Source organism: Ailuropoda melanoleuca, chromosome 1 (assembly GCF_002007445.2).
Source record: "Ailuropoda melanoleuca isolate Jingjing chromosome 1, ASM200744v2, whole genome shotgun sequence".
Taxonomy (NCBI): domain Eukaryota; kingdom Metazoa; phylum Chordata; class Mammalia; order Carnivora; family Ursidae; genus Ailuropoda; species Ailuropoda melanoleuca.
Window position 1 is genome coordinate 170645579 of NC_048218.1, and position 267806 is coordinate 170913384.

The 267806-nt window shown below is 41.5% G+C and overlaps 1 protein-coding gene and 1 pseudogene across 2 annotated transcripts; both read left to right on the forward strand.

Moving 5' to 3' along the window:
* Positions 1 to 83555: 83555 nt before the first annotated feature.
* NPSR1 (neuropeptide S receptor 1) lies at positions 83556 to 224470 on the forward strand. Of its 2 annotated transcripts, XM_002918657.2 has the most exons (9): positions 83556 to 84084; positions 114036 to 114168; positions 179929 to 180032; positions 190000 to 190093; positions 195952 to 196153; positions 207307 to 207383; positions 218647 to 218733; positions 223338 to 223518; positions 224380 to 224470. In XM_002918657.2, the coding sequence occupies exons 1-9, from the start codon at positions 83929 to 83931 to the stop codon at positions 224468 to 224470; spliced, it is 1125 nt and encodes a 374-aa protein (XP_002918703.1). In that variant the 5' UTR covers positions 83556 to 83928. The 2 variants fall into 2 exon arrangements, with proteins under 2 accessions (XP_002918703.1, XP_011222506.1); XM_011224204.2 differs by lacking the exons at positions 179929 to 180032; positions 190000 to 190093.
* LOC117795502 lies at positions 204684 to 204784 on the forward strand (annotated as a pseudogene).
* Positions 224471 to 267806: the final 43336 nt, after the last annotated feature.

A 267806-nucleotide genomic window follows, 5' to 3' on the forward strand; every position in this document is an offset into this window, starting at 1 on the left:
AGGATAAAGATAAGAATACAATGATGAACAGAATGACAAGAGACTACAAAAAGTGATCCAGGAGATCCAACACACACAATAGATGTAACACAAGAGGGTGAAATGGAGCACAAAGAAAAGCAAAATCAAAGAAATAACTGAATAAAAGTTGCCCAAGTTGATGAAAAATTTGAATCTTTACCAAGAAATGGATCATCGACTATCTGATGCTATTAATAATAAAAAGAACAAAAGTCTTGCCTTTCAACAGGAAAAAAAATCTAGAGAGGGGAAAAAAATCTCAGGATAAAGCCAAATTTCTCTTTACTGCCCTGAACACTAAGTGAAAATGAAACTTTTCTATGAGATTGTGAGGGAAATATTTGCATATTTTTTGAGAGGTAAGAATTCCATACCAGCCAAGCTATAATTTACAAATAAGAACCGTGATTTAATTTATTTCCTTTCTTAAAAAATAATTTTTTTTTAATTAAAGAATAACATGTTGCTTTAAAACAATCAAACAAAACAAACAAATGAAAAAGAAACCAAAGTTAACAAGCATTTCCTGTTTCTACCATCACAGTCTGGACGAAGATCCAAGGGTAAGCTTGTTCTTTTTCTAACAGCTTTAATATGTTTTTGCAGTTTGGTAAGAGAGAAAAAACAAATTTTTTGAAAAATAATAGATATAACTAACGTGATTATTAATGATGGTAATCTGGATGTAAAATCCCAGATTATCCTAATTAAAATCACTAGGAGGGCAAGGGAACAAATAAACTGTAGACATAGCCTACCTTTGCAGCTTATGTGGTGCACAGCCGTGGATACTGTTCCCAATCACAATATGGAAAATGGGCTGTTTTAAATTTATTTCCTTTCTTTAAAAATTAACATTTTTTAATTAAAAAATTGATTGCCTATTGAAAGAAAAATGTCAAAATGCTAATTACAGGTTAGCTAATATATACATAGAAAAAAGATGCTAGAACGCAACACCTGTGGGATATGACAAAAGAGGTGAAAAAGAAAATGTCAAGCCTAAAATCCTGTCATCGTGGTGAATCATATCTTCAGTGGCCAAAACCGAATGATTAAAAGCAACATCGTGACTGAACTAGTGAGTGGGCTGAGCTTCAAGGAGGTACAAGGTCATTCCTGGTGTTGGTATCAGAAGGGAGTCCTGGAAGGTGTTGGTCTTTTCCAGACCTGCTCCCTTACGCCCCCTGTGGTCCAGTGACTGGGGCCCTACTCTAGAACTGTGTATTATCAAATTCAGCACTATAGAAATTTTCCCAGGGTCCCTGGGTGGCTTAGTCAGTTAAGCAGCCGACTCTTGTTTTCATCTCAGGTCATGATCTCAGGGTCCTGGGATCAAGCCCCCTGCCCCCACTCCTACCCCGTGGGACTTTGCACTCAGCGGGGACTCTGCTTCAGGATTCTCTCTCCCTCTGCCCCTATCTCCCCCCACCCGCGCGTGTGCTTTCTCTCTCTCTAAAATATAGACATCTTTAAAAAAATACTTAAACAAAAGAAATTTCCCTGCTAAAAAAACCCCAAAACAAAAAACTGGATGCCCAACTGGGAAATAGCAGTGTGCAAGTAATGCTGGGTGAGCACAACAGAGCTGCAGCAATGGTATTGTACTGTCTTTCCAAATACACAAATCACACTAACCTTTTTAAAGGAAAAGGGTTTCAAGTCACCTTGACATGTCCTCTTCTAAATATAAAGACGGGCTCGTGTTTCCTGAGATGCGGGAACGTGGATGTGAGCATTCTCTGTCCTTGCATCAACACAAGCCAGAACGCCAAAGCATCATTTTGCAGGGAAAGTGTGGAAGCCAAAAGTGAAGTTTAAAAATCACGGAGTTTGAAAAAAAGAAAGAAAGAAAGAATCGCCGAGTTTGCTAAGGGAGGTATCTGGATAGAGACAGAGTCCCAAGGTTTGGCCAAGAGAGGGATAAAAACTCCCGGGCCACAGCAACAAATCAAATAACATAATAGGAGTAAGTGTGTAATTCAAGATGATGCACATTCTTCATATTTTTTACATTTTTGCAATTTCTGAAAACTTCTCTTAAAATCTTATTTTAGATACACAGCTGCCCCCAACGCCTACTGTCAGAAAAGTTTCGGACATAGTCATGTCTACATTAGTATGAATCCAGAGCATCACCTCCGCCAGAAGCCTTTTCACTGTAAGTCTCATTAATTGTTACAAAATCGAAACTCCTACAACTCCTTAGAAAAATTCTGGCCATCAGCAAAATGAGTAGGAAAAGTATTTTGAAGAGCAGGAGATAGTTCCTAATTTGAAAACTCATGTCTGCACAAAATCCTGCACACGGATGCTCATAGCAGCTTTATTCATAGTTGCCAAAAACTTAGAAGCAACCAGGATGTCCTTTAGGACAATGGAATATTATTCAACACTAAAAAGAAATGAGCTATCAAGCCATGAAAAGACATGGTGGAACTTTAAATGCATATTATTATGTGAAAGAAGACTGTTTGAAAAGGCTACGTACAGTGTGCTTCCAACAATACAACATTCTGAAAAAGGCAAAACTATGGAGACAGTAAAAAGATCAGTAGTTGCCAGAAGTTAAAGGGAAGAGAGGGATGAATAAGGCAGAGTACGGAGGATTCTTAGAGCAGTGAAACTACTCATTATGACATTATAATGGTGGATACTTGTGCCCAAACCCACAGAATGTACAACTCAAATGTAAACAGTGGACTTTGGATGTTTTATCAATGGGGGTTCATCAGTTGCAACAAATGTACCTCTCTGAAGGGTATGTTGATGGTGGAAGAAGCTGAGCATTGGAAATAGGAGATATATGGGCACTCTGCATTTTCCACTCAATTTTGCTATGACCCTAAAACTGCTCTAAAAAAAAAAGTCAATTAAAAAAAAATTTCAAGTACCAGCAAATGAGCAAGAAAAGCGTTCTGAAGAGCAGAAGATATTTCCAAGAGCCTCTGCGTTTACAACACGGGCGGCTGCTTTGCTAAGGCCTCTCAACTCAGAGCAATCACTTGGCCACAGGGTCAAAATGGGTTCTTTTCCTTTAACAGTTCAGTGATGTCAGCTATGTAACCTTGAGTGCATCATTTAACTTCCTTCCTCCCTCCTTCGTGTAATTGTTGCAGTGATATAAGAGTGCATATCCTGATAGAATAGTTTAAGAAAGAGTAGTTATTGTGATTTTTGTCATTATGTAATACATCCCAGGGGAGTTTCATGGGTTGTAATAGGGAAATTTTAAAAAGAAAGAAAAAGCCAATTTGTTTTATGCCCACCACACACATCTGCATCCATATATACACACACATATGTACATCAAATACGTGTAGGTTTTTCATCCACCTGCCCTGTAGCTGGCTCATTAAAAATCCACTGCATTTATGGAAATGTTTTCCTATGGAAAATCATCATCATTTATCAGATCTGATACTGATGGTTCAGATTGAGACCCATAACATTTTAAGTCCTGTTCTCCTGACATGTTAATTTGTTCATCAACTGTGTGAAGAAGAAAAGAAATAAACAAGAAAAAATTTAAAAAGTGTAAGTGGGGAAAGAAAACATGGTGTAAATTTTTGTGCACAAATAATAAAAGGATGGTCTGATGAACAGGAAAAAATTATATGCAAGCACAAAACACCTGTTACCTACAAAAAGGGGCTTTGTTTTTCTTTTTCCTTCATTAAACCTTTTGTTGCTATGGAAATGTCTTTGTGTTGAGGTTTTTGATACTTGTTCAAAAACTTTAAAAATATTTACTAATTATCATGCTCCAGAATTTGCTTTTATTTTTAATACTTTTTAGGAGACTGGGTTTTAAATACTGTGTTTTTTGAAATCAGGATCATTGTTTGACAATTTTGTTACTCACATTTCTCCATTACTTACTCTAGCAAGCTTCATCTCCCGCCTAGATTGCCACTTTCTGAAGGGGTCCTAAGCAAGACTCAAGAAAAAGCAGCCCAAATAACTTTATAATCCCATGCTCCAGCCCTGACAGTTATAAAATGCCATTGTTCTGACCTCAGTGCAGCAAAACAATGACACTATTTCAATTGAGCTTTCCTTCTACTTGGAAGAGAAAGACACCTAATAAACACTTTGGACAATTTCAGATAGATTGAAGTTTTATGAATACAAGGAAACAATGCAATCGTGTAAAGGGGGTCTCTGGGCCAGAGAAGAAAGCTTTTTAAGGGGGTAGGCAGGGAAATTTTGTGAGAGAGCAACACCTAAATAGAACTCGACTGATAAAAAATATTTCAGGAAGAATAACTCCCTATGAAAATAAAAGCCCTAGAGCTGAAATGAGCCAGAAGATCAGGGCAGCCATGATGGCCTGGAGCATAGGGGAGCTACGGGGAAGTAGTTCAAGATAACGTCTGGCAGGAGCAAGATCACACTGGGCTTATAGGCCACACTCAGGGGCATGAATTTTATGCTGATCTTAAAGGAAAACCGTCAAAGAATTTTTAAATTGGGGAGCAAAACTTTCTTATTTATATTTCACAAAATATACTCTGGTACATAACAATGGATTCCAGAGGCAAAAGATAGGCAGAAACCAGGAAGGAGGTTATAGCAGTGGACCAAGTAACGATGGATAGAGAGGTAGAGTGTTAGCGTCGGATACGGTGAAAAGTGGTTAGCTAAGGGATACATTTCACAATGTTACAGCATAGATTGTGCTGAGGAACCAATGGATAATTTAGATTATTGTTATTGTTAATTATTGTTATTATTATTCAAGAAATGATGATTTATGTGAACTACATTTCAAAATTAGTAGGGATAATATTGTGATTTTTTCCCTTTTGTTTTTAAATTCCAGTATAGTTAACATACAGTGTTATATTAGTTAGATGAGTGGGTAAAGAAGATGTCTCACACACACACAAAACACACACCACACACCACGCTGGAATATTATTCAACCACAAAAAAGGTATTTTTTTCCCTTTTGATTATTAACAGATATTTAATAGTAATTAATTCCTGTATTTCTGAAACTGTATCTCCTTGGTCTTGCTTTATTAATTCCTTTGAAGTACTACACATTTCCTTAGCTAATAGTTTACTTATAGATTTTTAAATTGATGTCTAATTGTGACTGACTTGTAATTTTTATCTTTATAGGATTTTTTAAAACCATATTTATTCATGCTTTAGAATTTAGAAACTTTCTTAGAATATTTTATATGACTTTAAATGATAAGTTCCTTTTTTTTAAAGATTTTAATTATTTATTTGACAGAGAGAGTGTGAGAGAGCACAAGCAGGGGGAGCAGCAGAGGCAGAGGTACAAGCAGGCTCTCCTCCGAGAAGGGAGACCAATGTGGGGCTCGAACCCAGGTACCTGGGATCATGATCTGAGCCAAAGGCAGATGCTTAACCCCACTGAGCCACCCAGGCACCCCCTAAATGATAAGTTCTTTAATGGTTTGGTAGAATTCCCTTGTGAAGCTATTTGAACCTGTTGTTTTTTGTTTAGAGGTAGCTCAATAACAATGTTTGAAATTTCTTTTGTGACAATTAGTCTGTTTCAAATTATTTCTATATCTTATAGAGTCAATTTACTAATTTATATTTTCTTAGAAATATAACCACAGCAAAGGAAACTATCAATAAAAGTATTTCTATTTCTATTTTCTATTTTGATTTCTAAGTGTTACCTTAATTTTCCAGGAATACTTGTTTTGTTAGTTTTTTTCTATTTCAATATTTATGAAATATTTAATATTTGCCACGACTTTTTTCTATTTCAATATTTAATTTCTAGTTTTGTTGAATTGTGACCAGAAAATATTGTCTGTAACTTTCTTCTTTAGGGACTTAATTGATGTTTCATCTGTGGTCTCATACATAGTCAGTTTTTATGAACTCTGTCTTTTGGTTCAGATTTCAACATGGGGTTAAAAACCAGTATTTCTTTCTTGTATATGAATCTGCCATGATCTTTACTTTCTTTATGGAAAATTCTTAAATCTACCAGTTCTCTTAGCCACAGGTGTGGGTATATTCCCATTCTCTCAAGAAGAGAGTCTGAGGTAAGGATAGAGTTGTCAGGTTCCTAAGGATACCAATTTAACTGTTCCATGGAAAAAAAAGAAAAAGTGGAGGGCACATAGTGGATACGTTTACCTACATCTAAAAGTATGTATGCCAAGTCCAGACTTAACATGATCAGATGTGTTCCTACATTGGATACTACTCTTAAAATTACTGTATCTTCATACCTTAGCATACTATTCAGTTTTATTTAAAAAAAATATAAGGACTCTTCTATGCACTATATAGAAATATCTCCATGAGAAACGTGTTGAAGAAAGCCAGGTGAAATACAATGTATATAATACGTGTAAAAAAAAGAAGGGAAGACAAAGAATTCCTGTTTGTAATAACTTGTATAAGCATAATGAAATTCTGAAATGACCATCTGAACCTTTGGGAATTTATGTGAAAATGGGGATAAATGTGTAAAGGAAATACTTTTTCATTATTTACATTTAAATACATTTAAAATTTTTAAACTATGTGAAAGTTGCACCTAATAAAAAATTTAAGAAGTGCATTAAAATCGATATCATGAAGAACTAATGAGTTCACAAAAAATGCATTTAAGTATTTCCTGGGATCCAAAGAACCCCAATTTGAGATATTCCTATTTTGCAAATTTGTTTTTTATACTAATACACGAACATGAAAAATATTCACATAGTACAAAACTGAAAGCTAACTTTCCATCATGTCAGAAATATCTCTGTGCGTAACTACCAGCTTTCTGGGTGTGTGTTTGTGTACGTGCTTGTGCATACATTGTGTATGGGTACCTGAAACTTTTATGGGTTGGAATCGACAACACTTGCAATTCCTTTCATAATTTTCAGTCCCTACTGGTTTTCCACTTCTAAATAAACTTTAGAAATTTGTGTTTTCAAAATATATTATCACTTTGATCTAAATTTTCAAATTTCCTTTAAGATTTCTTTGTAATAGGAATCTATTACAAAACTTTTTAAAGCCCCATGCATGACACTATATTGATCTCTTTTTTTAATCTCCATCATGGTATATTACTGCTTTATCTTCTTTTGCTTAATAATCAACAAGCTTCCTTAAAGTGCATTTTCACAGCATTATTTTCAGTAATACAGTTGCTATATATATTTACCGATTCTACTATTTTTTTCTATTTTCTAATTTATTAATATCTGCCATACCATGTATTATTTATTTTTCCTTTCCTTAAATTTAATTGGTTGTTAATTTCTTGAGTTAAGACAATTTGTTTTTATTCTTTCCAGTTATAATTTTATCATTATTAAAACATATGAATTATTTTTGATACATTTTGTTATATTGTATCATCACTTGCTTAAGAGAACAACTTTAAATTTTCTGTATGGTTAAACTATTGGTTTAATTATATTGTCGTCAAATGATAACTTTATGCTTTTGACTTTGAAGAAGCTACCAAGGTTTTCTTTGTGGCCTACAACATGATTAATAGGATTCACTCTCTGCTTATAGTATAAGATCCTTGATGTGAGTATATACTAAATGAAGCCTTACAATTAGAAGTTTTTAATAATCTTGCTTAATATTTCCTATTTGATTTTTCACAGCCTGGAAAATGTCTTTAAGAATTTGAATTCTAATTATTTTTTTAAGATTTTATTTATTTATTTGAGGAAAAGTGACAGAGAGAGAGAGAGCAAGCATGAGCGGGGGGGGAGGATCAGAACGAGAGGGAGGAGCCGACTCCCCACTGTCCAGGGAGCCCGGCAAGGGACTCAAGCCCAGGACTCCAGGATCATGATGCAAGCGGAAGGCAGACACTTAACCGACTGAGCCACCCAGGCACCCTGANCGACAGAGAGAGAGAGCAAGCATGAGCGGGGGGGGAGGATCAGAACGAGAGGGAGGAGCCGACTCCCCACTGTCCAGGGAGCCCGGCAAGGGACTCAAGCCCAGGACTCCAGGATCATGACGCAAGCGGAAGGCAGACACTTAACCGACTGAGCCACCCAGGCACCCTGAATTCTAATTACTATCTTATTAATTTATATTTTGAGACAAAGAGTGATTTCCATGTGATATAAACCATTAGATGGAAGCATCTGCTCTCTCTTAAGAATTTGATCTCAGTGAGAACAAGCAGGACCTTAACATGGGGACAGATTATCAGATGCCTCAAGGATAGAGAACACTACTTTGATATCAACTATATTCTCTTATGTATTCCTTATTTTTGTTCAAATTTTACTATTCAACTATATACCTACCAAAAAAAAAAAAGATTTCTGTGCTTTCACATGTGATTAACTTATTTCAAATAATTATCAATACAATATAATCCTAACACAAGGAGAACCCTAAAATTAAAGGTTCTGGGAATTTACACTTGATTTTAACGTGTTTGTATAAATGACCACTCTTTCTTTCTTTTTTTTTTTTATGACCACTCTTTCTTAACAAAGATTTTAAGAGGAATGCACGTTTAGAATCACGAACTAAAATACACGTCAAATAGCACTTGCAGTTTCAAAGCAACCAAAGCTTCATTTTGTGTATGGATATCAGTGGAAGGACAGACGGTTAACACACTCTTTCAACCACACTACCACTTACAGGGCATTATCTTCGACAATGACAGGCACTAATGCAATCAATTTTACCTTTGCCTATTACGTGAATGTTCTCTTTGTCAAAAAGCCAAACTTCAGTTGGAGCAACACAGAAAAAGTCAATTCTAGGTCCTTTTTTAAAAATCAAGTAAATGAAGAAAATGAATGGCTATTGTATTTTCAGGCCATGTAGGCATTAGTTTGTAGAAAAGGTATTCTCTATATCTGTTCAGGAGTATTACAGATCTTGTTAAAATGGTTCTGCAATGATAAAGAACCAAGCCTGTTAAAAGACTCTTCATAAATTATAAAATGTTATATATAGTAGGAATACCAAAGATCATTTGAAATGTATCAGTTAAGTTCATTGCAAGAAACAGATGGCATGTCTAAAATAGGATAATTCCAGCAGAGTTTTTAAAAGGCACTAATTGCAAAAGCATGGGAAATATGTAGGGAAATGATGAAGGATGATGAAGTACCTAGGAGTTGGTAATAGTGAGATGCATTCACCACCCCCTAAGCCTGAAGAAATAAGAGGACTTGCATGTTAAAGAAGACTTATATGGAGACTATCAACTTGGGAAAGAGTTCAGCTACCCATTTAAACTCAACTGATGGACATGGCCAGCTTAATAGTAGTACAGAGAGGGAGCTAAGGAAATAAACACCTAACTTCACTCTCTTTACCTTCTTCAATCTCCTGCCAGGGCTCCCCATAGGCCAAGCCCAACTGGGAGTCAGAAAGCCTAGGGACCTATACATGTTACTTATCCAAGTTAACCTTCTAGGAAAAAGAGCAAGAGTACAGAGGCTGAAGGCATACTTAGCAAGGTCAACAAAAGATGAACAACACATGACCCAGTGATCTAAACTTTTAGATGAAGATTTGAGCCAAGTTGAGGAATTGACTTGCTCAGGTTCGACAAGCAAATTAGAATCAGACCTAAAACCAGAGACTCCCAACCTAGTTTCCATTTCATAGAAGTTGGCTGTGGCCCACTTCCAAAATATCTTGCTTTGGGGCAACTGTCATGATTGGAAAGGCTCTGCTGAAGCTCCTGTATCAAGAGGATAAAGTAAGTATATGCAGCCTTTTCTCCCTTCATTCTGGTGTTCAATCACTGGGTTACAAACCACCCCAAAAATTACAGCACTGAATGGCAACAATTTTATTATGCTCATGGATTCTGTGAGTCAGAAATTCAGACATGAAGCAACAGAAGTGACTTTTTTCTGATGTCCAATATTCGGGGGCTATCCAAGAAGTCTTGAATGGCTGCTTAATAATGAAATGGCTGAATTGCTGATATCATCTGAAGGCTTCCTCATTAATGTGTCTGCTGTTGAGGCTGGGGTGACGAGGAGGCTGGGCGAGCTGGGACTAATGAGCAGAGCATCTATACATGACCTCTCCCTTGAGGCTTGGGTTTCTCAGTGCAGGTGGACAGATTCCAAGGGGCAGAGTCCTGAGAGAGAGCATCTAGAGAGTGAGCTCTCCAAGAAACCACAGCAAAGGCAGCCTTGCTGCTTAGGAACTAGCCTTGTAACTTACACCCTATCTTTTATGCTAAATTCTTTGGGTTACAGACAAGTGACTAAAGCCGGGTCATATTCAAAGGAAAGGGAATTACATACCAACTCTTGATGGGGGGATGGCAAAATCACCATGCAGAAGAGCATGTGGGCTAGGAGATACTGTTGTGGCCACCATAGGAAAATATAATTTTCCTCATCCTTCAAAGACAATATACTTTTTAAAGATTTTATTTATTTATTCGACAGAGATAGAGACAGCCAGCGAGAGAGGGAACACAAGCAGGGGAGTGGGAGAGGAAGAAGCAGGCTTATAGCAGAGGAGCCTGATGTGGGGCTCGATCCCATAACGCCAGGATCACGCCCTGAGTCGAAGGCAGACCCTTAACCGCTGTGCCACCCAGGCGCCCCTCAAAGACAATGTTTAAAAAAAAAAAGCAAATAAATTTGAAGGTATGAGTTGATTTTGAATAAAAGACTAGAGTTAGGAGTCATCTGAGGAAAGAAACACCAACAAATTATTGCTAGAAAGAAACTGAAAAGCAGAAACTGATGGAGTGGATACATAAACCCACATCTAGTAGATGCAGAGAAGATAAGCCCACAAAGATGCTATTCTAGACTGCAGAGAAGCACAGGACTCAGAAATGCCAGGTAAAAACAGGAGTGTGGGATGTGCAAATGGGGATATTAACTTTCTGAGTATGTAATTGTCAATACTCCTGTCATGTTGTATAGAAAAAATTCATGTAAACTAGTCATTTATGTGTCTGATCTTAAAAAAAAAAAATCATGTTTTTGCCTCAGGAAATTGAGCAGCTACAGAACAAAGACACTAAAATTCTGGCAGCTCCCCACCCAATTACCTAAAACAAACTCTTTCAGAAACTATTGGAGTAAGGAACATTTCTCAATTTACTTGAAGGGACTAACATGAATCTGACACTAAAACAAAGCAATAATATTACAACAACAACAACAAAGATCGAAGATCAATATCCTCAAGGAACATGGATACGGAAGTTCTAAACCTAACTAGGAAATCTAACTTAGAAATATATAAAGAATACAAGACACTATGAAAAATTGGGGTCTATTTCAAGAAAGCTAAATTAGTTCAATATTTTAAAAATCAATTAGTACAATTCCTATAATGAACAGAATAAAGGAAAAAATCATGATATCTCAATACCTATAGAAAAAGCACTTGAGAAAACCTGACATCCTTCATGATAAAGACTTCAGCCAACTACTCATAGAATAACACTTTCTCGGGGCACCAGTGTGGCTCAGTCAGTTAAGTGTCTGACTCTTGATTTCGGCTCAGGTCATGATCTCTGGGTTGTGAGATCAAGCCCTGCATTGGGCTTCATACTGGGCATGAAATCTGCTTAAGATTCTCTCCCACTGCCCCTCTCAGCCTCCCCTCTAAAAAAATAAAGAAAATAAATAAATCTTTTTCAATTATAATAAAAATAATCTATGAAAAAAAAAAACTCCAGCAAATACCATGCTTTATGTTGAAAGACTGAATACTTTACCCATAAAATTGGAAAGAAGGGAAGTCTATTTTCAGCAGTCATATACAAGATTGTACTGAAACTTTCCCACAAAATCTCTAGGAGCCAGAGTCTTCCCTGATGAATTCCTACAAACATTTAACAAAGAGATAGCACAAACTCTTCAAAAAATTGAAGATGTCTCATTCTGTAAGTCCAGCCTTACTCTAATACCAAAACCAAACACATAAAAAGAAAATTACAGGCTAACATCAATCAAAAGCATAGATGCAAGAAAGTCATTTAAAAATTAACAAATTGAATCCAAGAATATATAAATATGATAATACATCATAATCTAGTCAGTTTTGTTCCAGGAATATAAGATTGGTTTAACATTTGAAAATCCATTAATGTAATGCACTGCGTTAAAGGAATAAAAAAAGAAAAAATATTATCATCTTGATAGATACAGAAAAAGCATTACACAAAAGTCAACATCCATTGCTGATTAAAACTCTCAGCAAAGTGGAAATGGAAGGGAATTTCTTCAACCTTATTATGAACATCTACGAAAAACCTCAACTAATATCACATTTTATGGTGAAAAACTGAGCATTTTCCCCCAAAGATTATTAACAAAAAAAGATTCCATTGTCAGCACTTCTATTTAATATTGCATTGAAGGTTTTAGCAGTTCAAAAGTGCAGGAAAATGATGTAAAAGTCATCCAGATTGGAAAGAAAGAAGTAAAACTGTCTTATTTGTAGAAGACATTGGTCTACAAAGAAAATCCTATGGAACTATAATAAAATCTACTAGAATCAATAAGAAATTTCAGCAAGGTTGCAGAATATAAGAACTATATCAGAAATTGATTGCATTTCTAAATCTTACCAGTGGATTATCAGAAAGTTGAATTAAAAAGAAATACCATTTAATAACAGCATCAACACAGAAAGTTCTTAGGGACATACATGACAAAAATTGTGAAAGACAGGTTTGCAGAAAAACCACAAAATATTGCTTAGAGAAATTAAAGAAGATCTTAACACACGGAGAGAGAGGCCATGTTCACAGATCAGAATGCCCAATATTTTTAAGATGTCATTTCTCCAAATTGATCTATATATTTACTACAATCCCACTCAAAATCCTAATAGGGGGGCGCCTGGGTGGCACAGCGGTTAAGCGTCTGCCTTCGGCTCAGGGCGTGATCCCGGCGTTGTGGGATCGAGCCCCACATCAGGCTCCTCTGCTATGAGCCTGCTTCTTCCTCTCCCACTCCCCCTGCTTGTGTTCCCTCTCTCGCTGACTGTCTCTATCTCTGTTGAATAAATAAATAACAAAATCTTAAAAAAAAAAAAATCCTAATAGGAATTTTGTAGAGATTCACAAGCTGAACATGAAATTCACTTGGAAGTGCAAAGGAAGGACATAGAACATCTCTACAACTTTTAAAAGAACAAAGTTGGAAAACATACATTATCTGACATCAAGACTTTATAATGCTAGAGCAATTGAGATAGTTTGGTACAGAGTCACAATAGACAAATCAAGCAAGAGAGAAGAAGAGTGTCCAAAAAAGTTCTGACAAAGGTACCAAAGCAATTTGCTTCTTCAACAAATGGTACTGGGACAATTGAAGAACCATATGAAAAAAAGAAAAGAAAAGAAAAAAGAAAAGAAAAGAAAAGAAAAGAAAAGAAAAGAAAAGAAAAGAAAAGAAAGAAGGAAGGAAGGAAGGAAGGAAGGAAGGAAGGAAGGAAGGAAGGAAGGAAGGAAGGAAAGGAAAGAGAAAGAAAGAAAGAAAGAAAGAAAGAAAGAAAGAAAGAAAGAACAAAAAAGAGAAAGAAGGAGGGAGGAAAGAAGTCAAGAAGGAAAGAAAAGATGCTCAATGTCATTAGTCATTAGGGAAATGCAAATTAAAATCATAATTACATATCACTGCATATTTACTAGATTGACTGAAATTAAAAAGACTCACTATATCAAGCCTTGGCAAGAATGTGAAGGAGCTGGAACTCTCATTCCATTCCTAGGTGTTTTCCTAAAAGAAAAGGAAGTATATACTCATGCAATGACTTTGATGAGTGCACACAATAGCTCTATTTGTAATAGCCCAAACTGTAAACAACCCAAATGTCCATGCAAAGTGAACAGTAAACAAAATGTAGGATATCCATAGAATAGAATACAACTTAACAGCAAAGCAGAATGAATTATTGATACGTACAATACCACAAATGAATCTTAAAATAATTAACTTGAATGAAATAAGCAGATAAAAATTTTTCATGCCTCAGGATTCTATTTATATAAGGTTGTAGGAAATGAAAACTAATCTATAGTAACAGAAATAGATCAATGGTTTCCTGAGGAATGCGGTTGCATGGAGGGATGTATTCCAAGAGGGCACAAAGAAACTTTTGGGGTAACAGGTGTATTATCTACATTGTAGTGACGATTTTGGGGGTTTATGAATTGTCAAAACTTATCAATATGCACACTTTGAATATATACAGTTTATTGTATGACAATTATACCTCAATAAATTTACTTTTAAAAAAAGCATTAGTAACCGAATAGGCAATGAAACCCAGGGGAAAATATTCCAAATACATGTATCTGGGAAAAGATTTGTAACCAGAATATATTCAACTTAAAAATCTCATACCTTCCAAAAGGAAAAAAAAGTTAAAAAATATTTTTAAGTAGGCAAAAATTAAACAGATGTCACAAATATGATATCTAAATGGCCAATGCTAAGCACATAAAAAGGAGGCTCAATTTCAGCACCACAGAAACGCAAATTAAAACCACAGCAGATCTGACTGTATACCCACTACAATAACTACACTAAAAACACTGACAATCCAAGGTTAGCAAAGACATGCAGATAGTGGAGAGCTCCCACATTGCTGCTGGGAGTGTAAAATGATCATAATACTACAACAGTGTTTGGGAGTTTCTAATCAAGTTATCTTTACATCCGCTTTATGACTGGGCAATTCACTCCTAGGAATTTGCTTAACAGAGATAAATACATCTGCGCACAAAATGTCTTTTTATAAGAATGTTCCTAGCAGGGTTTTTGTTGTTGCTGTTTTTTTATGAATTTTGAAGTTTATTTTCTAAATGTGGACATAGGCATAGTTGGTACATTTGAGAAAATCTGAAAACTTTCCTTGTTCACTTTTCTTTGTTCAAATGGAAATATATTTACGCACTCCCTTACATTCATTTCAGGCATACAACATAATGATTTGATATTTGTCTATATTGTGAAATGATCACTACAATAAGTCGAGTTAACATCCATCGGCACACGTAACTTTTTTTTTCTTGTGATGAGAACTTTTAAGATCTATTCTTTTAGATGAGAGAAATCTCTCATCTATGGAACATAAGAACTAGGATGATCGGTAGGGGAAGAAAGGGATAAAGAAAGGGGGGGTAATCAGAAGGGGGAATGAAACATGAGAGACTATGGACTCTGAGAAACAAACTGAGGGCCTCAGAGGGGAGGGGGGTGGGGGAATGGGATAGACTGGTGATGGGTAGTAAGGAGGGCACGTATTGCATGGTGCACTGGGTGTTATAACGCAACTAATGAATCATCGAACTTTACATCGGAAACCGGGGATGTACTGTATGGTGACTAACATAATATAATAAAAAGTCATTAAAAAAAAGATCTATTCTTTTAGGAACTTTCAAATAAGCACTATTATCAACCATGGGCACCATGTTTCACATTAGAGCTTCATGACTTGTTTTATATCTGGTAGTTTGTGCCTTTTGACCACCTTCGCCCGTTTTACCCAACCCGCTCCCACTCTCCTCTTACAACCACCAATCTGCTCTATGTATGAGGTCAGGTTTTTCTTTTTCTCTTTTTCTTTCTTTCTTTCTTTCTTTCTTTCTTTCTTTCTTTCTTTCTTTCTTTCTTCTTTCTTTCTTTTTGTTAGATTCTTCATATAAAGGAGATCACATAGTAATTGTCTTTGTCTGTCTGACTTCTTTCACCCACCATAATGCCCTCGAGGCCAATCTATACTGTTGTAAATGGCAAGAGTTTCTGCCTCTTATGGCTGAATAATAAAATAATGGAATATTATTTTAATTCACAATATTCAAGAATTGGAAACAACCCAAATGCCTCTCTGTAGGAAACTGAATAAACAAATTGAGATACATTCATACGATGACATGTTACTCATCAGGGGTTCCTGGGTGGCTTAGTTGGTTAAGACTCAGACTTGACTTTGGCTCAGGTCATGATCTCAGGATCAAGAGATTGAGACCTTCTTTGGGCTTCATGCTGTGTGCAAAGCCTGCTTAGAACTCTCTCTCTCCCTTTCCCTCTGCCCCTCCCCTCACTCACACACTCTCTAAATAAATAAATAAATAAATAAATAAAATCTTTTAAAAAATCACTCTACAATAAACAGAAATATACTACTGAAATATACAATAATCATGAATGAATCTTGAAAACATGCTTTGCAAAAAGAGCTAGGTATAGGAGCACATCCTGTGTGATTTCATTCAAATAAGGTGCTATAATAAGCAGAACTCTTCTATGGTGTTAGGAATCAAAAAGTGGCTGCTCCTAGTGAGTGTGGGCAGGGGTTGACCCCGGAACTTTGGGGGTAACGGACATACATATTCTATATCTTGTTTTCGGTAGTGTTGTGTGAGTGTATATAATAGTTAAAGTTCATCAAACTGTATGTAAATAGACCTTAGTTGAAATAAAGAAGAATAACCAGTGAGTTAATTTCCAAATAATAAAGCAGAAGAATATCCCGAGAGGAAATGTGTCTCTAGGTAGTGTCTTTAGATAAAACAGCCCACTGAGAACCCAGAACAATGATTCCAACCCCAGCCAAACTATCATTCAAACAAACAAACAAACAAACAAAAGCTCCTTTAGTTATGAAGTGACTCAAAAATGCTTTTCTTCCCCCATTCCTTACTGGGGATTTGGTTGAAAATATGTTCTACCAAAATAAGAAAATAATTTAGAAAGAGGAAGACATGGTATCTTTAGAAACAGTGAATCCCCAATTGGAAAGTAATGAAAGCTTTCAAAGTAACAGTTTTATGGATGTATAGAGAGCAATGTATATAGATTGGGGGATGAGGAGGAAGAATTTCAAGAGGGAGTTGTCTGGGAAAGAGGTGGCTTCTTGATATGTGTAATTTAGAACAATTTAAGGGGTGATAAATGTTAATTGTGTATGAAAAAAATTAAAGCAATCATAAGTTTTAAGGAACATAGACCCTTATGTGCCCAAATAAAGAAATACAGAATGGAAACATTCTGGTAGAAAGCATGGATTCATTTAAATATATATTGAACAGTAAATAACTGTAATAGTTCTGAATGTCACTTTATTATTTATTTTTTTAAAGAGCAAGAGAGCACAAGGGGGAGAGAGAGAGAGACAGAGAGAGAATCTCAAGCAGGCTCCACACTCAGCACAGAGCCAGATGTGGGGCTTGATCTTACAACCCTGAGATGATGACCTGAGCCAAAATCAAGAGTCCAAGGCTTAACCTACTGAGCCACCCAGGCACCCCTAATGTCACTTTAAATAATTTTCCCTTGCTTTTAAAAGAATCTTCTAGAATCTGCTCTTTCTTTTGTTAAAAAAGAATAACTGAAATTTGGCAAATGTTTCAGCTTCAAATTAGCTTCTTTTCCTTCTGTTTAGTTCATGTAAAAATTAAATTTAATACCTTCTTATCAAAAATATTATATTATTAAAGTATTATCCCATTGTTATGAAACTATTTCTCAGAGTTTTTACCTAACCATAGATCCTTCCTCATGTATATATGCACAGAGAGCTGCCTAGAATTATGCCTATCTGATGTTCATTATATGAACTCAGTAGTAGAATTTGGGTGACTTATTTTTTTAATTCTCATCCTTATACATTTTTATAATGATCAAAATTTCATAGTGAGAATTTATCATTTCTATATCAACAATGAAGAAGAAAGTTTTGATAAAGGAATCTTCACAAAAGTGTGGAAACGTATTATAGCCTAAGACTACATGGGGTGCTGTCATTTTAGCAGGAAAAATTCAGAAGCCAACGTGCACATGGGAGCTGGCTGGCTGCTCCCCTCTCTTTACCTCTGTATCTCAAAGACTTGGCAGTTGCCTTTGCAACGATAGCCTCTTCTCCGCCTTATTCCTCATGCCCTTCCTTGGAGCAAATTGTCACCACCACAAACCTCTACAGCCAATGTGCCTGGTGTGATCAAACAACAGCTTAGTTGTCCCCAATTCCAACAGAATTAGAGAGATGCGGGTGTAAGCCAGAAGAGCAGAAGCGCAAGGACCTCCATCAGTTATCATCCTAACAGGGGTTAGGTAAGAACAAGAATCAAGTTTTGGATAATCACTTGTGAAAGTCAAGTCCAAGAAAAATGGAAGAAGTGCAGACAAGGAGGGGAATGATGTCACCTGCTCATTCATTCAATGCATTCCACCCTTATCTATCAACCATTGGTTTTTGAACACCTAACACTGTTTCTGGTGTTGGGTATGTTGGGTAAACAGAGTAGACCTGTTTCTTGCCCTCTTGTCACTTCAGTTTAGTGGGAAAGAGAGAAAATAATCAAGTAAATAATTGAAAATTGTGGTCGGTGCTCTAAAGGAAACAAGCAGCACTTGCAATTAAAAGTAACAGGGTGGAGGCGCCCAGGTGGCTCAGTTGGTTAAGCGTCTGCCTTCAGCTCGGTCCTCATCCTAGGGTCCTGGGATCAGGCCCTACGTCTAGCTCTCTGCTCTGCGGGGAGCCTGCTTGTGCCTCTCTTTCTGCCTGTCACTCAGCCTGCTTGTGCTCTCTCTTTGTCAAATAAATAAATAAAATCTTTAAAAAAAAATCACAGGTGAACAGGGAAGGTCTGTCTGGGAAGAGGTAATCCTTAGATGTGATGTAGTTGGGCACTTTCCTTGCAAAATGTGCAAAGACTCAAAGGTAGGAAAGGGTCTGGTGAATTTGAGGACAAGACTCAGGGCCACGTGGCTGGACAGTTGTGAAAAAGGGGGCCAGTGACCACCTATACCAGCGGTAGCACCCAGAGTCAATTTGCGAGCTGCACCGTCTTACAAAGCAGGCCTCAGGTTCTAACTTCAGTGCTATCTTAGGGGACATTTCCTCAAAGGTTGCTGTTGTGGGTTCAATAATGATCCTCCAAAAGATATGTCCACCATATCCTGTGAATGTGACCTTATTTGGGATAAAAGGGTCTTTGCAGATATAATCAAGTTGAGGGTCTCCCGATAAAATCACCCTGGATTAGGATGGGCCCAAAACCCCATGACCAGCATCCTCATTCTGACAATAGGAAAGACAAGAGGAAAATGCACAGAGAAGACCATGAGGTTGGAAGCAAATATTCACGTGCTGCTCTAAGCCAAAGAAGGCCTGGAACCACCAGAAGCTAGAAGAAGAAAGGATGATTCTCCTCTATGGCTTTCAGTGGGAGCATGACCCTGCCGACACCTTGATTTTGGACTCTCTATGAGAAGATAAGTTTCTGTTGTTTTAACCCACCCAGTTTGTGGTCATTTGTCACAGTTTCCCTAAGAAACTAATATGGTTGCCAATGTTTTCACCCGTTTTCCCTTCTTTCTCAGAATGATAAGAGGGAAATGGAGGGACAACAAGGTTTCCTAGAGTAAGATGCTTGGCTTGACCCACCCACCCATCACAGGGGCACTGGCATTGTCCCAAGGGCACAGCCCACTGCTGCCTAGCCTGGTTTATCAAACCCACTTGCCCAGCACATTTCAAAGAAATACAGTGGTCTCTGCTCCTGTAGATGTTTGGCTCTTGAGACTCAAATGTTCTGGGATCCTGGTATTCTCTTTTGACCATTGTTTAAACAATCTATATTCAGTCTCTCAGGAAAATGGGTTTTCCTTTTGCATTAATGTATTTTGTTTTATACATCTTCCCCTCTCCTGTGGGGGATGTCCATCTTTGGCTTTAGACATGTCCAGGTCAGACTGACCTCAGGAAGAAGCATTTCAACTTCAGGATCTTAAAGCAGAGTTTTCAACTCCGATTCTCTGAGGTGACTTATACCTCCCCAAAGGAACAGAAATCACTTTTAGTGCTTCCATGCCCCATTCCACTTAAAATCTTCTTATTCCAGCTGGCTGGCTGTCGAGAGCTCTGTGCTCCTCTGGGAGCCCTCCAAAGAGAGCTTCCCATTGCACAGACATGAAAGGGGCCTCAGGCACAGTTTCTCAGCCCCTCAAGGTGGTCAGGAGTCACTTGGAGGCAGAACAGTCTTCTGTGGAACACAGTGAAAGACAGGGGGGTAGAAAGTCCTCTCTTCTAGTAGTGGTGGGAAGAAGTTAGTCTGTCCAGTAGGACTCTGTCTGCCTGGCTGGAAGGAGGAATCTCTCCCCAAGAATGGGGCTGCACAGAGAGCCAAGAGTGGCTCTATCCTAGGTAAAGAAGGGGTGGGGGCAGAACATCAGAGGATGTAGGCAGGGCTCTAAACCTCGACTCCGAGGTTGGGGGAGGGAGTGAGAGCAAGAGACGTAAGGTGGGTGTAGGCAGAGAAGATGCCACAGGCAGAAGGCAAAGGAAGGCTGTGTCCACAGCCCAGTCCTCAGTGCCAGCCTCTGCGTCATGGTGGTAGGCCAGCTAGATCCCAGGCACCAGAACCAAAACCAAGAGAAGCCTCACATCTTTGTGCCCTTTTCACCCGGACTATTGGTATATGTGTCAGTGACAGGGTCTTACTCACCTACCTTCTCTGCATGTTGAACCTTAACCAGACCAAATGTTAGAACCTTAAACAGAAAGTCACCTTTAAGAATACAGTAAGATGTAAGCTCACCTAACTGTCCTCTGAAGTTTTTGGATCCAACTGTAGTTGGCAACATAGAAAACCATCAATCCAAACCCCATCAGAGACAGTATTCTAAATTTCTTACCTTCCTATCACCTTTTAAGAAGTTCCCAAACCTGGCTGCTCATCAGAATTACCTGGGAGAGCTTTCAAATTATAGATGACCAAGCCTTACCTCTACTTTAATACCTGTGAGTAGGGCCTAGAAATACACATTTTGAACACACAGTCCCCACATGTCCTGATATGAATTGTCCAAGGGGAACTGGGTTTTGGGAACACCTGGTATGTTCATTACTCCAATGGCCTTGGGAGTGAGACCTTGTATCAGTCACATTTCCACACCCATCCTCGGCCCAGTGTGCAGAACACGGGAGACCCCATAAGGGCTTTTTGGCCTGAACTGAACTCATAAATACATATCCAAAGGACAGACAGGATGCTGTGGGGAGTACTGCAAGGATCAGTCACACCAACCATAGGACATTTAAGTGGAATAGCAAAAGATAAATAGAAGAATGGCAGGCAAACTGGTTGCGGAGCGGGGGGGATGATAAAGAACTTCCTCAACAAGTGTTTTTTAAAAAGAGATGTGGGAGAAGGTGGAGCTGGGCGTGAGCTCTGGGGGAGACCCTGCCTGGCTCTTCCTCATTAGGCACTAAAATATGTGAGGCTGACTCCTCCGCCAGGNATGATAAAGAACTTCCTCAACGAGTGTTTTTTAAAAAGAGATGTGGGAGAAGGTGGAGCTGGGCATGGGCTCTGGGGGAGACCCTGCCTGGCTCTTCCTCATTAGGCACTAAAATATGTGAGGCTGACTCCTCCGCCAGGGGGACCCCCTAGGTTCAGCTGCAGCGCTGACTGTGGGAGGCCTGTTGTCCCTGTCTTTCCTTGACCTCTTCAACCCTCAGACTTCTCCAGTGCCATGTGGCCATGTGACACCTCCTAAGTGAAAAACATATCCTGTTCATTCGCTCATTCTTTCATTCCTTCCTTCCTCCTTCCCTCCCTTCCTTCCTCCCTCCTTCCCTTCCTTCTTCCTTCCGTCCTTCCTCCTTCTCCTTCCTTCCTTCCTTCCTTCCTTCCTTCCTTCCTTCCTTCCTCTCTCTCTCTCTCTGGCTTTCTCTCTCCTTCCTTCACAGTCCCCAGGGTTAGTCCCCACTCTCTCTGGACTTCCATAGTCCTCTTCTGTAAACCTCAGTTCTCCACAGAAGGGAAGGGAGGAAAGAGCAGAGGAAAGAGAAGAAGGAAAGGAAGGAGGGAGGGAAAGAGAGAGGACAGGAGGGCGGAGTTAACCTTTATCAGACATCTATTCTGCGCAAAGTGCTTTCCTATAGGGTATCCTGTTTAATCCCCATGACAAGCTGGTGAGATCGGTATTACTAGCTCTACTTTATACTTGTGCAAACAGGTTAGTAAGTAACTCGTGTCGTATCACGATTTGCTTCTGCTGTAGATGCCTGCTAAAATGGTTTGCTTCAGGTAGACGATTTCAGTGATCAGACCCAATTTTGTGGTAAGAGGCAGGTTTGTACTTTCTTGTTACCAGCAGTCGTTACTAAAGGCTAATATTTCATTGCCTTAGAATGCAAGATCACAAGAGCCACACTTCCAGGACTAGTTCCTTGTTGATAAATATACCCAAAGAAAATTTTGAAGGTGTTGCTCTATTCAGAAGCAAGTACTGCGAAGAAGAGAAAATCCCCAGTAGAGTTTTGATTCATTTCCTGGTTTGAGAGTTTCACTCTGGACTTCCAGTTAAATTCTTCAGAGAGCAGAGCATACAGGTTCCTACCATCTCTCAGCTATACTTAACGGAATCTTTCAGAGACAGGTTTCTCTTAATAAAAAGTCTCATTCTTCCAATTGCCAAGTATAAAATGGGGGCAGCAGGACGAGCCCAACCATATGTGATGCTGACTACAGTATGACAAGCTAGGCCATACAGCCTCTCTCCTGAGAGAACGAAGATGATAAAGAATAAGCTCACACATCAGCCCCTCACAATCTCCACCCCCACCCCACCCCCAGATCTCCACTGCGTCCTGCCCGTACTTCCAAAGAGCGAGCCTCACATCCAACCACAACCACTGACTTACCTGCCTGTCTGACGCATATCAAGCTCTCAGTAATTCTTTTTTTTTTCTTTTGTATCAACCATAGAACTCTATTTCTAACCGCTTCATCTAGGTATGACGGCGTGGATAGTGACGAGAGCGAAAGTGGAAATTTCGCACGTTAGTTTCTGGTGGCTTCCCCATACTCTATACCATTCTGTCAGCTGGATATATATCATGATGAAGCCTTGCAGGGGGTCCCCAAATCCCATATAGGGAAGTGCAGCCTGTCATACGGGAAGCCTCAACTCAACCATAATGTAAAGAAGAAATACACTTGTTTAATTGTATGTGGTGCCTACCCGTTGAGGTAGCCCAGCCTTCTCAAACTCATAACAATAGGAAATTGGATTACAGGTTAAATAGGTAACAAATCGTATTCTTTCATAAACCAACAAGCGGTCAGCTCCAAGGGACCCTGCCATGTTGTTGGAATTCTAACCCATAACTCTGTCAATCAACGTTAGTTTGGCCCAGCTCAAATATCTAAACCATGGGAATAGTTTGCATCTCACCTAAGTTCACAAAGAAAACATTAAAGAATTTAAGTAGGAAAGTGACATGATTAGATTCACATTTTATTTTATTATTTTTAAAGATTTTATTTATTTGAGAGAGAGAGAGAGAGAGAGTGAAAGAGAGAATGAGCAGGGAGAGCGGCAGAGGGAGAGAGAGAACCAGACTCCCCACTGAGCAGGGAGACCAATGCAGGGCTCCATCAGGACTCCAGGATCATGACCTGAGCTGAAGGCTGACACTTAATGACTGAGCCACCCCGGCACCCCTAGATTCACATTTTAGAATGACCAACAGTGCAAGACCAAAAGCAGGGAGACTGGGTTGAGTGTCATTGTTGGAATCTAGGTACCTGGCAGTGTAGACAGAAAGTGGCAGATGTATTCAAAACACACCCAAAAAGAGAAGGAGAAAAGGCAGTAAAGAATGAATAGCGTGAACATTTAAGAGATGGACAGAGACAAAAGAGCCTACTGAGGAGAAAGAAAACATTTAGGGAATGGGAAACACACACACACAAATATTTTGCACAATGGAGGGAGCCATGGAGAGAGAATTTTCAGGAGTGGGTTATACACAGAGCCAGATAATGCTGAAGGGCAAATGAGCTAAGTTCAAAAAGGTGCCCATCTGCTTTAGTAAATGAGAACCCTGCCATGGGGCAGCGAGGGCACAGTGGGGCAGCTAACCCTCATTACCATAGCTTGAGGAATGCATAGAGCAGGAGGATATGGAGACAAAAAATTTAGAAAACTCTTTGCTTGTGACGGGAGACATAGGGAAGTAGTTAGATACAAACATGGGTTGAAGGAGGTTTTTGTTTGGGGTTGTTTTATTTTAAATGTGAGAGGATCATTCAAATGCCCTTGGGAAGGAACACGCAGAGAGGACAGAGACTAACCAATGGAGCAAGTCCCTGATGTGAGAGCTAGAGGGGGCATGGGATGCAGGGTAGGTAGAGAAATTAACTGTTGGCAGGATGAGGAAGTGAAAAGGAAGAAGTACAATGGAAGTAATTTATATCTGGCAGATTATGTGTAAACGGAAGCAAGGAAATGTACATTGCAGAAAAGAAAACAGAAAACATCGATTGAGCCTATTACAGCTTCTGTTAGTTAAAGGGAAAGCAAAATGTCCCCACACAGGGATGATTCAGAGGAGACGTACACATGAAAATGATCCATGCAGGACCCAGAGTAAAATTTCAAGAAACTGTGGTGATCATATTATCCAGTGGTTAAAAACATGGGCTTTGAAATCAGAGAAACAAGGTTTGCACTCCAGTTTCATTATTTAATAACTGTATGATCTTGTACAGTTTGCATGACCTTACTAAGACTCCAATCCTAATACTTAATACCAATTCGATTATATGCATAAAACGATGACTGTTTAGGGTAGCACGTTATCGCTCATCAAAATACTTTTGGCATCATCCTTATGATCTGTCAAAAGTGTTCAAGAAACTTACCTCCATGAAACAAGCACAGAAATGCAGGGATTATAAGTAACGAGGGAGAGACAAGTGGGCTAGCTTCCCAGAATATTTAGAAAATGAGCAGAGACTGAAACAATTAGAAAGCTAATGAATATGGAGGACTAATATGAGTAACTCATGGACCAGAAGGAAAGAAGATAAAGAGTAACAGAAACTATAATCAAAGATATGCATCCATTCTTTCCTGTCTAAGTTTTCACACAGAAGTCTCACGTATTTATAAACCACCCACTTTGTTCTACACAGCAGGACTTTTTCCCTTCTACAACGTTGAAGCTGGTTGTAGTCAGCTCAGGGGCATGTGACATAAAATTTTGCTTCTCTGTTTTTCAATTGTTAAGGTTAAAATGAGTTCTATCTTTAATACTATTTTAATTTATAATTTATTAATTATCTAAGTCATTATATTTGCTATTATTAATTAACTAAATATATTAATAATGTTTGTTACAAAATTCCATCCCAGATACATTTTAACCATCACTTATGATTTGCACAAACAAAACAAAATAAACAAAACACTGGCAGAATGGCTGGCACTGACGTTACCACTTTACTAAAATCCCTATCACTTCGAAAGTTTTTTTAAATTTAATTGCATAATGATAGAGATTATAATTATCTAGAGTATGTAATTACCAACACTCATTATTGATATTAACAGCTTAAAGCCTGAACTTTGTTCTCCATTAATAGAAGCAGAGCAGTTTTCCCATGAATGGTAAGGATAAAATGCACGTGTTGTTTTGCACCCGAGCTAAAACTGGGGAACCCACCACACTTCTGCAGTGGGGCTAATTGTATCAGAATACTCCGATGACCTGGAGACATCTGCACACAATGTAAATGACTCCCTGCAATGCAGACAAAATCCATGACAAGGCATCCATGCTAGATTCCATCCCGGCCGTTTTTCCAATTACATAGACATAAGAAAATCCTCTAGTGTTGAGGCTGGGGAGGATGACAATACATCAAACCTCTTCTCGGATCTCCACCTCAAGGTTGAGAAATCAGACGAAATAGTCAGACAGATGGAGAATGCAAGAGCCCGATCATGGTTAAGGCTGGTTGGGGAATGCAGCTGAGAGCTGGTGCCCAAGGGGCCTCCCGAACCATGTGGTCCTCTCAAAGCCACTCTCAAAACAGAAGGGAAACTTGCCAACGTCATCACTAACAGAGCTGGATGACTTCACTGTTCCTATCCATAGCAGAGGAAGGAAGACAGAAGGTTCTAGTAGAGAAAGTCATACGGTGGGCAGCTCAGGGCTCCTACCATGACCTTGTTTTCCAGACGACTAGCCTGGACTTCTTACATGCAACTCAGGACATCGACAGGGAAGTCGCAGAAGCTGCCGATACTCCTAAAGGCTAGCCCCAGAGCTGCCGCGACAGTCTCGTACCGTAGTTGATTGGTCAAAGCATTCAGGCCAGCCCAGAATCAAGTAAGCAGGCAAACCGACACCGCTCGATGAAGCACGGGCGTGAGGCTAGAGAGAGGGAAAACACTGCCGTCAGGCAGTCAAGCCATACACACTCAGGGATTGGAGCCTGACTCACAGTTGCGTCTCCGTAGCAACTTCGAAGCCCATCTACATGATCTCCATGTTTCCAGCAAGCGCTGTCGCTCCGCTGAGTGTGGAATAAAGAGCGCCCCGGCGCACAGGATTAATAACATTCTCCCCTGCTCTGGAGTTTTACCGCTCTTCAACGCCGGGAGTGACATCTGAAGCTTGTTATGCTCTGCCTGGTCCGTGAAAAATGAGTCTCATGAAAGGTGGATCGGTAGAGCCTGAAGATTTTATGGGTAATAAGAGTCCCACATTCTTAATGCTTAAAATAATCTCTTGAGTTTGAAAAGCTGGAGGAAACCTTCCTTAATATATGTTATAATTCCTTTATTTCGACATTTATAAAGAGTGTTTTCTGATACATTTGAAACTGATGACAGCCCTCTGAGATAAGCAGAGACGCAAAAAGCGCTGGGCCTGGAATAGGAATGGAGACCTTCTCCCTTTAAAAGAGAATGTTTTGTTTGTTTATAAAAATAATCAATGTACTTGTAGAAAATCTGGACATACAAAAGCTTTAAGAATTTTTTTAAAAATACAAACTCCTCATAAAAGCATATCTCAAAGATCAGCACTTAAGCATTATCGCTCTTATGATTTAACCTCCAATAGACCCTTCCCTGTTAGTTACCAGCAATAGAAACGTCCTTAAGACCCTCTAAATCACATAGGTTGTTTTTCAGTTGTAATCATATCATAAAACAACTAGGTATAGCTTTATTTCTCCACCATTAAATGCCCTTCAAAACACAATTCATAAATGATACATTTTTAAATTTGACTATATAAAATAAAACATTGTAGAATATCTGGAAGTTACAGAGAAAAAACAAAAAAATTTTGTTTTTAATTCTCTGAATACCCACTACCAACGGCTAACAATTGCAATCTTTTTGCTGTTTATCCTTCCAGGAATATTTTAATACAGGTAAAGGTAGTATTGAAAGTGGCATATAAATCTCTCTCTATGTCCCTCTCTCTACGTGTATGTGTGTGCACTTACGCAGCGTGTATATCTACATGGATATGTACAAAATTATGATCACAGTCTACACCGTTTTACAACCTTCACTTCACTTTTCTGAACAACATACGCTGACTATTCTCCCATGTTTGTCTTCTGTAACACCATCCCACTCAACATGTTATTACGAACATTTTCAAACATTCCGAGAAGTACAGATTGTGCCTTGCATGCCCATATACTCTTGACCTAGATTCTACAACTGGGGACACCTGTTCTCATTACTCTTCGGTTCAGGGTCATTCCTGGGACTCCGTCTGGTGCTCCCAACCTGCCATGCAGTGGGGATGGCCGGGAGCAGGGCACACTCTTGCAGAGAGCAAATACCCTCGGGCAGCGCAGAACCTCTCTTCAGGTAACACTGGGACAGGCCAGGGTCTATGGGCGGGGTACTGACAGGATCATCTGCCGAAAGAAACGATCAATGGTTCCATGGCCCATGGTCAATGTTCTACTCATCACAGTTCTTTGAAACCTTTTTCTGAAATGAATGCAGCTCTGACTTTCTTAGGCAGTTGCAAGGGAAAGGGTTTTCTGGTTCCAGTACCAGTCACAGTGAGGAGTCATTCCCTGATCTGCCAATATTCATTGCACTGAAAAGAAACTTTATTTTTGTTTTTGCAAATGTTTAGGATTGGTCTTTTTACTTTTATACACGTGATCTAGAACTCCCAAATATCCTTGCTATTTGAGAATGTAATGATTCACTAAGAAAATACAAGCATCTGTACCAAAAAAACACATCCATTAAAAAATCAGCAGTTTGGGGAAAAACACTACACTGGAATTCTATATGAAAATGTCTCAGTGCCTGTGGTCTAAGTGGAACCCAAGCATCTGCAAAGAGAGAAAAACAGAGCTGAGCTGGCTCCCCTGGAATTCACCTCCCACCCAGTGGAACTAAGGGACTCCAGAGAAAGCTCCACTGTCCATCAGGCAGTGAGATTCCACACCCATCTCACTGAGGAATAAAACGACCTTAACCTTGAACTTTGACCTCTTTATCTCAACACCTCCTTCTCAAGGGCAGGGTGAAGCAGAGAAGAGAGAAGCAAATAATAACCACTAACGTTGAAAATTCACTTTCAACAGCACTGTTCCCAACATTCTTCCATTTCTGTCTCATCACCGCTTTGCGAGGTGGCGAAGACTCCGTGCACGCCCTGCCCATGTTGCAGAGCAGTTCTGAGGCTCGGACAGGTATTCCAAACCAGGTCTCCCGACACCTAGCTTGTTGCTCCTTCCACTCCGCCGTCCTTTACCTCTCCTCACAAGCAGAGAAAAGTGGTCAAGACAAAGAGCTGAACAAAATAGCAGGCACAGTGGTTTTATTAAGAACCCACTTGCTTGACAGCTCTCCTCATTCCACAGTTTAGTGTCTATAAAATGTGTATTGCCTTCAAGGAATTGAAGTTCACTCTTCCTCCTTTTCCTCACGCAGCTCCCTGCAAATTGAAAGCCATTCTGATGAAATGATGGGAGGGAGCAGCTGCTCACATCAAGGTCCCTTAACTCTCATTCTGCTCAAATGAAATGATAAGGTAACTCCCACCTGAGCGGCTTTAGACAAAGTAATGGGGCAGCGCCCGCTCACCAGCAGGGCATTTGTTTACCTGGCTCTCCGAGGACCACCCCTTCTTACCTTCGGGCCACAGAAGAACCTCAATAATTTACGATCATAAAAATGAAAAATCACTGCATGGAAGTGAAGTAAACGAGTTCTGTGCAACCCAATATGAAGTGATATTGTTTTCCTCCCACAAAGCGTTCCTATCAAAGGAAAGGTCTGAATCACAGAATTTCCAAAGAGCTGTCTCTTCTCTTACACAAATCAGTTAGCCTGAGTTCTTGATTTGAACTCAGAGGAACCTGTCGCTTGGCCAGTATCTACATTGTGTAAGTCCCATGGAGTTCTGTGGAAGTGATTTTCTGGAAGAACCAGGGAAGTTGCCATAATTTGCCAGATACATTTTGAATCATTTTCCTTTATCTATTAGCATAGGTATTATCTCCATAGTGGTGTGCCATCTTGTTTTGGATATTAATTGCCTTTTGAAAGATTAAAACTCACACTTGAATCTCTGGCACTCAGCATTATTCCTCCCAATGAGTGAAAAAGTATACGGGTGAACATAAAGGTAGAAATTCTGAAATTCACCCCCTGAATGAAGCAAATATTGAAAACTCAGATCTCAGCAGATTTCTAAAATCCTACCCTAACATAGTAAGGTTCCACTCTTTATTTCCCCTGCTCTTCATTAAGCAAGGCTTTGAGAGTCTCAGGTCTGCCTAATCACCCAAGGACAAAATTTTGGGAATTCAGCACTCTCACCCATGGGAAAGTCTACAGCAAGTCAGGGTAAACAATTGTCCTGATTTCTCCCAGAGACCAAACTTAAGCACTTCATCAAACTTCATGCATTGAGTTCTAGAATTCTATTCTAATATGTAGCATCAATCCCTTTATCTGCTTGAATTCCTAGTCAATAAGGAAAACTGAGACAAAATTTGGCTAATATTTCATGGGGTGATTTGGCTTCTCTGGCCACATGTGGTCATGTGGCCTTGTTTCCTCGCCTATAAAATGGGCCCATTGTGTTAATGAGTTCTTTATATATATATGTCAGTGATTCATACATCGTGCTTCCCTTCCCATTTCTCCCCCCACCTGGACTTCTGTGACCACCAGCCTTCCCTTCTCATGTTCCTGTCTACATCATTAATAACAGTGTGTACTGCTGATACGAAGTGCTTTTCAGTTAGTCCCAGTGAATCACACAAAGTTAGAGTGGGAGAAAGAATTTGGAGATCACCTAGTCAAGCCTCTTTCTTTTCTTAAAATCAAGAAACCAAGTCTCAGGAGGTACACAGTTTCCCTATTTCTACCTGCATCATCAGATGCTCTATTCCGATCTTCTGAATCAACACTGCGCTCTTTACTCACATACTACTGGTTCAAAACATTTTTCACCACTGGGCTGCAGATGAAATATGATGAGGAACGCAATATAAAAAGAGGATAAATTCAGAGCACAGGTGGGACCTGGAGACCCACCTGCTGGATCCTTCTTATTCTCTACCTCGAGGATTGGCCATAATATGTCCAGGGAAGATGATAATAAAAATACTTAGCCACTGGTAAGGACAAGGCACAGAACGATCGAAAGAGATGTGCCAGTCCCCACTGTCAGGCCACGCAAATGCATCCTGACTGACGCCACTGCTGCTTCCGGGGGGTCCACCGATGCAGCCTGTAAACCACCACGCTTTACCATGGTAGCAGGGCTGCAGGTGGAAAACAGCTGTCCAGCCTTTCATTGCCCATAAAGTTCCAGAAATTGGAATTTACAACATCACTTGATAGAGCAGTCATGTCTAGTCACCGATCAATCACAGCGTCAACTTTCTTTGAAAGACACAACATAAAAATACAGAGTTATAGTGAGTGCTGATGACGTCAGCTAAGCAGAGTAAATTCAATGTTCAGAATAATGACGTTGCCAAAATTCCAACCAGTGGGAAAGCAGGGAGTTCCAATTATCCATGGGGAATGGCAGGCCTTTGAAAAGAATTAAAGTTTCAAGTGTGCATACATGTGTATGTGTGCATACGTGCATGTGTAGCTGTTTCTGAAGAGTAATGTGGCAACTGAAAAATACTTTTTACAAGAATCATGCTTTAAAAAGCAGTTACGCACGCAGGCAAAATCCAAAGACACCTCACCGTCACGTGGCAGATGGAAATAACTAAGAAGCTGAATCGATGTTATTTTCACTGACATCAAAACTGTACTCTCTTTCCCTTGGAAGGGTAAATATAGGAAAGAAGCAGTTGAGAACATCTGGAAAATGACAAGTAAACAGGTTTGAGAGTCTAAAGTTTTCCACTCACGCCTTTCCTGGGTCCTGTCCTGGGTGCCCATCCCATCGCCTCTGTACCCCAAGGACAATGTCGTCAGGCAAGTCCAATGTTTCTTTTCCACCTCAGTTTATGGCACAGAGGGAGATCACGAGACCACAAGTGGAAAGGTCAGAGACGCAGATACGATTGGAGCACATTACTCTCCTGGCAGCAGGAAATCATTAACAGGTAGGAGCCTCGGTTCCTCATCTGTTGAATGTCATAAAGGATGTTGTTTATTGGCTCTGCTGCTAAATGTAATAGCTGGGAATTTTAAGTTTACTGTTACTGTTAATATTTCTGAGAGTTACAAGATGACTATAGGTTGTGTATAGGCCTAAAGGCTACCTTACTTTTCTAGAACCCACAATGAATAGAGAGAAAGCTTTAGACTGAGACTCCAGAAGCAGTTTTCCAATCCTCTTCAGGACGGGGTGGGCTCCTTTGGAGCTAGCAAATCATGTGGAGTGAGGTCATGTGTTCATGCCTCTATGTACAAAACCACACAGTCAAGAGAGGGTCAAATAATAGTCTTTAAGTCCAAATCTTATGTTTATTTCCTCTCAATGTTTCTTGTGAGCATAAAAAAAAATCCTCAGGGACATAAAATAATTTCCAAATTTCACCCATGTCATTTTTAAAATGTATTTTAATTAACAAACATTTGCATAGCCCTTACTATATGGAGCAACCATTTTAAAGGCCCTGTAAATATTAACTTATTTAACATTCAACCCTACGAGGCAAAGTATCCCCTTTTACAGATGAGAAAATAAAGACACATAGAGGTTAAGTAATTTTCTCAAGATCACACAGCTGGAAGGAATAGAGGTGAAATTCACACAGAGGTAACTGACACCAAAGTCCCTGTTCTTACCTAAGACACTATGCTGCCTCATGGAAAGGTAAATACTATTTTTATAAAGTTTCTTTACATTGTATAAATCAAAACTAAATGATCAGCCTCAAACAATGTACTAGGGATAGTTGGGAGCCAACAATCAAAATGTAGAATGATTTTCCTAATCTCTTGACTGCTGGAATTGTGTAAGTATTTAATCCCCTTCGTGTTGAGTATTAATCTTTAGCAAGTGTCTGCCTCCTAAAAATTCTTAGGGATAAACTAAAGTGGGCTTTACAGGCAAAGCTGTATTTTAATTGCACTCTCTGCATTAGCAGAACGGTGAATGAGTAAGCTCAGGGCTATGGTAGAGTTCTCTTCCAAAAGGTTCCTCCAGCTTCCCAGAGGCTGTTTGAGCAGAAGCTAAATTAACACTATAAACATAAGGTGGCAAAGACTATTATTTAGGGTTGATTCCTTTCATGGGGCTGAGTAACCCAGTCAGAGCTCTAAAGCCTACAATATCTGTTTGTTTTCTCCACTAATACAAAAGAGAACTGCCCCCTCCCTATCATGTTTGTCTGTGAGCCCCAAATCATGAGAGTAAAACACAAGTCATCAAGACACAAATACCTAAACTGAAGCATATAAAGGGCATCTTGATGAGGGAGCCTCTACTTTGATGATTCGGCCAGCGTGGCCTTTGCAACAAGGATGGTCCCAGAAGGCTGCTATTGCATTTTCAGCAGAAGGCCAAGCTCTATACCCAATGTCATTGCCGATATGTGAATTTGAGTACGGCCAAATGAGCCAACTCTGGTTTCTCTTTGGAAAAAGATATATAGTCATAGTAGCTGAGGGTGTTTTCCTGTAGGTGATCCAGGAGAAAATCAGCTATGGCCCTGCTAGTGAAGAAAACAATTCAGGCCAGTTACCTTCTCTCCCTCCAACAAACAAGTCATCCCACCCTCTTCGGAACAAAAGCAAACTAAGACAGAGAGAGAATTCATTAACATACAGCTGTAGCCTGGGCCTGGAGTTGGTTAGACACAAGGAGGGAGGGTTAGTGGGCAACTGTTGTCATGTAAGAAGAGGACTGTCCAGAGAAAGGTGGTGAGTATGGAGAGGTGAAGTACAGAGGACCGAGAGGATGGAGAGAGCTGCTTGAAAAAGGGGACGCTCGCCAAAGGCCTGAGGAGCAGGGCCTGTCTCCAACTCCCCCCACAGCCCCCCATTCTCCTTCTGCGTTCAAGGGTGTGGATTAACTAGATAAAATCTGTCCTCAATTCCACACTGGTTTGGGATAACTTATTTCCACACTTTAATAAGAAAAATGGTGTGGAGATATTTGAGATGGAGAAAGTGAGTTGCTGGTAAGACAGATCTCAAAATAATATTTTTTAAAAGAAGTCCTGATTTGTAGCATTTGTCATTTTCTTAGGTGTAAATCATTGCTGATTTCAAGCGACCAAGGTGATGTCACTGAGTGCAGAGTTTGCAAGCAGTGCCCACAGTCCCTCCCTCCTGAGCTAGGACAGTCTGGCTGCAGCTGACCCCTCCCCTGGATGGGGGCCACATCCCCTTCACGTCATCAGCTTATGCCTTGTGGTTACCTTGCTTAAAAGCTTGTAAACCAATAGATGATGATAGACACTTGAGAGACTATTAGACGTCTTTCCTTGACCTGTCCCTTTCCCCCAAGAGTATGAAAAAGGTGCATATAATTCAGATAATGGCCATGAAAATATATGGTGATTGTAAGACTGAGGTCAGGGCAACAGCACCAGGACCCTTGTGTTCACAGGCCAAGTAGTCTTCAATGACACCCAAGTGCTGAGATCCACTCAACCTGAAAATAAGTCAAAGAGGAAGCAAAATGCCTTATTACTGGAACGGCTACTAGATACAAGGCTAGAGAACTGAGCTTGTGTCTGTGGTCAGGTGGGCTTCCAAATAGGCAATTCCCTGAAAGGACTCTGATGGAGTAGACACCTTTACAATGGGAAGCATGGAGAGTAACAGAATCCACACTCTCTGCAGGAACAAGGTCTCCCAAGACAGTCGAAAGGGAGGATGTGATGGGAGCTGTGACTCAAACCAAACAAGTACCCATTCCGACACAAGCAATACTGGACCAGAGCAGGGCCCCCGGGACTTCCTATGGATTCTTGGTGCTGCTGAGGGGTGAGGATTATAATGTGAAAGAGCAAAGAGAAGGGTTGCTTTTAAGAGAAGCTTCTCCCAAGGGGGAAGGGAGAGGGAGAGGCTGGGCATGTTTCCCCTATGTAACTTGCCGATCAGAGTAGTTAGTTCAGAGGCCAGAAGTAACACATGAATGGATGTCACCCTGAATGAAGGGGGAGACCCCCTCACATTGCCTAGTTTATTTTTAATGGGCCAAGGTCCATTGAACTTAAGCTTTTGGCCAACTAGGGGTGTGGCTGCTTCCTATGGGGAGAAGATCATCACAGGGTTATAAGGAAGACCTACTCCCACTTATCAGGCTCCTCCCCAAGCATTAACATCTACATCTTTCCGTATTCATGAGGCTTTTGATGAGCGATATGTAATCTGCCTCCACAAAGCTCAGAAATTGGTCAGAACAGTTAATTAATTAATACAACCCCAAGGCCATGCAATTCCCAAGCCTGAAAATTTGCTCTTTATTTTATTTCCCATGCCAAATTCTGTCCACCCAGCATATCAAAGGTTCTGCAATAAAAACAAATGAATAAAATGCCAACCAGATAGATACACCCTGAATCTGATTATTAAAACTTCTCCCTTAATCAAATTCCAGAAAGAAATGAAAGTTCAAAGATTAACACCACCTTCGGTTGTTAAAGTCCAAAATTTATTCTCTTTAATTTCACATTCTGTTCATCTCAGCTAAAAGATTTGTCTGAGAGCCTTTAACTTCCCTTGTAATGGTTTCCTACAGAACCCTCCAAAACAATGTAATGGGAGAAGGCAATCACACAGCTGGCTCACCACCCTCTATTCTTCCAGACCCCACAGAGCAGCACGAAAGCCTGGGATTCCTTGGTTCAGCTTCCCACCACATGTCCACATGCTTTCTCCTTTTCTGTGTGTCCTTCCAGCTCCCTCCTTCCTTATTATTCCAGACAGTAGAGTTAGGATGACATTGACATGCACAGAAGTGAAGATGTCTCACCTCCTGCTTCCACGTAGTCACAAACGTCAATAGTTATTCCAACTTGCTCAGAAAGAGCTAGAAAACTGGATGTTTGATACACTCCTTTTTCTTTTAATAAGTAAAGGTTAACCCCAAAGGGCTTTCCTTCTTTACGTATGGAAAAGCACAGATCTCTGTGGTCCATTCCTCTGCCAAGATGTGCTGATGTCTTCTAGCAAGAATAGATTGCTCCTGCCTCCAGGGAATTTCTGAGCATTAAATATGTAAGGACCAAAAAACACCCATGTGGCGCCATGCTTCATTAAGAACTTTGGGAACACTGTCCTCGGGGACCATGCCACATAATGAGACCCATTTGGTTTTGGAACATGACGTCATAAATAAGGAAAGTAGTTTTTCTTACCTAAAACTATAATATCAATTTTTCTATGACTCTAATCATGGCAACAGACTTTGATAAATAATTTCTGACATTTAAAATGCAGCTCTTGAATCTCTCCTCTTATTAAATGGGGAAAAAAAATGTTTTGGAAACAGCCATTCCTCCTGGCCCTATTACTGGATAGTTCCCTTTTTAAATAAATGCTTTCCCTATAAAAGTAAAACATGCATATTAAAGAACATTTGGAAAACCCAGAAAAGCAGAAAGAGGAAAAAAAAATCACACTTAGCCACATTAACCAAGAAAAATCACTGTTGGCGTTTCAATGTTTTCCTTTATGATTTCTTCTTAGTTTTACGCTTTTAAAGTTTTTTTCTCAGATTGAAAATAGATCAATCACCCATAAAATAAGCTATTCATTTAATGTAATTCTAAGTTGCGATTCCTTATTGGTATTCCATTCTAATAAGCATCCCCATAGGTTTCTTCTAAAAGTTGATTAATTCACTCTAAATTCAACCTACAGTATAAATAAATGAGACTTACGTAAGGAAAGCTTTTGAAACAGCAAAGACAGAAGAAACCTAGTAATATAACGAAAATGTAAAATGCATATTCTCTTTGACCTAACAGTCCAACTCAAGGAATCTCTTTCACAAATTTGACTCTAGTAGCAAAGACACAAGTCAAAGGGTATTTGGAGTGGTGGTTTTGTTTTGGAACTATAGGTACAAAGCTCACTTCTCTCAATTCATGGAACATTAATTGACATCATACACACTTGGAAAAACTGTCTTGTTTTGATTTGTTTCTTATTAATTTCTTCCCTTTAGATCTCTAGTCTCATTTGCCCAGCTTCTCCTTCTCCAGTAATCACCCATCACATTATGGTAATCCATTCATCTAGAAATGGCACCTGAATTGTCTCAGGACCTTTTTATCACAACCAGGGGCACAATGAACATTGCCGTGCACTTTCTCGATGGATCTATGTGTGTGTGTATATGTATGTATAAATATGTATAAATATATAGATACCTTTTTTTTCAAGTACTTTTGAATTCATTTTCCTATTGCTCACATTTTTTTTTTCTTTCAACAGCACTCCCTGAGGGTCATTCCCTCTCACTCTTACCAATACTTGTTACTTAGTTCTGTTGGTGTAACAGGGATATAACACAGAAGCTCACAACTGTTGTATTTCACATGGACCTGTTTAACTAGTGAGTTTGACCATCATGTCACATACTTAATAGCCATTTGATTTTTCGCTTCTGAGATTTGAATATACATGTTATTTGTCCATTTTTTTCTTTTTTGTGCTCTTTTTCTTAATGATTTAAAAGAATCCCTTCAAGGGTCTAGGTTTTTTTTTTTTTTAAAGATTTTATTTATTTATTTGACAGAGATAGAGACAGCCAGCGAGAGAGGGAACACAAGCAGGGGGAGTGGGAGAGGAAGAAGCAGGCTCATAGCAGAGGAGCCTGATGTGGGGCCCGATCCCTTAACGCCGGGATCACGCCCTGAGCCGAAGGCAGATGCTTAACCGCTGTGCCACCCAGGCGCCCCATCAAGGGTCTAGGTTTTAATCCTTTGTTATTCTTAGATTTGGCAAATATCTTCCTCCAGGCCACTGCCTGTCTAATAATTTTGTCAATGGTTTCATTTAACAGAAACTCCAGCTTTGATATCATCCACTCCTAATATTTTATGCTGGGGTTTTATTTTTTAAGATCTTCTCTAGGAATATCCATCTGAGCTGAAGTCAGAAAGATAACCTACATTTTTTTCCTATTATCTTATATTTGACCCTTAATACTTATATTCCACTGGTATCCATCCTTGTATTTTGCTTGATGCATAGTTCCTTACCCTATGATCTGGTTTTCCCAGCACCTTCTATTAATAATCTAATTCTCCCACTTGGACGTGGTACTCTCTTACATTAAATTCCCCCAAATACCTGGCTCTGTTTCTGACTTTCCACTTGAACTGGTAAACCACCTTTTTGTTATGACAATGTCTTTGTCATAAAGATTTATTATCTGGTACATTTGGTCCTCTCTGTTTGCTTTACTTTTAAAAAAGAATGTGGAGAATTTCAAAGTGTGTAATGCAAAAATCGAAAAAAAGAAAATAAAAAAACTTAAATCTATATCTTACCAGGAGACCCTAACATACCTCTGTAAGAAGACAATAGCATAAGAAAATTAAAAATTAGTAAGGATATGCAAGATCTGAGAGACAAAATTTTTTTAAATTGACCTAAGTGGCATATATAGAAAAATGCACCCAACAATGACAGACTCCTCATTCTTTTCAAGTTCACATAGTACCTTAAACAAAAATAATCATATGCTGGGCATAAAGCAAACATCAACAAACTTTAAAAAAGTTATATCATTCATCCTATGTTCTCTGATCATAATGACATCAAGCTAAAAAGTATAAGTACAAGCATGTAAGTAAAAATGAACTAATATATTTCTGAGAAGTACCTAGGTCAAAGAAGACATCACAATGGAAATTATAAAATATAAAACAGAATTCCAATAAAGAAATGACCTAGCAAATGTGGAGGATGCAGAAAAAAGTAATGCTTAAAGGGAAATTCATAGTGATACAGATTTATATTTATACCCAGTGATATATATTGATACATATAAATCCCTTCAGCTTTAGAAGTCTAGAGCAGATCACATTGTTTCCTTTCCTTTGGGGTACTTATACAGCCAAGGAAATTAGCTCTTCATCCACAATGGAAAAATAAATAGTACAGTTCCTAAGTTTAAAATTTAAGTCTGGTAAAACAATTCTATTCGTATACCTCCTTATGTGAAGAAAGAAACACATTTTTAACGAAACTTCTAAAAATCATTCTCTAGTCTCAGTAAGAAACAAAATGCAAAAATCCATTAAGAACTTGTGTTCCCTCTCGATACAAAAGGTTACTATAGAGAATACTACAAGAAAACCCCAATGACAGAGAGCTGGAGACTGTCCCAATCAACATTCAGTTAGCAAAATACCCCAATTACCCAATCCCTATCTCCTTTATTTTCTTGCAATAAAAACTGAAACAGTAACTGAAAGAAAGTGTTGATCAAAATAAATTGTTCTGAAGTTTACACGGACACTATCTATCATAGAGGTCACAATTCATGAGAAAGACATGTTCAAAGTAAGTTGTCTGTATTTGGCCTGACAATCTGTCTATGTCCTTATCTTGGACAACAGAGTTTTAGAGAAAACAAGGTCTTTAATGGTTTGCCATGTCTTCATTTTTGTTCTGGTCAATATTGTTATTCATGACTGGGTCATGGACAGCAGTGGTATGCTGAGCTAATAACCCTGACCAGAGACTATGAGGCCGGGGTGGGGGGAGTCAGCCTGGCTGCCCAGCAAGAGAAGCAGAGATCATTAACATATCACAGGGTAGATCGGATCACCATATCAGCTGGGAGCCATTCCCTATCAGGGAACTATGTGCTTATTTGCCTGCACTTTCTATGAAAATCAACAATTCTGTGTGGTTTCCCACACAGTTGATGTGAGTCTTGGGCTCACACGATATCTGGAAAAATGGAAGGTCATAGTCCCAGTGTGTGTTTAGCTATGTGATAGGGTTCAGTTCTGGCCTACTCATGAACAGGTTACTCAGATGAACTGAAGGCAGTTTGTAGGAGGACAATCGACATGGGGAAGGCATTAAAGTATGGTCACATGGGAAGCTGCAGAAGAGACAAAGAGAAGAGATTTATGGAAGACCTGCTATGTGCCCTCAAATACTTGAAGGGCCATCATGCAGTGAAAGGACAGACAGACCACTAAAGCAGAGTGGGGCAGGCTGCACAACTGTGTAAGACAGAGCCATCAAAGAAAAAATGGCTGCCGAAGTCAGACTACCAATGAGGGGCTCAAACAGACAAGCAGCTGTTGGGGACATCTGGGGTGGGGGGACTTGCATGTTAGAAATAGTGGTGGCTGGGGGTGGCTGAGGATTGGAAGACTGACCCTACATGGCCTAAGACTGACCCTATGTGGCCTCTGAGTTGCCCTCCACACCAAAATCCTATGGGGCTGTGTGTGCAAATCAGGTTTCCCTGATCCTTCTTCCCTCCTCTCATTGTTGCACAAAAGTGCCTCTTTCTGTGTGCTGCCTTCTCCGTGACCCCAGCAAAGAGCTCTTTGCCTCCAGTTCTCAAGGCCACTGAGAGGACTCCCCCAACTGCCCTGCACGGCGCTGCTTTGTTCGTGTGTCTTTCTTCCTCATCTGACTGGGAGCTCTGATGAGTCAGGAGCAGGCTTTTACTCCTTGTCAAGTGCGTATCTTCCTTCACCTGAACGTTTCTTGTCGGGGGGTGAGTATGTGCATCTTTGTAAATGCCATATTAAGCAAGTCTGAGAAACTGGAAGAATCTGTCTTAAGGAAAGGGGAAGGGGTTGATGAGAGACCTCTAATACTTGTTACACAGGATACAAAAATTAAAAGAACAAGCCAGAGCTTAAATGCTCCATTATATAACCAAATTACATTGTACTTATGTAAAAAATAATTTCTTGCGAACTGGAAAATATTCTTTACATGTTGAGGAAACTAGTGTTTTTCTGAGGTCAAACATACCACCACTCAGGGATGAAAAGAATGAAAATCAAGAATTCAGAAACACAGAAGAGGGGCTCATTAGAGCATTGTTTGAGCCCCACTGCTCTGATTACACTGAGTCTGACGTGCTGGACAGCCAAGCCCTAAGCCAACAATTGTCAGTTTCCAGAATCATTAAACGGAAAACCCTATCGAGTCATTTCCTGGATGTGCGACCTCTTCATGGGGTCCTGTTTGGGTGTACCTGAGGCCCAGAGTTAACTTGCAAATGTGGTAGAGAAGTATGGACTGATTCTTTAAGCCTCTTCAAGCCATGGGTGAGCTGCAACTGTGGATGCAACGAGGGGGTGGGGGTGCTGTCAAGCTTGCCCTGCATGATCACATCGGCTGGGAAGAAAGCGAAAATACACCTGTTAGGTAAGAATAGATATATTTGAGACTGTCAGAAGCAAAGCTACTGCAAAAGTTTCTTATAATGGCAGGATTGGAATTGCTTTGATGTCAATTTTTTAGAGCTACCTTTAATTTTTTAGATAATTTGTGGCATCTGTCCATATATTTACTACTCATCAACATTGCACTACACAGAGGAAGTGTTCGAAACAGGCAGAAGAAGGAGTCTCTGGCCTCAGGGAGATGATAGCCTCTTTGGGATGCAGGTCTGGAGTTTAACACAGGTTGTTGTCAGGAAAGACTGAAGAGCCAAGGGCATTGGATCAATGAGCTCTCCGGTGCGGAGAGGACCCGGCTGCAAAGACAGGCTTCTGCAAGGGTGCCTGGCTATTCTGGGCCATGAGGTCCAGCAAGCATGAGAGCATAGGTGCCAAACCACAAACCAGGGTGTCACAGCCAAAGGCATCCAGGTTCCGCAATCCAGCACAATCCAGCACTGCTAAGCTGTGCCATGCTTCTGGTTGATCTATTTATGGCAGGAGCCCAGCCAGGAGGTGGGAATGCCTGATCAGAAACTCTTCCTTGGAAGGAGGGTGCCAGAGCTGGCTACCATCATAGCAGGTCCAAAGGGGGCCAACAGAGAACACCAAAGGCATCACTATATAAGTCTTTCTAAGGCAACAGTTAAAATATTGTTCTCCTGGGCCATACGTGATGGAAGATTCTCACTTGCACTACACAAGCCCAGGAGTGTAACTTGACTTTGACAAACATCATCCTCTGCCCCCCCTCAAATTATTTGGCCTGGCATTTTTTAAGCATTTCAAATTCATTAAAACCGGTGACAGGCATTTATATCAAAAGTGTTGTTTAAAAAAAAAACAAAACTAAAAAGAAATGTAACTAACCTAAGTTTTTTTGACTTTGAATTAGAATAGCGAGTGGAGTTCACTGCCCGTGGAGCTTGGCTGGGCTAGGATACATGGAGGATTATTGCCATTCCAATTGAGTTAGCTGTCAGACCCTGTCTCTCTCTCTCTCACTCAGAGTTCACATCCTAACAACGGACCCATCTTTCATCTACATTATAATCTCTAATTCCTGACGAAATTGAAGTATTTGCACGCTGTTGTACTGGAGTGCCAGCAACCCCCCTCACAATGCACCACAGCACACCACCGCGTCCACACCAAGTGCAGGAGAAAGGGGGTTCTGGGACCTCATGCAGTCTTCTGGAAACTTCCAAAAGTCAACTTTTCTCTAGTGGTGGAAACATTCTCACATCCAGGACTCTTTCTCTTCTCCTCACTGATGTCTCACTGGCCCTGAACTTCCAAGGAAAGGACAAAAACCCTACTCCAGGAATAAGTGGAGTAGCAGGGTTGGGGGGTGTGGACAGGGACCCAGTGGGAGAGATCCATGCTCAGACAAGGAAAGCTGGGCAGTTTCTTGCTTTCTTCCTCTCTCTCCCTCTCTTCCTTATCATGGAGGGGAAGGAGGGTCTTCATAATGACATGAGATCATTACAGATAAATGCAGTTAATATGTGATAAAAGCAGAGTCTTCTTTTCTTCCTCACAAGCTGTGCTAGAAACTGGACAGGTTACTCTTTACACGCAGTGTCTAGCCTGAGATATAACCCAGAAAATTAGGTAATCACACCTCCCTAGGTCCCTTGGTCATTTTTCAAGTAGAGGCAGAATCGTGCAGTGGTTCAATGCGAAGTCTTTGCCATAGGACCCACATGGTTCACATCGTGTGTACACACCAGCTGTGTGATCTTGGGCCTCAGTTTTCTCCTCTGTTAAATAGGGGTAATAATAATACTCCACTGGATCTTTAAAGAGATTCTGTATATAGAGTGATTAGCACGGCTCAGGACACACCAGAAGCGCTCACCTGAGGCCAGGTGACACACAACTATTAACAAAAGTAATAATAACGGTGGCAAAGCACATGGACCCTGAAGTGAAACTCTCCAGGTTCAAATCTCAGCTTCCTTTCTTTATGTGACGTTGAGAAAGTTACTTGATTTTCTACACCTCAATTGCCATATCTGTATGATGGAGATGAAAGAAGTGACTGCTTTATAGGGTTACTATGCATAGTAAATGCTATCATCACAAAATGTTTGTGACCCAGACCTTGTAAATATTAGCCGTTAGCTATTACTATCCAGTCGAAGAGAGAACCATGCCTCCCCTCCCTCCCCCGGGTGTACAAGGGATCAGCGCTGGTACTTCCTGTTCGGACTGACTTGTGGTTGGATTAGAAATCACTGCAGCAGCTTGCTTGAGCTGATTCTGGGTGACTGTGGGGTTCTTCCTGACAATGGGTTTCTCACTGGGCTCTCCCACTGGCAATGGCAACCCACCCTATACCCAGGTAACTGTGAATTCCTCACCACTTCTTTAAGAACTCTGGACTACTGTGAACAATTCATGCACTGTGACATGGCGCTTAAAGCTCCTGTGAGGCACTCCTTCCTCTTCTCTTCTCATTCAGTGGCAAATGCTTACTCAAGACCCAGCTTTGAAAGTTCCCTTCAATGACTCCCTCGGTTACAGGCAGATAGTCCCTTCTCTGGGCTGCACTGTTCTGCTTCATAACTATTATTGGATGTGTCATGGGGTGCTTTGACTCTGGGTCTATCATATATCATCTTTCCAGCTAGAATGTGATCTCCAAGGCAGCGATTGTTCCATTCATCCCTATTTTGCTGAAGATCTCCTGCGCCTGGCACAAAGTAGGTGTGCAATACATCTCTTAACCTAAAGAAAGTCAGTCCATTCAACGTTTCAGTATATCATAGTCTCAGATTCTTTCAAGCTCTCCCACTAGCCTGAGAGGCCCTTCTGGGAAGGGTAGTGTTTTTTAAAATCTTTGTAGCCCCAGAATAGCCAAGTATATTGTAGGTGCTTAACAATCATTTATGGAATAAATAAAAGGATGAGTTTTCGAGCTGACTGCTTTTGAACATAAGACTTTTATTAGCATATAGAGTAAATAAAAAATCCTTGGATCAGATAAAGAGCATGATTTAATCAAAAGTAAAGGTAAATTAAAGATACATAGTACAATTTGATCAAAATAAAGGTAGCATCTTGTAAGTAGAATGTTTACTTGATATAATAAATCAGCAGTTGTGTCTAGAGACCCTAATCGTTGACTCTCAGGCAAATTGTAGCAGTGAGTCACTCACTGAGCTTTTAAAATTCCCACACTTAGGTTCTACCCCAATTTATTGAATCAAAGTCTCCAAAACTGAGCTTAGGCAGAGGTTTTGTTTCGTTTTTCCAGATTTTCCCAAGATGCATGTGAAAGTTGAGAACCATTCTGGCCCTCTAACTTGCTAGCCCTGTGATCTTGGGAAAATTTTTAATTTCTCTGAGCCCCAATATCCTCATCTTCATTAATCCCAATGAAAGATTAATATTCTTCATTAAATGAAGATAATTATCATACCTCCTTTCTCAGGTTGAGAACATTTAAATGAAATAATCCCACAAGAAGTGTTGAACGCAATACCTAAAATGTTAAAAGCATAGAGTAAACATTACTGTTATATTAGCAGTATTGTTATTACTGGAGTATATGCCACGCCACCACGAGCCACTATTGCCACACCTTGGCCAAATATCCTAACTGCAGGTCCCTGTTCTTATATTTAAATAATTGGAACTGGACCAACCTACTGGCTTTAACTCAACTTGTATCATAAAAGAGAGGCGAGCTTCCAACCATCCTCCCTTCCATCAATCGGTGCTATCAAGGCCCACAATGTCCCCCAGTTATTGCTAAGAATTAAATTATGCAAGTCTCATTCAGGCTTGAGATTGCTTCTTCTTGGGAGAAGAAGGACAGGCAACAGGAAAATGCTCTAGGACAAAACTGTCTAAGTATTATCCATCACAAAAGGACAAAAAGATGGCATGAGAAAACCTGCTGTGTGGGGAAATTGTTTCAAAAGATAATTTCGACTTATTCATTAATTTCCTTTCTCTTATCTCTTTTATGTCCTTATAATTCTAGCAAGTCCCTGATGTCTGTTTCCATCGCATTAAAAAGGAGCAAAATGAGTACATTCCATGCAAATTGCAGCACAAGCGAACTCTTTAAGAGAAGTTCAGAAACCAATTTATATATTAGTATTAGGGAAAACAAGGTAAATATTTTAAAGAAAATACATGCTTAAGTAGGAAAAAAGCATCCATGAAGAAAACAGCCTAGGAATTCTTATATTCTACCAAGGGGGTAGAGGTGATAGGAAAACAGAAACAAGGTTCTAGAGCTGAGAAAACATGGACAGAAGTCTACAGTTAGAGATGATATCAATACGATGTCTGCTACATATCTCCAAATCTATTATCAAAGGTAATCTTCCCAAGGACAATGAAGAGGAAATACCATCATCCCGGGATTAGAGATGAGGAGATGGAAATGTGTAAAGGTGAGATTTCACAAGTCTGCATGCCTGTTTAATGGCAGAATTCACAGGAGACTCAACGTGTGACTGGCTTCACTTCACAATTAACCTCTTTCCATCAAACCATTCTGTGTAGTACAGAGAAGAAGCCCACGAGTATCCAAACCATTGCTCATCTAACTAAAACAGAATATTGGAATTCATGGGTAAGAAAGGCTCCAGAAAGAAGCATGGGCTCTGAGGGAAGCATCCGCTGTTGTAGGAGGCTGGCCTGGGCTGCGCGAGCTGAGCGCTGTGTCAGAATGGTCTGAAGAAAACAGTTGTAGACTGGAACAGAAAGAAATTGGCCAGGGATGGGGGACAAATTTTTCTCCCTCAGGTCTTCCTGTTTGAATTAGCAGAAGTTTGTTGATTTGTTGGTTTTTGTTGTTCTTTTTTTACTTATTGTGAAAGGAGAGGTGGAACACCCCATGACCTGGTGACTTTTTGTTCTACTTTGTCAGATAAGGAGGACTCTACAATTTTTTCACTTTCTCTTTCACAACAGAAAAATAAAGCTTTTTAATCAAAGTATTTGATCTTTTCCTGTCAATTCCCCCACAGTCTTGCCATGTGTTGATAGCGAACAGCTCCCCCTAAAGTTCAGTGCTGTCTGTCACAGAGGCCCGAGTGAGTGGAGGGGATAGGGGACACTCAGGGAGACCCGTACCCATAGGGCTAGGTTTGGAGCAACTAACCACAGGCTCACTGCAATGTCCTCTGAATTATCTCTGGACTTTCGATCCTTCAAACTGACCTCTATCTTACAAAGTTCTTATGGGAAACAGAAAAAAAAAAAAAAAAACCACAATGAATAAATGAACCCTTCTGCAAGATTTTACTAGCTTTAGGTGATGATACTAAGCTCAGATATTCACATCTATCAATCTCATTTCATCCTTTTTTTATAATAATATTTTTTTATTATATTATGTTAGTCACCATACAGTACATCCCTGGTTTCTGATGTAAAGCTCGATGATTCATTACTCGCGTTTAACACCCAGTGCACCATGCAATACGGCCCTCCTTACTACCCATCACCGGTCTATCCCATTCCCCCACCCCCCTCCCCTCTGAGGCCCTCAGTTTGTTTCTCAGAGTCCATAGTCTCTCATGCTTCATTCCCCCTTCTGATTACCCCCCCCCTTTCTTTATCCCTTTCTTCCTTAAGACGACGGTTATTACCCTCTTTCGTCAGAAAATGACACTGAGTTGGCTATCCCAAGCCCACCCAGATCCTGAGGTGGAGACAACTTTTTCCTTAAGACGACGGTTATTACCCTCTTTCGTCAGAAAATGACACTGAGTTGGCTATCCCAAGCCCACCCAGATCCTGAGGTGGAGACAACTTTTCCTGATCCCTAACCTGTGAGCTTGTGCAATGTGTGGACTTTAGAACAAAAATACACAGGCTCAAATTCTGACTTACGAGTTGTGTGACCTTAGGCATGTTTCATAACCTCTCTGTGCCTCAATGTCTTCATCCCCAAAATGGGGAATAGTAATAGAGACAGTAAATCACAGGGCTGTCATCATGATTAAATGAGTGAATACATTTAAAGTTCTTAAATCTGCAATTCCTGTCCCGTGTGCCAAGGGGCCCCAGGGCACAAGGGGAAACTCATGGTTCCTGGGACATTTAAAATTTTCAAGGGAAATATGGTGATACCAGACATCTATCTGACATTGACTGAACTATCTCCAAGTCACTCACAGTTTCAACATTAGATCTCACTACATTGGTTTTGGTAATGGTATATCATCACAAAACTGGGTTTTCAGTTAATGCTGTGCATAAAGGCAAGTCCCACAGAAAAATCACCGTGGAGCAGGGGAGAAGCATGGCAGTGTCCGATCTAATTCCTACGTTCAAACAGTTGTGCAGCACCCAACAGGTGCACACGTCCTGTTATAAGTAATTGTGTTACTTAAGAAAAAAATAAAAGTATTCTCTTGTAATTTATGTACATCATTTTTTTTCCAAATGGCTACTTAAGTTGTCAGGACATAAATATGTATTAAGTTGTTGAGACCTAACTACTTAGTAAATGGATATAATGGGTATCTCTTTTGGCCCAGATGTGCCATAAAAAAATTAGTGTTGCTGTGAAAGCCACGAAATGAGGACATTTGGAACTTCTGGGTTGGAACAATTCCTGGTGAATAGTCACGCTGTAGAAGTCAGCTGTTATTATCAACCCCCACGCTGTACTGAGTCTTATATTAAGTTCTGCCAGTTCCATATGAGTAATATAGCTGATGTTTGTGTCTAAACAGGTTGGAAGAAAGAGAAGGACCGATTTTTACAGATAAAGATGTAAGGCTAAGGCGGGCATGTGACTTGTCCTAGATCACCCAGCTCAGCCTCATGGTGCTGAGACTTCCCCAGAGAGCACTTGTTGCCCTGAACCAGGCTGGCTTGTCAGGGAAAAAAAAAAAAAGACACAAAACAAGACAAATGTGTTACAACCATCAAGATTCTTTTTGCTCTTTTTGCGTCTGTGGGGGTGAGGTGGGAGGGGGGAGTTGCATCTCATCCTTCCTTTAATTATCAATTCATTTGAAAATATGTTATTGAACCATTTCAATGACAGAGTCACTCTGCTGATTAAGAAGATACATCACCAGAATTAATTTGCCTCTCTTACTAATTGGGAAGGCTCAAAGTCTGATCCTGACATGGCATTCTAGAATTCAAATTCCCATCTGCTACTTTTACCTCTGGGAGAGTCGTGCCCTGTGGAGACAGGAGCCTCCTGCTGTCTTTTAGCAACATGGCTGCCTTCCTCCAAGACCCACCCTGGGTGCCAGCAAAGAGGCAGTGGTTCAGATGTTTTATGCTTTAGTCCAAGGACCCAGCGCTGCTATTCCTAAGAATTAAGGGGGGAAATATCATGGCGAAAAGATTCCACTTTATGCAGATAACTGCTACTGGAGACAGAGCCTTTTCACAGAGTATTTCAAGAAGCTGCCCTGAGGGGCTGTGCTTTCTTGTTTGTTTTGCATATTATTTTTTATGTTTCCTCATAAGTGCTTAGGAAATTGGTTTACCTTCACTAGTTTCATAGCATCCCTGGGGTCACCCCAAGGCAACGCTTCATATCAGCCACAAGCTGCATATCAGCTACTGGTTTCAATGGGTAAGGGATTCCACAAAAGGTGCTCTGAGAAGGAAAGGTTCTGGCAAGTTCCAAAGGTCCAGCTTTAAGCCTTGAAGCCTCTTCACATATTCACCCCTCCCCTTACAAGGCACCTACAAGGGGCACACTCACAGTTACTGTTCACTGACTCAGTGCTGAAGTGCCTTCATTGAGTACGACCCCTTCTTTCCTGCCCTCATCTTGCATCCTGGTGACCTCATTGCTCAGTCCCCTAATTCTGTCTTTGTTTCACTGGTGGAGCTGTTTCCTTCCTAGCTATGACTGGGTTTCCTCTCATTTTTCAAAGGTAGTGCTAGACTTTTCCTCACAGGGACATTCTTACAAACTACTTTATACCAAGCCATTTGTTCTTACAGTTTGAGCCAACCTCAAGGACTTATCTTCCATGGCACCCACAGCATTATCTATTTTCATTACTATCATTATTAACATAAACTATTTGTTTCTTTTTTCCATCATTGGAGCCTTATTTTCTGGTTGGTAATAGGAGACAGTATACCTAACTTCCAGGATTGTTTCAAGGATTAAATGACATGCTGACTATAAGGCACTTGGCCCAACCTGGCAGGCTTACAACAAATACAGTCTTCACTATTATGAGAAGTGGCACCACCCCTTCACCCAGTGAGGATAGGAGGAAACTGGGAGCGGGTGGTAATCAGAAAGGTCCCCCACAAATGTATGCACTCTCAGCCCTGGACCTGTGCATATGATTTGTTAATGGCAAAAGGGATTTTGCAAGTGTAGTTAAGGTAGCAGACCTTAAAATAGGGAGATGACCCTGATTTATCCAAGTGGGCATATCCAATCACGTGAGAGCTTGAAAAAAGAGAGAATACACCAGCTGGGGTCCGGAAGCTGTGACAGAAGGGGAAGTGGGAGAGATCTGAAGCATGAAAGGGATTTAACATGACATTACTGGAGGAGGGGCCCCATGGCAGATAAGAGAAGGAACTCAGGTAGCTTCCAGAAGCAAAGACCTGCCCCCAGCTGACAACCAAGGAGAGATGTGCTCCACAGCCTGCCAACACGTCCACTGAAACACCTTCCTGCACCTCACAGGCAACTGGTCTCCTTCATCACAGAATAAAACAGACACCTCATGAATACAGCCTTTTCCCTTTGTCTGCACAACACAACTGAACGGGTATCTAACAACCTCTGACTGAATTCTTCTCAACCCCTAATGTAGAAACAAAATAGGTATGGTATCTCCCCGTAAGAGCGAGTGAATAGAGGGAGAAGTTGCAAATGTATGAACACATTCAATAGTTTCAAACAAAGAGATCATTCTGAGAAATCCAAATAAAAATCCATTAAAGAGAAAGCCTAAGAAAAATCGACGTTAATGAATTTGGTTTATATTTTCAAAGAGATTCAAGAGAAACTTGTATCTATGAGAAGCTACAAATCAGAGATATCAATGGAGGCTAGGACTGATAAAATATATTTTTTAAAAACTGAAATTGGTTTAATGAATCATGGAACTTTATGTCAAAAACCAGGGATGTACTGTATGGTGACTAACATAATATAATAAAAAAATATTATTGTAAAAAAAGACAAGAAAAAAAAGAAATTTTCTCAGAATCTAGGAAAAAAGAAACATGATGAATGTGGTAAATACACTCAAACACAGATGATAAGACCAGATTTCATTCACCTATAACAGGAGTTGGAGAAGGAGCATTCAAAGGAAGCAGAAATAAGGAAGTAAAACCAAAAAAATAATAGAAGAAAATTCCCTAGATGTAGAGAAGCTTCCAGCTTCAGATGAAAGGCTTACTGAGTACTTGGCAAAATGCAGAGAACCTAGGAGCCAAACTTAATTGAGATGTTTGCAAGGGAGCCTGGGAAACGTGGTTTGCAAGGTCACCTCCAAAGGCAACAAGTAGAGCAGGGTGAGGGCAGGGAATAGATTTTAGAACAAACGGGCAAATTGGCACAATGACCAGGGAAGATTTATTCGATAAATAAAAGTATAATTTAATGTCGGGCAGTTCATTAGGCAATTCGCTTAGGGCAATTCATCATCTAAATGGATCAAAGAATGAAAACTGTAAAAAAAATACCAAAGTAGTACTTTAAAAATAACAGTAAAAGGATAAAAACAACTATACTAGAGTTAAATACTAAGGACAGTGTCACTAAAGTCAAAAAGAATAAAAGATTATCTGCTGTAAGTGAATTATTCAATATTGTTTTGGATATATTGGCCAATAAAACATCTTCATCCTTACAAAAAGCGAAGGAAGAAAGGAGAAGAAAATACTGAGAGCTATAAATATTAGAATAGAGGAGACAAAATTACCATGATTTTCATATGCTGTCATTTTATACCTGTGAAACTCACAAAAGCACAACTAAATAACTATTCCAACTGATAAATGAATTCAGTAAGTTAGTAATTTAAAAAGCAGTGTACATGGGGCGCCTGGGTGGCTCAGTCATTAAGCGTCTGCCTTCAGTTCAGGTCATGATCCCGAGGTGCTGGGATCGAGCCCTGCATCGGGCTTCCCGCTCAGCGGGGAGTCTGCTTCTCCTTCTCCCAATCCCCCTGCTTGTGTTCCTTCTCTTGCTGTGTCTCTTCTGTCAAATAAATAAAATCTTTAAAAATAAATAAATAAAATAAAATAAAATAAAAAGCAGTGGGGGCACCTGGGTAGTGCAGTCGTTAAGCGTCTGCCTTCGGCTCAGGGCATGATCCCGGTGTTCCAGGATCGAGTCCCACATCGGGCTCCACGGCTGGGAGCCTGCTTCTTCCTCTCCCACTCCCCTGCTGTGTTCCCTCTCTCGCTGGCTGTCTCTATGTCACATAAATAAATAAAATCTTTAAAAAATAAAAATAAAAAAATAAAAAGCAGTGTACAAAATTAATATACATAGTAATAGCTAAACAAAATCCAATTTATGATAGTACTAAAATATATTAAATACCAGTGAATGAATAACAAAACATAATGCCAAAAATACTAGAAGACCTTCCTGAAATAACTAAGAAGAAAACATGTATATTTGGTTGAAAAAGAAAAGTATGTGCACTGTGGCAGGCAATTTTGTCTCTAGGAAACTGCCATAAAGATGTGGTTAGACTAATGGGCAAAAGATGTTCACTGTTGTCTTGTCTATAATGGCATATAATTGAAACATCCTATGGTGAATAATGAAACAATATCAAATTTAAGAAACCAAACAAATGGGCAAAGGAAAAAGAGAGGGAGAGAGACAAACCCAGAAACAGATTCTTAATTCTAGAGAACAAACTGATGGTCACCAGAGGAGAGGTGGGTGGGGGGATGGCTGAAATCGGTGAAGGGGATTAAGGTGTGCACTTGCCGGGATAAGCACCCGGTGTCGTAGGGAACGTTGAATCTCTATAGCCTACACCTAAAACCAATACTACACTGTATGTCAACTATACCCTAATTAAAACAAAATCTAAAAAAATAAATATATTAGGGCACATCCATTCAAGGAGAAAGGTCTCAGCGGCAGAGTCATTGTCAGTCACAGTCCATCAGGGAATTAGCTCTCTAGAAGTGACAGAAGAACTGAGAAGGCAAACGGGATGATGAGGCAACACAGAGTTTAGCAACAGCAGACAGCTCCTCACACCCGATGCCTGGACTGATGATGGGGAGCAAGTGGTGTCACTAGAACCGGAAGTTGAAACCTTTTTGGGGAAACTAGGGCTCCAGTGGGAACCGGAGCAAGGTACCATAGAGGAGAGGGCTGTCCTTTTACTGCTGGAGCCATGGAAGAGCCGAGTTGCTGTCAGAAGTAACACTCAGCCCACAAGAAGGGCAGAGAAGTACCCCAGCTTATCCTTCCCAGTCTTCCCCCAGTTGCTCCTTCTGGTGGTGAATCTACTTGGAAATTAGAGAGGCACTGGAGCCTGGGCTGTGTAATCGCAGTTCAGAACTGAGTAGGAAAAGATGGGGAATGAATCTGAGAGCAAACAGGCAATAAGCCAATGTAACTACTATGTGATATTTATTGATGAGGAAAACATATTTATGATATATTTTAGGAAAAGAAACAGGTTATAAACATTTATATTGTTTAAATAGGTATACAAATACATACCTAAATAGATAAGCACATAGAAAAATGACTAGAGAACATAGTAATGTTAGCACTGTCTGGATGGTGCTATTTTCAGTTTATCTGTATCTTCTAGTTATTTCAAAATGAATATATAACACCAGTGACTTAGAACAATAAAAGGATAATTGTGTTTCTGTGTTAAGAAAAGAACAATTAGATTGCTGGCTCCTTGAATACTGGATATAAAGATGAAATATCTTTATCATGTGTAGAGCCTTTCGTTTAGAGAAAAAAGAAGCTGAGATTTTTCTACCAACATGAAATATACAACTGCAGCTATTGATGTTGACCATCAAACAAAATGTTCAATATATTTTTACTTCTGCTTGCCCTTTTCTACTCCCACATACAATTGAAATAATAAGGTATATTACATCTGATTCCTTTTTATCTCTTTCAATAATACCTAATGAATCATCTCCTTTAGGATTCCCTTGCACATCTATTTCTTTTATTATCATGTTAACCTCTATAATTCAGAATGTTTTATTTTATGGTTCTCATAGTTTAACATCATCTATTTTATTCTCTATCTGCTAGATTTTAATTCTACCCCCTCCCCTCAAAAAACTGTTTGGGTTATCTGAATAGCATTAGAATACAGATCTCCTTTAGGAGGATAATTCTAATGCCAACCTGAAATGGCAAAATGAGAACCCCTTCCTTCTCCATCGGAAACCAGTTATCCCTCCTCCAGGTGTGTCTCAGCCAGTACCCAGTCAGGAGGGAGTGCTCACATCAGCTATTTTTATAAAAAGAATTTAAAGCAAAGTATAGTTCATTAGGGTTTGGAGAACTGAAAATGCAAACCGGGACACTGAGGTTTTATAGAGGTTGTGATTACAAGAACTAGCAACTATCTCTAGGGTTAGGAGGACAGGGGAAGGGACTGGGATTGCCAAAACTTAGTTGCTGGGAGGAGGGGGGTGGCTCAAGGAACGGGAATGGAAGGCTCTGGTGAGAGGGCACTGCTTGGTTGGTGTGGGGTGACACCTCAGGGACCTGTAGGAGACACCCTGTGGAGCTGGGATTCAAATCCTGAGTGGGGCCCAGGCTGGCCAACGCTATGACCCCTGAGGGAGTACCATGAGGCTACCTCTGACAACAGTGTGGGTAACTACTGAGGCCAGAACTTGCTGCCGCTTCCAGAACAATGGACCATTGCTGTGGTGTGGCTGGAATGAACAGCGAACAGAGGTGAAAGAGCATGTCCCTCCCTCTAGCTCCCCCTGGTGGCAGAGGCAACAAGGAGCCAGCTGAGAAAACAAAACTGGAGTTTGCAGTCCTGGTTAAAAGTTGGGCACAGAAGGATGGTTTGAAGCTAAAAAATATTAGCAAAAGTCCCCTGCACACAGCTCTTGTCAAGAGTGTCTGCAAGGGGCGCCTGGGTGGCTCAGTTGGTTAAGCACCTGCCTTGGGCTCAGTCATGATCCCAGGGTCCTGAGTTTGAGCCCCACATCGGGTTCCCGGCTCAGTGGGAAGTCTGCTTCTCCCTCTCTGTCTCCCACTGCCCCTCTCCCCGCTTGTGCTCTTTCTCTCTCTCACTTTCTCTAATAAATAAATAAAATATTTAAAAAGAAAAAAAGAGTGTCTGCAAATAATAGGGCTCTGTGCCTATTTCTGAGAGTAAAAAGGAAGGTAAGCGAACAAAGAGGAGTAGAATAGGCTTGGGAAAAAAATTACAGGAGTAAAATAGCAAGACAGAATGATCTTCCCCAACTCGGCAGCGCTCACGAGAAACAAGCTTTGGGCTTCCTGGTGCTAAGAAGCCCCTGTATCTCATTACCATCCTCATTTGGCAATCCGTGCAGCTCCTGGGATTTTTTTAAATCTCATCTCCTATTATTAGCGCCCATTGAACCAGATAATGAGTTTGGATTTCTGAATGTTGACTGTGAGAAACTGCCCTCAGGTACAAAGTATATCCACCCTCTGGCCTCTTAAATGATATCCCCTTCCAACAATACAGTGGCCCAGAGTACCCCACCTTTGTGTCATGTATTCCCAGGGCCTGAGTTGGCCTTAGAGAAGGCCTATCCGTCCATCTACTCATCCATTCACTAACTAGTTCAATGAGGGTTTATTCAAAACTTCCTGCATTGGACATTGTTCTAGACACTGGAGATCCAGCTAGGAACCAAGCACACCAAGTCTCGTTTACATTTCAGTGGATGTGAGAGGGAAAGGCAGGAGGGAGACAGATAAAGATAACGCACACTTGGAAGTTAGGGATTAACAAGTTCTACAGAGAGAAATACAGTCATGTGAGAAGACAGGGTGAGGCAGGGATGTCGAGAATGATCAAAAGGGACTCTGAGAAAGGAGCAGTTTGACAGAGATCAGAATGATGGGAGTCTGAGGAACATCTAGGAAAGAAGCAGCTGCAGGTGGAGAGAAGAGAGCGCAGAGGTGCTGAAGGGAAAGCCTACCTGGCGGGTTGGCAGAGACAAGCAAAAGGGCCAGTAGTCCCGGAAGGAAGGTGACTCCGGGTCAGGTGGGGAAGGAGATCCGAGCAGGAGCAGAGCCCCTGGGGCGGCATGAGTCATGGAAAGGCTTTCAGTACACCTAAGTGAAAGGAGAAGCCCCTTAGGAAGGATGAACTGGAGAGTTGATTTAAGAGTTTTTAAAAAATCAATCTGCTTACCATGTGGATAATAAGTCAAAGACTCTAGGAACCAGTCATTTGGAAGAAATACTGTTGTATGTACGAGGAAGGAGAAAAAAACTGCTAATGAAACCACACAGGAAACTTTCTTATAACTTGGACAATGTTTACAGTTGTTTAAAAAAAAAGCTGTTTTGAGGGGCGCCTGGGTGGCACAGCGGTTAAGCGTCTGCCTTCGGCTCAGGGGCGTGATCCCGGCGTTATGGGATCGAGGCCCACATCAGGCTCCTCTGCTATGAGCCTGCTTCTTCCTCTCCCTCCCCCTGCTTGTGTTCCCTCTCTTGCTGGCTGTCTCTATCTCTGTCGAATAAATAAATAAAATCTTTTAAAAAAAAAAGCTGTTTTGAGTTTATCTAGACGTAGACTTTTATTATCACTCTAGAACATATAGAAAAGGAAAATATACATGAAATTATTTGGTTGAAAAATTCCTAAGTCTTCTTTGCATTCAGAGTTCACTGCTTCTTTTTTTTTTTTTTTTAAAGATTTTATTGATTTATTTGACAGAGATAGAGACAGTCAGCGAGAGAGGGAACACAAGCAGGGGGAGTGGGAGAGGAAGAAGCAGGCTCTCAGCAGAGGAGCCTGACGTGGGGCTCGATCCCGGAACGCCGGGATCACGCCCTGAGCCGCAGGCAGACGCTTAACCGCTGTGCCACCCAGGCGCCCCTCAGAGTTCACCGCTTCTGAAATGCTTTTCTATTCAAAGGCCTCAAGGAAACTCAGATATTCATTCATTCATTCATTCATTCATTCATTCATTCAACCGATGCAAGCAGGTTCCTGCTCTAGGGTAAACACTGTTCCTAATGCTGGGATATACTTGAAAGAAGACAGATGCAGTCCCTGGCCTCACCAAGCATACCGTCCAGGAGACCACAAGAAGCAAAGAAAGGGAAGGGATAGGAGAGGACAACATCTGTGCAGAGCGTGTTCAACACACCACGTCGTTCACAATAGGAACTCTCCTGTCTGACCAAGGTGGGTGTGAATCCTGCCTCTCCATTACTATTCATGCATCCCTGGACTGGACAAATTTTTTAATCTCTCTGGTCATCAGTTCCCTCCTAATATCTACCGCATAGACTTGTCATTAAGATCAAATAAAATGGTGCACGTAAAGCCCTTAGCGGAGTATTGGCTCTAATTATGGAATTCATGGTTACTACATGAGCCTGTTGTCATGTTTAGATATGTCTTGTGTGGTTCTCAAATTCACACGCCCATGACATCCCTGATTCTTCTTGAGTGCAACCGCACTGCCTGATTCCCTCTTTCTGGAACCTTTTAGGGATCTTCTAAATATGCTACACGTGCAAAATTGCAAAAATATGACGATTTTGTCTTTTCATAATTGTATTGGCATTTTGTTTTTCCCCCACCCCTCAGATCTCAGGGAAAACACATCTTGCTTCCAGTTGTATAAAGGAGATTATTATTTGCCATTCCTTCTGTTTGGTGGGGGTAAGAAAAAGGGGGGGGGGATTGAAAGGAAAGCAATGGGAACACAGCCTCAAAGACACTGGAGGATGGTGCCAGATTTACAGCAACAACCTAAGCAGGTAGAAGGAAGTTAAAGAAGTAACACACTAGCTCCCGTGCGGAGCCTCCATTGTTTACTTGGCTCTCCTGGGAGTCACCGTAACAAACAGTTCTCCATCAGTCCATGAAGTTCCATGTGAAAGACCCCTTAGCCCTGAAGCCCGGAGGCTGATGATACTCATCAGAACACACTCATGATGCTGTTACTGCAATCATCCTTCTGACGGGACTGAAAGTATCTGACCTGGTCATCAGCCTGGCCCTGTCTTTAACGCTTTGAGGAGGCAGTGGCCATTTCAAGAAGCCTTAAGTAGACAAAGAAAACATAACTACAACTGTTCTTCTCTTTTAAGTCTTAAATTATGTAAATTGCTTCTTTGTTGAGGAGTTTTTGACTTGAGCTTCTTAGAGGCAAAAAGGGTAATCTATCTCCAAAATGGGGTTACGTTCTCTTCCTCTTTTAAATTCTAGACCTGAGTAGAGACCTCATTCCCCAACTGGCTCAGCTGTGGGAATCCCCCAAAACTGAAGTTGTGAATTAAATATAGCTCTTTCTACAAATATGCTTTATTAATATGTTAGCGTAGTGAATGTATGATCAACAATATTTCCACGTGTGAAAGATCCTCTCTGCTCCCCTGCCAATCCTTCCTTTTCCACGGTGGAAAGGGTCCTGGGCATCAGACAGTACAACTTCAAAATAAAGAAGACTCCATGCTTCCAATACGATTGTGAAAACATAAGGTACCTTTTCAATTCCTTAATGTTTTAAATTAGATATAATTAGATATGATAAATAAATAGATGATATATATTTGACTTATTCTCTCTCAAAAGATATTTTCATTGTAATGAGGAACTTGAGTCAATATGGATCTAGAGAATGGTCACAAGTGGTTAATGATGAAAGTCCCATTACAAGAAAATAACTGAAAAACAATGAGGAGATTAATGAATTCTTATCCAGGCAACATATGGTCTTTAACTACAACAGATACGTGAGTATGTTCTATGTTTATAAATCTCTAATTTTTCAAAATGTTCTAAGCAGCCCAAATTAATTATTGGCATGTGTTACTTCTTAAAACACATTCCATATTTTGATTCACAAAATAAAATTAATTTTTTTCACTTGAAGTTTTAACTGATGTGGATAATCAGATGTCAGCTGTGCAGAGAAACTAATTTCATCCAAATTATGGGTAAATGACATTCTAAGTCAGTGACGTTTTTTTCTTTCAGAAGTCTCGCCTATCTTACTTTCCACACCATTCCATTATGTCCTGATCTAATGTATAACAATACATTAATTCCTCCATCTCTTAACTTCCCAAAGAATAGTGTGCAGCTGAGATAGGAAATGCCTGGTATGAGACTCACACTTGGTTCATACTTTCTCTTAAAATCTTCCCACTTACTCTCTATATTTATCAATGATGATGAAGAAGATGAGATCATTCACTCAAATGCCATTTAACTGTCTTGTAGCAAAATGCTTTTACAGCACTTTCACATTTATTACCTCATTTGATTTTTACATCAACTCTAGAACAAGGAGGGCGATAATATTATATCCATTTTTATAAACAGTGTAAGAAAAAGTAAATATTTTCACAAAATTACAGAGTTCTTAAGGATTAATGCTCACAGTGGTACCCAGACCTCCTAACACCCAGCACACAATGTTTTCCATACTATCTAATATTTCCTTGGTAGAAATAATTTGAGCTTTGATATTGCCTACACTTCAGATGGAATTCTCTCTCTTAACTAGCTACTAGGTGAATGGGACTGGGGGTGAACTCCTTAAAACTCCCCTTGACCTTTCTTATCAGCAAAATGGAAATAATAAATGACATGTATAACTACCGGACACACTTCCCAGCACATCAATTTTTAATTAATAATTGTAGCAAGGAGGCTATTTTGTGCATAACAGGTGCTCCATAAATGCACATTTCTTCCTCTCCAGCCAGATCACATCAAGGTTTGTTGCAACTGAGACTGTCGCTAAATGAGGATTGATGGAGCAAAAGATATTTACAAATTAAGTTAAACAATCACTACTAATAGTATGTATTGAGCACCCACTATGCCACACACCATCTATTCTAGAGCACTTTATGTATGTAAAAGCTTGTACTATTATTGCCTCTGCTTTACATATTAAGAAACTGAGTCACAGATCATTGAAGTAACTTCTCAAGATCACACAGCAAAGAGTGACAGAGCTGGGATTTGCATCAGTTAATCTGGTTCCAGAGTCCTCCAAATATAGGTCAATTCTAGTATCAATATTAGATCCAAATTATATACAAAAAATATACAAAAAAAATACAGCCAGGCATACGTAGGAGGATGCCCTGTTTTTATACTTTTGTAATAATCAGTTTCTTTGTATCATCCAAATATCTAAACTTAAAAAACCAACATTAATAATATCTTGACATAGAGCAAAGGGTGCTCCGGAGAACAAGGCCAATCAACATCTATTTTTTAACAAACTATCAATTAAAATCCTATCTTTAAATACTAGGACAAAGGAAAGAAAAGTTTCTATCAAGTAAATCAGGGTGATACCATACCACTTCCTTGCTCAAAAATCTTGACTTCCCCTCTTTTTCCTAGAGTCAAGCTTAGATTCCTTACCCTGTCACTCAGGACCGTACAAAATCCTCCAGCATTTACTTTTTAAGTCATCCCCCCCCCTCCACTCACAGCCTGACATCTCCACTCTTGTCTTAATCTTATTTTCAAATTCTTATCTCCACAATTTTTCTCTAGTTGTCCCTGTGTCCAGAATGCCATCTTGCCTCTCGATTATTCCTACCTGTTCCCCAAGGGGCATACACAATCAGCAGCATTTCTGTCAGTTACCCCTCACTTCTAGTATCTTCTAGGGGTCCTTTTCTCTTGACCCTGGGAGCACACCAACTACTCCAATCATTTGATGTTAATGCTCACGTTGACTGAGCACCCATGACGTTCCAGGTGCTCTAAATGCACATTTGTATTTAATCCTCACAAAGCCTGGCATATGCCTCACTGTCTTCATTTTACTTAGGAAGAAATCAAAGCTGAGACTTCTGACTTGCCAAAGGTAGACAGCTGTTAAGAAATGAATTGGAGATTCAAATTCAAGTGGTCTAAAGCCAGAGTTAACTTTTTCTCAAAATTTTCCAAAATGAAATCTAGATTTTACCCCTTAAGCCAAGTGGTCAATTTCTCATTTTACTACAGTTTTAGGAAAAAACTAAGGATATACTAGGTCACACCAGGCCTAAATGCCATGATCCATTGGTGGTACCCTCAGTGGGTGGAGGAAAGGTAGCAGGCATAAAGAGTGGAGAATGTGCCCAGTTGGACATAAGGAAGGAGAATGTGTTGACACCATGTAAAGAGGTTGCTTCTTCCCTGGGCTTTCTTGTTGCCGTTACACAACTCAGCTACTCTGCAGTCATTTCCAGCACTTTGCTTCCCTGTTGCCTCCCACTATCAAGTCCTTAAAACCCAGGCTCATTTTAGAGCCATGCGTTGCCCATGACCTTGTTCTGGCCAACAATATGTAAAGAGATACCTGTCAGTACTTTCACGGTATCATGCTAATATTTCCTTCTCAGAAAAGAGGCAGATAAGAACACCCTCCTCCACCCTCCTTTCCTCCTGCTTTGGACCCTGACATATGAAGATAGGATGATTAAGGATCTGGGTGCCGTCTCATCACCAGGAAGGGAGACATTAGCAACATGATAGAATAGGAGAGAGGATCAAGAGAGCCTGAGTCCCCTGAGGCCTTGTTGAGCTACCAGACCCAGTCTGATACTGCCCAGATCCAGCCTTCTGTGGTATAAACATTCCATCTTCCATGAGTTGAGTCTTCTCCTTGCAGTCCATGGCATCCTAAAACCAGCACACCACCAAATGGGCAACAGCAATCACTTTCCACATGTTCCGCCCTCTTTGACATCACAGATACAGCCGAGAACAAACAAGTCTCTGAATCTCTGAGAGAGATTTTTGTGAAGCTATAGAAGCAAAAAACCCATGAATCTTGGGAGCCTTACCTTTTCATTGTTAGATCCAGATTCTTGAGAAAATTTCTGATGGACTCAGAGCCTGTAATTTATATAGTAAGGCAGGAGGAGAATTCTTCATAATGATTGTTTCCTCACTGCACACAGCGAAGATAAGATTTTCTACAGAGGATTGGAAATAGCAACACAATAGATGCTAACGTTGAGGTCTGAATCCCGACTACCCTTTCCTGCAGATTTGACCCATTACTGGGGGGTTTGATAGAATAGGCTTGGACATCTAAATGCAGAAAGGTCTGTACCACACTCCCTGTCTGGAACTCATTCGAGAGATAGTCATGCCAAGTGCCTCGTACCAACAAATGTAGACTGCTACAGATTAGTAAGGGGGCATGGCACAGTGAGATCACCCATCTCAGGCCTTGGAAGAGACTCAGAAAGTTTGCAAGGGGCCCAGAAGACAGCTGAGAATTCAGAGTGGGAATGCAGTCAGGGTTTCACAACCTCTCAACAGACCGAGAAAGTGATGGCATGAGAGAAATGGGGGGGAAAAGACGTGGAAAGAGAACAACTCAGAAACACTGAGTTTAAAATGAATTACCCTGAAGTGGAAAGACTGGGTTGTTATTTTTTAATGAAAAGACAAAAGTGTTTTTCTCCCTACTATAGATATGCAGAAATAGTATTTCATGAACTAAGTTGATTTGTATAATAAAGAAAGTTTCCTTTTTCCCATCTGAGTTGGTATTACAGATTTCAAGTTGTAGCAGACAATTTGACAGTGCTGGAATACCATGTTAGAACTCATCTACCTGCTAACAGCAATTTCCCCCCAAAGAGCCACCAGCAGCAGGCTGCCCGGTCACCATCGCATTTGACTAACCCAAAAGAAAAGACCTAATTTGACAATCTCCAGTGGAGAAATCCCACAGGCTAAGAAGTTTCAAGCGTGGATTATATTTCACAACCACAAAGAGCAGGCACAAGCCCGCCAGAAAAAGATGGTTTCCTCAGCACGGCCATGCTCAAGAATTGACCTCGTTCACAGAAGCCACATCACTCAACTGGGTTTGCCTCTGACACCAGGTTCCTGGGGAGTACCTACCTGTCGTGAGTAATGTTTCGTTATTGGCAGACAGGCTTCTTGGCTCCCTGGGAATAGCTCTTCCTGCCATTGGAAGTTCTGAAGCAGCCTCAAAGAGAATATTCAAATTATGAGCCGAGTGAGATCTAACAAGGAGAGTGGAGATCAGCCACGTAGGCCACTGAGCAGAACATCAGTGTAATTGTGGGCGCGCAATCAGACTACCCGGCTCAGATCCCAATTCCACACCCTTCTGGGTATATTACTCTTTCCTCATTTTCCTCATTTGTCAAATGGGAAAGCTAATGTCTACCTCAACACACTTTTCTGAAGATAAAAGAGATAACACATATAAAGCACTCAACTTGCCTGGCCTATGCAAGAAATATAACAAATACCCATTTTCTCCCTTCGTCTGTTCTTTCATGCTATGAATTTTACCGTATTCTGAGTTGAAGCACAATGTGTGTATGCTAAGTTTTAACAACCATGGTGACGTCATCTTTAAGTCAGTCTAATTAATTTCAGCTTTGGCTGTATCTACTGTCCTCTGTAAATAATAGCAGGACCACTAAGCACGTACTCTCAGGTAACCACCTGTAATCCACTTGAACAGCGAGAGGTGGCTTCATCAGTACTCATGCCACTGATGTTCACTCTGTATTGAAAGTGGGGGCCAATCTTGTCCTCAAGCCCAGGGAATAGAAAAGGGGATAATATAGTCTCTGTAATACAATGGCAGAGATAAGACAGATACTCTGGGGCTAAGATGAAGGATATTAAACTCAAAACCAAGACTGAGAAGCAAGGAGACTGTATCAGACTGTTTCACAAGATGATGGTGGCTTGAACAAGAATTGTGATGGTGGAAATTAAAAGAAATAGTTTCAGAAAGCATTGAAGAGGGGCACGGGTGGATCTTGCTCACTGAACAGACGTAAATAGCAGGTGTGCCGAGGAGGAAAAGAGGACCACATGACACAGTCTATGAATACTAATTGAGGCCCCGAGTTGGGGAGACACTGATACAGGTGATGTGGAAGCAACGAAGAGCTAAAGCCACGTTCCTGACTTCCAGAAAATGTAAAATACATTTAAGGAAATAAGACAAACCAACTTTTTTCCCCCCATTTCCCTTAGGCTATTATCTTATTTTTTATGGGGCCCTATTCAGTTCTCAATAAAGAAAAAAAAGTAGTAAAAATAAAAGGTAGTGGGCATCTGGGAAGAAGTTTTTGGAAACTTCAGAAAAATTCCCTTGAAATCCCCACATATTTTTTTTTTTTGGTCTTATAGGAAAGAATGGGTTGTGTCATTTCCCTTTGAGCCAGATACCACAAAGCCTGGGTGCCCCTTCTAAGAGCTGGTTTCATTTCTATAAAGAGGAAGGAAAATCATAGTATCTAAGTTAATCTTTAGTATTATGCCAAGTTAAACATTGTCATTTAAAGCCCATATCGCTTAAAACTATATATCTCCTTTTGACATTTAGGTGCATGTGTGTATATGTTTGAGAAGCTATCGTATCAGTGTCCCAAAAAAGTAAAAGAAATGTGTTATTAGGTTTCAGTGTGGACCCTCCATTTCTGCCCTAGGTGAGATACAAAGTGTAAAGATTACTCCCTGCACCCCTATCGTATCCCGCATTCTCCTTGTCATATTTATATGGGCCCGCCTCAAGTTGTGGACAACCTCTTCCTTGACTCTTCCTCTTCATTAAGTGCTTTTTCCATACCATCTCTGGGGCCCTGAGTCTGTCCCAGTGGCTGAAAGCTGCTGCTTTCAGAGAGAGGCCAGATCCACAGTAGCACATATTTGGGGTTCTAGTTTATAGGGAGTAAAGGAAAAGGACAGCTTGAATCCCCCATGCTGTTGCCCCAGCTTCGACTCCACTGTGAATTCATCATCCCTCGTGGCCCAGAGAGCATCCCAAGAAAGAGGATGTGTAGGCAGATTCCCAAAACCTAATTCATAATCCGAAGTCAAGATGGAGAGAGGGCAAGGTCAGGAAATGAATGGGAGCTGGAGCTAAACCAAGCAGGAGTAGCCATGAGAATATAGGGTATGGGTCCAAGTTCTGGGGATGTAGTTTGAAACCAAGGTAGAAAAGACTACTGAAGAAGTACAGCAGGAGAGCTAGGAGGCAGTAAGGAATCCTTAAGGACTATTTCAAATGCTTTTGCACCACTCCTACCCCAATCAAACACACATGGGCATTGATATCTTGCCCTCTGGATCACTGAGATGGTGCACTGGCATTTTCATTTGCCTTGGGGAGGGAGTGTTTGAAAATAGGACAATAGCTTTGATTTTCAGCCAAAGATAACCAGAAGTGTCCTAGCACATAAAGAACAGGAATCCATTGTTATCCTAGACTTCTGATCTCTTGGGTGAGATATAATTCTCACTCACTATTACCTCCCCTCTCTGATTTTATACTAACTAGGGTCATCATAGCCATCCAAGACTTCCCCAGACACCCCACATCCAGTCAAAAGCTGACTTTACTACCTTGATTACTAGGAATTGGGGCAATAGTTTGATCTCCTCATATGATCCCGTGAATATGTTGCCAAGGGACATTCTGAGTGCTGGTTCACTAGTAGTATAGAAACTTTGTAGCTCATTGGAGTTGCTGAGATCAAGGACTGTACGTCTCCTTGTCACTCTACCCTTCAGAGTGTTAATCTCTTTTTTCTCTCTTGGATGCATTCTACAGATCAAACGGCAGGGGGAAAAGAATGGTCTTGAGGAAATCTAGGTATCAGACAGAACCTCCTTTTCTGCTGACATATACAAGATACCTGATAGCACAGCATGTATGAAGCCTAAAGCAATGAATCTTCTCTTATTTAGGTGACAAGAGATTGGGTTTATTAATTTTGTTTTCAGCAAATGCACCTTAACATCAGTATTTCTAGGATTCTCACAGCATTATAATTTAAAAAGAGGTTAGTGTGATAATATAGAGTATAAAGTTTTGATTCTGGTATAAATTTACCATATGTGAGAAAAGGGAGAGGAAGAAAAGCTGGCAGTTCAGATAAGAGAAAATAATGAACTAAGAAGCTCTTGTATTTGATAAAGATATAAAAGTAAAAATTGAAATCATTGACATGAACTGAAGACTTTGAAAAACGTTTATTCTGAAACTGAAATTACCCAGATATGCCTGGCATCATTCCATCCGGAATCAGACCCTACATTCAATCTTTATATTTTCTCCCTAAAGGGAATACAGTTTCTTATAGGGCAGGGTGCTAGATCTGGGGATGGGAAAATAAGATGGGCCTGGGACAATTTGTGGCTGGAGATGGTAATCTATTCAGACATTCTGGAGATAGTACAGTGGCAAAGAAGTAATAGACGAGAGATGTTTACACAACAGAGGGTTCAAACAGCAGAAAGGTAACCAGAAAAATAATAATTATGGCCCACTAGAATAAGATTAATCTATAAGTAAGCCTTGAGTCCATGATACCATTTAAAAATAAAAACTAACCAAAGAATGCTAATAAGACTACAGAAGTTGGAATCAAGTCACGCACATGAGATTTTAGTGTTATTCACAGCAAGATGGGCTATTTGTCAAACAATTAAGAGAATTCTACACTGAAGTTTAGCCAATCCAGGTTACCCATAACGAACTGCTTTCCCTCTTGTGGAGGTTTTAAAGCACAAAGCATTTTGTAAAGAGATAGGGTCTATGTTCATCTCTGAATCTAATGGGGTTTGTGATTGTTTTAACTGGTACAAGATGGTATAGTAGAGATGATGCTATGTGATTTTGAAGTTTAGGTTATAGGAGGCCACTAGTTGTACCTTACCTATTGGAATACAAGCACTTACACTTTTGGATCCCTGAGCCATGTAAGATGTTCAATTATCCTGGGCTTGCCATGCTTCGAGGAAGCCCAAGCCCCATGGACAGACTATGTGTAGGCAGGCTGGTCAACATTCCCAACTGAGCTCAGCATTAAAGTCATCCCAGCTCAATTACCAAATACGTGAGAGTAAAGCTCTCTAAAATATTACAACCTGATACCATTTAAGTTACCCAAAGTTGTCAAGTCTTCCTATGGAGACCTCAGATATCACCAAGTAGTGACAAACCATCCGTGCTACATCCTGTCCAAATTCCTCATTCGCAGCATAGGCACTGAATCTGGAGGCAGTGGTTTGTTACACAACAATATGTAATCATAGCACCCCCAGACTTTTCGGCAAGAACAAATTCTGTGAGTAAAGTCTCAGGTATTCAGGAAGTGTTGTCCCATATTATTATGCTTTTGATTGTGCTTAGTGTTACCTGTATAATGCGTTCCAAACAAAAATCAAGTAAAGTAGAAAGATAACAACTCAAGAAATTTCTACTAAATATAATCACAGCAGAATGTGCATCAAAAAAAACAGCACACAAATCTCTTTCCTGAGACTGTTACTAATTAAAGTTCCCAGGAAAATGCCTCAGGGCAGTGACTCCTGAACTTTGATATGCATCAGCATCACCTGAGAAACTTGGTAAAAGAGAGAGGCCCAGGGCTTTACCTACTTAATGTACCTGAGCCTCTCTATTATTTTTAAAGATTTATTTATTTATCTTAGAGAGAGGGCACACGAAGGGAAGGGCAGCGGGAGAGGGAGAAGGAGAGAAGCAGACTCCCCACTGAGCCTAGAACCTGCAGCAACAGAGCCCAAGATCATGACCTGAGCCTAAATCAAGAACCCAAATCAAGAGTCAGATGTTCAACCAAATGAGCCACCCAGACGCCCCCTCTCTCTTCTCTGTTAACTCTCCCGGTGACTCTGAAACACATAAATGTTTGAGAACCGCCAATAGACTGCTATGGAAAGTGCGTAGAGAAAAGGGGGCAAGGTAGATAAAATGGCATTATTTCCTGTCTGTAGGAATATTTTGAGGAGAGGTTTAGCTGAAGGAAAAGTAAGTACCCTTTTTCAGCATGTCTCAAACCGTTTCTGAGAAGACAGTTGCTTAATTGCAGTGCCGGCTCCCGCTGACTTGAGTGAACAGCCCATGCCCACACAGACTTAGCAATCTGAGGTTATATGGCCATGCATTCATACCACAGGAGAGACAGGCACCAATTTATTTGCCAACTAACTGTGTAGGAGTGGGGTTATCTATCCTCAATATACAGAAGACCCACAGGAACAATTGCTTTTTTTTTTTTTTTAACTCAGTGTGTCTCAACTTTGACTATACATTAGAATCACTAGGAGAACTTGTAAAAGTCCCCATTGCTGTACCCCAGACTATTACAGCAAAGTCGGAGGGGGGGGGCGGATCACGGGCACAGGTTATGCATAAGTCTAGCCAAATTTGAAAACCACTGTCTCTAACTCAAATTCTCACAAATGAGGCTGATTCATCCTGAATTAAAAGAGAAGTCTGTACCTTTAAGGGTCATCTTTTTATTAGGATACTCTCATAACTTGGCATCAGATAAAATAGCTAAAAATATGAGACCATGTGCAGAAAGACAAGCCCCAGAGATGACTGTCCATGTTTCTTCCCCCTCTCTACCATATTGGCAAAAGAATAGACAATTCCTTTCCTATATGCCAGCAATGTCAAGTGAAATTTGAAATGAAAACATACCATTTATACTAGTTTCCCCATTAATTCATAGACATAAATCTAATAAAATCTGTAAAAGGTATATATGAAGAAAACTACAAAACTCTGATGAATTAAATCAAAGAACCACTAAATAAATGAAGACATATTCCATATTCATGGATAGGAACTCAATATTGTCAAGATATCCATTCTTCCCATCTTGATCTATAGATTCAATACAATCCCAGGCCAAATCCAGGAAGTCATTTTGTGGATATTGACAAACCAACTCTAAAGTTTATATGGAAAGGTAAATGATCCAGATTAGCCAATACAGTATTGAAGGAAAACAAGATGGAGGACTAACATCACCTAATTTCAACGCTTACTATAAAGCTACAATAATCAAGATTGTGGTGATGTTTCCAAAACCCCATAAATTACTAGGATTCAATTAGTTATAACTTCAAATAGGTGAATTTTATGTAAATAATATAACCTTTTAGAAAGACATAATGTGGATTTAGCTTTAAAGTTCTGGAAAAAAAAAAAAAAGGATGCCTTAGTTAATTAAGGTTGGACTCTTGATATTGGCTCAGGTCATGATCTAAGGGTCTTGAGATTGAGCCCGGCATCAGGCTCCACACTAGGCCTGGGTCTCTCTCCCCCTCCCCCTCTGCCCTTCTTCACCCCCATTCTCTCCCTCTCTCTCAAAATAAATAAATAAAAATAAAGTTCTGAAAAAAATAAATGGGCAAAAATAAAGATTATTACTTTGAAAAAATTAAGGAATAGGAGGGAAAAGCTGCAAGAATTTTTTTCAAAAATACATGAGCTCTATAAAAATAATATTAATTAAATATATTGTCTACTACTAAATGCCAAATACTGTTCTAAGTGTTTTATACCATTTTATCTTTAAATAATCCTATAAAGTTGATATTATACCCCCTTTTACAGATAGAGAAACTGAGTCTAACTGGATATAAAAAAATGAAATGATAGTATAAAAAGAGAGACTTAAATTACAAGGAAGATTGTAGTGCTAAAGAAATAATTCAAGGAATTAACAATGCCATTACATAATTGTAAATGCTATTAGAAAAACTAAAAAATAATAAAGACTCAAAAGTAGTTTAGTGATGATCAGCATGGGATTGAAGACATTACAGTCAATGCAGAAGAAAAGGAGAAAGAGATTAATGTGATCAGAAAACAGATGATAGATAGATATGGATGACATAAGAGGACCAAAGAAAAGATAGTAGTGTTCTAAGAGGTGCAGGAGAGAACAGTATAAAACAAAGTTAAAGGGTATTATTTACATTTCCTCTTAGCTGAGGAGAATTTTAAATATAAATGGCACATTCATTAACAAGATACCAGATAACAATGTCCCTGCAGCTGCACTGAGGACTTCACACTCAGCAATTTGTTTGATCATCACAAACCTAGGATGCACGCATTATAATTAAGCCCATTTTACAGATGATCCTTAGAAGAAGATGACTGCATATTTGCCCAGGACAATGCTGACTCACTCCTGTGGTACATCCATAAACAAATATAAATTACTTAGTCACCATTTCATCCTTAAAAGTGTCAGAATATGCACAGCAAATTACACAGTGACCTTATTTTTTTTTAATGTTTTTTTATTATATTATGTTAGTCACCATACAGTATCCCCGGTCACGATGACCTTATTTGAACCTAAGACCACAGCTGGTAAGTCGCAGAACCGAAACTTACAGTCATACAAGTCTCCAAAATCTTTCTTCTTAACAATTTTATTACACCAACTATGTAGAGCTAAAGTGTTTATCACATCAGTTCAAAATTAGTGAAAAGTGGTCATTCCAAGAAATCTTGCATTTCAAAGATAAATGAACAAGTCTACATGTCGCATTCCGTAGAAGCAATCACTTAGAAAGCAATAATTAATTACTTAATTTAGTAAGTAAATAATGTCCTAGACTTATTCTCCACAACATTTCATGACAAAAACAATTTATATACAGTCAAGTTATAATTAAGGTAGGAAAACAGTGAAAAGCTGCTCTTAAATATATACCAAGAATTGGATAGCAAATAGTCAAGCAACTGCTTAAAGACATTCTTCAGCTAATTGCAGGATAAATCAAAATATAGACTTCACAGATACAAAAGTAAGATACAGAGGGACAGGCAGTGGGCAACAAATCCATTTAAAAAATCAAATTATGTATAAATTGATCCAGAAAATATTGTGTCTAGACAAAAAGCAAGTGTTCTATTTCTTGAAAAACTATCACCATATTTAACTTCCCTACTGCATCAAAAATTCCAGTGCATATCAGTTAAAAATTTTATGAAGGAGTAGGTAGAAGAGAGTGAAATGGAATGTATGTAAGTCCTTTTCCTATTTTTCACAGAAGGAACTCAATAAATGATGTCTCATTTCCAGTGTTGATTAATTAACAGAGCTTTAATTAAATTATTCAAAGATACAAAAAGTATGCATTAGCAGGAGAAAAAACTTGCATGTCTTTCACATTATAGAAGAAAAACAACTAAAGAAAACTTTAAAAAGATGATAAAAAAAGAAAAGATGACATAAAAACTAAAGAAAATACTGAAAATAATGGAAAAGGACAGAAAACAGAGGTAAGAGTCAGAAAGTATATTAAGAGACCAAACACAAAATGTTTAACAACAAATACAAACAGTTAAACCACTGTCTCATTAAAGAAAAGACATTCTAATGTTGCACAAAAAATAAAAAAAACAAATAAAACCTATAAATAAATAAACCTATATACAGATAGAACTAAACCCAAAGACTAAGAAACGCAAGGAAAAAAGGATGAGAGAAGATATGCAAAGGATATTAATGGAAAAGAAAAAAGGCAGACATGTCAGGGACTGCTATCTGACAACTCAATCCCCATGCTGAACTGACTGACTTAAAGAACCCTCATTTTAGGGAGCATGACAATATTCCCAGTTTCCCTTGCAAACAGGAGAGGACAGAGAATCAAAGAAATAGAAGTGGAAGTTACTGAGAGAGGTTTCTAGGGAAGCTCCTTTTTAAAAACAGCTGAGAACGCTTTCACTTTCCCCACTTCTTTCCACTGGCTGGGATGCCAACATGATAAAACTGCAGTGTTCTTCTTACAACCAGATGCTGACCTTAAGGATAGAAGCAATTCACCAAGGATTCTAACGCAGGAATGTAGAAGGGCCTGGGTCACTGAAGACATCATGGAACCACTTCACCAGCCCTGGCATGCCACTACCTCTTCACTCTGTTACTTGAGAGGGAAAACAAACAAACAAAAGACCATCCTGCTTTAACTACTCTTCAGATCTCTGTTTCCTGCACCCAAAAGCAATTCTTAACTGATACAAGATCATAAAATCAGAACAAAACCAAAATCCAATGTGAAAAAAAAATATCAAATGTGACAGAGAATCCTTTTGCTGATTGATATAATCCAACATGAGGAACACTGAGGAAAGACATTGAAGAAGACACAAAAGATGGAAAAACATTCCATGCTCATGGATTGGAAGAATAAACAAAGTTAAAATGTCTATGCTGCCCAGAGCAATTTACACTTTCAACACCATTCCAATCAAAATACTAATGACATTTTTCAAAGTGCTGGAACAAACAATCCTAAAATTTGCATGGAACCAGAAAAGACCCCAAATCGCCAAGGAAATGTTGAAAAAGAAAAACAAACCTGGGGGCATCACGTTGCCTGATTTCAAGCTATACCACAAAGCTGTGATCATCAAGACAGCATGGTACTGGCATAAAAACAGACACATAGAACAATGGAACAGAATAGAGAACCCAGAAATGGACCCTCGACTCTATGGTCAACCAATCTTTGACGAAGCAGGTAAAAACATCAGGTGGAAAGAAAGAAAGTCTCTTCAATAAATGGTTCTGGGAAAATTGGACAGATATATGCAGAAGAATGAAACTTGACCACTCTCTCACACCATACACAAAGATAAACTCCAAATGGATGAAAGACCTCAATGTGAGACAGGAATCCATCAAAATCATAGAGGAGAACATAGGCTGTAACCTTTTCAACATCAGGCACAGCAACTTCTTTCATGACACGTCTCCAAAAGCAAGGGAAACAAAAGCAAAAATGAACTTTTAGGACTTCATCAAGATAAAAAGCTTCTGCACAGCAAAGGAAACAGTCAACGAAACAAAGAGGCAACCCACAGAATGGGAGAATATATTTGCAAATGACACTACAGATAAAAGGCTGGTAGCCAAGATCTATAAAGAACTTCTCAAACTCAATACCCAAGAAACAAATAATCAAATCAAAAAATGGGCAGAAACCCCAATGTTCATAGCTGCATTGTCCACAATAGCTAAATCGTGGAAGGAGCCGAGATGCCCTTCAACAGATGACTGGATTAAGAAGCTGTGGTCCATATATACCATGGAATATTACTCAGCTATCAGAAAGAACGAATTCTCAACATTTGCTGCAACATGGACGGCACTGGAGGAGATAATGCTAAGTGAAATAAGTCAAGCAGAGAAAGACAATTATCATATGATTTCTCTCATCTATGGAACATAAGAACTAGGAGGATCGGTAGGGGAAGAAAGGGATAAAGAAAAGGGGGGTAATCAGAAGGGGGAATGAAACATGAGAGACTATGGACTATGAGAAACAAACTGAAGACTTCAGAGGGGAGGGTTGTGGGGGAATGGGATAGACTGGTGATGGGTAGTAAGGAGGGCATGTATTGCATGGTGCACTGGGTGTTATACGCAACTAATGAAGCATCGAACATTACATCGGAATCCAGGGATGCACTGTATGGTGATTAACATAATATAATAAAAAAATCATTAATAAAAAAATAAATGGGCAGAAGATATGAACAGTTTTCCAATAAAGACATACAAATGGCTAACAGACACATGAAAAAATGTCCAAAATCATTAGCCATCAGGGAAATTCAAATCAAAACCACATTGAGATACCACCTTAGGCCAGTTAGAATGGCAAAAATTGACAAGGCAAGAAACAACAAATGTTGGAAAGGATGTGGAGAAAGGGGAACCCTCTTACACTGTTGGTAGGAATGCAAGTTGTTACAGCCACTTTGGAAAACAATGTGGAGGTTCCTCAAAAAGTTAAAAATAGATCTACCCTTTGACCCAGCAATTGCACTACTGGGTATTTAAACCAAAGATACAGACATAGTGAAGAGAAGGACCATATGCACCCCAATGTTCATAGCAGCATTGTCCACAATAGCCAAACTGTGGAAGGAGTCGAGATGCCCTTCAACAGACGAACGGATAAAGAAGATGTGGTCCATATATACAATGGAATATTACTAGCCATCAGAAAGAATGATTACCCAACATTTGCAGCAACATGGATGGGACTGGAGGAGGTTATGCTAAGTGAAATAAGTCAAGCAGAGTTAGACAATTATCACATGGTTTCACTCATTTGTGGAACATAAGAAATAGCAGGGAGATCAGTAGGAGAAGGAAGGGAAAAATGAAGTAGGGGTGAATAGAGGGGGAAATGAACCACGAAAGACTATGGACTCCGGGAAAGAAACTGAGGGTTTTAGTAGGGAGGGGGGTGGGGGGATGGGCTAGCCCGGTGATGAGTATTAAGGAGGGTACGTATTTCATGGAGCACTGGGTGTTATATGCAAACACTGAATCATGGAACACTACATCAAAAACTAACGGTGTACTGTATGGTGACTAACACATCATAATAAAAAAAAATCCAACATGAGTATGTGTCATAAGTTTTTCTATGACAATAATACATCAAAATGTATCAAGGAAGAGCTGTAGGAAATTCAAAGAGAAACTTACAGAATTTCAATTAGAATGAGAAATATAAGCAAGCTTCTCTGACTCTTTGAAAATCAAGTAGACAGAACTATTCAGTAAGAAAATGAAGGTTTTAAAGAATAAAGTTGAATTAAAGAGGGTGTCCTGATACATATGCATAAGAATATGTTAGTGTAGGGGCGCCTGGGTGGCACAGCGGTTAAGCGTCTGCCTTCGGCTCAGGGCGTGATCCCGGCATTGTGGGATCGAGCCCCACATCAGGGTCCTCCACTGGGAGCCTGCTTCTTCCTCTCCCACTCCCCCTGCTTGTGTCCCCTCTCTCGCTGGCTGTCTCTATCTCTGTCAAATAAATAAAATCTTTGAAAAAAAAAAAAGAATATGTTAGTGTGTATGTATATTTAAGTGCCTTATAAATAGAATTTCATGGACTTTTTTTTCAAAAATTGATTATATGAAAAATTTTAAATATTTCAAAACATAGATTTTATTTTCAAAACATAATTCAGCAAATAAATAAAAATATGAAAGCCCATTAGATTGAACAAAAATACCAATATTTGAAAGTCACTAACAGTAATTCTTTGGTCCAAACAGAAATCAAAATGCATGTTACATGTATTATAAGAAATAATGAAAATAAGAATAACATGCATCAGAATCCACATGACATAGCTAAAAGCATATTCAGAGGAAAAGTCATTGCCTTATCATGAAAGAGTGAAAATAAATGTAAAGCATTTAATCCAAAGGTTCAGATAAAGAACAGCAAAATTAAGACAGAAGAAATAGATCAAAGAAGCAGTAGCAAAATATCACATGAAAATCTTTTGGGGAAATCAGGAGAAAACTACTCAAAGATGATTGTTCAGTTTACAGTTTCTGAAAAATCAGAAGCAACTTAAATCTCAGTAAATATGAAAGGGAATGAATAAAATCAAGGGAACATCACATATCAGCATTACAGAGAAACAGCCATCATATTTACTGATATAAAAGCCTACAATATGTGAAATTAAAAAGCAGAATGAAAAGCAGTGTATAGTGTGATCTCACTGGGGAACTGAGGAATACACTAGCAGGTCGTATAATTTGTATCTTTGCATTTCATGTTAGTATTTAGAGTAGGCAAGTTTTGTTATAATTAGAAAAATACAACCCTAAAAACATGTACTGCGAAATCCAGTTTCCTCTGGTGTCCTCTTTAAAGTAGAACACTGCATTCCATTTCTTTAGGGATAATATCTCTTAGTCATTATAACATGTGTAACCCCTTGCACCTATTAGAGCAAGCAATTACCAGAGGTAATACTGCATTTATCTTTTCTCAAGGATCCAAGGATTTCTCTCTGCTTTCAAGGCAATTTCCCCTCAGAGGATACTATTATTTCATACTAATGATTCAGAACCCTCACTACCCCCTCAGAATGCAAGGCAAAAATAAAGGGACTACAGAAAATTAACCAATGTAGAGTCAATGATTGTTTTCCAATTCCATGTCTCTGCTTGAAAAGTTCTCCTCTACCAGGAGCTCTCTGCACCTTTAAAATCGGGAAACTTGCACCCACTTGAAAGTAATCTTCTGGGAATTCAATGTTGTGACATATGTCAAGCTCCCAGCACAGCGATTAGGTGGAATTCCCCCTTTTCCCTCCCCCGTATCCTTTCCTACCTCCTACCTCTATGATTAAAACTCATCTAACCATCCACGTTCACACAGATTCTAAAAGAGGCACTTAGAGAATAAACTTTCAAGAGTGACAGCGATGTGTCCTACGTAGATACCATGTGCAACATTGTATCAACAGCAAGCTTTAACTGTCAGCTCATTCCTTTGAGAGAGAAGTCATGGGGCATGGGAGGTGGCCTATCTATTATCACCTCAACCCTGAGAAATTTCATCCCCGCAGGCAGTGGCACCTTCTGGTATCCGAGGATCCAAATCCTGCTGAAGTAAGTTAATTTCCTTTGTCCTAAACCCACACTTAGTCACCATTTTCCACACTGGCGGTAAAAGAAACGTTGCGTACTTCATCCAAAGGAATAAAAACACCAAAACCCAAATTGAAACCTCAGAACTAGGATCTTCCTCTGAACTTGGAATTTAATTCTCCTTACTACTCACTTGGAAATTAACTGCACTCTGCCTGTGTCACCTACAGCTTTTATATTATTTTACTCCTCCTGTGATTCAACCTGGAGAGTTCTATTGTCTGTTCTCGCCAACCAAACCATGAACATCCCCAGAGCACCTGACATAATGTATTCTTCATTTAGCAATTGCTCAAGAGATTGTTTTTTCTGACCAATAACATTTTCAGTTCAAATCAGCATGAGGTTTTGAACAGTAAGAAGAGACTTAATTTGAAAGAATTGTTCCAGAGGGAAAGAACACCACTGCAACAGAGGAAAGAGGACCATTATCATAGGGAGAATGTTCCCATCAGGAGATGTGTAAGCACCTACAGGGTTAGGACACTAAGAGGTATATGAGGCTGGAAAGAAGGTGTGGAGAAGAGAGGTGAATGGAATGGTATGGTCTGACAGCAAAGGCGAGAATGTTTTCTTGAGGGGCTGGCCCATTCTAGAGAAAGGCTGTTAAGGAGGGGTTGTAAACCGGCTCAAGCTGAGGGGGACTGAAGTTCAGCCTGGGGAAAGGACAGAATCTTGACTAAAATTTGTTTAACTAGCATTTTATTCCCAATTGATCAGTGGGGACACACTAGTTTAGCTCACAATTTATGAGGCAAAGAAAGGGGATCGGAGGGTCTCTGTCTGGCCTTGTTATAATTGGCCATGACCCACAAGGGGTATCCATGAGTCTGATCTGAGCCATATTTGAAACAATGGTTACTTGCAGTAATTTGCTTCTGGAACACAAAGAAATGGTTAATTTCTCTGTTTTCCCCACAGGGTCAGGTAAGGTTCAGTGTGGTCATAGGATACAAAAAGGAAAGGGTCAGCTTCTGCTCCTTAGGAATTTGGAGACTAAACAAAGAGCCCAGGAAAATGTACACACATAGAAGAGTCATAATGAAGAAGGAAAGAAGGAAGACAATTAGCATTAATGGGATCAGCATTATCTCATTTAATTCTCCAGTGATGCAGGCACGGCTGTCATCCCTGTTAACAGATGACCCAAGAGAAGTTTCGGGGTGTCCGTGTACTCACAGAAAGGAAGTAGCAGAGCCAACTTTGGATCCAGATTCTCTCTGACTGCCATGGTTATAGTCAATACGTGAAAATGCCAAACGATGAGTTCTGGGAAGGTCAGGAAATACCTGGGAGCTCTGAACTCTCTGTCTCATTTACATGGGACTAAAGAGAAACCTTCAGACTTTCAAACTCCAATGAGGCAGAATGGCATCCCCATTGAGATGGACCCCCTTGACCATGAAAAGTACATATAAAAAAACCAACTTTAAATATTTTGCCTATAGTTTTTATTCCAAAGCTTAGGAACTCTTTAAGCATTATAGGAAAACAATATATTTGTTCAAGGACAGAACTATCGTAGCCAGGGTTCCCATGATAAATGTATGAAGCAGGAAGCTGGCGGGAATTCATGGAACCTTGAGCATCTCCCTTCCAAGCCTCTCCATCATTCTGTTCACTGAAGATGAAATCCCTGGCCCAGAGGCAACACTTTTCATTTTAGGAAGGTTAAGACTTAAAAAATAAATGCCCCTACCGGATAACTCCAAAGGCTATGTGGCTGATGTGAGACTGATTCTGAGCAAAGGTTTTCATAGAAGAGATGAAGAAGCGAGCCAGTTACCTGGGAAAGGTGACCTTCATCTAGAAAGGGAAGAGGCTCAGAGTGGGGGTGAGTTGTCATCCACCAAACTGAATGCTTGACTAATACACCAGGACAGGAGATGGGAGTCTGGAGCGGAGAACTGGGCACGTACCAGGGACACAGGGGGACTAGAAAAATAAAAAGTGAGACTCTCCCAGACACGACTTCTTTTTCAAAGCCCCATAGCCTGACTGTGCCCCAAGAAAAAGGCAAGTAAATACCTTATAAAGCAGATTCTTAGAAGTTTGTGCAAATTTCTCTTTTCCTATCTCCAAGCCTTGGTCCCATTTTACTGAGACGCCTCACTCTGGGACCCGTTGCATTCTCGGGTACAGGAACTAAACTGACCCTCACCTCCCGAAGGTCAGAAAGGCAGAATGAATTACCAAACCACCCCTCACAGGCAGAGAAAATCTAAGGGGTGGAGTTGTAGTTTTCTTACCCATTTCCTTACCTGGAAATTCTTCTTTCAGGCTTTTGTTGCATATTTTTAAGGAAGGCAAGTCTTAGAAATGGGATCCAAACTGTGTGTCTGAGTGTCTCCGAAAGGGAGGTTAACTATGACCTCTCGGTGCTCTGAAAGGGAGAACAAAACTGTCTGGAGGTCCAAAGAGAAAGATAAGGGAAACTTCCCTCCCTCTCAGGAGCTACGGGTGCCCAGCGGCTCAAACTTGGTCATGAGAAAGTAGAGCCCAGAAATGAGGTCGAGCTCACTGCGAGTCCCAGGAACACCAGAAGCACCCCTCAGGGCTGAAGACCTGGCAGGACCAGCTAATTACGACAGCAGCCCCAGAATGAATGCCACCGGCAGGCAGCAAAAACTTCCCACTGGGAGTTGGGCGCTAGAGATTGCTGTCCTCCTAAAACAGGGTTTCTCTTCCCTGGAGGCACATTCAAATCACCTGGGGAGCTTTTAACAATCCTGTGGCCAAGTTGCACCCTAGAACCATCTAATCAGGACCTTAGGCATCCACGCAGTAGTGTTTTACAAAGTATCCTAGGTTATTCCAATGTGAAAACAGGACTGAGAACATCTACCCTGGTCAGCACTGAACGGGTAAAATATAGGGCTTTCTTGGAGAGGGCTCCCAGTTTCCATAGGGAACATACAGATTTGAGACTCACTTTTTGCAATCTGTTAGTAAACCATTTACTACGGTTTGTGTTAGGGAGGTGGCAAGGTGGGGATTGCTAGGCTGCCTCTAACGATATACCTAGCAGAGGCTAGAACTCTCAAAACAGGATACAGTCATTATTCGGATAACTGGGCAGGCCCTGCCTTGAGTGAGCCCCCCAGCACTATGGGATAGTCAAGGTACGGTTTCTCTACTGTACCACAACTACTTGCTGGCTTTGTGACTGTCGTTGTTATAGGCTAACAGCTAATTAATAAACCTAAATTACTGACATTTTCAGTTGTGAAAATATTTTCCCACCTTTTCTTCTAAGAGCTTATAGGAGCCTCAACCCATCCCCCAATGAATTTGGGGGCATGGTGTGAGATAAAGGCCAAAGTTAATTTTCTTTTCCATGTGGATATCCAGTTTTTTGGCACCGTTTATTGAAAATACTTTTCACTCATTGGATTGTTTTGGCACCTTTGTCAAAAATCAGGTACCCGTATAAATGGGGGTCTATTTCTGCACATATAAAATATTTTGTCTTGAGCTAGTCATCAGTCTTTTTTTTTTTAAGATTTCATTTATTTATTTGAGAGAGAGAGAAGGAGCAGAGGGGGAGGCAGAGGGAGAGAAACTCAAGCAAAGTCTGTGCTGAGCACGGAGCCTGACGTGGGACTTGATCTCAAGACCCTGAGATCATGAACTGAGCTGAAATCCACAGTAGGACACTTAACCAACTGAACCACTCGGGTGCTCCTATTCATCAGTCTTTATTTCATTACCACATTGGCTTGATTTCTGTAGCCTTATGTAAATTCTTGACTTCCAGCATTCTTCAATGTTAAGAGTACTTCAGATAGTCTTGGTTCACTGCATTTCCATATTTTTGTATCAGTACGTCCACTTCTACCAAAAAAAACTTGATTTGATTGTGACTGGAATTTCACTGAATCTGTAGATCAACTGGGGGAAGATTGACATCCTAACCACACTGAGTCTTTCAATCCCCGAACTGGAATAGCTCTCCATTTCTCGGTGTCTTCATTCATTTCTCTCAGCAATATTTTATAGAAGTATTTCACACCTTTTGTTAAATATATTCCTAAGAATGTTAAATTCTTAAATTTAAAAAATTCCAAAGAATTGTAAATGAAATTTTTTTGTAAACTTTGTTGTCCAATCTCTTCCATTTATTTTTAATGTCCCTCTGAGGCTCATTATACAGATGCTCGCACATGTACTTCTTTTGCTTACATTCCTTAATGATTTTTCTCTCATTCTTTTCCTTATATCACTTTTAATGCCTTCTGAGAGTTTCTTACCTGCCTTCTATCTAATTCTTTTTTTGGTTGGGGGGAGTGGAATTCAAAACATCTCTTTAGTGCTTTTTTCTAACATCTCATTTTTTTTTTAAGATATTATTTATTTATTTGACAAAGAGAGAGAGAGAGCACAAGTAGGCAGAGCAGCAGGCAGAGGGAGAGGGAGAAGCAGGCTCCCCACTGAGCCGGGAGCCCTATGTGGGGCTCAATCCCAGGACGCTGGGATCATGACCTGAGCCAAAGGCAGCCGCTTAACCAACTGAGCCACCCAGGCGCCCCTTCCAACAACTTATTTTTATATCCATTTTCCACTTGGTACACCTTAAACTTTTAGCTCTTCTCTACCTTCCTCTTTCTCAAAAGCTACCTCCCTCACTTGTAAAAGTTTAACCCATGGGGTAGTATGAAGTACAGACTTTAAAGTGGCCACCATGATACCTGACTCCTGGAATTTATGCTTTTACATAATCCCCTCCTCTTGAGCATAATGAGGCAAAAGGAATGGGATGTATGTAATTATATATACGTGATTACATAAGACTGTTGAACCCATGTTGCTAGAATCTCTCCTCCTTTTAACAGCTTCGAAGGAACAGGTGCCGTGAGTTCTACAGTTATAAAGAAATCAATTCTGCCAACAGCATGGGAGAGTTTAGAAGTGTATCCTGACCCAGTTGAGCCTCTGGTAAACCCCCAATCCTGGCTAGCACCTTGATCTCAGCCTAACACAGATGGGCAAGAAGAAAGACTCAGAGACTAGACTACCCATCTTCATGTATTGTGTGACCCACTCCTATCACTCCAGACCTGACTCTGGAATCACTGCTGCCATTTTTCTGCTTTGTTGTAACCATGAGCCAAGCAATAATCCACTTAGGCAATGTGTGCAAGAAAAAAAAGGCACAACTAGAAAGCTTCCTCTCAGCCTATCCCTATCCAGGGCACCTGGCCCTTGTCTGTTCTATGTTTCCCTTCTCACCTTCATTCTTCATTCCATTGTGACCCAACCGGTCTCTGACCCACATCCAGAAATTTCTCACAAAAAGTGCAGACATGGTAAGTGCATCTAGCTCAAAGCTTTTTCATAACTGGAATACCCTCATGTAACTGTCACCCTGATCAAGAAACAAAATATTACCAGCAGCCCAGGGGCTCCCTCCTAGCCTATTCCAGTCACTCCCCACCAAAGGTTTCTTAGCTTTTAATTTATGTAAATGAAATCAAACAGTATGTATTCATTTGTGTCTAACTTCCCTATAACTCAAAATAGCGACTGTGAGATTTATGCATTTTGTTACCTATAGTGGCAGATCACTCATTCTCATTGGTATATGTTTTCCATGGTATGAATACACCATGATTTATTTGTCCACTTTTCCCTTGATGAGCACTTAGGTAGTTGCAAGTTAGGGACAATTACCTACAAGCTGCTCTATTCTACTTTACATTTTTTGATTAACATAAGTACTCATTTGTGTTGGGTATTTTCTTAGTAGAGAAACTACTAGGTCATAGAATATGCATATGATCAGCTTTAGATAATCCTGCCAAGAAGTTTTCCAAAGTGTTTGTACCAATTTACATTGCCGTAGTAGTATATGATAGTTCTTCATCCTACACATCCTTACCAACGCAAGGTATTTCCCATCTTTATCATTAAGCCTCTCTAGCAGGTGTCTCATGGTTTCATGCTAGGTCCTGTGATCCATCAATACCTCTCTCATTTTTGTGGAATCTCTAGGGATGAATTCAGGTGAGAACCTAGAACCCATACGAGAAGTCCCAAGATCTGTGGTCAGCATGCTAGAGAACCAGGGAGCTGATGTGTAGCTCTAGTCCAAAGCCAGCAGGCTTGAGGCTCAAAAAGACCTAATGTTTTAGTTCAAGCCCAAAGGCCTTTGAAAACCAAAGTTCCAACTCAAAGCAATCAGACGGGAGTTCTCTCTTATTTATGGGAGAATCACCCTTTTTTTCTATTCAGGCCTTCAAATGATTGGATGAAAATCACCCGCATCAAGGAGGGCAATCAGCTTTACTCAGCCTACAGATTCAAAAGTTAATGTCATCCAGAAACACCTTCACAGACACACTGAGAATGATGTTTGGCCAAATATCTAGGCATCTCACTCCCCAGTCAAGATGACACATAAAACTAGCCATCATATCATATTAGCTAGTCATCTTGTCTACAACCATTCCTTTCAACTGTGATATACTATTATTCCTTTACATACGTATGTATATATATACAAACACACACACATATAGTTATACTTAATATAAATGAAAAAAGTATTATTTTGTTTAATATTATGTTTGTGAGTTTTGTCTATAATATGTTATATTTGCTACAAATGTTTCATTCTCATTGATGTATAATATTTCATTGTGTGGCTACACGGAAATTTATTACTGATGAGTCTGTAGATAGTTTCCAGTTTGGAGCTTCTCATTGATTTTGTCACTGAATTTTAGGTTGCTTCTGATTCATTTCTACACAATATTGCAAAGGCATCTTTTCCAATGCCTCCTTGCACACACACATAAATGTTTCTCTTGGGTGGCCACAAGTCAAAAAAAAAATGATCCATCTGGACCATGAGTGGAGAGAAAACAACACAATCAGAAAGTTCTCTTTCCACCTATTCCCTGTCCATAATGGCATCTACTCTTTTCTCTCTTTCCACCCTCACCACATTATGACTTAACCAGCTTCTGCCTTTTCCCAGAAGTTTCTCACAGATTTTTTTCAAATTTTATTGAAGTAAAACATACTTACGAAAAAGTACATAATTTTGTGTGCAGTGCAATGAACTTCCCTAAATTAAATACACATAAGTAACCCAGATAGAGATAGAAAATTACCAGCATTAAGAAATGGAATGATGCATCATAGGCTATGTAATTTTAACTTTACTAGATACTGCCAAATTGCTCTTCAAAGTGACTGTGTCAGCTAACTCTCATAGAAGTGAAAAAAATACACCCATTTCTTCCCATTCTTGTCAATACTTGGGGTAGTCAAACCCTAGTTTTGCCTATGCCAATGGGAAAAAAAAATGTCTTATTGTTTTAAGTTGCTTTTAAGTTGTTTTAAGTTGCTAAGCAGGGAGCCCCATGAGGGCTCAATCCTAGGACCCCAGGATCATGACCTAAGCCAAAGGCAGATAGTTAACTGACTGAGCCACTCAGACGCCCCTTCTGGCACTTTCTGAGTCTCCTGTGCAGGCATCTACCTCAAATGTTCCTTTTTCTGTTTCAGCACTCATTAGTTAGTTTCTAAAAGGTAAGATTGACAGTTAGGCAGGAGGTTTTAGGACCTTCCTGAGTTCAGGAGGTCAGGCCTGAGTTCAGGAGGTCAGGCTGGCAACATTTGCTGCCCCTTCAGTGCAGAGTTCATATCTTCTCATCTACAGCATTCTATATTCTTCTGGGATGGGCAGATTATGCTAAAGCTTTCCCAGTTAGTCATCGGGGCCACAGTTTTTTATGATCATCACTAACCTGCTACTTCTTATATCAGGTGTCATGAACCAGTGGCTTCACATATTTGGAGCATTTTCCATGTAGTAATCAGGTAGTTATGCTTGGTTGAAATACAAGCAGCTTAGTTCTGTTTTACACCTGGCCGGCTACTCTTACTCCTGTTAACTTCATGCCTCAATAGGCATTTGAGATGGGATGCAAATCAGTACATGTTAGTGTCAAGGCACCGCTGTCTAGGAATTTCTAAAGAGATGAGTTATTACCTCATTTCCACCACCAGTTGTGAGATCTTGGGCAAGTCATTTCACCTCTGAAAGCCAGTCTTTTCTAGGGTAAAATGAGAGCCTAAAGATACATCCCCTGGGAACCTCACAGAGTCGCTTGGATATCAAATGAAAGAACATCAAGGTGATAAGAGTATTTACCAGGCACCACTCCCAGTCACATCACCAGGCGTCATAGCTTACTGACAAACACAGACCCCAGGCTTTTCTGAGAAATGCCCTGCAAAAATCTAGAGTAAACCACGGTGTGAAATACAGATATGCTATTTCCCCATGTTTACTGAAATAATGTACATACAGGCTACTAAGTAAAGGGCTAGGTGAATACTTTAAGTCAGAAGGCAAGCTCAGCCGGAGCAAATGCATAATTATAATTTGATATCGGGAAGAGCCAACATGACCTGAATTAATCAGTCTGCTCTTGAGTCCAAGTTCCTGTATTGTTGAAGCTGGAGCAGAAGTAGGGGTCCATTCTGGAAGTTAGGGAAAGCAGAGCTGGGCAGGAAAGCCTGTGCCTGGAGCCACGTGGCTCGTGGGGGGCGGGGGGAGCACCACCTGTTCTGTGGTGAGGCCCCGGCCCTGGGCGGGACGGTGGGGTGAAGAGGCTGTGCGGGCTACTGGATCTTAACTGCTGAGGAGAGAGCAGCACGTGGATCCTCGCAGGCGTCAGGCAGAGCTCTTCAGGGAGGTGGGCTCCGGGAGGGCTCTGTGCCTCTGCTCAGCCGAGCTCCAGCCAGAAGCCTTGGGAGGAGAGCAGGTGCCGAGCTGCAGCTGTGCCCAGCGCTCGGAGGGGAGCTGGACTCTTCCTGGGCTGCAGGCGCCAGGACAGTCAGGCTCAAGTCCACCTGAGCCATGCCAGCCAACCTCACGGAGGGCAGCCCCGACTCCAACGATGCCAGCGGGACCACGCAGACCCTGGATGCTTCCCCAGTCCTCTGCACCGAAACGGTGACTTTCACGGAAGTGGTGGAAGGGGAGCAGTGGGGCTCCTTCTACTATTCCTTTAAGGTACGTTTCCTGCTTTCCACTCTGAAAAGGATTTTAAATAATGAGACAAGTGGAATTTAAGAGACCAGTTAAACTATCATTGCCAATACTGTGAATGGGTGTAGTTTGTTTTCTTTAACTAAAAGAGTAAAAGAAAAAAAAAAACCCTGATGAGCTAAATCAAGGAGTTTTTTATACTGTGCAAGGACCTGTACTGTAGTTTCTTATGAGAACTTGTCTTTTTTGTTGTGCTGCTGCTGAAAACGTGTGAATCTCGAGTAGCATTTATGTTAACCAGGAGGCTGCACGATGGATGATTTTTCCCCTTTCCTTAGGTAAAAGCACTTCTAATTAATTCTATAGTAGTGCTTGAAATGTCTGTTTCTTGTAGGGATTATTGCTGTGAGTTTTTTGCTAGGAACATCAGAAGTGTGGAGAGCCCACATCCCCCAGGACAGTGCCTGGTGCAAGGAGAAACAGAGCAGTAAGGAAGGAAAGACCACACTTGTTTTTTGATCCTGTGCTTTGAACATCAGTGAGCAATAGATTCTTTGACTGTTGTTTGTGGTGCCACAGTTTGCAACAAGTTGCCGCCTAGAACAGATGAGTAAATCAGACTTTTGTGAATTTCACCTTCAAAGCATCCAAGGGCCACTCTGAGGAAATGATCCTCATTAGGCTAATACTGTTCCCTCTTCTACAAGACTGTAGTGAGAAACATACCAGGCATCTGGAAAACAAGTTCTCTGCCTCTTGCATCAGAATGCAGGCATGTCAGGGTACTTCACACGCTGCATTAAGTCATGACAATAATTCCCAGGTCTCAAAACTGGTCTTTTATACCAGAAAGGAAAATACTTCAAGAACAATTCTAGCCATTTTTGTTTGTTTGTTTGTTTAATCTTGAAATGGGTGTTCTTGAAATGATTTGGTTTTTACTCCACAAAGTAGAATTACTGTAACATCTACCTCTCTACTGGAGCTTTGCTTCTTTGCAAACACTCAAAACTTTCAGCAGGGAGCAATCCTGGGAGGCAGCCTAGCCTTCCTCAAAAGCCAAGAGACAAAATAGCAAAGCAGAGCCTGAACAAGTCACTTAGGCTTGCTCCATGGGACCCAGTCCCTCGGACCCACCTCCTGATGCATGCACACACACAGCCCCGCCGCCCAGCTCCGTGACGCAAAATAGAAACCGAAATTAGAGTTTGTTGCCATTTACCTTTGACTGAGTAAATCCTCTCTATGGAATCAGCTTGCAAATGCAGAGATTCTGTCTTAGAGAAGCAGGCTTTGTGCACGCAGGAAACACACTGCTCCTTCTCAGTGGCACTGCCTCTGCAGCCTCTTTGATATAAGTTATAAAGCCTGACAGCAAACAGAATGAAGAGAGAATGGCCATGGCAAACGGGATACTCATTAGCAATAAGGCAGTCGTTCTGAGACCCAGGCAGTAATCACTCTCCACTGAAATCTCATTTACCCTTTTTTTGAGTACAGCTCCCAAGGGGTATTTTGAATATTTAGACAAACAAATCCCTGCTGGTTCTCTGCTAGTGTTTATACTCATCCCTAGCAACGTCATTTCTAGGCACTAAAGAGAACCACATTATTTTTTTTTGTCTCATTCCACATTTTGTCTCATGCCCTCAAACAATTAGACCAGTAGACACGAAAAGAAGATAAAAGAGAGGGATAGTTTGTCCAGGAACTTAGGATGTTCCGTTTCATTTTTTGACCCACGCAATCATGGACTAAAACACAGTGATTGGTAGTTACAAGGCAGTCTGTGGTGTTTGTGGGCACCAAGCTTAAATGTTCCAGGGTAACTTTTTCCCATGGTCCTCTTGGAACAGGGCAGTCCTGTCACACTGTGGATCCAGAAACAATTCCGATGCAAACCCCTCATTGTGCGCCTCTTCCTGCACATACTTCTCAAGAAGAAAGTCCGAACTGCTCTTTACTGTCTCCCAAACATGTACTTTTAATCCCTGTTCTTTACCAAAAGCAGCAAAAATATCATAAAAACAAAAATGGTATCAGCAGTAAAAGAAGCAGAATTAATAGCAACAGCAGTAGCCTAACATCTCATTTGCTGTGGGCTTTCTTGGAGCCAGGAATCTTTCTAAATGACATCTGTGACATATCATATTTCATTCTCACACATTATGGTGCATCTTTCCATCTGGAATTGCCTTCCACCTTCATCTGTGTTGATCTAAATTCCGTCCACTCGGCAGTCTCCTCTTGAATTGCTTCTTCCATGAAGCCCCCTTGATTCATCTCTCCTCTGAGTGTACCTGCCTTCTTGCCATTTAATCCAACCGTCTCAACTGCTATTTCAATATGTGTCTGGAAGACGTATAATAGCCATTAAGCTCCTTGAGTGATTTTTGTTTCCTATTCTCTCCAGAAACCAGCACCATGCCAGGCATACTCAATAAACATTTACTACGTTAATGAAGCATGGTGTTCTGTCTCTGTCAGCTGCCCATGTTTTGTCAGAAAGCTTGCTTTCTCAGTGACAGAGGTGGGGATCTAACTAACCATGACTCCACAGGGCAGCCTCTGCCCTGCCTCATCTCTCTACCCACTGTATTCACCAAGCAAGGTCCTTCTCTGCATGAACATTCAAATCATCCTCACCCATTTCTAAGCCGACGTGGCCAAGGTAAGTTATGGATTCCAGTGGGTGGGGTATGAAATTAGTTGTGGGGCCATAGACTAGTACCTAGTACCTGATTAGCCCTGGGAAACTGTACCCACCATGTTGTAGCCTTACTAGTCTCAGTGGTCTTGTTCAGTCTGCATACCTGGGCTCCTGGGTTTCCTGCCTAGCACTTGAGTTCTCCTCTGAACCCCAAAGCTCTCTTGGCAGGAGACGAGACATCCCTGTCTGGATCTGGTTAGCTTTCTCTACCACAGGCTTAGAGCCTTTCCCTTTTCCCATTTCCACCCCCAAATTCTTGCCCCTACTTCCCACTGCTCTAACATACTCTGCCATCTAAGCATGTCCTTGAATATAGGCAGGAAGGTCAGCGGTGAGTTCACCACCCCCTTCCTCTATCATGGGCTTCATATGACCAACCCTATGTGGTCCTGGGTTCAAGGTTCTCAGCTCAAGCCCTGGTTTCCTTCATAGTGTCCAATTTCAAGTTCCCATCCAGTTTACCTCCTCAATCCCTAGCCCCAGCACCAAATCCTACCAGAAATTCCCGAGGAGGATAGGACCTGGCTAATCAGAAAGTAAATGGAGGATGTGAATATAAACCTGTCCAAGTGGAAGACAGAGATGAAACTCTTCATTTTAGCCTTTCATTTTGCCCGTGAATGTGCTAGCAATGTTTCCTGTATCTCTAATTCTTAGTGATGAGAAAATTAATTCAAAGTAACTGGGAGAGAAACCCGTCTGAATTAGTAAATTGGTGAAATTATAAAATAATGCAAATGAACTCATTTTTATTACTCTCAGGTGAGGGAAGAAACTTGAACCAAGACTGCTCAATATTACCTGATGATGATCTTTTATTGAATCTCCTTCAGTGGGAAGCTACAAATGATATGTGATTAGTCTAACTATTATTTATATGTAAATGGTTGCTTCTAAGTGCTTGAGGGTGATTGGACACAGTTTTTTCCCTTTGTTAGTGCAACCTCCTGCCTACTATCTTACTGTTAATTTTCTTAACACACCTTTCCTCCTTTAATATAACAAAAGCAAATTCTAGTTCAATTCCTGTTCCTCTTATCTCACAGGAGGCTTCAGCAAGAGCTCAATTGAAAAAGCTTATGTAGACTTGCTTGTTTTCAGTATATTTTGGTTGACAACTCATTTCTAAGAACTTGATCTACTTACTGAGTACCAGCATTTTCACCCCCAGTGACTGTCATTTCAGCTCCTCTTTGCCCACTTGCCTGAACTTTCCTCTTGCTCCATCCCACCTCTTATGGACTTGTTTGTCTCCTTCCTGTCTTGGACCCCAGGATAGTGTCAATGATGCCCTTCCTGGAATCCAGGAACCCTGGGTCCCTGACCTCCCTATGCTATCTCCTGCACATTACAACAAGGGCCTGGCATTCACATCATGTGTTTGTTTATGCCTTCTACATAGTTCCACTCGGTATGTTGATTTTCAGTACATTCATACAGTTGAATACGTGGCTGTTCATAAGGAAATGACTACTAGTTTTGCTCAGTTAAATAATTATTAAAGGTCTGCTATTTATTCCCTGTTTCTGTCGTGCAGACCCAGCACTCGACTTTCCATCCCTTACTGGGTAAGCCCCATCTTGTCCAATTTTACTTTGTGTCATTGAGAAAGGCACAGATGTTGCTAGTTGGCTCTATGCGGACATTGGACAATTCCCAAGCTATGTACTCTAGTTTGTGGGAAAGGAAAACTTGCTCAACTAAATTTCTCTTTGCATTACTAATACAACTCAGGGCAGGAAACATAATCGTAGTTACTTCTGAGTGAACTCAGAATTACAGTTTTTCAGCCTATGAAGGCTTTTCCCAAGTTCTGACTCAAGGAGGGTGTGTGAGCTCTAGGGATGGTGCCTCTACAGTGGGTCCACATGTGTGTGATGGGGGTAAGGGAGGGGGTCCAACCTGGGGAGAGATCTGGGCAAGTTGGAGTCAGCTTGAAAGCGCTGCCTGGCCTTCAGAAGTGATCATCCTTATTCCAGACCCTTGTCTAGATCTCCATCTGGCCCAGATCAGGACCACACTGCTTTCTGAGGTAGAAAACTTTTGTCAGATTTCTTTCAGGCACACGGGTATTCACATCTCCCTCTTTCCCTCTCTCAATCCCGGCCAAATTTTTGTGTCCATACTGGGAATGAAAAGTTCAGCTGCCTCTCTCCCAGCTCTGGGCTGTGGGAAACAGTGGTGTCATCTCTGGTGCTCTCTCTACCCACATGGCAATCCGATCTGTACCACTCCCACCTCACGATAGCCATGGAAACCCCCAGGGACTGCCATTCCCTCGTTCCTATACAGTAAGTGGACTTCAGCCCCGTTTTAATACTGTGCTCTCAAACTCAATGGGTGTCATCTCTTCCTTTTTTGGTGCAAGCCTTTGGAAAGGGTAATACAATATCTTCTCATCAGTGTCTACGCTTCCTCGCATTCTGTACCACTGTTGTACCATCCAACCCACTGTCTCCCTCAGCCTTTCTTTATCAAGGGGAAACTGGATGCACTGTGTTCTTCCAAACTTATTATTCCAAGCTCTCTGCTCCGAATGCTCAAAAGACACTCTTCTTGCAAGGGAAAAAAGCCATTTCTTTTCGAGGTATTTAAGATAATCTCTGTGAGGCTTTTTTTTTTTTTTTTTTTTTGAAACCCTGCCGCTCACTTGTTTCTCTCTGACTACATTGTTAAAGATTATACCCTGAGTGCAGATGGGGTAAAGCTCTCTGGCTGCCTGGACTGGGGAAGGATTTATCAAAGGAGTAGGAAGGACCACATCCATTTAGGCTTCAAAATGTCCCCCTGTCATCCTTGAAATAACCTCCTGTTGATATAGTGGGTAAGAATGTGTGGAGCCATGTTCAAGTGGTCAAGAAATGTCAGATCATCATTCTGTAACTGAACTTAGCTTTTCTTAGGACCTCTCAGTCCACGTGGAGGCAGAAGGAGCTTAGTCATCCCCAGGTAAACTCATGCTCTCGAATCTTCCCCATCATTTTAGTGAGGACGGCATCTATAGACAGACTGCTGGGGTCAGGTCCCAGTGCCACTGCTATCTAACTGTGTGAGCCGTTCACTGCTACCTCTGCCATGGTTTCCATGTCCAGTAAATGACACTTACAATTAAGTGTCCTTTGGAGGGTTGTTGTAACAAGCTAAGTGACAGAATGCTTGTGAAGCCTTTGAGAACGGTGAGTGGCCTAAAGTATTCAATAAACATTAGTTGTGAGATCCCCAGAAACTAATCGTTTCACTCTTTTCTAAACCACTTCCTGAGAGAGGAGGAGCCGCCATTATCTATACTTGTGAATATTCTGAAAGATATCACTGCAGTTGAAGGTTTTCGGGACAGTTTTAATATACATTAAGTCCTCACACGGTGGTGGTGAATTGAACTGTTTCTTTTCTTTCAATTAGACCATGAAAAATGTAGAGTAAGGTATTTAGAGAAGATCCCATTTCTTACTTTTTCATCTTGATATAATGTCTAATTTTTATCCATGCAAGCTTAATGGCCCACTACAAGAAGGGCTATTTACAGAGATGGGAAATTATACCCTAGCCGGCAGAAGAAAGGATGGGCTTCTACTGTGGCAAAGAGATCTTCTGTGCCATGAAATGGCAAAACCACCCCCCATCAGGATGAAATCATTAAGAAGTAATCATCAGGGCTGGTTTTTTTTTCCTCCTAACTTAGTCAATATTGCTGGCTGCCTAAAAACGATGGGTCTCTTACACTCGTCAGCACTTTACAGTCAACAGTATAATTTCACATGATTTCATTTGACCTACCATCAGCTCTGGCAGGGTTTAAAATAGCATTCTTATTTTTAAACCAGATGTGAACATGAAATCTGAGAAAAGTTAAAGGTGTGAACTTCCTAATAAAACAGAAAGAAAAAAAGAAAGAAGATTCTACTGCTGATTTTAGTCAGGATAGGGTAGGTTCTGCAACAGTAAGAACTAAACCCTGAATATTGGTGGTTTAACATATCAAAAGTTTATTTCTCTTACACATCTCAGTTGCCAGCAGGTCAGCTTATAACTCTGCCTTCTAGAACAAAATGGTTTCCAAGGGAGAAGCCTTTGGCCTTACCTTATCTGCTTTGGCCTGAACTGATGTATGACTTTGACTCGATTCCATTGACAAGAATTAATTAGGTGATGGGCATGGGAAATGTATCATCCCCAGTGTGGGGAACATAGTGTTCTGCTTTAAAGCTTGGCTTGATTGTCACCTTCTACAGGATGAAACCCGAAGTCTTCAGTCTTGCCTAAATATGTTTGTGACCCCAATATGTTACATAACATACACACATGAACACACACACGCGACTTCAGTCATGAAAGGATAACTCTAGATCCCACTTCCCTAACATAGTGTCTGACACAGAGTAGATAATGGTCAATAAATATTTTGTTGAATGAAAGAACATATCAAGAAACAGTCTGTGTCACAAGTTTATCCCTAAGGTCTCAATAAATTAATGTGAACATATTAGAGTGGATGGAATCTTAATCCTTATTCTACAAGCCACTGGGATTGAATTTTAAAGGTACCATGATTTGGGAGAATTCCTAACACCACAGCAAGGTTACATGTATAGCAGGGGAGGGTGTGTAAACAGATCTTTAGGCCTGAAGCAAACGATATCCAAGGTCCAACAGTACTCCTTTCCATGCTGCTAGCTCTGGTTCCACATGTGAGGCCTGGAAACCATCCACCTTTGAACTCCAAGACATCAGGCAGGTAATGGGAAAGGCACAATATTAACATTCACATCCCTGCTCTCCATTTATGTGTTCTGACACCTGATTATAGAAGTTCAGCTGTAGAGATCTTCTGCAAGGTACAGAGGGCAAAGGGCACCATCTGTGGACAATAGGACCTGCTGCAATGGGGTGAATGATTCAGCCCTGTCTACTAGAATCTCAATCAAACAGCCACATGATTCCTGTCTGCTGCCTCTGGACACTGTCAGCAGAAAATGTGTCTGTCCTGTGAACAGTGAGACTATAGCTGCTTTCTTAAGAAAGGACCTTATACTAGGTACTAGGAAACCAAGAAGGACGTATCACTGTCTTGATGGGCTGGTAAGCTAATGCTTTAATTCAACAAATATTACTCAAGTGACTTCAGCCTTTTAAATTCTTAATACCTATAGATAAACATAAATATTTCTCACTCAATTTAAATTTTAAAATATAAATATCATGTCTAAAAATAAGTCAAAGTGTAATTGTAATAATGCAGAATAAAATTTTTAAAACTATATTCTTTCCCTCCCCATATGTTATTACCCTATCAAGTTGAGAATCACAGATTGGCTTGACCGAGTATTACCTTATGTACTGGGCATTCAGAGATGGAAGAAACAGGTACCTTGCCTTCAGACAGCTCTGTCTAATGGGGAACCAGACATTTAGTCAATAATTATAAGGGAAAAGGATATAGTCATTTGGAAAAGGGAAGAGGGGTGCCTGGGTGGCTCAGTTGGTTACATGTCTGACTCTTGGTTTGGGCTCAGTTCATGATCTCAGGGTCCTGAGATGGAGCCAGCATCAATCTCTGTGCTCAGCGGGGAGTCAGCTTCTCTCTCTCCCTCTGCCCCTCCCCGGCTCATGCACTCACTCGATCTCTCTCTCTCTCTCATATAAATACATTCTTAAAAAAAAAATAGTTAGGTTAAAAAAACCCAAGGGGATCATTAAACTAAACAGTATGATTTTTTTTCTTATAGGCAAGAAGATCTTTAAAGTTTTATTAGCAAAAATGTTAACAAAGAAAACTGATTTTAGAGAGGTTAATCAGGCTGCAGGGTCCCGGACAGGTTGCAGGGAGGGGACCCTGAGATGGAGAGCCCGTTCTGATGCCAGAACCAGAGGTGTTGGTGCTCAGGCGAGGAGTGTCTCATCTGAGAGTGGGAAGGAAGTGCATGTGTCAGGTCACATGCAGGTTTCGGGGAATCAGAGAGCGTTGGCTGAGGCAGAGAAGGAAGATGACATGGGGGTTAAAATTGATAAGGTGATCCCACAATGTAGATGAAGAGGCGAAGAAAATTGAATAGCTATAATAATTTTGAAAAAGAATAAAGTCAGGGAACTCACTCACGCTAGCTGACTTACAGACTCACTGTAGAGTTCCAGTGAGGTATTGAGGGAACGCTAAACATACAGAAATGGAAAAGAAATAGGCCCACACATACATGGTCAATTAATTTTTGACAAAGGTAAACTAGAAATTCATTGAAGGAAGCAAAAATAGTACTGGAACAAATTTATAGCTACATGTAAAAAGTGAACCCCTACCCAAATCTTGCACCCTATAAAATTTAACCCCAAATGGATTGTATACCTAAGTGTAAAACCTAAAATAAAACACCTAGAAGAAAATCTAGGAGAAAATCTTTGTGACCTTGGATTAGGCAAAGATTTCTTACATACCACATTAAAAATACAATCCATGAAAGAAAAATTTGATAAATTGGACTCTATTAAAATTAAGAACTTCTATAATTTGAAAGATGCTATTAAGAGATAAAAAGGCTAATCACATTTTAGGAAAAAATATCTATAAATTATATACAGATCTAATGGGTAATTTTTATCCAGAACATATAAAAATTACTTAAAACTTAATAAGCAAGAAAAAAAATTTGATTTAAAAAAGGAACAAAAGTTTGAGGGGTTTCTGGGTGGCTCATTTGGTTAAGCGTCCAACTCTTTTTTTTTTTTTTTAAGTTTTATTTATTTATTTGACAGAGAGAGAGACAGCCAGCGAGAGAGGGAACACAGGCAGGGGGAGTGGGAGAGGAAGAAGCAGGCTCCCAGCAGAGGAGCCTGATGCGGGGTTCAATCCCAGAATGCCGGGATTACGCCCTGAGCCGAAGGCAGATGCTTAACAGCTGAGCCACCCAGGAGCCCCAAGCATCCAGCTCTTAATTCTGGCTCAGGTCATGATCTCAGGGTCCTGAGATAAAGCCCTGCGTTGGGCTTCAAGCTTGGGATTCTCTCTCTCTCCCTCTGCCGCTCCCACCCCTGCTCACACAGTCTCTTTCTCTCTCTCAAAAAGATAAAAATAAGATAAATGTAGCAAAATTTTGAACAGACATACCACCAAAGAAAATACATAGATGATAAATAAGGACATGAAAAGATGTTCAGCCTCCTTAGTCATCAGGGAAATACAAAATAAAACTACAGTGAAATACCACCACACACTTATTAGAAGAGCGAAAATAAAAATATACTGACTGTGTCAAGCACTGTCAAGAGTGGGAAGCAATTAGAACCATCATACCTTCCTGATGGCAAAATAGTAAAGACGTTTTGGAAAACATTTTGGCCTTTTCTTATAAAGTTAAACATATATTTATTGTACAACCCCCAACTCCTCCTCCTGGGCATTTACCCAAGGGAAGTAAAACTTACGTCTACACAAGAGCTTGTATGTCAGTAGTTAGACCGCCTTCATTTGAAAATGCCAAAAAGCAGAAACAACCCAAACAACCCACAGCTGGAGAATGGACAGACAAGCTGTAATACACCCATTCCATGCAATATTACCTCGTAATAACAACGAATAAACTTACAGATACAGAAAACAACACGAAGCATTTCAAAAGCATCATACTAAGTGAAAAGAAATCAGACTCAAAATGCAGCATGCTGTCATGATTTCATTTACGTGATGTTGTTGAGAAAAAACTCTAAGGACAGAAAACAAATCAGTGGTTGCCATGGGCTGGGAGTGGGCCAAAGCCCGACTACAAAGGGCACAGGGGGGTCGTTGTGAATGATGGAACTGTCCCATATCTTGAGTAGAATGATGGTGACATTTGTCAAAACTCACAGAACTGTACACTAAAAGGGTGAGTTTTCCTCTGTGTAAATTATACCTTAATAAAAAATTCATTATCTAGAGATTTACATTGTGAATTTAATTTTCCACAAAATGTGTTTCATTTAAAAGTCATAAATCCCCAAGTGACAGCATAATGGAAGTAGAGCTGAAGCCTCAGGAGCCCCTGAAATGGGATATAGATTTAGAAGATGACTACAGAAGCAGGAGCTCAAGAGGGATGAACGTCCAAAAGTCGCAAATATGGATCAAAATGGACAGAAAGACGAAGGCGCCACGCCATACGGATGTTTGCTCAAATGTCATCTCCTTGAGAGTCTCCTTTGGCTTATGTGACATTTTTGACACATCTGTGCCTTTGTTCTCTATCTCGTAGTGTCTAGAAACTATGCTTCATGAGGACCAGAACTCCGCTTGGTTTCACCACTGTGTCTCCAATGCCAACAACCATGCCAGCCCTGATTAGACCCTCTGAGAGTCTTGAAGAATGAATGGACCCTACTGTGGACTTAGATAGGCATAAATACTGACGAAGAATTCAGAGCATAGCTCTGTGAATGTTTTCCTAGCTTCCTCTTTATTCTACATTCTACAAGTAGACATCAATCCTGAGCCATTTAGCATGAATCTGAAGTATATAGAGCCAGTACTGGTGAGGAATAAAGATGCTGCTTCCAAATTTTGGAGAACACCAACAGATGTGAAAGGAGGCATTGGATGAGCCTGGAGAAGATGAAGGTGTGCTCAGGAACAGATGCTGAATGGGCAGTGCTGTTGGGTGGACCCCACAGCTAATCTCAACCCTCTTCTCACTCTCCCAGCTAAATACTCACTGTCCTAGTCTCCCCTGCAGTTAAAAGCAGCTCAGTTTGGGAAACTTAATTTGAAGCCCGTGAGATTTCTGATAAGAGTTACTCCTTTTCCAGTACAAGGAGAAAGATATGACTGGCTTTTATTTTTTCCTTTCTGTCTGCCTTGAATTCTGACACAATGCATGGAGCTGCAGCAGCCACTTTATCACCACAAGAGAAGACCCAAGGCAAATTAGATGAGTCAAAGACAGCAGCCACCTACCTTCAGATTTCTTATTATATGGAAAAAAAAAAAAACCACATGCTTTATTTGTTTAAGCCACTGTTACGGGGGCTTTCTTTTTGAGCTGAATACTTCCCCAGTGGATTTTTTTTTTTTTAAGGTACAAAACTACATGTTTAGAGTTCTGAAATCAAGGCCTTAAAAGTGGGCCACAGAAAATCAAATAAACATTTCATTTTCTTTTATTCCACATTTGGGTGGTACAAGTGCTGGCTATGCTCAGGTTTCTCCTCCCGCTAACTGTTAAAGAGGCGCTGAAGAGAGTTTTATAAACATTGATTCAGACTGGATTATATGTTTCTGAGTAAGAAAAAGTCTCTCCCCTTTCCCAAAGAAAAAAGCCTTGAATTTTTCCGAATGATTCTCCACATTTCAGATAATGACAGTACTTGGGTAATTTTATGAAAAATGCTAAAAGCACTTTAAAAATATTAGCTTAAAAAACTACCCAAAACATTAGGTCATTTTTTCATAACGGCTCAATAAGAGGATTTTCTGTTGTTCTTCCTATAATGTAAAAGAATGTGATTCCTGACACTTTAAGACAACCAAGGAAAGTGTAAGACATGGGCTCTGGAACCTGAAACCCATTCCATATTGTGCAACCCTGAACACCTCACATGCCCGCTCTGGCCTCAAGCAGCTCCGCTGTGGGAGCTGAGCAATGACTACTTTACTGCAGGATGAAGTAAGGAAGGAGCCAGTTCTCATGTGGAAAATGGATTTGGGGGGAGAAAAAGAGCAAAGTAGTCATGGAGGAATTCTACTCATTAATCTCCTGTCAGGGTCCCCCCAAGCTGAGAGTAGGTGAGCTGTGAGTGAGGGCTGATGTCCTTCCCCTTGAAGACCACTGTCCCAGATTCTCCACCCACCCACACTCTCCACTCTCCCCCACGCTCCACTTCCCCAGATTCTCCACCCTCCCAAATACTCCATTCCCCCAGGATTTCCCCTGCCACATTCTCTTCTCTCCAACTTACCACTCTCCCAAATTCTCCAACCACCCACACTCTCTACTCTCCCAGATTTTCCACTCACCCAGATTCTCCACTCACCCAGATTCTCCACCCACCCAGAGTCTCCACATTCCCAGATTCTCCACTCTTCCATACTCTCCACCCTCCTAGATTCTCCACCCACCCAGATTCTCCACCTTCCCACATTATCCACACTCCCAGATTCTCCACTCTCCCAAATTCTCCATCTATGCAGATTCTCCATCCTCCCATACACGCTACCCACCCTGATTATTCTCCCTTTGCCAAAGATAAGAAAAGCAGAAACTTCCAGGAATTCCTCTCCTATTTGTGTTCCATTTTTGGAAGGAAAGAGACAGTTCTCCCAAGATAGAAATAAGTGGTTGGAGAGGAAGAAGGAAGCATAACCGTGACACAAACAAGAACCAGGTTAAGCTTTCCCACACACTTAAGAGCTACTTCTTTCCCTTTGCTGTCTTCTCTGCCTGCTCTCATCTCCGCCTGCCCAGGCATTCAGCTTGGACCATGCATGTTGTACTTTAAAAAAAAATCTCTCCCTCTTTTCCCTAGTCCTTCTCCTATCTAAAAACATTTTTCCTCAACAAGCTGATTCCAAGTATCCGCATAAAAGACTTTCAGAGTAAAGGAATTCTTTCCCTGGGGTGTCTCTCCCCTCAGCCCCCTTAGCCTTCCAATGCTATTTGCATTTTAAACAGGATTTTGCTTAACTTAAACAAACCCCTACTCTTCTTCAGAGTTCCCTGAGCAGAGTTAGTGATGATCACAGGGCCAAGAGAAGTATCAGGGTTCCTTGAAGAAATAACAGCAAGGGGTAAGAGGATTACGCTTAATTCCTCTCTTCCAGCTCCCAAAGGCTTCTTTTATATATATATATATATATATATAATTTAAAGAAAGTAATTTGATGAAATTTAACAACCCCAATGAATTAAGCTGCGGAAATGCAGAAGGCTTTAACAACAGCAAACCTATTGAAATGAAAGAGCCTATACATTGTTCTACTGACAGACTTACTAGNTCCTAGTTCTTATGTTCCATAGATGAGAGAAATCATATGATAATTGTCTTTCTCTGCTTGACTTATTTCACTTAGCATTATCTCCTCCAGTGCCGTCCATGTTGCAGCAAATGTTGAGAATTCGTTCTTTCTGATAGCTGAGTAATATTCCATTGTATATATGGACCACAGCTTCTTAATCCAGTCATCTGTTGAAGGGCATCTCGGCTCCTTCCATGATTTGGCTATTGTGGACAATGCAGCTATGAACATTGGGGTGCATATGGCCCTTCTCTTTACTACGTCTGTATCTTTGGGGTAAACACCCAGTAGTGCAATGGCTGGGTCATAGGGTAGTTCAATTTTTAACTTTTTAAGGGACCTCCACACTGTTTTCCAGAGTGGCTGTACCAACTTGCATTCCCACCAACAATGTAGGAGGGATCCCCTTTCTCCACATCCTCTCCAACAATTGTTGTTTCTTGCCTTGTCTATCTTTGCCATTCTAACTGGCGTAAGGTGGTATCTCAGTGTGGTTTTGATTTGAATTTCCCTGATGGCTAATGATTTTGAACATTTTTTCATGTGTCTGTTAGCCATTTGTATGTCTTCATTGGAAAAGTGTCTGTTCATATCTTCTGCCCATTTTATGATTTGTTTATTTGTTTCTCGTGTATTGAGTTTGAGAAGTTCTTTGTAGATCTTGGATACCAGTCCTTTATCTGTGGTGTCCTTTGCAAATATATTCTCCCATTCCGTGGGCTGTCTCTTAGTTTTTTTGACTGTTTCCTTGGCTGTGCAGAAGCTCTTTATCCTGATAAAGTCCCATAAGTTCATTTTATCTTTTATTTCTCTTGCCTTTGGAGATGTGTCGTGAAAAAGGTTGCTCTGGCCGATGTCATAGAAGTTGTTGCCTATGTTCTCCTCTAGAATTTTGATGGATTCCTGTCTCACATTGAGGTCTTTCATCCATTTGGAGTTTATTTTTGTGTATGGTGTGAGAGAGTGGTCAAGTTTCATTCTTTTGCATGTAGCTGTCCAATTTTCCCAGCACCATTTATTGAAGAGACTGTCTTTTTTCCACCGGATGTTTTTTCCTGCTTTATCAAAGATTAGTTGCCCAAAGAGCCGAGGGTCCATTTCTGGGTTCTCTATTCTGTTCCATTGGTCGATGTGTCTGTTTTTGTGCCAGTACCATGCTGTCTTTGTGATCACAGCTTTGTAGTACAGCTCGAAATCCGGCATTGTGATGCCCCCAGCTTTGTTTTTCCTTTTCAACAGTTCCTTGGAGATTCGGGGCCTTTTCTGGTTCCATACAAATTTAAGGACTATTTGTTCCAGTTCTTTGAAAAATGTCCTCGGTATTTTGATCGGGATAGCATTGAAAGTGTAGATTGCTCTGGGTAGTATGGACATTTTAACTATGTTAATTCTTCCAATCCATGAGCATGGAATATTTTTCCATCTTTTTATGTCTTCCTCAATATCTTTCAAAAGTGATCTATAGTTTCTAGCATATAGGTCCTTTACGTCTCTGGTTAAGTTAATTCCAAGGTAACGTATGGTTTTTGGTGTTATTGTAAATGGGATGGATTCCCTAATTTCTCTTTCTTCAGTCTCGTTATTCGTGTATAGAAATGCAACTGATTTCTGGGCATTGATTTTGTATCCTGCCACCTTACTGAATTGTTCTATAACTTCTAATAGTTTGGGAGTGGATTCCTTTGGGTTTTCCATATAGAGTATCATGTCATCTGCAAAGAGAGACAGTTTGACTTCTTCTTTGCCGATTTGGATACCTTTGATCCCTTTTTGTCTTCTGATTGCTGTTGCAAGGACTTCTAGTACTATGTTGAATAATAGTGGCGAGAGTGGGCATCCTTGTCGTGTTCCTGATCTTAAGGGAAAGGCTTCCAGCTTTTCCCCATTGAGAATAATGCTTGCAGTAGGCTTTTCATAGATGGCTTTTATGAGATTGAGAAATGTACCCTCTATTCCTACACTCTGAAGGGTTTTAATCAGGAAAGGATGCTGTATTTTGTCAAATGCTTTTTCTGCATCAAATTGAGAGGATCATATGGTTCCTGAATCTTCTGCCCAGCTGCTCTCCTGGGGTGGGGCCCTGATTCACCCTGGCCTGCAGTGTTCCAGGCTCTGCATCTGATCAGAGATCTCCCCGTGACACTCAGAATTCCATTCACGTACAGATATTGAACCAAAGTCTTTGCTCAAGGACCATTATTCACAACTCATAATTTAATAAAAAAATGAAATGGAATATTGTTAGGGCCCAAATGCAAGTTTCCTTCCTTTCATCTAGTATTGTGGACTATTGCCCTTGGCAACACATAGCAATCTATGCAAATAGAAGATATTCTTTCAACTGAGGATAAATTTGATTTTCTCTCCAATGCATTTAGTTCCTTTTGAGGATTTATTTTTTTTTTATTTATTTCAGCCTAGGTTGGGATAAAAATGCAAAAGGTATTCAAAATTACAGAAACTATTTGCCCAAAATAAAACTTAGAATAATTTATTGAATGCTAACTGCCAAGCATTTTGTCCTCTCCTTCGATTATTTTATTTACTCCTTCATTACTCAGGTTAACCTAGATTATGCCATGGTAACAAATAACCAGCTATTATCAGAAAGTTGGAACTATAAAGTTTATTCCCTGCCCATGTCATGTGTTTATTAACAGGTTAATAAGACGCCTCTGCTTAGTGTAGTCACTCAGGGACCTAGGCTGATGGAAGCTCCATCTCCACACAGGCTGCTTTAATACCAGGACTAGAAGACAGACAGACAGGAAATGGTGAACCCTGCCCTGGCTCTTTTCGCTTCCACCCAGAAGTGACACGCATCACTTCTGCTTACAGTTCATTGGCCAAAGTAAGTTCACGGTTGTATCTGATAGCAATGGAGCAGGGAAATAGCAGCCTCCCCCTGGGAAAGTCAGGGGCTGTTGGTGATCAGAACTGTGAATGCAGTTCCTACAACTCTAAAACAGGCATTATCATCCTTGATTTACAGAGAGAAAAGGTGAGGCTCATGGAAGATAAGTTTACACAACAGGTGATTGTCCAAAAATGTGAACCCAGCCAGACCTGGTTCAGAAGCACATGCCCTCTCCACTGTAACAGAACTCCCTAAAGATGTTCCGTAGAATTCTAATTCTGTGAGTTGCTAAGCATACAAGAAAGGACTATGGCTAAAAAAGTTCGGGAAAGAGCACATATTATGTTCATCATAAATGATGTATTAGCCTACTTAAGCTTCTGAGAAGTCTTACAATAAAGAAACAAGTTTAATTCTGCTTAATCAAAATTTCCTAAATTCATTTGACCACAGAACATTAGGATGTTACCTCTAATAATATGCCGTGGAGACAATGGTCCCTGGAACACACCTCAGAAAATGCCACATCATGTTCTTTCCCCACGGAACCTGTGGAATAACCTAACAGAACCACCTTTTTGGGCAGATGAGACCCAGAAAGGCAAGGTGATCTTCCCAAGGTCACACAGGCCTGTATATGGTAGAGACAGGACAGAGCTGTAGTCTCCAGATATCTAAGTCAGAATTCCTGGTCAGCCTGTGGAAGCATCACGAAAATACAAACTGGAAAGCCTAGTCAAATTTAAGATAGCATTGATTCTTAATGCTAAGCACTACTGAAATAAGTATAATATTTGAATAAATGAAAAAATACAGAAGACTAAATTTTGTGAAGATGTCAGTTCTCCCCAAATTACCTCTTAATGTTTAAAACAATTTTAGTCAAAGCTTCAATGTGGTTGTTTTATTTTGACAAAATAATTCAAAAGCTCAAAAAAAAACAGGTGAGAAAAACTAAGAGATTTTAATATAAATGCTAATAAGGAAGAGAGATTTTTCCCTATCAGCTTTTAATAAATATAAATCTACATTAAGCAAAAACATTTCAGAATTAGCACAATACTTGACAGACCAATAATAACAAATGGTTTGCCTCGAAAATAAAATTCTTGTACATAAATGAACTTAATACTACAAAGAAACTGCAAAAATCAGTAAGAAGGAATGTGTATTTTTGCAATAAAACTACAGGGTGGGTGGGTGATGATTCTTATGTCATGTAAGGTTGTAAGATCAATTTCAGTTGGATTTTGAAACTAAGTTTTTACAAAATAGCTAGGAAAAAAGTATATCAGACTAATTTTGAGATGAGCAAAAACTTTCTAAGTTTAGAAATAAATATTTAAAGGGAAACAAAAACTGAGAGAATTATTGGCAATATATGTAATATTATTGCTAGTAAATAATATATGTAATAATTGTATTACAAACATAACATGATTAAAGCCTTTAATATATAATGAGCTCCTAGAAGAAAAAAAAGATGTTTCTAATGGAAAAACAGGCAAAGGAAACAAAAATAATTTTAGATTAAATGCAGTTAAAAGAACATATACAAATATTGTTTGCCAGTGGTCTGAATGATACAAACTGAACAATGAGACATATCAAATTGTCAAAGATTCAAGAAAAAGATCATGTAAAGCAAGTGAGAGTTCTGTAACACTGTCAGTAAATCAGGACAATCAACCTAACTTTTCAAGAGAGCAATTTGGTAATATCCACGCAAGCCTAAACAATATATCTGCACTTGGATTTAGTAATTCTGCTTGCAGGATTGAACCATAAGAATACTAAAGAAATATTCAAAGAAAGTTGAGACATGGGGCACCTGGGTGGCTCAGTCAGTTAAGTGTTTGCCTTCTGCTCAGGTCATGATCCCAGGGTTCTGGGAGGGAGCTCCAAATTGGGCTCCCTGCTCAGCAGAGAGCCTGCTTCTCTTTCCCCTCTGCCTGCAGCTCCCCCTGCTTGTGTTCTTTCTCTCGTTATCTTTCTGTCAAATAAATAAAATCTTTAAAGAAGAAGGAGAAGGATAGAAGAAGGAGAGGGAGAGAAGAAGGAGAAGAAGAAGAAAGTTGAGACATGGTCTTAAGTGTTAGGTTGTTTTGTTCCATAGGTATCTGACAATAGAAGAGGAAAATTATGATATAATCACAGGATGAAATATTAAGGAATATTATGTACCCATAACAATCATTGTTCTTCATTCAATGCTAAAACTTTTTTTAAAATCATTATAAACTATATACAGAATATATTCCAAGTTTTATAAACTACATAGATATATATACTCAGAAAATATGGAAGGAAATATACCAAAATGAGAAATTCTCTTTGGAAGGTGGGCTTTTGTCTTTGTTCTTTTTAAGTATTTTACTAAATTTTTGACCATGAGCACATAATTACTTTTATTATCAGAAACAACAAAATATTGCTATAAAGTACACCATGTGGACTTTCAACTATATTTCACTCATTGCATTTCCATAAAAGCAAATGAAAGGATCAATTTTTTTCCACAAAGAAACCTTTGTTACCTTTGTGACAGCCAAACAGAGGGAGGAGGGAGCATGCCAAATGGAGGGAGGAGGAGTTCCAGAGAATGTCCTGTCCCCTGAGGCTCACACATGGAAAGGTCTGGGGAGCTGCCAGTGTCTCTCTAGTGATGACCTGGGTGTGGCAGAGAGGGACATGGTCTTTAAATAATTAAGGTTACGCACTTTCAGAGCTACAGCTGGATTCAGGAATTTAGTGAATTCTCCCATTTCTTTCTTTCTCCATTCTCCCATACCGCTCTCCTCATAATTTTTCCCCACTCCAACCCCAACTGAGATTTTGATAGTGATTTCTGAATTATGCAAGTGACCTGTGAGTTATCTGTTTCTTTGAAAATCAACTTTTCCAATCATTTGCATCATTTTTCTATCATCATTGGGATGGGCTGAATCACAAAGTGTGTTTAGACTTCCATGACAAGTGGAGAATAGTAAGAAGGTGGCTTAGACAGAGGCAGGCATCAGCCGAGAGGACTAGTCTATAGGGGACTAGTCCCTGCTGGGGTAACCAAGGCCCCTGAGCATAGGCTCAAGGAGATATGGCCAACCCATCAAAATCCAAGAGGCTCAGGTGGGAGTGATGCTTGTAGCTAGGCAGGTGGTTGGACCTGTGGACTTCAGACAGGCTCCCACAGAATGAATGATGAGAGGTGGAGGGACTAGTGACCTCCCCAAGGCAAGGGAGGATTGTAGGACTCAGAGAACATGTAGGAGACCCAGAGATGCAGGCAAAGGAACCAAAGGATGAATGGAAACCAAGGCAGACCACCAGCTGTATGAATTGGGTACAAACTAACAATTAGCCATTTATACTCTCCTGACCAACCACCCAACTTAGGTGTCGAGAAAATCAAGTCACCAAGAGTTCAGGATGATCTCCCTGGAATTTTTGTACTGAGTGCCTCTCATGCCCCTTCCTGCTACCCATTCTCATCTATCCCGTATCCTGGCTTCACGTCTGCTTCTGCTCTTCATTTGCTTAACTCCTCCTGGTTTCTTTTAGTTACTTGATTGTGAGCCTCCTGGATGGACTGGAAAGTACAGGTATCAGAGACTGTACTGCAATGGGCTCCCAGGGAGAAAGGTTCCTTGGACACTTTCTTCTGCTTTTAGTACCCTCAGAACAGAAAACACCTTCCTGGAGGCCTTTTTTTTTTTTTTAAGAATGAATGAATGAATGAGTGAATTTCTTTTAGAGAGAGAGGGAGAGAATGTGCACACAGGTGAGCAGAAGGAAGGGCAGAGGGAGAGGGAGAGAGAGAATCTCAAGCAGACTCCGCACTGATCTTGGGACTCAATCCCACCACCAGAGTTCATGACCTGAGACATGTCAGTCACTTAACTGACTGAGCCACCCAGGCATCCCCTGGAGGCTTAGTTTTTTAATTATGTGGATCATCAGGAAGAATAGTTTTTTGGTATTTTTATTACAGAGGAATTATTTAGTTTCTACTATGTTGTAGAGATTTGGACTTAATTTATCCAAATGTTAGTTTTCTATTTCAAGGGTCTAGAGCTCAAATAGCAATTTAAATGTTAATCTCAGCTCTTGGTACATAGCTGGAGCTTCATTCGTTTGTTCAACAAACATTAATTACTACCTGAACTTGCAGCCCAGTGGGTTTTCAGATGATTTCTAATATCTGTGATCTGGTATATTATGGGAATTCAGATGGAATCCCAGAATTTAATTGCCCCCAAACTTCCAATACACCCTCTTTGTGATTAATCAAGAAGTTCTCCTGTGATCCAAGAATGAATCACAAGAAAGGACTCACCTTGAAATGAATGTGGGGTACTGGTGTTTCTGTTGCAGGTGAAATCCAAGGATTCACTAGTAACCAAAAGCCAAATCAGACAGTCCCATCCAAATGCAGTCCTATGCACCAAACCCTGATTGAAATGAGAACAATTAGGCAGTGGGAAACTAACATTGCAAATTAAACATGAAATATAACCCATGACAGTAATGATAAAACATTCCAGACCAAAAGTAACCCTTTCTGGTCAGAGTAGAAAGAGCCAATGCAGTTATTTAATATGTCCTAGAGGCTAAATTGAAAAATAAATGCTAGGCAGTGAATCACTTCCTTGTGCAGTCCCAATTTGAAGGAGATAAAATTGTTGCCTTCTGTCACTCGTGATGGTGGTGTTGAGAGGTAGGTCAAAGGCAGTTGAAGCAATGAAGACAACTAGAGAAGGTTCCAGATGGAGAATTCTTTTCTTCTCTTGGTAGCAAGTTCTCCTAACTCAGGACAGAGACCTAGCAAGGACCTCGCCCATTTGAAATAGTTGGTTTTCAGGACAGAGGTCCAATTTCTCATTATTAAGCCTTTCATCGCTCTGTGACCACACTTAATGTTCCTGAGTGGCCCCTATCTTTCCTCACTAACCTGAAAGTTTTCGACCTTTGCCTTGACTTATATTATTGCCAGGCACCCTACTCTTTCCTTGGCTACTTCTATTCATTTTTTTTCAGACTGAGTTCACGTATTAATTTCTCCAAGATATATCTTTTTTTTTTAAAGATTTTATTTATTTATTTGACAGAGGTAGAGACAGCCAGCGAGAGAGGGAACACAAGCAGGGGGAATGGGAGAGGAAGACAGGCTCATAGTGGAAGAGCCTAATGTGGGGCTCGATCTCATAACTCCGGGATCACGCCCTGAGCCAAAGGCAGGCGCTTAACCGCTGTGCCACCCAGGCGCCCCTCCAAGATATATCTTTTGACCAACCATGACCAGTCTTTCCTAAAGTTCTACTGCCTGTCCCTTATTTGGAATTCTACAAAATCTCCATGATAGTGGCTCACAATAAATTTATTTTTTACATTTATATCTCCACCATCAGACCATGAGCTCTTTGTCTTAGCCTTCCTTCTAACCCCAGAGTATGTTGAACTTTAGAACTAGATTCTCAATAAATGTGTGTTGAACTTGATTATACAGAATGTAAACCAGTATGTATATATTCACAACATGATTTCAAGGACAGGTTTCCATTTCTGGTCTTAGTATCATATATATACGGCACACACGTGTGCCAAGGTTCTCCCCTCAGGGCAAATGTCTTTCCCCCAGATATACTACATGAGAGTTCACAGAATGACTCTTGGTCCATAACTCTTTGGAGCCATCTTTGTCCACAGCCATGCTGCAACCTTAACAGACCCAGGCTGACAATACCTCCCATCCCATTCACATTCTTGATTCTTCAAGCAGGAGCTCCCCTGTCAGTTTGTCCCACCAGCGCCCCCTAGTCAGAGAGTGCAACCTACATCCCTGTCCTGCACCCTGTTAAAGTGATATGAAAAACCTTACAGAAAATTTTGAAACTTGAATTAACATCCAGGCTTATATGTAGCTTTACATAATTTTCTTATTTTTTGCAATAGTCTTGTTATATATTTTTTTCATAATTGATAATGGAGTACTAGAAATGAAGACTATCCTGGGTAATCCTAGATGGGATTCCCATACTTCTAGGCAAAAGAGTTCTGAACGGTGAATGCAGATAGATGATTTGATGACAGTAATTCAACTGTATTTGCCCGAGTGTCCCCCAGATGGCTATTGGGAGAGCGGTGAAATTGCAGATTTTCAAAAGGGGCATCAGTAAAAGGAGGTGGTGGTGGGGAAGAAGCCAAGGTGTGTGCTCTGCAGCAAGCCCAGTCTTACCTCCGAGCCTTCTGGTCGACCATTCCCTGGCAGTGTCCCTGAAGCAGCAGGTTGGGTGAGACACAGGGAGAAGTTGGGACAAACTCCTGAATGAGAGGTTTCCAACCGTGCAGAAATGGTTACTGCCCAGGGGTTTCTAGATCCCCTCAATGGATCTCATACCCCAAGTCTCATTAAGCAGCTTCAGGAATCCAAAGCTTCATAGTCTGTTCCTACCCACCTCACTTTGAATTGTGTGCTCCCTGCATTGCGTGGTGATTCATCCTTAGTGGAATTAGACATTTTCAGATCTTTGCTTTGGATATTTGCAGCCCACCTAAGCAGATTAATAGAGCTTTGAGCAGCCTCAGAGCCTGCGTGCTGTGAATGACAGGTGGCATATGAGTCTCAGTGACAGGAGAGCAGAGTTTCTTTGCCTGCTGCTGCCTGAGAACTGAGGCTGAATCATAACCTTTCTGAGATTTCATTTCCTCTCTTGGGAAGTAAGATATATTTGCTCCTTCCTGTGTTTGAGAGATTCATCTTCAACATCACAAAAATAACAATAATCATAAAATGAGCCATGAAAATGTAAGCGGTACAGAAAGTTCTGTGATTCTTGGGACAGAAGATGCAGCTGCATCTTGTGTGGTATTTATGACTACAGTTGTGTGGGAGCCATCCACGGCTCCAGGGTCCATCCATCCAAACACATACTGAGCATTGACCTTGTACCCTCAGTCCTACTGGACACAGTCATGAAACTGACCCAGCCCCAACAACCCAGCTTCAGACAAGCTTTGGGTCAGAGGAAAATGAATGAAAATTGAAAGTAAATGAGTCAACTTCACCAATCCTGGCCCCAAATTGGAACAGAAAACCACGATAGTGAGCAGGGCATGAACTTTACAGTGAAGTAAAGCTATGTTTACATCCCAGCTACATTGCCTATGAGCCAGGTATTCCACGAACTCCCTTTCCTTATTTGTAAGACTGAGGACAGGGACATCTCATGGGTCAGTCTGTGATATCCATGAGCAATATGTAAAGCTTCTCAAATGTTTGGTCCATGACAATCAATCAAGAACACTTATTAAGCATCTACTATACATGACAAACGAAGTAAGTCAGTGCTAGATTAATGTGATTCACTCCAATAACATTAGTTCCCATTCACCGTATAACTGTTAAAGATACTTCACACTTTTTTTAAAATTCCAGTTTCCAGGACTCCTCTGGAAAAGAGGATCACCATTCCTTGGATTTGGATAAATCATGTTTTTCCCTCCAGACAAGTCTGACATAACCAGCATTAACTAGTGTCACCCAACTAAATGTCTGGTATTTCCTGAGATAATTCCCATTTCAGATAACCTGTTCTGTGATATTTATAAGTACCCTTTCACTTGTCATTAACAGTATATCCATCCAACAGATATTTATGAAACACTTTCCATGAGGAAGACAGAATGCAGCCTGCAGGGGTGCCCTAGACTTAATGGCCACCCTCAGAGGCATCCTTTTGGTCCTGGAAACCTATCCTCTGGAGTGAGACCCCCAAGTATCAGCCCTGTGGCAGCACCAGCATTGCTCAGGGAGTGCTGTAATTCATCCTTCTAAATCCCAGGTCTTCATTTTCTGATCTGCAGAGAGATGACGTCACTGCATGGCCTCATCACTTTGAGGCTGAAAATCAATTAGTCATGCCTACAACCATGTAACTGAGTTGAAAACGCTCTAGTCTTTAGTCACTGAAAAATTTCAAACTCACCCCTGACTTCTATGCAGTATTGAGCATCTGGCTGGAATTTTGCCTCACATGACCACTAGGGGGCATTTGATCCCCAACTATATTTCTTCAATAGCTTTGAGACCGGTGTTGGGACAGCACCCCTACCTGGAGCAAGGGAGCCTGGGTGGAGGGCTGTTAGACTCAGGTGAAATTCCAACACACTGGAACTGAAAATAGGATGAAAAGGGTGAATTCAAGCATCGTCCTGGAAAGGTTGTGAGTTATTTATAAATCACTCCTAAAACCTGTATGTAGCACATGAAACTACAGAAGGAGAAAAACTAGTTTTTATTGTGTGTATATAATGTACTGGGCACTGAGCTAGAAGTCTGCATTTTCATCATCATGTCTATCCATCACAAGTATCCTGCGGCAGATTTTATCTTTATCTTCATTTTATAAATGAAAAAATAGACTCAGAGAGGTTATCACTTATCTATGTATTACACATCTAGGGAGTAGCAAAGAGTCTGATCCCAAGTCAGGCTGGTTTCAAAGCCTACCCACTTTTCTACAAATCACTCACCTGATTGTAATACTCAAATACCTCTGAACTTGCTTCTTCAATTCTCGTTGTCATAATTTTCCAAATCCTTGTATTACCCTGGGATTTGTGTGTGTCTGTGTATTTGTGTGTGCATGGGTAAGAACGCTATGAATAAATGATCTTACAAGTAAGTGTTTGCATACGTAATGCCCCTTGTACTACTTGATGAAACAGGATTTAAACTTGGCCAAGTATAATTTATGGACTCTACATGTACTGCTAACACCTTATACTACAGACAATTAATTGATGGTGAACAAATTAATAAACGAATAAATAAACATGGCTCTTAGGAAGGTTCCAGAAAACAAGAAGGGGGTGGGGAGCTCCTTCAATCCGGAAATTTCCTGAAGCCTCTGAGGTGAGATTGTCTTCAAATAGAGAACTATAAAGCAGGAGCAGGGGGCCTAATTTCACAGGACCTGCTCAGCCTGCCCTACAGACATCATCCAATCCCAACGAGAATAGACTCTGACCTGTATACAGAGAGACTGGGGTCTGCCAGCCCAAAGCACAGTGACTGCAAGCTTCTAAGAAAAAGGCTCATCCAAGCTAGCACCGACTGTGCCAGCCCTCCTGAGGCCCGACTTCCAATTCACTGATACATCTAACCAGATAATTTGATTTGCAGTGTTTGTCATTCTGTGCTCCCAACAGAGCAGATCTGAGCTCCAAGCCTACTTTGAAGATATTGGATGCCTGGGTTGGAATTGTGCACACAAAGATGAGGAACAGAGCCGCTCCATGCCCACTGAGAGGCCAGAGACATCCTCTATTACAGAGAAGCTTGATTTCTGGAAATCCAAACGTCGGTGCCAGCAACATGATCACCAACGCGCCATGTGAAAAGCAAACCATTTACCCACTTCGGTGTTGTCTTTCTGGCAATGAGGCTTAGCCGCACTTACCACAGGCAGTGAGTTATGTGAGGAAAGGAGAACATGAGGGGAGAGACATTCCGGAAGAAAATTCTAGTTCAAATTTACCTGAGTGTAGTTGATTAAATCTCCTCCTCCCAGTTCTCATCCAGAAGGCCTTCAGGGTATAATTTTAGTTGAAAAAAGTTCTGTGTCAGAGGTAGAAAATAGGGAAGTTCGACCTCACCTGCTACAAAATTGGAGTAATTTCGATAAGGTATAGAGTAGGTAAGACGTTCTGAGGGCAGAGCAGAGAGACTCATTGACTCTCTCATCTGAACTTACAGTCTCTCCCCAGAGAAGCAGTGAGAGGAGGCCGGCCCCGGGGATTCCATTACAGGAGGCTGAGGTGGGGCAGATTTCTGTGGGAAGTCATGGAATGCCACAGACTCCACGGAGGAGACACGGCCAGCTGCTCCATCCAGCTAGGGCACTGGGCAGTTGAGCAGAGCCGCAGGTGGTACCGGTGAAGACGGTAAGGAAAACAGACCTGTATCCGCCACATTTCCCGCCACCCCACCGCCATTGGCAGTGTGGCCTGCCTCCTTCTCTGTCTGCTCCCAGACTTTGCTCTCTGCCCCCTCACCGTGGACATCCGGGTTTCTGATCTGACAAAGAAACATCACAAACATTCTAACTTTTCCCTTTCTTCTTCGTCTGAGGCTGAAAGAGTTCAACAGAAATCAACTGAGTACTAGACATGTGTGGAAATAACCACCCCCCACGCCACCACTGCCCAGGCCGAGAAAATTTGCTGGACATGACATAGTGCTCTCTAATTTGAAAAAAGAAATTACTTTAGGGCATCAAAATGTTTCTCCCTGTGAAACAGATTTCCTAAAAGAAACAGGAGAAAATCTTGGACAGTCTCTCATTTGTATTCTCAGCAGGGCTTGACAGGACTTTGCGTGCCCGTATCTGCCACCCCACCTGCTCTAGGGGCTCCTTATCTTTTCCTGAATCATAAACACTCCCAGGACCCCATCGCCCACCCTGATAACACACTATAGTAGGACCATATTGGGGACATAGGTGCCTCATCCCCTACCCTGGCCCTTAACTGTATCAGGCATCAGCATCACACTGTCAGTGAGATCTTCTGCTAGCAGATGGCTCCACCACCTAGTTTCTTACATTGGTCCCAGGTTGCTCTGAAGTTTTAAAAGGCAGGTCCTCCAAGTTCAAACCACTTATTGATGCTCTACCATCTACACACCAGCTGCTGAAAGGGGAACATCATTCTGGCACATCAAAGGCCCCCCCTGCTGTGTCTGCTCCTGACAACTGTCCATCTATCTCGAAGGAGAGAATTCTCTTATTAAAACCACTCCCTCACTCCACTCAGACTAGCCCTTTTCATAGTAGATTCCACTCTTGATGCTTTCTTAATGCCACCCATATCTGGACTGCTGGAGAAATGAATCTTCCAGAAGAAGGTGACCCCTCTGGTCAAAAAAGGACCAGAGAAGAAGTGCAGAACCTGGCACTGAGCAAAGACTGTTCTCCAAATGGGAGATGAGTACGCACGCTGGAGGTGTCTGCCGCCTGTGTCTGCCAAGGTAGCAGAGGTGGTCCACCCTCTGGTCCTCCCACTCCAGTAGTACACCTGCCCCCAACACCACCGCAGCGCCCCCTAACTTCAACCAGCCGCAGTTTCAAGGCTCTGACCTCTTCCCAGGGCCTCTGGAACCCATCTGTAAATCTGAGATGGTAAACCAAAATATCAGTTTGATCAAGTACAGGACTCATGAACATGCTAGCTCCAGCCTGGACTTCTGGAAAGGATAGGGGAGAAATCATGAGAAACTGCCCCAGCCCCAGTACCTGGCAGACCAGGCTTAGGTTTCCACCTGGGAGCGCCAAGGAGAGGATAGTGGCATCAAGAATGGAACTGACTTGGTACACTCACGAGCTCCCTCCCCTCCCACCATCTAGAGGCTTCCCTATATCATCAACGTATTTTGTTTTAGCAAATCTAGTCCATTTCTTTTAACTGAAATATTTTACTGCACTGTATGAAAGCATCACCTTTTATTTAGCCATTTCTCCAAATGACTGAAAAAAGCAATATGCACAATATATACAGAGTATAGTAAATACCAAATTGCTAATCACACACATACAATACTATTTATTTGCTATGGGTGTGTGTGTGTGTGTGTGTGTGTGTGCACGTGCACATGCATGCACTTCTAAAGTACTTTTCAAAGGATTGGAAAGATAATGTAATCAAAATGATATTTACCTTCTCGGAGAAGGGAGTTGATTAAGACAGAGGGAAGTGGCAAAGTAGTTTGAGCTCTGTCTGCATTGTTATAGTTTGTTTTGTTTTGTTAAGTAATCTCTATACCCAATGTGGGGCTTGAACTCATGACCCTGAGATCAAGAGTCACATGCTCTACCAACTGAGCCAGTCAGGTGCCCCTGAATTGTTACAGGTTTTAAAGAAGAATTAATGCATCTGTTATTACATAACTTAAAATTAATTTAGTATAAGAAAAAGTGCTACTGTGATATCTCAGATATTTAGAGAGTGTATTAAGGTTCTCCACAGAAAACACAGCCAGTAGGAATATAGAGACAGAGACAGAGAGAGGCAGAGAGAGAGAGAGAGAGAGATTTATTTTAAGAAAGTTGCTCATGTGATTGTGGGACTGGCAAGTCTGAAATTCATAAAGGAGGCAGCTGGCTGGAAACTCAGGCATGATTCCTATGTTTCTCAAGGAATTCCTGCTGGGAAACCTCAGCTTTTGCTCTGAAGGATGAGTCCCACCCATATTATTGAGGGTTATCTGCTGTATTTAAACTCAAGTTGAATGTAGATATTTGTCACATCTACGAGATACCTTCAGAGCAACATTCTACACTACTATTTGACCAAGCAAGTGGTCATTATCGCCTAGCCAAGTTGACACATGAAATTTTACCATCACAATGGATATCTTTAGGCTCTTCTTATCTCCACGAGTAAGAGAAGCACTTCAGATTACGGTATTAGACTTGTGCATTCTTACCAGCATTCTGCCCAGATGTTTTGGGCTAATGGGTCTTGGCTTTTGATTTCAGGCTTGCCTCTGGGTCCCCTTGGCCCCATGCTCTTCACCTGTGGCCTCCCTCTGCTTTGTCCCTTTGTCCAGCCTGTCCCAGCACCCTCTACTTATTCTGGGCCACAGATTCTGAACAGATGGAAAGCTCCATCTGAAGGAATTGTGGAAAACTTCTTACAAAGGACTTGGCATTTTAAATAAGCAGCATTCCGCTTTTTTTCATTATTTACTATTTATATATTACTCATTGAAATTTTAGTATTACTATATTATAAAATTCTGTCAAAAGAAAAAGAGTAAGATAACCCATAATCACACCACCCTAAAATAACCACTCTAAGCATTTTAGTATACTTCAGTCTTTTCTCTACATGTATTAATTTTGCAGTTATAATCATACCCAATATGGAATTATATCATGTCTTTCCACTTACTGTTATAGTATAAGCATGTTTAATGTTGCTGCATAATCTTTATGGTCGCCATTGTTAATAGCTACATAATAGTTCACTGAATTGAAGTGCCTTATTTACTTAACTATCTTGTTATCTTTAAACAAATTCCAATTTATTCTTACAATAAATATCCATATCTTTGCTACTGTAATATTCTTTTTCACACCTTGAATTCTTTCATATAGACTTAAACAATTGCTTGGCCAAAGAATAGATATACATTCTTTTGTCTCTTGACATATATTTCCAAATAGATTTTTTTAAAAGGTTGCCTCAATTTACGCTGCCATCAAAATAAATGAGGACCACTGTGCCTCTGTTCTCTTGAGAGTAGAGCTTTGACAGGTGAGGATTTGAGACCAGGAGGAAGACATTCCAGGAGTGAAGCCTGAACCTTGTGCTCTGTAAAGTACCTTGGTTCTCACTGGTACGCTGGTTTTGTGTTGCTTTGTTTCTCACAGACTGAGCAGTTGATAACTCTGTGGGTCCTGTTTGTTTTCACCATTGTTGGAAACTCCATGGTGCTGTTCTCCACGTGGAGGAGGAAGAGGAAGTCGAGAATGACCTTCTTTGTGACTCAGCTGGCTATCACAGGTAAGTAACTGTGCAGGCGGGAGAGAATAAGCCACGTGCAAAATTCCTGTGGCTCCTCGTTTTCAATTATTTTACCAATGGAAATAGCATACTACCAAGTCCAAAAGGTACCAGTGAATTTGGGAGCACTTTCTAGAGGGATACAAAATCCATATTTGGAGTTTTCTTTCAGCAAGTTTAACACATCTATATATCCATAAGATTCCATTATAAAAATAACTCGCTATAAAGCACACTTGAAAATACCATTATCAGTGTCACCAAGGGTTTCTCTAGGGTTCCACCTTTCCTCTACACAGCAGCCTCTGTAGTTCACTAAGGGGATGGTACAGTATCATACCATATTATGAGCTTGAAGAATACATCCCAGAAAATGACCGGAATTATCTCTATTCAATAATAAATGTGAAGTCTCAAGTATTTTGCAGATGTAAGTCTGTGGAGATTGTTTCTGAAATATAAGTGGTATGTAACACCACTGGTGGGCACAATATAAGGACATAAGATAATATCTGGGATCAGGATATTTAAATGTGGATTGGGGGAATGTCCAGTACAGTTGAAGTGTGAATGCATCACACTTAGAGAGGGAATGGTGAAATATTCTCAGGCTTAAAAATCATCTGTGAAATAAAAACTCTCACAGAGATTGGTAGAGCCCAAATTGGTAAGGGTCGTGTTCAAAAGGAAAACGTAATCATGGGGCACCTGGGTGGCTCACTAGGTTGAGTGTCCAACTCTTGATCTTGGTTCAGGTCATGATCTCAGGGTCGTGAGATCCACCCAACATCGGGGTCTGTGCTCAGCAGGGAGTCTGCTGGAGATTCTTCCTTTCCCTCTGCCCTTCCCCCTGCTTGCTCTCTCTCTCCCAAATAAATAAACCTGAAAAAAAGGGGGGGGGAGGAAAACATAATCAAGGAGAGAGTCCTGTTCTACAGGACAAAGAAGAGAACAGACAGAATTCCTGGAGGGTCCAGCCTAAGACGGGCTTGGACTCCTGAGCTCTGGGAACAAGATGGCTGTGATATGAGTTTAATTTGAATGAAAATGTAGGGAAAATGCAAAAAAAAAAAATTTTTTTTAAGTGTTCAGTGATAACAAGAAGCAATGATGACCATCAGAATGGGTTGTTTGGTGCATTTCAACCTCTCAGTTGCAGTAATGGTAGTGGAGATTTCTTGGGAATTTAATCTTGAGCCACAGTATAGGAAATATATGGCACTGTAACTTACAGGAGAAACTTCACCATACACTGTTGACAGCCTGAAATTCTCCCATCTCTTGAGCTGGGCTACAGTGACCAGGATGAAAACCAAAGGTGCTACTGAGAAATACAGAGATGGGAGAAGCTTGTGTCACACAGGTGATGCCTATGATGGGAGAAAACTCCTTCTATCTTTCCTGCAAACAGGAACCCCACTTTCACCCCTATGACTGTAGGCATGAAGGGGAATCACGATCATCCAGCAAACGCTGAAATGCAAAATCCCTGGATGAGGATGTAGTAACTTTCTTTATATTTCCTTAGCTGCTGTGTTGTAACTCACATCCTACAGAGCTATGTGTTCTTTTAGAGGGCAAGAATTTAGAGGTGGCAAGGATATCAGCTTGGAATTTAGTATTGCAAAAAATAATCAACAAACGAATCACTGAAATTTCACCATCTATTGTTAAAAAGTTGTGTGTTCTAGTCTAATCCATAGTCTGCTGTATTAACCGGGCTTAATTTCTCATGAATGTTCAAGTCTGTTTTTTATTTGCTTATTCTTTCTGGAAAAACTCAAGGGGTCAGATAGGAGTATTTTAAGTGAAGAATTCTTAGAGAAGAAAGCTTGCCAAGGTTCAGAGAGTCGAGGAACTAGAAAATGTAAAATAATGGAAGCTAAAAATACAATAGATGGGTGTAGCAACAAATTAAACATAGCTGCAGAGAAAATCAATAAACTGGAAGATAAACCAGAAAATAATAATAAGATTGAAGCATGAAGAAAAAAAAGGATGGAAAATACAGACAAAAAATAACATATGGGCCCAGGGAAAAGGGTTCCCCAAAAAAGATAAAAGAGTAGACAGAAATAATATTTAAAGATATAATGACCAATAGTTTTTTTCCAAAATCCTGAAAGACATCAAAATACAGACAGATTCAAAAAGCACCATCAAGGTCAACAAGATCAAAAAACAATCAAACAAATATAAAGAGAATTAAAACACATGAAAATGATGAGATTAAGTAAAATCCCTGTATTGGATTTGAACTGAGAGTATTTGTGTTAATTTATGGTGTATCTTATGTTTAAAAAGAACCCTTATCTTTTAAGGGTACATACCGAAATGTTTGCAAGTATAACATGTCTTAGATTTGCCTCAAAATAATTTGAGGGCATGGTTAGATAGGGATATAGAGTCAAAAACTGACTTTTATTGAAGCTTGGTGGTGAGTACATTGGGTTTTTTGTCCCTTCCCTTTTTTTTTTTTTTTTTTTAGAGAGAGTGTGTGTGAGTGATGAGCAGGACAGGGGTGGTGAGGGAAGTGGCAAAGGGAGAGGGAGAGAGAATCTTAAGCAGGCTCCATGCCCAGCACAGAGCCCAATGTGAGGTCGTTCTCACAACACTGCAATCATGACCTGAGCCAAAATCAAGAGTTGGTCGCTTAACCAACTGAGCCACCCAGGGGTCCCATGGTTCAATGCACTTTTTATACTATTCTTTCTACTTTTGCATATATTTGAAAATTTGTATAATACAAAATTTAAAACAAAAAAAAAGAAAATATATACATGATAACAATGAAACAAAATAAAGGGATTCGAGCAGTGAATGACTTTAGAGTCCTCGGATTGTTTTGAATGCAGCAAAAGCACTAATTTATGTCAGCTATTCAGAAGTCAGGGGCTACACCGAAATCTGTAGGGTAATCCCCAAATTACAAAAAAGTATCATACTAGCAGTTGAAAAAGATATAAAATGAAATATTTAAAATGTACACATACATACCAATTTACATATTTATATATAATATGTATGTATTCTATGTAATTAATCAAAAAGACGTTAAGAAAGGAGAGAGAAAAATGTTAGAATTATTAGAACAGGTAGGACAAATAAGCTGGTACATTTAACCTCCAGTATATTGGTAATTGCATTTAGTGTATGTGGACTAAGTACTTCAAATAAAATAACAAGATTGTCAGAGTAGGTTTAAGACATACCTACTTCAGTTTGCTTCTAAAAGATGTATACCTTAAATATAATGATATAATTGTAAAAGGAAAGTAAAAGGATAGTCAAATAAAAGGATAAAAAATAATAAAACAAGGAAACACAAGCCAAAACACAGGTGAGGCTGTATATGTACGTCAGAAATTCAGATATTCACTGTGCTTCTTAAATCACAGGTGCCCATATCTTTGTCTTAGTTAGCATTTGCTTTGGGGGGGGGGAAAAGGAAGACAGGAAGATTCTAGTGCTAATCATGTTCTTTTTGTTGATGTTGATGGTAATTACATGGATGTGTTCCCTTTGTGATAATTCACCAAATTATATGCTTATGATTTGTGTACTTTATGTAGTTTATTTCAATAAGAAGGTGTATTTACAAAACACAGCACCTCAATATGGAGCAGGAGTTGCCATCTCAAATGCCTCCAGGAATGACTGTGTGAAAGAGCCCAGGGAAGGGACAGGCAAAGATGGACGCCCAGGGCAATTGGAGACTGCATGCCCCACCTACAGGCATTCAAACTCAATTCTTGTTAAATACTATGCTGATCAAACAAAACACACAGGGAAGCCAGATTTGGCCTAAAGGCCATTGATTTACAGAGGCTGATACATAAAATCTTAAAATCAAAATTTGAACAGCTTATGCCACGATAAAATTCTAGCCCACCCCATATTATAAATCCCACTTTCAATATGTGAAGGGAGGGGCGCCTGGGTGGCTCAGTCGGTTAAGCAGCTGCCTTTGGCTCAGGTCATAAACCCAGGGTCCTGGGATCAGGCCCCACATCTGGCTCCCTACTCAGCTGGGAGTCTGCTTCTCCCTCTCTCTCTGCCCCTACCCTATTCATGCTCGCCCTTGGGCACACCAGCTCTCTCTCTCTCAAATAAACAAATAAAATCTTTAAAAAACGTTAAGGGAATATTAAACTTTTTGCTTGCTCTCTCCCTCAAATAAATAAATAAAATCTTTTTAAAAATATGTGAAGGGAATATTAAGCTTTTGGATGCAGTTGGGGAGAGTGAGAGCAAGAGGGGGGAGCTTATCATTTATAATGGATTAAATAAATTGCATGTTTGTCAAAGTTTTAAAATGCATTCTCTTGAAAAAAAGATGTTATGTTAGGACTGTCTTTTCCAGTTTCTTTTATTATAATGTGAAAATTATAGACCATTATATTGAACTATTGAAACCAAAAAATCCAAACATTATATGCCTGAGGAGCAATAAGAATGCAAATGAAATTATAAAGGAAATTTCCTAATGATATCAAGCCCAACCCACATAACCTGGTCTACATGATTATTTGATGACCACTAAGATTAAGGAGAAAAGTCAAGAGCCGCACATCCTCATATCTGCTTATCATTAAAATCCTTCCTTCAGAGGAGCATGTATCAAGCTTCTTGATATGAGGAAAAATCACGGACAAGACACAGGCCCTATCAGGGTGATATTAAAACAGAGGCTGCTGGCTTAAACTCAGCATGAATGAGCTGTTCTCACATAAAGATGCTGCTATTATTAGCGTGTCCCTGTGATGCCAAGACATTTGCATAAATACAGCTATAATTTTATAGGTGTTTTTCTCTTGGCATCATGTCTTAGTCTGCTCAGTGCACCATAACAAAATACCGCAGACTGGGGGGCTTAAACAGCACACATTTATATCCTCAGAGCTCTGGAGGCTGGGAGTGTGAGATGGGGTGCCAGCAGGGTTGGGTTCCGGTCAGAGTGTTCTTCCTGCCTTGCAGGGGGCTGCCTTCTCACTGTGTCCTCCCATGGAGAGACAGAAAGCAAGCTCTCTAGTGTCTCCTAATAAAGCCTCTAATCCTGTCAGATCAGGGCCTTACCCTTATGACCAACCATTTCCATAAAGGCCGTGTCTGCACATAGAGTCACATTGGGAGTTGCGGCTTTAACATGATGAATTTTGGTGAGACACAAATATTCAGGTAATAACAGAGAGAAAAAGCTAGGTGCATCAGAGGATTACAAGTGATTCAGAATGGGCAGAACATAGCATGGGGGGCTGGAGGTCCTAGATGAAAGAAATGAGGGGTAGCCATAAACAGGAGCTTCAGATGCCTTGCTAAGATGTTCAGCAAATCCTTGAGCATATCCTCTGTCATGCTAGCTTGGCTCGGGCCACCACTGCCCTTTATGTGGATTACTGCAGAAATCCCAAAGTATAAAAATGAGAAAACAGATACTTAAGTTAGCCCATGGCAGGTTTTGCTGGTAACATGGGAACACAATAAAGCAAGGAAGTTAAACTTCTTGTCGAGGGTGACACAAATGTTGGACCACAGAGACCATGATTAAAGAAAGAAATGAAAGCAGGACAGGTCAGAAGAATAAAGGGATGGTGGAGAGTCAAGGAATGAGAGGCTGCCACAGTGTTAAGGTGGGTTTAGTGATAGTCCCTGAACGAAAGAGTGGAAAGAAGTGAATGTGTGTTCAAGATCCAAGATATTCTCAGGCGAATGTTGCAGAGACGGCGTAACTCAGCGTGTCCCTTGTACCAGGATGCTGAAGTATATTCACAGAGAGAGTCGTTAGTAAACAGGGCCACCATAATGGAAGCTAAATTCTATTAAGTGCTTACCATGTACCAGGCTCTGTGCTAAATACTTCGTGTAGATTATTTGATTTATTCCTCACAATAGTCCCATGACCTAACCCTACTATAATCCCCTTTTTACAGACATGGAAATTAAGGTTCAAAGAGATTCAGTCTTTGCCCTAAGTCATTCAGTAAGGGATAGACCAGATATTCAAACTCAGGCAGTCTTTCTTTCAATTGTGAGCTTTTAATCATCAGAGGATGGGCCTCCCCAAGGGGCCTATGCGTGGGTGAGTGGTCCTGGACATACTGCAACACCTCAGGACAATGGGAGGCTGGTTAGAGGGAGCAAAATTGAGAGCCTGGTGCCAATGTATTTAATAAATGAGGGGGATTGATGGAGCAAGAACACCGGAGTTACTAGAGGTAGGAGAGTATAAACAGTGAAAACACACTTCAAAAGATTTTGAAAGTGCTTGTAATTCAATTAAAAATATTTGTAGCCGACCAGCTGGCTGGATTTCTAGTCTGCATCGTGAGCCGCAGCACTGGTACTAGTGACAACTGCCTATGCAGGATGGGATGCCAGGAATCCTCCTGCCCCATCCCAATGCCTCGCAAACCTGTTGACATTGGTTGAAATGTCTGTCATAGCATAACCATTTTTTGGAAGCCTGTTAAAGTGAAAATACTCTGAAAACATATCTCACACTTCACTTTTCTTATTGCTTCCCAGTATGGAATGAAAGTCTGAGAGCTCATAGAAAGAGAAGGGTCCAGTGTTCCTGAAGACCCCCTTCACCCATTTCAGACGTGTCTACTTCAAATCGTTCGGGGAGCCTCAGGAGTTTACATAAAGGCAAACCAACCGTCATGATTCCAACGTTTAGGAAGGGCTAGATCTGGCAAATTTTTAGTTTTTTATTTTAATCAACATTCTGAATGGAGATATGACCTTTTCAAAGTATATTGCACCAACCACTATATAAAATCCCTCTTTCAAGTCCATAAAAATTTCCACAAACTCACCTCTTTGGATGAACATTTTGTTATGCCAGTGTTTTAGGCTATTGAGACTTGAGTACGAATCTCAACAATTGTACTTCTTAGCTCTGTGCCTTCGGAAAAGTCAATTTCTCTGAATATCAGTTTCCTAACCCAGAAAGTGGAGATGCTTCTCAGAGTTATGGAGAGCAGTAAATGAGATGATATCAATGAAGTGCTTAATACAGGGTGAGGCACATAGTAATTGCTCAGTAAATGCTAGCTGTTAATGCTACCACTATGGGTGTTTCATTCATTAAAATGAAATGAAGGAAATGATTAATTTAAAATCCTTCGAGTCACTTGCTAAAGAGCAAAAGTTCTCCAAAAGGCCTGAAGTTCATGCAATCCTCAACTGCTCTGCTCTTTTCTTCAGGACAGCGTTCTTGGCTCACACGTGCTTTGGGTCTCAAGTGTTGCTTTGAAGGATAACCAAATTTTTTCATACAAACATATTCTTAAATCATCAGATTCAACTGACATCACCAGTGCCACAAATATTTGGAAAACTAAATTCTGAAACATTTTACCTGGCTTTTCTGAGGGAGAAAAATATGCTCTAACAGTTATTATTGGGTAAGGCAATACTAATGCCCTTCATTAAATAATATTTCCATCATCACTCACCTGTTGAGAATAGCCTCCTACTTATAGACCAGCAGCTTTGAGTGATTCTTTGAGGAACATTTTGATTTCTATTTGGTCTTTTATTTAGTCAGTAAATCAGTTGGAATTAGATTCAGCTGCACATCCGTAAAATCCAGATAATGGTGGCCTAAGTTTATAAGGATTTGTTTTTACCTTATGTAAAGAATTCTTGAGGCAGGTAGTCCAGGGCTCATATTGTTTCTTTATCACTGGGGAACCATGTTCCATCCTCAAGGACTTCCATCCTCAAGGTCAGCTCATCATGTGGAGGGTTCTTGGTTCAAAATGGCTGCTAGAACTCCTGCCATCATGCACAAATTCTCGTCAGTAGGAAGGAAGAGGGGAAGAAAGATAAGAGAAGCCCATGCCAGCTATCTGTCCTCCTCTTAACTGACATTCCTAGAACTCCCACCCATTAATTTTTGCTTGCCATTTTCATTAGCCATCTCTAACTGAAGAAAAAGCAGCGAAATGTTTTTCTTTGTTTTTAACTTGAGTCCATTGGCCAGAAGAAACCCAGAGTTCTTTTCCTAAGGCAGGATGAGAGAATAGAGGTAAGTAGCAGTCTCTGGCATAGCTTGCCTTCCATGCTTTAATTTCCATAGAGAACTGAGAAGTTTAGACAAGGAATCTCTGTTTGACTATTCCTCTACTTTGAGAATGCTTCCTCCAGAGTGTCATGCTGTCTTCTGACCTTTAATCTTGGCACGCTCTCCATACACTGCAGTGACTCATTGGATGATTGTCCCATTAAGTAGATAAATTCCTATTGTTGACTGTTTACATCCCCCACCTCCCCAAGTTTGGGCTGCCAGAGCAATTCTGCCATGAATATTCTCGTCGTTAAATATTATGAGCACTTACTTATTTAGGAGAGTTTATAGAAAGGGGCTTGCTTCATTAAAGATACTTTTGTGGCTTTCAAATTGGCTGATGTCCTTGTAGGTCTCCCAGGACTAAAAGATGATGGCAAATGTCATGAGACAAATGCTCTAAATGCCACCAACATAGATCCACACTGATTCTTATTTAAAAAGGTCCCTGAAAACAAAAGCTTTGCTGGCTTGCAGTAGTTAGAGAATCATAACCAGTTCCTTGAGGGCAGGGGTTCTCTCTGTTCATCTGTTATACTCATGTGCCTACTCAAGTATAATTTTCTGATTTAAAAAGGACAGTTTCCTTCCATGGTAGCCAGTGGAGAAGAAACCTAATTTATCTGTTTCTCCCATAATGACTATAGCAGGACTCATATATTTGTGAAAACAAAGAACACATCATTTACCAGAGCATTTGAATGGAACAAGTGCTTTAATTTTAGCATCTGTATTTTTTTTATTGAAGTATAAATGACTTATTAGCTTTATTAATAAGTCACCTATTAGTTTCAGGTATACATCATAATGATTTGATACTTTTATACATTACAAAATGGTCCCTGTTGTACGTCTAGCTACCAACTGTCACCATATGAAGTTATTACAATATTATTGATTTTATTCCTTATGCTATACTTTACCTCCCCATGACTTCTTTATTTTATAACTGGAAATTAGTACCTCTTAATCCCCTTCACCTATTTGGCCAGCCCCCAACTCCTACCTACTGTGGCAACTGACAGTTTGTTTCTGGTATTTATGAATCTGTTTCTATTTTGTTTGGTTTTTTTTTTTTTAAAGATTTTATTTATTTATTCGACAGAGATAGAGACAACCAGTGAGAGAGGGAACACAAGCAGGGGGAGTGGGAGAGGAAGAAGCAGGCTCATAGCGGAAGAGCCTGACGTGGGGCTCGATCCCATAACGCCGGGATCACGCCCTGAGCTGAAGGCAGACGCTTAACTGCTGTGCCACCCAGGCGCCCTCTATTTTGTTTGTTTTGTTTGCTTTGTTTTTTAGATTCCACATGTAAGTGAAATCATTAAGGTATTTGTCTTTTTGCCTGATTTCTTTCATTTAGCATAATATACTCTAGGTCCATCCACGTTGTGTGAATGACAAGATTTCATTCTTTTTTATGGCTGAGTAATACTCGTGTGTGTGTGTGTGTGTGTGTGTGTGTGTGTGTGTGTGTGTGTGTATCACATCTTTATCCATTCATCCATCGATGGACATTTGGGTTGGGTTGCTTCCATAATCTGGCTACTGAAAATAATGCTGTAATAAACATAGGGTGCACATATTTTCTCAAATTAGGGTTTTCATATTCTTTGGGTAATACCTGGTATTGGAACTCCTGGATCATATGGTAATTCTACTTGACACTTTTTGAGGAACCTCCATACTGTCTACCACAGTGACTACACCAGTTTGCACTCCCACCAACACTGCACAAGGGTTCCCTTTTCTCTACATCCTCACCAACACTTATTTTTTGTCTTTCTGATAATAGCCAGTCTGACAGGTGTGAAGTGATACCTCACTGTCGTTTTGATTTGCATCTCCCTGAGGATGAGTGATGTTGAGCATCTTTTCATGTGCCTGTGGGCCACCTGGATGTCTTCTCTGAAAAATGTCTATTCAAGTCCTTGGCTCATTTTCTAATTGGGTTATTTGTTTTTGTTGTTAAGTTGTGTAAGTTCTTCATATATTTTTGATAGCAACTGCTTATCAGAGATATCAATTGCAAATATCTTCTTCCATTCAGTAGATTGCCTTTACTTTGTTGGTGGTTTCCTTTGCTGTGCAAAAGCTTGTCAGCTTGATGTAATCCTATTTTATTTTAGTTTTCATTGCTCTTGCCTGAGAATACTGGTCCAAAAAAATATTGCTGAGACTGATGTCAAAGAGCTTCTGCCTATGTTTTCTTCTAAGAGTTTTATGGTTTTAGTCTTACATTCAACTTTTTAATCCACTTTTAATTTATTTTTATATGTGGTATAAGAGAGTGGACAGTTTCATTCTTTTGCATGTAGCTGTCCAATTGTCCCAACACTATTCATTGAAGAGACTGCCTTTTTCCCATTGCATATTTTTACCTTCTTTATCGTAGATTAATTGACCGTATATACATGGTGTGTGGGGGGGTATTTCTGGGCTCTCTATACTAGTCCATTTATCTGTGTGTCTGTTTTCATATGTTTTAACTTACTTCTTCTCCACATTTCTGACCCCTTCAAAAAAAAATCTTAACTAATTCTTCTCTATATATTCCATTAGGATTTTTGATTATAGGATAGTCTTAAGAATGGAAGGAAACCAGAAGATACTGAAGCTGCTATTTTGGCACATTCTGCAATTTTTAGTACTTCCATTCTAACAATTTTCTGGATGAATTTAATGACTGTTTATATTTTATGAGCTAAAGTGCCAATTAAAATTTATTAGTCATTTATCATCTTCAAGACTGACTTGTCTGTTTTATTCAAATGCAATAAAGAAGAGGAGCTAATGAGAATAACTCCCGTTGAGTGTTCAACAAAGGAAAGATAGAAAACATATTTTTTGGCACACATTCAAATAATTTCCTTTCTCTGATAGGGCCAAATCTTCTCATATTAGTAAAGAAAATTAGCTTTACCTCAAAGCACTTTTTGGAGAGCAATTTACTGATGAACTAAGGAATTCTCCACCCTCAAAACTCTCCTATTAATTATCTGACATCAGGGAAAATTGAGAGTTTCAGCAAGAGAGGTGAGACCAGGAGTATTGAGTTGTCCAAGGCCGTATGTGGAGCTCACTACAACTTTCCTATGCTGATTTCATTCACTCTTTTCCTGGATTTGTGAGTTGCATACTTAATTCATTTATTTATTTTAATTCTACTCATTTGTTTACTTTAAAAATTTTTTTCAACTTCATTGAGATAAAATTGGCCTATGATATGTGTAAGCTTAAGGTGAACAAAGTAATGATATATTATATGTATAAATTGCAGAATGATGATCACAATAAGTTTTGTTACCATTCAGCACCTCATATAGTCACAATTTGTGTGTGTTAAGAATTTTCAAAAAATATATATATATATCTATATCACTCATTCGTTAATGAACACAGTTTGCTTCCATGTCTTGGCTATTATATATAACACTGTCACCAGCGTGGGGGTAAAGATATTTCTTGAAGATAAGAGTTAATTTCCTTTTGATATATAGCCAGGAGTAGAATTACTGGATCATAGAGTAGCTCTATTTTTAATTTTTTGAGGCATCTCCATCCTGCTTTCCAGAGTGGCTACACCAATTTGCATTCCCACCAACAGTATACAGGAATTCTCTTTTCTCCATATCCTTACCAACACTTGTCATCTCTTCTCTTTCTTTGATAATAGCCATTTTGACATGTGTGAGGTGATATTTCATTGTGGTGTGTGCTTCCCTGATAATCAGTGACGTCGAGCACCTTTTCATGAATCTATTGGCCACCTGAATACCTTCTTTGAAAAAATGTCTATTTAGGTCCTATGCCCATAATTTAAGGCGATTATTTCTTTTTTTGGCTATTGAATTGTATGATATTAATATATTCGGGATTTCTATTTGGACCTGATCCCCAGTAGTCAAGCTCTGCAGATTTCCCCAGTGATCTTTCTTTCCTCCACTAGAGAAGCTGCCCAGGAGGGGCTCTGTTGGTGTGGCATCGTGCCTGCCTGGGTGAGGGGTGATGCACTCAGGGTACAGCCATTCCTCTTACCCTTCTAATGCAGTCCTCCTCCGTCTCTCTGGTCCAGCAGAGTGCTCTGCAATCATGTCTTGTCTATGGACAATTGCTAGGTGGTCTTGTGAGGGGGACGTCAGGAATGACGTGTGTTGCCCTCTTGATGACATTATTTGTAATTCTCATTCATAATGAAAATGTTAGAACTATGAATTTTTTATGAGTTCATAAATGTGTGTATGATACAATGTTACTGTTATTATTTCCAAAGCATTTCATTTTTGAAGTTTTATCACCTCTTTCACATAATAGCCATTTAGTAGTGTTTTTGGTTATTTTTATTTTTAATGTCCAAGTGAATTTCTATTTTCTTTAAGATTTTGTAAATCACATTGAATGTTGTGGCCTTGCAGTCAAAGAGTATTTCTGGAAGGATTCCTGCTCTTTGGAATTTATTAAGGGTATTTTTGAGGTCTCACATGCAATCACTTATTTTGAAAAATATTTAATGGATACTAAAAAATAGGACATAAGAATGTTGTGGGAATAAGAAAAAGCCACCCAAATGAGAACAAGCAACAATCGTCTATTCAGAACTTGCTATAGGAGGGGAGTCCACCACCACCATTTCTGTTGGCAGTGACTCAGAGGTGGGCAGGAGGGTGGAAAAGCTTTATAATATAAAAAAGGGAAGGCTTCAGTTGTGCCTTCATGGGAAGCTATTGGCAAGGGAAGCCATAAGGGGGCTAACTAGAAGCATCCCATCCCATGTGCTTGGTTAGCCATGTATATTTGACTTTCTCTGTTTGGTCCTAAGTTGGGAGCAGGGTCAACAATTAGAAATGTTGTCAGGTGTCAATCAAGTCCTGGCTACTTGGAGTGGATTACTACCCTGGCTATTGCTTGGCTTTCTGAAGTGTTTGCTACAGATAATCAGTTGGCTTCCTGGGCTCGTTGCTGCAGGTTCTGGGTCAGAGTTCTAGTTTATATATCGTCTGTTCATTGTCCGTTTGTATATTCAGTCCCTTCTTTGTGCTTATCGTTTTGAACTTGTCCTTATTAATTATAGTCTTCAAATACTCTCTATTTTCATGTATTTCTTGCCTATTTGATATATCATGGGTGACTAAAAGTGCTGTTACAAACTTTCATACTTTCTCTCATCTTCTCCTAATATTTTTTAATCAGTATTTATTTTATAAATTTTAACATTTTGTTATTGGGATCCTAAAGGCTCTTGACTAGTGTATCTTTAATAAAGGTTTGTGTGCTTAATATTATACACACATAATCCTTTTAGTCTCATATATACACTTGGCTCTAAATTTTATTTATGTGATAGTAATATTCAGTTCATCTATTTTATTTTTATTGCACTTGTTTGCCAAACACTGAACCAAGCATTGTAACAAAATGTTATCTTAAACATATTTTATGGCCTTTGTCTTCCGCTTTGTGTCAATGCTTGCAATAATTATCAAAAGTATTTCTATGTTGGAATGTTTCATGCTCACCAGCGGTTGGCTTCTTCATTCTTGGTCCCTCTGTTTGATACAGCTCACAATTTTCTGAAGTACCTTGAGTCATAATTCCTTCTCTTTTCCAGATTGGTACATGGATACAGTCTTGAGCACCTGGCATTTATGAAAAAGTCTTTCTCTTGCCTCCACAACAATGACAATCTAGACGGGTGTAGAAATCTTGAATTCACAACTCAAATCTCCATAGATGTTACTCCGTTGACTCCTGGCAGTTTATGCTACAAAGGAAAAGTCTAAAGTCAGCCAGAGTTTTCTTCATTTATAGGTTATCAAATTTTTATTTGTTTCTAGATTTTTCTTTGTGGTTTCATACCTTTATCCATTTATATCTATTTTTTGGTCTGTTTGATCAGTTCTGCTCTTTGCCAAGTAAGCTCTTTTGATCTACAGATGAAAGTGATTCTTAGCTATTTTGTTTATGCCTGAATATTGATTATCTTCCATTTGTTCTGATCTTTTGTTCAGGAACACTAACTATCCATACGTCCGTAACCGTGGTTTTTCTTTCTCATCATTTAAATATCTTGGACCTATTCCTTTACATTGGGAAGACTATTTAAGCTTTTCCTAATCACTGATTTGATTTTGATTCCATTATTAGCAGTGTTACCTCTACTTTTTATCATTTTTAAAGTCTCTTAAAAGTCGCTTTTCCAATGATCAGTTTCAAAATATTTATTTTTTATATTACCTAGTGCCTTTCATTTCTGTCAATTTCTCAGTATTTCTTTTTTTGTGTGATTTATCTAATGTCTCATTGCTTCATCCTCTACCTTTTATGCCGTATTGTCAAAGTGTTCCTAAAATGCAAATGAATACAAAACACACTGCTTAAAATTGAAGTGTTTCCTAAACTAAAGTGGTTTTCTAATGTTAGATTTTTTCCCTGATATTTGTGTGCTTTTTTTTTTTTTCTACTTACTTAATGCCACAAAATCTCTCTACTATATGACTCACTCATTTCACCAAAAGTTACCTAATTGGCTAACACCTGAATAAATGCACATGCTTTTCATTTAGATTATTCCTACATGGCTACACAATACCGTCATTGTTTCCTACTCTGAAAAGAAAAGGTCTATGTTTATAAAGAAAATCAGTTTCCCATAAGCAGGAAAAGAAGGTATTGTCCTATCACTCTGTGAATAATTTAACTAAAAGAAATGAACTCTTCTCCTAGGAAAGCTTTTTATTCTTTATAGAAATTGGATTTCTTTTCCTTCCCTGCCTTTGCACCACTATTAGCACACTGTGTGACCTGGGAAAGGCACTTAACCTCACTAAGTCTTTGTTTCTCTGTTTCTAAAAATGAAGAGCTTAGCCGGTTAACCTTAAGAGGCCAGAGTGATCCAGTTCTAATCGTCCTGTGCTTCTAATCAGAAATTCCCAATTGTAAAAATTGAGGGCATTTTTACATCTTTAGATAATTGTTTAATAACTAAACAACTTTTGCTTTAATGAGAGTTGACACCTTTATGAATTAGCTCTGTTTCTTCATAGTGGTAGTATGTGGCTTCTGGTCCACATAGAAGGAATATGACCAGTGGAATGTAGTTAGAAGGTTGACTCACTCCCCTGTTGCTTGCTGCCTCACTGGGCTTCCCAGGTCAACATTCTACAATTCCATACATGGCTATTTATTCATTCCTTCCTTTAGTCATTCAATACGCATTATTAAGCACTGACACTGATGAGGCATGGTTCCAGGTACTAAGGGCACAGTGGTGTGTTTGGTTATAGTGAGAGTTCAAACAATAAAGCAAGAAAGGGGACAATTTTGCTTTTGTCATGCAAAGTTCAGTGGCAGAATATCCTTGGGCTTGATTTGCTCTAGCAATGCAGCAGTGCCACCAAGGACCCTGTCTCTGAGGTGGCAGAAGGCATCATCCCCTAAGCTTTGTTCCCTATCTTGGTTATGGGATGCTGTCATAGTGGGCTGGGGCTGCCATAAATACCACAGAGTGGGTGGCTTAAACAACAGAAATTTATTTTCTCACAGTTCTGGAGGCTGGAATTTCAGAAGGAAAGTGTGGGCAAGTTTGGTTTCTTCCAAGGCCTCTCTCCTTGGTTTGTAAAAGGCTGTCCCCTTCTTTTGTCCTCACCTGGTCTTTCCTCTGTGTGTGTGAATGTTTGTGTCTGAATCTCCTTTTCTTACAAGGATACCAGTCATACCAGTTAGGTCCCACCCATATAACACCATTTTACCTTAATTACTCTTTAAAAAACCCTAGGTCAAATGTTGTCATATTCTGAGGTACAGAGAGTTAGGACTTCAACAAATAAATCTGGGGAGACACAATTCAACCCATAGCAGATGTCTCCTAACGACTCCTGGGGAACATTGGTCCTACAGGCATGGAGAAAGACTGTGACTTCCAGAAGCATTCAGGAAGGCACTCTTCCCAGCAGTGCTTGGCAAACCTTTTCTTGCACCTCACTGACCTAACTTGAGCTATATGCTCATATTTGAATTAATCGATGTGAACCAGATACGCAAATATACTAAGGAGCTTAGACTGAAGTCAAATGCCTTACTCCTAAGGATTCAGTTTTCCCCAAAACACATGGGCCGAGCAGATGGGGTGGATACTTGAGTTAAAAGCTGGGCTATTTACCGAAAGAAGGAGAAGTAGATGTTGGGGAGGGTAGCCTGCTTACAAATAGTAAGGAGACCGAAAAAACACAGTCACAAACTTCGTGAGCTTCTAGTTAATGGAAGGGAAAAGGAGATTTTTCTCAGGGCTCAAGAGTGTTGTAGCTGGGCAGCTTGGATTCCAGAACATGGCAGAATATACTCTGCCCAAGAGTTGGGAGCCTTCTGAATATCTTTGAAGATTCAAAACATGATAACACTGCTAGAGGAAAATAATATTTATAAAATTATAAAGTAAGCTATTCCATTCAACTCAGGAGAACTCACACAGATCAAATAAACTGCAATAGTGTCTGTCCCCCTGATAATTTGTTGATAGGTGAGGGGTGTTCACTAACCTTCAGGATGTCAACAAATACCATCCCTTTAACCTTATAGCAGCCTTGTGAGATGAATATTCCAATTTTCCAGAGAGAATAGTGAGGCTCAAAGGGGGTATGTGGCCTATCAAAAATCCTTGAGTGCCTTTTGCATCCCCCAGTGGGAGGGATGCATAGGGGGCCTAGAGTCATAGATTGCCACTTTCTTCTGAAGAGGCTTGAGAGCCCCCAAGCACCTCTTCAGGGAGTCCTTGTGGTCACACTGTGAGGAGCCCCTGGAGTAGAGTGACTTAATGTACAGACAGGTACCCCAACTCTGTCCTATGGAACTGGGTCCTTGGCTCAGCAATTACTGGCTCCATCCCAGATGAACTCTGCCAAAAACTCAACATTAAGAATTGTTGCTTGTCCGTAATTTTAATCATTAAGGAAAGTTATAAAACTTTCCACAACTTTCAATTCCCTTTTCTTTGGCTTACTGTTTCTTGGGTGTTAACAGTGCAGCCATTGTTATACAGACAGAGGCTGGGTGTGAGCTCTGATTGACTTCTGCCTCCACAGTGAGCTCACTGTGTCCTAACACCCAAGGCTTGTACAATCTGGTCATTGTCTGAAAACTCGAGGAATCAATGCTTGTGTCCAAAATGCATTCTTATACTTTTCAGGCCAATACAAACCACAGTACTCCAGACCTCTATATCCAATTGTTTCCTTGACATTCCTTAAAACTGCCCTTCCTCCTGCCCATCTTTCCCTGTCAGTGATGCCAACACATCTTTGCAGAATCTTAGAGCAAATGTGAAGGCATGCTAGGGTCCTCTCCTTCTCTCATACCACACATGCAATTCATTGTGAAATCATCTGACTTAAAAAAGACAAAAACAGAAACAAAGGAAAACATTTAATATCCAACCCAAGTCCAAGGAGAGGTTCCTTTTTAATAAGTCAAATTTACTAAACCAATCCATGATGGGAAAAGGCAGGGTCTTCTAGACCCAATGAAATAGTTACTATAGCTTAACCAGTGATAGTAAATCCTCTAAACATGTAATATAATAATATAGCATGTAATACTACATGTCTGGATTTATGGATATGTATATTTTATATAGATATGTATACTTCTACATTAGATATATACATTATGTAATATATATCCATATCTATATGTAACTATATATATAATATACAGATAATATATAGTATAGAGTGATATACTTTATAATATATACAGATATATATCATATATTATATATACAGATATATTATGCCTGTATCTGCATATACATATTGATATATCCATATCTGTGTGCCTCTATCTATGTATAAATATGTATATATGTATTATATTTGGATAGATAGATGCACACAGATATAGGTATACAAAGAGACTAACAATCTAAAATTTTTAAATGAAACGATGAAATTAGGTATCTACGACTGGCCAGGAGAGAGACACAGTTCATCAGGTCACTAGTGTGGTGTTCTGTCCTTTGAATCAAGGATGTGTCATCGCATCCATATATATATCCATTCAGCCAACCAAAACTCATAGAGCACCTGCTTTGTACCAGGCTGTGCCAAGTGCCAGGGATGGAGGAGTGAGCGAGCGAGCAGTGTGCCTGGCCCTGCGGAGCCGCAGGCTAGTGCGGATGCAGACATCAAACACACACTAGTCAAGGAGGCTGGGAGGGGGTCTCCAAGAGCAGCCGCCAGTTCTTGCTCCGTGGGGATGGTCACGAAGCAATCTTGTGATGACTGCTTCCAAGTCTTGAATGGGCTGTTAGAGAAAACTGAGTTTTTGGCTGGTGGCTCTGGATCAGAAGCCCAGTTTCTGGACCTGTTGAACTGAGGACGAAACCACACACCGCGGCAAATTCACGCTGCGAAGGCCACCGCGTAAACCTCCTGGGGACAAGCAGAGTCCTCCTCAGAGACACCTCTCTCATGCTACATACCGTCCTTTTAGGAAAAACTTTTTCTTAGGCTTTCTTTCTTTTCTCCACTTACATTTTTCTTACCTCTTCACTTCCCCCCGCCCCCAAGTCTTCCCCCAAATAAGTTTGTCTTGACCTACCTTGAGTTCCTTTGGCCAGACTGTCTGCTGTTAATTCCACATCACCACTGTCCCCTCTTGATTTTCTGTCGCATCACAGGGGAGAAGCCTACATTCCCCAGAATCATTTTTGCCGTTTGCTCCTGGGTCAGATCCTGCCACAAGGAGCACACGCAGGAGATCTGGAATAGAGATACAAACGAGAGACTGTTATTCACCAGCGGCGCGTCTGACAGAGCATGAAAGAGCAGCTGGCAAACAGGAGATTATCATCGGTGCTTTCTAAGCTAATTCTTGGAAATCACCTGATTTCCTCATGCTTACAAAGATTCTTGGAGTTTGCAGAGACTCCAGGTGAGCTCCTGCAGACCCCCTGTTTTGGTGTTATGGGAGGTTAGGGTCATCTGAAGTCTCTATCTAGCCATTCAGGTGCTTTTTGATTGTATGAACTCGAGCCAAACTTCCCTCAACTCTCTTACGTCTCTAGCTCCTTGTATCCGAAACCCTTCCTACTCTCAAGCCTTTCCTTGAAAGGCTACTTTCTGACTGAACCTGACAATAATGATAGGTTTGTGGTGGAAGGACTATTCCCACTTCTTTTGGTGCTCTCTGCAAGAGCCTGAGACGATACAACGACCTCCCTTTGGGGAGAGGAAAGAAAGCAGAGAAAGGAAGGAAAGAAATCCACTGTTTGTGAATTACCTATTTCTAGACTCTACTATTAGTGACTAAACAGCCCTCTGCACTTTCTATATTGGAGTTTTAAAGGCCATGAGTAATCAGAAGCTTGAAAAGAAGTCCTTTAGCCAATAAGAAAAAGACCTTTCTGCTTGGCCTGATATTAGATAATTGAGAAGCTCCCCTTGGTCTGTGGCCTGATTCAGTTGCTAAGTACTAATTTGGAACCTACAGTGCACAAGGCCCACTGCTAGACCTGGTGGAGAAGAGTGGCATTGGTAGGAAATACTCTTTCACTGGGGGACTTCTGTGTAGCAGGGAGAAGTCAAAGTTAGTAATTGAAATGGCACCAGACAGAGGAAAATGTCGTGAAAAAAAATTACATAAAAGCAAGAGCTAAGAGGTTTTCAAAGAAGCTGAAATTATATTCTTATAAGAGAAACAGAAAGGCCTTTCTGGAAGAGCTGGATCTTAAATGATGGTTAGGTTTCCCCAAGAGATCAGCCAGGAGCTGGGCTGGCCTAGAAAAGAAGATGGCAAGAGGTATGTGATGTTCTCAGAATATGGCCAATGGGCTTGCTTGGCTAGAAAGCAGGGACTCCATAAAGGAGGGAGGAAGGCTATAAATAGAAACATGAGAAGCACCTCATAGTGTCCAAGGCTAGGGATTTTCAGTCATCCTGCAGGTAGGAATCAAGTCCTAGAGCAGCTGAAAAAATAAAAAACCTAAAACACTCAGGCCCCACACCAAAGATTCCTATTCGACCGATCTGGGGCCAAAGTGAGACATTAGTATTTTTCCAAAGTCACCCAGAAGATTCTAATATGCAGGCAGGGTTGAGAAATACTCAGACAATGCTCTTGAAATGCCTAGCACAGAACCTGCTCAAGCAACCTGAGCTTTTGTTCTCTGCTGTCATTGGTTAGGAGATCAGAGCCCTGGGCCCAGCTTTGTTGGAGGAGCACGGTTTTCATTGCCCCACAGCTGCCTGGAAGGGCGGATAAGACCACAGAGCACATTTCTCGGCACTGGCTGCACATTTAAGTCAACAGGGACTGGGCAAAAATACCGATGCCCTGACCTACTCTGACCAATCAAATCAGCATCTCTAGGGTGGCACCCAGGCAACAGTATTTTCCCCGTTAATAATTCCACCAACATCTGCCACATGATCTGATCTCTATTTCCCCATTAAAATTGATGTGTATGCTATTTCAGTTTTCACAATATGCCTCGTAGCATAGCTGCTTGTTTCTAGTATCTCTCCCGCTGTATTGTGAACCACCAGAGATGAAGGATTATGTTTTGTTCATTTTGTTTTTATATAGTCTCTTTCCCTTTGCACTCAGCACCCAGCAGAGTTCTAACATATGGTACATATTTAAGTAATATTAATTTAACTAATTGTCTGAAGCCACAGTTACCCATCTGAAACTCCCTGACTTCTCCATCCTACTTTCCCCCTTTACATTACTTGCCGTGTTTTCTTTTGTTGTTGTTTTGCTTTAAGTCCTATCTTCACACTGTAGCCAGAGTGATCTTTTCAAAATTCAAATCCATTACTGAAGCTGTCTGGTGGGTGTAATAGTATCTACACAGTGATATAATTAACACACATGTCAGTTACAATGTTCGATCTCTTTTTGTGTATACGAGAAGGCCTCCACCATTTATAAAGGTCCCCAATGACTTGAAAGTGCACCCAAAATGAAGAACCACTGCTCCAGGGCTGGGCTGGGACGAGGAGCTGGAGGTGAGAAATCAGGGCACTGGGGCATCACGGAAGGCTTTGAGCGGAGGAACAACTTACACAGAAATGTGTTTAAGCGTCGAAGCCAAAATACAGTGTGTGGATAGAAGAAGGAGACTTAATTACTTCTGAAAGAGTTCTTTATTCATTTCTCAAAGGACTATATAATCATCTCAGTTCTGTTTCCAGTTTCCTTCCTTCCATAATTATTTTTTTTCTCTGTTCACTTGCCCTGATAGCCTTATACTCATTTGAGTATCTGTCAAAGGGTCACATTTCAGTATATTAATTCTCTTGCCGAATGCTACAGCTTGAATTCCCATCTGCTGGTTTTATTAAAATCTAAATGGTGGGGGAGCCCTCTACACTATCTAGGAGATCCATGTGAGCAGCCTAGCCCCGGTAGCTGTCATCTGCAGTGGAGATGGATTGCGCCAAGGCATGTGTTTAAGGACGCAGCTCTTTGGTGTTTGTTAGAAAGCATGGACTGGGCAGAGGGCAAGCCTCCCTGATCTGTAGTTACATCGCTGGTCCCCCAAACAAACAGAATTTCAATTCTCAGACCCATCTTGGTGGAACAACAGACAAGCACTGTGAATTTAATCATCTACGACACAGAACGCCATTTTTTTCTGAACGAATTTGCATCTTTTAAAAGAGTTAGCACATTTGTGGTTTGGCTAGCACAGTCTTCTGATGTGGGGGCCAAATGCCCAAAAATCTTTGAGAGAGAAAATAAAGAAATCAGGCTATGATATCAGATGGAGCTGCCTCTGGGATTTCTCCTTCATAGCCCATCCTTACCCCATCTCTAAACGACAACCAAAATGTATGTTAAAACAATTAAATGATTCAGCTCAAAGGCAGCAAGTGAAATCTCCATGTGCCAGATGAAGGGCAAATGCTTAGGCATGAAAGCTACGGGAGCTGGAGCCCTGCAGAACGTAGTACAGATCGAGATGCCGTATTTAAGAGCTGTGTGTTCACATCTCTGTGGGGAGGTCAAGGCTCCAGGACTAAAGCACAGAACTAAGCTCCCTGAATAAAGCCTGCAGCTGGGGAGACTCTGTACCGTCCAGGATTAGGAAATGGAAAATTGCCCCACTGGCTGGGAGGCCAATCATCTGTCTCAGGCCTTGTCCCGGGTCCCTCCAGATATAGGAACACCTCAAGAAACAGGATCTCAAGTCCACTGTGCACCACGCATCACACACCATGTCCATTGGACACCATCATTCAACAAGGATCCCCCATTCTGGTCACTCGTTGCTATGTAACCAACAGCCCCAAATGCTGGTGGCTAAAAATATCAGTTTGTTGCCCCTCATGTTTCTGGGGGGTCAGGGAATCAAGCAGGGTACAGTGAGGTAGTTTGTCTTTGCTCCACAATGGCCGGGACTCAGGTGGGAATGGTTTGAATGGCATGGCTGGCATGTTGATGCTGGCTGGCCCCTGGGAGATTAGCAAGAACTATGAGGCGGGTTCCCCGGTTCCTCCTCACGTGGCCTCTCCAAAGCTTTACTGAAGGCGGGCAGTGGGTTCCAGGAGCACCTAGCAGAAGCTGCAAGGATTCATGTGGCCCAGGCTGAGAAGTTACGAAGTATCACTTCCGCCACATCCCATTGGTCAAGCATGAGTCACAGCCCATGCTTCAAGAGGAGGGGACCGCACAGGGTGTGAATAACATGAAATATGGCTCAGGGGCTGGAAGGTGGGGCATCTTTGAGATGGCTGGAATTAGGCAATGTGCCAGTACTTGGCTATCATTGTAGGAATCTCTGTGTAAAAGTCAAATAGACATACAGGTTCAGAATAAGACAACTCTATGTTGTCCTTCCGAAGTAACCATAAAAATTGCCCAATAAGACCTCTGTACATTAGAGCACCCACCAAACTCTCTTAGAGTTCCCAAAGATGGTAGGAAAGTGAACTTAGAGGTAGATGCCCACTTAGCAGGACTGGGATGTGATCTCCCAGGCTGACCAAGTGGAGGTCCACAGGGTTCGCCACCCAAGACCCAGTCAGTTGTTCCTGACCAGCCTGGGGAGAGAAGCAGAGCTGGGGTCAGGGCAAGATGGGTAGGTGGGCTACCCAGTGACCTTAGCTATGCATCAAGGAATGTCATAGAGGCCCGGAGCCAAATGAATGAAGATGAGCTATTATTCTAAAGGACATAAGACCACGTGCATGTCCTTAAGAAATTGTACTAGGACCACAAACCTCATCTCAAGCAAGCAGCAGTGATCTCTGAAAAGAAGCTCCAGGCTGGTACAATTCACAGTGGAGATGTGTGCTCTGATTAACACAAATGACAAGTCCCATTGTGCTCCTTCTATCTGGAGGGAGATTAATTGAGGACACCTGACGTGAGAGAGCGAGAGGAGCCTGGCTGTCACAGCAGACGTTGTGCATCATGGCAGGTTCCCCTCTGCCTGGCCAATGCTCCAGAATAGAGCAGAGATATAATGGCCTCATAATTTGGGCTGCCAGAAAGGCAGCAAAGAAAGAATACCCAACTCAATAAAATAAAAAAACTCAAGCATGTAAAGGCAACACTGTCCCAAGCCAGTGTTGTTCTTGGATGAAGCAAATAGGAATATGGTTCCAGAAAGTCCTTCTCCCAAAGATATCCTCTTTTTGACAGCCAGTGAAGCCCAAGTGGATTATATAGGCACCCACACACTGAAGCATTTAAGAGAGTCAGAAAACCCTCATATCAATGGAACCTCTACCAAGGAATTTTCAGTCAGCCTTATAGAACATTCTCTGTGGCCCTGTCTTAAACTTGTGGCAGAAGTAATGTCGTATGTTCACTGTATTCCACTTTCTACCTGTCCTTTCTAGATGGGGTCATGTAATTTGCCCAAGCCAACAAAGTGTGAACAGAAGTGATTATGTCACTTCCAGGCTGAAGCCATGAAAAGGCCCCTAGTTTACCCTGTCTGCTTGTCCATTTTCAGTAATGAGTGTGGAGGCCATGTGTTGAGATGTTGGGATCTTTTGATCAAAGTAGCCTGAGCCCCTGAATCTCTGCTCTTGGAGGTTGTTTGCTACTGCAGACAGCATAAGCGTCAGCTATTCTGTTAGTCTAGAGACTTGGTGGGCTCCCCTGCCAGTCCCAGGAGCACCCCGATGCCAAGATCTCTGCAGGTGGTGGGGTCAGTACCTGGGTGGGAAAACTCCACATTTAGCTTAGAGGGATGTTAGTGGAAGCAGCTCTAGAATGTGCCACGATGAGAAGAGAGTTGAGTGAAGCCACAGTCAGAATGAGGGGGACATTGGTTAAATCCTAAGAAGGAAGCATAGGAAACCTGGAAGAAACGGGGGCTTCCAGAGCAGAGGTACTAGGACATGGTGCAAATTCTGCTTGGCACTGAGCTGCTCAGGACTCAATTATTAGTCTTCATGTGAAGAGAGGAGAATGTACAATTGGCAGCAGGTTCCAGAGACAGTCCTGGCCCAAATCCTGACACTCCTGCTTTCTAGTGGGAAATCTTCCAAGATATTTACTTCTCTCTGAAAGCAGCTTAGGTGAGGGGGAGATGGAAGAGAGGATGAAAAGCCTGGGGATTTGAGAAGTAGTTGAGAAGGCAACGGATCCAAATGTGAGCCCTGGGCCCCGCAGAGACAATCCCTGGGGAGGCACCATTTGGTGGAGAGCTTCTCCTACTCTTGCTGGCCATGCCCTAAAGTGAGGCGTACCCTCAAAAGCCCAGCAGGGCTCTCAGGGTCTCACCGTAGAAAGAGACTACTGTCACGCCCTGGGACTGCAGAGTGTATAATGTAATCTGAGGAGCCCATTAGACACAAAATGACACAGTCCTACTTTGAATCCAGGTTTGTCTGACCTCCAAGCCCAGGGTTTCCCCATCCTGCTCGCTGGGTGAGGTGTCCAGGGTCGGCAGGGAGCAGAAAGAGGTGGGGAATGGAGTTCCCTCTCTGAGTGTATCCAGGGCCCATGGCATGTGATACGGATGCTAGGGGAGGATGAGCAATACTTAGTAACTGCACGGGGGGGGGGGGTGTTATGCAATGAGGGGTAAGTGGACGGTCACATGGCTGGTCATCAGAGGACTGGAGTGAGGGTAAAAGCTCTCAGAGCCCATGTGCTAGGCATGCAAATGCCACCCTGCCCCATGTCTGCCTCTGTCAGGGGAGAGAGGGCAGGGAATGTTTTTCTTCTCCTTTCATTTCCATGCTGATGCTTGGCATACTTTGCTGCAAAGCTGTTTCCTCTCTCATGACTTAGTGAGGAGAATGGAGTCAGACGGTTAGCATGCTAGATTGTTCAGAGCTATGTTGAAGCAGCAGGTGACCTAGAAAAACTGGTCCTAGGAAAAAAAGATAATGCGCTGTCCCTGGATAATGATGACATTCTGTCTCTACTTGCTGTTACGAAGTTTCCGAAATATTATGAGAAAAAAGAAAGGGATTTTTCATAGCGCTGGCACCTCACTACATAAATATATATTTCATACCTGATTCTTTAATGAGGATTGAAAATGTATTCTCATACTGCTGTCAGAGTATGTTCCTAAATCACAGATTGTTTCCAATCTCTTCCGCCAACAATCTAGATGGACTTGCAGTTCAGGATTGTGCCCGTCTCACTGCCCTCCCTGCAATCTGTCCCATCTTCTCACTTCAAAAATATGGGAAAAACTGAAAACTCCCATTACTATTAAAAACCACCCATGACAGACAATCTAATGTCAGTTAGAGAGGAATTGATACTACGGATAAGACAGATGGGGTTGCATTGAAAAACAAACAGCCAAGGAGCCCTCGAGGCCATACCTAGATTTGTTTCGCAAAACCGGACTGACAACAAATGCGAGACAGAGGGATGATCTGTGGCCTGATGTGACCCACTGGACAAGGAGAAGCTCATCCTTAGATATTGCCAGGCTGTGAGGTAAGCACAATGGACTCATTGCACCATTAACTACTTCCTGGAAAGAGCTACAAGTCCCAGGGGGAAAATGGGCAGGGTGTAGGAGCAGACGCAGGATCTAAGGTGATGGGTAGTCCTACAAGTAAAAAGCTGGGTGTGTGAGTTGAGAGAAGTCCTCTGGTAACAGTGCCACATTAGGAGTTGTGTGTGGTTTGTGTGTGTGTGTGTGTGTATGCATGTTTGTATATGTGGCATCTGTGTGGGATATGGTGTGTGTATGTGTGGGTGTGTGGGATGTGTGTGTATAACTAACTAATTAAGAGTCCCAAAGAATCAGGCAATTGGAGGGAAGGGAAACACTTCCCTTAGACAAACAGCCATCAGAAACTTGGAATTGGCTTGGAGCTATGCACACTGACCTGGCCTCCCAGTGCATTCCAGGATATTCCACTATATGCTGAACAGAGTAGGAGCAAGAGTAATTCATTCGCCATATCTGCTTCTAATCATCCAATCTGAAAAGAAATCTGGTGTTTTCCTGAAAAAAATAAGAAAGCCATCAAATAATTTAGAAGTATAGAAGCATTCTTTATACCAAGACAAAGGAAACAACATCTGGAAGGCTCAGAAGAAAAAGATATCTCTGGAAAATATATACCTCAGTGGCTAGAAAAAAATATTTCAAGGAAATGTCTTGGTGTCATTTAAAGATATGAGAAGACATAAGGAGGAACAGTGTCATAAGCAGGGCGAATAAAGGAAAGAGGCCACAGTGGGGAGAATACCATCAAACAACCCTTGAGGCAACAACCAAAAATGGCCCAATTTGTGGTGCAGAAAATCCCATCCACTGATGGAAGGAAAATGTAAGAAACCTTTCCAGAATAATGAGGAAAAGGATAAGGAAGTCGAAACAAAGTAAAAGGAGATAGGAATGGAAAAGAGCAAACAGTATTCCTGGAAGAGAAGCAAGAATAAATGAAAGAAAATCAGAATCAAGCCTGTAACAGAAGAAACTGTCCCTGAACTTAAAGAAAAGTTACAGACAAACGTCACCATAAATTACTCACAACATTATAAACAGTTGTGAGGAAATATTTCATGTTATCGAAGTTGTACAATAAAAAGGTAATGTTTGTATAATGTGGTTGCAAACTCTTAATTTATACTATTGCACTTTTAGTATTTTGTATTAGGGAGGTTTGTCTATAATTTGAAAACTTAAAAAAGATGTAAAGTATTTTATAAATAGTACTTTGGTTTAAGGAAAATGAAAAAAACTGTTACAGTTTCTTGTTTTATCTTAAGGTCAAACACTATGAGAAATCTATGCCACTTAAACAGAAAAGCCACCAAGACTTGTCTGTTCCTCAATAAACTAGGGCCTGCCATTTCTTAAATTAAAAAAAAAAAAAAAAAGAAAGGGGGAGAGAGGGGCTTGTGGGGTTTCAGGGGCTCATCATTTCTAGACACAGTAATTGAAAAGACCCTCCACCCCACCTCCACCATTGAGTTACGTCATAGCTAAGCATTTTTATGCATTTTATGTATATAGGTACTGCAATTAAAAAGATTAAAGAAAAGTCCCAAATTTTAGGTAGAACGAAATTGTTTACGGATAATACTCACAGTGACTTTTCGATTTCTTTGCAAAACCAAACATCAGAACACTTTGAGAAGATGTGTAAAGTCTTTAGGGAATAGTTCGTGGCCCAGGGATTTCAGAAGCTGCCAAGTTAACTTTTGTGTGTGGAGGTAACAAAATGATGTATGCAGATATGCAGTGGTTTGGAAACCATGGAGTGATTATAGAATGTTTAAAAATAAACTTAAAGGTATTCCATCACCAGTGAAGAATTGGAGCAGAATTAAAGACCTGAGATTAAAGAAGTCATGGTATAGAAGTCCTGAAATTATTAAAATACAAATAAGCATAAATAATTGGTACACATGGTTGTAAACTGAAAATATCTCTCAAATGTTATATTTATAAAACAACATACAAATGTACATACCCTTAACTTAATAATTCTATGAAAATTTCCTAAGAAATTACTTAAGGATGGGTGTAATGGTCTCTAAACAAAGATACAATTTACAATGTTTTAAGTGAAAAAGAATTAGAAAAACAGTGGTGTCATTGGCTGTAGAAATGATAATTCATACCTATAATGAAATACAATAGAACAATGCAGATAAAATCCACCTAAAGGGTAATAAGCTGTGATATGTGGTTACAAAAAAAANTTTAAAAAAAAAAAAAAAAAAAAAAAAAAAAGGCAAGTTAAAACCCAATATTTACAGTATAATTCTACTTTGGAAAAAAATTAACATATGCATATAAATAGAAAATAAAGTCTAAAAATCTCTGCAATTAACTGTTAATAGTTATTACATCTGGACAGAAAGGTTTTACATGCTTGTTAATTTCTGGTTTATGTTGGTTTGTTTTTGGCTTCTCTGGACTTTCTAGTTTTTCTGCAAGTTACATATAAGAGCTTTAAACAAGACTGTGGCATATTTGATTTTCAAGGGGGGAGACAGGCTTGAAGGCCAGGCTGAGAGACACAGTAACTGAAGTAAGTCAGGTGAGAGGTGATGGGCGCCCAAAGCCAGGCAGGGAGCAGCTGGGCAGATGGACAAAAATGGCAGACTTGAGTCACTCTGACAACAAGGGACCGATGAGGCTGGAGATTGGGTAGATAAGGGAGTGAAGCCGCAGATAATGACAGCACAGTGCAGCAAGAAGTCACGTCTCCTCTGAGTTTTAAAGAATAAGGAAGAGCCAGCCAGATGGAGAGGAGGGGAAGACCATTGCAGCCAAAAGTGTGGGTGCCATTATTTGACCTGTCTCACAGTGGCCTTTCCCAGCCAAATTGCAAACATACTCACCAAATCTGAATTAACATTTTCAAAGGGAGCGGAAAGCACTGCTCGCTCTGGAACCTCTGAGCGCATTAAGTCAGAGTGAATCCATCCATCTTGGCTGAAGCAATCCACCAGGGATGCCTCCCAAGGCCGCTTTGCAGAATGGGGTTATTCTCAGCTGAGTGCCTCATTTACTCCTGAATGGAGAACTCCTGGGAATCCTCCATCAGCCAAGCACAGCAGTTTCTATTTCTAGGAAATAGCAACACATTTGACCCCAATAACTTACAATAGCAGAGCAATGTCCCATTGCCCAGCAATCATCACTGTGTCCTTCACTGGGACTGAAGCGTCCTTTCCCCAAGGACCCACTCCAAAATACCATCCAGCAGATCGGAGGTCCTGTCAGAATGTGAAGTTTCATCACACTGACAGGCTCTCCCTGAGGACGTCAAGAGCCTGAGGGTTTGAACAAAGCACTCTTTATACACAGAATGAAGGGGGTGCAAATTTCTAAATGGCACAAAATAAGACAGTCTGCAATTATCTCTCTCTCTTTAGCAGACATTTAAAGTAGGAATAGGTCATTGGAATTTCTATTTCAAATCTTCTCTGAAATTCTTTATCAAAAGACTTCTTTTTCACTTCATCTACTCAACATTTCTTACCAGTTATAGTTTATAACAATAATAATGATAATAATAATAATAATAATAATAATAAAATAGTATGAACACTTGTTAGTTTGCCAGGCCCTAATGTGAATATATCTCATTTTGTCTTTACAACAATCACTCAAAGAAGATAACCTAATTTCTATAGATGTCAGAGAGAAAACTTACCCACTTGGTTGAACCAAAACCCACCTACCTTCCACACTGAGGAGTTAGGCTTTTATTTTAAAGAATATGTTGTTATGAAGAAAGCCCCATTATACTTTCACTTTGACTTTTGCCCTCAAAGTCACCCAGACCTGAATTACTAGCTTGTTTCTCCAAAAACAATTAAAGTTGACTTTCTTTGGATCACCTCCTGTAACTAGATCTGGAAAAAATGGTGTAGCTAACATAAAGGAAAACCTCTAAATAGTGTAGCCATATTGCCACAGAAACAGACTCAGAAAAATAAACCTGAGAACTCTAGAGGAGGAAAGCATATTATATAAGTTTTCCCTAGAGTTTGGCAGCCTTTGTTCACGGTTGGATATAAACTCATTCAGTTCTACCCATAAGCCCACACAACTTCACTTCCTGGCATCTGTTCTCTGCTCCCAGGAGCTAGAAGATTATTTCTTCTGATAAAGTGTGAAACGTTTGCAGCAATAAGGTGTGCTCAGAAAGGGAGAGAAAGCAGACAGCATGATTCAACAGGTCTGGGTAGGACTGAGGAAGCTGGATTTTTTTTTTTTTAACAACTCCCTCAAAGTTACTCTTACTCAGGTGGTTTTGGGGCACTGTTTTGAGAATCTCTAAGTGGGATTTTTGATGGTGGTATGCACCTGGTGGTTAGGAACTTGGAGTAATAGGGTCTGGGGGTCAAATCCCAGCTCTATGTCTCACCAACGGGGTAAATGTGGCAAGTCAATTAACTATCTAAGTCTCAAATTTCCCATTTATTAGTGGGATGATCATATGTGAAAATTAATGAGACGGTATATATATACAAAGTGTTTGGCACAAGAGCATGGATTACAGTAGGCAATTGATAATAGGAGTAATTGTTATTATCACCATTGTAGTGCGTGAAAAGTATAAACAGTATATTAGTATGCTTATGGTATGTCTGATGCTTGTGGGATTGGATGCGAGGATGGCTAATGATAGTAGACAGCAAGTGTCACCAAACTACCAAATGGATGATACAGTCAGAGCCCATTTTAGAAAGGAATAAAAAGAGAGGGGACCTCTGAAACCAAGCCCACCGACGGCCACAAGGTGATTACCAACACAATTTTTATAAGTATTCTTGAAACCACTCATATTGCAAAAAAAAAGAAAAAAAATGAATGTGCTTGCAAGACTAAAACTTGGTAATTAAGACGCTAAAGCCAAAAAAAGGATGTCACCATAATTACACTTTTGAAGAATTTACCATGTCCCCTCTATTGGGATTGGCCCATTCTATCCTGACAGCTACCCTAGAATAAGTGTGGTTTTATCTCCAGCTGTGATGGAGGGTACTGAGGACAAAGAGATGAAGAAGTTTTGCCAGGCTGCACACATCACAGACAGTGGAACCAGGTTCTATGCAGGTCAAGACATCTCAGATCCTGTGCTCATAATCAGAACCCTCATAGTAGGGTCCCCAGAATGAGAACCCAAAACCCAGTGGAGAGGTGGTTTCCTACACGATACCAGCTAAGTTGTCACCAGCTTGTTAATAAAAAGGAAGGTAATCAAGAGAATGAGAAGACAAGCCACACACTGGGAGAAGATATTTGCAAAAGACACATCTGATAAAGGCCTATCAATTAACATATGAAGAACTCTTAAAAGTCAATAGTAAGAAAACAACCTGATTTTTAAAATGGGCAAAAGACCTGAAGAGACATCTCACTAAAGAAGATAAACAGAGGATAAAAAAGCATATAAAAGGTGCCCCACATCATATGGCATTTGGTAATTACAAATTAAAACAACAAGTTACCATTGTATTCCTTTCAGAATGGCCAAAATCTGGAACACTGACGATACCAAATGCTGGTGAGGATGTGGAGCAATAGGAACGCTCATTCCTTGCCGGTGGGAAGGCAAAATGGTACAGCCACTTTGGAAGACAGTTTGGCAGTTTCTTACAAAACTAAACATACTCTTAACCGCACAATCTAGCAATTGCACTTCTTGTTATCTACTGAAAAGAGTCGAAAATTTATGTCCACAGAAAAACCTGCACATGGATGATCATAACAGCTTTATTCATATTGCCAAACCTTGGAAGCATCCAATATGTCCTTCAGGAGGATATGAATGGATAAATACACTGAGGTCCAGCCATACAATGAAATATTATTTGTGCTAAAAACAAAAAAAAAGTAATGTGTTATCAAGCCACGAAAAGACACAGGGAAATTTAAATGCATATTACTAAGTGAAAGAAGCCAATCTGAGAAGGCTGCATAGTGTGTGATTCCAACTATATGACATTCTGGGAAAGACAAAACTATTCTAAAACCACTCTATTTTAAAATTGAACCAGAAACAGTACAAAGATCAGTGGTTGCCAGGAGTGAGGGGAAAAGGAGGGCTGAACAGAGTACAGAGGAATTTTTGGGCAGTGAAACCATTCTGTATGTCATTGCGAAGGTATCCTGGATAAAGGTCATTATAAACATTAGTCAAAACCAGAGAATGTCTAACAGCCAGAGTGAACCCTAATGTAAACGATGAACTTTGGCTGATAACATAACAATATGTTGATGAAGGTTCATGGATTGTGACCAGTGCACTGCTCTGGGGCCGGATGTTGCGAGTGGGGGAGGTTGTGATGTGCGGGGGCAATGGGTGTCTGGAAACCCGGTATCTTCCCCTCAATTTTGCAGTGAACCTAAAGATGCTCTAAAAAAAAATGAAATCTGTTTTTTACAAAGGATTCGGATTCTTATCTTCAAACACAGGTGTGGTTTTTTTACAATTCATTGATAAATAGTGCTCTCCAAGGGGGCAAGAATCAGGTTTATCTTGTTTGCTTTCTTCTTAACTTATTTTGAAATAAGAATAAATTTGAAGGAAGCTACAAAAACAGTAGAGAGAGATCCTCTGTACCTTTCGTCTAGTTTCCCCAGTGGTTTTTGCCTAACATTTTGCATAACTTTAATGTAACATCAAAATCAGGAAACTGATGTAGGTAAAGTGTGTGTGTGTGTGTGTCTGTGCCTTTAACCACATGTGTAGATCCGTGTAACCACCCCCACCCAGCATCTTGTTCAAGTGCAGACTAAGATACTCAGTAATGCTGGGAAGTAACTCAGTGTATGAACAAATTAGCCAGTAGCTGGACGGGTGACGGAATCTATGCCATAAATGACTAGCACACAGTTCTTATAGTATAAGCTCAGATCATCTCAAAAACCATTGTTATTTTTTTATATTTTTTTAAATATTTTATTTATTTATTTGACAGAGAGAGAGAGGATGCACAATCAGGCAGCACAGCAGGCAGAGAGAGAGAGAGGGAGAAGCAGGCCCTCCGCTGAGCAGGGAGCCCAACGCGGGGATCGATCCCAATACCTTGGGATCATGACCCTAGCCGAAGGCAGATGCTCAACTGACTGAGCCACCCAGGCACCCCCATTTTTATTTTTATAAAGTCTGGATCTGAGAGTTGCTTCTAAATGCGTGGATTGGGATCACCTCACCACACCACCAGAGACTCCTGCCTTCTGTTTCAAGTTGGCTAACTGAGCCTCCATGAGCTTACCTGCCCTTCTCAAACATATTCTCATTGAAATGATATAACAAAAATATAGAAGGAAAGATAAAAACTATATCCCTGATGACAGGAAACAGTGTTATCCATGGGGAAAAAGAGAAAAGAGAAAAGAAAAGAAAAGGAAAGGAAAGGAAAGGAAAGGAAAGAAAAAAGAAAAGAAAAGAAAAGAAAAGAAAAGAAAAGAAAAGAAAAGAAAAGAAAAGAAAAAAGAAAAGAAAAGAAGTGAAAAGAAAAGAAAAAAAAGAAGGGCTCTCTTACCATATTCAAAGCAGGCGACATGGCAAGCCAACACGCGAGGACACAAACCCGACTTCGTAGCGAGTGAAAGCGATACCCATCAAGACTCCATTCTCAATCCCAGAACTCAGAAAACCAAGAGCTACAATTAAAGGATATTCTGGGTATAAGTTATGGAAGCAACGTGCCGGACCCAGTCACAGAGCATCGGCTCATGGCGACCTCCCAGTCGGTACTGGGTGAGAGAGGCGCGCTGCAGGTGGACCGCGCTGGGCGGGGGTGTAGGAGTGGGATGAGCGGCAGGGCCCCTTCTCTCCCCGGGTGGTTGCTCGCGAGAGTGACGTGGCAGGCCCTCAGCCCCTGACAAAGCTCAAAAGCTCCAGGTGGGCCTCGTACTTTTGCCTTAGTCTCTAAAAAGAAGTGGATTTTGATCTGGCCGAATGGACCTAGAGAAAATTTCCCCTCGACTTGTGTCTGCTCACCTAAGGGTTTTCAGGAATGATCCAAGGATTTAAACAAGTGTAATATCACCTGGGAAAGAAATAAGCACGGTTCCAAGGCTGGGGTTAGCAAAGAGCCTCAGGAAGGAGCCCTCTGCTAGGCTGGAAACCCTGACGGCCATGCGCACTGTCTTCTCACAGGAAAGCCCTCTGGCCTGGAGACCGTGGCGACTGACCACAGTCAGATTAAGAGGCAAATAGGAGCCAAGAGAGAACATAGAATGTCTGTAAATTCTTCATTACAGTCCCTTTTTGTTTAGAAAACATTTTTGCTTGCTTTTTATATTGCTGTTAAATGCAAGAGAGAAACTTGTTTGTTCCTTTGCCTCCCAAGAGAAAAATGAAAGTGAGATTCTATTTCAGTGTGCTCATAGTTTCTGACCTAAAGAAATTGATCAGGGCGTCCAAGCGCCTCCCACCAACCCTTGGCAAGAACTGTCACCCTTTCCCCCTCTCAGAGGTTCTGCTCTAAGTACAACCCTTCTGAGCACAGCATCCTCTCCTAGGGAGACTTGTCAGCCCCAGGGTCCAGGCTCTGCAAGAATCCCATCCTGCTGAGGGCTGTGGCAGTACAGATCATTTCTGGAGACTGCTTTATCTTATACTTAAGAGGGAATCAAGGAGAAGCAAAACCTATTGACTGGTCTCCGTTTGCCTCTTTGTTTCCTGAAATTTCCATCTCCTTGTGAATAAAAGAGTCCAAATATGTTCCAATCCCAGAGCAGAGATGTATCCCTGAACTTTGCAAGATTTAAACATCTTGAAAAAATACACCAACCTCTGATAGAAAAATCAATGAGCACATACAAAGATTCTGCAGTTCAGAAGGAAACTCTCCAAGGAATTCAGCTAATGCAATCCAATAAGAAAACAATATAATAAAAGATGTAAGTGAAAAAAAAATAAGTGAAATTATCAGTTTGCAAATGATGTGACTATCTAAGAAGAAAATGCAAGATTGTTTGGAAAACCCATTGGGCCTAATAAGAGATTTAATTAAAGTAGCTGATTATAAAAACCAACAAATATAAAAAGCAATTAGCTTTCCTATATACTAATAATAACCTATTAGAAAATATAATAAAAACTACAGATTCAATTTTCATGGAGCAGCCAAAACACAAAGGGCACGTGAATCCACTTTGAAATAAATGTAGTGACTTATATGAACAGTTAACTAAGTGACATTTAGAAAATTTAATAATTGAAAATTCGTTCGATGTTTCTGGTCAGAAGACACCAGCTTGTAAAAACTCCAGTTATCCCGAAATTGAAATTTTATTTTCATGCAATTCAGATGAAAACTCAAACTGGATTTTTAACTTAAACTAGCAGATATTATTTTAAAGCACATCTGGAGACATACACTCTTGATATTTGCCAAGAAATGTTCTATAAGGAAAACAGTAAGTAAAATGTAGCTGCTTACCTTAAAACAAGTCTGTGTTGGCTTAAGATCTGAAAGTGAAGGAACAGAATGAAAGGCCAGAAGCAAAGCAAATACACAGAAGATTTTAAGATATAGGAAAAGTGCTTTTGAAATGAAGAGGGTTGAGGGCAAGGTGGTTGAATAAACAGTGGCCGATTAATGCTCCTGCTTTGGGGTCCGTGCTGCCTACAGCCCTTTGGTGTTTTGTTTTGTTTTGTTTTTTCAATGTATTAATAAAATTTTATTATTTTATTAACAAGAAACAAGTAGAGCACAAATTATCAAGTTAACCTAACTGACATTCCTAGAATATTCTATTCCACAGCAGCAGAATACACATCCTCATCAAACGTGCATGAGACACACCAAGATAGAACTTATACTAATCAATGGAAGAAGTTACCACGAATTTAAAATAATTCCGAACATCCAGTGTATCTGTTCTGACCACAATAAAATGAGAGAATTAATAAGAGCAAACTACCTGGATTATTTCCAAGTTGCCTGCAGTCCTTTGTGCTTGCTCTTCCCTCTGACTTGAATTGTCTCCTGCCAAAGCTAGTCCTGGTCTCTGCTCAGGGTTCTGTCTTTAGTGAGGCCTTCCTGGGCCTCTGTAAGCAAAATAGCAGCACCCTGGAGAGGGTTTGAGGGATTTCCAGGGGTGAGCGATGAAAAAGATACGACCACGAGGTGGCAGTATATCGTGCACGAGCTTGATTAAGGTGCTACTTTGACAAGTTTGTATGTGAGGAAGTTCTTCAGGCCACAGAACCCAGAGGCTATGTGCAAGGGGCACAGCTCAGAAGGACAGGAGGGCGTGTGGGGAGGAGAATCGAGAAGGTTTCTGTGTCTAGATGATGCCATTCAGCAGCCCTGCAGGGAGACCCGAAGTTGACAGCATCAGGTTGAGATCTGTATAACCCCAGAGTTCTGCTTATCTATGGCTAGCGGATGTGGGACAGGGTTTCAGGGTATACAAAGCAGGCAGGTTTTCAATGGCTAAAAATCTGTTTGTTGGGGCTATATTTAAAATTGGATTTAAAATTTTGAGTTTGGTGCCAGTGAGCTCTTGAATTAACAGATCTCAGCCCTGCTGTGAAGAAATAAGCAAGCTACGAGCCAATATACAGAGGCCGTCTCTGGCTCACTTATATAACATCCCACTCTCTGGCTCCTCACCCCTTTCATATTTTATTATAACACCTATCACTCTGTAACATTATAATCTATATTTGTTTGGGTTTTGCGTTTATTATCCATTTTTCTCACTAGAATATTAAGTCTATGAAGACAGGAACTGTATCATCTTTGTTCACTGCTTTGTTCAGTGTCAAAAATAATTGGTGGGTCAAAAAGCATTTGCTGGAGGAAGGAAGAGAGGAGAGGTTTACTTAAAAAGAAGGAGGTTTATTTAAATAAGCAATAAACTAAGTTAAAGATGCCAATATAAACATGAAATTGTTTTTAGAAAAACAATTTCAATAATTAGGGTGAGGAAGGATTTTGCTAAGTGTGACATCAAGGTAGAAATGATGAAGAAAGACTAACAGGTTTGACCAAAATATTATAAAACACAAAATTTAAATTATAAAGTAAAAATTAAAAAATAAAATTATAAACTAATTAGAATATTTACAATATGAGTAGTATTTGCCTAGCTGATAACGAGTTAATAGACTCACTAAATAAAGACTCCTGACAAATCAATAAGAAGATAAATACTTAAGATAAAGAAATAAGCACAAATATGTGAACAGGTAAAATAAAAAAGGAAATGCAATTTACCAGTAAGCCTATTTTAAATGTTTAATGTTACACTAAATGAATGCAGATAAGAATAACAACAAGCTGCCATATTTTCCTACTAAGAAAGCGGGTTTCAGGAAATTGGTAGGGCGTCAGGGTAACTCTTCTTAATAAAATCTGAAATGGTATCAAACAAAATGTTATAAAGTATTTCTGGGTCATATTAGCTTTTAGTACTTTGTAATTTGTTAGAGATACATACTACTTATGTAATAAAAAAAATAATTATACATAAAAAATACATAGCTGTGGTAAACCTTGGCTCACAGGATGGGCCAATCCTGGAAAATAAAGTCTCAGTACTGAGAATTGTCTAGGTCTGTCGCATCTGTTAGTAGCATGGAGGAGACTGTGCTTTTTGTCTGCTTAGGATGAGGGCCAGGGGATGAGGCTTCCTACTGCACAGACGGATCTTGAAGTCCCACTAGAGGGTTCCACATAGTCAGTGGAGGAAGGGATTATAGAGGAACAGAATGTACGAAGGGAGAAGGGCACAAGACAAGGTGGGGCACAGTAGTGTCATTATGCAAACAAGTGACACTTTGGCTTCTCACTTTCCAGAATTCATAAGTGACACTGAAAGTTTATCATGTGAGAGGGCATAGGTTAAAGTGCACCTGACAGGTTATGGGTAACAGACAGGGTTTTCGAAGAAATTTGCAAAGCAAGTATCTGTAAAAAAGAGCGAGTTTCTCTAACCTCTCCCCCTGGGAAGTGCTGGGGAAGGTCTTGAGTGTACCTCCCAGGAAAAAGACCCAGCTTCTCCAGTTGTTCACTCTTCTTATTTATCAAGGGATAGGGCAAATTTGTCAGTGGTGGGGAAGGAAAGGACTGCCTGGGCATTAGGCAGGGTGGTTTCAATGTGAGTTGTTTACAGTAGTTGTTAGGAAATCCAGCTGCCCGCTTGAGAACCAAGAAGTGGAAGACAAGTACAGCTCCATCTCCTGACATGGGGAAAACCCGGCTCTCTCTACCGGCTCATAATCCAGGCTACTGCGTGAGAATTCCCAGGGTCACTTTCAGACTATTCTGTTCATCCATACCAGAATTCTAGGGTGGCTTTTGGACTATTCGGGTATCCGTACCAGAGGTGCATGACATTTTAGCAATTTTAGTTTTACTGAGGCTGGAGGTGACTCGTCCACACTTAAGGTTATTATGCAAAGTACATCACTCAACTAGTGAATGAGATGAGCTGACCACCCAGAAGTCATATTCTACTAAACATCTTTTTGTATATTTATCCGCAAATACACATGCACGCTTTTACAATGAGGCCGCTAGTATGAGAAGAGTGGGCACAAAAAGGGGATTAAGTGCCAGTGCTTGTGGTGGCTGTAAAGAGCGAGAGATTATTAGTTCTTGGACAGAAAAAAAACAAAAGAAGAAGTTGTGGATAAATGACAAAGAGAAATACGAACTCATCTATTTGTTAAAGTTTGAATGACAATGAGTTCAGCATTTAGAAAGAAGTAAAGGCCATTCATGAATCTGTTTTAATGATTGCCTCAACCAATTCAAAAATTACTCATCCAGTTAGAGATACAATAAATGAATGATCAAATGATGATGAACTTACATTTAGCAGGTGTCTGACTCCTTACAGGAACCCATGCACAGCGAAAGTACCATTAAGGTTTGGGTGGCATATGGTGAAAAATAGAAGTTGATTGGAAATTTTAGGAAGCACTTTTTCCTTTGCAGAATTTAGATAACAGGGCTTTGTGAGGAGAGGACTTCTTAATCACACCTCTGTACAAATGTGGACTCGACTGGAATGCTTAACCCATTCATCATTCTTGGTCCAAGTTAGTATAGAAATGCAATGCAACATTGTGTGGAGGTTATTTTCATGACAAAATGTACTGTACTTGTACTTGCTATTTAAATTACCTTAGTTCTGCATTTATAGAGTCACTGAAGTCACAAATTTTTCAGGTATAATATACTGCATGTATGGAAAGAAATTACATGACATCCAAGAAAATAGAGTGTCCCAACCGTCTTAAGATATTTCTCTTATGAGTACCGAAGACTGCTTTGGTACCGCCATAGGATAAACTGGGAGTTGATATTGAGGAGGTGGGGGTGGGGGTGGGTAGCCCACCATGAGGTTGTGTTTCCAGCCATGCATTTGGATTGTCGCTCACAATCATGAGAGCGACAGAATCGGATAGGTTCTCCCGGAAAACCCGTTCCCCCAAAAGTTTTCCCAGGAAGTGAAGTGGAGGACAGATTGGGAAGGAACCAGACTGGAGGAGTCAAGGTGACAATTTAGGAGAATATTTTCATAATTCTAAAAAGATGATAAGGATCTCAAATTAGTCTCAAATCCAATGGTTCTCAACCCTGGCTGGATATTAGAGTTAGTTGGGGAGCTCTTGAGACCGCAGATTCCTGATTACCATTCCAGATCGATTACATCAGAATCTCTGTGAGTGACACCTGGCACCAATATTCTTTAAAGTCCCCTAGATGATTCTGATGCAAGATGACAGTTGGAAATTCTGCTGTTTAAATCAAGCAATGGCAATAGATGTGGATGAATTTAAAAAAAAATCCAGGAGTTAGAATTTGATGATGACTGATAGAAATGGAGGAACGGGAAGTATCTAACGTCAAGGTGTAGGTGTTGGACAGCTTGGAGGATAGGGGGGCACTCATTAAGATGGAAAATATGGAGGAAGTTCTTAAAGTTAAACATATTTCAAGCTTTGAATATAGTACAACTAACAGTCTTTTCAAAACCTAGCCTGTCCTACAAACCTACAACCTTGGAGTTGGAGGGGCCATCAACAAAGAAAGCCTCTATTATTTGAAAAAATAATTGGTTGGCTAGCGTTAGGAAAATCATATGCTCTCAAAAGCCACAAGAGAAAATGGCTTAACTATAGATGTGTGTTCTCAAGGGAGATCTGGAAATTGAAATAGCAATATTTCATAATGTGGATTTTGCTTCTATCTGAGCCTAGATTTATCATTTCTTTTCTTTAAGATTGAGGTGGAACATCTCCTCAGAGGACAGTGTTTCTCGCAAATTGATCAAAATGGCCATGAAGTTTCATAGCAATTACTAGGTTTCACTCTTCTTGAAAACCAATGTCTACCTGCCGGACTTACCTGTTTCTTCCTGCTCTTCTCTCCCCATTTAATGGTTGTATTTTTTTCTTAGGCTACATTTTCTTAGGCTGTATTTTTTTCTGTAGGTCCCCTACAAGGGACCCTAGCAGCACCAGGCTTATCTTTAGAGCTAGTAGTTAATCCCTATGGCCATGGGGTAGACTATACTGATCGGCCAGCCCTGGGTCATGAGTCCACCCTTAGTGGGAGGAATGGGGTCAACACCACCTAAGTCATGTGCATTAAGTCCTGGTTGGGGAAAGAATCATTGAGATACTGTCATCAGCAGAAATATATGTAGGGTAAGCAAAAATGACAGGTGACCAGTAAACCTTCAGTGAGTCTCCAATTTTCCATTCCCTTGAGGCTCACCAGTGTCCTGTGAAGGCCAGGAATAGCCCATGGATTACTATGTTCCCTTTCCAAGCTCCATGCATAGAATGAATGCTTCACGGGGAGGCCCTGGAGGTTTCAGAGAAGAAAACCACCCTGGAGGAAAAAGCTAAAATGAAAGTCAGCTTGCATCATTCACAGCAGGGCCAACCCTCTCGTTTCTTATCCCAGAGCCCTATTCCTCTTTTCTATTCTGCTGACTTTGATAAATGAATAAATGAATGAATAAATAGATGAATGAATAAGTGAATATATATTTGGGTCCTATACATTCATTCCCCACAAATGCCATGCCAGCCTTCCTTCTTTCCTCCAAAAAATTAATTGGGTGATTATTGGAATATGAGAGATGAAAAAGTGGGAGTTCTTAACCTCGGGCTCTCGAGAAAACAAAATGGATCTTATGAAAAGTAATGCTTAATGAGTTAATTTCCAAAAGCCTGAAACAGAGCTTTAAAAATGTTCTTTTTAAAAAAAATACCAGTGAGGGTTTTGATAATCTACCCTGGGGAAGTCATCTAAAACAGCTGATGAAGCTTTTTGCAAAGAGATTTTTGTCACAGGGCTATTTATAACAGCAGAAAATTGTAAACAACTTAAATGTTCAACGTTGAAGGAACAGTTAAATAGCATATGCTACATCCCCTCAAAGAATATAATGTACCATTAAAAATAATATTAATAATAAATTTGTAATAGTATCGAAAAAATCTCATAAAGTAAATGAAACGCAAGATATATGCACAGTGGACTTCAGCTATATAAAGAAGTAATGCCTTGCACTGAAGAAAAAGAGTACAGAAAATGTTGTTTTTGGTGATGATAAAACACTTGATTGTCCTTTCTCCCAACTTTTTACTTTTCTCTAGTTTCCATATTTATGGTAAACATAACCGATGTTCAGTTCTCAGACATCTTGATTGGCCTGTCAGCAGAATTTGACATAGCTGATCGCTTCTCACTCCCTGAAATACTTTCCAAACTTGCCTTTCAGAACACCATACTCTCCTGATTTTTATACCATCCCACTGGTTGCTCCTATCTGTCTCCTTTTCCTGTTTCCATTTTTTGATCTCTTAGTATGGGGTGTCCCAGAAATTGGTCGTCATACCTTTACACTTCCCTAGCCACACCCACTTCCTTAATGATCTCACACTGCAGCATGACTTCACACATCATCTATATGCCAGTAACCTTCCCGTTTATACCTCCAGACCAGACCTCACTCCTAAATTCTAGACTTGAATATGCAACCCTGCTAGACATTGCCACAGAAGATGTCTCAAACAGTCCATAACCAGACCTGAATTTCTGGTCCTCTCTCCCTATACCTACTCCACTTGGATCCTTTCCCATCTGTATCAGTCCAGATGTTGTCAATAAATCAAAGTCACTCTATCACAGGAATAAAGAAATGTAGTAGTTAAATGGGTGGTTTCTCAAATGTGAGCACAGGTGGAAGAATGAAGACCAAGAAGCCAGAAGCTCAAGGAAAGACTCCCCCCAAAAAAATGCCAGTGGTTCTCAAATGTTCTCTGGAGAACCACAGCAATTCTCAGGTTCTATGGCAAAGCTCCCACCAACTGTCTCAACCTCAGAAGCAAAACAGTCTCTCCCAGAAGCCCCAGAAGCCACTGTAAATCTTGCAGCTGCCTATACATGTGCTTTCTATGGCCTTCTGACAGAATGGTCTCGCCTCACTTTTGCTTCTCAGATTTCTCATTGAAAAACTCTAACCTGGAACAACACAGGGAAGAAGAATCTAGAAAACACAGTTCCTAGAAAGTGTGGAATCTAGAAGATGCACTACCATTTCAGCTCATGACAGTGCCACTCTTAGAGTTACTCAGGACAAGAACCTCAAAGATATGTTTGACTCTTCCTTTCACACTCTTATTTCCAGTCTATCAGGAAATCCAGTTGTCTCCACCTTCAAATATATCCAATAATGGCCACTGGAGTGTAAGCTCCATTAAAGCAAGATTTTTACCTATTTTATTCACTACACTCAGGAAAGTGTCTGCACATAGTGGGCCATTTAATAAGTATGTATTGAATGAATGAACTAGTAATGCCACACCAGCTCTCTTTTGGTTACTATTGGCTTGGATTTTTTCCCTATTCTTTTAGTTTCATCCTCTTTGTGTCTTTGAAACTAAAGTGAGTGTCTTTTAAACAACATATAACTGGATAATAATTTTTTTAATTATTTATTCAACAGAGATAGAGACAGCCAGTGAGAGAGAGAACACAGCAGGGGGAGAGGGAAAGGAAGAAGCAGGCTCATAGCAGAGGAGCCTGATGTGGGGCTCGATCCCATAAGCCGGGATCACGCCCTGAGCCGAAGGCAGACGCTTAACCGCTGTGCCACCCAGGCGCCCCTGGATAATAATTTTTATCAATTCTCTACCTTTTGATTAGTTTAATGCATTTATATCTAAAGTAATTACTAACAAAGGAAGATTTACTTCTGTCATTTTGCTATTTGTTTTCTGTTTATAGCTTTTTTGTTCCTCAATTTTTTTATTACTGCCTCCTCTTAGAAATAATTTATTTTTTTTCTAGTGTATAGTTTTTCTAATTTCTCATTTCTCTGGGGGATTTTTAGTTTATTTTTTTTTCTTAATGGCTACCCATGGGATTACACTTAACATCTTAGCTTTGTAACTGTCATAATTCATACAATCAAGTTAGAAAATTAATACCAACTTTGTTCCAACAGTGTACAAAAACTTTGTGCCTTTATAACTTCATCCTTTTTTCTGTTGCTAGTCACAAGTTACATCTTTATACATTGTGTGTCCATTAACGTACATTTATTATTATTGCTTTATTCAATTGTCTTTTAAGTCATAATGAACAGGAGCACCTGGGTAGCCCAGTTGGTTAACCGCCCAACACTTGATTTCGGCTCAGGTCATGATCTCAGGGTCCTGAGATCTAGCCCTGCATCAGGCTCCACTCTGGGCATGGAGACTGCTTTAAGATTCTCTCTCTCTCCCTTTCCCTCTGCCCCTTCCCACCACTTGTGTGCATGCTCTCTCTCTAAAATAAATAAACAAACAAATAAATAAATAATTGTATTGAACAAAAAAATAACAGTTACAAACCCAAAGTGCAATAATACTAGCTTTTATATTTACCTCTGCTTTGAAGTTTACCGTTGCTCTTTATTTTTTCACATGGCTTCTAGTCACTGTTTAGTGGCCTCTCATTTCAGCCTGAAGGACTCCCTTTCATATTTCTCCTGGGGCATGTCCGCTGGTGAAATACTTCTTCATTTTTCATCTAGGAATATCTTCATTTCTCATTCTTTTTTTAAAAGGCTGTTTTGCTGGATATAAAACTTGATTGGCAGTATTTTTTTTCAGCACTTTAAATATGCATCATCTCACTGCCTTCTGGCCTCCATAGTTTCAGAAAAGAAACGTGCTGTTAGTCTTATGGGGGATCCCTTATATATGTCGAGTCACTTCTTTTCTACTGCTTTCAAGATTCTGTCCTTCTTTCTGGCTTTCAACAGTTGAGCTATAGTGTGCATCTCTGTAAGTTTACCCTGCCTGGAATTCATTCAGATTTTTGCATGTATACAGTCATGTCTTTCTTCAAATTGGGGAGGATTTGGCACATTATTTCTTCAAATATTCTTTCCACCCTTTTCTGTCTTTCTCCCTCCCTCTGAAACTCCCATAAGCTAAAGCTTTTATAAGGTTCCCTCCAGTCTTGTCTGAGAATTCATGCAGCCCTGAGCATGTGTGAGCCCCTGTACTCCTGGGTGCTTTTGAAAGCCTTTATTCCCCCAAATATCTTCTTTCCCAAACTCATCTTTCCCAGGCTTTTTGATTTATCTATTGCTTGTCCCTATTATTATTCCTTGCTCCATACGACTGTATTCAATACCTTTGTCTTTAAATGTCTTCAGCAAGTGCCAGTTGGGAAGCTCTTCAGTCCTGGGAACACTCAAGTCAGGTGAAACGAAGGCACACTTTATACCAGTGCTAAGGGGAGCTGCTAGACAGATCGAAACACAATCACGGCTCTTTGAAAATAAGATTCGCATAGCTCCCTTGGCACTAGCAACCTGTACCGGTGTCTTTATGGCCACTGCTGATCTGGGGAGCTGGGCATGGCAAGCAGGCAATTTAAAAAGCCGTAGCACTCTCTCACCACAATGCAGCAATTTCTTAGGCTTTCCCCTGGTTGTTGTAAGGTTTTTTAAACTATATTTCAGAGTTCTTTGAAAGTTGATTCTGAAATTTCTGCTGGCTTATTAGTTTCTGGAGTGATGGAATCATGGCGTTCCCTATTCTGCCACTTTCAGTAATACCACCTCCACCATTTCCTAGCTTCTTAAGTTAGATACTCAGATAATTTATTTTCAAACTTTCTTCTTTTCTAAAATAAGCAGTTAGGGATTACAAGTATTTCTCAAAGATGCTTTAATTTCCTCTCACAAGTTCTGACAGATATTAGTTTCATTACAATCTCATTATGATTAATTAATCTATAATTGCTATTATGGTTTCTTCTTGGACAAATTGTTATTTAGAAGTCTGTTTTTTAATTTTCAGAAATGCCAGGCTTGTCTAGTTATGTCTTTGTTATTGTTAGCTTAATGTCTTGTATGTTTTAGATTTTTTGAAATTGGATGAAACTTGACACATGGTCTAATGCATAACAATTATAAAATGTGCTATGAGCCTTGGAAAATATGTGTTCTCCAGATTTGAGGAGCATGACTTATATATTTGTATCAGGTTAAGGTTGTTTATTGTGTAATTCAAATCTTTTCTATCCCTAGTGATTTTTTATCTACTTGATTTGTAAATAACTAAAAGGAGTTGCTAAAATCTGCAGGTATGGCAGTACATTTATCTATGTCTCCCTACAGTGCTGTTATTTCTTACTTTATTTATTCTAATAGATTTAGAATTGCTATATCTTCCCCGTGAATTAAACTTTTAATCAATATTCAGTAACTCTCTTTATCTTCAGTAATGCTTTCAGCTTTTAAGATTTTATCTTGTATCCATGTAGCTATAGCATCTTTGCTTTAGTTCATATTTGCCTGATATATTCTTTTTTAAAAACGCTTTTTCTTTTTATGTTGTAGGTACTTCTTTTTCCTTCTTTCCGTAGAGCAGCATTCACGTGCCTAGTCCTGTGTGCAGGTTGACTGCCCGCTACAAAGGGGCAGGAGTCCTCAGGATAAGAGGACAAGGGAGAGCAGAGGAGGGGGGAAGGAGTCCTGAGGCTGGGTGACTCTCCTGGGAACTGGCAAGGGTTCAACAAATATTCCTTGAACTGTCAAAGTGAATGCTGATGGCCAGTCTCTTCCTAGTGGTGACCTGGACTCAGATAAAGTCTCCCCATGACTTTATTGTGTTTGAAACTCTGGGAGTTCCATTAAGAAGCCCTGATCCCCAAGGCCTCCTGTTCATAATGACCACTCTGTTTTGGTTGTGATTCAAAACAACACAAACTCCTGCTCCTAAATCTGCAAGTCGTCTGAAAATTGTGTGGCTATTTAACGCCCAGCCTTTGTCAGTTTCCTTGTATCTAAGGACTGGCATCGTGCAATTACAGAAAAGTCGCAGCCAATGTCTTTTTGAATAATGCCTCTTTTCCATTCTCTTTGTCATCTGCTGGAATTCCAATGAGATGTTCATTGGACTTTCTCATTTGATTCACTATGTGTCTGAACTTCTCTTTGATCCACCTCCTTGTCTCCAGTGCCTTCAGGGTGATTTCTTCAGACCTATCTTCAAGCTTACAATTCTCTTTGCATCTGGTTGCAATCTTCTATTTAGCATGTTTATTGAGATTTTAATTTTAATTATCACATAATTTTTCTTCATTTTTAAAAGTTCAATTTTGTTTTTATCTTAATGTATCTGCTCAGTTACCACTGCCTTTTAATCTCATCAAATTTGGAATCCCCTGCTTTATTTTCATATTTTTAAAAGCTGTATAATATTATTTATCTGATATTTCTATCGTGAAATCATACACCTGTTTTCTGTGTGTATACAGATATTTATGTTTGCACAGAGGAATCTTCCAAAGGCCATAGTACACCCATGAAAGAACAAAAGTAAAAAAGGCAAATAAATTCTTAGCATTACTATGAAAATGGTTTTGATGAGGGTCTAGGGACACTTAGGGGTGTCATTAGATCACACTTTGAGAATCGCTTTTCCAAAGCATCCATTGATTTAATGAATTATTTTTCTCCTGTGCATCCAAAATTACCCTGGGGAATTGCCCTTGGCAACTTTGGAAAGCTATCAACCTTGGGAACATTGAGAAAATGAAAACTCCGATCATTTTCCTTAAGGCTTAATCTTCTCTGGAGTTCTGTTTGAGAATGACTGCAAGCAAGTTTTAAAAATCTAATGTAACCGTATGATGTTTTTGCTCCTCAACCAATGTGTTCTTCCCCCTCTCCTCTTTAGCATTTCTATCACTACATAATCCTCCATTTGGACAACTATATCATGAGGCTTTTACTGCCATAACGAAGGTTTATTAAAGGAACACGAAAACAAAAAAATCGTCTACTTCTTGGCTTTTGAATTTCAAGTGATTTGAAAGAAAAGCTGAAAAGCTAGGCTACCTGGATCCAGAAATGGGAAAGGCAAGGAAGCATGAGCAGGAGACAAGAGCCGAAACATCGAGCACTTGCTGAGAAGGGGATCTTGAGCCTTGAGTCACTCCAAGACAAACATTAGGGGGACTCGGGAGGGGAGCTACACGTCGGAGAAATTCAAAAGCAAGGGGACCTGTGACCCACTTTCTCGAGAGAAAGTCCAGGGAGTGAGTGAGGCACTGGGATCCCCCCCTCCACCCAGCGCTGAAAGTGAGAAGGAATGTCTGTGCTGGTGTGTAGGCAGAGAGCCTGAAATAGCCACACGCAGTCCGCAGAGACCGCCCTGCATCCTGGTGCAGGGACAGAGGAATGTATTCTGAGCAGCCAAGAGAAAAGCCGGTGGCCGAAAGGAGCCGTGCAGCGGGAACAAGGCAGGCAGCACTTTGATCTGCTGACAACCAAAGGCAGGATGGGATCGGGCACTTCTTAGTAGATGCCAGTGAGGATAAGGGAAGACACCTAGGACCACACACCATGCACGCACGCACGCGCACACACACATGATTTGATGCTGCCTAAGTTTTCTAGAACTTAAAGAGGACTACAGAGACAGGGGCAGAGTAAACACTTAATTGACTGCAATTAAGTTTCGACATCCAACAGAGTCGGAGTTCATACTAGCAATTAATTTCAGGGTTAGAAAATGAAGAATGTTATTTTTCTTGCACACTACAAACAAAAGTGTAACAAATCCTCCAACTCCAGGATCCCTTAGCTGCGGTGGCAGGTGGGAGGAGGTGAAGAGGGAAAGGAGGGAGGGGATGTGGGTACCGCTGCGCCCGCTGCTTCCTTGCTATGGGGACTGCATCACAAATGAGGCTCCTCGTGGCTCTAGGCATGTTTACTACTCAGCAAGGCTCTCAGCCAGAGAACATAATTGATGTGCACAGAGCAGGCCTGTTGCAAGCTTATGGTGCAAGGGCCTCTAATTCAGAGAAAAAGGAATTGGACCTCTGCCAGTCATGTACCTTTTATGCTTTCATGTGGACATCAGTCAGACCCTGGTTTCCATCTGACAAACCAGGAAAAATAAAACTGTCAGAACCCAGGCACGCTCTTTATTGGGCCTGTTAGCTTGGTAATGGAAGGGAATGTTATTGCTCTAGGCATTTGCATAATATCTATTGATCAAGCCTCCTCAACGCTCCTACTCTTCATGCTGCGTTCTGGCAGCGAGGGGGGACTGTTTGGGTCTCACCTCACAGCTTCTTCACACTCAGCCCAGGCCACTGTCCCTAACACAGTTCAAGAAGAGGGCCGGAAGTCCCCATTCTGACCAAAAGAGAGGCAGCCCCAGGCTAGGGCAGCCTTGTGAGACTGGGAGTTGAGACAGCTGAGTTTTATTTACAGCTCTGCGGCTACCTTGCTGTGTGACCTTGGGCAAGCTGCCAGCCCATTCTGTTCCTGTCTGCATTCCACACTGCCTGGAATCCCTCCATTAAAGAGTCCCTCCTGGGCCAAGGTTTGATGCCCCCATTAAAAGAAAGTGCTGTTGAGAGAATAAGTGGCTTCAACCATTAGCCCTGGAGAATTAGTTGTCAGTTAGATTTGTTCGCACCTGAGGGGGGGGTGACATAGAGAAGGATCTGAGTGAGTCATTATAGAATCATAGACCCAGGTACGGGAGACATAGCTCGGGTCATTGCACCCATCTCCCCACTGTGCCTGAATCCCTGTCAAATGGACAGAGGATCTTTGCATAATCCCCTCTAGTAATGGGGATAAGCTACTTGAAAGCTCCAGGATAGTACTGAGAAGAGACCCTTAGCCAGCCACACAGTAATCTGAAGTCTAATGCTTTTCCCAGGTGACAGCCCTTAAAGGAATGCATGACAGGCACCACACTAAGGTCAAGAGTGTGACCTTGAATCTTCTTCTGGATTTCTGATGCCCTATCCTTCCTCTGCAATGTGTGCGCCCTAACAAAACTGAGCCCCCTTGTGGCCGGTCTCAGCCCGCTGCCCTGTTCCAAAGAAACATCTAACTTCAGTCTTGAGGACTCTCAGAGGCAATGGTATTTATCAGTGGGGATAAATCGCAAGAAACCCAGCAAAACATCTTAAAATTCCTCTCTACCCATCCATTTACTTCTCCCAAAGTTTCTCTCAGCTGCTCAGAATCTCTTGACTCTCCAACTCCTAGGCTCGCTCTTTCCAAAATTTCTTCCGAAACATTCCCAGGAAAGAGGGAAGGGGATGGAAAGGGAAGTAAAGAGAAGAAAGAAAGGAAAAGCTTACATTATTGAAAGCCTGTTATGTTCCAAACACTTACAACATTTAATCTTGACAAAGTATGTATACTTGTCTCAATTTTATAAGGTAGCAACAAACACCCAAGATGTCTAGGTAAGTTTCCCAAGGTCACAGAGCAATTAAGTGGCGAACAGTGGATTCAGATAGTGACTATGTCACAGGCCAAGCCCAATTACACTCAAAATAATTTGCATCCTCCTGAGTGCTGGAGAGTCCAGCCTTGGGGACCCAGGCATGGAGTGTCGAATAAGGTAGAAAGTACAGAAAAGACAAGCTGCTAATCACAGTTTGACCCTGATTATAAAAACTGCTCCAATTGAAGTTCAGTTTCATCTCTTTAGGTGTCTTTTAGGGGCGCCTGGGTGGTTCAGTTGGTTAAGGGTGCAACTCCTGATTTTGGCTCAGGTCATGATCTCAGGGTTGTGAGATCCAACCCTGTGTCTGGCTCTGAGCTGGGCATGGAGTCTGCTTAAGATTCTCTCTCTCCCTCTCCTTCTCCCCCCGCCCCACACTCGCACTCTCTCTCTCTCTAAAAAAAGAAGAAGAAGAAGGTTTCCTTTATATTCCAAGTCAGATGAGAAGTTCACATACTAAAAATGGAGATTTGTTGAATACTTAAAATTTAGGCCCTTAGTTAAATCTTTTAAGAAGATTCTTCCTGCATTTGCCCTTAATCTTTTGTTTCTGTCTAATTTTAGCGTCTAGAACTTGACTAGGGGAACAGGGCAGGCTGTTACGAGTCTCATCCATGGGCTAGTTGGACAGACTAGTAAATGCGATGATGCGTAAATTGATGCATGACAACAGGTGCTTCATACTGCCATGCCTTCCCATGTCCTGCTCTCTTCTGTGATCTCCCTAGCAAAGCACTGCTCCTTCTTCAAGATGCAAAGCTCCAGGGGCACCTCTGTGAAGCCTGCCTTGTCCTCTTGGTTCCTACCCTAATGGATTTGATCAGTCACCCCATCCTTTGTACAGACATCACGCAGTAACGTGGTAAATTATTTTACATGCCTCCCTTTGGCACTCGAATGTGAACAAGTTGAGGACGGGAGTGGAGTTTTCTTCCTCATAGTATTTCTAGCACATGGCATGGTATTTGAAGCCCAGTGGACAGCAACCAGTAAGTATAGCCTGATGATCACTTAGAGAAGGGCTAGATGAAGTGACGCAAATCGGAGTCCTCCAGGGAGACATGCTGGGAACTTCACGGAGAGGTGGAACTTGTAGTGGGTCTTAAAGGATGAATAATATTTGGGGGTTTTGATGCTGCCAAAAGTACAGGAGAAAGTCATCAGCTAGGAGGATGAGACAGAATAAAAGGCCAGACTGTACAAGCATGCCTTCCCGTGGCTTCCTGGTGGCCCTGATTTCAAACATCCCATCCTGTTGTCAGACGTTTTTACAGCTTCAGAATGAGGAAAATGGGTTCACAAAAAAGATGGGTGTTAGTCTGAATCACAAATCAGGCCAAGTGCTCATCACGAATAAGCTTAGGACCAGGGCTGCCCAAAGGGATACATAGAGTTTCAAACACAAAGAAGGTATGAGGTGACTACATCTGGGTCCCAACCCAACACTAAGAAGAGGGCCCAACCATCTTGAAGCCCTTAAATTCACTGTGACAGTTCAAACAAACAGGTCCAGGAGGGTTTCCCAGCATCTGGGCTCCTTCCCATCTCCTCTGCCCTTTCTTCCCGCTCCTGAGGTCTGCCTTAGTAACAGATTGTCAGCTGGACACAGGGCTAGGCCCATCAAAACTCGCTTTCAGGATTTTTGGGGCAGGGAAAGCCCTTGATCTGATCCTACCTGTGATGATACATTCGTCCAGACCCCTAGTATGTACAACACCAAGAGAAAACCCTAACGTAGGCTACGGACTTCGGACGATGATAATGTGTCAGTGTAGCTTCGTTCATGGCAACAAGTGCACCCTCCTGTGGGGACTGGTAATGAGGGAGGCGGTGCGTATGTGGGGGCAGGGAGTAGATGGGAACTCATTTACTTCTGCTCCATTTTATTGTGACCCTAAAACTGCTCTAAAAATAAAGACATTAGGGGTGCCTGGGTGGTGCAGTCATTAAGCGTCTGCCTTCGGCTCAGGGCGTGATCCTGGCGTTCTGGGATCGAGCCCCACGTCAGGCTCCTCCACTAGGAGCCTGCTACTTCCTCTCCCACTCCCCTTGCTTGTGTTCCCTCTCTCGCTGGCCGTCTTTCTCTGTCTAATAAATAAATAAATATCTTAAAAAATAAAAATAAAAAATAAAAATAAAGACATTAGAAAATAAAACAAAAACTTGCTCTCCGGAAATAAGCAGAAAGAAAGAAATACCCACACTATACCCATGCGGACATGGCCGCGTACATTCAGTGACTAGCTCCGGATATTCCGTTTGACGGTAACCCTGGCTGCTTCTGAGGAAGGAGCTGAGTGAGTGGGAGTCAAGAGTAGGTGGAGGGCGCCTTCCGTATTTTTAGATTTTATTCTTTATATTGAAATATCAAGTCTAATCCTGTGCACACATTACAAATATCAGTTTGATGAATGTTCACAAGCTGAACCCACCTATGTAACCAGCACCCAAATCAAGACACAGAGCACCGCCAGCTTCCACCCGCCACCAGCTGTAGTCACCACCCCTCCCCTGCACCGAGGGTAATCCCAGAGGCCAAGGTGAGCGTCACCTGATTCTATACTTTACCTACATGGAGCCTTACAGTATGTACGCTTTTTGTGTCTGGCTCCTTTTTTTTTTTTAAGATCTTATTTATTTATTTGACAGAGAGAGAGCATAAGCAGGGGGAGGGGCAGAGGGAAAGGGAAAAGCAGGCTCCCTCCTGAGCAAGGAGCTCCCTCCTGAGCAATGTGGGGTTCTATCCCAGGACCCTGAGACCACGACCTGAGCCGAAGGCAGATGCTTAACCAACTAAACCACCCCGGTGCCCCTATGTCTGGCACACAGCATTCTGGTCAAGAGATCCCTCAACATTGTTACACATATTGTAGACCCTTCACTCTCTTTCCTGAATGTCTCCGCTGTGTGAATATAGCACAATGTATCTCTCCATTCTACCGGGGATGGGCATGTGGGTACTTTCCAGTTTAGAGCTATTATGAATAGCACTGCCTTGAACATTCCAGGACACACCGTTTTGTGAGACATTTATTTTTATTATTTGTACTGCTCGAATTGCATATTGTATGCTTGTGTTACTTTAAAAAAGTGTTTGTAAAACACCTTCCAGGGCATTTTCATGGAAATCAGAAAATGAGCTTCTTCCCTCTTGACAAATAGGCAGACAAAATAATAATAATGGTTAATATTTACTGAATGCTCACTCAGCCAACTCTTTGCAAAACAAATAAACGAACAAAAACTGTGCATATATTTTTTCATGTAATCCTACCAATTGTCCGAGCTATAGATGCTTGCACTACTCCCATTTAGACCCCTGGAAACCGACGCCGAGAGCGGTTAAATGCCTTGCCGGAAACCAGAGAGCCAGAGAGCGGGGGAGCAGGCAGGTGCAAAGCCGGGGGCTGGGCAGGGCGGGGCGCTCGGGGACCTGGCGGAAGCGGGGAGGAGCTCCGACTGCAGCCCCCCGCACGGGCAGCCCAGCCCAGCCCAGCCCAGTGCAACAGCAGGGATTGTTCTTTCTCCCCTTCATGTCCTCATTAATCAAATGCTTTGAACATGAAAGAGAGTGAGACTGGATTTTTGTTAAGATGAAAGAAAGAAATCTGTTCCCATCTGGTACCTTCACAACTCTCCTGTGTCAGCCAGCAGGGAGCGCTTCAGTGCAACCTGCCTGGTGGTGTGATAACTCCCCAGGAATACAGAAATATCTGGCAAAGTCACAGGCAATCTGGATCCACCAGCACTTGGGCGTAACAGAAGGATCAGGAGTGTAAAGTCTAGAGAAGGGTCAGCCAGCTTTTTCTAAACGTTCTCGGCTTTGGGGCCCCTCTGAGCTCCATCACTGCGCTCTGCTGGTATAGCAGGAAAGCAGCCATGGACAATATGGGAGCAAATGGGCCTGGCTGCCTTCCAACACACCGTGGATCCTGAAATTTGAATTTCTTATAATTTTCCTGTGCCACAAAATGTTTTCCTTCTTGTAATTTTGTTCAATTATTACAACATTTTAAAAACCATTCTTAGTTTGAAAGCTGTATAAAAATAGATGGCAGAGACTAGAATACCTGAGTTTGAGTCCTGGCTCTAGTGTTTCTCATTTGGGTGGCTTTCAACACATTATTTACATTCTCGTGGCTTTGTTTCTCTCTTGGGGAACTGAGCACAGCAGGTGCATGCTTTCACGGCCTCCTTTGTGACTCACACCGACACGTGTGCTTTCTGTGCTTTACTTAAATTAATCCTCATAACCACAAGATGCAGAAATTCTATTATTTGGGACAGTTACATATATATTGGGACAGTTATGGTGATGGAAAGAGATTATGTGTGAGTTATGCCTGACCTGGCCCCTACTGTTTATGGAGGTTAATCCTTATCACATGCAGAAGTCTCATGTTGGTTCAATGATAGTGTTCCTGCTTCTCTAAGATTCTGGGGTTTTTCTGAGTGTCTATAATTATACTGCACCTTAGACTGAAACATTTCATTGAATTAGAATTCTTCTATTCAATTAGAAATACACAAAAGTCCAATTTACGCTCCAAATTTCACTGAACCTAAAGTTGAATGCAGACTCTGAATGGTCACTAATTCTATTGATGTCTACACTAGAGAGTTTGGCTCAGATACACTCGTACAGACGCTGCATTAAATAAACTAACGCATGTTAAGTAGCCCCGTGCAATGCCTGGCACAAAGGCGGTCAGCCAAAATTTGCCCCTGCCTTCCTTAGTGGCAAGATCAGACTCAGAGAGCTATTTTTTGGGGAAAGGTGAGTGTCACCTGGGAAGATGAGGCCAAGGCCTTACAAGACACACTGAACAAAGCCTCTTCCAAGGAAATAGAGTCCAGTGTATGAGTATTAGCTCTGAAGCCCAGCTAGCTCTCTTGTTTCCAGACTGATCCCTGTTTCTGCCTTCATCAATCACCCTCCAGGCCGAGCATTGCTTTGTCTCACTCTGCTATTCTAGTGACCCAATTGTGGCCCAAATCCTCCAGCTTCCTTCCGACTCTGTGATGGGCTTCGGCTACCCTCCTCTGCTTGCTTACTCCTATCTTCTGTCTCCTCTGAGCTTTGGCTCCATCCCCACCACCCCCACCACTCAACACAGACAACTCACTTTGCCCTAATATATTATGTAGCAGTTCAGACACTTCTAGATAACTCTGACCTTGAACACCTCAGCTTGCTTTATAAGCGATTCTGCACTGGAGGCGGTCCTGGCACATTTAGAAAGGCTTGGGCATTTGGAATTATCACACAATCCAGGGAGGCCACATTTCCTGCAATGCACAGTACAGTCTAGCCCAGCAAAGAATTGCCCCATAAACAGCATCTCTGTCAACCAATAATGGTCTTATCTCTGAACCATTCATCACAACTAGTATTTCTTTGTGTTCCATTCTCTCAAGTACTGGCTTGGTTTCACTCACCTTGTAAGCCAATCAGGTAATTTAATCAACACTGTTTTCTTAGTGGATGCCAAGTGTATTAAATTAACTAACATAAGTTAATGAGCATGAATTGTAGAGAATAAGGTAGACAGTCATTACTGTAGATCTAGTTTAAACAAAGCCTGAACCTTCTATTTATCAATTTTTTCAGAAAACTATCTTCCAGAAAATTGGGTAAGAGCTTGGGACTGGGCTAGGAGCTAAGATCTTAGATTATGTGAAGAAGCAGCCTTTAAAGACTAGCCCTAGACAACGAATGGTCATGTGTCCTTTCCTGCCCTCCCTCCTGTTACAAGGTGGGTTCTTTGGGAGACAGATGCTGAAACAGAATGAGGCATACAAAAATGGGGGAGGGGATGTAACATCAATGAAAAGAAAAGGGAAGAAGTAAAATTGGGCAGGAGGACCTGTCCGAACAGAATGACAATCTTACAGTTTCAGCTACATCATTATAGGATTCCCATGCCGGATGGAAATGACTAGACCCTTCTACCCGCACCTTGCTCGGTCATTGGCAGGGCTTGCACGACTAATAGTGTGATCTCAACTAGGAAGCTGAAGCAGACCTGAGGAATCTCAAGAGGGATCTGAGCAGTCCATCTCTGTGTCTGCCTCACCTCCCTATGTATAAGCCCGTGCCCTTTTGCAGCAGGATGAAATGAGAACCAACTATTTCTTGTTGCAATCTACTACTTGCATTCCAACCTACTACAACTAGGGTGTCTTTGGGCAAGAGCTGCAAAGAAAATAAAAAGGCATTCAAAGAATTCATCTCTTGAATAACTGCAAATGGAACTCTTCTCTCCTTCACTTGGGTTTTTAAAACTCCAAGACCATTGACAGGATTGATGGAAAACCATTCTTACTAGGAAAACAAACTCTCATTAAAGGAGGAGACAAGTTGCCCATGTCTTATATTTTTACACTCAGAGTCAGTTTGAGCCTCGTGTTGTGTGGTGGTGATTATGTCCTGCCATGCCTCAAGAAATTTCCCTGTAAAGAAGAGTGAGGAGAAGAAATAGTAGTGACTTGATGCCTTATTTTCCCTCACTTCAAGGAAACATATGCTCTTGCTGAACCTGATATTTGCACATATGAGTATAAGAGTTCTCCACCACCCGGCAATAACCAATGACCCACTCTAGCCAATTGGCCTCGTGTAATGAGATTCTTAGCTTTTGCACGCAATGGAAGCAAAGAGAATAGGTTTTAGGAGGATTTGGGTTCCTCCTACATGATTTTTATTTGTTTAGTGGACCAATGGGAAAAGGGAGACACTAGTGGCATTTATGACTTACGAAGACTAAATGAAAATCTCAGAAACAGCTTTCTGTGAAGAGAGTGGTCTAATGAGAATGGATGTGATGATTATTTACCTAATTGAGCAGTAATGACTGAGGTGCAGGCCACTTTCCCAGGATTAATAAAGAGCCGGGGAGTTGACAGTTTGGGCCATTAAGCTCAGCCAGTACTTAATCTTGGCAAAGGGCACAGTGCCAGGATCATATTAGTATTGTAAAATGAGTCTAAAACTTAGAGACCCAAGAACTTACTTTTTTGAGAAATAATTTTAATTGGCAGTTAAGTACCTGACATCAGGTTGAGCAATGCAAGTTCCATCATTAAACAAATTTTCACATAAAGTCATCAAATCTTTTTCCAAAGAAATGGGGGCGGGGGGAGAAAAGGACCCTTAGCAATATCAAAAAACGTTTTCATGCACAACCACAGGCAAACAATTATCACCTCCCTTGCTTTAAAAACAAAATAAACAACAACACTAAAGACACTGAGTTGAGCTGGAAGCATTGTGTATTCTGGAGATTCCACTGCTATCCACTGCTATCGAGTGTCCTCCAGAAAACCAGGGCACCTCTTGTCCATAACACCGTAGTGTTTGTAACATTGTTTGTATTCAATGGTCCCCTTATCCAGTGTGACAAATGTTCGGATGCTACTCACTTGCCAAAAATGTTACTCAGCTTGCTAAGTGTCCATGATTCCCCTAGTTCTGCTCTGTATGGGAAAGTATGAACATCAGCTGAGAGCAAGTAGGAATCTAAGAAATGGTGCTTCATCATGTACTCTCTGTGAGGTGAATCTTACAATAGTGGCCTCTTGTTTTCAAGGACTTTACAAATATGTTCAGTTCTCCAACATTTCCTCCTTTATCTTACAAGCACTGAGTATCTTGCAAGACACCCTGAAAGGGGATGAGGCTATAAACACGAGTAAGGCACAGCTACCACTAACCAAGAGTTCACAATCTAGCGGAGAGCTCAGAATCTAGGGTGCTCTTCTAGAAATCTGCATGGGATTGAGGCAGCTGGGAGGCTCAGTAGGTTAAGCGTCTGACTCTTGATTTTAGCACAGGTCATGATCTCAGGGACATAAGATCCAGCCTTGTGCTGGGCTCTGCACTGGGCATGGAGACTGCTGAATTTTCTTTCTCTCCCTCTGCCCCTTTCTCCATCTCTCTCCTTCTCTCAAAAAAAAAAATAAAATAAAATAAAATATTTACCAAAAAAAAAAATCTGGTTGGGGACCAAAATTTCCAATCATATTCCTCCTTCCAGCATCTTGACCGTATAATCATTACCTCATTCTACTCTGAAGGAGACAGTTAATGGGGCTCAGTCTGCTCTCTGGAACCATCTCTACTGAAACAGCCGATTAACCAACAGCAGTAACAATGTTATCACTCATTTCACAGAAAGTTACCAAGCCCTTACTTACCATGTAATAAGATGTGAGGCTCCAAGACATGACAGTGCATAAAAAATAATCTTTATCCTCTCATAATCTAGAAGTAGAAAGAAATACAAAAAATAAATGTGTTAATGTGTTATAGGTACTTTGATAGGAAGGTAGCGAGAGGTCCAGAGAAGGCAATCAGCCAATCCCAGTAGTCAGAAAAGGCTTCAGAAAGGAGACTTTCTGAAGTTCAGAAAGATCCTGAACTAAACTTAGAGGGTATCCTTTAGGTAGAGATGCATAAAGGAACTCCCAAGTCAAAGGAGCAACATAAAGAAAGGGGCTGAAAGAGTGGACAACGGGGAATGGTCAAGGAACAGTAAAGGAGTCCCATAGAAGGTCTCTTGGCTGCATCTTCTTCATGCCTTACTGGGCTAACCACACTCTCCAGTCTTCCTTCCAACACCCTGACTAACTAGCACCCATGATTAGCAGGATAGTCCCTAAAAAGTCATGCATTGCTGTTCCCACTTCTTGGGTTGTATGAGTCACAGGTGCTTGTTCCCAAACCAGTTTATGCCAGTTGAACTCATTATTAAAATGAAATAATTAACATACACTAAGTTAAAGAGCTATTGTTTCTGAGAAAATTAAGTTGGATTCTTTGGAAAGACTTGACTCTTTTTTTTTTTTCTGAAGCAATAGAATTAAGCACAGGGAATATAACTATAAAAGAATGAAAGAGGATTATAAAAATCCCTACAATGAGATTCTGCCTCAAATTGCTTTGCTAGTATCTCACGTTCTCACTCCAATTTAAAGAAAACAAAACTGGAAATCATAAAAGATACATTATGGATATATTTTATGCACACAGAAGAAAGATGATGCATAAAATCAAATAAAAGTCTTGGCCCTACGTTAGAGAAATGATAAATGCATGCACATTAATGTTTTATATTAAAATGTTTTAAGATGGGTTTTTGTGTGTGCTTCCTTTTTTTAACTGTTTTGATCAATTAACCAGCTGTCAGTATTAATGTGCTTGTTGAAAGGGTTTCTCTTATGGTACGAATTTACCATAGGACAAGACAAGATCAGACCTAAGAGGTAGACAAGAAGGCTCCAAACGTCACAATTTGTAGTTTATTCTGTAGATTGGGGGTTGGCAAGCTATAGCCCTCAGTCCAAATCCAGCCTGTAGCCTATTTTTATAAAGTATTATTGGGACACAGCTATGTTCATTCAGTTGAAGCGTTGTCTATGGCTGCTTCCACTCTACCATGGTGGAGTTAAGGTGTTGTTACAAAGATGGTGTTCAGATATACGTGAAGGTTTAGTTTATGCCTTCAGGAAAGGCATGAAATCATGCCCTGCTGCTCTGTCGCCTCTCTCAACAAACACCTTAGGCCACTGTGGGACCAAATACTGTTGCCCCAGAGCACAGGGAAAGACATAGAGACAACCAGTAAAAAGCCCTCAACTCTTGGAGATGGGGACATAAAATGGCCGGCCCAAGATACTATACTAATTCCACTGAAAGTCACTACCACTAGGAGAAGGGCATAAAACTCCCTCCCCCACAAGACCCACCATAGATATAAGGCAGAAGTTCAAGTGCCATGGTGGGGAAGGAATTGGGACCCTGAGAAGGTCCCAACGTCAAGGTCCTGGTGCACAGGTTGATGTAAGACCAAGGCTGAACCAGGACTAAAGAGAGCCCTCCCACCTCCAGCAGGGCGAGCACTGAGCAGCAAGCAGCAGCCATGTTACAGGAATGCAGGTGCAGATGAAAGTAGATACTGGAACACTAAAGCCTCCACACCCCAGCTCCCACCCTGACACAGCCCTCAAAGAGGAATGTGAAGCCTAGGGGCCAAGGATGATCACAGCAACAACATCATTAACCACTGGGAAGATGCAAATGGAAGCCATGATGAGAGACCGCGACACACCTAGCCCAACGACTAAAAGAAAACATACTGACAATACCAAGTGCTGACAAGGATAGAATGCATCTCTCAGACATTTATTTTTGGTATGGATCACGGTGGTGCAGCCTCTCTGGAAAACTGTCGGGTAGTTTCTTGTGAAGTTCAACATATGCTCATCCGATGGCCCAACCGTCTTACTCCTGGGTGTTTACCCTAGGGAAATGAAAACTTACATTCACACAAAATCTTATACATGAATATTCAGAGCAGCTTTATTTGGAATTGCCAAAAACTGAGAAAAACCCAAATATAATGAGCTTATCCTCCTGTATTCTCAAGAGGCACCACCATCTACCACAAATACCCACCCAAGGCAGGACTTCTCGCTCTACCTCACATTTAAAACACCCAACGCTCAGTCACCAAGTCTTCCTTATTTTACCTTATAAAGTCTATCACAAATCTGCACCCTTCTCTCCATCCCAATTCCTATTTGACATAACACCAGGTACCACTTACCTCTTTCCCGTTCTTTTGCATCGTTCCCTAACAAGTGTAGTGTGATTTCAGCATTGGACCTCCCAAATTGATCCCCCCACAGTGACTAAAGAAATCTATTTGAAGCAGGTGTTTGAACACATAAACATTCAGTAGCTCCCACAGGACACAGGAAGAAGCACAACCTCCTTTCACTGGCACACAAGACCCTAAAAGGTCCAACTCTTGTCTCTTCAGCCCCATTTCTTGCCCTCGGAAGCTCCTACTGCCGACTTCAACGATCACAAACTTGATGTTGTTTCATACCACAGCTCTGTTTATGCTGTCAGCCCTGCCTAGAATCCATGTCTTTCACCTGCTTTTCCCCGTCCCATCCTTACTAACCCTTTAGGGTTCAGCTCAGGTGTCCCCTTATTCTTGACTTCTCCCCACTCCACGCATGTCCCTGCTCCAACTGGGAACCCACACTCAGGTTTCTGAGGGCTCATCAAAGGAGCAATGAAGCCTGTGGTGAGCCTGTTTTGGCTCTTCTGACTATCACAGCTTCCTAGGAACACTCACTGAAGGAATTTTAAGAAGCAGGAGTAATAGCATGGAAGTGATTAAGCCTTTAAAGTGTACCCTTTGTTCCCAAGGTCCTGTTAATTACCATTTAAGAAAGGTTTATTTGCAATGTATTCAATTACTTAGGTAACTAAATAGCTCTTTACTGATTAGATACAGCTGCATTTGCCTGATAGCCGTTCCATTGATAGTCTGATCTACTCCCAGATCCCGGCTTATTTCAGACTGAGCTCCAGGGGAAGGAAGAAATTTTCCTGGAGTACATAATTGTTAAAATAATCACTTAGATTTAGAGAAACATAAGTTTAGAGATTTTCCCCATTATTTTTAGTTAAAGAATAAGAACAACAAAAGAGGAGATCCAAAGAACTCCAGTGTCCCTTCCACTCGTTTCTCCAGTCGATTCTTGCGAGGAAATGCTTCACAAGATTTCTATTGATCAGGTCACAACGCACAATCCTCAAGACGCTGCTCAAATCTAACCTCCTCAGCACTTCTCTGACTGCCCAGGACTGCTACAAGATTTCTCTAATCTCTGACATTTTTGTTGTAGTTCCCATGTGCTTGCCGGGGGTCTCATTGTTACCTACAGAGAAAAAGGAAGAGACAGATGGGCATAAGACTGGGAGGGCCGAACAGCTCTTGTTGTAGCCCCTGCCATGTGAATGGTCAAGCGAAGCTCCTGGAAGAGGGGACATGGCGGGTAGATATTGAAAGCTAAATAAGAATTCAACAGACTGATAATGGAATGAGGCAATTTCAAGAAGAGGGAATGTGTATCTGGAAACACGAAGGCGTGATCACTATGACCTTTAATACAAAAACCCCACGTGGGCATCCGGCAAGAGGTAGGCAAGGCCAGACTGTGGAAGGTCTTCATGCTAAGCTGGGAGCTTATCCTGTTTATAGTGAAGATCCAGAAAAGGAAGACTTACCATCACAATTCTCTAAAGGAATAAAGGCAGATTCCATGGGTGGAGTGGCCCTATAAATAGACGGGGCTGAGAGAAAGCTCAGGACAGCCAGGGCAGGGAATGAGGGGATGGGAAGAAGAATCATGCTTATATATTGGTCTGGGGAATATACGAGAACAGATTAAACAAGAATTAGAAAGGAAGGGAAGGGGAGGGGAGGGGAGGGGAGGCAAGGAAAGGAAAAAAACACAGGTACTGTGGTGAAGGCTATGGACACGGACATCCGAGTCTGAGTTATGATCCTGTCTTTACCTCTAACTTGTTATAAGATTTCAGAAAAGATTCTAATCACACTTAGTCATCTATCTATAAAACGGGGAACTTATCTTGTAGTTTTTGGTTAGATTAAAAGATCTTAAGATACTTTAAATATTTAAAATATTAACAAGAATATAATGACTGCTTAGTAACATTTCTTAAGACCATGCTCAGTGTTGTACAGAAACCTGGATTAAGAGTAATAATTCTCCTTCGAACAACGGAGTCAACTGTGGTTAGCTAAGATTGTCACCACGAGGGGAAGCTGGGTGACACGTACGTGAAAACTGTGTTATTTCTGCAACTCCTCGTGAGTCTTTAATTATCTCTAAATAAAAGTTTAATTTTTACAAAGCCACAAATGCCTTTTACAAACAGTAGTGACAATTTATTTGATAACTGTGCTCTGAGCAGCTGGATATGCCCTACCTGCTCGGGACGCCGGCCTCTCTTCTGCTCTCTTTCTCCAGAGTTCACATAAGTAATTAACCAAGTGACTGTCATTTTCAGTTTGCATTACTTCTCTTTAACAGAAACACCGCAATAAAAAGAAACTACTGGAAATGGAATGATGAGTGGCCTGCTCTGAAACCGGAGCCTCTTTTTTTGTTTAGCTGTTCAGCTTTCTGAGATCTGAATCCAACCAAACACATACACCTTACTTCTGACTAAGGTTCTGCCCACTCTTCTTTCTGAGTTGCACAGAAACCACAATCCTCTCTCATAAAGGCTAGCGGTGTTTCTCGACAAAGGCAAGATTCGAATTTTGATCTGAACAATTTATTAGAGGGTACAGTTCATATGTCATCCAGGACAGAGTTGACACTTGCTTTGTCTTAGTACAGCCCGAAGCCAGGGTGCATGTCTTCATGACAAGAATGAAGACTTAATTCCAGCCCCCATCACCCCCCCACACACACACACACAGCAGCAGGACAGGGCACCCGAGAGCCTGAAAGATCTGCACAACTCTTCATTGAGGGCCTGCCGCCCTATGCCCAGCATCCCCAGCCCCATTCACTAATTACCGCCGTCAGTCATAATCTGAGATATAAATTGCCTGTGTTCTCCCCATACGCTTCTCTTTCTTCATTGTATAAACCCAACTCCACCACGATCTGCTGATCACAGCCAGTGACTTTGGCCACAGTCATGACTTCTCTTCTTGACTGCTATTCCCTGGACAAAGGAGTCCGTGTGGCAGCCATCACTTTTTTTAGTTCAAAGGGACCTTTGCTATGTCCCTCAGCAGGTTTGCACTTCCTTTTGGGGCTAGGACCTCCAGCCTGCAGAGCAGAGTGGTACACAATGTGTCCCAGGGGTTCTTTGGGAGTGATGTATAGTGAGGCCATTCCTGTGTCTGCCCCTTGGTTCTCAGATGTATGTCTACCTCCTATTAGTGAACCATAAAGGAAGCTCTGATTTTATGCATATGCAGCATTTTAAAGGGTGGCATTCCATCCTTTCAGAGTTCCATTAAGTTGGCACTTTATCTGTGCCTTTAATAGTCCATCCCAGTGCTCCAAGAATACAGCTGCTTCTGGGTGGTACACTAGGTGATATAAACAGAGGATTCTATGATCAGTGGTTCAAGCCTATATCCCCTTCACTGTGAAGTGGGTGTCCTGATCAGACATTATTATATTGTGTGGCATTCCACTCCAGTTGAGCAATCAGAAATCCTCTAGAGATTGGTGAATGGTGTTGACTACAACTCAGAGGTCAGGGAAGGCAGCTCATACCCAGAATACGTATACACTGGGAAGATGGACAGCTGGCCCTTGCCATATTGTAGTCAACTTTTCACAAGGTGGAGAATCAGTCTTCTTAAGAAATAGTGTTATATTGGAGCTCAGTGTTGGTCTCCATTGTTGGTAATGACAAGACAGTCAAATACAGCAATAGCCAGATTGACCATAATAAGGAGTAATTCATCATGGTGTCCAAATGAGTAGACTTACTGTCTGCCACTACTATGAGGAGCCTGATTTCGGAGTTATTCCAGCTGCCAAGTATGTCAATACAGATTAAACACCCAGGGACCAGGGAAATGAACAATGAAAGGCCGGCAGATCTAGTGAACCATTCTACTTCAACTAGGATTCTATTTGTTACCTGGCCTCATAAGATTCCACTCTTGTAGTGGGGCCTTAATGACACTTCAAGTCACCAAGTATCATGTCAACACAGACCCTGTGTCTAACAGTCTTCAAAATGTCTGTACATTCTTCTTTCCCCAGTGTACAGTCCCTCAAATAAATGACCCCAGTTTCCTTTGGGGAAGGACGAGGAGAACTATCACAGTGCACTTACTATAGTGGTACAAGACCTGGCTTTATGACTGCCTCTCCACTCTGGCTTACAGTAGGAAGCCGCCACTGAACTTCTTTGTAATGCTGGTGGTCCTCTCACCAGTACATTCTTCATGAATGATGTGTCTTCTGAGCCCTTCCATGGAATATAATTCTCTGGTGTGTCTTCTGGCTTCACATATCTATTACAACATGCCCACTTCTGTTGGCCTTTTTATTCTCTTTTTCTACTGTCTGCCAGGGCAACTCAGACATTTCCATTTTGCCTAGGAAGAACCAACACTTTCTCCAGACTTCTGAGTGCTACCCTATCAATGAGTTTGCCTTGCCTCTTGGGCCCTTGACAGAGTGTTATATCCCATGTTTAAAGAAAGTGACCCTAAGTCAATGAATTCTGACTTATCCTGTTTTAAGTCCCAGCCCGATCCAACAATCAGCAGAGAACCCCTCCAGCACTGTTTTGAGAAATATTCTGAGTCACATGATCAATTAGTGATATCAGTCATGGAGGGATGAGAGGGAGCTTCAAGACATATAATGTATGTTACCATTTCTGATGTAGACATCTGCACAACTTACAGCCTATAACTATAGAAATGAGTGAAGATAACCACAGGAGCATAACGTCTCTGAACTTGGCCTCAAATCTTGGCCTCAGTTCCTCTGTAGTTTAGCCAACTAAGTTAATTAAATTGATCATGCACCTGATTTTTTCCAGGGACAGGTGTTGAAAGGGAAAGGAAAAGAAAGAAAAGGAACCTAAGGTGGGGTTGGGGGAGAGTTGTTAATGCTAAGGAGGTAACAAGAGGTCCACATTGTAAAATGATGGATACAAAAAGGAGGATTTTGAGGGATTTCTGAAGATAAATATGTTCCTTTTCTCAATTTTGCCCTTATTGATCCTCTCACAGCCCTTATTGGCTAGAGATCTTAACCTCCTTAAAACTTCCTCGTCTGTGACTTAAAATGTCAACTGTATGATTACCAAAATCCTTCCAAGGTCACGCCATTTGAATGGTAACAAGATCCAATAATAAAAGTCAATGGACTTGCCTTACTTTTCCTTAATGGCTACCTGATGAATCAGAAAAAAAGAAAAAGAAAAGAAAAGAAAAGAAAAGAAAAGAAAAGAAGAAAAGAAAGAAAAGAAAAGAAAAGAAAAGAAAAGAAAAGAAAAGAAAAGAAAAGAAAAGAAAAAATCTCCCCAAGAATTCATTTCTAATGTGGCAAGACTGGAAATTGGAAAGATACTAAAATTAACCACTTGTGTGTTTTTGTTAGACTCTTTCACAGGACTGATTAACATCCTGACAGACATCATTTGGCGATTCACCGGAGACTTTCTGGCGCCTGATCTCGTTTGCCGAGTGGTCCGCTATTTGCAGGTATGTCTCACCTTACAAACGTGAGGAGACAAACTGACACCAAAATTAGGTCTTGGATTCTTCACAAGGAAAACAATACAGAAGCCAGCGCTTTACACAACAAATTGCTCACTTCCTTCTCATTGGAAGGACGAACATAATTTGTAAGATTTTTTATTTTTTTATTTTTTGCTAAAATAATAAATATATAAATAAAACATAAATAGCATTAGTAAGAATATAAATGTTCACATTTCAAGCATTAATTAAATTTGGGGGTCAATGTGAAGGCCTTTGACATATTCTGCCTGCCTTGGTCCATTCAGGCTTTTGTAACAAAAATACCGCAGAGGAGGTGGCTTAGAAACAACAAACATTTATTTCTCACATTTCTGGAGGCTGGAAGTTCAAGACCAGTTTGCAGACTTCAAATTATACCCTCAGGTGGCAGAAGGAGCAAGGGAACTCTGTCAAGCCTCTTTTAGAAGGGCACTAATCCCATTCATGAGGGCTCTACTCTCATAACTTAATCACCTCCCAAAGGCCTCACCTCCTAACACCATCACGTTGGGGATTAGGATTCCAACAAGTGAATTTTGGTGGGACACAAACATTCAGAGCATACATAGCCCTGTCTAAACAATCTCCAAAAAATTTGTCAATTCTTTTTCTTTTCTTTCTTTCTTTTTTCTTTTCTTTTTTTTTTTTTTCTCCCCTTTTCCCTCCTCAAACTAACACAACATGGGCTACTGTTCTTTTTGAAAAATGGGAATGCCTGGGTGGCTCAGTCGTTAAGCGGCTGCCTTCGGCTCAGGGCGTGATCCCGGCATTCTGGGATTGAGCCCCGCATCGGGCTCCTCTGCTAGGAGCCTGCTTCTTCCTCTCCCACTCCCCCTGCTTGTGTTCCCTCTCTCACTGGCTGTCTCTATCTCTGTCGAATAAATAAATAAAATCTTTAAAAAAAAAAAAAGAAAAGAAAAACGTTGACAGGTTGTTAGAAAATAGGTATTATCTCTGGTTGTTTTAACTTGTATGTCTTGTATTACCACCTAAATTAGACTTTATAAGATATTTCTTGGCATTTGAATTTCTTCTTCTTTAAATTGCCTATTATTCTTTTTCAATTTTTTTTATAACTGGGATACTTCTTTTTTTCTCAGTTATTGATAATATCTATTTTTAGATTAAAGACATTTACACTTTGCCTGTTGAATATGCTTCAATGTAAAAATTATCAGTGAAAATATATATACATATATACATAAAATATATGGTGTAAAATATTACATATGTGCCATATACATATATTGTATTATTAATACATCATATATGTATGTAATATGGACTAAGGCACATCAGCTAATTATAGAAAGAATGAACTGTTTCATAACTGGTGTTAGGATTGATGTGCTCTTTTTCTGAGCTCTTAAAAATATTTTCCATTAATATATTTCTATTCTTATGCCCATACTCCAACTAAATTATTATAGCTTTATAGATGCACAATGCTTTTTTGGAAAATCTTATCCTACAAGATTCCATTTGTTAGTAGACTTTGTAGCATCTATATTCATGCATCTATATTCATCTATGATTTTCATTTGTTCTATCATTTTCATACCTTGGAAATGGAGTTACTCCATCTTCAGAAAATGGATAGAGAATAGTTACAATTAAAATTCTTTTGTGCTCTGAACATAGTCTTGAAAGTTTAGTAGATATGAAAGAACCCTGCTTACTATCTGGAACTGGTATTTTCTCAGGGGTAACTTTTTAAAACTTATTTTAATTTCTTATCAAAAATTTTTGCTTCCTTTCAGATAAATGCTATCAATTGCATAATCTAGCAATTGCTGAGAAATAAATTATGTCAGTACTTAGTGTTAGAACCAGGGTACAGTTGAACCAAATAGCTATCAGTTGAAGTAAACTAAACTATCAATCAAATTGACCTAATTGGCATTTATACAGCACTTCATCCAACAAAGCAGAATACTTATTCTTATCAAACTCATGGGAAACATTCACCAAGAGAAATTACATACTGGACCATAAAACATACCGTAACAATGTAACAGAGTGGCAATAGCACAAAGTATGCTCTCAAACCAAACTAGATTTAAACTAAAAATGTAGGGGCGCCTGGGTGGCACAGAAGTTAAGTGTCTGCCTTTGGCTCAGGGTGTGATCCCGGCGTTATGGGATCGAGCCCCACATCAGGCTCCTCAGCTAGGAGCCTGCTTCTTCCTCTCCCACTCCCCCTGCTTGTGTTCCCTCTCTCACTGGCTGTCTCTATCTCTGTCAAATAAATAAATAAAATCTTTAAAAATAATAATAATAAAATTTAAAAAAATAAGCTAAAAATGTATAACAGAAATAAATAAAATCTTTAAAAAAATAATAAAATAAAAAATAAACTAAAAATGTATAACAGAAAACTAAAAATGTATAACTCTCAATGTTTTTGGAGAGTAAACAACACGCTTCTAAGTAATATGTGGGTCAAAGAAAAAAATGAAAATATAATTTATCATAATTTGTAGGAGAGTAAAAACAGTACTTTTGAAGAAACTTATAGCATTTAAATTCTTGTATTAGAAAAGAAAAAAAAGATCTAAAATTAATAATCTAACCTTCCACCTTAGGAAACTAGAGAAAGCAGACCAACATACACCTAAAATAAGCAGAATGTCTTAAACAATAAAAATTGGAACAAATTACTAAAATAAAAACAGTAATTCAATAGTGAAAATCAATGAAACTATAAGCTGGTTCTTCAAAGAGATAATAAAACTGATAAACTTCTTGCCAGGCTAAACAAGAAAAGAAGAGGGATGACACAAATTGCTAATATCAAAAATGAAAGAGGGGCCTTACTACTGATACCATGGATATTAAAAGGGTAATAAAGGAATATTATGAACTATATGCCTACCAGTTTGATTACTTACTTGAAATGGACCAAATCCTTGAAAGACACAAGCTGCCATAGATTATCTGAATAGGCCTATATCTATGAAACAGATTGAATTAATAATTCATAATCTTCTAAGAAAGAAAGCACCAGGCCCTGATGGGTTTACTGGTGAATTCTACCAAACATCTAAGGAAGAAATTACACTAATAAGTTTCTTTTTTTTTTTTTAGGATTTTATTTATTTATGAGAGAGAGAGAGTGTGTGCATGAGCAGGGGGTGGGGGGAGATGGAGGAGCAAAGGGAGAGAGAGAAGCAGACTCCCTGCTGATGTGGGGCTCAATCCTAGGACCCCAGGATCATGACCTGAGCCAAAGGCAGACACGTAACCTACTGAGCCTACCCAGGTGCCCCTATTAATAAGTTTCTAATTTTTCTGAAACATAGAAACAAAGGGAACATTTCTTAACTCATTCTGTGAGTTCAACATTATCCTAACACCAAAACTAGACAAAGACATTACAGGAAAGGAAAACTATAGACCAGTGTCTCTCATGAACATAGATGCAAAAATTATCAACAAATAGTAGTAAATTGAACCAAAGTACTTATAAAAAGAATTACATGCCATGACCAAGTGGAATTCATTCCAGGTAAGCAAGGCTGGTTCAACATTCAAAAATCAATTAAAGTAATCCATTAAATCAAAAAGGTAAAGAAGAAAATGTAGATGATCATTTCAATAAAGAAAAAACATTTGATAAAATCCAATATTCATTTATGTTAAAAAGTCTCAGTAAACTTTGCATAGAGGGAAAGTTCCTCAACTTGGTAAAGAACATCTACAAAAAGCTACTGCTAACCTCATACTTAATGGTGAGATACTGAATGCTTCTTTCCTAAGACTGGGAACAAGGCAAGGATGTTCCCTCTCACTACTCCTATTCAGAATCATACTGGAAGTTCCGACTAACTCAACAGGACAAAAAAGGAAATAAAACGTATACAGAATGAGAAAGATGAAATATCTTTGTTCACAGATGACAAGCTTATCTCTGTAGATGATCTGAAAGAATAAACAAAAAACCAAAACAAAACAAAATGCAGAAAATCTGTGGGCTTATTAAGTGAAAATAAAAATAATGAGATTGAAGAATACAATTGTGCTTTTATATTCTAGCAATGAACAATTTGAATTTAAAATTAAGAATGCAATAACCATTTAAGGTAGCACCAAAGATATGAAAGACTTAGGTATAAACCTGACAAAATATGTGCAAGATCGGTATGAAGAAAACTTTGGTGAAAGAAATGAAAGAATATCTAAGGAAATAGATATTTTATGTTCACAGATAAGAAGATGCACTATTGTTAAGATGTCAATTATGCTCAAAGCAACCTATAAATTCCACGCAATCCCAATCAAAATCCCACCAAGTTATTTTATAGATATAGAGAAACTATAAAGTTTATGTGGACAGGCAAAAGACACAGAATAGCCAATACAATACTGAAGAAGAACACAGTTGGAAGAGAGATACTATCTGATTTCCAGACTTACTATAAAGCTACAGCTAAATCAAGTCAGCATGGTATTGGAAAAGAATCAACAAATAGATCAGTGGAACAGAATAGAGACCCCAGAAACAAATGCACATTAAAAGTCAACTGATCTTTGACAAAGGAGCAAAGATAATTCAATGGAGAAAAGATAGCCTCTCCAAGAAAGACTGCTGGAGTCATTGGTATCCACATAAAATAATAATAATAATGATCTGACTAAAGACCTTATAACTTTCACAAAAACTAACTCAGTATGGATCATAGACTTGAATGAAATATGCAAGGCTATAAAACTTCTAGAAGGTAACATAGGAGAGAATCGGGGACTTTGGGTTTCTCAATGACCCTTTAGATACAACACCAAAACCACAATCCATGAAAGAAAAAAATGAAAAGTTGGATTTTATGAAAATTTAAAACTTCTCTGCATAAGACACTGTTTAGAGACAGAAAAGACAAGGCACAGAATGGGAAAAAATGTTTGCAAAACACATACTTGATAAAAGATTTTTATCCAAAATACACAAGGAGCTCTTAAAACTCAACCCACTTAATAATGAGCAGAAGATCTGAATGGACACTTTGCCAAAGAAGATAGAAAGATAACAAACAACATATGAAAAGAAGCTCACTGTTTTATGGCATTAGGGAATTGCAAATTAAAACAACAATGACATAGCACTAACATACCTATTAGAATGAGTACAATCCAAAAAGCAGATGTTGCAAAACGCTAGTGCTGTTTGTAGGAGCACAAAATGGTACAGCCATTTTGGAAGATATTTTGGTAGTTTCTTATAAAATTAAACATACTCTTATCCTACGATAGGACAATTATACCCCTAGATATATATAACCAATTAAGTTGACAACTTACATTCACACAAAAACTTGCACAAGAATGTTTATAGTCATTTTATTCAGAATTGTCAAAAATTAGAAGCAGGATGTTCCTTAAAAGTTGAATGGATAAAACAAACGAACAAACAATCTTTGGTATTTCCATGTCAGGGAATATTATTCAGCAATAAAACAACATAAGCTATGTAGCCAGGAGAAGCCACAGAGGAATATTACATGCACTTCCCTAAGTTAAGGAAGTCAATCTGAAAAGCCTACCTGAGTATGATTACAAGTATATGACGTTCTGGAAAAGGGAAACGATGAAGACAGTAAAAAGATCAGTGGTTGCTAGGGATTTGGAAGGATTGAATAGGTAAAGTAAAGGGTTTTTAGAATAGTGGAAATTTTCTGTATGAATGGTGGAGACATGACATTATGCATTTGTCAAAAACCCATAGAATTATACAACACAAAGAGAAAGCTTCGTATAAAACATTGACTTTAGTAATAGTGCATTGACACTGGTTCATCAGTTTTAACAAATGGACCACACTAAAGAAGGATGTTAAGAGGGGAAGGTGGTGGATAGGGGAGTAGGACCTCTCTGTACTATCTGCTTTATTTTTTCTCTAAATCTAAAATTGTTCTAAAAAATGAAGTATATTAGTTTTTTAAGTCTATCCAGGGATCTTCCTTTACATGGATCCAATCTGGTATTTTTCTAAATAAAATTTTTCTAAGTTTGCTGCATTCAAGTCTCACTTCTCTGCAAGATTTTCCTTAGTTTTATATTTCCTAGGTCATTTTTGTCAGAATTGAGGGGTGGGGTAGTGAGAATTCAGACATATGTCCTCAAGCTGCCATCTGTTCTCCAAATGGTATCCCATATGTTGTTGATGTGTAGAATTTTCATTGTTGACATTTATGAATTGACTATAATTGTACTTTGATTTCCTTCTTGACTCAAGTTAATTACAAGGGTGTTTAAATTTCCGAGTGGTATTTTAAAAAAAATAACATGATACTAATTTCAGCTCTTATTGCTTGTTGTTTTAAATATGCAAATTATATAAGTTGTATAATTTTTGGAATCTATTGAGGGATTTTTTTTTTCCTGGTAGTTTAGTTTAGGACCAGTTTTGAAATGTTGCCTAGATATTTTACAATAATGTGTATTATTTTTAAAGCGTGTTTAATTTTTTCTGTCTATGTATTTTTGTGTTGTATTCTTTGTAAATCTTTGAAAGTTTTACTTATACATATTTTGTATTATGTTACTTGTCACGTATAAGTTTATTAATATTCTATTACCATTTTGTATTATATCTTTTATCAATAAAAAGAATCCCTTTGTCTCATGTAGTACAATTTGCTTTGAATTTAATTTACCCGGGAGAAAATGCCTTCTTTTGATTTTAGTTGTTCGCTAAGCCTTTGGCCATCACTCTATTTTTTTTTTTAAGATTTTATTTATTTATTCGACAGAGATAGAGACAGCCAGTGAGAGAGGGAACACAAGCAGGGGGCATGGGAGAGGAAGAAGCAGGCTCACAGCGGAAGAGCCTGATGTGGGGCTCGATTCCACAACGCCAGGATCACGCCCTGAGCCGAAGGCAGACGCTTTACTGCTGTGCCACCCAGGCACCCCCATCACTCTATTTTTAACCCTTAATAATCATTTGGTTCTAGAAGTTTGTTTTCAACAGAGTATGCAGTTAGATTTGGGGAAGGGTTTTGTACATAATCTTTGTTTTAGTCAAGGAGCTTAAGCCATTTATATTTATTGAGACAAATAGTGTTTGGCGTTATTTAAGTCACCACATTTTAACCTTCTTTGTTAATTTTTCCCTATTTACATGTTGTTTCCTTTCTATTTGGTCATTATTTGTGGTAGGCTGAAAAAATGCCTCCCCCAAATCCAAATCCTAATCCCTGAAATTCATGTATATTACCTTAAATAGCAAAAAGAGACTTTACAGATGTAATTAAGTTAAAGATCTTGGAATGGGGAGATTATTCTGGATTATCTTAATGAGTCTAAATGTAATCATCTGCATCCTTTATAAAAGAGAGGCAGAAGGAGATGTGACAGACAGAAGAGACATTGTAACCATAGACCTGAGATGGGATTTGTGTGACCACAAATCAGAAAATGATGGCTGTCACCTGAAGCTGAAAGAGGCAAGGGAAGGAATCCCCTCTAGAGCCTGCAGAGGGATGGTGGCCTTGCCAAAACCTTGATTTTGACCTCCTATAACTAATTTTGGACTTCCGGTCTCTAGAAACATAAGAAAATAAATTTATGCTGGTTTAAACATAAAGTTGATGGTAATTTGTTACAATAACCATAAGAAGCTAATAAATGATTTTTTGTCCATTTTTATTTCACTATCATAGTTTATTTTTAATTTTTAAATTTAAAATGTCTCTATCAAAGTAGAAAACAAAAGGGACGCCTAAAATGTCCAAATGGAAATATATAACATGACTTCTTTCCTCATACTCTCTCCTCTCACTCAACTCCTCAGATTTTTCCTTGGAATGTTTCCTAACTATTCACAGTTATTTGTAAATATGTTGTGGGATTTTTTTGGACTCAATGCTTACCATAGCTGTTATTATTCAATCCTGTCCCTCTTCTAGAGTACTTAATTTTGAAACAATGCTCAATCAGCAGAAATATTTCAGGAGATTATGTGATGTTACACTTTCTTCTTTCTTATACATCTAAGAAAATTATTCTGTGCCTTGGCACAGAAATGATATTTACAAAATTCTTGGATCATAATTTTTCTTTCAAAACTCTGAACATGTTTTTATGCTGTTTTCTGGCATTTTATTTTTGTAAAAAAAGAAGCATGACAATTTGAAATGCATTTCTTTTATGTAACCTTTCATTTTTTTTTTACCCTGCCTAAATGTTTGAAGACCCTTGAAATTAACTACTGTTTTTGACTGTGTCTCAAAATACATCTCTTTTTGTTAATGTCACCTGCTTTTCCAGGCACTTGTTTTTGTGAACTTTCTTCTTGCTCCAAATTCTGAACTTGTGTTGGCCACCTCACTCAACACAGCCAAAGATGGCTAAGATTCTTGGGACCTTCTTACCATGACATTCCACCCCATAGAGTTCTGCCCTTGGGAGTTTTCTTTCCCATCCTCCTCGAATTGCACCTCCTGAGCTGTGTGTGTCCAGCTGTAACAATTCTGAATTCTTTTTTTTTTTAAGATTTTATTTATTTATTTGACAGAGAGACAGCCAGAGAGAGAGGGAACACAAGCAGGGGGTGTGGGAGAGGAAGAAGCAGGCTCCCAGCGGAAGAGCCCGATGTGGGGCTCGATTCCAGAATGCTGGGATCACGCCCTGAGCCAAAGGCAGACACCCAACGACTGAGCCACCCAGGCACCCCACAATTCTGAATTCTTGGATCACACATAGAAATTCCAGTTTTCACTAAGATGACAGCTGTCTAATTTTTTTTGGTTAAACTTGGACATCATTCTTCTCTCCATCCATATAGCACCTTTTTAGCAAGAGGAGAACCTCTTCTTATATCCCTCTGGAGAACCTTCTATCTCTAATCCGCCCTCAGAACCCCTTCCCTACGGCACCTTCTACAATGTTCGTGCTGGAATGCATTTGTGTGGTGTTCTAGAAATAAAAATAATAAAAAAACAACAATATACTTGATTATTACTTGTCTGAGTGAGGGAAAGAACAATAAGATATAAATTCAGGCAAGAGTTATTACCAAAGTCCTGGTATTTCTCTTTCATTTTAGAAGAGATTCAGACACTCACCCTTAGACTGTGGCCCTTTATTTACTCTTCCCTGCTCTGGAATTGGCCCAAAGGTTACAAAACAGAGATATGGCTGGACTCTTGGTAGAAACGAGGCTCAACGTTACCCGAAAATTTTCCACCTTGATCACCCTTTCCGAGATATTTCACTTAATAACATTTTGATTACGCTCTTCACATAAGAGATGTTAACCTCTTATATCCCAATTTCCTTCTCTGCAAACTCTCAAATAACACTGTACTTAGGATAATTACAGGGCCTGGGCAAGGTTAATAAGAGATGGGGAGGGAAGGAGGAAGAGGGGACCCAAGGACTTACCCTAATGAGCAGCTCTGCTAGAGAAGTGGAGGAGGAAGTGAGGTCTGAGACTGTCAGCGCAGATGATGATAAATGATTCTAAACAGCACACGGTCTCCCGGAAACCAGACCCCTCCCATTGTCTCTCAGCAGCTCAGCCTGATAAAAGGCAAATGAACGTTTCTTTCTAATTATTCGGGAATGTCAGTTGTGGCAGGGAAAATTAGTTTAACTTTAAAAGTCAATTACAAACAAACGTACCATGCACGCACATGTCAAGAGAGACTGATCCTAAGATGTGGGGTCTCCAAGAAGCCAAGTGAATGAGTAAAGAAGGGTGAGCTTACAAGCATTCTCACTGGTCACCACTAGCAATGACAAGTCCGGTTCCAAGAACAGCAATCTGCTTCTAGACATAGGGAGTCAGTCATTTCTCTCCCTAGCCCAAACTTCCTCCCTCCCTAGGTTCAGTGCACAGGTTTCTAATAGCACCACTCACTCACTCTTCTGTGATATGCATCCCCTCACTTCTATGAACTCCCACACCTCCTCTTGTTTGTGTCTTCAGGTCGTGCTGCTCTACGCTTCTACCTACGTGCTTGTGTCGCTCAGCATAGACAGATACCACGCCATCGTCTACCCCATGAAGTTCCTGCAAGGAGGTAAGCTGGCTCAACCAAGTGCTAGCCTGTAAGAAATCATCCTTGGGTGAGGATGGGATTGTTTTCACTAATATTATCCTCTTAATAATGGTTTTCTTCTTCCCACTCTCTTCTCTACTTTCTTTCTACTTCATGGGTCTGATTGTCCAAAAAGATGTAGAAAGAGAAGCAGGATGCCTGGTAAAATGCGGTTGGTTCCCCTGGATGGTCAAGACCTACTAGGGTAGGGAGTTTGCTGGGCCTACTTTGTGGCCAGTGACCTTGACCCTAATGCCTCTGGTTTTTTGCTTTAGAGCAGTGTTGACACATACACCTCTCTCAAGAAGTGAATACTCCCACTTCAACTTGCTCATTTTCCAGAAACAAGCATGTTGCCTTCCTTACTTCCAAACCATAGAGATAATTGGAAAGATGTTTTTAATTGACATTGATAGTGGAAACAAGTAAAATTCTCCTTGATCCAGTGATAGTGAGGAGTCCCTGGAAGAAGAAGGCAGATGGGTCTGAAGAAAGGTTGAAACCACGCAGCTCACAATACCCACAGGCTACACTTCACACATGGGTGAAGTATAAAGAGTGCTTCCTAAATAGATCGCGTAAAGGCCCAGAGCAAGAAGGACTCAAGGAAACCAGCAAGGTGATTTCTGGAGCACAAGGAGGAGGGTTCATCACTGCATATTTCCTTTTCGTTTGTCCTCTCCCTTCCCAGAGGGACAGCCAGGGATACAGGTCTCTTCCTCCTAGTAGTGGGGGTGCTGGATTTGAAGAGACAGGGTGGGGTCCTAGGAAGCAATGGCTCATTGGAGAGATGGTGGGTACCTACTCACAAGACTAATTGTCCATTACTCTGCCTATGGTCAGAGCCCACTTTCTTCCATGACCCCTGAAAGCAAGTAAGAACCCAATGTTTAGTGACTGGTACCACATTCTCTCAAGCAGCCTGTGAAAACTTATAAGATGAAGAACTAATATGAAATCCTGACTACAAAGATGAGGTGCAATCAAATATCATAGAAAATGGGACAGAAACCAAACTGTGGAAAATAGATAATACTTCAGAATACCATTCTGCGGCGTTTACAACTCAGAAAACAAAATTAACAGAACAAGCAGAACTTTAGAGTAAGTAGAATTAATGTCACCACATACTATTGAATATATCAGAGAATATCGGCACAGATCCTTTGGATAGCAAGTTAATAACATCAATTAAAATATAAAATGTGGGAGCGCCTGGGTGGCACAGCGGTTAAGCGTCTGCCTTCGGCTCAGGGCGTGATCCCGGCGTTCTGGGGTCGAGCCCCACATCAGGCTCCTCCACTGTGAGCCTGCTTCTTCCTCTCTCACTCCCCCTGCTTGTGTTCCCTCTCTCGCTGGCTGTCTCTCTCTCTGTCAAATAAAGAAATAAAATCTTTAAAAAAAAATTTAAAAAATATAAAATGTGCAGCCCTTTGACCTTGAAATTCTACTTCTTGGTATCTTCTCTGGACAAACACCCACATGCATACCTGTACGCACGTGTCTTGTTTATCACAGCATTGCTTAGAAGAGCAGGAATTCCCCCAATAGAGGAGTGTAGATGTTTCAGTAGCTTAGATTTATTGACTGCATACCAGATACCACTTGTGATTATAAGTTCTTTAAGCATGTTAAGTGCTTCAATTCTTACATCGTCTCTGTGAGGTAGGTCCTATTATTATCTGAATCTTCTAGTTTGTACAATTACAGTTCAGAGAGTTCAAGTAACTTGCCCAAGATCACACAGCTAGTAGGTGCAGGGCAAGATTTGAACCCAAGACTGTCTGGCCGTCGCTCAGGTATCATTGATTACCTCGTATCCTGCCTTTCAATGAGGAGGTGGGATAGTCATGGACAGTTAAAATAATAATAATAATAATAATAATAATAATAAACAGTTGCTTGCAAGGACACACACCAACTAGTCCTCACTCCTGGGAATGGGATTTGGACTAGCCATGGTGATCGCAGGGACTTACATACAAGGAAGTATACTGATGTGTGCAATTAAAATTAGTTTAAAAATAGAACTTACACCTGTTTGTAGGCTTTTTCTAGGGTTGTTTTTGTTTGTTTTGGTGTGTGTGTGTGTGTGTGTGTGTGTGAAGTATGTGACCAGCACCAAGCTTTCTGGGCACTTGCATTGCCCCAGTGATTATGATGAAGAAGGAGGCAGTGAGTGGGATGAAGGGAAATAGAAGAGACATTTTATGGGGCACCTGGGTGGCACAGCAGTAAAGCGTCTGCCTTCGGCTCAGGGCGTGATCCTGCCGTTATGGGATCGAGCCCCACATCAGGCTCCTCCGCTATGAGCCTGCTTCTTCCTCTCCCACTCCCCCTGCTTGTGTTCCCTCTCTGACTGGCTGTCTCTATCACTGTCGAATAAATAAATAAAATCTTTAAAAAAAAAAAAGAAGAGACATTTTATGATCTACACAAAAGTGTGATATACTTATTCATTCATTTATGTATTTATGCCCAGCAGACCCCAGGAAGGACTGAGTGGGGGCATACAAAAAATGCATACGCCAGAGTATTTCAAGGTGCAGAAATCTGAGTGAAAGGAAATGAAGTATAAGCAAACCTGTGGGGGGTCCCAAGACATTTCCTGGAGGTGGAGCCTTAGGGAATCCATAGCCAAAAGGCAAACGTGGTCAGTTACCCATCTCACCATATTCATTTGGTAAAAAAATAAAATCAAATAAAATAAAATCAACTCTTTAGTTCATGGCAAATATGACTAGTTCTAGGAGGCACTGAAATATTATGAACAATGTCCTAAATTACAGAAAAGGCAGCAATGGATATTACAGTGTTCTTTTAAAGAGGTAAAGCAATTTCTTTCCTCACTACAAAATTAATAGAGGTTCGGTGGAGGGCACTTGGAAAATAATCATCTCCAATAGTTTCGGGGAAAGATGAAAACTTGGAAATAGACGTTAGCCATTTTCCTTTCTTCTCTGCCCAATCCCACTGAAGTCACAGAGGACACACAGAAATAAAGGAGACGTGCAGCTGGGTGGCAGCCAAGCAAAGAAGCCATCCGAGTACCAGGACTTCACGGAATTCCCAGCACGCAGGGAGCAGATGAAACACGGATGCCACACCCCCCCAGGAGTTTGGGGGTGATGGGTGGAGAACCGAGCAGGCTGAAGCCACATGAAGTCACTGGAGGCTGAGCAGACCCAAGGCGATGGAAACCAAACCAACGGAAGAGGAGGCCACATCTTACTGCTTGTTACCCGCTTTTTACTGAAGTGGTATTTTCCTCAGCCAGCCACTCCAGAGAAGTTGACATTTTAAGGATCTTTTGGATAAATAAATATGAGAATAGTGAGGAAAACATCTATTCATAATGAAGAGAAATAGGTAGTGCCAGAGAGTAAAGCACAATTTAGAACTTTGATAATTTAAGCAATAGGAGAGCGAAACCAGAATAATGTACAGAAAGTACATGGACCATCAAGCCAGTTAGAAAAGAAGGAATTAGTCAGTGTATGGTATTATTATAGTTCTCTCGTCACTTAAAAAATATCAGACTGCCCTCTGTCACAGCGAATTACAAAGTCAATGCCAGTTGGATCAATAAAGTAAAAATTTTAAACTTGAAAGGGTATGGGTATGGGTAAAAGTTTTTTTGTGTGTGAGGGAAAGATCTTTCTGGGAATAACATCAAAAGCAGAAACAATAAGGGAAATAAATGTAGTTTAAACTACATCAAAACTTTTAAACTCTTTCTACAAATAAACATTGTACGCATACTTAAGCAAAATGACAAATAGAAAATACTTGTATACAACAGGCAAAGGGATAATATCCTTCTTCTAAAGAACTCTGACAAAGAAAAAAAGAACATACCAATTGAAAAAGCGGGCAGAGAACATGAACAAATTATTAAGAAACAAAGAAAAATGAATGGATGAAATGTTCTTTTTGACCACTAACTGAGGAACTGCAAGATTAGACGTTTGGATATGAAATCTTACCAATGAGATAACAAGAGGAAGAGGAAGAATCCTCTCAGTGTTGGGAGAGTATAAAGAAATAGGCATGTCCGCACACTTCCGGTGGGAGCCATAGGTTGTAGACACTTCTGGAAGAAATTTAATAATATTTGCCAAAATCGGTTTCTTAGAGTTTATCCTAAGGCAATAGCACTGTAAAGAGATACACATAAATTATTTGTAATAAAGTAATCGGAAACAACTTAAAAACAATAGGCTATGGATAAAATTGGAGTTTCATGTAACCATGGAAAAAAATTTTTTTTATCAGTGGTTTTCAAATTACACTTCACACACTGGCCCTGGAGGACTCATTTTGTAGACCTGCTCCAGGACAAGTCTGGAAGCTTCTGCCTGTCACCTGGCCTCAACCTGAGCTACCCAGGCATCCTGCACCGGGCTCAAGGTAGAATTATATTTGATGAAAGGCTTTTACTGCCTGAAAAAGTCTGAATGCCGCTTGTATAGACGCAGACATGAAAAGATGTCATACAATTTTTTGATAAAGACTTTCTTGACATAAGAAGATAGTCATAAAAAAAAATTTTCAGGGAAAAAAATCAGGTTGAAAACCAGCATGTATATTATGTTCTCCTTTTTGTATGTGTAATCTATGTATTACATATGAATGCATTATCAAAATTTGGGCTGGGTATTTCTGGGTGGTACCACCATGGACATTTTTTCTTTTTTTTTTTTTTTTTTTTTTTTTTTTTTTTTTGCTATATTTCTCTGCTAGCATTTCTGTAGCTATCACGTGTAACTTTTATTATTTAAAACAAAAGAGGTCTATGTGATGCATGAAAGGCCTAAGACAGAAGTACAGAATTAGACAAGAACAAATGGAACGGGAAGTCTGCCTTTCTACGGGTGGGAGACACAGGCCACTTTGGAGATAACAGGAGACGACCCACCTAATACTCAAACCTGCCGAGGCGCCTGAGACTGGGGATTTCCCGGGGCAGCCCAGCACCAGTGTGAGAAAAGTGATTCTAAGCCTCTGCCGTGGGTGCACTTTGGGGACACATTTTCAGTATCTTGGTAGAATTAATTCTGACGCACAGTTTCATATTGTTTTAATCTGATTCTTTCCATGCCCATCCCTTTCAAAAGTGAATGCATTGTTAACCCATCAAGTGGAGTCTAATTGGGGCCCAGGAGTTGCAGATCACCCTCAAAGGTCCAGGCTCTAGGACCTACAGAAGGAGACAAAATTTGAATTTTAACCTGTGAAAGAAGGAGCCCATGCAGGAGCAGTTGGGAATGCTGCCAGGATCTGGAGAAACCCAGCAGGCATCACATCCCTGTGGTCAAGAGAGGAAACCCTCACTTGCTCTCTTAATGCCAGGCTGCTCTGTGTTTGTTTCCGCCCCCAAACTCCTACTGCTCCTTTTCCACCAAAAACTTTCCTCTATTCCTTCAGGAACCAACTCCCTTATATCTTCAACCACATCACGGTAGGACCCCCCACCCCCTGCTTCCTGCGATCCCAGGTTCTCCTCTAACATCTCTGAAGAGGATGCTTCTCAGCCCTCCTTCTGAGAACTTCAAGGCCTGGGGGTGGTATAGATATTTTCCTACTTCCCTGGACCACTTCCAACCCGTTTCTCCTCTATTGTTGCCTGTGCACTGATCTGTTCCTTTGACACTCATGCTATCAAACTATATTACCTTCTACAATGTTCCCTTGCTGTCTGACCACACAGCCATGCCCCTCGCCCACTGAAGATGTGGACACCATTCACAGCCTCTCTCTCACCCTTCGTACTATCCCCATCTTGAGTGACTTTGATGTCTATATGGACAAACTATCCAATTTCTCTTTCCTTTGAGCAGAAAAGCAAGCCAAGGTCCTCATCGTGATTGCCTGGAGCCTCTCTTTCCTGTTCTCCATTCCTACCCTGATCATATTTGGGAAAAGGAAACTTTCTAATGGCGAAGTGCAGTGTTGGGCACTATGGCCCGACGACTCCTACTGGACCCCATACATGACCATCGTGGCCTTCCTGGTGTACTTCATCCCCCTGACAATCATCAGGTAAGAGGCCAGCAGGTCAGACCCACACAGAAGCTTTCCCGGTTCACCAATTCCTGCTCTCCTCCCCTAGGGTCCTTGTTCCTAGTGTCCTTTAGGGAAGTGGACAGACCACAAGATTTCATCTAAAGCTACTATGTGTTAAGTCCAACTTCTCCAAAGTAGAGTAAGGAGTAGGGAACTAATATTTTCTGAGTATGTATTATGGAGCAGACATTGTGCTAAGTAGCTAACAATGATACCATTAACCACGTTACAACTCTATGAAATAACTACTGCTGTCTCCATTTTGTGTATAATAAAACTCAGGTTCAGAGAGGTTAAGTAACCTGCCCAAAATCACACGGGATTTAAACACAGGTTTTTCTGAGTTCATACCCTATTCTTTCTCCTATTGCATGTGGTCTTTCAAATACAAGACATAGTACCAGTTTCAAGGATCTTACATTATAATTGAAACAATAGGCAAACTTGAAGCAAAACTGAGTGGAAAAGTCATTACACACAGCAAATATGCTAGAAAGTGCATGCGGTGAGGTCAGGTAATGGCAAGGAACACTTCTTGGAAGCGACCCTAGAAGGAGGGAAGAATTCAGATAGGAGAAGGGAAAGGTGGGAAGGAAGCAGGTTTCCTGGTGACTGGGGGTCCTAGTAAGTGTGGCAACAGGGAAAGGACAGGCAGGTTGTGTCAGTGGGAGAGGGAAGAAGTTGGCAATAAGCTCCTTCTGGTGGAGTGAGGCTCAATTATAAAGGGCCTTAACTACCAAACCATAGGATGCTCCCTTTGTCCCATAGCCAGTGGTGGTCGCAGATGGTCTTTCAGCAGAGAAGACCACAACTGCCTCGAAAGGCAGGGTCTGCCTTGTCATGGCAGCAGGACCACCTCTGACAGTGTGACAGTGCGACAGTGCGGCTGTGCATGGGCAGATGGGGTGGGGGATGGAGGGAGATACTGGCATGTGGAGTGTTTGCACGGCTGGGCTGATCTGCACCTTTGGAGTGTCCTCGAGCCGGCCATCGTGTGTCCCATAATTTGTCGTGGATGATGGAAGATCAGCCTTTGGTTTCAGATAGTATAAATAACACTGATAAAATTATTTTTATTTTTTGTGCTTAAATTTATTCATGAGTCTCTGATTATTCCTTCAGAACTCATTCCACTGGAATTGCTAGATCAAAGATGATGCTCATTTTAAAACTTTTGATGCATATTCATAAACTGCCCTACAGAATAGGTGTATTCCTGCCAACAGCAAAAAAGAGCTCTGAGTGTTCTTCCCCTGACCCAGTGGAAGGTCATATCATTTCTTTATGAAATCTTTGCCAAACACAGAGGTTTCAAAAAAGCATCATTTCATTGTTTTCATATACATTTCTTTGATTAAGTGTTAAGTGTACTGAATACGTTTCAAGGGTTTTTTTTCTGACATTGTGGGGCTCCTATGTTCTTGCTCTTTGTTCATCTTTAGTCTTATAAAATACCAGAGCTGGAACAATGTTATCCATCACATAGGCCAGCCCCGGAAGTTTTCACAAAAGTAGGCTTAGGGCTAAAAGGAGCAAAATGACTTGTTCTCCATCAGAGGTCGAGCTGAGCAGGAGAGGGATCCCATGGCCAGCCCAGCAGCCTTGCTGAGTCTGGAGATTGTCGGTCATCTCTGCTGACTTGACAAATTGACGTGTACATTATTTCCACGTACTGCCTCCTCTCCATCAACTTGAATCTGGAGGAATCCTGGAGGAAAGAAGAAGGTTATTTAGATAAGCAGTCAAGGGTAAGTCATGGCATCGTTGGAATGGGCACGTGGAGGAGGAGGGTGGCTAGTCACAGGGCTGGGCATTTGGGGGGAAGCGGCTCCTGCCGTCCATCACAGGCAACTGACGCATCGATTTCAGGGGGCAGCGTTTGTCCTTGTTCTATCCTGATTGATTTCCCATCAGCTCATGAAATCAGCCCAAACCCCTGCTCAGGAGCGTGAATACAGTATGTCAACCCCACAGCTCTCAATGCACTCTCGATGTGTTGTCTGGGCAGAGCCATCATGTGGCTCTTTCCCCGTCCATAATCTTCCCCCATCGATTCAAGCTGCTCCTTCCCATCAGGACCTCTCAGACTTGCCTACAGCCCAACTCCTGTGTTCTTGTAGTGCCCTTGGAAAAAGCCAAGTATAATAGGATGATGAAAGGGATGATTTCAAAAGCGAGTTGCTCAGCCTTCATCAACGTACAGCCTCCTGAAATCCTGCCCCACGCTCCTTACTCCCAGCTGTAGTGGAATGATGAAGATTCAGAGTGACCTCCCCCCAACCTTGAGCTTTCCCTGAAGCATTTCCTATCTGCTCAGTCATGACCTTCAGTCTCCTGTGGTCAGACTCCTCTTGTGGAAGAAAGAGCTCCTCTCTGGGGAATATGGCATCCTGTACCCCTCTCAGCTCCTCCTCCCTCTTGACCCAAGATTAGTCCCAGATGGAATCTTGTGAAGAATTTGTTTTCCAGCTAGCTTCTGGGATAACTTGCTACAACTTTATATCTCTCAGAGTTAAAGCTCATGGTTTTTTTTTAACTTTCTTAACCACTTTGGACTTTGGACACTTGAGGTCGATGCTGTTGCTTATATTTCTTTGAGGTAAAGTTAAACTCCTCATTCCAAGCTTAAGTAGACCAAAGAAACAACTCAAATTAGGTGTTTATTCACTTTATTAACCATGCCTCATACTTCATCGTTCTTCAGTCATGATACACACCTACATATATATACATACACATACATATATACATATATGTATATATTCTCACCAAATTATAGGCAAAAAGTATGTATATAGTTGTTTTAATTTGTATTTTTATTACAGATGAGGTTGAAAAAATTTAAGATGTACATTATCACTTTTGTTTCTTAGATTAATTACCTATTCATATTCTTTTACCCATTTCTCTCAATTTTATTTTCTCTCTTCTTTTTTTTTTTAAAGATTTTCTTTATATAATAAACTTTTCCTGATTTTATATATTGAGGAATTTCCCTAGTCTGTCATTTGCCTTTTTGTTTTGAATATGGTTTTATTTTGCTTTCAGTTCATAAGACTGGCATAAATGTGAAAAGGGGAGACAGCATGAATACCAAAAATAAGAAATGAGAAAGTCAAATTCTTTAAAAAGTTAAAAGAATTGTAGGAAAACACTATGCAAAGCTTTACATAAATGCATGTGGTAATATGAATGAAGTGTATAAGGCTTTTCTGTAATACACAGACCTTTCACATTGTAATGTATTCACATTTACTCATGCTTTTCTTTATGTTGCTGCTTTCCATTTCTTTCTTAGAAAATTGCTCCTTGCACATGCTAATCTCTACTTTGATTTAACATTTTATGTTTTATTATTTTAGTTACTGGAAAATAATTTCAGTGATGGGAGTACATTAAAAATATCAACTTTTTTAAAAAAGATTTATTTATTTGAGAGAGATAGAGAGAGCACAAGAGGGAGGGGTAGAAAGAGAGGGAGAGAAAATCCCAAGCAGGCTCTGCACCCCTAAAAATGTCACTTTATTTATTTATTTATTTATTTTTAAAGATTTTATTTATTTATTTGACAGAGAGAGAGAGATCACAAGCAGGTGGAGTGGCAGGCAGAGAGAGAGGGAGAAGCAGGCTCCCCTCTGAGCAGAGAGCCTGACATGGGGCTCCATCCCAGTACCTTGAGATCATGACGTGAGCCAGACCAAAAGTCAGATGCTTAACTGACTGAGCCACCCAGGCACCCCTAAAAATGTCACTTTAAAAAACGTATTTGATTTGGGGCACCTGGGTGGCTCAGTCGGTTAAGCGTCTGACTTTTGATCTGGCTCAGGTCATGATCTCAGGGTACTGGGATCAAGCCCTTCAATGGCTCTGTGTTCAGTGCTGCTTGGGATTCTCTCTCCCTCTCCCTTTACCCCTCCATTCATGTTCTCTCTCTCTCTCTCTCAAATAAATAAATCTTTTTTAAAAAGTATTTGATTAGATTTTCCAATTCCCCCAATACAATTTACTTTTAATGTTATATATGATTTTGAGATCTAACTTAAGTTTGCTTTTTTAAATGCCAGGTCATTTGCCCCAACACCACTTACTGAATACTGAATAATCCATCTTTCCTATGTGGTATGAAATGGCATTCTATCATATGCATATGTATATTCTAAATACTCTCATTGTTTCTGAACTTGTTAGTCTCTTCATTTTGTTTTTATTTTCTTTTTTCTCTATCTTAAGAGATATTCTTTATACAATAACCTATTTCTTTTTTTATATGTCACAAATATGTCCCTAGTTTGTCATTTGCTTCTTCATTTTGAATATGGTTTTATTTTCAGTTAATAGGAATTACCATAATGAAGAAAGGAGAGAATGCACAAATAACTAAGTGAGTGGCTTTTCTGGCACTAATACCACATGGTTTTAATTATTATAGCTCTATATACACTTAATATCCATTAAGATAGATGTCTGGTCTTTCTCAAAGGTCCCCTGGCTATTTCAGGGGAGCTACTGAGATTCTCCCCTTCACCCACTACTCCAGCCATAATGACAGGGACGCCCCTCCCTCCTTTCACCCCTGTGCCTTTGTGCACATCATTCCTTACGCCTGAACACTCTTCCACACTTACCCTGCCTTGATGCCTTGCTTTTGGTAGCCCAGTTCACATCCTTCTTTTCTCACTCCATGTACGGCCGCTGCTGGTCCTGGACCAAGTAGTGCCTCAGGTGTTTACCCATAGCCTCCAACCTTAGCTGAACCTTGTCGCCATAAAGGCTTTGTGGTAGCCTCATCACCTGTTTGTGTGGCTATAAGTCTTGAGTATAGAACTTTGTCTCTTAATTTCTGGATTCCAAAGCCAATACTTAATGCTCACTTTGTAAATGTTGGAGTGAATGAACAACACAGGTTGACTGTTACAGTGCACCAATCATGGGACAGAGGGGTCATCTCACTCTGACACACACACAGCTAATATGGAAATCTCTGGCTATTTAGTGCCTAGCTCAGTTTCTGGCAGATGATAGATCCTCCGTATATGTGAAAGAGAAGAAAGAAGGGAGAGAGGAAGAAAGGCAGAGAGGGAGGGAAGGAGAGAGGAAGGAAGAGTTGTATTGTCTGGGACAAACGCTCATGAGAGCTGTGTATGAATAAAGGTTTAGCTCTTCTGTCATTAATTGAATCAGGCTTCCAGGACTTGAAACCATAGTGACTGACAATAAAGGCAATACATTGTTTTTCTGGTTCAACACAACTGTTATTTCAAAATTTACTTGGTATAACTGTCTAACTGTTGCTGGGTAGGTTATTAGCCCTGGTGTAATTGCTTTACTTTGGCAGTGGTAATTTTCTTATAGCTTAATTGATTTCTCATTCTTCTACCATTTTTATCTCTATGACATAAAGATAGAGGCATAAAAGATCCATGGCCAACAATTGCAAGGGAATAAGTGGAAAAAAGCACATTTGTCATGGAGCATCGATTTGTGTTGTTATATGAAAACAAAAATCCATTTATTTTGCTTGGGGAATGGCGATCAGACTGTGGGAAAGTCCCATGCTAAGGCTGGTACAGCCCAGTAGAGTTCAAGGCCATGGTGTATAAAAGGGACCCAGGGGTCTGACCGGCACTATTCCTGGGCATGAGGTCCAAGGTCAAGGAGAATGACCCATCATATTAGTAAAGGAAGTGACATACCATATGGTGCTACCCAAGGGGTGGCAAGAATTATACCTTTTGAAAGCCATTCTCACTAATTTGCAAGGTTAGCGTAGACTTTTGTGGTTGGATTTCCAATACCTATTCCACAATAAGCTACTCATGGCAGCCGTTCCCCTCAGTATGTGAATGGTTTGGGAATGGCCACGTGACCAATTCTAGCCAATGAGATGTGAAGGAATGTCTTCGGAAGAGCTTTTGGAAAAGATTTCCCCATTCTTAGGAAACAAGTCTAGGAGAGGACAGCTTCTCATCTTCTGGATACTGTTTATGGATAGAGGTGTCCAGGATTGACACCTGGAACTGCTGCAGTCTGACTCAGAGAGACACCTACACTGAAAAGAAAAGAGAAAGGAATGGAAAGAATGCAGATTTCTTCAGTTCAGCTTTGACCCTTTGAAGTTGCAATTATGGGAGATAAGAAATATTCTGATTGCTTCCAACGATTTGAGTTGGGAATTTTTTGTAAGTCACTACAAAAAGTATCCTAACTGATACCCAACTGTCCATACTTGCTGCTTCCAGAAATCAGTGAATTCATCTGAACTACTAAAGTCATCAGAGTGAACTCTTCTTCTAGGACCACGGGGGAATCTCAGTTATTTCAGTGGCACCAAGTGAATTAGCAAAAGTATCCCTTTGACTTTCTCTGTCCTGGGAGCCCATTAAACATGGTGCCAATGGACTGTATATATCAGGACTTTGGCAGTTTTTTTAATTTCTTAAGTATCAAGCTGTTTTTACATCCCCCCCAAAGTTAGTTCTGCCTTCTGTGTCTCCGAGAGCCCAACTACATACAAAGATACTGTTGAGTCCCTGACCCCTTGCCTCTTCCCATATATCCATTATTTCTAGAAATACCTACAGGGCACTCACCCTTTGTAAGACCCTGGACCTGGTAAGGAGGATACAGAAATGACAAGACACACATGCTGTCTGAATTTAAGAATCTTCCTGTCTCACAGAGAAGGTAGCCAATTAAGGAAGGAGTTATAACACTGTGATGAGTGCTGTGATAGGGTAAATAGAGAGCCCTAGGGGACCCACAGCAGGGGTGCTAACCTGACCTAGGAATCAAAGAAGGCATTCAGGAAGTAACTAGAACCATACATAGCATATATAACCCAATACATCCCCCAGAGGAGCTTGTGCGCCCTCCTTAACAAGGCTGTTAACAAGTTGGTTAACAGCCCTTGAAGTCAGAGGACCCATCCTCTAACTGTGTGAACTCAGACAAGTCACCGAATCTCTCAAAACTGAAGTCTGACCCCTAGAACAAGCCAGGGCCCCTATTATATACTCTTGTATCACCCTACATTTACTCTTCCTAGAACCTGTGTCCTCAATTTACTATCATCTATCTCTACAAATACAATGTGAGCTCCATGAGGACTAGGACTCTGTATTTTCTGCCACCGTATCCACAATGGCTCAATAGGCGCCTGGGACAAAGTAAGTCCTCAAATACATATAATGGAATGAATTAATTAATAAGGAGAGAGACACTTTTGACTAGGGAGTATCCTTAATCCCCCTGCTAGGAGAAGAGAAAAAAGGGCCTTGTCCAGTGAAACATTGATTCCCCCTACTTGTCTTCCCTATGTTTGACCTCTAATGAGACCTTCAGAGCACAACTGGACACTATCCTCAGGCCTTAAATATGAGGCAGAGGTGGAGACTTATGTCCCCTCTGGCTCTGAAGGTCTATGGCCCCAAGATTGTAGTGGACAGCCATCAAGTCCCCAGCCTTGTACTGAGTCCTGCAGGGGTGGGGAGCTTATAGTCTGAGTGGAATGCTGTCGGTTGTGTCTCAGGGGGAAGAGCAACGGTTTTGTTCTGTTTCCTGGACACTTCCTACACATAATCCAGAAATGGAACTAAGGAACCGGGTTCAGGCATCCTCATAAGGCAGTCCTGCAAGATCTTTCTCTGCCTTGGGCTCTCATGCTACCCCCATCATGAGCTGCCTCTATAAAGGAAAAATGGGTCTGTGTCTGAATAGTCTCCCATAAAATCAAGAACTCAGCCAGCCAGTTACAGATAAGGGATACTTTCTTCAATCTGGATGACCTTTCAGTTTTCAGATTTCTGAGAAGCTTGAAGAAAAGCTGCACTTGTTGAGAGAATGGAAATAGATTGGAGACATGGAAGAAGTTAGACCAAAAGAGTTGGAGATGCAATTCTTCAGCTCTGTTTCTGCGAATGGGCTATGTATAGGTCTGCTGATCTTTAGGACATGACCACCATAGACAAGACTCAGTGTAACCAGTGTTACACCAGCATGGAGGCCCCAAGGAAGGGGGAGCTAGTTATCATTGAGGAACAGGGACAGCTCAGAAAGGTTTCATAGCTAAGTGATGTATGGAGAGTGGGCTTAAAAATGCATTTCAGCCAGACCTCAAAGCAGACACAGAGAGATGGAAGGCACTGGAACTCAGATTCACCCAAAGTCAACAGCATATGAAGCATGGAGTCAGGGTTAGTTTTGTCAGCCTGCTCCCGTTGACCACTGTCACTGATATGGAGAAAGATCACTGAGAGACGTTGGGGTGGAGAGAAGCAGGATGATGATGGTAAAAGTGAGGAAGGCAGAGGCAGATTGTAGAAGGCTTTGGATGCCTGGTGTAAAAGCCTGGATGTCATCTTGTAGGAAAGTGGAGACACCAGGGGGTTTTAAGCCGGAGAATGACTCTATGTCCTAGAGCCCACCTTGATGGCGCCATGGGCATTCAAGATGGTAGCTGAGTAGAGGTATTAGAAGATCACAATAATCAGGCAAGAGGTCATAAGGGGTCATTTCGGGAGCACACATACTGAAATTGGAATCATACAGAGATTAGTATGGCCCCTGTATGAGGATGGCATGAACATTCCTGAAGGTTTCCTGAATACTTTTAATGGGTACAGAGCTTCAGTTGGGGAAGATGAAAAATTCTGGATCTGGATGGTGGGGATGGTTATACAACAAATGTGAATGTACTTCATGCTGCCAAACCGTGCACTTAAAAATGGTTAAAATGGGAAATTTTCTTCTGTTTATTTTACCACAATAAAAAGAAACCATAAAATACTTGAAAATAAAAGGTTGTAAAGATCTGGACTGATGCTGAGGAGCAGGAATGGAGAGGAAGGAACAAATCATGGAGACATTTTGAAGGGACAGACCCACAGAACTTGCTGAGGAAAGAAACAAGGAAAGGAGCAGACAAATATAATTCCGAGATTTCTCTGAGGCATGACTGCTGCACTCTGAGCAGTGGCCTGATTTGGGTAATAAAGGGACACCCTACTTATCAGGAGTTGCTTTCCACTTGCCCAATGGGTCCTAAGGAGATGAAACAGAGATGACTTAGGCCCAAACCCCTAACACACAAGACCTTCCTCAATTTTCCATTGTGTATATGGCTGGTGACCAATAAATATTTGAATTATTGATTGATTTAGCACTGGGGTGGCAACTGTAGTACATAATTAATATTTCATGGTGGTTGTAACCTTTCCTTGTATTTCATTCACCTGGGGAGAAAGTTTCCCTGCTGTAACAAACGTCCAGCTTAAAGTAAAGAATAGAATCACAAGTAATCTTTTCCTCATTTCTTCTCTAACATAAACATGCAAATTCCAGAAAAATCCCTGGGCAGGTATATGCAAAGGAGTGGGCATGCTCCCAAAAGGCTCCAATTTCACCGGGAGTGCTCAGAGGGGTTCACTAAGCAAGAATGGGAAAAGCAAGAAGGAGCAGAAGGTTTTCAACACAATCATTAATTAAGTTATATTCTTAAGATCATTAAAAACAGTTAGTGCTTTGTCAGCCACTGCAGACCAGAGCTCTGATTTTATTTTAACTAGTAAATCTCAGGAGGGAAGTTTGTGCCATTCTAAAGTAAAGCAACACTTCATCCCAAAGTTTTTAGTCGAGGTTCTTAATATATTGGAAACATCAAATAACTAATTAAAGAAGAGTATAAATTTTTATATTTATCAAAGGGGACAAAAGATGCAAAATTTCCTCGTGATCTGAGTCACTAACACTTTGTTTTCCTGTGAGGTATGGATTATGTAATGCTACAGTCAGTGTGATGTTATGGGAAAAACGGGGAAGAGAGAGAGGGGACAGAAAATGGCATTTTTTGAGTCTCTGCTAATTTCGAAGTGCTGTGTTTGGCATTTTCAATGTTGTCACATTTGATCCTCCCCCCCAAAAAAACTCGTAAGAAGTTTGTGTTATTAACTCCATTTTCATGTACATAGAGGCCCAGTGCCTTAGTCTGTTCAGGCTTCTATAACAAAATATTACAGCCTGGATGGTTTGTAAACAACAGAACTTCAGTTCTCACAGTGCTGGAGGCTGGCCGTCCAAGAACAGGGCGCCAGCATGGTCAGAGTCTGGTGACAGCTTTCTTCTGGCCAGCAGACTTCTCCTTATGTCCTCCCATGGTGGAGGAGGCTAGGGAGCTCCGAGGGGTGTCTTTGATAAGAGCACTAATCCCATTCATGAAGGCTGCACCCTCATGACCTAATCACATCCCAGAGGTTCCACCTCCTACTACTATCACCTTGGTCATTAATATTTCAACATGTAAATTTAGGGGTGAGGACACAACCATTCAGCCTATATCAGTCAGTGTATTGCTTACCTATTGCTGGGTAAAAAATTATCATGAACCCGGTGACTTAAAAAAACATACATTTATTATCTCCAGCGTCTTTGGCTCAGGAGTCTGGACATGGTTTAACTGGGCATGGCTTACCCCTGCTTAAGCAAGGCAGCCATCAGGGTGTCTGCCAGTGTGGGGGTATCATCAGAGGCTCAACTGGGGAAGGATCTTCTTTCTGGCTCCTGTGGGTTCTTGGCAGAATTAACTTTCTGGAGCTGTAGGACTCATGGCAGCCACAGAGAGAGACACTAGCAACACAGGCGCTACAATCTTACATGATCACGGGCACTTATCACCTTCAGTGCAATGCATGGATTAGAAGCAAGTCACAGTTCCCACCACACTCAAGGGGAGGGGATCTCACAAAGGCATGAACACCAGAGGCAGGAATCACGGAGCCGCACTAAAGAGTGTCTAAGGTCAAGGTCATACAACCAGCAAGTAGTAGAGCTGGTTACAAATATAAATCTTTCTGATCCCAAACCCTGAGTTTAGATTCTAATCTCAGCTCTACCTCTAACCACCAAAGCTATCTTGGAGAAACCATTTCACTTCACCAGGTTTTAACCTCCTCAGTTAAAAAAGAGGTAGCTGTAATCTGCTGGGATTCTACAATCAGCAAGGATAGGGACCTGGCATGGTTTAGAGACTCCTCCCTCTGTACCTCATACTCAGGGAACTGGGAGTGGTCCTCTCTCTGTGTCCTCACAGTAGGGACCCACCAGCCATGTTAATATTACTTCTGTCCTTTCCACAGTGTCATCTATGCCATTGTGATCCGAACCATTTGGATTAAGAGCAAAGCCCACGAGACAGTGATCTCCAACTGCTTGGGTAAGTCTCTAATCAGCATTACCCCACTCTTGGGTAATTTTGCTTCTGTAGTGGTTTTTCTCTAGCAAATAGGAGTTTGGGCTTTTCCTGAATACAGCAAGGCTGCACTAATTCTGTCAGGACCCAGCCAGCAGATCAGACCCACCAAAGGCTCTCCTGGCAGGTGCTGTCTGTTCCATGTGACCTCCCTGCACTCTCGAGAAGGAAGGGGGGACTTCGGGTGCCAGGATCCAAGGGTCGCCATGGTTTCTTAGGCTTGGCAAAGAGGAACACCCTGGAGGACACTGGGGTGAAAAAAATTCTGTCCGAGGAGCACACGTTCACTGAAGCACGAGCATAGACATTTCTACTTGGCTTGAATTTACAGATGGAGAAAACTGCCATCCATCCACAGAATAATCCTTGACCCTAAACCAGGCAAAGCATGATCAATGCTTTCCCAACACAGCATCTCACCTGAGAAGGAGCCTGAGACCGCCCAATGTAGCCATTCCCCAAATTCTGCGTCAATAAACCTTAGTGCGGAAGGCGCTGGGACCTGGAGGCCCACCTGCCCCCCAGGCCAACACTGCTGCCCGCCACCAGAGACCAACCCGGAAACGCAGTGACCCACGTGCCAGAAAGAGAGGGGTGAGGGCTCCTGGTTTTCTGTTTATTATGATGCGACTAGTTCTCTGCTCCAGCTCCCCACCTCCTCCCATTCCTCATACACACATGCACACATGCACCCCATCACACACCCAGTCTCTCACATGCACACTTACACGCTCATGCACACCCACATATACGCATTCACTCACACACATTCACACGAGGGCAGCAGGCTCTAACGCAAATGCCCGGCATACAAAGGGCTGGTTTCTTTCCCAGGTGTGCCACCGAGAGCTGTGCCACCTTGCAAAGTTATTTAACCTCTCTGGCCTTCACGAGGTTAAAATAAGAGGACAGCCTAAACGGTCTCGAAGCCCTCCTCTTTTCAGACTGTGAGCGAATACCTTTACTGGACCCAGACAGTACTCATTTTCCTCCCTCTCGCAGCTGCTTCTCCCAGTGTGACGGAGGGAAAGTCATAGGGATTCCCAAGTGGGCACTAATCAGCCGTGTCCCTTCTCTAGGAAAACTGGTAGCGACGTGTAAGTCTGGGTGTCTTCATCTGAATTCAGTCCAGTTCTGCTGCGTTTGCCACACGTCATCAGCTGTGCAAAGGGCTGGGAACGCCAAATGAATCCATAGCACGGTTTCAAACTAGAGGAAGCCAACAGTCCCACGTGGGGTTTCAGCGCTGGCTGCACGAGGGCATGGCCTGGGGAAACTTTCAAAGGCACCCACACCCGGAGACCGCTGCCTGAGAGATTCTGGTTCACTCCGCTTGGAGTGAGGCCTGGCATCGTTACTTCAGGAAAGTTCTTCAGATGATTTTAATGTGCAACCCAGTTTGACAACCTCTCCTCCAGTGGGAGACACAGCTGTAGGCAGCTGACTCCCCCAGGGATTGACAGGAGTAACCCAGAGGTGTGTGCGGGCTGCTTGGAAATTTTCCACCCATGAAATACCTATCATTCAACTTGTGACTCATTCTGGCCTCCGTGCAGACCCTCCACACACACTCCCTCATGCCAGGGTAGTTTCTGCATCCCGGTTTTTCTAGAAGAACAAGAGCAATCTGAACGAATAAACACAAATGCATGCATTTTATTCATCATGAATGGCTTCGGTTAAAAGTCAGAATATTTGTCTGAAAAAAAAAAGGAAGGAGACATCCTTCCTCTATCAGATATCAAATAAATACATTAAATACTGTAATTGTTGAAATAGGGTATCTCTATCAAAGAATTGCACAAAGAGGGGAAGAGAGCAGAACAGAAACTCTGAAGGAAACCTCAGGAATTTAGAGTATGATAGGGTTTCATATTGATAGAGTAGTAGAGATTGTTCGGTAATTAGTGGTGTTGAGACAGTTTATTTGGAAATAAATACAGCTATAGTCCTACCTCATATGCCACAAGGAAATAAACTTTTATTAAAGATTTAAATGAAAGAGAGACAGACAGGAAAGAAAATATAAGAATCATTGTTTATAATCAGGAAAAATGGGAAAAGTTCTGAATACCTGCAATGAGGGATTAAGTATAATTCTATAGACACACAATGAAATACTCCAGCTGTAAAAAGTATTGTGTAGTATACTTATTGCAATAGAAAGATGTCTATTATGTATCAGATTAAGAAGGAGAAAGTGATATAACACTTTTATAAATATATGTATATATAATAAATATTAGATTATGTGTGTGCATATACGGATAGATGATAGCTAGCTGATGGATGGATGGATGGATAGAGATAGACATAGATAGATATAGATATATCTTAAACTGATGAATCCCTAAACATTCAATTACATTCTCAGTGAACGGGTAATGTCCAAGATAAGATTCAGAACTTTTCCCATTTTCCCTGATTACCGAGATATCCTATTTCAACAATTACAATTTTATATATATATATATATATATACATATATATATATATATATAATTTTTTTAAATTAAAAAACCCAAACCTTGGCTCTTTGGCATTGCTTCTCTTCCACCCCTCTCCCTCCAGAGTTTTGCTTTCAGAGCACTATTGTGGTCCCAGCCCCTGAAGCGTTCTGATTTGAAGTCTTTAAAAGCTAAAAGGTGGCCATTACTGGTCAAGGGCCTGATTTTACCTGGGTAGGCTGAGGCCTTCCTGTACTTGCAGATTTAAATTAGGTTGGTTTAAACCCCTGTCCTGTGCTTCTTGCCAGCTCCAGGAGGCTGGCATGTCCTGAGCTCCACCCCTTCCACCAAGCTGTCATATTCGCCTACCAGCCTCATAGCGCTCTTCTGTTCCCTCTGCTCCTGGCCCAGCAAGCATGAGATCCACATCAGTGTCCTTGAGTTTATCATTCCCAAGAGTAAATAGAGCAAATGTTGCCGGAGGTCTGAGGGGATGAAAGGTTTCCACGTCCTATCAGCTGCCTTCCACCCTTTTCCAGCAGGGCTGTCACCACTGTGGTTGGGCTCTGTCTCTCTCCACAGTCCCCCATATCTTCCTGGTACTAGATTCTCCAGTCCCTAAACTACTGGGTTCCCCTGTCCTCCAGCCTCTGAAATAGTACAAAGCCACATAGAGAGCGGTTTTCCCACTGATACACATGCCATTTCCCTCCGCAAAGGTGGAAATGGCTACAGTCAATTTTTATTCTTTAATACAAGTCTACATCTCCATTGCCCCTATTTTTTTAGTTGTCCATCTTAACACCAGTGAGCTCCTTCTAGAATGAGGCACAGATAGTAGTGTCAAAAGCCCATATACTCTCTGTATCTGATTCATAAATGGAACTTGCCTGATTTTCTATTTGTTATTCCAGCCAGGCAGCTATGGGGTTGGCTGGTAAGTAGATCTCCAGCGGTGTTAGCGTGCCAGGATTATTGCTCATCAACATGGGGACATCGGCAATGATTAGTGTGAACAGCAGCGCACTGTGTAAATACAGGCTGCAAAATTCAAGCTTTCATTTGTTTATGAACCACTCTTCCTACCGGCAAATATGTCTATTTTCTCTCCCTCAAAGGTGGACAGAAAGGAAAGAAAAAGAACTATTTAATAAATGATCTATCTACTTTTCCCACAAACAAGTGTGGAAGACAAGAGGTAGGAGATGAGATTTTCAATCTTGTAGGTTATCTTTCATAAACAGGCATGCTCTTGATGCCTAGAGGGATCTACGTTTGTAAAACAGAGCACTTAACTGCATGGGGACAGGAGACGCGGGAGGTGCAGCCACAGAAGGCGCCAACCTATCTGCGTAGGCTTGCATCCAGCCATCATGGCTTGGGAGGCGTGATACGATCCAAGCCACCGCCAAACTGCATGGTTCGAATCAAATGAGGCAGAATGAAGTGGAGGAAAAAGCTTTGGATTAGGAACTGGGTTAGAGTCCTATTCATTTCCAGCTAAACGAATTTAAGATAAGCCCATTAACTGCTCTCAGCACCTTTCTTCACCAGTAAATGTAGGCAAAATGGCTTCTCTACATATAACGACGTTTAGCAAAAGACATAAAGAACTTCAAGGAAAAAAAGGTAGAAAGATATAAATAAATGAAGCTTATAACAAGTTCATGGATAGTAAGATTCAATAGCTCGAAGATGTCAATTCTCCCCAACAATCTACAGATTCATGTAGTTCCTGTCAAAATTAAAATGGGACATTTTATTGAGCTTGACAAACCAATTTTAAAATATGCGTGGAAATTTCAAGAGCCAAGAATAGCCAAGACACTCCTGGAGAACTGGAACAAAGTAGGGGAGGTTTACTGTATTCAATATTAAAATCTATCATAAAGTCTGAGTGATTAATAGAGTATGGTATTGACACAATACAATAGACAAATAAAAAATGAAACAACCTCCAAACAGAACCTACACATATATGAAAACTTGATATATGTCAGAAGATCATAGGGAAAGAAATAAAACCGGCTGTTCACCTCAATTTATAGACAAAAACAAATTCCAGGTGAATTAGAGACTGAAATTTTGTTAACTTTAAGCAGAGCAAAGAGCAATTTTATTTAAGTAAAAAATGAATTTATTCATGAACAGCGGAGAAATTGCAATTCGGGACAAGCAAGATATGGCAAACGTTAGGCAAGTCCGAAGAGACAAAGGGAAGGTGAGCTTTTACTAGGTTGTAGGAGGAACCCGGGGAGGGCTGTTCTGAACAAAAGGTCATTGGAGAACGAGAGTTCCAGGTGGCGGCGGTTCCTCATTGGCGGCAGGCGGTGGTTGGTGCTTTGATGGTCAGGCAGGAAAAGCTCTTCCTTACTTTTCTTAAAGGCAGGAGACAAATTCCTGTGTGAAAAGTGAGCTCCCTTGTCCAAATGATTGTTTCCTTCCGTTGGTTAGGCAGGCTGCAGGGAGTGGTACGTGCGTGTGAGCGCCCCCTTCAGGCCTTTCTGACTGTTTTAAGTGAGAGTTCCTTTATGTTCAGGATACGTAAAACTTTTGAAAGAAAATGTAGGGTGATACCTTTATGACACTGGGATAAGGAAGGACTTCTTAAATAAGATCCAAGATATGTTAAATCATAAAAGAAGTGATAGATAAATTTGACTCTGTTAATATTTAAAAAGTCAAGTACAAAGTGGGAGAGGTTATTTGTAGCACATAGACTTGGGAAAGGATTAGTATCTAGAATATATGAAGAACTCCTAAAAATCAATTTAAAAAAAGAGTTTTTTAAAAAAGATGAATAGAACAAATAAGTACAGCATAGGAAATATGATTAATAATTTGTGATAATGTTGTAGGGTGACAGATGATGACCACAAGCGTGGTGAACGCTGAGTAATGGGTAGAATTGTTGAATCAATATGTTGTTCACTTGAAACTACTGTAACATTGCATGCTGATTCTACTTTAATTATAAAAAATATATACAACAACAAAAGATAAATAGAAAAAAAAATGAGCAATACACAGGCATTTCACAGAAGGGAAAAGAGGAATGGCCAAAACTAAGATTCTCAACCTCATTGACCATCAGGAAGATGCACATTTAAACCTCAGTTAGATGCATTTTTCTATCCACAGAATTAGTAAAAATGTTAACGTCTGATCTTTCAAAGTGTTGAAAAGGGTATAGAGCTCATGGCTTATTTGGCAATATCATTCCTCAAGAACTCGGTAGACTTCTGATCCATTTGCTTTCAGTCAGTTTCATGTGCCAGTAACCATGTCCAAAAAGTCTTTCTTCATAAAATTCTCAGTTCTGACTTGTTTCTTGGCTTCCTCGTGCCATCCCTGTCTTTAAACTCATGGAAGCTAGGTTGAAGCCATCTGAAACAATGGTCCAGAGGCCACATCCTAAGTCTCATCTTCGCCTCAGGAATGATTCTGAATGGGTCTTTGCTGGTTGAAACTTCTCAATGTTATGACTTGATTGGGGGACTGGGGTCAGCTTCACTGGCATAAGACTCGCACACTTAGAGGGCGTACACATTTGTTTTAACGCTCTGCTCGCAGTTTCTGTTTGCACCAGCTCACGAGAAGTATGTATCTGTTACTATTAGGGGCTAGAAGTTTGAGATCGTAAACTGTAAGACGTTTTTTAACTTCCCGTCATTTTTGTTCACAAACCAACCAGCTCTTGTCTGAGTTCATCTCTTTTATCTCATACCTTGCTAACCACAGCTGGTAGCAGTCAACACACACTATTCACATTCCGTTTACCAACTGTGATGGTTAATTTTATGTCTCAACTTGAATGGGCTAAGGGATGCCCAGATAGCTGGCAAATCACTATTTCTGGCTGTGTCTGGAAGGCAGTTCTAGAAGCATTTGAATCGGTAGACTAAGTAAAGATATTCTCACCAATGTCATAGGCATCATCCAATCTGTTGAGGGCCTGAATAGAACAAAAAGATAAAGGAAGGGCAAATCTGTTTGAGCTGGGACATCCGTCTTCCCCTGCCCTTGGACATCAACACACCTCCTTGGGCCTTGGGCTAGGACCATAATTTACACCATTGACTGCCCAAGTCTCCAGGCATTGTGCTCAGATTTACAACAACGTCTTCCCTGGTTCTCATGCTTTGGACTTGGACTTAATTATACCACCAGCTTTCCTGGTTCTAACCAGGAAAACTGGTTCTCCAGTTTATAGACAGCAAATTGTGGGTCTTCCCAGCCTCCCTAATTTTGTGAGCCAATTCCTATAATACATTTCCTTTTATGTATATCTCTACGTATTTCCTATTGGTTCCATCTTCTGGAGAGCCCTGACTGCTAAACCAGCCTTGTCCCATGGGCTCCAGGCTCAGTAGGCACACAATTTGACTTTGCAGGCATCGTATATGACGGTTCTATCAAATGGATCTCTAGTGTCCCAGCTTCCAGTTATCAGTTTCCTTGCCACCTGCTGCCAGCCCACAGGCCAATGCTACATGTTTTAGATTTTTGTTATGATAGCATTGCATATGAGATACCAATTTCTGCTTCAGTTAAGGAAACACTAGCTGCTATACCAAAGAAACCCCCAAATAGAGTACCTTAACACAGTAGAACTTTGTTTCTTCTCTAATTAAAGTCCAATTGTCGGTAAAGGTCAAGGGGAAGGGCCCTGCTCCACACAGTCATTCAGAAACTCAAGCAGATGAAGATTCTGCCTCACTTAACAGATGGCCGTAAGGTATCTCTCAGCATCAACATCCAACGGTCAGGGGTGGGCGGAAGAGAGAGAGGAGGTTTACTCAGGTGGTTTATCTGCGCCAGGCCTGAGAATAGTGTCCATAGACTCTTCCCATCTTCCCGTAGGTAGAGCGACACCCTGCTGAAAAGCAGAGGGTTTGAGGGACAGCTCACCTGTCCCTGCCACAATTATTTTAGGTCTGCCAGGTTTCCTGGTTCCACCAGAGCTGAGGAGCTGAGGAACAGAAAAGGCTGCGAGGTAGGTGAGTTAGGCCATACCTCCTCGTATGTAGCTATGACCTCTGGTTTGTTAGAAGGTCAAAAAAAAAAAATCCAAGGGAAAGTAGTGGTCAAAATCCCACAGCTAAGCAGATGAGACCTAATGCACTAGAAATATTTAACACTGAGGTTTTATTTGTAGATAAGCAGGCAGTCAATGATCGGAAATCAAAAATTAATTTCAAATTTTAAAAATTTTACAATTCGGGCATGACTGTTAAAAACGTTTACATTTTTAAAATCAACCTGAAATACACAGACTTCCCAACACGTAAAAACGTTTATTTTTAAACATTCGCAGGTAGATTTCCTTGTTACAAACAAATCACCTGCACTCATTATAAGCCCATAGATGGAATAGTCCCCTCCCACCAGGAATAAATTCTGTCTCATTTAAAAATCCCAAGACACCAATTGCTCCCCCTTCAGGCACTCAGTTCACAAACGCAATGAATTCCCAGTGGCTCTGCAAGGGGCGTGAAGCATGGGAAGGGAAGGAGCGGGAACCGGCCCCTTGGAGACTGAATGGCCAGTGTGGGCCCTCACTAGGGTGCGTCTGTGAATTAATATTGCCTAAGGCAGCGTGCTGCTTCCAGTCCGCAATCTAAGGGCCCTGCCGCCTCAAGGCTTCCCCAGCTATTAATGCGCAGGGATGGCTGGATTTAACTGCTCTTTGCTCCAGCTCTGCACCAAGGCCTGGGTGGAAATAATCCTTTTATCTCCCAATAAAGGAGAATTCCTGGCATTTTGTAGCTCAGTTCTCTTTGAAGAGCCATCCTTAGAAGCTGGAGGCTTTGCATTTCCTAGAGTGGTCAGATTAAAGATGCTTTTCACTGCTCTCCTTGGGAGATCAAAGGGCAGGTAGTTGATTCTATTGTCACCAAGTTGCCCTGTGGAAAGTACTGCAAGGTTCCATTTTTAAAAAGACTTCAGAGCACAAATGTCATTCTCAAGAACTTTTCTGAAACACCAACCAAGTCTTCACAACTATATTGTTTCAGAGGCAGCTGTTACTCCAGCAAATGGGGATATTTTGAAAGGATATAATTTGGTCGGCTGTATTTCTTAGTTGCCTCCCATGGGTAAAATCCTTCCGGGAGAATTTTTGGATGTATGTAATTTCTATATACAGATAACAACAGTGTATAATAGACCATCTAAATGTAGTAATACCGTCTGTTCGCCTCCATAAAGGCACGTCATATTCATCCTGAAATACCATTAAAACTTATTCATCCCAATTAATAAGGGAATTGACATTCTCAGCATAGGGCTTGGCATCTTGAATACATTATTTTATTTGTATATTCAAAACTCTGACTTTGGTGCGGGGCGCCTGGGTGGCTCAGTCGGCTAAGCGTCCGACTCTCGGTCATGATCAGGTCATGATCTCAGGGTTGGGGGATCGATCGTGGGATCGTGGGATCCAGCCCCGCATGGGGCTCCACACTCAGTGGAGAGTCTGCTTGAAAGATCCCCTCCCTCTGCCCCTTTAAAAAAGCCTCTGAGTTTGGTGTTTTATGCCTCGTTTTTTAAATTGGGAAACTGAGGCTGGGAAGAGTTAGTAGTTGCCTAAGGATACACAGCTGGTCATTGGTAGAGCTAGAAGGTATATTCGGGTCTGACCTGGGAGCCTGTATCCTTCCCAGGAGACCCCCATGGAAATCAGGGTTTTTCAACCTTGGCATTATTGGTTTGGGGGACTAGATAATTCTGTTTTGCTGTCCTGTGCATCTAAGGATGTTTAGCAGCATGCCTGGCCTCTACACACGAGATGCCAAGAGCAGCCCCCCGCACACTGAGACAACAAAAATGTGTCCGGACATTGGCAAATGTAACCCTCGGGGGCAATATCGCCCCTAGCTTAGAACCGATGCTGTAAATGCTTCTGAAACATTGGCTTCCTTATGCCACTGACATCTTGCACTGAGTAATATGAAGCCCTAATAGTACCTGAGAGTGGCCTCACAAGGCATACATTAAGAAATAAAAAACCAGTTCTAATTAGCATTTCAGCTTATTGCATATAAAAGCTTACTCCTATTATTCCTGGTAACCGTTTGTCCTCTCCAGTGGGTAAATGCTCACACTGTGAAAAGACTCAGAAGCTTCCATGGTTTACGGTCACCTCAGGAATTCAGCCCAGACTCCCTGGGAAGACATTCTAGGTCTATCCACTTTGGCCTCAGTTCTCCCCACCCTGAAAACCAACATCCTTTTACGCTCCAGCCAAGTGAGGTGATGCCCCCGTGGTCCAAATACCTCTGACGTTTTCTGCTTTCCACGTCTTGGCTGAGGACACTCCGTCTGCTTCATGAGTCTCTCCCAGTCTCGCTCCCACACCCCCCATTTCCACCTCTGGATTCCCTGCACCCGTCCTGCGGCCTGCCCCGCATAGCACTGGGGGACGGCTCTCTCCCTCACAGCTGGTTTTCCTCTCTCATCTCACCCAGCCTTGGCCTCACCCGGGGCAGTGTGTGATCTTTCCTGCTGGACTGAAACCTCCTCGAGAACAGGAACTCGATCTTAGCCTCCTCTGTTCAGTCCTTACCTCCTGGCAGATGTGCCCTGTTGGTCAGATTGGGCTGGATTAGACTGGCGAGGGTCTAGAATGATAGTGCAAAGGTCAACTGCAGACCAGTTTCCATGGGATTTAAATAAATTTCAAACATGGAACCTGAACACTGTAGTGAGGACAGGCGAGCACAGCTTTTGGCCTCTAGTGTATAACCGTCCTGCCCCATACGACAGGTGCCCCGGGTAGGCCTTTGACATGGGCCACCACTAGGACCCTGCTCATTGAGCCCCAATCGGTGGCATCCAGCTAGGGGTGCTTGGGACTGGCATCCTATCCGTGCTTTCCTCGCTGAGGGTGTTCCGGGGCAAAGTTGCGGGCATCCACAGGAAGGGCACCTTTTCCCAATTTTCACAAAGGTGCCGTATTGCCTGGCAGAAGCTCTGACAGTAAAAACTCCTCTGCGGTGGCAGGGACCCTGCGTCCAACATCTCCATTCCCAAATGTACCATCTACACACTCCTTTTACTAAGAGCTATCACTCTGAATTCTGTCCACCCTAATCAGCTTTTGTTTTACCACTACTTCTTAACTAGAGAGCGGTTTGTATTCATTGATTCAACAAATATTTATTAATCACTCACTAAGTTTAAGGATACAGCAATGAAGAAAACAAAGTCCCTGCCTCCATCAAGCTTCTATTCTAATAGATTCTTATATTTACCCCTTGTGTGTTTGCCATCAAACCACAGCCCACATAGAATTAAATTATATATCCAGGCTCCTGCTTGGGACAGGTTTTCTTTTGTTTTGTTTTGTTTGTTTTTCATATCCCTGGCTTGAGCTTTTGTTGAGAGTGGATTTTCTGAGTTAGAAGAACGAGTAAGTCTGGGGTAACCATTCTAAGAAAGTGGCTTTGCCCTAAGTTGCTGAAGTGACTAGATGGGTAGCTTAGGGCTAATTCCAGGTCACAAGGCTAATTCCAGCTTCAGCTGATTCAGGGCATTCAGCCAAGACTCTGGAGAGAGTCTGGATGTCCCAATCATTTGCATTTTATATTAAGCTGCAACCTGAGCAGTTTCCAGCAACCAGCCCAAAGCCATCTCTATTCTGAAAATATCCAAGGAGGTCCTCCCAGACAGAGGTGAGCAGGATCTAAGTGGTCCCGTGATGGCTATGGATCTAACCTGTGATGTTCCTATGGCAAAACCACTGCTTCGTTTCACCATTCCCCTTTGTGTATCTCCAGATGGAAAGCTGTGCACCAGCTACCACCGAGGGCTCATCTCAAAGGCAAAAATCAAGGCCATCAAGTATAGCATTGTCATCATTCTGGGTAAGCAAAGTCCTTCCTCGTGTTGCAGAACTGTACGAACATTCCAAAAGCAAGCTTGTCCCAGGAGCTGGTGGTGGAGGGCCCACACAAGAAAGGAATTTGCCGGAACTCTACCTTTGTCTGACTGGAGAGGAATGCGTGGAATTTACCAGTCCATCTATGTCTCCTTCAAGGGCAGACAGTGGTTCCCGATCCCTCCCTTTATGACTATAGTTGCCCACCAAACCAGGGGGTGGATAATTTGGAGAAAGTTGATTAAGTCATAACTAGCTGAATGATGCCCACAATTACCCAGTTGACCCAGTTGCATTCTCCGAGACATAATCTCCCCTAGGACTGGAGTGTATGAGCAAAGAAAGACAGAAGTGGCATTCCATTTCTTCTGGATATTTAATTGCAGGGTCACTACAAATCCCTCCCTAATGGCCACTTTACCTTCTTCCCTTTCTCTCTATTCCTAAGACCCATTAATATCACTTCATCTTAGGAAAAACGGTATTTCTAGAGCACATAACATGCATCAGACTGGTGTGTATTCTTTGCTATTCTCAAACCTTCAAAGCTTCCTCCCCATTACTTGCTCTTAGCTAATGACCTTGCTCCATATTTCCCTAAGAAAATACAGTATCAGAATAGAACTGCCTCCTCCTCCCTTCACTTCCATCGACCTATCTGCCTTTCTACAATGTGCTCTGTCTTTTCTCCTATTCCTGTGGATAAACTGGCATTGCTTCTCTCTAAGCCCAGAATGATTGCTGGAGCCCCAAACCCCATTCCTTGCTGCCTCCTCAGGAATTTCGTGCTCTCATTATCTCCCTTCCCTAAGAGGTCTCGCCTTAACCGGATCGCACGCACGTAAATGGTGTGCGGGAGGCCGCTCGGGGAACGCCTCAGAACACACCTGCTTCACCACTCTCTCTTCTAGCACAACTCCTCCACGTTTTACTTCCCATTCTCTGGAGGCTGTCTCTATCCGCTTTCTCTCCTGTCACTCCTGAATCCACGCTTATCAAGGTCATCACAACCTCTAAAAGGCCAATGTCAATTCTCAATCTTCATCTTATAAGCAACGTGTAATCAGTTTCTCTTTCTTAGAACACTTCCTTTGCTTAGAAATTATGTTTATGATTTCTACTTGAGATCTTGATTTGTATTTCAAATAAGCTTATCATAGTCAACATGTCAAACCACAAGTCTTGGCATGTTCTCCTCCCCCCTGCAAAGTAAGTCTTCCGCCAGTTGTCTCCATTTCGGTAAATGACACCATCTTTCACTGAGTGTCTGTATTAAAAACCTAAGGGTCATCTATCTGTCATTATTCTATTTCTCTGACATCCCACATAACTAGTGCATCAGCAAGGCCTGAAGGCTTTACCTGCAAAATAGTTCTCAAACCCAACCTGTCCTCACTCTCTATACAACTCCTGTCTTAGTCAAAGCTTCCACCAATTTCTGCCTAGAACACTATAACTGGTCTTTTCTTTATTCCTTTTCTGCAAAATAGCCAATGTGATCTTTAAGACTGTAAATCAGGTATCATGACCATCCCGCAAACCCACCTCTGGCTTCCCATCACATTGGAATAAAACCCTACAGTTCTACCATGTGTGATCTATCCCTCAGCCAGGTCTCCAGCCTCACTCCCAGCGCTCTCCTCCTTGCTCATTCTCTCCCGGTTGCATTGATCTTCTTGCTATTTCTTCAAAATGTCCACTTGTTTGTACCTGGGGGACCTCACGCTCTTTCCGCCACCTGAAATACTCCCTCCTCACATCATTTTGTTTCCCAGCAGTGCTCCCTCCTCAGCCAGGCCTCCTTTGCAAGTCTTAAATAGCCCTCCTCTAGTCTTTACCCAGATGTATTTTTAGTCCTATTCCCACTTCTCCCTGAATATTATATCTATTGATCTGCTTATTGTCTGTCCCCCCTACTGGCTTAAATCCATGGGAGCAATGACTTTTGCTTTTGTGTTCCTTTTATATTGTCACCAAAGCCTGATATAGGATCCCATGTACACTAGGTGCTTCATTAATACTTGCTGGGAAAAAATGAATTAGGATATGCAAGAGGGAAAGGGATTTGTGCTATTTTCTTTTTATGTAGCTCAAATACTCCCCTCCCTACCCCTCTTGCAGCTCCTGGGAGCCCTGAGAAAGAAGGCCTCTCGCGTTAGCTGCATGTCCGATCACCAAAACAGTCAATCTCACCTTTCCGAGACGCCATTGCAAAATGCCAAACAGACCAGGCGCAGTGGGACTTGGCCAGCAGAACAGGCACCAAACAGCAGTGCAGGCAGAGCTGGGGCTAAAGCTTATACAACCACGGGGCTCACAGCCCTTCCCGAGCAGCTGACCCAGCAGCGCAGAGATTCTCTTGCCTTCTCACACAGTCAGAAACAGAGATACACATCCCCTGGATGGTGAGTTGGGAAAGAAATGTTATACGTGTGTTCCAGAGCCAACATAATTATTTGTAATCAGGAATCCTATGCTCAGGCCCTGGGGGTCCTTTAGTCGGAGAGCAGAGAGGCCCACAAGAGGGTCAGCTGGTGTTAACAGCCCAGTCAGACCAAACCAGCCCTTCCTATAACAGATATGTTGTAAAGCCCCTTTACCATCCTGAAATGAAATGTATAATTAATACTCTCTACCTAACATGTCTTAAAAGATCAATATGTAATAACTTAAAGAGGACTAGAGAGAAAATAATGTATAATAAAACAGAGCAGATTTCACTATGTAAATACTTGGCCACAGCGACACTGGAAGAATAATGAAGCAGGCCGCTAGAGGTAGTAACAGCTACGAAGGAAAATCAATACAGGTGTGTTTTCATGGAGACAAGAAAATAAAGCAGCATGGCTGTCAGGACTTGATTTTGTGAGCAGGTAAATAAATCCTGCTGAAGTTCCAAATTAAAGAAAGTAATCTTTCCTCCCTTTGCAAAGGAATTGCATTTCTGGAAAATTCACTATTAAAATAAATATTTGTGTTCATATATAGAATAGAGTTAGGTTTCCAGACTGGGGTAATGATAAACAGAGTTCTCTGCTACATAAATGCTCACCTGGGCATTCAAAGGATATATGGGACCCAGGTGGGACGGCCGGCCCCGCACAGCAGGCCTGGTATCCCTGGGCAAACCAGATCCCCCACCAGCCCTGCACAGGCACATATGAACATGCACATTTTTTTCAAAATGCCCCTGAAAGGCAATTTTGTCCCTTGCTGCCCCAGAACCACCATTCTAGGCCAATGCGAGGCTTAACTAACCACCAGCAGCCAGAATGCTCAGTGGTCTTTGTGTTTCGACTGTTCCTCTTTAATCCATTGCCATGGCCTGGGGAATAACACACCCTGGTCAAATAGTTACAGGGGAAAGTTGGCCCCGCAAGCAGGTGGCGAAGGAAGCCTGACTTCTCTAAGGAAAAGTACTATGGGTAAGAAAGGGGGATGGGGGGGGCGGTGGAGAGGACATAGCAAGAAAGTGGAAGAGGACATGTCCCTGTGTAGTCAACCCCAAGGCTGTTTACCTCCATGCATGTGGACATAAGTCCGGTTCTCTGGAGAAAGAGGAGATAGACATATATGTAAAGAGAATTATTACTATTATAAGGAATTGGCTCATATGATTAAGGAGCTGAGAAGTCCCAGGGTCTGCAGACACAGGAGAGCCAATGGTGTAGTTCCAGGCTGAGTCTGAGTGTGAAGGAAGGTGGGAGAAGAAGGATGTCCCAGCTAGAAGGTAGTCAAGCAGACAGCATGAATCCTCTCTCACTCAGCTTTTTGTTCCATTCAAGCCTTCCAGGGATTGCATGGGGCCCACCCACATCGAAGAGGACAGTCTGCTCTACCTTTGTCTACCAATTCAAATGTTCATCTCATCCAGAAACACTCAGCAATAATGTTTCACCAAATATCTAGGCACCGCCTGACCTAGTCAAGGTGACCCATAAAATTCACCACCATACTCTGAATCTCCCCAGTCACCATCCATTTCCTCTAGGATTTGGAGACAAACAGAATCAGGGGCACACACACACCGATTGACTTGGAGAGGGGTAGAGGGCAGCTATTTTCTGGAGTGGCTGACTTAGAAACTGAAAAGAAAATTAAGAACATTGTGATGAAACCAGACCGTGCTTTGAAAACATTAGGCACCACCTTTTCCCCCTGCCATACCCTAAAACCAGGAGTCACTATTGGTCAACATGCTTCCTGCTCTTTTGCTGTTGCTGTTTGTTTGTTTCATAGCGTCTCTAAAGAGTTTTGTTGGTTTTCCTTCCACACTATGTGGGATGAGAGGCTGAGGCCATGCCAAGCATTTCCCAAACTTTCCATAAAGGCTCACAACAGGGGTCAAATCAAATCCTCCCCAAATTCACTCAACTCTAGCAACGTATCTGTGGGATGTGTATGCATGCGTGTGTATATGTGCGTGTGTGTGAGTAAACATGACATTAACGTTGACACGCAACTGTTCTAAATATTTCCAAGAGATTTCAGGTGCTAAGGAACCTCCTGTTTGGAGCTCCACTTGGGGCCGCCACTGAAAGCCCCCCCGGCTGTGGTCTACTACGGGGCTAATGACTCTCTTCTCCCCAGCCTTCATCTGCTGCTGGAGTCCATACTTCTTCTTCGACATATTGGACAATTTCAGGCTTCTTCCAGACACCGAGGAACGCTTTTATGCCTCTGTGATCATTCAGAACCTGCCAGCCTTGAACAGTGCCGTCAACCCTCTCATCTACTGTGTCTTCAGCAGCTCCGTCTGCTTTCCCTGCAGGTAAGGGGCACTCCTGCCCAGGCCAGGGCAGATAGCCACTGTACGTGGACTTCAACATGTGTCTTTTCTTTCAGTGCTCCCTGGCAGCTTATAGATGAGATGTTTGAGGGTCAGAATCCTGCTGGTGTGACAAATTCAAACCCAGCTCCAGCTCGTGGTCCGTGCTCTTTCTCCTGTACCCCCTCACCTGCGATAACAACCATTTTAATCAGGTCACACATAGAAGGACTTTCTTTTGTTCGAAGCTTCCCAACATGAATTTCCTCAATACAATGCTGTGGGGATAGCAGGGCGCAAAGCATTATTACCATGTTATAGATAAATAGATGAAGGCTCATGAAGGTAAGTGACATTACTGAGGTTATATGAAAAATAAGTACCAAAGCTGAAATTAGATTCCTCCCACAACTACTCAGTCATGTTGCTGTTTTTTGAGCTGTTTTGCTGCATAAACTACAGAGAATAGGTGGAGCGATCCATAGGAGATAGAATAGAAAAATGGTTTAAGGCTTGCATTTAATGCCAGTGGCTGAGGTTCAAATCCTGCCATTGCTGACTCATAGCTATGTGTTTACTTTGAGCAAGTTATTTAACTTCCATAAAACTCAGTGTCCTTGCCTATAAAATGGGGCTAGTAGCAGTGCCTACCCAGACTCTGGTACCTGCCAGTGGGAAGGAGGGCTATGAGGGGTGGGGAAGGAAGGTGTGTATGTGGGCGGGGGGAGAGGGGATATACATTTAAAGTGCTTACAACAGTGTTTGATCCTCAATACATCCTCCATAACTATTATTGTTTAACATCCTCACTTCCCTCTTCATCAGGTCAAATTATCTTCTCTCCCTGATTTATTCTTTCTCTAGGGAGCGAACTTCACGGGATTCCAGAATGACCTTCCGGGAGAGAACTCAGAGGCATGAGATGCAGGTTCTACCCAAGCCAGAATTTATCTAGACTCTGGGGCAGTAGGATTGCTAGGCTGAACCCCATCAGCAAGTCTGGGTCCCTGTCACCACCTTGGGCATGCGCATGGAGCCCGAGATGACTTCTCCATCCTGTTCCTTCCATCACTTGGAAGATGCACAAGGCAAACATCCTATGGAGTGTGTGTCATCTGCATCAGCAAGTACTGGCCAATGTGAGGTCACCACCTACTCATGCCAGCCAGGAAAGATGCTCCCTCCTTCCCCGTGACTCCCAGCCCTCCTTCCCACTGGTCAGCACTAGAACCCAGTGGACAGAGGCATCTCCGGCCCAGGTCCAGGCTTGGGCAAGCAGAGGGGACTAAAGAAGTACGGTCGTACTGCAAGAGTCTTCTAATTACAACTGAAGATGCAAATAAAAGACTTGTGGAAGCCTAGATTTCCACCCCTCCATCTTTGGATTGCCAGTTAAGTAGTTGTAGCCAAGAAGGTAGTTGTCCTTGAAATGTGAACAAATTCATTTCGAGGCATGGGTACGTTGGGTCTCCCCTGTGGGTAGCCTCGGTTTGCAGTTGGGTGTGTTGGCAGCAATTAACCTCACAGTCTTGTTGTAGCAATCGATGATTTGTCAAAAGATCCCAATGCTGGCCCTCTAGAGGAAGGTTAAAATTGAGGGGTTCTTTCTCTGATGAGAAAAAATAATAATACTAAGAAGTCATGGGCCCCAGACTGCCAGTCTCTGAGAGTTGGGACCTGGGTTTCATATGTCTTTGAGGCTCTGCAACGGCCCCTCCCTTGGCTTTCCACATTTGGGCCACTCTGGGCTCCAGTCCTCACCCTGAAGGGTCACCTCTTCCCCTCTGACCTCTCTGAACCCTCTCTTTAGTTGGGAGCTGAATCCCTGTGGCTTTTCCAGGCACAATATTCCTGTAAGCTATTGGTTTTGCATGTCGCAGCCATTGTCTATCTAACACCTAGGCCAGAAAGTGCTGGTGGGTTTATTTTGACAAGTCTGGAGTTTGGTATTTATAAGCCTAATCCAAGTGAAATATGACTAAATGTTTTCTAGTCAATTTTTGCCATCAGGTTTTTTCATAAATGGAAATGGCATAATTTAATTTGATTATATATACATCCCCACCCACGGCTCTGGAATGTGCGTGAGCTCCTTATTTTTAGCCTCACATACATTCTTGACATTAAAATCTCCTTGGCAAAATCCTCCTTCCCAGAATTATTCTGAGCTTAAGTCTTTTTTTTTTTTTTTTTTTGGCCTACCGCTAGTGGAGTCATTAAAATGTGCAGTATATTTTAATAGCACTCCATTCCTCATTATGGTGTCAACCCAGAAACTGCATGTTTAAGGTCACAGTGGCATTTTTTCCCACAAACTCTCTTATCAATTCTGTCTGTCCTTAGGGAAAGTATCAGATTCCTTTAGGCAGAAATCAGATTCCTCAGTCACCATCTCTCTGAGAATTATTCTCTGCATTGAGGAAACTGAAATCTAGTTTTATGTCGACACAATAGTTTTGAAGGCCGCCTCCCTTTCTGTCCAATCAGCTAAATAGGAGAAGGCCTGGACGGGTGGAGTGGTCGAGAAGTACTTTTCAACGTTTCACTTTAAATCAAGATGGACCGCGGAAGACCCACACAGAACCATTGCTAAAATAGTTGCTTGCACGGAAGCCAATTAACGGAGCAAAATCTGGCAGGTGTCCTGGATGGCAAAACGGGAGGCCTAGGTTCTCCTGACAGATGCTTTCAATCTCCATCAAGTTCTGGTCTGCAAGAGGCATTCCATGCCCACCTCATCTATCAATAGAGTCTGACAGTGAAGGAGAGAGTGGAGTGCTGGGCTTTGTGCTCCTTAGAAACCGGGAAGGCGATTCTGTAGTTGCCCTAATGCTTGTCTCTCCTTCCCCAAGGAGACTGGCCATCAGAAAGATAATGGCTCACATTGCTACAGGGGAAGTGGCCGCTCAAATGAAACTTGCTTTATTATGGTGTGGATTCTAGAATCCTTACCTGCACATATCTGCTAAGCTTGGGGAAATACGATTTAAATATTATGAGAACACTGGTAATTACTAGTCTTCGGACCTTGGGAAAAATCATTTAAGCCTTTGGGCATCCACCGTCTCATCTGTAAGATGGGAACAGAGTAAGCCTGGAGCAGAGGATCTTGTGGGGTCTTTATAGATGCAGTTCTGAGACCAAAATGGTTTAAATGACACCCAGAGAATCAGACCTTCTGAAATTCTTTCTCCAGGAGACCAATGACTTGGTGATTCAACACTGAGTCATTTGCCCTTTAGAAGGTGTAACTTCCCCATCTATCAGTATGACGTCAGAGAAACATTTTCCAATCGAGAAATACAGTTTGAGCTCCAGAAAATGAGCAGCTTAGTGTTGTGATGTCACTGTGGGTAGCCGTGGATGCCCAAGTGGGGTCACAGAAGTCAGCAAGGCACTATGCAAAAGAAAGATGAGTACTGCCTACACTGAGATGTCCCAGAGGTCTGTGGTTACATTATCTCATAGCTTCAGGCACAGGTGAAAATTTAGGATAACAAGAGTAGGTGTGCTTAATACATTTAGCCGTGCTCTAGAAATAAGGGTGTCCGCTTTATGGAACTAAATTAAACATGAATGGTAAAAACTTCTCTGCTTTCAGGCTTGTGTGAAGCATAATTTAATTGAAGTTTAATTTCACCAAGCAACATGTCCTACCATTTTTTTCCGGAAAGTGGCAATACCTTTTTAATGGCCCTAATTTGAAATCCATCATGAGAAAAAAAGTATCCCTTTTAAAGCAAACAAACATGCAACTTAAACTTTCTTCCTCCCTTCATTTCAACAAGTTTGTACACACATTCACAGACATGACTTTGCTTTTTCCTTCTGCATGTGCCATATGGAGAGAGCCCACAAGCCTGGGTCTGCTGAGGGAACAGGAAAACAAAAACGCTTAGAGCAGGAAGTAAAGTGATTCTGCACTTCTAGAATCATCTTAGGTGAGCTACAGACCTGCTGGCAACTGCAGTTCTTTTATCATCATCTGAATATACCTCATTTGATATGCAGCTCTCCCCATGTTCCCTACTGCTTTTCAATTGCATTTGATTAAAGGAAGATAGCCCCATTTAGGTGCCAGCCTCCTTGCTTTGGGAATCATGAAAAACCCATGCCTCATTGCTCTGCAATTGCATTTTTTAAATGCATTATCCACAACAGGGCTGGTCCAGTTAACATTTTAGAAGTGCAGCTCCATGCTTGTAGAATGTTAACGTGGACAGCGGCTTGGCTCGTGAAGTCTCATGGTTTGCGGACTGCTCAGGGACCCTCTGAGAGGTTCCCAGGAGATGTGACTCAGTATTACCATTTCTACACACAGCAAGAGCACATGTCTAGAGAAAACTAAATGTAGGGAAATTGGTGAAAGGTCCTTGAATTACCTGGAAGGAGAGTAGAATATAGGTTACCATTAGCCACTGATACACCCAGAATGCTTGTTGTCATTCCCAGAATGCATGTCGTAAAATAATAGAGTGAAAGAAGTATATAACTTCTAAACTAAAAGAGAAGGAAAACTGAATGATAAAATCGCTCAAGCAGTCTGGAAAAAGGCGAGAAAAGAGAGAAAGGGGAACAAGAAGAGCTGGAACAAAGAGAAAGAGCCAAGGAAGATGGCGGAGGATGGGGGGGCGGTTATACAAATACATCCTGTAATAAATGTGAGCAGATTAAATGAGCCAATTAATAATCAAAGATTGTCAGGCTGGATTTAAAACAAACAAACAACAATCTGTCCTTTACAAAAGACATGCCTAAAACACAAGGACACAGGAAGTTTGAAAAAATAAAAGGAATCAAGGCATTCAATGCAAATAGCGCCAAAAGAATGCTGGTGGGACTATGTTAACAAAGACTAAATCAACTGTAAGGCACAAAGCTTTAGTAGCGTTAAACCAGGACACTGCAAATGAGAAATGTTCTAGTTCAATAGGGTGATATAATAATTTTAAATTTCTGTGCGTTTAACAACATGGCTTCAAATACCTATTTTGCAAAGTGGTCAAAACTACAGAATAAAAATGCTGGTGCATAGCCTCGTGGGGAATCTTATCACACTTAATTCCAGTAATTGAAGCAAAAATTCGAAATGATCTAGATAATTTGAACAATGTGAATAATGCAGAAAGCGCTTTGCCTTAACACTCCAGAATAATCAGGCTTTTAAAGCACAAGTGAACTGGTTACAAAAGTTGCCCATATCCAGGCCACAAAACAAGCTTCAGAACTTTTGAAAAGACCAAGCTCGTACGCTCAAGTTTCTCCGATCACAATATAGTTATGCCAGAACAATGACAAGAAAGATGCCGTATGTTTGGAAATGAGGAAATACACTTCTCGATAACTTACGGTCAAAAAAGAAAGTATACAGAAATTAGAAAACAGTTGCACTAAGTGATCATGAAATTATATGTCAGATGTGTGGGATACAGACAAAATAATACTTAAAAGAAGAAAAATCTAAAGACAATGAACAAATCATCTATTTCAGAAAAAAATCATCAAAATAAACCCAAAAGAAATCTAAGGAAGAAAATAATGAGTTGGAGTAAAATTAAGGAAATAAGAAATAAACATAATTCAAAAGATGTTCAAAAGATTCAACAAAGATAACATTCTGCTCATTGAAAAAAATAATAAAAAATAAACCTTTGGTGAGATTAGTCAAGGGGAAAAAAAGAGAAAGCAAAGTAAGCAGCATCATTTTTTTTAAAGGATATCATTGTAGGTTCTGGAGTCAATATAGCGATAATAAAAGGATATTATAATTAAGCTTATGCCAAAAAAAATGGAAAATATACATGAATGGGACAACTTACCATAATGGACATAAGAAGAAACAGATCATCTGAGTAATATCATAAAGAAAGAATATGCCTTCACTGGGGGGTTCTACCATCATTTAAGTACAAAGCAACTGCCAATGTCACACACTGTCCAGGAGACTAGAAAAAGGGTGAATTTTAAAATTACTTTTGAGACTAAAAATACTTAATGCCAAAGTCCTACAAAGACAGTACAAAAAGGAAAATTACAAGCCAACTTTTGTCATAAAAATAAATACACAAACTCCAAATAAGATATTAGCAAACCAAATCTAGAAAAATAAAGACTAAGACTTGTGACCAGGTTGCATTCATTCCAGGAATGCAAAGTTGGCTTAACATTAGAAAAATCACTCAATTACTCATTACACTAATAGATGAAATAGTCAAACAAACAAACAATGTATTACCAACTTAATAGAAGCAGGGAAAATGTTTGATAAAATTATTTGACATCCAAGCATAATAAAAAATTTTCACAAACTTGAGATAAAAAGAAATTCCTAACTAATGCTAAAGGTTATGTACCCTAAAACCTAATGATGAAACTTTGAGGGTGCTAGCATCATCATTTCTACTCAACATTGTGCTGAAATCCTAGCCAATGCTGTAAAGCAAGCAAAATAAATAAGATAAAAGGCATAAGGACTGATAATAATGAAAGCCAATATTATTGATATATACTTGCAGTGCAATATGCAAAATAATATATGCTGATAAGTTATCAGAATTAATCACAAGGTTTAATAAGGTAATAGGATACAAAATCCATATGCAAAAATCTGTATCTTTCCATATAACAGCAACAACTAAAAAATTAAACTTTTAAATTATTATTTACAATAGACTTAAAAGATGAAGTTTCTAGGAATAAATTTATAAAAGATGTATAAATCTCTATGGAGAAATTATAATATTACTGAGAGATATAATATGTAGAAATAAATATATCATGATTTCTGTTTGGAAGACTGAATATCATAAAATGATCTATTCTTCTCCAATTGATATTCAATATTAATACAATGACCATCGAAGCTTCAACATGAGTTTTGTAAAACTTGACAAGGTACCTCTAAAAATGTACATAGAAACACAAAGTGCCAAGAATATCCAAGACACTCTTGACTAAGAAGAAAAAATGGAAAAGCTTGATAAACCAACTATCAAATCTTATCGTAAAGCCATAATAGTAAACGTTGTATGCTCTCCAGGGCAGACAAATTAGCAACAGAAAAAGAGTCCAGAAGAAGATGCCCACTTTTGGAAAACTTGATTTATTTCAGAGGCAACATTGCAGAGGGATGGGAAAAGTGCACTCTTTCTAATACATGATGCTAGAACAGTTGGGTGTTTACATGGGAGAAAATTCAAATGAAAGCCTTGTGGATTATATGCAAAAGTGGTTCTAGGTGAATTATGGATCTGACTGTGAAGACAAAACAATCTTAAGGAGATAGTGTAGGAGAACATCTTTAACATCTCTGAAGAGGGAAATAGCTCTTAAACAAAACATAAAAACCACAGTTCATAAAGGAAAAGAGCAATACATTTGATTACTTAAAATTAGAAACTCTGTTCATCGAAATCCATCATAGGAAGGGTGAAAAGGCAAGCCATAGACTGTTTGTAACACATGTAACTGAGCAAGAGGGAGTATTCAGAATATTTAAAACTCATACTAATCAGTAAGAAAAGACAATGGAGGACAGGCAAATGGGCAAGACTTGACTTCAGGAACAAGGTTGTCCAAACAGCCAGTAAACATGTGTCGTGTTTAATCCCACTAAAAGTCAGGAGAAGGAGAATTAAATCACAATGAGAAAATAATATGCACCCACCAGACTGGCAAAAATGCAAAACTTTGAAAAATATCGAGTACTGGTGAGGACGTGGAGCATCGGAAATTCTCATTCTGTTCTGGTGGGTGAATAATTAGTACAAGCATTCTGGAAAATTATGTACCTTTAACTAGTAAACTTAAGGATGCGTCTACCCCGTGACCTTGAAATTCCTTCCTGAGTACACACACCACAGAAGAGTGTAATTAAATGCACCATGATATAGGTGAAAGAATATTCATAATAACATTGATTATAAGAACCCCCATTGGAGGCAGAGCAAATGCCCACCAACAGTATAATAAACAGATAATGATACAGAGCACACAGCAGGATCCTTACAGTAACAAAAATGAAAAAACCCCACAGCTACTTACCGCAACATGAAAAAAATCTCTCAAATCATAACATAAAAGTAAAGAAGATTGATACCAAAAGATAACATATATAATTTGATTCATAGGAAATTCAAACCCAGCCAAAATTAAACGACTGTGTTTGGGGGTGTGCACATAGATGATACAATTCTTTTTTTTTTTTTTTAAGATTTTATTTATTTATTCGACAGAGATAGAGACAGCCAGTGAGAGAGGGAACACAAGCAGGGGGAGTGGGAGAGGAAGAAGCAGGCTCATAGCGGAGGAGCCTGACGTGGGGCTCGATCCCATAACGCTGGGATCACGCCCTGAGCCGAAGGCAGACGCTTAACCGCGGTGCCACCCAGGCGCCCCAGATGATACAATTCTTAAGCAAAGCAAGAAAACTAGTTTTTATAAAAGCTAAGAACGGGGCAGCTTTGTGGGGAGAGAAGTGCTATCTTTGAGAGGGGGCATGCAGAAGAGGGATGGACAGGACTCTATTTCTCGCTCTGGGTGGCTCTTACATGTTCTAATTACTCATTAAGCTGTGTATTTCTGTTCTGTGCACTTTTGTGAATGTGTGTTATATTTCACAATAAACAGAGTTTCTAAAACTGTCTTTCAAAAGACTTTTAGAACAATTATTCTGGAAACAGTGTGGCGAAGGAAACCAGACTGGACACAGGGAGGTAGGTGGTCCGTTGGGTCTCGGTTACACACAAGAAGTAGCAGAGATGGCTGAAAGATCTTTCTGGGTTCCTTCTCTTCATTCAGAGCCAGCATGTATCATTAGCATCTAGTAATAGGGATACTGATGCCAACATTTTTCAAAATCTGCAGAAACGTCTTGGCTCCTTCAAAGAGCCTTGGGAGTCAGTTCAGCAGAAATCAATATTCATCTTCTGTTCTCTTCTTGCCTGTCAAGGGAGCCTGGAGTCCTTAAGCTTTTCCCACTTCTGTATCCTTCCCCAAAGTCTCCTCCTCTTCCTTGCCCCCATCCTTTCTGCCCTTCCTCAGAGCAGAGCAGGTATAGAATACGCCTGCTAAGATGTTACTCCCAGAGACAGCCGAACGCAGCATTCCTTGGGAGACTGACATGTAAATAGGGAACACTGGAGACGGTGCTGCCCTAACCCCAAAGAACTGATCACCGCAGGTGTGTGGTTTGGGCCCACAGTAGGTAACTGGGAGAAATATTTGGCGCCAGCAACATGTAACTCACACATCCTTTTACTACACGACTGGCTTTAAGGGACTGACCAAATGGTCCTAAACCTACCTCACAGAATCCCACAAGGAGTTTAAAAAAAGAAAAGAAAAAAAAAAGTACAGCTTGCTTGATCTCCAGCCCTAGATTTTGCTTCACTGGGTTCTCGGCAGAGCCTGGAACTCTCTATGAATGGCAAGCAACGCGGGTGATTGCTGTTCAGGGAGTTTTGTGCAACCCTTCCGTGGGCCCACATGCCTCATGGCTGGAAGTGTGTGGGCTCCCGTCACTTACCTCCATTCAGTTTCCCTGGGTCTGACCTGAACACAAATGTGTTCTCCTAAGAGTACAACACTATCACCTTGCAACTCCCCGGGTATCTGTTCGGTAAACTCAGGATAGCTCTAATTTCATCTTTCCACTCTGGATTAATGGCATTTTTCCCCCAAGAAGACAGACTTAATCAAAATTAGTTCTGCACACATGTAGATACCCAAAAGAGAGTCAAACGGACAAGAATGGCCATGTATCTTTTTAAAGATTTTATTTATTTATTTATTTATTTATTTATTTATTTATTTATTTGAGAAAGAGGCGGGAGTGGTAAGGGACAGAGGGAGAAGCAGAATCCCAGCTACGCAGGGGGCCCGACGCAGGACTGGGTCCTGGGGCCCTAAGATAATGACCTGAGCCGAAGGCAGACGCTTAACCCACTGAGCCACCCAGGCACCCAAGGATGGCCATATATTTATGTGACATCTGGACACAAGGAAGGACGTCCCTGAAGAGGTATTTTGGGGGCTCTAACAACATGTGGGTGTGATATCATTTCGAAGCCCTCTGGAACAGCCTGTCTGAAACTTATTTGTCTCAGGACCCCTTTTATGCTTGTTTATGTGGATTATACTCATTGATATTTACTGCATTAAAAATTAAAAGTGAAAAAATATTTAATATTTATGAATTCATTTACAAGTAACAATAATAAGCTCATTCCATATTAACATAAATATCTTTTATATGGAAAGTAACTCTACCTCCCCCCAAAAAATGAGTGAGGAGGGTGACATTGTTTTAACTTTTGCAAATCTCTTTAAGTTTGGCTTAACAGAAGACAGCTGGATTTTCATATCTTCTGCATTCAATCTGTTGCAATATGTTGTTTTGATGGAAATGTATAAAGAAAATCAGGCTTCACACAAATATGTAGTTAGGAAAAAAAAGGAGTATTTTAATCTGCTTCTGCACTCAATCTGTTGTGCTATTACATGCCATATAACCTCTGGAAAATTCTACCATACACATGAGAGAATGAAAATGAAAAAGGCAAATAGCATCCTAGTGCTGCTGTGAAAATAGTTTTGACCTCACACACCACCCCCTGAAAGATCCTTGAAGACATGGCCCTCCACCCTCCGGGTTCTGGACCACACTTTGAGGACTGCTGCCTTAAAGAAAAACAGTGTTGGCTTGCTTGCCAATAGCATCAGCCATTACCACTGTCTTGGATGCAAATCAGAAACAGGGTGAGGTGGGCAGGGCAAGGGTCCACAGGCATCTGTTTGCCAGCTGGTTAAAGCACTAATTATAGGCAATTCTAATTGAGGCTCCCAGACAACACCTCAGGAAGGGATTAAACCTGTCTCTGCTAGGGGCTGGGTTTGTAGTCCTACTCATACAAGCCACTCGGGGCATGTCCAGGACTGGGGACAAGCGATTGCTTAGACTGAGGAATAGAATGGTTAACTTTCCCCTCCAAAGCTAGGCCCTTTGTTGGGGTTCTGAGGGTCAGCCACAAATGGCACTCTTTGTGTGCTCAAAGGTGCGAAGTGAGGCTACCCAGACCACTGCCTAGAACCTCAAGTGCTGTCCCGCAACCCTGGTCCCCCCTCACTGTTCTGTTTTTCTTTGCACCTGTGTTTATCACTTCCCAGCACACTATACGGTGTACTTACTGACTATGTTTATTGTTTATTGCCTGCATATGCCACGAGATAAGGATCTTGTCTATTTTATTCCCTGTTGTATCCTCAGGACCAGAACTGTGCCTGAAATAGAGCGGGTGCCAATAAATATTAGTTTCATGAATGAACTAGAAAGATTTACACGTGGAGGGGCAGGGGAGAACCTCAGCTTCCTACAAGCAGGCTAGACCCAAGAGAAGGGGAAGGCTGAGCAGAGCATGCCCGTTTTCTTCTCCCCAAATTCAGGACACATATTAGGCCGTTCCTCTTTTCTTGGGTGATTGAAGGGCAAACAGAGACAAGTGAGGAATGTGACATCTCCACGTGAAAGGAAACATCAGGAACAGAGAAGCATCCACTGTGACTTTTCCTCAACTGTTAGTTCTCAATCTACTTGCGCTCAACTATTAAGCCATGGTTAGCAGAGTGCGGCCATGCTCAGAGAAAGAGATCGGAAGTTCTGTTGAGACCTTTCTGCTCCTCCTTCCCAGGCACGCCCCCGGGGCCATCCACTACATGTAGGCCCTTCATCTCCCTACTGCTTCTCAGCTCCAAGCGCACCCTTCAGCTCCAGCCTTAATTTGGGGGCTGGGACTCTGCAAACTGCATTTCCCAGACTCCCTTGACAGTTGGTTCCTGTTAGGTCAGGTCTACCGAAGGAAGATGGGCAGGAGAATGGAAGGAAGAACACAGTCTGGGGGAAATGGGGGGCTTTCTTCATGTCCCAAGCACCAGCCTTGCCATGTCCTCAGAGGTATTAGGAACATCCAGGCCGTACTTCTCCTCAGCTGCATGGAGCTTGGATCCTAGGATGACTCCTTCTCTTACTTTCTGTTTCCCCAGTCTTAGGGCTGGTAGCAGCTTCTTGTCGTTACTCATCTCGCTACTCCTCCTCCTTTTTGCTCTGTCAGTCTGTCCTCCAACACTTGTGCCCCCAATTCCCTGCATCGAGTCCCCTCTCCCCGAAGTACCTATGGTGGCCCCTCCTGCCTGATGGGATGGCCCCTGACTGGTTACGCTCCTTTCTGGATCCTCCTGGGACCGCTGGTGGACAAGTTAGAACTGATCCCCAGAGGGCTTTTATGAGGGTCAGAGAATCTTCATTAATTAAATCTGCTACACTGCTGGCAATTCATTCTCCATTCCATTTTTCTTTCCCAATTATGTCTTTCCACATTGTTCAGTATAGCTAGAGTGACCATCCATACACGTTCACGCAAAACAGTCCAGGTTCATGCCTGTTGTCGTGGCTTAATTATTAATAGATCCTCCTTTCTCTCTCAAAACTATCCTAGTTTGGGTGATAAATTATATGGGCATTCTAAATAGAGACCATTATATGTTCTGCAATGAAATAAGATGACATTAAAATACTCCAGCAATAAAATACCAATTACAACATGTTCCAAATTTGAATATCGACCCCTGCTCATCATGAGTTTTCTGGGAAGGAATTAAAGTTCAATGATTAAGTTAAAGTCCAAAGATATTAAAGTCCAAAGGACTTAAAGTCCAAAATCATATTCTCTTCCTCTTCTGATTTAAGGTTCAAAGAAAATGAAAGTCTGAATCTCCTCTCAATTTGTTATTCAACTCCTACGTTCTATTTCTCAGTGTTCCAAGGCCATGCACCAAATGTTGGAGTTGAGAGGTCCAAAAATAGCCTCTCTCTTCCCCATGAGAGCTTTGAGCAGATTATAAAATAAAACAAAGGATGACAGAAGGGAGAATAAAACACCCTTATTACAAATAAATGTGGCTTATACCTGCAGGCAAGAGAGCCTACTAATAATGAATTCTAGAATGAGACATCCTGGCTGTGGCACATACAGCCGCTCACCAATATCTTTGCAGCCCTTCCCCGAGGCCCAGCTGCGCTCTGTATTTCTCAGCCTCTCTTAGAGGCTACTCTGCTCACAAGAGCCTTGGCCAATGGATTGTGAGAAAACTCATGATCCATAAACACGGCCCTTGAATTTTCTCCTGCTTTCCTTCCCACCCCCATCTGAAGACTGATTGGTGCGGACTCTGAAGGCATAGAAAAGGGAGAAGCTGCCCAATTTTCAGAAGTTGCTTCTTCCAGCCCTTAGCTCACCCTGCCCGTTGTACCCATCCCATTTCTGGAAGCACTGACTTGAGATGGGTTTTCCTATGGGAGGGAGTTAGCCGCTTCGGTAGACAAAGGAGCAAGACAAAAATTTCTGCACCCTATGGACAGCCCAAGCCCGAGAGAAAAAGAGTGGGGCTGAGCTGAGTGTGCCCAGTACAGTCTCCCCAGGTTCAAACCAATCAGATTAAGACCTACCTGGTAGGAGAGCTCCTCTTTCCAGTGGCTAAGATCATGATACCACCGTGTGGACAGAATTATCTGCCGACCAAAGATGTGTTTTCTTTTCATGCACCTCTTGTTTTGATCACCGACATCTTTCCTTTGCTCCCCATCCAGATTCTGTTAGCTCTTTTTCAAGATACACACTCCCACCCCAGCCTCCTTAACAGATGTGAAGCACAAGGCAACTGCCTTTGATTCTCTCTTGAGATTGGCCCATCGAAGCCCAGCCAAATTGTCCTACGGACAAAGCTAGATGAAAATTAAAGGAAAAACAATGCTTCTTGGCCCCCCTCCCCCTCTGTTCCAGATTCCAGAATCCACAGAGTGTTATGTTCAGTAGATGTAACAGGAGATTCTTGGCACTTTTTTTTTTTTTTTTAAAGAATGGTGGCATTTGCTTACAAGTCACCAGGCTGTTTCTCGGGAAAATTTGTGCTCTTAGCACCTCCAGAGTCCACCTTCCTGGGAACTATCTTTCTTCTACCTTTAATTGAAATGGGAAGAGAAAAGCTCACACCCTCACCATAGCAAGAATATATGCTGGGGTGGGCCCACTTCAGTGTACTTGCCACACTCACAGTCCCTTCTGAGGGACACTGCCCTGCACAGCACTTAATGCTTAGACCAACATTTGGCCTAGGACCATGTGACCTAGTACCTCCTGACCAAAGCAGATTAGACCAAGGTAGCCCCCAATCCATGGGGGCTCATCTACGGACTGATCCACAAAGCTAAGAGGCTAAACCATGGGAATTGAAACCCAAAGTTCATGATATAGGATTCACACAAGAGAGGTCACAATGGACCATCTCAAGCCCGTAAGACAATAGAACCCATGAGTCAGCAGAGGAAATTGACTAATAGAGAAAAGACAATGGGACAGCTGTGCAGAGAAATGCAAACAGAGACAGGAGAGGGGAGAAGAGAGAGAGAGAGAGGGAGGGAAAGAGAGAACACAGTTTGGAGAAACCCATCCATGGTGATATCTTGGATCCTGACAGTTGTTCAATTCTTTCCGTCTATCCTTATAATAACCTCCTTTTTCCTTGACCTGACTTGAACACATCACAGTGCCTTGTCTGACTAGAACAATTCATTTCCAAGACTGTGTTACCAAACCGTGATGAGTGATTCCCTAGAAACTATGCTCATGTGAGCTTCTCCCTCTTCCTTCCTACCTGTCAGATGCCTTGAGCTACAAAGTTTGGGAAGAAGCTGTGAATAAATAATAGAGACTTTGGCAAGATTGGCACTTTGGGAAGAAAGGAGAATAAGACAGGTGAATCTTTGTGGTATTCTCTAGGTTTTTATGAGGTTTGGAATTTAGGGTAAAAGTCACCCACTGAAAAATCCATGCTGGACTGATGAATTCTCCAGTCCAGGCCTTGTGAGGAAATGAGGGAGGTTTCCTCAAGGACATCATGGTGCTGGTAAAAAAAAAAAAAAATTAGTTGACTTTTTTTACTGCTGGGAAGGAGAGAACTAAATCATGTCCTCGCTATCATCTTTCAACCCAGGACAGATACGGATCCCTTCCCACCATGGCATGGTGAGGCCTGGATGAGACCCTTCTAAGAGAAGGTAAAGAGGCTCTGAGTACAAGAGCCCAGAGACATGAGCTGCAGTCACATGGAACCCAGAACCTCAATCCATTATCAAGACCAACAGATGTCCCCAAGAAAAGGGGTGGTTGTCCCGACAGAGTTGCAAGGGCCTAGAGGCTTAGTGGACAAGCCTCCAAAGCACCATGAAGGGAGAAGGGATGTGGGAAGAATTTAGCCCCAAGCCATGCCTTGGAGGGAGTAGCAGAGTGGCAGCTGGGAATCTTGGTAGATTGGGAGATTGGATCCCCAAATGAGACCGCAGATCCTGGCACTTGATGACTCACAGTGCACCTTCTGTCCCCATCTTCAGGAAAGGCTTGAGGCTATTCAGGCAGGGCCCCAAAGCCAGGAGCTGGAGGTAGACCAGATGAGCTCATTTATCCGAAGAATGTAGGTCTGTGGGCCATGCCCGTTTGCCAGTAACATCGCAGGTCCTACTGGAGAAACACGTCCAAGTCCCCATGACCCACACCTGTTACAGCTGCAGAGGAGTGCCATCTTTCTTCCTGGAAATTTCCCATTTATCACCCAAGAAGCAATAATGGCTATTGATTTTGATCTGGAAATAAGAAAAGGGTCACTGGGGACATTAATGGAACTTCTTCAAGAAGCCATATCTCTTAAGAAATTCTAAAGCAAGTAGCTCCCCTGCTCGGGGGCGTAGTGATCCCAGCCTGCGGTCCAGGATGAGTCCCAAACAGTCTCACATTCGATTAAGAGACTTCATTTATGAAAAGGAGGCACTCTGAAATCTGTGGAATGAATAAACTAATGAGGCATGTCTACTCCAAATGCAGAAAGTTCAGCCAGTTTTACTAAATATTTCCAATCTTTAAAATTTGTAACATGGGAAGCTATAATTTACTGAATTATCTTAATCCTCACCAAAACAAAGAAGTTAGTGAGGAAATCAAATGAGATGAAGCTAAAACTGACCGTTCAACTAGCCACCCGGCCAGATAAGCTGGTGCACATACTTGAATGTTATTAAATAAATCCCTGGTGAATTTCCTTTATTAAGGACTCGGCAGAAGAAAGGTAAATTTCAGAAGCCCGGGGGGTGGGAAGGTTGCCAGAAATGAAAAATGAGAGGGGGTCTGGAACCCCTTAGCATCCTCTACTGGAGAGCTGGGGGGGAGATCCAGGCGGCTGCACCCCTCAGTACCCACAGACACCACATAAACAAATTATTCTTGTTAGCCTCTAGGGGCAGGGTGCCATGAAAATGAGTCCCGTGATGGCCGTGGGAAGAAGACTGCCCATCTTGCCACCCTGTGTGGTAGCAGACAGATCTGTTGACGAGTGATGCCCTTTGGCAAACACAGGCGGGGGAAGTGTCCTTCATTAACGAGTGAAGGCAAAAATCTGATAAACGGACACCAGACAATAAAGCAATTCAAGTGAAACAATAAAATAATTCAAGGGGAGAAAATACAGGCCCAGTCATTCACAGTGCTTGAAAGTCATTCTTCTAAAATGCAAATTTGGTGACATCAGATCCTGTTTAAAATCACTGCCTTTTCCCCAGTCCCACACACCCTGCCTTATCTCAGACCATAATGAATTAGCGCTAGGATGATTGCAGTAGTCTAACTGCGCTCAGCCTTACCATCCCCCCCTCCCCACATGCTGCTTTCTGGAATCGCGCTTTGAACCTTTCTTAGGTTCAGAGGAGAGAGGCATCACAGAACTGGCAGGGCTGAGTGTATATTCGTTGACAGGCAACAGGAAACATCTTTCTCAACCCGTACTCATGATTTGTGCCAAGTGCTGCGCTAGGTACTTTCTTATGCTTCATTTCATTTAATTTCATTGCCGCCTCCCCTCCTGAGGCAAATGTCAGTATCTGCATTTTGCAGACAAGGAAAGTAAGACTTGGGAAAGGTATCCAAAATGCCAAAGCCACGCAGCCGTAAGTGGGACATGGATTCTGAACTTGGGCTTCCTGACATCCAGTCTAGCGGTGTGGGCCAGGAGCAGCCTCTCCCTGCCCTCCCCTCCCCTCCACTTGCTCTTGGCTCCTCAAAGCCCAGGTGCAACACTCATTGATCCTGCCCCCCACATCTCTTTCCTGATCCACCCTGCTCTGAGCTAACCAACCCTCACCGTCACCTTCTGTCCTACCTACGTTCCCCCTTCATCTCCCCCTCCCTACCTGTGCTCCCAGACCCCAGAGATTGCTATCGCTTCACCCGCCTTTTCCTGAGAAGAGATAAACAGACCCATGTCCCTGTCCCACAGTATTTCTGAGGAAGGAGGTGGGGCCCAGGCAGGGGCTGTGTGAACAATGGCAGTTATGGTAGGGCTTTCGGGGCTGGGCAAAGCGTGGCCCCCTCACAATGCCTTGCATTTTGTCTCTTAATCATCCCCTGGCCCATCTGACTGGCTCCTGCCATTGAAAGCCTGTAACACTCAGTGATAAAGAACCATTGTGCTTCTTTCCGGAACAGAACTGGGCTGTCATTCCAAACGCAGCTAGGATCCGAGCTTCACCCTGTTACTCAGCATTTGCAGTGCCACTGTCCCCACTGGCCCTTACTCTCCCCCAGCAGAGCAGCCAGGGGTCACCAGGAGTGGGGACACCCCAGCCAGAGGCCTCCAGGCAGCCCCGGCTCTTGATGCCCCTTGGAGAATGGCTTGTGTTCTTACCTTCAACTTGGGATCTCCAGACCAATCCAGGCTGGAGGACAGACTGGGACTAGAGCTGCAGGGCCAGGTCTCAGCAGCTTGCTTGCCCTTACAATGGTCTCATCCCTCGAATAGACCCTCAAGTGTAGGGCAGCCATGCTCTTTGAATGAAGCTCCCCCTTAGTGCAGGGCTTCTCAAACTTCAGTAAGAACAGGCATCGCCCGGGATCCTGGGAAGAGACAGGTTTGGACTCAGCCCGAGATTCTGCATTGAGGTCACGTTTCTACCAGCAAGGCTGAGAGGCTTGCTCGGCCCCGGCGGCGGGGTGAGAGCAGACCTCTCCAGGGGTGTGTGTGACACTGGGCGGGAGCCCCTCAGCTGCCGTTGGCCAGGGTGCCAGCTGTCCTCACAGCAGACACCCGGATGGAGCAGCCGTGGGGAAGGAATCGAAGAGGATGAAAGAAATAATCAGAGCTGCTCACAGGGGAAAGGGGGGCACCCGCAGTGGGACTAGTTAAGAGGTGAAAAATGGGTGGGGGTGAACTCTATGCGGTATGAGGAGTTCCCCAAATGAGCTCATGCAGAGGAAGACCCAGGCTTATCCATTCTGATCCATCTCTCTTCTTTCCCACAGTGCTCCTTCCCACTCAACTCCAGGAGGCCGGCTCTGCCACTGCCTCGAGAATGCCAGGGAGAAACTCGGTCAGCCGCCTTCCCCAGGGCCGCGGGGGTCCCATGCCCGCGCCACTTCTGACCGCCGACCACAGCCCCTGGTCACCGGTGGCTCCAAAAATTGGTCGCAGCAGGCCAGGCTGGGTCACAATCACCAGGGGGGTTTGTCAAAACGCAGAGTTCCAGGCTAGAAATTCTGACACGGTCATGTACGGGAAAGAGCCCAAGGCCCGGCAAACACGGTAAAGCTCCCCGCGTGGTACGAAGCACGCCCAGGTGGAGTGAAGGACCGACTTCCACCGAATAACACCCCTATGCGGCTGTTACAAAGGATGCTAACGAAAGGCATTTCGATGCCAGTATCATAAATAGTATAACTCCAGTTGTGTGCGTGTATATGTACATATATCTATATATGCTTTGTAGTGTATAATAATAAATAGTATAGAATACACACACAGACTAGATACATAGATACTAGGCAGTCGGATGATAGGATGATAGAATTTTCTTTTTATTCCCTTCTCAATTTTCTAGGTTTTCTACAATAAACACGTATTTCTTTCATACTGAATATGTGCTTTTGTGAATGCTGGGGAGCAGATTATGGCATAGTTGGTGTGGGGATCCTAAAAATGCAATGCCTCCCAGAGAGGTGTGCTGCTCCTTCCTTCCTTCTGGAGAGAGTTCACAGAGCTCTGCTTCAATGCACTCCTTTTGTTCTGACTGCTGGACGGCCTGGCTGGCTTTTTTAAATGAACGAATACTCATTGCACTGCATTAAATAAATATATCGACTTTTTTGTTTTTAACAGGTGTTAAGGAGGAGGTGGGGGACCTGGGTACGCATTCAGGACCGGGCTCCAGTCAGCAGGAAATGGCAGGACTGAGCAGGGAAACGGAGGCTCACATCAGCACGGCAGGGCAGAGGGGCAGCTGGGGCTGTGGGGAGGCTGCTGAGGTTCCCCCAGACCTACTGATGCCAGAGCCCAGCCGTGACAGCCCGGCTCTGCTAGTGTTCATGCTGGGACGGGAAGTGGGAGGATCTGGCTTCAGTCCAGCTTTCCTACTTCCTGGCCGTGTTTAACATCAGCTGCCCAAATGAAATGCTTTTCCTCTCATTTTTCCACCCGCATAAAGGGAATAGGAAAACCCACCTCAAAGTCCCGGGGATGGTGATGATAACTTAAGAGAAGCCCCATGTGGTATGTGGCATACAGATGGCCCTCGGGGAACACCGCTTCCCTGCCTTCAAGGTCGGCTTACGTAGGGGGAGGGCAGGAAATTGCAGGTGAGAACCTGGGAAGAGAAGGGCCCGACAAAGCCCAGGGAAAGGACAAGGGTTGCCATGGCCTTACTTCCGCACCACCGTCCTGGGGAAGGTTCAGGCAGCACAGAGAGCTCACTGAGAAGCCCGGGCATTGTAAAGGCCCTTCCCTCATCACCCAGGAGATGGGGGCGACCTCGGGCTCCTTTGTCCCTATGTGTCTGACAGATGGCCCTGTTGTCTAGAGACAACAGGCAGCTGGGGTCAGGGAAGACTTGAAGCAACATGCTTGCATTCCAGTGCTGGTCTCACCATTTACAAGCAGGGCAAGGGCCTTTGTTGTTCTGTGCCTCTGTTTCCCCATTTGGTAAATGAGGCTAAATAGCACCTTCTCCAGAAGGCTGCTGTATCCCTGGCACCGAGCACAATGTATGTGCTCAACAAAATGTTTTCCTCCCTGACTCCTTTACTGGAAATTCCTGCAGATTTTATTCCAGTTAAGTCTCCAGGGCATTAAATAATAAATCTTCCACTTATTTCTGAGGGGTCTAGACATTCTTCACTGTATAAGCATGAAATTCATGAACCTTTCCCTGGCCAAGCCTTGGGAGGATTCTCTAGGCCGGGTCCCCAGGCTCTGAACCCACTGCCCAGGCAGCCTCTGCCACTGGGTATCTATCCTCTTAGAAGATGGGAAGGGGGCTTTCTTGTTATCCGTTCTCTAACACTGGCACCCACCCCCACCCAGAGCATTTGGTTCTGGGGTCTGTTTCTATGCTAAAATGTACCTAGGATTTGTGTTAATCAAGTCTGATAGAACACGCAAACACAGCTATGACTGCCATGAAGGACAAAGCCTATACTCACAGATCCCAAGAAACAGGAGACAGGCCACACCTCGCAGGACCGCACCCAGAAGCAGCAGGGTTAGTCAGGAGGTGGAAGAGGTGAGAGGGAGGCAACATGAATCAAAGTACCTAGGTAGGACTATCGGGTGGCACTGGAGAGTATATGAGAATCCAGGCTTGACAGACATGCCTCATTAAGATAAAGGAAGAATGTCCATTCAGACTCATTTGTAATGTGAGTTCTAATAGACCTTTCCTGCTTATCAACCTGACCACCAAGGGGGCTAGGTATCTATTCATGAAAAGGACTCCAAGAAGCACCAAATAGAAAGTGAAGAGAAACTTAGAAAAACGTGGTTAATATGCACACGTGTATTTCCTTGCTCTGTCAGCTGAGGGGGACGAGAAGCAATGACACACTAGTGGCAACCGGCACATAGGAATTTCTAATACCATCCTTTAAGTACTAGAGAAATGGCTGATTCTAGAACCAGGACAGGAAATACACAAGATGAACCCAGAGTGTCTCATATGTCAGAAATAAGGAAGTCCTTGGGAAGGAAGAAAAATCCCACAGTGATGGGGCTGTGCTAACGGGAAACAAGAGCCGACGGAAGGAGCGCCCATGGCCAAGCTCGAATACTTTGAGCAACGAAATAAATAGGGTTGGATCATAATCCACAGTATAAAATAAATATCCACAAGTCCATACTTATAGAAAAATGATTGAATAAATTAATCAACAGGAAAGAAGAGACAAATCTCCCATGCAGAAGAATTCTAAATAATGTATGTAGATATTTCACCCTCAAGGGTGTGCAGTGTAACGCCCATCTCTTAAGTGTGGGCTGCAGATGGCGAATTCCCTCCAGAGAGCACAGTCGGAAAAGGAGGAGGGAAGAGTAACTTTGCAGGAGAGGAAGCTGACAAACCACAGTCATAAATCATATCGATAGCATGCACCCTCAATATGATGGAATGAGAATCCACTTTACCTTTGTGTCTTCTCCAAAAATTCCATAACCTCAGTGTAATCATGAGAAAACCAACAGACAAATTCTAATAGAAGTGCATTCTGCAAAATACCTCACCAGCACTCCTCAAAACTGTCAAGGTCATCGAAAGCAAGGAAAGCCCGAGAAAATATTCCAGCCAAGAGGAGCCTAAGCAGGCATGACAAAGGTCTTAATTTCCTAAAACTTCTGTAACAAATGACCCCAAAATGGGGGGGGGTACTTAAAACAAAAATGTATTCTCTTACAGTCCTGGAGGCTGGAGGTCTGAAATCGAAGTGTTGGCAGAGCCAAGCTCCCTCTGAAGCTTCCAGGAAAGGATCCTTTCTTACTTCTTCAAGCTTCTAGTAGTCCCAGGTATTCCTTGGCTTGTGGATGCAGCACTCCAATCTCCGCCTCTGCTGTCACGTGATCATCTTCTCCGCATGTGTCTTCTTCCCTTCTTATAAGGACACCAGTCATACTGGATTAGGGGCCATCCTACTCCATTAGTAGACCTCATCTTAACTAATTACATCTGCAACAACCCCATTCCCAAATAAGGTCACATTTACAAATAAATAAGGTACTCGGAATTTAAGGGAGCAAATAAGGTACCCAGAATTAGGTCTTCAATGTATCTTTTTGAGGGATGTAATTCAACCCATAACAATCCCCACACTGATTGTTACCTCCATTTCATGAGAAGCCAGGACTTGGGAGAGGAAAACAACTTGCTCAAGGGCACGTGACTAACAGGGCGCCAGAGACAGGTTTCTAACTCAAGTCTGCCTGGTTCTCAAGCTTGGGCTTCTGTACTACATTATACAGCCTTTTTCACACTAGACATCCCTTCCTGCCTTTGTCTTCACTGTCCATCCTCTTTTAAGTTACAAATGAGCAAATTCAGGTCTAGGAAATGGTAGTGATTTGCCCAATGTCACACAGGGATAGAACAGGCGGCAAATTTTGAGATTGGGACTTCTAATTAATGTATATCAATTCAAAAATGCTTATTAAAAATCTGATCATTCAGCCATGTACAGGGAGTGGGGGGTGGTACAGGGAGAGGAGCTCTGGGGGTTGATAGGCTCTGGATCTGAAGGCTCCGTGTTTACAATAAAAGAGTTGTCCATGGCATTGGGTCTCCAGTTGCTTCTGCAGTCTTCCCTCCCATGCCACTCTTTCTCTAAACAGGGACCTAGAAGAGAAAAGAACAAAAGAAAATTCTTAGAACAGGTCATCTGTCTCCTATCATCCGTGAAGGAGTTGGAGTATCGTGGGTTTCATGGTGCCCTCAAAAGGAAGCCCAGACTGCAGAGCCATAGACACGCACTCTGTCTTCTTTGCCTGGAAAAATGCTGTGCATTTTTCTCCGAGAACATCAGGAGTTATTGGCACCCTCCTCCAGGACTGATTTCACAAAGGTTGTAGCTGTGATGACAGAGAGGCTAGAAATGGCACTGCAGTCACTCATCTCCCTTGCTCGCCGATGGCCATTAGCAAAGCTGGTATAAGGTGGTGTCATGGATTGAAAAATGGTCACCCAAATATATCAGACTCTGACCTTTGGAACTTGTAAATGTTGTAAGGAAAAAGTTTCTTTATAGATGTGACTCAGTGAAGGATCTTGACATGGGAAGATTATCCTGGATTATCAGGGTGGGCTCCAAATGCAATCACAAGTGCCCCAAGAAGAGAGCACAGCCGGAGGTCACACACACAGAAGGGAAGAAGGCAATGTGACCTCGAAGGCAGAGACTAGAAGAGCACAAGTCAAGGAATACCAGCTGCCACCAGAAGCTGGAAGAGGCAAGAAACAGATCCTCAGAGTGAGCAAAGTCCTACCGACACCTTGATTTCCACCCACTGATACCGATTTCAGACTTCTGGTGTCCAGAATGATGAGAGAATACATTTCTGTTGTTTTCAGCTATGAAGTTTTGGGGAATTTGTTACAGCAGCCTTAGGAAAATAATACAGACGGTAGAAGATTTATTCCACTAGTAAGGGGGAAAACTCTCTAAAGCAAATATAAGCTTCCTGATTTAGATTAATCTCTGTGGGAGTGAGATGCTGTCCAGCCATGCCCCTGTGCTCGCCTCTGAAGGGAACGCGGTCCATCAATGCTCTGGGCTTCCATCTGATTAAGGAAGAAGTTGGGGCTACAAGAAACCAATATGGAGTGTGATTACCTCACTTTTCAGATGAGGAAAAGAAGATCCAGGGATGTTATTTAACTTGTCCGAGAGCAGTTAACCAGTTCCTAATGAGTAAAGCTTCATTAGATCTCTAGACCTAGTGCACAGCAGGTGCACACACACACACACACACACACACACACACACACACACACGAGGTCATAATGACAAAAACACATTCATGAAATAATGATAAAAATAGAAAAAAAATAATCAGGATCTAGGGAAAATATGAATAAAAGATTAAGATCAAAGCAAAAAAAATTAAGAAAATATACAGAACCCCTCAGAGCCAACGCATTATCTATCTAGAGTCAAGCTTCAAAATGGATGAAAGGAAGGAAGGAAGGAGAAGGGAGGGAGAAAGAGAAAAAGAAAGATATTTGCACAGGAAGCAGAGGGAGATCCTCAAGGATTTTTTTTAACGAAGTGCGGGTTGTGTTGAGAAAGATGAAGGGAGCAAATAAAACATTGCCAAGGGACACTGCGGCCCGCGGAGGCTGGAGGCAAGGCATCCATGATGGTGCTGTCTGCTCGCTGCATGGCTCAGGGCCTCCTCCTGCCCAGTGGGAGCAGCTGGTTCAGGCTGCAACACCACCAGAGACAGGAACGTGGAGAGGTTTGAGAGCTCAGGTGGCCCCTGGCTCTCCTCTGCCTTGTTCCCTCAGGCCCCTGCCACTTCCCTGCAGGAAACTAAAACACGGGGACAGCGATTGGGATGTGAGGGGATCCCCGCAGGGTGACTCGGAATCTCCAGTCTGAGGTCCCCTCCCAAGGGACGGAAGAGCTGCCCCAAGGCTAGTTCCAGGCTGCCGCCTCCCCTGCCTTTGCTGGATCACTTCCAACAGGATTCGAGCACCCTCCAAACCAGACCCGTCCCATACTGTCCCTCCATGCTCCTCTAGTCGCGGCCCCGTTGCTCTCTTTTCCAAAACCGCCTGGAACGGACTGTTTGTAGACACCCCCCGTTCACTGCCCGTGCCCTGCGCACCCACACAAGCCCATCGTGCCCCTGAAACTGTTCTCTTTCCCCGCAGTATGAAAGCTTGTCCCGCCAGCTCCAGGGAGGGCTAAAGTGCTTTTATGTCATGTGAGACAGGGACCCACTGTGGAAGCAGGCATTTCGCAGATGCCAGACCACTCGCTAATCCCACCTGTGTCAGGGTGTTTCATCTCTCTGTGGTCCGTCCTGGCCACCCCCTTCAGCTCCAGGCTAAGCTTGGGCTCCCAGGATCCCATCTTTCTCTTCAAGTTGGTCCAGGGGTCGTCTCGGGTTCACAGCCTGGTCTCCAGATGTCCTAAGCAGTGACTGCCTCCTCTGCCCCAGAGACGACACTTCCTAAGTGGAGACCTTTTCAGCATCCCCCAGGGGTTCCTCATTCATCTTCAAATCCCTCCAGGCAAGTGTCTCCTTGAGGCACCCCCACTTACGGCAGATCTCTCTGGTTCCCCAGGTTGTCCCAAGGACTCTGCTTCCTCTCTGCCCCTGCTCACCACACCCAACGCTCTGCTCACAGGACAGAAGGAAGCCCTGGGAGCCCAACCCTCTTTGTACTCGCTGCCCTGAAATTATCTTCGGCTACAAGAGACAGCCTACCTCGGCCTTTCTGTTAGAACGTTAATGTGCTCAACGTTACAAAAGGTGTAGGACCATGATGAGATTTCTGGGGCAAACATGCCATTGAGCAAGGCCACAAGGAGAAACATGACATGGATAAGAGAACCTGAGTTTAGAAGCAGGGAAATGGCATGGCCCAGTACCTGCAGTGATGAAGAAAAAGAAGGCAGAGGAGGGGCTGCCCAGTCACGTGCCAGCAGGTCAGATGAGCAACCTGGGGTGCGGGAGAGAGATCATGGAGAGGCGTAGATAAGCCAGCTGAGCCAGAGCTGCCCTTGGGTATGGTTCTGGAGACACCACACTGAAGGAAGTATCCCTGGGCCGGAAGGGGCAGGATTTGCTTGTGGTCTCCCCCTCCCACACCACCGGCTGCAGTCCTCCTGTGCTAGAATGAGCCAACCTCCTCGTCCCAGAATCTTCTACCTTACATGGTCAAAGGGATTCTGCAGATACAGTCAAGTAAAGAATGTTGGGATGGAGAGATTATGCTAAATTGTACAGGGCAGCCGAGCACGATCACACAGTCCTTATAAGAGGGAGGCAGGAGGCCCAGAGGCAGAAGCGGAAGCAGGAGGTTACAGATGGAGGAACACAGGCGACTTCTAGACTCTGAAAAGACAAGGAAATAGATTCTCCCCTAAAGTCTCTAGAATGAACACAGCCCTGCCAACATCTTGAGCTTTTAGACCCCTGGCTTCCAGAATTGTAGGAGAATAGGTATGTGTTGTTTTAAGCTACTGAGTTTATGGTAATTCATTATACAGGCAACAGGAAAGGAATACACTTTTGTATAGGGCAGGGATGGGGGGTGGGTGCACATGGGGAGCTTTGGACTTTTGCCAAAACTTTGGGGGGCCAGACATGCTGCAAATGGCGACATCAGCACCTCCTCAGGTTCCCGTCCCCATCCCTGGGTCATTCACCCACTTGGAAGAAGGCTATTTATATTGCCAGCGAGGTTATCTGCAAAGGCGGTAAGGTCAGTGTCCGCCCAGAGCCCTAGGGAATCCTCTTCCCAGTGGACAGCATTGCATGGATTAGGGCCAGGGACGCCCAGCCATTCCACCAGTCACCCAGCCTGTGAACAGAAGCATGACCTGTCCTATCCTGTCCCTATGGGGATGCTCGGGGTCGGCTCTTGTTTCCTCACTCACACCCAGATAGAGCAAAGGGAGCCAGGGAAAGCGGGCTCAGGCAGACCACAGGATGCACAGAAAGCCCTTCTGCAGCCCAGACAGCCCACGAGGCCAGCCCCGGCAACACCAACGTTGTGCCAACGGCCCCTGCCAACCGCGGCTGGCGGCAGCCCAGCTGCTTGCAAATTGAAGGCGAAGAGACAGGAGACCTGTGGCTGCCCGCGGGCTCCATTGGTCCCGTTCCCTTCATAAAAGCAACGTTCAAGCTACTTCCGTGCAGAGCATTAGCATAAAAGAGCTCTGGCAGTACCATCCTGAGTCTCTCATTTGAAGCACATGCTTGTTAGAGACTTTCTTTCCAATAAATCATATTGCTGGCTGCAAAGGAGAATATTTCTCTGGGCTCCTATGGCAACCCAAGAAGAAACAGCAGCACCACAGTCTCTGTGACAGGCCAGGCACTAGGGCCTTACTGTCAAAAGCTGGCAAGTGCCTGGATTACACCTGTGTTCCTACTGTGTTCCCACAAGAACGCCACCGACCCCCAGGTGCATTTTCTATAGGGGATATTAGCTGGCATGCACCTGCCCTACTTGAAGGGGGCCGGCAGGTTGTGGGACAACAGGGGCAGGACAGCCACCCAGGCCCCAGAAGGCTGTGAGGCAGTCGTCCCGGGCAGAGGTGAGCCGACACCACGACACGGAGTCCTCTAAGTCCAACACCACTACTCTCTCCACTACCCATTCTGTACCATTATTGGTAACCCCAATCCTCGTGCTAGCGGCCCCCAAATTCCAACATGCCTCTTAAGGGTAAGTGTAACTCTCCATCACCCTGCTGAAACTCACGCTAAGCCATTTTTCTTACCAATTTCTAAGTGGTACAAAGGAGCAGAAAATGGTCATTCATTGGTCACAGCCGGGAGCACGCACACACCCACGACCTGCTCGCGGGGGCCGGCACACCTGGGCGGGGCCTCCAACTCCGCGCAGGCCCAGTCAGGGCTCTTCCCTTTTTTTTTTTAAAAAAAAAAAGATGTTTACTTATTTCGAGAGAGAGAAAGGGAGGAGGGACAGAAGGAGAGGAGAGAGAATCTCAAGTGGACTTCCCACTGAGTGCACTGCCCACCTCGGGCTCGATCTCACGACTGGTGAGACCATGACCTGAGCAGAAATGAAGAGTTCGATGCTTAACGACTGAGCCGCGCAGGCGCCCTTGCCCAGGGGTCTTTATCTGACACCTTCGTTCTGTCTGTAACTGGGTAGGAAATTTAGGCTGTGTCTTTAATTTTCTGGGAAGACGAGTGAAGTCTTTCTTGGACTCCTATCTTTGTACTGAGAGTTGTTGCACCTGGTGCTTAACGCAGAGGCACAGGGATTCCCATTTGGCTATTAATCCTTGTGTGTAAGCCCCTCGCCTGGTATCCACATGGGGAGGCAGATGTGATCAAGCCCAGACTCCCACCGCTTAGGAGACGATGTCATTGGAGGTCGTACGGCAGGCCTTGGTGAGTAAGTAACTATAACTGAAAGGGACTTACGGGGATTGAGCAGTCCACACTTAATTCTCTTCAAATCATATCGTGGTGTTTGGGCATTATCGAAACGACTTGCAACTTGGTTTTGATAGAGCCAGTAAATGCATTTGAGTTATAGGACAAGGACAATCCTCAGTGGTAGGAAGAATAATGGCCCTTAAAGATGCCCACCTCTTAATCCCCTAACTTACAGGAGCAGTAGGTTACAGGGCAAAGGGGAGTTAACGCTGCAGATGGAGCCAAGGTTGCTAATTAGATGACCTGAAAATCGGGAGGTTATCCTGGTTTATCCAGATGGACCCCACATAATCACGGGTCCTTAAGTGAAAGAGGGAGAACCAGACACCTGGCAGCTGAGACCTTGGCCTGCCTTTGCTGGCTTTGAAAATGAAGGACGAAGCAACAAGTCAAGAAATGGGGGTGGTTTCTAGAAGCTGGAGAAGGCAAGGAAGTAGATTCTGTCCTGGAACATCCACAAGCAGCACAGCCCTGCTGACTTTTTGATTTTAGCCCAGTGACACCCATTTCGGACTTCTGACCTCCAGAACTGTAAGATAAAAATTGTGTGTTGTTTTAAGCCATTGTGTTTGTGGAAATTTATTACAGCAGCAATAGAAAACCCTTTCAACCGTCCTTTCTCAACTTCAGTACTATTGACATTTTGGGCTGGGAAATTTTGTTGTGGCAACAGTCCTGTGAATTGTAGGCTAATAGTAGGATTCCTTGCCTCTACCCAGTAGATGCCAGTAGAGCCCCTTCCTCAACTTGTAACAACCAAGAATGTCTCCAGACATTGCCCTGAGTGGGAGAGAAGGGGGGAAATCCCCCCTGGCTCAGAATCGCTGCTCTGAACCTGCCATGGTTATTCATTCTAATATGCACTTTGTCTTCCTACACATTGGATTCTGTTCACTGACCTTTTCTATATGGATGCTTCTGGATGAGGCCTTTGATGCCAATTGAAGAGTAAGTGCCTAGGGAGATACCACACAAAGCTGTCATCAGTCTCTGACACCTCCGAATGAATTCCCACTATTTCAAGCAAGCTGATTTGATGGGGAGAGAGAAAGGGATCTGAATGTGCTATTAAGTAAAGAGGACATTGATGGGGACAGGACAGGCTTTGCCCAGTCCATGCAGTGCTCTTTATGATTTAAGGAGGACCAGAACATGCACTTATGAATAAGACGCAGTTTCTGCCCTTAAGAACTCACTGTCTCATCAGGGAGACTTGCGTACAATTTTTTTAAAAACACTCAACGAAATTAAAAGGACTATAAACACACCATGGGCCTGTATTCTGAATCAAGCATCCATGGTCTGGACACAGGCTGTGAGAAAGTATAACAATAGGACCAAATATTTTAAATCAAGACTACCTCAGAACCGTGGCCATGCCACCTGTAAAAGGCATATAGAGCTGCTACCAGAAGCTTCCAGGGCAGAGACCTGCATATGGGCAAGAGGAGAAGGAGGGAACCATAACCCATGCAGGAGAAACCTGTGCACAAAAATGCAGGCTAGGAAAGCATCGGGCCCACTATTTGAAAGTAACCAGCAATTCCTGTTAGATGTAGCTATTTGAAGATAATTCCAAATATGCATTATCAAACATCAAAGAAATAGATAAAACAGGAATGATTTTTATTTAAAAATATACTACAGGTCAAGAAAGTCTTCAAGGGTAGGCACCAAGGATTTAACCTAGATTCTTCCCTCTGCCTAATTACCCATGGTGTAACTTTGGGCAAGATACTTCTCCGTGCCTGTTTCCACATCTATAAAATGGGAGTAATAACGTCTGCCCTCGGGTTCATTGAAGGAGTCCTGTATCTACATGATGCCCTGGGCAGGGTGTCTGGACCACGGTGAGTGCTCTGTAATTGTTCTTACGAATAGTATTGGAAGTAGTATTGTCCGTGCATGCTGCCTGGGGTCCACTTGGGAAAGGGGGACAGCTGCAGCCTGGCGCACCCCGGAGGCAGGCAGCTGCTGCAGTGCCTGGAGGAGAGCCACGCCCCCCTGGCCAGAAGGGAAGGGTGACCATGCTTATGACTTCACCTACATGCTCAGGGGCTTGGACTGGAAGGTTCAGGACACACGGGCTTTTCTACCAAGCAGCGGCTGGGGACTCCTTAACCTGCAGCCCTGACAGAGTGATGGGGCCTGTCATGTACCAGACGTAGAAATGCCTTTGGGAAAGAGTCTCCCGGGGCGCCTGGGTGGCTCAGTCCTTAAACGTCTGCCTTTGGCTCAGGTTATGATCTCAGAGTCCTGCAATTGAGCCTCTCATTGGGCTCCCTGCTCATTGGGAAGCCTGCTTCTCCCTCTCCCACTCCCCCTGCTTGTGTTCTCTCTCTCACTGTCTCTCTCTGTCAAATAAATAAAATAAAAATCTTAAAAAGAAAAGAAAAGAAAAAGAGTCTCCCCTCAGCTCCAACCAATCGTCCCATGAGAATGTTAGCAGATCTTATTTTTAAAAAGAAGATGGAAATCAGAAATTCCGTGCGGGAAATTCCCAGTTTTAAGACGTACTGCATGCTAAGTCAGCTCACTGGTCTGGAAGCCAGATTCGGCCTGTGGGCCACCCTTGTGAGACCCCAGCTTAGAGACTTACGAAATGATCTTTCTTGCCATATCCTTTGATGTGAGAGCACCACCGGCGGGAGGTCTGGATACTGCTCTTGCAAGACTCCAACCAGCCCCAGAGAAAGAAATTATTTCTGACTTTCCTCTGGAAGAATCTATATATCGATTTAAGTCGCATTCCTACCTTAACACCGCTTTACTGCCACTTTGCGTCAGCTGGCAGCTTGCCACGCTCTTCAAGTCCAGGAGGTTGGGAGTCCCTTGCCATTGCCTCACCCTCACAGCCAATCCCTGACCACGGCCGAGAGAATGCATCCCGTCAGGATCTCATAGCTCTGCCGCTCCCGCCAGCACTTAGGCAACGCCATCCTTTTGCGGCAGCCCAGGCAATGCTTTCAAACAGGTGCTCATGCCTCCGCCTGACCAGGTCCTCCTGCACACGTCGCCCTGCAAGGTGTGTGAGCCCGTGTCACTGCCTTGCTTGGAACCGCTCAAAGACACTCCATCACTAGCGAGTCAGAACCCGCGCTCCTTGACATGACATACCCATCCAGGGAGTGGTGAGTATTTACGTGAGCCTGAGTGTTGGGGGCAATGCAAATGGGCACCTCAGGCAGGGTCCACATTGTGGGGAGCCTTGAGCGTCCTGCTGAGTGGCTGGCTGCCTTGCATAGGCAATGCGGAGCTATGGAACGTTAGAAGCAGAGAAGAGCCTTGTGCGGTCTAAATTTTGTAAATCTCAATACTCCGTTTGCTTCTTTCATGGCACTTATCACAGTTTATGATTATTTCACTGACATTTTTTTTTCCCTGTCTCCCATTGAACTTCAAACTGTGAGGGAAAAAAACCCACCTGTGCTTTGTTTACATTTATTTCTCTACTACCTTGTATGTACCTGAAACATAGAAGTTCAATAAAACGTTGTTGAATAAATGAGTAAATAAATGATGAATACAGAAATGAATGAGTAGAATTAACACAAAATTAACTATAGGCCCCATTCAACCCATTCCTCACGATTCCTATTTGTATGTAAGATCCTTCAGAAATATGTCAAGATAAAATGTGTTTTCTAGTGAAGATTTGCAATGCGGGGTGCAGCGGTGGTGACTAGACATTAATGATGTGCGTTTTTATTGAATAAAGCAAAATGCAGAGCAGCAACTAGTAAGTAATTAGAGGAATAAGACCTTCAAGAGTGCTCATATGCCATAATTAATTGAAAAATCCGCTTACTCGTACCAGGCACATAAATGCCAAGATTTGGTATTCAACTTGGTCTATGTGCATGAAAGACCAGGAGAATTAGCAACAGTCTTTATTCACGTATGCCTTCTTTTAACTTTTATCAACCAAGTTCTTGAACAATTTAGACATACACTGAAATGTTACCAGGGATCTTCTTTGGGTGGTGACATTTTCTTGATTTTCCAAATTTTCAGTAATAAACATGCATTATTTTAAAAATCGGAAAAACAATAAAACCTTAAGAAAGGATTCTAGGTGGGGCGCCTGGGTGGCACAGCGGTTAAGCATCTGCCTTTGGCTCAGGGTGTGATCCCGCCATTATGGGATTGAGGCCCACATCAGGCTCCTCCGCTATGAGCCTGCTTCTTCCTCTCCCACTCCCCCTGCTTGTGTTCCCTCTCTTGCTGGCTGTCTCTATTTCTTTCGAATAAATATCGAATAAGTAAATTTTAAAAATCTTAAAAAAAAAAAAAAAGAAAGGATTCCTAGGAAGGAAATCAATTTATTGTGTGTCATCTGTGGTCCTATCATTTTTCAAATATTTTTCAAATCCTTTCAATACCATCTTGGTCCTTAGAATCATGAATTTTTAGAGTAGGTAGAAATCTGCAAGATCATCTCATAAAGCTCCCTCATGTTTCACGGGTACATTTTTGACTACACAGTATCCCTCCCCCTCTATGTGTGATTCTAGCAAAACTGTCAGTCATGGGGCTGAGGGGCGGAGGGGAGTGTGGAGAGGCTGAAAAACAAGATCCAAATTAAATAATCAGAGTAATTTACATCATTTCCCTGGAAACAGTAATCAATCTGGCAGTGTTCACATGACCCAGGCAGCCTCTCAGATTACTTCTGTTGGGGAGAGGATTATTCTCTTTGTCTTGGCCCTCAAGTCAAGGGAAGACATGAGTTTGGAATGATCACTCAAATCTTGAGTAACAGATGTGCCTGGCCTAACTCCTTGGACTTTCCAGAAAAGTGTTAAACTAATTAATAACCTTTTCTGCTGACAGTTTGAATTTATTTTCTATCACATACATCAGAAAGAATTCTTAATCAATAACCATCCATAACAAATACTATTTATTTTATTGTATTTTGTTTTGTTTTTTATTTAAAACTGTAGACTGCCACATTCAGTGCCCCATTTGGATGTGTCTGGAGCTTTGGAAGCTTGACTACACTGTGTTCTTCTACAAATGGACTTTGAGAGCTTGATTGGAGGTTCTAACAGGACAGCATAGCCACTCTTATATCCTTGGCTGAAGAACAATTTTACTCTATGGGTGCGGTCGTTCTCTTGGATCGAGCATGCGGTTTTGGGAGGTGTGCACGTGCAGCAGTTAGGAAGGACAGGGACACCTGCCTGGCCAACCAGAGCAGCCAAATCAACCCTGGCATGAATGGGGTGACAGATGTCCCAGCCAGATCACCCTCTCAACCTGTCCCTTTTATTAAGGCTCCAAACATGAGGACTCCCACATATTCCTGGGTCTCCTATTTCAATGATTTTTTTGTTTTTCTAATAATGGGAGTAAAAAAAAAAAACCCATTCCTTACATTCAAATTAAACTTTCTACTATAATTTTAAGTTAAATATTTCTGCTTCCAGGGGCGCCTGGGTGGCACAGCGGTTGAGCGTCTGCCTTCGGCTCAGGGCATGATCCCGGTGTTAAGGGATCGAGCCCCACATCAGGCTCCTCTACTGTGAGCCTGCTTCTTCCTCTCCCATTCCCCCTGCTTGTGTTCCCTCTCTCGCTGGCTGTCTCTATCTCTGTCAAATAAATAATAAAAAAATCTTAAAAAAAAAAAAAATATTTCTGCTTCCACCTGAGATAGAGTAACAGGAACTGGATTTATCCGCCTACTGAAATGACAACAATAACAACCAGCAGACAAAATATATGAAACAAAGATTTTCAAGTCACTGGATATTAGGCAATGAAGAACAGGGATCCCTGAGATGGCTAATAATGAGGTGGGCCCTATAATTGCCACAGATTACCTTGAGAGAATTTATAGTCTGGAGCATAAGAAGGAGGAAGCCAGATAGAGCCTGGTGGACTCTGTGAATTGAGAGTCTGGAGACAAGAAGGGAGCTGGAGCTGGTAAGACAGGGTACCAAGAAAGGAGAAAACTGCACAGAGAGTGATCTGTCCACAGGGCCCTTTTTGGGTATCCAGCACAGCAGTGAGCAGTATATACGTTTAAGGAAACTACACAATGGTGGGGAAAACCATCTAGAAGGATTGGAGAACAGTGCCTGGTGCTCACACAGGGCTGTGAACAGAGCCTGTTCCCACAGGGCAGAGGAGAAAACACATAATTCATGGCACATTGGGGAAAGTACTCAGGGAAGTCATGCTTCAGTAGTGGGAATAAATAGTCCTAGACTGAGCACAGCTCCAAACCCACCAAAAAAATCACAAAAACAAGACCCACAAAGATCCATCTCAAAGTAACTTAATTGCATCCCTGAGCAAAGTGTAAGGATATTTATAGGGACATTAAAAAAAAATCCACACTAAGCAGGATAAAAATCACAATGTTTGGAATCTAATCAAAGATCATCAGATATGCAAAGAAGCCAGAGAATATGACCCACAATGAGGATTGATCAATCAATAGAAACTGACCCAGAACTAACCCAGATGGTAGAACAAACAGACAAGGACATTAATAATGCCTTAATAAACATTTATTATAACTATCCCAATATGGTCAGAAGTTATGTAGACACATGGAGAATATTTTTAAAAGACCCCCATGGAACTTCAGGGGGTAAAAACTGTGAAGTCTAGGAGATGAAATACTTTACATGGCAGCCCTGGCTCACTGGACGTTGTAGAGGGAAAAAGTAGTGAGTCTGAACACATGGCCATGTAAATGATCCAAAATGAAAGGGAGTAAAAAGAATCCCTCCTCTCCACGGCCCCCAAATGAAAACAGCATCAGTGAGCTGCAGGAGAGTCACAGGCAGCCTAAAATTTAGGTAGTTGGAGTCTCCAGAAAAGACATTAGAGGGGTGTGGACATTCCTTCAAATGAAGAAATAATGGCTTAAAATTTTTCAAATTCAATGAAAACTATAAACCCATGGATGAAAAGAGCTCAATGAAATCCACACACACACACCCCAAACCCTTAAGAAAACTAAAGCAAGACACATCACAATGAAATTGCTTAAAAATAATGATAAAGGGTAAAGCTTAAAAACACCCAGAGAATAATGACAAGTTATATACAGAGACATAAAAATAAGAACTACAGCAGATTTCTTCTTGAAAATATAGAGGGCAGGAGGACAGTGGAGCAATGTCTTAAAAACACTGTACTGAATGCCTGTCAACCTACAACTCTTTACTCAGTAAAAACATTTCAAAGCAGGAGCAAAATAAAGACGTTTCAGTCATACAAAGGCTGCAATAATTCATCTCCAGCAGACCTGCACTGCCGGAAGTGAGAGGAAGCTCTCCATACAGAAGGAAAACGATGAAGAAGGAAAATGATACCAATGGAGATCTGGAGCGACACGAACATGTGAGGAGCACGGGAACTGGTAAAGCCCTGAGCAGCATGTAAGATTTTTTTTCTTACTATTTAAATTTTAGGTCACTCTTCCTTCACTTGGTTCTCCATGACCTCCAGCTCTTCATTCAAGCCCTTCCTGTAAGTGCAGATGAATCACATTGCCTTTTACCCACCTCTCCTTCTAATTCACATCCTCATTTCTACAGGTTTTATTATCATGATCTCACCCTCTGTACCATTAGGACTTGGGCTCCTTATTCTTCTAGCTTCCCCCCACCTTTCTGAGCTATGCAACTAAATGTTCAAAACAAGTATCATTCACAGCAATAAAGCCATTAAGTGGCTTGACTGCCACCTGCTCTGAAGAGCTTTCGATTGCTTTACTCTTGTCCTGGAAAGCTGTGGTGCCTATTAACATATTAAAGTTTCTGAGAAAGTCATTACTAAAGCACTCTGAGAAACTTATCCCAACATTTCCTCCAACTTATTGGCTACAGGATCCTCAGAACACAATTTGAAAATTATTGATCCTATTCAATGTCCTTACTTTATAGACGAGGAAGCTAAAGTCCAGAGGAGTAAAGAGATTTGCCCAAGGTCCCACAGAGCGAGGTCCCACAGAGTGATACGGTGGAGCCTAATCCTTAAGTCTTCTGGAATCAGTCCAGTGTTCTTCCCTCACCACTCACCCTGAAACCTGGGAATTCTTGAAACTTACTTTAAGAATGTCTTGTCCCCCCAAAACCAATCTCACAGCTTTCAACTTGGCCTTTTGCCCTCAAAGTTCTTTCCCAGCATAAAACTCTGCCACTCGAGGAATCACTGGATGCCTGGGCATTGGGACAGGACTCAAGTCTTCAGATCATAAGCCTCTACAGGGAACGCGAGCTCGTTGTGGAGGCACCGTCTGAAAAGACAATGCCATGCGTCCTCAGAGGCGGCAATTCCACTTGGAATTGGCTGCCATTTCTCTGTCATCACTTAGTCATTTTCCTGTTCAGCTCAGAAGGCAGCCCTGGCTCTGCTGGGAGTGACAGATGCTCTGTCGAGCAGAGCCCCGGCCCATCGCACCCCACCGGCCCCACTTTGAGCAAAGCTGAGTGAAAGGGGCAGATGTGCAGCCAGACTATGTTGACAGGGGATTGATTTCCCCCGCCCCTTCTCCCAAAAAGCCTTTTTTCTCTCCTTATGTTTGGATGAATTATTCCTATTCTAACGAAAAGCAAAGAGGAACAGAAAGAAATTATTCCAAAGGAGCTGGGGAGACATCTGGGAGAAAAAGTACAAAAAAGAAAACCTCAAAGATTTTCGGCATTAGAAATGGTTAGCAAGCAGATCCACCCTGATTGGCTCATCTGTGCTGGGCACTGTATGAAGGGAAGAGAACAGAACAGAGATGTGATTTTTGAAAGCTCTCTGCTATTTGAGCTTGATAGAAAATTCATTTCAAAGAGAGTTGTGGTCTTCCGTTTGGGAAAAATAACCTAACAAACGTATTTGATTAAGAATGTGAAACCCTCTTAGAATAGATCACCCAGATAAGAAGATTAGATGAAACCCCTGAAAGCAGGATCTCAAAGAGATAGGAGCCCTCCTGGGCTCGCTGCGTTCATAGAGCCAAGACATGGAAACAACCTAAAATGTTTAGGAACAAATAAGTAGATTCTTAAAATGTGGTATATACGTACAAGGGAATGTTATTCAACCTCAAAACAGAAGAAAATCCTGCCATCCGTGACAACATGGATGAACTTTGAGCACATTATATTAAGTGAAATAAGGCAGTGCCAGAAGGCCAAATCCTGCCTGATTCCACTTACATAAGGAATCTAAAATAGTCAAAGTCATAGAAGCAGGGAAGAGAATGGTGGTTGCCACGGGCTTGTGGGAGGAGGAATTGGGAATTATTAATCAACAGTTATGCAAGATCAAGTTCTAGAGATCTGCCGCTCCGCACCATGCCTATAGTTAGCTACAGAGGGTTACACATGAAAAATGTGGTCAGCGGGGCAGACGTCGGGTTAAAAGTTCGCACCACAGGGCCAAGGAAGGAAGCTCAGCCGATGAACAAGTTCCCGAGGTTGGAAAGGGGGCACGATGACAAAACCACGAGGCGGGCCCTCCTCTCACCGCTAACCTCAGGGGACGTCCAGGACATGCTGCATCTTGTGTTAGTGGGATTTGGGGACTTAAAGTGCAGCTCAGTGGGAGGGGGAAAGAAGAGTGATAGGGAAGGAGATGCCGGTGTGGTAGAAAGGCCAGCATGATGAACAGTGGTGCGTGTGACAGGATCCCAAGACGGAGTTTATTCTCACAGTAAACGGGAGATTGAGCAGAGAGCGGGCAGTAACGTGACCAAAAACTACTCTCATTTAAACCTCACACCCAGACTGTAAAGAATCATTATCCCTATTTTACAGACAGGAAAACAGAATTGGACACATCACTGCGTTTGCCTAAGCTCACACAGCCTTTTCTAGAGGCTGGCAGAGCCTGGCGGCATAGCCTGCTCTGACCCACTCCAGCTCCTGTGCTCCCAGCCAGTCTGCTTGTGATGAAACTTGTATGTCCCTAAACCTAATTCTCCGTCTCCTGGATGGCAGGGAGTGCGACTTGCTTCTTTTCTAGTGCTCTCCCCCGTCTGACATGGTGCAGGTACTCAATCTGTATATGCTAGTTTGCAACCCAAAAAAAAGAAAAAGAAAGAAATGATATCCTACAAGTTCTGTCATGGACAATATTTTCTAGATAGCTCACAAGTTAATTAATTTGCTTGAGATTACATAGCCGGAATGTGACCCAGGCGTGCCTCAATAAAACACTTACTATGGACCCTCCGCCAACCTCCCAGAGGTCCCGTGGGGGCACCATGAGTCCCCACAGCCTGCCACACCTCTGCAGACCGAGGTCGAAGGCACTGAATAGGAGCGGAGAGATGGCAATTCTTTTCCACCCAGGGTAAGATCCCAAAGTCAGGACAGAATAGCAGGCAAGGGGAGGCTGGATGAAGGGAGAAACCAATAGAGGAATCAGTCATTCATCAAAAAAAAAAAAAAATGCTTTGCACATAGACTGTGAATGATAAAGCCTCCCAACTTCAGGAAATTGATTCCGGCACAAAATCTTTGTTCAGCTTGATGCTTCTGGTTCCCATAGGGATCTCTCAGCGATAACAAAAGCTCTGCTTGTCTGGAGTAAACAGGAAACAACAATAATTGTTTTGTTTGCACAAATGTGAAGTGAATGTCCTGTCATCTGCAACCAGAAAAACTTGGTTTGAGTCTCAAAAATAAGAAGCAAGGAGCACCAAGAAGATACCAAACCCCAGTGTACCCCTCTGTGCGAGCACACCAGGAGAAGCGCCGGGCTCTGGCTCTCCTGCGAGCGGGCTGCTTCCCTGCCTGGGTGTGCGCGGAGTTGACGATGTCACATCATTTCAATCTCCTCATCTCCTGCCATCGTGGGTAGGAGGTAAAGGAGGCAACTGGCATTGCTTATACTCGGACTATAAAACTTTCACATACAGTACCTCATGCAATCTTCTAACAGCCACAGGAGACTGGCACGATTGCCAATCCCCCTTTTACCCAAGGGCAAACTGGGCTTTCCAGAATGTAACTGACTTGTGCTGGCTCATAGAGCTAAGTGCCAGAGCCTGGATTCCATCCCAACTTCATTGTATTACCAAGCCCATGTTCTTCCCATCTTACCCAGGTGACCGGAGTGCCTTGGGCTAGGACCCAGAGAGCTACTTTCTAAGTTCAGCTCTCCTACTTGAGTAGAGTGTGAGCTAGGCAAACTGACTTCCCCGTTCAGAGCCTCAGTTTCTTGATTTGTAAAGAGGTTGATCTCAACGATGCCTGTCAACGCTTCCTTCTAACAGTCTGTGGTTTTGTTATCCTAGTGGTCACTGCTGGCCTTTTAAATGAGACACCTGTTTCCGTCATCCCTCTCATCCCTTCACATTGAACTGAGGGTCCATCATTCACCAAGTCTCAAGGGAAATCCTATTTACAAATTGTGATTGCCAGAGAAATTGAGGATTTCTTCTCCACTTCTTATCATACCTATTGGGGACTGTTCTTTTCATGTGTATTAGCATCTGAGAGTGTCTACTTGTTTTTCCAATATTGAATATTTGTTGAAGAATATTTATAAGATATTACAAGTATAAATAATTATCAGGGGCGCCTGGGTGGCGCAGTCGGTTAAAAGTCCAATTCCTGATTTCAGCTCAGGTCATGACCTCAGGGTTGTGAGACCGAGCCCTGCATCAGGCTAACACACTGGGTGTAGAGCCTGCTTAAGATTCTCTCTCTCCCTCTCCCTCTCCCCACCGCTCTCTTTTTTTTTTTTTTAAAGATTTTATTTATTTATTCGACAGAGATAGAGACAGCCAGCGAGAGAGAGAACACAAGCAGGGGGAGAGGGAGAGGAAAGAAGCAGGCTCATAGCAGAGGAGCCTGATGTGGGGCTCGATCCCATAAGCCGGGATCACGCCCTGAGCCGAAGGCACCCGCTTAACGACTGAGCCACCCAGGCGCCCCCCCACTGCTCTCTCTTAAAAAAAGTATAAGAAATTATAATAAAGTTACATCTACATATCCACTACCCAAATTCAAGGAACATAACCTTCAACTTTGAAGACCCCAGTGTACCCCTCTTCCACCCCATCCTTTGAGAGATGACCACTGATCTAATTTTGTATTTATTATTTGTTTGATTTTCATTGCATTTTACCATGTTTCAGGCCCTTAAAAATAGATTGTTTTAACTTTATATGTTATTGAACTTTCTGCAAATTAGATTTTTTTTTGGCCGAATAATAATCCCCTGAGAGTCATCCAAGTTGTTGCCTATCGCTATTTTACATATTCAGTAGGACCCTTTATCTGTCTATTCTACTGTTTATTCCAGACGCCTGCGCAAGTGATCTCCAGGTTTTTGGCTATTATGAACACTTCTTAGACATGTCTCCTGATGCACATGTATGAGAATTTTCCTGGGGTCTATGTCTAAGGAGTGGAGAAGCTGGGTTATACTGTGTACCTTCTCAAATTTATCAGGTAATGCCATTTATTTCCAAAATGGTGACCTCCTACCAGGAATAAAGGAGACTGGGCTTTTCTACCTGTTCTCCAGTGTGTACTTTTCTTAAACCAATGTCGTGTTATCAATGTTATCTTTATGGTTTCACCTTGCAGTTCCCTGATTATGAGGAGGTTGGATTTTCTTTAATGATTCTGGCTCATTTGCATTTCTTTTTCTGTGAAATGTCATGTCTTCGGCCAGTTTTTCTAATGAGTTCTTTGTTTCTTTCTGTTTGTCAGAGTTCTTTATTCTGGATACTAATCAAGTATCCTCTACACATCATGGCTTGCTTCACTTTCTTCCTATCTTTTAGCAAACAGAAGTTAATAGCCCTAGTGAATGGATCGATCCTTTCTTCCATAGTGTGTTTGCTTTTGTTTTGGAAGTTCTTCTTTGAGGAATTCCTCCTTGAGGACATGAAGATATTATCTTACGCTGTCTTCTAGGTTTTCTAATTCTCTCCTCCGTGGGTCTTTCATCTATTTGCAACGTTATTTTTATGTATGATGTGAGGTAGGGAAACAATTCATTAATTTCCACGCAGATAATCATTGTCAGCCTCATTTGTTAAATACATGCGCATTTGTTCTTGAGCTATCCTCTTTTATGAGTCAATTTGTATATTCTTGTGCCAATGCTTCCACAGCTGTTGTGATAAATCTTGTTACCTGGTAGGAAAAAATTTTCCCCTATCTCATATCCTTCTTCAAACTTGTCTGGACTGTTCATCCATAAAAATTTTACATTCAGATTGTCAAGCTCCATAAAAAGCCCTATTGGTATGCTGATTAAATTATAGGTCAATTTGAGGAGACCTGGTATTTTTCTATCTTATGTCCAGTTTATTCTTAGGTTCTTGTTTGCATCTTTGTTCATGCATGTAATAAACCAGCCCTTTCCTTTTACTGCATTAACCCCACTCTGCTGTGGGTATTAATGTTTCAATCGCCTAAAAAATGGAATTCTCTGTCTATTCTCTGGATGTTTGTATAAGATTGGAATCATCAGTATCTTGAAAATTTAGTAGAACAAACTTGTAAAACTGTCCAGGGTATGTTGTTTTTTTGAGGGCAGATGTTTCTTAAAATTATTAATTCAAATTCTTTACTGGAAATGAGATTGTTCCTAATTTCTATTTCTTTTGGGTTGGTTCTATTAAGTTTTATTTTTCCAGGAATTTAACCACTTATCTAAGTGTTCAAACTTACTGACAAAATTGTTCATAATGTCCCCCTGTTAACTGATCCTAATTTTTTTATGCCTCCTCTATTTTGCCTTGATTATGAATGATTTCAAATAGCCAACTTTGGCTTTCTTAATCTCTGTTTTCCATTTCATCGAGTTCTGCTTGTTATTTCCTTTCATGGGTTGGGGAAAGGGTATGCAGTTGTCCTTTGTCTATATTTCTGACATAGATATTTGAATTCATTCTTAGTTTAATGCATGCATTTTAGACTAAATAGGAAAAAAGTATACCTCTAGACCTGCTTTAATTATACCCCACAAGCTGTTTGTGGTATATCATTGTTCTGTTTTTTTCCTCAAATTTGTTTTCAGAGTTTTTTGATTCATGGATTACTTAAAACTTATTTATTTGTATTAATTTCTAACATAAGGGGTTTTCAATCATTAATTGTTTTTCAAAGTGCTATTTGGTTCCACATGTGATCGATTTTTTTTGACAAGTATTGAGCACTCATATATGCCAGGTATTGGTTTAGATGCTTGGGTACATCAGTGAACAAAATTGACCAAAAATTCATGCCTTTCTGGAGTTCATGTTCTACTGTCAATTCTTGGAAATGTCCTACACGCTTACCTGGAATGTGTATTCTTCACTTGTTTGGTGCAGTTGTTTTAAATATGATCATTAAATCAAGATTCCTTCTCCTATTACTCGAATTATGTACATCCTTACTGACTTTTTCCCCCTGCTTATTATATCAATTTCTAAGAGAGGTATGTTAAAATTTCCTGGTGTGTTTGTGAATTCATCTATTTCTGTTTTTAATTACCACCATAGGAGGCATATCCTGTTGAAAGACAAGAACACTGATTTTCAAAATAAGAAACATATCTTATCTCACAAAGCTTGTAAAAATGGAGGCAAGATTCCAATTTAGTTGTCTCAATTATGACAATATTGTGTGATTGTCATGTTTTGTTTAATATCCTCATGTAGCAAAACACATCAATCTCTCCCCATTTGGGGGGCATTTCCTCTCTCATACTTAAACCACATTCTAGAGTTCTATGCTTCCTGGCCAGCAAAGAATGTGGCCAGAACTGGCCATCCTAGTATCTTAAGCCACACAACCTAAACCAGGCCATCGAGTCCTTCCTGTGGAAATAGATGTATCTGTCTCTGTCATATTGCTTTCTAATAGTTCTTTGGTTTCTAGCCATGTCTGAATGTATCAACATACCTAGTCAGATTATGTCTTGAGGTTAATTTTTGTTTTGCTGTTTTTCAAGGATATGCTTCTCCTATATATATTAATCTCATCTGAGGATATTCTGAATGTCAGTATTTCATCTCCTCAGCTAGAATACATAATCTTCCATTTCTTTTCAAATAATTTTTAGTGCTATATGGAATTTACTGTATTGCTGAATGAAGTATGGTTTATTTCAAAAGTCATTAAGCATTACCATGTCCCAGGAACTGTGCTAGGAGTCACTGTAGATTCAGAACGGAATAAGATACAAGTCCAGTCTATCAGGACACAATGCAGTAGAAAAAGTCATGTTGAATGTGTGGAATATAGGGGTTATAGGAGCATGGGCAGTATGGACAGGTTACTCAGCCAAGGAGTAGGCCATCAGGGAAGGCTTCACGAAGGAGTGACACTTACGTTGCATCTTGACGTGAAACTGATCAAGAAAGCCCAGTCCAGGAAAAAAGAAAAAAGCATCCAGGAAGAGAAGAAACACGATTCTCCACACTAATATTAAAATGGCAGTGATTTTGAAAGCAAATTCATTTTAATTTTTTGCTGTTATAGTCCCATTCCTCACTGGTACTCCGTAGTGGCCCCTATGCTGTCACGCTCCACCTACTCCATGGCAGGGATCGCTAACTGAACACAGCGTTCTTTCCTTAAGGAGTCTACTTAACACAAGGTTCCATGACTAATAAAGTAGAAACAGTCCATCATCTGTAATAAAAGACAGTGTATATGAGAGAAACTTGCTGACTGTGTCTAATTTGATTGGGTGGGGATGTGGAACGGGGAATCCAGAAGTGAAGCAGGGAGGCCAGGTTCTAAGATATCATTTGGGCAGTTTTAAAAGTTCCAAATCTTAGGCTACACCCTAGACTGATTCAATCCCAAACTCTGGGGGAGGGGGAAAAGGATTCAGTATTTTTGAAGCTCCCCAAGTAATTTCCAATGCGTAGACAAGTTTGAGAATGACTGCCATAGGGGTCTTTGTCAGAAAAAGTCGAACTCATCACAGATTTAAAGGACTGGAAGAGTTAACAAATTGCACTTCCTGGGGAGGGTGTTTTAGGGCAAGAAGGAGGCCTCTGAATCTGGACTCTGGTCAATGAGCAGATACAAAGAGTGAAGACCTGAGGGGGCCTGGCCAGCAAGCAGGGCATCATCACCCAGGGGCAGAGCCAGAGATGTGAACCGTATTGATAAAACTGAGCTGAAGAACTGGCCTTCGGGCACCTGTTCTTTTTTTTTAAATCAGTTTTAATGGCCTAATGCCAAATCTACTTTAAAATGGTCATTTCTTGCTTTCATTTCTTTCTATGTTTTTAGAAATGGCAAAGTACTAAAGCTTTAAGGGCG

What these genes read in the sequence shown, in the direction of transcription:
- NPSR1 (XM_002918657.2), top strand. Translation starts at nt 83,929, where the DNA reads ATGCCAGCCAACCTCACGGAGGGCAGCCCCGACTCCAACGATGCCAGC. An exon ending in CCTTCTACTATTCCTTTAAG is followed by an intron (nt 84,085 to 114,035) that starts GTACGTTTCCTG and finishes TGTTTCTCACAG; the next exon opens with ACTGAGCAGTTGATAACTCT. An exon ending in GAGTGGTCCGCTATTTGCAG is followed by an intron (nt 180,033 to 189,999) that starts GTATGTCTCACC and finishes TTGTGTCTTCAG; the next exon opens with GTCGTGCTGCTCTACGCTTC.